General features: G+C 38.7%; 1 protein-coding gene and 1 long non-coding RNA gene across 2 annotated transcripts; both read right to left on the reverse strand.

The window, feature by feature from the left end:
• Positions 1–390: 390 nt before the first annotated feature.
• LOC117011710 (uncharacterized) lies at positions 391–9951 on the reverse strand. Its single transcript, XR_004421053.1, has 3 exons — positions 9791–9951; positions 1838–1976; positions 391–494 (listed from the first exon to the last, which is right to left on the reverse strand). It is a non-coding gene; the product is annotated as an uncharacterized LOC117011710 (long non-coding RNA).
• A 44550-nt stretch (positions 9952–54501) lies between these two features.
• On the reverse strand, positions 54502–213333 carry LEKR1 (leucine, glutamate and lysine rich 1). The gene is made up of 13 exons (XM_033132789.1): positions 213276–213333; positions 210154–210243; positions 199056–199270; positions 154008–154127; positions 145695–145870; positions 131712–131897; positions 111675–111756; positions 103842–103919; positions 103290–103493; positions 88317–88410; positions 71919–72083; positions 69015–69314; positions 54502–55246 (listed from the first exon to the last, which is right to left on the reverse strand). Exons 2-13 carry the CDS (start codon positions 210199–210201, stop codon positions 54833–54835), a joined length of 2082 nt encoding a protein of 693 aa, XP_032988680.1. The 5' UTR covers positions 210202–210243; positions 213276–213333; the 3' UTR covers positions 54502–54832.
• Between the last annotated feature and the right edge of the window lie 75025 nt (positions 213334–288358).

A 288358-nucleotide genomic window follows, 5' to 3' on the forward strand; every position in this document is an offset into this window, starting at 1 on the left:
GGCACATAGTAAACCCTATGTACATATTTGCTAAATAAAATAATAATAATAATAATAATAATAATAATAATCATTGTCTAAAGCCAAGAAAGAAGGTTCTGGTCTTTGTGTGCAGGAATGTCTGACTGTGGAAGCTGTGCTTTCTGAGTAGGGGGAGCCACCTCTGTGCCTCCAGGCCTGGGGTTCATGTCCTTTGCTCCATAAACCAACCTTGTTTATACAATGCATTGAAGCAGTCTCTACCTTCTGAGACGACTGTCGAGTGAAACCAGGTATCTATTTTTATTCATCTGCTAGGGCTGTGATAATAAAGGACCACAGAGTGGGTGGCTTAAACAACAGAAATTTATTTTCTCATACTTCTGGGGCTGGAGGTCTGAGAACAAGGTGCTGGCAGGTTTTTTTCTGAGGCTTCTCTCCTTGGCTTGCGGACGACGGTCTTCTCACTGTGTCCTTACACGGTCTTCTCTCCATGCGTGATGTGTCCTAATCTCCTGTTCTCAGAGGGACACCAGTCATATAGAATTAGGGCCCAGCTTAATGACCTAATTTTAACTTAATGACACCTGTAAAGGCCCTGTCTCCAAATACGGTCACATTCTGAGGTACTTATTGGTCACTAGGACTTCAACATATGAATTTGGGGGTTGGAGCACAATTCAGCCCGTAACACTACGTTAAGAAACTCGATGAGTTACCACTCAGACCAGACATATCTCATCCATTTGGAGACTTATTTCTGCCACAGAGTTTTTCAAAGTGTGGTCCAGGATCACCTGCAATCGATTGTCTTGGGACTTTAATAAAAATAAGCCTGGCCAAGCCCCTGAGGCAGAATCTAGGGGAGAGGACCACAGGGCCCCAGGTATGGAATGTGCCTGTTTTTTACATTTACTTGAAGATTTAGTTTAATTAAGGGGATTCAGGAAAAGGTAGATAGTAGTCAACTCACTCCCCATAGCCACTGCAGGCTTCCAGGTAAGAGCAGGTGAAAGAGGAGCAGGGGAGAGGGAAGCAGCCCTGTGGGAAGTCTGAGTGGGGAGCACAGTTCCTCCCATGGTTCCCACAGGGCGGTTTACCCTGGAGGGTGACAATAAAACCTACTTTCCTGCTCAAAACTAGCCTCCCGATACCTATGAGATGAGCGCTCCTCTTCGGTGCGTATATGCAGAGCTTTGCAGTACAGATACCAGCAGGGGAGGCTGGCCTCCAAGGCCCAGCCGGGCTGTGGAATGCAGCCTGGAACGATGGGTGCCAGGCATTTCCCCTGGGCAGCGCACCCGCCTCCCTCCCCAGCTCCCCCGCCTCTGAGAAGGGCGTTAGACCTGAGTCTTGAATCATGTTGAAGGGAATGGCAGTGGTGGCATTTTCAAACGCTGAAGCAGGGAGCAGAGGTTGAGGTAGTTCAGGTAGTCACTGACTCTGCTCCCAAACTTCCGGCAATGTCATGGGAGGCGGTGACTGGCGGGGTCACGCGCCTCTCTGCAAGCTGATCTAGAAGGAACAGGTTTGCCATCCACAGGAGTTACGGTCATAACCACAACCCAAATAACCAATGTGGGCCCTGCAGAGCGGGTGTCTGCTGCGGGTGTACGTGACTGCACACACCCCCGTGGGCCGCACCTACACTGGGGTGGCCTCCAGCCTCCCAGATCAAAAATCCTAGCAAAACAGAGGTGCGTGAGACTCTAACTGAAAACGGCTTTCCCAGCACCATGACAACAAGACACCATCAAAGCTAATGGCGATAATCCATCCTTCACCTTTCTCTGTCTGTTCTGGCTTATATTTCTCTGTGTCTTAAAATACTTGCCTGGCTGAAAATGCAGTGACTCACCTGGACTGGGATTGAACAGAACAGGCAGGAGGTGCTTTCTTCTGAAGGAATGTCAAAATCCAGCACAGCACCTGAGGTCTTTCATGTCACACATTGTTCCTGTCAAGGGGAAGACGTATTTCTTGCTCTCTTGTCAAAACTGGAGTTGTCAAAGAAAGTAAAGCAGTTAGGATGTGTCAAACTTTGGTGCTTGTATTAAACAGAGTTTCAGGAAATCAGGCAGGTTCACCTGAAAATCTCCTCATCCTCTACCCAGTGCACGATGGGCCCCTTTTTGGATCGGGCACTGTCAAAGACGAGAAAGTTCATACGTAGAATCACTCAGCTCCATGCCAAGTCCTCTGGCGACATCTCAGTTGGTGTCCAATTGTTGGTGTTCTAATTGTTGGGATTTCATGTATCCTGAGTCTTGTAATGATTTAAGAACTCTGAAGCTAGTATTTGGAAACTGTATGGTTTGTAAACTTGAATGAATAAAAACTAAGATCAAGAATTTTACTGTCAAAAAAAAAAAAAAAGAATTCTACTGTCAATTAGACTGTGTTTAATGGTCCTCTCTTAATTCCACCTGAATTCCATAGGCTATAAATTGTGAAACACTGAAAAATACTCTGAAGTCAGACCTGGATTCAAATCTTAGGTTAGCCACTTATTAGCTGTGTGACTTTGTCCAAGTTACTTTACCTCTCTGAATGTCTGTTTCAACTGCCAAAGGGGAGCTGATATCATCTTCCACATTACATTGTGGTGAATGCTAAAAGAGATCATGAATGGGAAAGGTGCCAGTACACACTCTGGCCCATAAATGCTCATTTCTTTTCCTCTCTCTTCTGTTTTTCTGTTTTTTTTTGTTTTTTTTCCTGCAGTTTGAAAAGAGCATCAACATTTCTGGCTAACTAATGTTGTAATATTGGCACATTTCAGTGTGAGGCTTTGCATACTTCTAGAATGTCATAAATAAGACATTCTCCAAGGAGAATTAGAAATGACGGGATACAGACCCTGAGACCAGCAGTTGCCAAAGTCATGAGAGGTGATTTTGATGACCCAGACAGCCGTAGGAGCAAAGCCTCTGTTGTGACTTTTGGAGATGTGGGGTGAATGAGTTGCAGTTTCCTTTTGAAGGGTCTGTAAATATTCTCTGTGAAATGTGACAAGCCTGGGCAGCTCCAGGGAACACGCAAGGCCCCCTGGGAGCCCGTCCTCCCACGTGCTGCCTCCTTTCCTATACCCTCCATCTGGTGAGATCCAGCTCCAGGCCCAGCTAACGTCTGCCAGATGTTCTGTGGCTCTTCTAGTCAGAACCTCAGGTTTTAGTATTTGCTGGGCTTTCCCCTCATTGTTTCATTTGTTTGGTTTCAGTTTCCAACCAAAGAAAGAGAACAGGTTTGAGTCCAGCTGTAACCTTCCTGGTTGGCATATTATGAATAAATGACTTAACCTCTTTGAAACTCAATCTTCCCATCTGTAAATGGGGATCCTTCATAGTTTGTTTGTTGTGAAGACCGATGTGAATAAAATGCATATTAAAATATTTTGTAAACTGTAAAGTCCTGAGGAAAAAAAATAATTCACTTCCCTCTTAGCACGTATACCTTACTGGCACACAGGAAGTGTACAAGAGTCCCTCACTTGTGTGGGGCAAATGAAGCCATGTCAAGGCTGATAATCCAAATGTCAGTTTGTTACCACCATTTTTCCCGTAGAACTTAATCCCAGCAAAGCATCTTCCCCCCTGCACTTTTGGGGAGCCCCTGGGGTAGGATGTCTTACATATATTCACCCAAATCACTGACCAGCACCAGGCGCTGTCCTGCTCCCTGCACTGTGTCCAGCACTGGCAAAGCTTCCTTATGGAGAAAACACCTTTCTCTCCTGTTCTGTTCATTTACGGAGGTCCCATCACAGTGACCCTCTACTAAAGTGTCTTTTAAAGTATTTAGCAAATAACCCTGTTAACTTTTCATGAGAGCTCTGTTCAGGAATGGACCCAACATGGGGTAGGGCCAAGGCGAGATTAGTCACTGCTACCCCAGTACACTCAGAACAGCTCCTTTCTCCAACATGGACTCTTTGCCATTTGGTGAGCTCACTGTGCTCGGCTTTGTACTTGGCTTAACAGAGGCAGGTTCCCCGACCCCCGTGGGGTTTCCCCACCAGCGCACCAGACATGACCAAATCCTAGAGCAGGCTCCAGTTCGCACCCTCCCACTATACAGATGAAGAAACGAAGGCTCAGAGGGTCAAGAAACTTATCCAAGGTCATGAAGCCTACAGGTGGCAGAGATAAGAGCCAAACCCAGAGTGAAGTCCAAATCCCAAGTTCTTTCTGATCCAAATCCCATGATCAAAGTGGCAACATGACACGTTGTTCTGACCCTGATGTCCATGTGGGAGAGTCACTGTTTACCATATATAATTTTATTCCCAAGGGCTTACATCACTTTCTGCTTTGTTTCTGTTGGGGATTATGCTTTAGTCATGAAATATTGGGGATTCCTTGTCATTTCACCTTCCCTACAATCCCTAGCTGCCCTCCCAATAGACCTGCAATTTATTTCAGTGTTATTTGGCTCATGGTTAAAAGCACCATGGTGCTTATACAGATGACACAGCAAGCAAGTCTTGGCTACCGCAAAAAGCCGAGAGCCACCTAGCCCGTGTTAGTAGACCTGAGCAAAACACAAATCCCTTGACTTGGTTCCCAAAGCCCCTACAATCTGGCCACCTTACACCGAGCCTCTGCTCCAACCTAAAGGTCCTGACCCAGAGTTCTTATTCTGCCCCCAGCTGTAGTCTGGTGCCCAGAGGGGGTGGGGGGGGTCTGTGCCCCTCCCCTCCCCCACAACACAGCTGTCCCTTCCAGCCCATTCCAGTGACCTGGCATCTACCCCCTTCCTGATTGAACACCAGTTTCCAGAGGGGGCCCGAACCCTGTCCTGGCCCTACCCCGCTTGGCCAGGGCTTGACCTTCTATCTTGGCTTTGCTAAGCCCTCCTTGGGGAGCTGGATGCCCTTTTGCTCCAAGTGCTGCCAGAGGACCTGCCTACATCTAAACAAACCTTCCCCTCACCTCCAGAATAAATCACCCCATTTCCACTCCAGGATTGAGCTCCCAGACTCTGGTTGTACCAGCTCCACTCAGCAGATGAGAAAACTCTCTGGGGAGGGGGCAGACACACCAGCCTGTCTTGGCCTGAGCTGGCTACTTCCCAGGAATTCTGCGGTTGGGTGCCTTGCCACTTTCTTTGGCAGGCTCCTAATGTACAACCAGCTGGGGTTCTTGGGTGCTCAGGTAACTGGGGGAACTGAGGCTTCAGGCTGGATTTCTTAGAGACCCTATTTTATACCATAGAACTCCCACTCCACAGTCTCTGTCCTTCTATTTTTGCTTGCTATTTCTCCATAGCACTTACTTCCATTTCGATATACCGATACGCTCCCTGAGAGTTTAGTCTGCTTTGCTTGAACAGTGTCTGGCCCATGGTTGGTGCTCAATAACTATCTGTTCAATGAATGACTGGAATGCCCACGGCCTTGGCAGGCAGTGCCAGAGCACACATACTGAGGTGTTGGGAAAACCAGGCGTTCTCGTTTCTCAACTGTCACAGAGCCCAGCTGCCTCAAGGCTGCCAAAGAGGATTTCCAAACCTCCTCCGTCTTAGCCAGGGCAATAAAATGTCTACAAGTACTTCCCCAGCACCGCTCTGGGCACTGTGAGACATGCCAAGCCTTCAGGCTGCTTATTATTCCGGCTCGCCTCTGAACCATCCACCCCGCTGAAAACACTGACTGTTCCCAACTGCAAGTCCTCAGCATGCCTGCACATCTCCGTGGAACTCTGTGCTACCCGCCTGTCTCCTTCCTTCGCAGACATGAGCCTGTCTTACTCATCCTCACATCCCAGGTGCCCAGCACAGTGTGGAGAAGCTACAAAGGATGTGATAAATATTTGATGAATGAATGAATGACTGGATTCCACACGCAGAGAAAACCAGCCCTTTCTGAATTAACTGTGTGACTCAAAGATCATGATGAGTTTATTTCTCCTTATGCTGTGATTAATGATTTTTTTCCCCCAAAGAGTTTTTCAATTCTGAGATTTAAGTTTTATATTGTAAATTTTAAGATATCCCTTATGGAGTAATACTATGTCCAAAAAGACACAGCATAACTTTTAGAGTAAAATTGATGATCATGTTTCCTTTCCCTAGACCTTCAATATCTCTTTTTACTTAGGGCTCATTTTTTTTTTTCTAAATTATGTGGAATGTTCTATTGAAAATAAAAGTGTTTCTAGATTGAAAATAAAAGTTTTTGAAGAAAAGCTGATGCTGCCTTTACTATGTCTCCTGGAATAAATAAACTTTTTATTTATTACAAAAAATTTCCTTTTTTTTTTTTTTAAACAGGCAAAACCTACTGATTATCCAGTTTCTCTTAGATTGAGGAGCGGGTGATTTACTTTAAAAAGAGGAAATAATACACAAAGAAAAAGGAAAACAGTTGTTTTCACATCCACAAGAGGAGAGACTGAGCATTTTCTAAATGGAACTATTTATGGATTGCGCTAGGCTTTAAACCAGGCTGGACATTTAGTTGATTTTATTTCTCAAATCGATTATTAAAAATTAATCAGTGTGGTAAGAAAATTTAAGAGGAGGGAAAAAATCTTTCATTTATGACTTTTAACATTAGTTATCTACACTGATCAACCTATGGATAAGTGCTCAGGTGCCAATTTACTTCATGCTATGGAGACACTGCCCTCATCCCTGAGAGTTTTAGAAAGTTAAACCCCATAAGGCAACAGTGGTGTGGCTCTTTTGTGCTTGCCTGACCAACAACCAGTACCCCATTTTCTACTAACGGCATCCCTATTTTCCTTTGGGAAGCCATGCACCTTTCCCTCTCAGTTCATGAGGTTAGAAATAGTCATGTGAACTGGGCTTGGCCTATCAAGGATGGGCTCAGAGATGGGTATGTGAGTAAAGCTGAACCAATAAGAACCTGACCTGGGATTTTTGCTGTTGCTATTGTGAAAGGCGTGCTTTGACCTTTGGGATTGCTAACAGCTGCCTGAGAGCGAAGTCAACATAAGGGAAACAGATGGGTGGTAAATTCAACTCACACTGTAACATTTTATGTATCAATACAATGTAATTTCTCTGGTGTGTCCATAATCAATCTGGCTCTCCACTGGTTAGTAGGAGGAGAAACTGGTTTAAATCTTGATTCCAATCCAATAATATCGATATCCCCACTGAGAACATGCTCAGTTTCTCAGGTGACCTCCCGCTTCTCTTGCTCCTCCCTAAAGAAGATGTTGTCTGGATGTATGGCTGATATTCACCTGTACACACCATTATGGCTGACCTGGTTAATGAAATACTGAAATATACCTGGCGCAGTTGGTAAATATGTGCTGCCCTGAGTTCTCTGAGCACCTCCCATGGCCCCTTCTCTGGGATTTTACCCACGCTCTCCATAATCCATTAATGAAAGGGTTAATGTGGAACAGAACAGGGCATCTCCATTCAGATTGGTCAGTACCTGAGCCTGTAAGGATTTTAAATATTTTGATCATCATCCCTGTTGGGTGTCCTCATTGTGTTGCAAGAAAGGGAACTCCTGGCCTTGTACTGATCCTGGAGTGTCGTTGCCTGGTGTCTTGCCATCTCAAGGTAATGGCTGCTTTTATCCTGTCCTAGGTGTACTGCCAGCATCTGACGTGGAAGTCAGTGGATGGCAAGCGCATGGTCCATCTTGTAGTCTGAGGCAGTGCTCCCACGGATGCTGCCTCGCTGGCTTAGCCTCTTCTCTACTCTTCCAGGTGCTATAGACTCTCTGACTTCTGGCTATGACTTCCTATCCTCCTTGTCTCAGGGGTCCACTCAACAGCCTGTGCCACTGAGTCCCCTCCTCCAGTGATCACCTCTGACAAGCTGGCCACAGACTTGCTGCTACTACTGCGTAGGGTACAGGCTACATGGGGACCCAGCTGTGCTTGGAAAGTCTAAAATGGACCTCCTTCTGTCTGACCAGCACTAAGCTACCAGGGCTTTGCCTCTCATAATTCTGTAGGGGTGGGTAGGGGATAAGGTCCTCCCATGCCTGTGGGGTTGATCATGCTTTTTCAAGCACAGTTACTCCTCCCTGTCCTCTTGTGTTGTTCTGTTGTTTCTGTCCTCCCATAAGCCCTCCTCCCACGCCGCTTCCTCCCTGTTTAGTCCTTCCATTCATAAACCCCAAGGCTTAGTCTACCAAAGCCGGGCCTCGATCTTCTAGACGGGAAGGTAATGGAATGTAGAGGATTTTTTCCTCAAGGTAAGAGTTTGAATTATATGGCTATTGTCTTGCTACAAACTTAACTTTTGAATGTCAGAAGCTGCTGTTACCTTTTCTTTCTCTTTGCATACCATCTGGAAAGAATCTTCATCCCCTCCTATCCCCCTACCCTCCAACCCTAGGCAGATGAATGCCTTGAGTAGACTAAATTCATGCGCTCTGAAAGGCAAAAAAAAAAAAAGAAAGAAAGAAAGAAAAAAAAAAGCACACTGAAAATTTCAAAACATTATCCATACTGTTCCTGACATTTTTTAAAGCATCTGAAATCTAACCATGCTTAAAGGCAGTCTACCCAGGTTAGCAAACAAATGCATTCCATTTTGGGTTTGGCTGGTTAGAGCTGGGTTTCAAGCACATGGAATCCTAACGGACATGGTAATGACAGAATCTATTTCACAGTATCTGTGTGGCATTGGTCAGAGCTCCACATGCAAATGGGGTTGATTAAATGCATTTGAAAGTCAGATTGCTGCTATGGCTAGATCCTGACCACAGGCAAAGCTTGTTTTGAAGAACTCCCCAAATTTATTCCTAAACCTTCTAAGTGCGTTGCCTCCTCTCACGTGGTAGAAGGAAAAGAACGAAGTAAGAGGAATCCTTCCTTTGGGTTAGCTGGGGTCGAATGCCCTCTCTTCCCATTCACTCCTGTGGAGGTCGTACTGAGATCCCATCTTATTTCTCCCTGTTAAACCTTCCTGCTTCTCCTTAGCCTAGAAGTATGTTTCAGTTTCCCATAGTACAAAAGACTGACAATAAGACTCACCTAGCTTCCCAGCTGTAACTTTCCCTTTCCCACCCAACCAACTCTTCTAAAGCAGCGGCTATACCCCTGCTGCTTCTCCTCCCTGACTCTACTGAGTTCTAAGCCAGTGTGACTTGGTTTCTGCTCTCTTCTCCCTGCCGAAACTGGGCTCACAGGAATCATCAGTGACTTCCTCATTGTCAAATTCACTGGGTACGTTCCAGTGCCTGTGTGCTGGACATTTCCATAGCATTTCTCTCTCTCACCACTTCCTCATCCTAGAGAATCTCTTCGTTTGGACAGCTTCATGCCACGTTTCCTTCTGATTTTCTTCCGTCTTTCCTTACCTCAGGAGCCCTATTTAACCCTCGAAGCTGGTATGTGTCAGGGTTCGGTTCTCATCCATCCCTTGATCTTCTCATTCTGCTGGTTGTTTCTGGGCCATTTCAGACTCGCCCCAGCTTCAGTGACCACCTCTATGTTGACCCTTCCCCAATAGGCACCCCAGGCCTCTCTCCCGCACTTGGCACCCAGGTTCCTAATTGCTTCCTGGGGTCTTTCCTGAATGTCCCACAGGCACATAAAAAATATATTCAAACACGCCATCTTCCTCTAAGACCAGTTTGTATTTCTCTACTTGCTCTCACAGTGAATGGTGTCACCATTTGTGCTGCACAAAGAACCTGGGAGTCTTCCTGGATGCCTATATTCCTTTCCCTACTCCCTGCTTCCTGAGACAGAACCTTGTACCTGGCAGTGCCTAATGTATCACCCAAAGCTGTCTGTGTAAATGGATGAATGAACTATGGGGACACAGAAAACCAGGGCTCTAATTTTGAGTTTAAAACTTGATGACCTTTTACCTTTCAGTTTTTCTTTGCTTCTTTATTAGCATGAGGGATCATCGTTGTCCCAGATGGTCTCCAACTGTGATGATCTATGATTCCAGATGACTCTGACCTGACACCCGAGGCTCTTCACCACCATTCCTTCTATGTACTTAACCCCATTGCTCCTTCTTTCTGCCTGTCCTGCCTGGGAAGAGAGAAGAGAGAGGCCCCTGTGATAAAGTGGGACTTCAAACATAAATTACACCACCTTGCAGAACACATTTCACCCTGATAAGAAGTCTCCATGTATCTTTCCAGCCACCATGAGTCACAGTGAGAATTGGGAGGGGAGGCGGGGAAAGTGTGGGGAAGGGCAGGAACAGCTGGAGGAAAGATAAACGGAGGCTATTTCCTCCTTTCCCTGTCTTGCCAGGTCATGCAACCCCGCCTGCGTCTCCCCAAATGCAGCACATGGAAAAGTACCTTCCCTCTCCTTCCGCAAGAATTCTGTCTGGTAATGTGTACTGTGATTGTTTGGTGAGGGCCTATGTTCCTAGCCCTTTCTACTTCTCAGGAAATTGCACGAATATGTGAGTGACTTCCAGGAGCTGGCATTGTGCTAAGCAATATGCACCTTACCTCATTTAAGCCAAGCAGGTAGGTCCTATTTTTATTTTCGTTTTGCAGATCAGGAAACTAGGGCTCAGAGAGGCCCTTCACTAAGGCCATCCAGCTAGTAGTACAGTCCTGCAAATCATCAGCTCAAATCCAGGTGCGTCTTATTCTATGCCCAAGTCTGGAGCGGCCATGGTAACATTGCTTCCCATGTATTCCTTGTTCTCTTTCGTGCCATACATACATTTAGTACGTAGTATCCAGGAGTTTGATAAATGCTCACTGAAGGAGTGCTTAACCCACGTCAATAAGAGCTGGATCTGATCCCAGCTGCCAGATTCCAGAAATGCAGCATTGGTCATTTCCCACTGCTTCTTGGGACCTCTATTTCCTCATCTGTAAAATGGAGGCATAAAGTAGGTGTTCTCTAAAGAGCCTGTGCCTTTAGCATTCTGTGGCTCTCTTACAATGGGGCAGTGTCCCCAACCTGCTGCTAGGACATGGGACAGAGAGACAAACTAATGCAGCTCGACTCTCAGGGAGGGGCCTCCGACCCTCCGGGGGGCTTCACAGCTGACACACGCGCCTTCGCCAGGCGAGGGAGCACCAGAGCCAGAGCGGACGCGGCCCTGCTCCGCGCGTGCGCATGCCCTGGATGTCTGAAAGCCTGAGCTGGATGCAGAGGCGACTCCTTCTTCCCGGCGCGGGAGAAATCTGTGCCTCTAGTAGGGTTGGGGTGATCCTGCCAGGAACGAGTTGGGGCCCACGGGGGAGGTGCCTGGGCCTCGTTAGGAAAAGCCAGATCCTCTCCCAAGGGCCCTGGAAAAGCTGTTCCCGGTGCAGGACAGCGTGTTCCAGCCTCCTAGCCTTGGTGTGTCGGACGTGCTGGGCAGCACAGAGAGGCGGTTCTTTCACAGCACAGATGAACCGGGCTCTTGGCGCTGCGGCCTGCGGTGTGGAGGAGGGGACGGCCCTGGCCCTGCCTGACTCTGACAGCCGGGAGCAGTTTCCTCTCAAAACGATACTGCTGGTTAAAGTACAAACAACTAGGGTCACCGAGGACATTTCTCTCACTAGTGGGGGGGAATGGGAGGTGTGAGGCATCGCCTACTTAGCGTAAGCTGCTAAAAGGCAGCGAACTCCGCAGGGAGCCCTACCCTTCATTGCTGCTGAAGGATGAATAAAACCTGGGGAGCTATTTTTACGCTGGGTGAAACACCGAGCGCGTGCGTGCCTGCGTGTCTGTGTGCTGGGGAGGGGGTGACGCGCGAGGACACGTGCAGCCGTTTCCCTCCTCATCCCATGATCTTATTCCTCTTCCCCCTGCAGAGTCCCTGCTCAGAATGTAAGGTTTTCTTTTTCCTTTCTTTCTTTTTTTTAAATCAGGGAAGGAAAAAGGATGGTAATCAAAAAGTCCCCTCAGTGGTAAAAATAAATCAGGTATCAGCCTTCTGAATTTGCCCCTGTGGATCTCCTCAACTCTTCCTCCCCTTGTTTGCCATCTTTTGAATGTCCGAGTGGGAGGTTATGGCGCTGAGTTTTCTGTGCCCTCCTCAGAGAATGTGGAATGTCCTCTAGGAAATTTGGCTGCGTGCGCTGGAGGAGGCAGGGGAGAGGGGAGCCCTTCTACCAAGGTGCGGTTCAGGTCGTCACTGTTAAGTGTATGACACTCCCGTTAGGACCGAAAGTTCTGACTTTCCAAACAGGGAGTTTTTCAGCCCCGTGTAAGTGCTGGGAAGACAGAAAGTTGTCCAGAAAGGGTGGTTGCTTTGAGTTTTCAGCTAATCTGGGCCAGCCGGAGCTTCTGACGATGCTTTTCCTCTGTCAGAACAAATGCGGTGCTGCTGAACTCACCACTCCCAGGAGATGTGATGTGGGAGAGAGCGGCTTGGGGAATCACTGCTGACATCAGTTCACTTCAGATGACTCAATTCACTTTGGTTTCATTTAACTTCATGTTCTTCCCAAGCCCTGGAAAGTATGGAAAACGAGAAACTGAAAACAATTTAAAAAATTAAATAAGGCATGAAATAACCCCTAAAATGAAAGTGAAGTTGTAGAGAGTCACCATTTTAAGGGCTTGCTGAGATGACCTTTTAGCAGTTTTCCTTTTGAGAATTATGGAGACAAAAAAAACAACAAAAAAAGACAACCGTCACCTAGGAGGAAAGGTTACCTGAAAAAGTCTTTAATTTGTCACTTCTACGATTCACCAGATCAGAATAAGGATAGAGTGGGAATGTGTGATGTGTGTGTGAGTGTGTGTGTGTGTGTGTGTGTGTGTGTTAAATGTCGTTTTTCTGCCATTAATGTCTCCAACAATGAGAAGAAAGTAAAGGGAAGTTGGAATTCAAAGCATCCTACCCCAGAAGCTGCAACAGCCTCCTAGGTTCCAGCACAGCTGGGCTATTAGATATTCATCTACTTCTTCCAAAGGCAGGTTAAAGATGACAGTGTTTTATTAAGGAGATAATACAATTCAGGGGCTCTTTCATAGCAGGAAAAACCCAAACTCCCTCATTATCTGTATGCCAGTTCCTTCTTAGCCAAATTTGAGGGGAGAGCCCCAAATTATCATTATTTTTGTTTGCTTAATTTCATGTATATTTGTTTATTCTGTTTTGCTTTTAAAAATCAGAACTCCTATGTTTATGGATGCAGACTCTGAGAGCTTTCAGACCACCAAAAAAAGTGGGAGCAGAGCCACCGATATACATCCCAGGGGACAATTCTGCACTAGGCCCCTCTCCTCCACCTAGGGTTTCCAGGCGGGAATTCCAGCCCATTCTCAAGACTTTTTTTCACTTTCCTGTTCCGGAATCCTGAGATATAAACTGTTTTCTGTTCTCCACGATGAATCGTTTCCACAAAGTAATGGCCAATACTACCAATGACCTGGGTTCAAGGAGCCAATTTTCCCGATTTCCCGACCAACTTTTCTTGGGATTCGGGAATGGAAAAGCGAAAAAATTTCACGAGAACGGGCGGGAATTCCCGCCCGAAAACCCTACCTCCACCTACCACAGAATATATGACATGATATACTTCAAATGTGGGCAAGTTGCTCTGCCCCCCAGATCACCTTTACTGACCTGTCACTCCACGTCCGTAGCAACTAACCCAAGTCTGAAAATCAGAAAAACAGGTTCCTGAAGAGATTAGGTCTCACAAGATATTGGTATCAATAATCTGCCTTTGTGGATCTTCTATCAGCAATCTCATTTATTTTTAAGAAAGAAAAATCTAAACTGTAAGAGTGCAAAAATCACTTTCCTTTTTGTAATCTAGTACAGGAGAAAGGGTTCCGGAAGTGGCAACTTAATTTGTATCTAATTTCAGCAAAATAATTGCAGACTGCTTCCAGCTTGAGTGAGCAGAGAGGTATCGCTCCCAGTAGTTACTTATTTTAGTAGAACCCCCTCAGGATGAATGCCAGCTATTTTCAGTTGCATGTGGGAAAACCAAGGGCGCTGCCAAGCTGTGGCAAGTTGGCATCCAGTGTATGAGCTGTCAGCCGTGATACTTAGTTCCACTCGGATTCATTTCTAATTTTTAGCTGGCGTATGACCTTTCTCTTGATTTAATTTGGGGTCTTGATCACTTCCTTTCTCTACCTCCCTACCGTCCTACCTATCTGTACCCACACAGGCGGCTTTCGGCTGGATCCATCTAATAATAACATCATGAGAGCCACGTGGGTTGTATAAAATCCTTAGGGAGAGATGTGGAATGAAGCACACTGTTCTTCAGGGCTCCTAGGGACCGGCGTGTACCCATCAGCAAAACACAAACTAATATGGAGTGAAATTATACGTCTCTGTCTATCATTTATGCAGAATGGGACAATGCCAAGATCATGCCTTAAATAGCACTGGTGTATGTGGTAGGCCACCTCTCAAAGGGCCCCAATGATCAACACCTGCTAGTATTCATGCGCTGCGTAAACCGCCCCCTTCCGTGTGGGCTGCACCTAGTGAGTCTGTAACAAGTGGAATACAACAAAAGCAATGCGTGTCACTTCCGAGATGAGGAAAGACTATGTTCTTCCCTGTCGCTCATATTCCTCTCTCTCTCCTTCTGTCTCTCTGCCTCTCTCTCTTTGTCTCTCTCTTTCTCTCTCTCTCTCTCTCTCTCTCTCTCTCTCTCTCTCTCGTTCTCTCTCTGTCTCTGTGCCACCTGCCATGTTGTGAGCTGCCCTATGGAAAGCCCCATGTGGCAAGGAACTGATGTGTCCAGGCAGGAGCCCGGGGAGGACCTGAGACCCTCCAACAGCCACGTGAGTGAGTGTGGAAGGTGATCGCCCCCCACAGTCAGACCTTGAGATGACTTCGGCTCTGGCTGACACCTTGATTGCTGCCTGTGAGACCCTGAGCCAGAGGACCGCTAAGCTATGTCCAGATTCCTGATCCACAGAAACTGTGAGATAATACATGCTTGTTGTTTTAAGCACCTAAGTTTTAGGGAAATTTGTTATACTGCAAGAGAAATACTAATAGTCCCTAAAGCAGGTAGTTCAAAACCTCCAGTGACCCCACCAGAGCTCTGCCTCCAGTCTCACATCCTGCCACAGCCTCCACCATTACCCCTGGGGCACTTTTTGACCACACCTCACTCCCAGGTGTCTTTGTGTCTTTGTATCTCCTGTTCCTTCAGCGTGAAACAACTAGACTCCTCTTCTCCAATAAATTACTGCTCACCCCTTGACACCTGCTCAGATGTGCCCTCTGGAAAACCTTTCTAACTCAACCAGGCAGAGCTCCTATTCTCTGCGTTGGGCTCCCACAGCACTTTGCCTCTGCCTGTACTTTAGCACATCACTCTGTGCCGTCCTGACTGGAAGACCTGCAAGGCTGCAACTCCTGGAAGGAGTTATCTTCCAACCCCTGGTGCCTAACACAGTGCAGCGATGAAACACCATTCCCGGAATGGATCTATGACGGTTTTGCAGAAGCAAGAATCCTAGGCAGAAGAGGGCTAGTTCCTCTCCCAGCTGATGCAGGAATCTTACCACAGCATCCTGTAAATACGTGGTAGAAGACTACTTTGATTAATTGGACAATGCACAGCTTTTGAGCACTCAGTCAGCAAGTCTGGTGCTATAGCAACCCACAGTGTGGTGAACCTCTGGTCCCCACCCCTCCACCCTTCAGTTAAGGTCATGGGAGCTTGGCAGTTGACAGTCCTGTAATCTGAGTTGTTATCATTTCAACCCATGACCTTTGAGTTGATATGTTCCAGGTGTCACGGACATTCTTTCCTTTCATTTTTAGAGAAAGCTAGAAAGAAACCATGAAGGCATCCTTCGAGACAACCTGATAGGGGAAAGTTGTACTGCTATCTCAGATGGTAATCTAGCCCATGAAGAGAGGGGCTCCTTGCAGGGGAGGTTGTTGGACGACTGTGCAGGTGTGGAACATATTGTAAGCCGGTCTACCCCACCTCCATGTCCTGGCAATTGTGCCTCCTAAATAGAATCTCTCCACTTTCTCTCCTCTGTTGCTCTTCTCCTAGTCTTGAACTCACCTGGAACAACTTCCTAACTGGACTCATGATATCCATTTCTGACCCTTCCAAGCTTTTGCCTATAGGGAGACTGAAATGCACATGGGATCACAGCGCCTGTCCTCTTAAACACGTCCGTGGTCTCTGTGCCTGGTCTGTCCTGAGTCACGCGTCCTGCCCCCCTCGCTGACTGAGCTTTGGTCACATTCTATGGCATCTTCTATGGCCTTGAAGATGCTGGCCCCATCCCATCACATTGATGCACGGGACCGGCCTGGCCTAGCTAATCCTATTGTTCCTCCAGATTTCATTTCGCTCATTTCCTCAGAAATTTCCCTGACATCTTTTACTAAATCAAACCCCTTGTTATACATTCAGGGAACCCCACATGGCAATGTTATATGTTAATTTGTGTGGGTATTTGATCAAGCTCATCTCCTTCTCTACTGTAGAAGTTCCACGGGGGCAGAGACCACGTCTGTTTTTGCTGACTTTATATTCTTGGTACCTAGTATGACCCATTCAATCAATATTTGTTCAGTGAATGAATGAGTTATGAGGGCTACTGAGGGCACATGGAAGAAAAACAGAAATGCAGGAAGAATGAGAATTTAATGGAACCCAAAGCTGGGGCACAGGAAGAGAATTTGAATGTACACAGTCTTAAAATAGGATATTGGAGTTTCTTTAGACTAATTACAAAATTTGCAGAGTGCACACCATTTATACTAATATGTAGCTCCCCTTCCTCCAGGGAAAACCAAGGATTTGGGGTCAATTCCCAGAAGGCCTTGGCTCTGCCTTCCCACCCCTTCCATCCAATCCTCCCTGGGGATTCAGGCCAGCCCTCCTTTGCAGAGGGGGGAAGGCCTGAGCTGGGGGCAAAGCCCTCCTGGGCCCTGTGTTGCTGTCACCCCAGCCGGGCCTGCAGCCTTTCCTCAGACACCTTGTCCTGCTGACCCACAGCTCCCCTCTTCTCTGCAGGGCATGCGATAGCCGCACTGCTGTGGCTGCCGTGCTGGGACCTCTGTCCCCCACGGATCTAGAGTGATGATCCATTCACCTCTCCTCTCCCTCAGGGGATTCCCATCCTTCTTTGTCATCTCTCTCAGCAGTTTTGAAGCAGGCAAGTCATTTCTCCTACTTTACTCAGGAATCTTAAGTCTAGGGATCTAGGGTCTGCCAGTTGGTTTCATCTCCCACACCCTGTTTCTTCCAGGGCCCAGGGGGCCTGACAGAACTTGAGGTGGCAACGATTCATCCCACAAACATCGACTGCCTCGGAGAGAGATGAGGAAGATGCTGCCCTCACCCTAGGAACGTGCCATCTTCTGGGGCTCTTTACAGGGACCTTCCCCTCCGGATGTGGTGTTCAGCTGTCAGGCCAGGGCTGAGAATGGGTCTTTCCTGTGATAATTTTTGCCAACAACCCAGAGTTCAGAAGATCTGTTTTCCTTTCAGCATGTCCTACACAGATGACAATATTATTAAGCTCAGCTCCTAATGTGCAAGTCTGTATATGGGTCACAGAGGCCAGGAGGGCTCCGGAGTTATTTGAGGTAATTCCTCCTTTTTTTTCTTTCTAGGTCTTCCATATCTGTGAATGAGCAATGTGGAAAACGGGGGCTTCAGAAAAACTAAAGGAGGCTTGAAGTGAGCAAAGCAGAGTGTTGGCAGGAGCCAAGGGCTGCCCCAGTGGGGAAAGCAGGCAGCGTGTCACTGAAGGGAGCCCAAGCTGATGTCTGCCTCCTCTGAGTCACAGATCACTGTGACTTGGGCAGGATGAAAAGACCCAGCACAGCCAGCGTATTCTAGAGACGTGTGCTGTCAGGATGGCCTGCCACATTTATTTTCCTGAGTCACAGTTGCTGGGCTAATCCTGTTCTGTCAAGAACCCACAGCAAATCCTGTGCCTCTTCTCCCACAGCCTTCACCTCTGCAGCATGGCACGGGCTGATGTCTTTTTAGCATCGTGGACCTTATCACATGGCAGCTGATGGATGAGCTGTTCCCTCTTTGGGCTGTGAGCTCCTCCAGGCAGGAACCTTGGCTTAGTTTCTTCTGTGTCTCCAGAGCCCGGCACGTAGTAGGTTTCTGTGAATAAATGAATGGTATGGGGCATGTAGGAGGCAAGAGACCCCCGTATGGAAACCTGTTCAATGGCAGAGTACTCTGTTGGTTCTGTACAGTTTGCAGGACACAAAGAAGGAAAAATTTGTCCTTTCCAGAAAAGGTGTGTCTCTTGTGGGGACTGCAGGAGGGGAAGTGTTTGTAAATTGGGGATCAGGGCAGGCTGAGGTACATGGAGGCCCCAGGCAGAGCCCTGATTCTCCAGGAAATCCACAGACAGTGCCTCGGAACAGGTTTGGGGGAGGCCGACTGGCAGGGAAGGATGTTTCAGTCCCTACGAAGACCTCCCAGGCGGCCTCCCACGCTTTCCCGTAGATGTCCACTAGGGGGCAGGAGGAGGCAGGAGAAGAGGTGAGGCGGCAGCGAGCCTGCTCTGGGCTGGACTCATCAGGCCGAATACACCGAGGCTCACATCCAACACACAGGGCTGTTTGTTATTACTCAGACAACAAGGCCCGGCCTCTCTTCCTGCCGGTCGTGGCCTCTGTGATTTTATATGGCGTGGCCTGTGACATCAGACCATGGTAACCGAACTACACAGCTCAGTGTGAATGTTAATAAACAGGAAAAAAAGTGATCGCTGGTTTTCTTATTCTACTAAGCGCTTGTGGTGTGTCTATGCATGCCTCGTGTCCCTTTATTACACGGACCCATCAAGATGTACCTGAGTCCCGCCACTTTTTAAAAGGAAAAGGTAAATGGGGAAAATGTGCACTGAACTTCTGTTCATCTAGCCTTGAAAAGAGTAATTCGTTTCCTCATGTTGGAGTTACCACTTCCTCCTGATATCTTGCCCACACATCATTTCAAGGGAAAATCATTTTCTTGATAATTCCCACACCCTTGGAAAGTCATTTCCTCCTAAGAACCTCCAGGTGATGGGACCCCTCGTTGGGCTGAAGTTTTTTCTACTCCTCAAGGATTCACTAAAAACAGCACAACTGCTCTCTTATACAAATCACTGTCCTATACAAATCATCAGACGCAAGTAGACCTGGGGCTAAAACATACCAGACTGAGCAGAAAGGAATCAGCACTGTATCAGTCCAGACCACAGAAATGAAAGTCTTTGTGTAGAAATGAGAGTTGCTTCATACAAAATCAGAGTTTGAAAGTAGAGTTCTCCAGCCTGCTGAGAATGTCCGATTAGAAACCCATCAATGTTTGATAACATTAATAGAAAGCTTTGCCTGAATGAATTTAAAGACTCTTTAATGAATTGCATCTTTAATTGGAATGAGAACAAACCAACCATATTACATCAACCAATGGGGAATGGTAAAACCATTCGAAAAGAAATGGATTTCTAGTGGAATCAGAATTCTTATGCAAACCTTTTCATGCTGCAGACTTTTTTGAATGCTACCCCTGATTTCATTCCAATAGTAATCACAACTGAGAAATATGTTTTAAAGCTACAGTAGGATGTCAAGTTACTTTAATGGTTTGCAAAATGCTCCCAAGAGTTACCTAAAAATATGCATTTTCAATGATACCATAGATTAGTTCATCTAAAATGGTTTGATTTTCAATTAACAACATAAACAGGCTTCGATATAGTTGGACACAGATGCTGCTGGAGTTTCCAGATTCCATTGTTTAAAGGTATGCCATAAATATGACAAAAAGTGTTGAGAAGGCATCCATCTGATTGGGTATTCAGGCTTACAAAGAAAGTAATTACAGGGCCAGAGACTAGGAGTCAACCCTCATTCATCTAAATTCCCTTTCGCATATCAACATAGCTTGACCTTGGTTTTTTAGATGCAAGTAAAGGACATTGATGTAATTTGAATAAACCAGTCTTTCAGATACCCTGAGGAGTCTGGAATCAGAAATGAAAGACTTGACAGCAGTTTGAAGGAGAAACCAACTCTTAGGTAATTACAGTAGCTTTAAAAACAGTGTCATCCCTTCTTATGGAGCTAAATTTTCGTCTGCTTTCTAGGGAACATTTGTTTGCCAGGTCTTCTGGAAAATGCCCAAATGCCGGCTTCCCCCCTGCCCTCACTGCCCTTCTGCTTTGGAGTCTCCCCACTGCCATTCTCACCAGGCCCTTGGTGCCTCCATGACGGCCTCTGTGGTCAGCAGCCGTCTCTGTCACTGAAGTGACCTCCAACCTTCCTCGCCTTTCTCTGAGGGCAGGGGCCTCGCGTCTCTCCCTGACAAAGCACTTTCAGTCAGCTCTTGGATTTCTTCATGGTTGATTAAACTGTCTGTGTATATTCAGGACCCTTCTCCTCTTTCTGTGTCCGGCGGCTGACCTTTCTGTGAGTTCATTGTAGAGGAGGCAGCTCACGGGGAGTCCATACGACTGCTTGCTGGCAGCCCTGGTATGGATTTAGTCCTGAAAGATGTAGGCTGTTGAAATGTTAGTACATCTTCAAAGCATGTGACTTTTTCCCTGGTTAGTTTTCTGAGTTGCTGTCGCTGGGTGAGGCCGGAGGCGTGTGAAAGAGGACAACACTGGACGGCCTGCGAGCTACAGCCACTAGCATCTCCCCTGCACCTCACCAGTGTGGCTCACCTCACCGGTAAGCTCCACAGGCCTTCACACAGTCCCGAGTTCTTAGGAAGAGTACATCTGGTTTTCCTGCTTGGAAAGGGGAAGGAGGGAGAAAACGAAGCACAGCGTGTTTTTGCTGAGGGAACTAAAAATCAAGCCAGGACAAATACCTCAGGCCAGAACCCCGTTTACAGAGATTCTTGTCGCCATGACAACCAGCCAGCCCCTCACCTGTAACCCTCGTCTGGGGCTTTCAGGCAAGCTCAGCACCACACTGGAAGACACAGGTCAAATGCAGGTTCCACCGTGTGCCAGCATCACTCCTGTCACTGAACACTGTAACGTGTACTTGCTGTACCTCTCAAAACGACATGTTTGTATTTTGCTTATTTGCGTATGAATCTTATCAGTCTGACTCGACCACAAGTGCTTGGAGCGCCTGGACTGCGCCTTCTGTGTCTCTGCATGCCTGGAAACATGCAGTGCGTATTTTAGTGAAAGTATGGATAAATGGAGGTGCCGATGGACACTCTCCCCAGGCCTTCTCTTTAATGGCATTCCTTTAATGCCACCTTACTTACCTGTGATAACTCGATCCTCCCTCACCGTTTCTCAGAGTATACTCAGCTCCTGGTACAGTTGGCATGGCCTGATTTTTCAGTTTCGTCATTTGTCCTTCTCACCTTTGTATCCCTTCTTCATCATTGCGATTCCTTTCATATTATAAACTCTTAGGGGACTGGGTTCCTTGGAACTCCTTTTGCCTATCACTTCACAGTACCACAGCGAAAGGTTAGGCAATGAATGGATTTCAGTGGTTCGTGATCGTGATCAGAGAGAAGTGAATCACGGGAGCTCATCACTGGTCCTCCCGGTGTCAGTGTTTGCCAGTCCAGGACTTGGTGTCTGTGCCCAGTCCCTATGGCACCTTCCCTCGTTTGCTGTAGGATATATAGCAGCATCCCTCATCACTACCCCACTAGATGCCAGGAGCTCCCCCAATCACGGCAACTAGAAATGCCTCCACTGGGAGGGGCAAATGCCCCTTTGGGAGGGGGCCAGACGTGCTAGTTGGGGAGCTATTGTCCTAATGGATGGAGGTTGGAGGCCACAGCCAGAGCAGGAACGGATGAGTATCACAACCAGGGTTTCTGCCTCTCTTTGAAGGTTTTTTGTTTTGTTATCTTTAATGTAACCAGTGTGGTGTTCTCCCTAGCTGGTTTGGGAAGTGTCTCTCAAAATGTTTTTAAATTATACAATACTTTATTGCTTGGCCTTTTTTCCCCCTTAGGGACTTTTTTTTTTTTTTTTTTTTTTTTTTTTTTTTTTTTTGCCATTGTCAATGGGCTGGGCTCTACTTTCTGTGGCTTGATCCCATCTTGTTTTAGAAATCCCACTGGCTTTCAGAAAATTCTGAGGGGCACCAGGCCTGTCCCCGGGCCTGGACACTGTGTTGTGAGGACACTGTGTTTGAGGAACTGCTCCTCTGCTTTGCTCATCCAGGAACTTGATTTTTATGTCTTTCCTGGGAATTAATAAACCACTGGGAGCAATAATTCACATAAACTGAACTCACCAGCAGCTAGACTACAAACCAGACTGTGACAGTATTGCTTTAAAATGCGTATCTCCCCAGAGTTCTCACCAGGGTTTGGAACACAGGGCAGGCAGCATGAAATGTGGTCCAGAGTGCACGTAGGGCCCCGAGGCCAGCAGGCTCCAGGCCTGGCCGGGTATCTGGCCCCTTCTGTCTGTCTCAGCTGCCAAGGGAGTAATCCTTGCGGGCTGGGAGGGATGGGGGTGGGCGGAGAGAGGGGAGGCTGGGATCTGAGAAGACAGGGAGAGATGAAAGAGGTACATACTCTTTAGAAATCACTTACAGTTTCTGCTTCATTTCAATGTCAGTGTCCTGAGGCTGAGGGCCCACTGCCCTGCATGAGTGGACTCTTTTCCAGCGTGGCTGCCTGTTATCAGGATGCCCGAGAAATTGCAATAGCTGAGGCAGATGTGGAATCAGGTCAGAGGGAGTCAGGGGACTCTCTGGGCTGTGGAAAAGCCTGATGAAATAGCCCTGCTTCTGAGGAAAGCTCATCTCCCTAGGGATGGGAACAGTCACTGCTGCCCCAGGGGAGCTGCTCTTGCTGAAGCAGGAGCCTGGTGCCCCTGGCAGACTGTGGTTCTCTGGATCTCCTTGCCCTCCTTCCCTTGTGGACCGGGTTCCTCTGTTATCACAGGCTGTAGTTAAGGGTCTGGGCACCCACGTTGGGTAACACCGAGTCTTGCAGGAGTGACATTTGGTGTTCTGTGTACAGTTTCTAGAACCCAGTGGTTGGTAGAGAATTTTCCTGGATGAATCTGCAACCTCATGCTGCCCTCAGCAATAACCTCGGGTCAGATGTGCTCTCCGTCTTGTCACTTGGCGGGACTCCCTGGGACACACCTTCGCATGAGATGTCTTCTTGACCATAGTCTAACTTGGATCGATATTTCTGCTAAGTGGACAGTGGAGATTCACTGCCTTTGTCAAGTTTGTATTTCTCCTAATAGAGAGGCAGGGAAAAGAAAGGGACATTGCAATCTCCACGTTTTCAGCCAATGAACGCAGAGAGCCATCTCTTTCTCTGTGCTGCCGATGTCCCTGGTGCTGTATTTTGGGCCCTGTTCATCAGAGGCTCTGCTGTCTCTGGATCGGGTCCTGGTGGGAGCGCAGCTCTGCTGGGCTGGCAGTGGGTCCTCAGGGTCTGGAAACACATGGGTGCCACCCGCTTTTCTGTCACGAATCAAGTGGGTGCAATAAGCTAACCACATCGAGACAGCCTGTTTGCCACTTGAGTCATGCTCACTCCTATTGCTGGCCCTTTGTCAGAGAGTCCTTTGTCACCTTTGAAGATGTTATTTCTAGGAAATAAAAGAACAGTATGGCCATGGTTAGTGTTGTTGGTAAGTTCTATTACTTCATGCACACGTAACTGTAACAGAAAAACATGAATCTGATCAGCGTGTTACGAAGCCCGTTACTACCACAACCATCATCTTTGTCCTCAAACACCACGGTACCTGCACTTCAAAAGGATGTTCTTCAAAAGCCATTGTGTTGGGGAAACAGGACGAACGGTGCTTGCATGACTCTGGTTTCTTTTAAAAAGGAAAGAGAGGAGAATGGAAAAGAGCCGTGCGGTCCCTACAGGGCTCTCAGCAAGTGTTTCCATCCTGGTCTGGTTCATTGCTGATTTGGTCAGTCACGTTCTGTGTTTTCTCTGTGTATTTAATTCGCATGGCTTTTTGTCCATTCCTAAGCCAATGTTTTTTATGCCTGTTGAGGCTAAATGAGCCTCGTCCTCCTTACAGGTGTGCCTGCTCTTCAGGGCTTTCACATTTGGTATGATCAGCCTCTAAAGACATGGGAAGACATGGGCAGGGCCTGGCCATAGGGTCCCAGATCCCTAGGGTCATTGTGGAGCAGCTTTCTGGACCTCTGATTTTGTTCAGACTTTTGGGGACTGTTGTTTTTATATCAAACAGCGATGTAACAATGGAGTTGAATGCTCAATCTGCATGAATTTTAAAGGTAATGCACAATGCTTCAAAGAGATTTTATGCTTACAGCAAATGCCATGAGCTACCCCTCAGACTCCTGAAGTAGGTGGTATTATGGGGTGAATTGTCACCCCCCTTGCCCCGAAATATGTGGAAGTACTAATCTTAGTACCTCAGATGTGAACTTATTTGGAAACAGGGTCATTGAAATTTAATTAGTTTAGATGAGGTCACACTGGAGTAAGGTGGCCCCGTAATCCAATGTGACTGGTGTTCTTATAAAAAGAGAAAATTTGGGCATAGACATGCGCATAGGGAAGACACCATGTGAAGATGGAGGGAGAGATGGGAGTGACGTTGTCATGCAGGGTCTCTGCTCCCACTCCCCTCACAAGAACGCAGAATATGGTGAGGCCCAAAAGGAACACCCCCGGAGCCATAGAGAGGGGAGTCATGCCACTATAGTCTCGCTGGCGGCTGGGTTAGAGACACAGGAAGCAGGACCCACACGGTGTGCAATCCGTCGTCCGCTTCTCTGCCAACCAACCCCACTTGCTAGCTGCAATCAGCTCTTGCTAGCATAGCCACGGCAGTTATATTAGCAGCTAATGGCTAACCAGTAACAGATGATGGCCAACTAGTTATAGCTGATGGCCATCTAATAACAGAGCCAGCACCTTTCCACGTGAGGCCGAGAGTCTGGAAACTGCTCTCCTGGCTCTGTCCCCACAGATGTGTCTACAAGCCAAGGGACGGCAAAGATTGCCAGTAAAGCACCAGAAGCTAGAGGAGGGGTCTGGAGTAGATTCTCTCTCACAGCCTCGGAAGGAACCACCCCTGTTCATGCCTTGGCCTCAGACTCTGGTCTCCAGGACTGTAGCTGACCCATTTCTGCTGGGTAAGCCACCCGATCGGTGGTGCTTTGTTAGGGGAGCTCTGAGCAAACTCATCCAAGGAGTCGATCTTTTTTCCTGCTAGGGGTCTTCACTGGCAGAAGTGAAGAAGCATTGAACTGTATCATGGAATGAGCTCAATATTAGTGCCTGACAGACCCAGCTTTGGATTCTGGCCTTGCCCCCTACAAGCTGGGTGGCCTGGGGCATGGATCCAAATGTCCCCCTGTGAGGATTAGATGAGAGGATTCTCAGGAAGATGTTATTCTTGTTTCCTCTTCCCTTCTGACCTTGCTGTCCCAGAGGTCATTTTGTCTGAGCGATGAGGAACTCAGGGTCTGAAGAGGTAAGGTGACTTGTCCTCAGTCACACCGTGACCCTGGTGCGAGGCTGGTGATCAAGTCCACTCAGCTCCACATCTATTCTGTCGTTCTCCTTGTTGTTGTCTTTCAGGGGCTCCCCTATTATAAAAATTCTCCATGCATTGTGCCCCCCAAACAGTTGTGAAAGTGATGAAATAAGGTGAACTTCTAGGTCTTGGATGGTCTTTATACCATTTAGTGAGAATACCTGCTATGGTAAGTTTCTGGCATTACCCAGGAAGCCTTCTTAACAAAAGAAACGCCTGTTACTTTATTGCTTACTTTGGTCTTCTTTTTACATATTGTTAACATGTAATTATTAGCGTGAAGTAATTATTACCTCATTAAAAGGTTATATTTTGTTCAAAAGTATTTTGCAATATTCATTACAGGAAAAAAGGGCTTGGGCCTTTAAAAAAGGAACCAATTAGAGTCTGAGGGCTGATCAAGGTGGTAACCACTGATCCTACAGGAACACAGCCTAGCCCATGGTAATGAGGCATTGATAAGTAAATTAGATGGTGTGACTAATTGCTGATGCAAAATGGCCCGAGTTACATCTTCCTGATAGAACAAAGGCATTGGGGAGAAATCCATTGGCAGATTGAGGAAGGCTGCCTAAGTTTTCATCCAATATCGATAAAGGTTAAGGGCTAGGGTGAAACCTGCACAGATCTTCTTACCCCAGGAAAGTCAGACACTCTCTGAGTAAACTGCAGGACCCCTCCCCACAAGATGCCCCCATGCACCTCTCTACACAGTGTTGCAAACAATGGCAGGGTGTTCAGGTTTCCCTTCTTCCATGCACTCTGATGTCCCGCAACCCCAGGTTAAGAGACATTACCTCCTATGATTACCTGGTCCTTTGAAAAAACTAAGTGCTAGGTTAAATGGACATTTATAACGTTCTCTTTTTCTTTTTCTTTTTCTTTTTTAATTTAATGACTAGAGCTCACTTGAAAAACAATTATCTGTCCTGGAGTGTAAAATAGTTATTGGTATATTGGTATTGGTGGGAGAAACTAAAAATCAAAGTTTACTGAATGAAAAGAACAGAGTCGGGAAACCCTGGTTGGGTTTTAGGCTGTTGATGTCCAGTCATGTGGCGTCAAATTAGTCCTGGGCCTCGCTCAGCCTCAACTTTCTTGTGAGCACCGTGGAAGGAACAGCGCCGCCCTCACCACTCCTGTGTGAGCCATCAACAGGAAAATGCCCTGGATCACTCTGTAAACTGTCAGGTGAATAGAAGGTGATGTTAATATGAAAAATAAATGTAGTGACAAAAATATGTAAGCATTTATAGTTTTAGAACTTTGTTCTGAATGTTGAGAATTTTAATACATTCTAATACAAAGTACATTTCATGAAAAAAAGGGGATTCCCGTTCTATCCTGTTTGAGTTTTTACATCTAGCAGAAAGCCTAACCTAGAACTTGCAAACCAGCCCACAAATGTGTGTTATTTCGCCTGCAGGGTGTTAAACGAGTTTCTTTCTTTTCTTTCTTCTGTCTCTCTCTCTCTCTCTCTCTCTCTCTCTCTCTCTCTCTCTCTCCAACATTTAAAACTAGAATTCCCATTAAAAAAACAAACGAAAAACACAAGAAAACACCCATACCTAGATTTCAGCTTCTCTCAGGACACTAAAAGAGGAACTGCTTTTGCAGGCATCCTGGTGGGGATTCCCCCACTGCTCCCCACTCGCCTAGGCCAGCCACACCCCAGTCATCCCAAGGTGTCGCTTTCCTACCAGGAGGCCTAGAATTTCAAATAGCAACTTCCTTGAAAGAAATCAAACCCATAAGGAGATAGCAAATGCTTGATAGATGCTCAAACAGGGGTGTCTAGGCTCCTACCTGTAGTTGATTCTACCTGGCTCAAGTGTGGTGAGTATGAATTTCTTTCTTGTAAAATGAGCACAGGGTCCTTGTGAACTCCTTGCAAGAGTCAACCGTTGGTTGTCAGCACACAGTAGCTCTGAGCGGGAGCGGCTCAGACTACTCAGGACATCACAAAGATTCTGATGAATAACCCGCAGTTCAAATTTCAGGAGTGATAGTCCCAGGGGGGCATGGAGTCCCTATAGCAGCTGAGCTCCTTAGAGGATCAGGCCCAGGAAGAAGCTGCTCCCTGAGACCATGGTCTCTGAGCACAAGGACGAAGTCCCCCCGACCTCCCCGCCCCGTCTTGCACAAGAAGACCAGGAACCCAAGGTGGGTACAGACCCTTAGGGTAACAGACGCCCTTTGCTGCGATGAATCACTCCTGTGTCACCAGGAATGCTAGAAAGCTTGGCGACGTGACAGGCCAAGAAATGTGTCTTTGTGTTAACAAGGCCACACGTAGCAGATTTGATGTGTACATGCGTCTGCTTCAAAGAAACATGAACCAGTGGCAGCCTGGTGCATTTGCCCCGCTCACTTCCAGCGCTAATACACACTGACTTCCTGTGGAGAGTCGGTGGCCAGGAGCCTGAAGACCTGTAGGGTGGCCTGGGCTTCTGTGGGGTGAGAGGGAGGCAGCTGCCGGGCATTGCTCTAACTCCGATTGGCGTTATCTCCAAGGATATCTCCAGTCCCTGGAAGCCATGCCCAGAAATGATCTCATGGCTGGCTGTCTTCTCCCTGCCAAGGATTCCACACAAGCCTGTTTTATAGGAAGTTGCCTGTCTTGTGAGCCGAAGGGAATCATCCCTGGATCGAGCAAAAGACAAGCAAATGATTTATTGGCTGCCACAAAAGGATCCTGTAAAGCATTTATGTTGGCCCACAAAAAGCATCTGATTTTTACCCATCTGTCTTCAGTTTGTTTGTTGCAGGTAGAAGGCGGCCAAAGTCATTTAATGATACTTCCTTTAGGAACTGGGCTAGCTAAGGATATGGGATTTCCCCATAGCTCCCTCCTCCATCTCAGGACCTGACAAAAGCAATTCTGAGTCACACACTGAGTGGACTTGTATCGAGGAAATAATCCATTTGCTGTTGTAAACTAGGGAGATCCCTTAGAAAGAAAATCAGGGCTCTTTTCCTCGGTGAGCCTTGCCATGGAGTGGGGTAAATGATGCAGTAATAAGGCCCCACTGGGGATGTTGAAATGAAAAGGGGGGCATTTTTGACAGGTAAACTCGAGGTCCTCTAGGTTCAAGCTGTAACCATGGCTGAGATTCTGAACCAGGATGGGAGCGTCCCGAGGGAGTTAAGATTCAGGGAAGTCTGTGCTGGAGCTGGTAGCCACAGGCACTCAGGGTCCCTGGGGGAGATCCCGGCCACCCCCACCCAAGGGAAGCTGTCTATTCTGCCAAAAGGCCTGAATTTCCTAAAATGGCTCCAATCTCCAAGGAATCCCTGGACAGACACTCTCTCCAGATTGACTCTGGCTTCTGACTATTAATAATCCTGACTGCTGCTTATAGCTGCTTCTAGGAGCTCTCACTGGTTCTGGTCCCTCAAATGGTAGAGAAATGAGGACACCCCCGCCCCATAAATCTTAAGCTTGGATGGCTTCCTGTTGCCCTTTAGGTCTGCTTACACACCACACACACACACACACACACACACACACACACACACACACACACACACACACCCCTAAGATTATCTCCTTGATCTCTGGGGCAATTGACTCTGAGAAGAACCACTTGGACAATGGTTACTCTCTCTCCCCCAAATCTGGAGAACTGCGCTCTTTAGCAAATGCCCTGATTAAAAAGCAAACAAAACAAAACAAAGCATCCTGCCATTTAATACAGGCTTCTTCTCTGCCTGAAACGTGCAGAAATGATTGTCTCCTGTGTGCAATGCTGATGACCAGAGCTTACTGTCCAGATTGGACAAACCCAATCCAGAGCATTTCTTGAGGTCTCTTCCATCCCTAGAATCCATGATTCTGAGATCCTTCCAAATACACACAAAAGCGAGTTTTTCTAAAAACGAACACAGAATTCCTAGTGACTGAACTAAGTACAGACTCTATTCAGTCCTGCTCCCAGGAGGAACTTTATAATTCGCTTTTTAGGTGAAAACTCTTTTCCCCATTAAACACTGCATAAAAACGACACGATTCTCCACTGCATGTTCATGTTACCATAGCAAACGAAGGCGGAGACTACGGAAATCTGAAATGGAAATATGTGGCCTGTTATTTAAAAAATGTCAATGCGCCTGAAAGAAGAAGTTGGCCTCGTCCCCCATCCAGATGCACCAAGCTGCCTGGGGCTGGCCACCAGCGTAGCCACATCGGTCGTCTCCCACCGGACAGGACTTTGCACCGTCTTCCCACAGCCTTCAGGTCTTCCCGTCCCACTGCCAGCTGAGGTTTCCTTGCCCATAAAGTCCTCACTGTGCACATCTTCCTTTCAGAAAACTCGCAGCTGGAAAATTGCTTCAGCTCTTCCTCTCAGATTCACAGCCCTTCCTGTGTGGAGACAGCTCTCTGGCTTATGTAACGTTGTGTAGTTTGTACAGGCGTCTGCGTCCACTGCTGGACTTAAGTTTCTGGAAGGGAGAGATGTTCTCCTATCTGTCATCGTTCCCCCATGGGCCCTTACACAGTTGAGACACATTACATACATTTTTATGAAGTTTAAGCGAATGGAAGAAGGATGACAACTCGCCCACTCCAGATGTGTCTGTATCTACCACACATCACTGGAATGTCTGTGCTAGTGGGCGTGCCTTACTTGATGTCATCAGGGTTTGTCAGCCTGGGTACTACTGACATTGGGGCTGGACCATTATTGGATGCTTAACAGCATCCTATGATGGATGCCAGTAGCGCTCCCCCACTTCCCGAGTTGTGACAACCAACAATATCACCAGACACTGTTAATGTCCCCTGAGGGTAGAACTGGCCCCAGTCCGGAAGCACGGATGTAGACTCCTGGAGGAAGCTGAGAGGAAACGTCAGACGCCTTGCCTGTGATGATCCGACACAGATTTGCTCCTTACTCTATAGTCATTATGTTAGTACAGCAGACCAAGGCAGCGACTCATACGTTCTGGCCAAATATTTTACCCTGATGGGCTGTCACAGTGCTACGCAAATGCTGGAATTTTCTTAAGTCAGGTGGGGAAAGAGAGAACTGGGTAAGGCCCATCCCCTGAGAAATACGAATATCTTTTGGGGGGAGGTCACAGTCTTGCAGACAGCACAGCAGGAGGTGCCTGAGGTTACACCAGGAAGAGGCAGAAAGTAGCAACAAGAGAAGCTGAAATGAAAGACATGTTTTTTCCTCAGTGGGTTAGGGGGGACCATCACCGCTTAATAACTTCACACATACAAACCCAAGGAAGGTGTGCACTGATTTTGGCACAAGCCCTGGAGCTGTGAGCGAAGATGGTTTGACTATTTTTGCATGCACGGAGGTAACCCTTATGCATTGTCACCCGGCTGCCCGGGGCTTGGGCCATCCATCAGCTATGGAGCAGCCCGCAGGCCGGCGGAGCTGTGCATTTGGTCGTTTGCTCAAATATGGCAAATGATGTTCAAAGCTGCTTTTCTTTGAAGCTATTACACTTTGTCATGTCAGGGAGCTGAGTCGGAGCGATGCCCAAGTGGCCAGAAGAGACTCATGGTCCAGGGCCTGGGGGAGCTGCGGGGTTGTTTTTTCCTCTTCATGGAGGTAGTCAAGATTGATTTTTGAGGGAGTAACTGAGGCATTACACACGAATGACTACACAGGGACTTTCATTTCACATCTTGTGCACGGACAGTGGAAACGAGGGCGGTTACGTAAGGCGCTGGCTCGATGCCCTTCCAGACATGACTCCTTCCTCATCACATCGTTTACCTGCCGGGAGGCTGAGGCCTGCAGAGTCGTGGGGACGGTTGACTAAGGGCCTGTGGTCTGGTGCAGAGCAGCTCAGGCTGCGATGTGCAAAGGACTGACGCAGCTGCCAAGGTAAGGAGGTCTGCTTGTGGTGGTAACAACCACCTGTCTGCTCTCACATTCCACTTTGTGTTGTCTGAATTCAGCTTTGGGGAACCAGCTGGGGGCCTCTGATTAGAAAAATCAAAGATTCAAGGCAACAAGCCGGTTGTCGGTATCCCATTCTCCTCTCTGACATCAGGAGAAACTCACTTAAGTCCTGGCAAGAAATGCACTTAGTTGGACTTTGCAAAGCACTGTTTCATCAGAAGCCAAACCTCGTAGCAAGGGCAAGAATTACAAGAATTATCCTGCTCTGATGCGCAGGTATTGACAGAAGAGGCATTTACCATGTTGATTTTGCACTTCTAAGGGCAAATCTGCAAAATAGCTATCAAAAGAGACATGGAACCTGGGCAAGAAGCCACAGCAATTTGCCACTCAGAGCAGCCTCTGTCTCCCAACCAAGAAGGTAATGATCACGGTACCCGTGGCAGCTGCCTGGCAGCATGGTGGAAAGAAGCAGTTTAAACATTCACTCTTAGCTTGGAGCCAATGGCTGGACCGGTTTCATGGGGGCTGTGAGGTCCTGAAATTAGCAGGAGCATTTTGTCTGACTTGTTTTTGTGCATCTTGCTAGAAGAAGGGTGGCAGCTTCCACTGTATTCTTGAAGAATATAGTTACTCTTAAAAGATGAAGAACCATTGCTGTAGGTAATGTGTGAAAGTGATATATAACCCTAAGCACCCCCAAATTAAGCTATCATCAGCAAAGATTTTGGGGGAGAAGGGGGCACAGAGGAGCACCTACTATGTGTTAGGGGCTGTGTGGGGCTCACAGAGGAGGAGTAACATAGGATCCTTGGTCTCTGAGCATGTGACAGACACTTGGACATGAGACCAAAACGAGTCAAAAGCTGGAAAGAAAAGGTAACTATAGACAACACAGGCCGAGAGGTCAGAAGACTTTAAGTGCCTCTTAAATTTGGAAGTGGGACATGGACTTGTAGCCGAGGCGGCAGCATTAGGGCTGGGCTGGAGCGAGGACAGGATGGAGCTCCCGGAAAAGGCCGCGAAGGGCTTGGGGGTGCAGAGAGAAAGGCCGGCTGCAGGAGAGCCCACGGCAGACCTAGCAGGTGCCTGTAGACACACTCTGGACGTGGGGGATCTCTGAGCGGGACTAAGGGTCATGGAGGAGGAGATGGTCCCTCCCGGATGTCCCTTCAGTCGCTTGGCCCACTCTTGGTCCTTCAGCCTTTGCCCCCCACCCCGGGGCTGAAGGGTTCCCTGAGGTCGCCCGGTGCGGAGAACACAGCCCTCCTGGGACAGACAGGCTCCTCCTTGGGGACACACCCGGGTGACTCACCATTTCCAGGCAGGAATCACTCCACCGCTAGTCTTAAATCTTGTTGTGATGCGTGCAGGCTGCTTTGCAAGGTTAGCAAAGCCCCGCTAGTCGGGACTCACAGTTACCCCACTTAGTTACCCCCAAACACACTAAACAGACAAAATACTGGAAAATGGGGGTACTGGAAATAATTTGATACATCAGAAAAAATAATTTGTGTTCATCATGGGAAAAATCAGAACATTTTTAATGTCTCTGCCTTATCCTATGGTTGCAGCTTCTAAATTCTGCATGAGGTCGGGCCAGTGTACCCCTTACTGTGCCCGGCTCCCTTGGGTCCTGCTCTGGTTCTCGCCCCACTGATGGACGAGGCCACCCCTCCCCAACTCAGCAAGGTCCTGGAACAAATTGCTATCTCCCGACACCTCTCCGAGGTGCTGGAAGGGCTTTCTCAGGAACTCCTGGGATCTTCCACAGCCTGGCAGATGTAGAGATTCTGGACCTTTTTCTAGAATGTGCTCTTGAAGGCAGAAGTTGACTCTGGCAATGGAGTGCAGGACCATTCTCCCCACCTTGTGCCCCAACACCCACTTCCCAGGCCTGATCCCTGGAAAGGAATATTTTAATCAGCCCCCTCTGCCTCTCCCTAAGATGAGTCTCCTAGTAAGGGAAGCAAGGGGCTCTGAGGCCAGGGCTGCTGGCCTCTTTCCGGAAAGGGAGATTCGGCCATTCCCTGAGCACCCTCTTGTCCTTGGGCACCTCTTCCCCTTTATGACATTCTCCCACCCTAGGAATGCCTCCTTGACTCTGTGGCTTTTCATGTCTCCAAGTGCAATGAGACTGGTGTCACCTTGCTTCTTTCCCTGAAACTTTCCTGTCCTCTTTTCCATCCTGTCACTGCCTGGCTGAATCAAGAGAGTATCTGGTCTCTTCTTCCTGTTCCCAAGTACCAGAGGGAACTTCAGGGCCAATGGCCTCATTTTCGTCCACTGGGGTGAGGAGTGGCTCCTATCAGCTGGCAGGGGAAGACAGGCTGGGAGATACTGCCTGAAGGGGGAGACCACTGAGGGAAAGCCAGCCTCCTGAAGTTACCCCATGTCCTGAGCTGTGTTCAGCATTCCCCTCTTGAGAAGCCAGGTGATGATATTTTGGGGCTTCTCTCTTCTGCATCAGGCTCACCAGGCGGAGGAGGGGACTCCAGCTGAACAGAAGGCAGCTGTTGGGGGGCAAGGGGGAAGCTGGCTCTGACCCTCCGTCAAAGCTTCTTCCAGTCCACTTGTTCCCTGGCTGCTTTTAATAAGTCAAAGCCCAGAGTTCCAGATAAAAAGAAGGGGTAGAGGAGGAGAGGCTAAGACTCATTTGAAATTAAAGCAGGATTATTTATTAATTAGTTATTCATATACCGACTTCCAGCAGGCACCTCATACATTGTCGCTCATATTTAGTTTCTCATTCATCTCTCATCAAAGCCTAACAGTCCCTGGGTCTCTTCATTTCCACAGACTCCTCCTTCAGTGGGGTGGGGAGGCCGGGGCTCAGTTCTGTAAATTAATTTGGGCTCAGGGATTAACAACGGTGAAGTAGTAGAGTACCTCCCCTGCCAGGTAACATGGTTTGGTAGACAGTGTGGCTTGGGCTGGCTGTGCTCTGATTTACATTTGGGAATCACTTCTTCCACATATGGGAAGCTCTTAAAGTGCCTGCCTGTCCCTGTTCAGGCACGCAGACCTTGCAAGGTCAGTCAGATCCACCTTCCCCGGAATCTGAAATTCGAGCAAAGTTATCAAAAGACAGACATCAATTGAGCTCATTCATTTATTATTCACACCCTGGTGAGGAGTCCTGGGTCTTAGACCCTTCATTCTATGCTGCTTTCTGCCTGCAGAGTTCCTAGTTCAAGTGCATTCTGTCCCAGTTTCTGAGCCTGGTTCCCGAATCATTGAAAAATCAGCTATTTTTTCCAGGAAATTCCCTTTTGGTTTAGACTAGCCAGGGTTGGTTTCTATGGCGTGTCACCCAAGGATCCCTAAGGCATACCCACAATGAAGCTGGGTTTCTGAGCGGCCCTAAATCACACTTGGTTTCATAATGTTGCCCCAAAGCTGTGTTAGAAGCCAATTGAAGCCTTTTCCTTTATCCCAACTCTACAGTAATCATTTCATAGAATCCATCTCTTTAGTTGCCAAGCCCATGTTGGTCATTAGATGATTGTGGTTTATCACTTGCCTTTTGGTTTCTTTCAATATTGTTTAGTTCAGTTCAGGCTGGGCTAAATCTCTCCACCTGGGGAACAACAGGCTGGCTTCCTACCATGGTCCGCTGCTTGATGCTCCTCAAACACAAGCTGGGGAAATGCAAACTGGGACAGCGTTTTTGCAAACCAAATTGGGAAATGATAATCAAGAGCTTCTGAAATGTTCTGTCAATGAATTTACCCTAAAAAAAAAAAAAAAAAAAATGGCCAGAGAAGTGTAAAAAGGAGCAAGTATATTTATTACAGTATTGTTTTGTAGTAGCAAAAACTTGAAGACAACCTAAATGTCCAGCAGCAGGAAATGGTTAAACAAACAATGGTCTATTCCTTTGTCATACATGCATTCAAAATCACAATTTTATAGAATATTTAATAATGTGAGAAAAATTCTCACACTGTCTTGTGTATTGAGGGAAACAAATAAAGCAGGATACAAAACTATTCTTACAGAATAATCTCAATTTGCTTTACTCAAATTAAGTAGGACTGCACCAACATAATGGCAGTGACACCACTTGATGGGGAGGTGGATATCCTGGGTGGGTTAGGGGGTTGTAAACAAATTTGAGGGTAGGAACTGTGACTTACTTAACACTATAGCTCTAACTCCTAGCTCAGGTCCAGGCACATAGCTTGCTGGGGAAATAATGAATGAGTTTCTTTATATTATTCCACAGTTTTAAAATAATGAATATGCATTCCATGTAAAATCAGGAAAAAATATTTTAGGCAAAAATCTCTAGTGCATGAGGTTTATTGAAATCCTATTCATGCTTCAAGGTCCTGGAGTGGTTTGTTCGACAGCAGTAGATACCGAAACAGTCTTACCCAGATTTCTCCATCTTTGTGAAACCTTCCCGGATCCGCCTTGCCCTTTCCACAGTCCTAAGCCCCAAATGAAAATTAGTCATACTTGTCTCCTAGAGCCCTTCTTTGTACCTTTATCAGAGTCGTGACTCATCTTGTCTTTCTCCAGGAGATGATGAGTTGCTTAAGGAAAGAAAGACCGTGAGTCATTTTTCGGTTTTCAGAGCACCTAGCACAGTGTCCAACACGTTGAGTCTAATTAATGGTCCTTCTGCTCCTTCTGCTATTAGTATAATACACAAGAGAGATGGAGATTGACAGAGAAGTGAAAATCGCTGTGTAGTTCAGGATGTCATGGAAGTCTGGCTATCTCCATGTTTCTGGGTGACAACTGGCTATCACAATGGGATGGCATTAGACCTGTAAACCATTGCAACGTCTTGTCAGTTTGGGCTGCCGTAACGAAATACTACAGACTGGGTAGCTTAAACAACAGAAATTTCTCACAGTTCTGGAGGCTGCAAGTCCAAGATCAAGGTTTGGTGTCTCCTGAGGCCTCCCTCCCTTGTTTGTAGTTGGCAAGTCTTCTCACTGTGATCTCACGTGGTTTTTCCTCTGGGCAAGCACATCCCTTATGTTTCTTCCTTTTCTTAGAAGGATACCAGTCCTACCGGATAAAATGATGACCTCCTGTAACTTTACCTCTTTAAAGGCCCGATCTCCAAATACTGTTATATCAGGGATTTAGGCTTCAACATATGAATTTTGGGTGGAAGGAAACATAATTCAGTCCATAACAGCAAGGGACACAGTGGATTCTTAGTAATGTTTACACTCCGGATAGTTGTAGATGTCAGTGAACAAAATTAATGAAATCAGTGATCCATATTCTATCCATAAACACGTTCCTGGTTGTACATTCCCGACTTAGCTGTTCTTGCTCTCACGCCCCTTGAAATAATGACCTGCTTAGGTGACAGAAGTCTGTGCTAACTTGCCCTTCCCCACAGCCAATGATAAGGTCTGTTTTCAGGTAGGTTTTGTTTGCTTGCTTGTTTTTTGTTTGGTGCTCAAGGAAACCTCAAACAAATCTTCAGTGTCATTGTCAGCCACAACACAGTGATGAGTGCAAAGTGACGCACAGCACGTCACTGTGTGCACGCAGGCATTCTTCCATCGCAAGCCTGTCAGTTTACTGAAGCTGAATAAAGAGCATCAGGAAGGGAACTGGGGAGAGTCAATGCTGTAAGCAGTTGGAGGATGATTTCAGCACATGCAGGAGTGCCAGGAGCTAGTGTGACGAGCAACTACTGTTTCAAATTTTCTTCTCAAATTAATTCCTAGCAATTTCTGTTTTTGTCAATGTCTGTTTTTATCATTTTATATCATATTCCAAATATGAGAGAGAGAGAGAGAGAGAGAGAGAGAGAGAGAGAGAGAGAGAGAGAGAGAGAGAGAGAGAGAGACTGAGAAATACAATCTTCTACTGAGTTAAATTGGATTTGGGACTATTTTATGCCCATATCTGTGAGATACAGATGCTGAATAAGGGAATAAGGCACGGAGCAAATATTCAAGGTCCCAGTTGCTCTTTGGAATTCAAATTAAAGTGCACCTATATTGCAATGTTTGCCCCTTGTTTTCAGTGGGTCTTTGTCACACTCCCTTACTGTCAAACCAGCCCTCACCCAACCCCTCCTCCACCTTTCACTACTTAGGAATGAGAAAATTGTTCTGATTCATGCTGTCACTAACACACGAGCCACATGAATCAATCAGCTTTTATTTTCACATAAGGTAGCATGTTTACACAATTACTACCCGGTCTGCATGGAGTATTCTTATATTTTTAGGTGAAAAATCAGTTGTGAAATACATTTTATCTGTCAGTTTGAAAGGGTAAGCATTTTGTTCCAATCTGTAAGAAGGCTTAAGCCCTGCTCGATACTAGGAAGCCCTTAAGATTTTATCTTTCTTGAGTCATTTAAAGGTAGGAAGAGATTCAGTTTGCTAAGAGAGTCCTTGTTTTTGACACAAAGACAAACATCCGCTCTTGCTCTGTACTTCACAAAGCAATGATTCACATTACAAAACCTGTCAGGATCATGTATTCTCCAGGTAAAATGAGCCCAAGTCTAGCTTTCTTCATTAATTTTAGTGCGTGCTCTCTCTGCTGCTTCATTTAAAAAAAACAGGTATAATTATTATCTTTATGAGTCAGACTCATAGTCCTGCACCTGTTAGGAAATTAAAAAAAAATATGTTCCCCACATCGCATTACAAAGTGAGGCCCATTGTTTTTATGCAGTTGTTAGTGTACACGCATTTGACAAAATGACTCTAGTGGAGGCTTGAAAAGCCATAGTGATAATGACAAACAAGGACTAGAGACAGTTCCAAATGCCAGTACATGAAGACAGCAGCATGAACTTGATAAACTCAGATTTTTATTCTTTTACAATTGTTGGTGGATTAATAAAGGAGAGTCTGTTTCTCACAGGCATGACACAGCAGCAGATGTAGGCAGTTCAGAACTGTTTTCTTAAAAAGACCCCATGTAGTTACTTAGGTATTAGATATGGAATTCAGTCAGTGCTAACTATGGAAGGAGATTCAATATGTTTGAATACGTTATTGACATAAAGATTAAAGAACAATTATAAGTAAGTAAAACTGATGTCATGACTTAAAAACTATCCCGCTCAGGAAGGGGCCGGGTGTGATTAAAAAAAAATCTTTACACAGTCAATCTCTTGCCTAAATGCTGTACAAAGAGATAAAGGTCAAAAATACTATTGTTCTGCCGATGACAGATGTAGTGTTTGATCCCAATGCCAAACAAAAGACAGTGTTAGAACATCAACTTTCTCAACCAGCCATACTTCCCCAGTGACTTCAAAGGGCGTTTCTGTACAAAACTTGAAATTTAGTTTGAATTTAACATACATGCTGCACAGTCACAGATTGTTTGGTGTACAGCAGGGAGAGTTCTGCTAACACTCACGCCCAGCCCAACGTACAGGTAACGTTTCCAGACCTTCCTGTGTGCCAAGAGGAAAAAGCAAACAGAGGCGAGGTGGTCGGTGCCCTTGGCCAGTGGTGATAGCATGAGTCAAACACAGAGTGTGGAAATGCCCTCAAAATGAGGGATATTGATACAAGTTTTTGTCCTTTTAACGTAGGCGTTCTTGATTGGAGTTATTTCTTTATATTCTTCTCCTTGTCCAGAAGGCTTCATCAATATTGAATGAATTATTGAAGAATTGATTCAACAGGCAATACGTAACTTATGTTCGTCATCTCTTAAAGAAATCCCTTATTTCATCCATTTCTTTGTAAAATAATCATGAGTTCAACGGTTTATTAATGATCTCTGGAGCTCCTGGAGTTCATTCAAATACGTATTGGAGAATTGTTTAGGAGCAATTTAAAATCAAGCCAACCAATACTTTATGGTCAAATATTGAGTAGAAAAGCAAGGTTTTGATATTCCTCTCTAAAAACTTTTACAGTATTTAATGCAAGGAATTAACTATCTGGTAAAAGATGTTCCTTAATTCATTACCTCAGCATAACGGTTAGCACAGAGAACTTAATAAATGTTTGTTGAATGAATAAAAAATGAAGAGACAATGATATAAAATTAAAAAGTATGGACAACTATTTTACTTAAAAATCAACATTACTTTTCAGGATTAATTTTAGTTAGCAATGTTTGTCCCAATTTGCTATGGACTAAAAATAACCAAAGAATTGAAATAAATAAAGCATATATCCTGGGGTTTTTTCCAAACAGAAAGGTATATTCTACATTAAGCACTCTATTAGTTTGTTTCTCCCAGAAGCAGATGACTAGAGGAATTTTCTAGCTTTGAATTTCTAGATTAGAAGAAAAAGAGAAAGGTTTAAAATAATTACACTAAGTTTGCACACCTTTATAAGCAGGAAAGAGAAGAAAACTTAAAGACAAAATATATAAAAGGAAGCCAATAATAAAGTTAAAATGCAGGTACTCTGGGAAGTAGAAACAAGACAGAATGCAAAATGCATGTGATTTATTGGGGGGAAATTCCTATAAAAAGTAAAGTGGAGAGGGAGAAAGAGCAGGCGGAGAAAAGAGCAACATGCAGGTCTGACACCTGTGAATGGAGAGCGAGCTGTAAGGAGGGGTTTGTAGTGAGAGCTCCAGATTGTGGTGCAGGTCTGAGCAAGTCTCGGCTAGCCTCGTGGGAACAAGTCACTGGCCAGGAATTACAGCTCTGTCATTGCCTGGGGCCTTCCTTTGGGAAGCACATGGCTTCAGCTTGAAAACGGAGGCAGGTCCTCCAGGCTCCCACCGCTAGAGAGGCTGTTGGTGAACCTGTACCCTTTGGGGCAGGTACAGGCAAACCTCAGAAATATTGAGCGTTCTATTCCAGACCACCACAATAAAGCAAGTGTTGTAACAAAGTGAGTCATAATTTTTGCCGGCGGAAGATCTTGTCTTCAGTTTGTAAAAAACACAACATCTGTGAAGCGCAATAAAATGAAACATGCCTGTACTCACTTGGAGATTTGAGCAGCATACGTCTGTAGACTGCCGCGGTCTGCCCCTTGTGCCATACAGATCTACTTCCTTTATACATTTGGGGCACAGATCCACCACGGTTCCTGTCATTAGCCATCTATTGCTGTGTAAAAAATTATCCCCAACTTTAGCAACTTAAAGAACACACATTGTTATTTCACACAGTTTCTAAGAGCCAGGAGTCTGGGAATAGCTTAGCTGCAGGGTTTGGGTTAAAGTTTTCTCAATCAAGCTGGTGGACAGACCTGGAGTCATCCCAAGACTTGACTGGAGCTAAAGAATCTGCTTCCAAGCTCACTCATGGGTTGCTGGCTGGCCTCAGTTTCTTGCTGGCCCGAGGTCTTCATTCTTCCTGTAGGCGTCTTTGAAAGCTGAGTGCACGCATGACAATGGCAGCTGGCAAGTCTTTTATAACCTAATCTTGGAAGTGACATAACATCCTTTCTACCATATTCTATTGGTTGCGCAGAACGACCTTGATACAATGTGGGAGGGAAACACAGAAGTGTATAAATATCAAAGAGCAGGGATCCTTGAGGGCTGTCTGGGAAGCTGGGAACTGCTACAGTTCCCATGGACTTCCCTTCCTGAGGGCAAACTTGGAGAAGGGAAGGTAGTGGGACAAATGAAAGCTCATGTCACAGTAATTGGTTTTGGGTCACAACTGTACTCATTGTGTCCCTTCTCTACTATCCATCCTAAACTCCCCCACTCCCCACTAGCACCGCTGCTGGTCCTGGTGATTGCCAGTATGGTGACTCCTTTTCTCACTTACTGGTACCTGGGCACAGAGACTCCAAAGTGCCCTGATGGCATCTGTAGCTTGTAATTCAATGGGTCTCTTGAGGTACTTTAGGTGAGACGCACCCCCTATGGGGATCAGGACTTCTAACTCTGCAGAGCCCAGAGTTGTAGAAACAGGCCAGAAAACGCATGCCAGTGGGTCATTGGAAGGACGGTAAGCGAGGCCACTCCTGTTTCTACCCTTTGGTTCCCAGACTTTTTGTCTTCTTCTGACACAGTGCTTTACAGAGGTCTTCAATTCAGCTCATATGCTGCCTCCTGGAGGTTGGTACCCCATCTCCACAAACTAAAGAGCACTGCCTTTAGTTTGTTGAACTAGATATGCTAAAAGATTTACCCAATAAAAACAACTAAGATGCTAGATAAAATAACAAAGGAAACACTTTAAAAAGGCATCACTAAGATGGCACAAAAGTAAGAAATCTGTCAAGATCAAAAACAAGACAAAAGTCGCAACTTTGGGAGAAGAGAACCAAAGCCAGCTCTCTTGGTGTTTCTGCCCAAACTTGGAAACCCTGAATTTCTGAAAACTTTTTTGATATTAGAGAACAGGCGATAAAGGCTTGGGCCTGTGCAAAATTAGAAGTCTTAGGAAACTCACATAAAGCTGCAATCTCAAAGAACTTTACTTTCAATCTAAGGGTGAGTGAAAAATAAACTGCTGTGCAGAAGGGGAGAGCAACACATCTGATTTGATCTCGATGCTGAGAAGGGGTGGTAGGAAATCTCACTTGAGAATTTGTAACTACAACCTGGCACTCATGTGCCTTGTTATATGCATTTCTAATTAAAGTGCCCCCAGAATGTGTGTGTATAATCAGCTGGAAGGAGCAAATGCAAATCTTTTCTGGAAGAATGCAATCTCAACCCAGGTCTCAAAAAATTCCTATAAAGATACAAAGTTCCAAAGAACATAAGCTGACATAAAAACACATGCAGGCATTCTCCACTCCCCCACCCTCCCCCTCCCCCACACAAATAAAGCCCTGGGAGTGAGAACTGGCAGAAACAATAGGCAGCAAAATCAGATCTGTAAGGATGATCAGACACAGAGCATAAAATAAGTATGCTTGGCACGTGTCACGCGGGGTGTCAGGCGGGGTCCCATGTGGGGTCTCTAGTCCCGCTCCCCATATAAGAATGCAGAATGTGGCTAGGCCAAAAAGGAACACCCACGGAGCCATAGATGAGGGAGTCATACCTCTATAGTCTCACTGGCGGCTGGGTTGGAGACACAGGAGGCAGGAGACACACGATCCGCAACCTGCCGTCCACTTCTTTGCAATCCGCAACCCACACTCTGCCATGCTAACTGCAATCCGCTCTTGCCAGCCACCATCTTCTTGCTAGCCCCCATTTCCTGCTAGCGTAGCCGTGGCACTTATATTAGTGGCCAATGGCTCACTGGTTACAGCTGACGGCCAACTAGCCACAGCTGATGGCCATCCAATCACAGTTGATGGCCATTTACTACCCGAGTGAGCACCTTTCCACGTGAGGCTGAGAGCCTGGAAACTGCTCTCTGGGGCTCTGTCCCCACAGTATGGTAAAGACATGAACGTTTGTGAGCAAGGAATAAGAGATATCTTTTAAAAAAAAAAATCAGGCCGATTGAAGAAAAATTGAATAAAAATTTTAGAAATGAAAAACTGCTTTATGCAGAAAGATTCTGAGGTCAAATGGAGGAAGCTCTGAGATGCAAGAGGAAATGGTGAGCAAAGAAATTTATAAATATGTTGGGTAAATCTAAATTAACATTGGCTACATATAACAATAATAATAATGTCTAATTTGTGATGTTACACAAGCAAGATAGAACTCAAATAACAGTTAAACTATAATATAAGTTGGAAAGGTGTGAAAAACTGTAGTTAAAATAGTCCAAGCTTCTTGTATTGTTTGGGTGGAGCATCAAGAAATTAAGCAAGCATGTGAAAATGTCTACAGTAACTCCTAAAAATAGACGTAGAGATCATTACTCCCAAAGGAGCAGAAATAGGGGGTGGGGAAGAAATAAACAAAAGAGGAAAAAAATACAACATCTATTCAGAAGATGGCAAGAAAGAGGGGAAAAATAGATAGAGACATGGAAAGCACATAACAGATGGTGGAAATAAATCAAAGGAAGAAGAGCAGGACAGTCTTAAGATCTCCTGCCCTCAAACAAAACGATGGGAATTTGTACACACTCTAAAATGATGGGTGTTGATTTCATACGGCTATTAACAATGAAAAATGACCATAAATGACTTTTGAGAATAAAAGGCATACTCCACAAAAGCAACTTTAACTATTGAAGACCTTTGTCTCAAAAATGGACTTTTATAGGCAATTTCTGGGAGCACTCTTGTAATTACTAAACTTAGAACATGTTTTTTATTCTTGTAAATTTTGGCCTTTGGCTTTATTTGGAGAGTTTTTTTCTTGTGAACAACTGCATCATTTGTTATTTCTTTCTCTTTTGTATCAGTCTTAATACTTTTTTTCTTGTTTGTACTTAGAAGGACTTGCTTTTTTAAGGATATGGCTACACCACCACATTCTAGAAATAAATCAGAAAGCACAGGACCTGAAGACTTACTATAAAAAACAACACATTTTATTAATAAAAAAAGGAATACAAGGCCTATAATATTCTGCTTCTACAGATCCTACATGGCTTCCTAAAGCATCCTTTTAAGATTCTGCAGCTTATCCTTCCCGTAGGTCTGTTTTGTCTTTTTTTTCCCCCCTACATACTACTTCCTTTCCTTTGTTCTATAATGCTTTTTCTACAGGTTCTAAGCTGTTTCTTCTTCTTTATTTCTTTTTTCTTGATTGCTCATCCTCAAATGAGGCTAAATCTTTATGTCAACAGACAGGGTAGAGCAAGGTCTCTTAAGTTTGCTCTGGGGGGAGGGTCATACCTCTTCTCAGAGAGACAATTGGAGGGCAAAGTGATGTGCCTGGCCCCCAGTCTAATTCCCAGGTAATAAGTGCCTATTTGCCAATCCAGGCTTTGCCACTTATTGGCTGTGTGACTTTGGGTGAGTTGCTGAATCTCTCCGTCTCGGTTTTCTCATCTGTGAAAAAAAAGCTAATAGCCACACTAACCTCATAGGTTCTTGGATTAAATGAAATACTTGGAAAGCCCTGAGCGCTGTACATTGACTATCATAAAAAATAAATAACACCTGTTATGATCATTGTTACTACTAGTATAGTATATTACTGCTGTTCCTGCTGCTACTACTAGTAGTCCCGCTACTACTACTAGTAATGCAGTGAGATTGTACTCTTCTCACAGGATACACTTCTCTACCAGTGCTGCTTGGGAGCTGATAGGCTGAGCCACTGCTGTACTGGAGAGAATTCTGCTTCCCAGGATCTAACGTGCCACTGCCCACCTCTCCCCATGCCCCCCGCCACACACCACAACCCACACAGCCTTCTTCTTTAGCCTTTTTTAGGAGTTGCCGTCTGAGAATGTTCCCAGCAAAGTGGCTCGGGTGCCTTGAGGGGCAGCACCCATGTAGCACACCAGTGGGGGGTCCAGGTTCTCGGTGTGACATTGTTGCCTGTGTGCTGTGACTTTCCTTTTCCATCACAGGGCTTTTTAATGGGATGCTGGAAGGGGCTGCTCCAAGGCCTGTTAGCCAGATGCCGGCCATGCCATTTTTCACTGGAAATCTAGTTCCTGCTTTGAAACTGGGAACGCAAAGTGAGGACGTAAGCCTGATGTTTGTGAAGACCGCCCTTTCACCAGGCAAGGGGGACTCCAGGACTTTTTTTATTCATGCCCTTTGGGTAACGAAGGAAAATTCCTCAGTCTGACCAGCAGTCAGACCTTGATCCTAACCTGAGTTGGCTAAGGGAGTAGAATAGCCCCATTTTTACACACTTAGATAAGTTAGGAGAGTTGAGGCTAAACTATCCCCTCAGGTGTGCTAAGATCAAATCCAAAGATGGCCACGGAAAACTGCTGAGACAATATCCTTATTATGTTTCCAGGGAAATTCAGAACCTTGATGAAAAGAGCTATATACTGAAACACTTGGACTAAGCATTACATTTGGACTAAGGTTTGTATTAAACCTTTAATGACTGAGTTTCAATAGCATATGAATACACAGTTCTTCTTCAAAAGCTCAGCTACTTTTGCACTAAGGAAGGCCAAAAGAGGCATAAGTAATAAAAATATGAACAGCTCATAGAGATTCTGTGGTTAAAATACAATCAGGATCATACAATCTGGTCACGCCCTCAGAACCAGTTGGACACACACCCTTCCCTGTGCCCTTCCAACAGCTGTCCTAGTTCTCAGAGGGGTGAGGATGGGGGCAGGAACTCTGGGTATCTGGGGGCCATTAATAATTAAGAGTGTACCTATGAAGTTAGCATGAGAAATATTTAGGACATTGGTAACTAAGAACAGCAATATAAACTCTACACACATATGTGTACAGACTCTACACACATATGCTACTGAAATGCATCATGACCAGTTTAAAGCATCAAATTACAGATGCTTTGATAAACATTTTCAAGAGCCTTTAATACATAAGCAAAACAAACTCTAATATTGATTGTAAGACTATCTCTGAGTCATGAATAATAACATTAAAACATGGGAACATATTTCCCTCCGTTATATAAGGCTATCTCTCCCTACCAATGTACTATGTCCAGGACGCAAATGTAAAAACAAGTATAATCTTTTTCCTCAACTGAATGAGTCATGCAGATATCAAGAAGTTGTTGACATTAACAATAATAATTATCGAATCGGAGTTCGAACCTTATTAGTTACAAAGAATTTAAGCCCTGCCTGACCCCAAACTTGACCTTTGGCTCCCGCTTCTCTTCACTACTTCTCCTACTGTTGCCAGGACCTGGATATTGAAGGAGAACTGTCTTCTTGGTGATTACAGGGTCTGCCTTAGATGGCATAAAGTGGAAGGGCTTCACCTGTTCTGGGGTCCCTCTGGTTGAGTGCATTAAGGGTTCCTAGGGGACACGGTCACAGAGAACCATGAGACCACCACCAATGCTGCACTCACACGTTTTCCTCTTCTGTGATCTGGGGCTCAAGGCCAGAAGAGGCGTGAGGTGGCTTTCCAGGTCCTCTCCCTGACTGTACTCCTGGCTGGAGGCAGGCTGAGGATCTGAGATCTGGGAGGCCAGCCCTCTGACCTGAGGTACTCTGATTACGCCCAAAAGGTCTAATGTTAGAATGCAAACAAGATTCTGGTTGACTTGACTTGCTAACTTAGAATAGCGGCCTTTAACATGGAATATGTGTACCCCAGGGGTACTTAAAGGGATTGATGATCTTAAGTCCATGGGGTTTCCTATATTTCTCTGATTTATAAATATTCCTGTTCAAGTAAAGTGTCATGCTAGAAACATGATATTTTAGTCCATGTTGGGATTTTTCTGAGTTCACATACAAAGTAGATTGCAGTGTTGGGAGTTAGACAGTTTTAGACTAATGATTCTCTTCTTCTATGCCCTGGCTCTGTCAAAATATACATTTGAGGGACAGTTTCATGAAAACAAGGCAAGACAAAAATAACACCGTGTTGCCCCGAAAATAAGACCTAGCCGGACAATCACCTCTAATGTGTCTTTTGGAGCAAAAATTAATAAAAGCCGCAGTTTTATTGTATTATAAGACTTGGTCTATATAACATAACATAACATAACATAACATAACATAACATAACATAACATAACATAATAAATACAATACTGGGTCTTATATTAAGTTTTGCTCCAAAAGACGCATTAGAGCTGATTGTCTGGCAAGGTCTTATTTTTGGGGAAACCTGCCATTAGTAAGAAATGCTACTGTAGAAAATGACCCATCCTGCAATACATTTAAATATAAGCAATTCTTTTTGATATTTATTCCTAGGACACATCATTAGCTCAAAGAAAAGAAACTTTAAATAGCAAAGCCATATATGGTAGTGTCACTACTTTAAATGCAACTAGAATATTTTCTTAGACTATCAAAATTTTTAAGATATACTAGATACAAGTTCTATGAAATCTTTCCTCTTGGCACTTATTATTCAATGAAGTAGTTAAAACATTTTTTATTAGATTGAAATGTTTGAAATGATTGTTATAATACAGTAAAATCCTCATCTTATTGCATATTAAAATGTTTAATATTTTCTACCTCCTATTGATAAAAAGTAAATAAGATAATATGCACAGACCAATTATTTTTGACTGCATCTGCTTCTTTTTCATTAAATGTAAAAGGAAACATTAAATATTGATTCATCTCATCAAGTAAAGCAGTGTCCATAAAATTTAACTTTTATGCTTAATAATTATCAAAATTGTAATATAGTTATGTTTTAAATAGTAGTATATTAATAATTACAATAACTCCATCCAGAACTTTACAAAATTACATATATGTTTTTGTAGTAATTTAATAGATCAATGAAAGGTTTATAATATTAATAATATCTAAGGTAACAGTTTTAGTTTTAAATGTTCATATTTACAATATACTGGTTATCTTTACAACATCCTTTGCAACTATTTAAATTTATGAGAAAATATTTTAGATGTCAACCTAAAAATGTACAAGAGGTACATGGTTAAAAAAATTTTTTTCAGGGCACATTGGCAAAAACATTGACTCACAATTCTGGAGGGAACATGTAGATTAAGTCTTTACCTAATAACTGTTATTAAATAAGGTAGTGGATTTTTTTCCTCCTATCCCCACCTTTTGTCACTAACTTCAGGTCTATATTGAGTACTGTGTACCCTTTCAAAAAATAAAATGATTCTAGTTTTGAGATCCTATGAGGTCCCAGCTTAAACCTCAACTATTTTAATAGTCTAGTAACAGAGAATGGAAACTTGGATGCCCCGATTTTTAAGAAATTCTGCTTTATACCCATGAAAAGTATTCAAGTAGTCACTTGAATTTTGGCAGTAACCTTAATTCCCTAGATATTTAAGGTTCCAGACAAAAAATGACAACTGTAGAACTGTCTTCTTTAAGAAGACAGAAGGTATCTTTTTAGATTAATGTGTTAGACCATACCAAGCTCTCTTGGGAGTAAGGTGGGTATATCTGAAAATGGTGCACGATACAAAGCAAGATGTTCATATTTTTCAGAAAATAAATACATTTCCAGTGTTAAATCTTATGAAAGCCTTTATTTAAAAGTGCTTCAATATTATAAAATACACATCTATTTCTTGGGTTTGAATTATTATTATTTATGAGAATAATTAACAGTAATATCAAATAACCATACAACTAAATAGCAGCAGTATGTTAATAAAAGATATTCAAAAACTCTGCAATGGCAAATGGAAATCAATCCCTTTCATAATTTTCTGAATTACAAAAGTTTGAAGACTGTGGCCACCTGTGGTGTAATGAGATGAGTAGACATAACTACAGGCAAGTGAGCTTAATGCCTTCTTGTGTTAAACACAGATTTTAAAATTGAGAATCTGAATCAAATTCTCATTCAATTGTTGTTAGTTCTACCTTAAAAAGATAAATTGATTTAAGTGTAATACCACAAGTTACAGTTTTTATATTTAAGTGATTAAGAACTTTCACGGGGGACTAATGGTACTCTAATTTGTCCTTCATAATTCTAGTAAGTTATGCAAGTATTCTATGTTTCACAAGCCTCAAAAGACAAACAGCATTATCAGATATCTTTTGGGAATCATGTATCCAAATAGCTACCGTTAAGAGATTAAAATTTAAGATTATTCTATGAGTTGGCAATGATCAAAATGAAAGTGTTTCTATTGGATTTTTTTTTTTTTTTAAATAACAAATCCCAGTTCTTTGCGGGCTCAGAAACTTGGGTGATGGTCTAAAATATTCATGAATATTAATTGAATATTGATTTAATTTAATTCACTAGTTTCCTAGAGAGTTGCAGATTCGCAATCAATAGGCGAATAAAATTTGAGTGCATTGGGAGCTGAGGTGTTGAATGGGTCAACATGTGGGGGGTGGGGATGGGTCTCAGAGCACCACTGTCTGTTGGGCATGAGGAGACTGAGTGTAGCAAAGCTGTTTCTGTTCAACACTAATGCATAGCTCTTATAGGTGAAATCCGCCAGAGCCAGCGATGTTCACATACACATCACCTGAGGGTCTCATTCAAATTCAGTAGGTTTGGGTGTGAGGCGAATATTCTGCATTTATAACAAACTCCCAGGAGACACGGATTCTGCTGCAGCACTCTGAATAGCAAAACTTTAGAGCACTGATACTGTTCTTCCAGTCTAGAAATGAAATGCGTGCCCAAGAGTTGGAGGCCCAGGTTCTCTCATCACGTCGACTGTTAAGCAGCTATAAGAATAGAAAGTTATTGAACCTTTAAGAGACCTATTATCTCCTATAAAACTACAGGTATGTACCAGATGATGTGTCAGGTCCCTTCAGAACTACAGAAGGATTGTAGGAAAAACCTTACTTTTATTTTGGCTTCCATCTTCTATATTTTTCCTCGTAAACAGCAAAAATCAGAAAGAAGTTTTATTGCATCATATTATTCCCAAAGGTCGCCATCGAGTTGTGTTTTGCGTCCTTTGAGCTAAGATGACAGCTTTTTTTTTTTAAGTCACTGTCCACATTCTTTCCCCATAATTCTTAGAACATTATTCAGATTTTTACTTTCCTTTAACTTTAAGGAGAATTCTTATGAATACTAAGTCTGTGCGGTTATTTATCTGTCGCCCAAATGAAAATGTAGTTCTTATTATTTTACGTGTTTTTTTTTTCCAGAGAAGCTCTACGATTCTTAAATAGAGAGTAATGCTTTAATTGGAGCCAGTCTCATACATTGCACCCCTGCTAAGCGCAATGGCTGGTAATGGTTTCAAAGTGCATTTAACAGAGAACAATTTCTTTCCTTCTACTGAATAGAACTTGAGTCAGCTGCTTCCTGTTTATTCCCACCATCAACACTGTTCAGCACTTGATGAACTCTTTTCTGCACAACCGCACTAATCTTCCAAGCGGTGTTCCACCTCCAGCCTTTCCCTCCTGTAATTAGTCCGATACCTCCCGGCCAGAGTAATGTTTCCAAATCTCAACAAAGCACATGCCATTTCCAGTCAAAGTCCTGCCCGGGCCCTTATTTAACACCTTCATACTATGGGGTCCACCCACCCTTTGCAGGTTCCCGCCACTTTCCATAACCAAATGTTTTCGACACGTCTCATACCCATGATTCTGTTTATACACCTCTGCTACCTGGTATACTTCTATGAAACCCTACTTCAGTCTGTAAGGCCTACTGTAAATTCCAATTCTTGCTTAAATGTTCCTTGATTCTTCCAGCAAGAAGCTGAACTTAATATAACACCTTCCTTTTGATTCTCTTCTCTACTTAATACCTAGTGCCTTATATTATAATTTCTTCGTATGCTTACTTGCTGCCCTTGACTATACAATTCTTGGGCTTCTGTAGTATGTCTTAGAAAACTTGTTGCATAATCAAAGAAATCAGCTATAATTTATCTGTAGCTCTCACAGTGCTTTTTACATTTTCCGTATCTGCTGGAGAAACGAGGGAATGTACATATAGCTTCAGTATTAATCTTCAGGTAAAGACGCTCAGAAATCGCAGAAGTTTTTAAAAATATTCATTAGTCTTACCTAGTATTTATTTTGGGCAAATCACTTAATCTCTGTGACCCAGGATCCTTTTATATATATTTTTTTGGCGGGGGAAGGACATTTTTTTTTACTCAGTGACTATAAAGGTGACTATGCTGTATAAATGCAGAAGAAGAGAGATATCTTTTGACTTGTAAGATCATGGTAAATATTGTCATAGAATAATTGTGTTTCTGATTCAACTACTGTGTTGTTAAGAAAATTTTATATGTGAATTCAGAATATACAAACATGATACATTCATGCTTAAGATTCTACAGATTTAATACCATTACATTGGTTTTACAATTTATTACTACACAGCGTTAATATTTCTAAAGTAAAAGTGGAATTTCTTCCTTAAGATACCACAGACACCACTTCAGGAATTATCCCATTATTGTCTATCATGTTTTGGGGACAATGAAAGGTATCCTGTGCAAGATACAGTGTACGTTAATTGTTTTCTAAAAACGTGAAAGTAAAAACGTTTTAAAAATCCATGATCATTATAGGATTTGTGAACCTTGGAAACATACCAAAGTGATACCAAAGTATAAGGTACAACACGATAACTAAGAATTTTCAGCTGCAGTGCATTAACCCTTTTAGGATACCAGGCTGTCCTCTCAGTGCAATATTGTAATAATCATAAGAACTTTAAAACTTAAGCTTGAGACAACTTGTTCCATAATCAAAGAAATTAGCTATAATTTATCTGTAATATTACAAAAAGTTTTAAGACTAATAGAACATTAAAATATCTTAATCTTATATAATTTTCATTATGATTGTATCTTCCAGTCAATGCCATTGCCAGAAAACATAACTTGTAAGTAGCTCTAACTATAAATATAGTAATTTAATTCAAGACTTCAAAAAAATTGCTTGAAAAATCTATGTTAATAGAGAAGAATTCTCCCATCTTGTTCCACCAGTAGGACTTTAAGAAGAAAAACAAATATGTTTATAATTCTCTAAGGAATATTTTCTGTGATATTCTTTGGGTATTGCTGAATCCTTCCACTAAGGTCATGGAAAAGGTATGTGTATAGAGAAATTAAAACTTAATATCCATTCTGTGATTTTGAGAGCCTTATTTTGCTGTAACATTTACTACTTTCTTAACATGGTTGACACGGTTTCATGCCAGGAGTTTGTACATCAGTGAGAAAATAAAGGAAACTATGAATGTGTTCTTAACCTCGAGTTACATACCCTAATGTTATTCTCTTTTATTTAAGTGTCTTTCTTCAAAAGATATACAAGTTCTGACAATTAAGTTCATGACCTCATCCTAGAAAAACTGCTCCATACCTCATTGCTGAATATCACTATGGTCACCTTCGAAGTACTCCCCTTGGGAAGCTATGCACTGACACCAGTGCCTAGTCCACCCTTCAAAGCAATTTTGGAACTCTTTATCTGTAATGTCCATCAGAACTCTTGTCATATTATTCTTGATGTTCTGAATGTCATCAAGATGTCTTCCTTTCAATATTTCCTTTATCTTCGGGTAAAGAAAGAAGTCATTGGGGGCCAGATCAGGGAGGGTGTTCCAATACAGTTATTTACTGGCTAAAAACCCTCACAGACAGTGCCATGTGAGCTGGTGCATTGTTGTGATGCCAGAGCCATGAATTGTTGGTGAAAAGTTCAGGTCATCTAACTTTTTCACACAGCCTTTTCAGCACTTCCAAATAGTAAACTTGGTTAACTGTTTGTCCAGTGGTACAAATTCATAACGAATAATCCCTCTGATATCAAAAAAAGGTTAGCAACATCGTTGCAACAAGTTCTCGAACTTAATTGTCCAACCTTGGAAGGTTAGACTGTACCATTCAAATGGTCTAGGTTGAAATAAATGTCAGTACTGTCTCTCTGTTTATCCATGCTCTGAAATACTGTGGAATATAACACAGCCTTACTTACTGCAGCTCATGATTCTATTCTCAGAGGGATTATTTACAGAATTATTCATTGTAAAAGCAAGAGTGTAGCAACAGACCAAGAAACCAGCTTTTGCACTGACAGTCTTTACGTCAGTTTAGAAAAGCTTATGTGTGACTTTCTTTACAAATTTAAATAGGGTCATAATTTAGGAAAAATGTATCCCTATGGTTCCTGAAGAGAGAGCTTCAATTGCAAGACTGTGGAAAAGCATGTATAATCAGATAACAAAGACTGCTGCCCCAAATATTCTTTTAGGCTTTTGCTAAAGCTTTCACTAGCTTTTGCCATCTACCTTATATCATGAGCACTTATCGTTTAAACATGCAAACACCAGATCAGAAACATTGAGGTCTAGGGCAGTTGTCTCCAGAGTGCGGCATGACTACCGCAGGCATTATACGAGATGATTTTAGGGGGTATACCAACTAACAGTATTTTAATACATACACATTTATTTTAAAGTGTTAAAAATATATAACTAGCAAATCAACCTCATTACTTTACACTTATTTTTCCTTGGGTCAAGTTTCCTATTTACATAAATTTAAGTTTAAAAAATGAGTTCATTTAAAGAAAATATTTGGCAAATACAGTGACCAAAGTTATGACGGAGGCTGGGGAATCTCTGGTGAGTGACAAGTGAGATAAGAAGGTTGGGGTCAGATAACAGGTTCGGTGCTAGCTCTGTCACTAACCAGCTGACAGGTCAGACTTCTTTGGGCATCTATTCTTTATTGGTAAAGAGATTGTTGGGGTGACCTGTAAGACCCACCCCAGCAACATCATTCTATGACGTTACGTTCTCTTGTGAAATGCCATTATAAGGAACAGCGATCTCTGTAAAACAAAAGTAAGCATTCGAAGCCTTAACACAAGATGTGCTCACTTCAACTAGTGAAGGAAACCTGTGGACTGAGGTGGAATTTTTTTTTTTTTTTTTTTAGGTTAAAACAAAAATAAAATCTACTGGTAAATTAGACCAAGTCTTTGAAAGATTGGAGGTAATCTTGATTTTGCTTTGTATCTTTAGTTGGTTTTGCACAGGGGAAGGATTCCAAGTACCTTTGGATTCTCTCATCAATACGATAGCCAAATAGCAGAGGGTTTTACCTGCCATATTTCACATGTCTTACTATCATTCTAACCGGGGAGTAAGAAGCCTAGATGTCCTAGATGCAGACAGATGAAGGATGTAAAGCCAGAAAAATACTTCTATCAGACAGAGAAAAAGATAGGTGAACACTGGCATAAGGTAAAGAGTTGTGTTTTGAGAAACGGAAGGAGCCTGAAGCTTTAAGATAACTTAAAATAGTGGTCCCAGTTTCTGGTTTTAATTTTTTCACTCTGAAAATAGAAAACATGTTGACCAATGACCCATTTTCAAGGGTGATAAAATTTGAACCCCAAATTAGTGCTATGTGCCTCTACTAGGTTGTCTGGAATTAGTTTTCTTCTCAATGGCTTAAGGATACACGTTCATATGAAAACCTAACTCTGAATACCAAAAATCAATGAATGTAGAAAATCTCTACTGGGTAATATTTTTATGTCCAGGCTTTCTGTTTTCTAAAATAATCTCTATAGCTTGAAGCGTAAACCATCTTTTCCTTGAATTAGAGTTGCTTGTCCCCTTTTCTAGAAGATTCCCCAGCCTCACAGGAAAGGCTGTCTTCCTAAAGGTTACCCACCATTACTTCTGACCTCACCTAAAAATAACTTAGATTAACCAATTACATTCTAGGGTGAAAAGAGAACGATGATGAACACTGTGAATATTTGAACTAAACATTTTGGAAATTACCTAATTAAGGACTAGAGGACTTTCATTTTCTATTTGGAATACTAATTACATCCATTTAACCTATTCAGCTTAACAAACAAATGAAAACACACCAACAAAACCAATAAAGTCTGTTTTCTGTGGGGATATCTCTGCTTGTAATAGTGCAAAATATATATATATATAGAAAGGATGCTATCTATGGGTGAACAATTTTACCTATGATCTCTAAAAGTGCATGTTCATAGAGCACATCTAAATATACATACAATACGTAAATATAGAAATTAGCCTCCTGGAATACCAACAACTTCATTATCTGTTGCAATTTCAAAGGCCTCTTGGAAAATGTGGCTTTCACAATTTCTGAGCGTTTCCAATTCTCTTGTTACAAATATCTATGGACATGCTTCTGAATCTGTGATGCGAATTTGATCTTTGTCATCCCCAGGGGCACTCTAGGAAAGACCAGGCACGCTGCGTGGAGCTGCTCCTGATTCGGCATCAATCACTGCTGACTCAGTCTCCTCCCCAGAAGGACAGCCAGTCTTTGTCTGGTCTCACTTACTGAAGGCGCCCGGCCCTTGGGAGGCTGAGGCTGGGGAAGACTAGGCAAACCTGAGCTGCTGACCCTCCTGGGCTGAGCCGAGGTGGCGGAAGCCATGGGTTTGGACACTCCGTGCAGGCTGGGGATTTTGATTCCCTTTTCAGAGTTCAGTCTTGCAGGGCTTCTCTCTCTCTGATTAGTGACCGCAGCAGCAGAGGTGGTTAAGCTGCTCTGGATGAGGGAACATGGTGACAACGGGAAACTTCCACTGAGCTTCTTGAGCTCCAGGAGCTGTTCTCTGGCTTGACTCAAAGCCTCCGTCAGTTCAAAGCGTTCTTCACACTCTCTACGCACTGTTTCCTGAAGAAAAATGTTCTGAAATGAGAAAAAGGAGGGAGGGGGAAGCATCCGTAGCTTTAAACAGTGTACAATGGTTAGTTCTTGGCAATATATACTGAGAACTGAACTGGAAATCAGAGGCCTGTATTCTTGGTCTTTGGGATACTCTACCATGTGGGACACGCAAGTCAAACATGCAAATAATTTGTGAAGCTGGAAGGAACTTGAAGAGAACATTTGATTCAATTCTTGCAGTTTGCAGAAGAGGAACCAAGAGCCAGGGTCACTCAGATGGCGGTGGGGCTGGGGCTAAAACCCGGAACTTCTACCGCCTCCTTCAGTGGGGTTGCAACTTCTCTGTGCTTGTGTTTCAGACACTGGGTCATGCACATGTGATGTCTAATAGTCACTGTCTGTAGTCATTAAATGTGTTAAATATGTTATTTTATTATGAAGGTAAACTGCAATACATAAGACAAACAGATAAAATTGCTTGAATTTTAAGATTGAAAAAATAAAATGTATCAGCTATAGCATTTAAACAATAAAATCAGTTACTCTGTGTGATGCCTTCTCAATGGAACTCAAATATACTGATTAGTTTATATTCTGTAAGATCTATATCAAAATAATGAACAATAGCTCCTGCTTTGAACTCCATTCAGCAATCATTTATCCAGTTACTAGAAGTTGTGGTGGATACAGGTCCTGCCCTCAAGAAGTTTGCAGCCTCATAAGTTTGAGCAGAGTTGCTTTTCTTGCCCCTAATAGAATTTGGAGCCAAAGGTGGAAGCTATGGGGTTTAAGTCAAGGAAGAACTTTGCAATAGCCAGAGCTGTCTGGGGGATACCCTGAAAAGTGGAATCTCACTTGACAGGGACGTATTGGAGAAAATGTAAGCTTCAAATGTAAGACTGGACTAGAGATTGTTAAGGCCCCTTCAAATTCTGAACCTCTGCATTTCTAGCTGAAGAGTTACCCATCTTTCGTCTATGGAATTCATCAAAATTACTTTAAGGCCTATGGTCAGAATTAGGTCTTGTATCTGCCTAATGTCCTGCCATTCACGTCTGCAGGTTGTCAAAAAAATAAATAAATAAATAAAAAAGAGTCTGAAACGTAACAATTCAAAGTGGTATCCAAATAAGTAAACACAATTAAAATGACTGTGGTATAGAATCCTTCAACTGAAAACAAACTTCCATCAGGTTAGCTTGTTTGTAAAAACAGCCAAGATATTCCCAAGTCTGACTCTCAGTGGAAAGCATTCTCCTAAGGGTTCAGTGACTAATCTGCTGTCAGTGGAACGAAATAACAAAGCATCAGGGAAAATAGCATCTTCCTGTATTTGAGTTTCTTGTGATTATGGTCAGAACTTCATTCAACTCCAAATTTGGTAATTAATATTGAAGAATGGGGAGCAATTCCAGATTAACAGTTGCACAGTAATTTTCTATGAAATCAGAGGTGTGTCTGGGTCACACAAACATCATTCACGTGTATTATAAACATACAGACATGATCCATATATCCACATCTTTTTTAAAACTCATGAAGGTTAATTACTTGCTTCTAGTTATTTTCTTCCTTCCTTCGTTCCTTCGTTCCTTCCTTCTTTCTTTCCTTCCTTCCTTCCTTTGTCTCTCTCTTTCTCTCTCTCTCTTTCTTTCTAAAAATAGGAGACTAAGGATTCCTGGTTTTATCATCTGGTTCTCATTAACTCTACCTGAAATACTTGTTGAAAAGGCAAGGGCAGGAGGGCTAGAGAAGAAGATTAATAAGGTGTTACATTATTAATGGCAAATAAGGTGCCGCCTTATTTCCTACACCCAACAACTATATTTGACAAAGAAAGACACTGAAGCTCAGGCTGATTATGTAACTAACTGAGAGTAACCCAGCTCTAAAGCGATGGGGCCCTGCCTGCTTCTAGAGACCTGTTCCAAGCTGCCTATGCTGAAATGACTGTCTAATTAATTAGATCAAGCATGCAGGGGCCATTTTGTTCCAGGACACCGAAGCAATAAAAAACAGTAAGGTATTTCATTTGTTTTTTGCCCAAGTTTTCTAAACTTAATCTAAATCCTATCGACTAGTAGAGTAAGCTACCAAAATATGTTAAAGTGATGAGATTTAATAGGCTTTCAATAACTTACTATAAGAATTCCCTTGATTAAGAAAGCTATGAGAAACGGTTAATTTTGTTTGAATATACAAAAGAAAAAAAAGGATAGCAGTTAACAATGAGGTCAACAAATAGGTGACCTGAATGATATGTGCACCAATATGGAGGGATACAATAGTGGGTGATGTGATGGTCACAGCTCTCATTAAAAGAAAAAGAAAATCCAATCCATTTACTAAAATTAGATCCAAGTCTCAAAGGAAAGGAGTAGTGCTCTGCAGAAAATATCCATAAAGCAAGTCACTTAAAAGTTATTTCAGGCAAGTGACACTCCCCTAAAAGAGGAAATGAAAAGGTAGAACGAACCCAAAGATGTCCTCATAACAAGTGTAATGGAAGCAAAGCGCCCACCAACTGCAGACAGAACTTGGAAGGGCTGCCAACCATGTCAGGCTGGGGCCCACTGCTCTGGAACTCATCCTTCTTCAAAGCTATTTCATCCAGGAAAAGGATGAATTCTCCTTCTTCTATTTTTACCCAAACCAGGAGGATCTCTGAACCGAAGAAAGCAGGATCCAAAGTTAGGAGTTCTATTTTTGTCTATTCCACAAACACTATGAAATCTCAGGTGAATCCTATAATATCTGCATATCCTCTGACACCATTATCTCCTCCTTTAAAATTGAGATTATAATTGTTTTGTATAACAAACAGTTCATATATTATCATTTATTCAATCATGGAGCAAAAAAAAAAAGGAAATAGAACACATTAAGTTAGGGCATTGCTATTTCAGGGGTGGACTGTGTGTGACAGGGCAGGACAAGAGTGCACGTGGATATGGCCAGAGTCAGTAAGACACATTAGTGGAAAATTCCACCGTATGTGGAAAAGAATCACTCACTCGTGGTTAGATTACTTTCAGCAATTTAGGCAAAATGTTTGTCTTTTTGAGTTGTCTTTTTGGAAGCTTGTGTTGTTGCAGAATTTTAGTATATGTTTTCATTGAACAATATAGGAAAATGCGTAAAATAGAATATGTTCAGTAAGATTGAAAATCATGGGCAGACATGAGAATAATCAGTGAAGCCAGAGCATTCTAAGTGTTTCAGGCAAAATTATCTCTGGCTACATTTTAGCATGGTAAAATAGAATCACTGCATTGCAACTAAACTAAGTCAAGATGAAAAGGGAGGCATGAGTCAGGTGAAGAAAGGGGAGTGGGTTTTCCAGGCCGAGTGGGCAGTGAGTGCAAACACCGGGCAGTGAGAGAGGGAGAGGCACATCTTGGGGTGACATATGACTTAGAATGACTCAAGTGCAGAGTGCACAAGGGGAGAAGAGACCAGAACTGAGGCAGGGGGAGGAGTGAGCAAAGTCAGATCAAGGACAACTTTGGTAACACGCTAATACTAGAGTTTTAACTTAATTTCTAGTGCCATATGTAGTCACTGAAAGGTTGACTTCAAGCAGGGGCCTTGCACGGTCAAATTTGCCTTAAAAGAAGATCTCTTTGCCAGCTGTGTGGAAAATGGCCCTGAGTGGGGCAAGATGAGAGGATGGGATAGTAGAAGACCAAAGTTTTCATAAAGAAGGTTCTTATCCTGAGTGGCCCTTGGTTAGGTTGGTCTGGGGGAGGGAAAACCAATGTTTCTGGATCCTTAAGCTGTGCCGATGGGTGAAGAGCATTACCTATAGATATGTCTACAGTATTTTCAGATGAAAGGCCACTTTGGGCTTACAACATGGCTTAATTTACTTCCAATGGGTAAGTAAATGTCAATATAAAAATACAAATTATCTCACCATCTGTTTGAAATTTTTAATATTAAAAATGGCCTATTTCCTCTGCTCTTTGCAATGTAAGAGTTGTTTATTTTTATGTTTTCATTTTTATCCTTAGAGACAGCTGGATTACTTTCAACAGTGGAAGAAGCAAGAAAAGGCTTTGCTGAGTAACTTGATCTTTCTGAAGGTGAGAATCCTATTTGTGATGGAAATCAGCTCTATTTGGCATCATTTGGGGGGAATATGCCAGGAAAGCAAGTCCTCAGTGAAGAATAAGCACAGATGGGTAGCTTTGTTCCTGTTTTACACGCAGTGGGGTCTGCACCAGTCATGGAATGATCAGTTTACAGTTTCCACCAACCAAACTAGATATATCCCAGTGTGAGTGGATGGCCAGCCAGCTGGGTGTGGGGCGCTGAGGTGAAAGGAAACTGTGGAAAAGGTGTGGCAACCAGAACGATGAGTGGGAGTTAGCAAAGGATGTGCCCAAACTTCCATTTAAGGCTTCTCTTCAACTAATCTGATCAGCCCAAAGCAGTAGAGAAAAACAGTGGAAATGGCCGTTTGGTAAGGCAGGAATGAGAATCTGAGTAGATTTCCAGGGAAGAAGTTAAGATGAATATCAAGCAAGCTGTTCTTAAAATTGTACTGCTATGTTTGCAAACATGATGGACATGGTGAAACAAGTACGGTAGACAATGTCAAAACAGAAGTAGAAACAGAGGGCAATAACTCTTGGACTGATCTGCCTTTTCAGAATGGGGAAGAAGGGCCCATGAAGACAAAAGGATCAGGATTTACTTTGTTAAGTCAATAAGCTAACTAGAATTAAGGTTTAATTAGTATTTAATTAAATACTACAAAAACAATTTCTCCCTATTTTTTCTCTGCCTGTCAATTTTCTGGCATCTATACTCTGCATCAGGACTGACTCCAACATATGAAAGACAGTCTTGCCTGGGTCTCCCTCAGCATGGCTTGAGACTCAGTCTGAGCGCCCCCCTTCCCTGTCTGCCTCATGCCCTAAGGCTAAGGTTCTCAGGTTGTCAGCTCAACCATCCTCCCTGCTAAGCGGACCTCCATTTGCCCCTTTACTCTTTGGAAGAGACTCAGATGTTGTAAATTTATTTGGTCCCAGAGTTGAGAACCACTTGTTCGTAATTTACTAAGTGCTACATTGGTTTCTCCTAAGTGGAATTAACAGAGAAATGTATGCCATTGTCTCTATAGCAAGTAAACATACACATACTGTAAATGCATATCCTAAATGCATCAATTAAACATACAAATATCCTAAACATATCCTAAAACTAAGCAAATCCTTCGTGCAAAATCTATTTGTGTTTGTAATTGCCATGTACGTATTCCTAAAATTTAATCTTAGAGTTTACATAAATCTATCCTTGCCAGATTTATTAGTAAGCTTTCCCTAATAAATAGGTTTTCCTTCTTTTTTTTTTAAATTGATTTTTACATTGGGAAAGTATTCAAAAACATCAAACAGTTTTAAAGTCATCCACAATCCCCCAAAAAGTATATAAGAAGTGAAACCCCTGCTCATCTCTTCCTGCCCCACAGTGGTACCCACTGTACATAAGTTGGGGAGAATTCTTCCTTCACTTTTTCCTATCATCTCTCTGTGTCTGTAATGCTATAGAGAAACATAGGTACTCTCCTTCCTTAATTTTTAAACAAGAACAGAGCCAAGATGCCAAGAGATGGTCAGGTGAACCAACGAAAACAGCTGTTGTAAAGAAAGCAAATACTCATCTATGATCCATGAGCCACAATTTTGATATCCAAAAAGCTCTGAAAAGAAAAATCAGTGGAACTCATAACATTTGGTACTAAAATCTGACTGGATTGATAATCTATTTATTTCACTCAGTGGAGCACTTCCTGTGCTTCACCCAGAAATACTAATGTCACTGCACGGGAGGGGCTGCCCTAGATGTCCAGGGGAATATGTACTTCACTAACTGTCTAAAATTCAATATGATCTGAAGTCCAAAACTCATGTGAAACCACAGTTTTTGTACAGGGGCTTGTGGCCCTGTATAAGTTCCTTGCTCCCTTTTTAAATACTTCCTTTCCTTAGAGTCCTTGCTAGTATTCTCTTCCACTTTTCCTCCTACCTCAGTAGACGGATGTTCCTTCTCTGTCACCATTGCTGGATTCTCCTCCTCCTCCCACCCTCTAAAAGTTGGATGTCTGTTCTCAACTCCCTTCTCTACTACCTCATTCCCTGGATGATCTCATTCAGTCCCAAGGCTTAAATATCAGCTACATGCGGATGTCTCCAAAATCAGTTATCTCTACTCAGCCTTGCCCCTGAACAGACGGCTCAGTCAACACCTAATTTTTGATATCTAATAGACATATTAACATTAACATGTCCCAAGTCAAATTCTTGATATCCCTCTCCACATGTATTCCTTTACAGTGTTTCCTTTTCAGTAAATGGCACTGTCACTCACCCAGTTGCTGAGATTCCAAACTTTGGACTTATCCTTGACCCCTCTTAATGTTTTCACATCATTCAACCCATCAGCAATTTCTGTTGTCTCTACTTCGAAAATATATCCTGAATCTGGCCAGTCCTAACCTTCTTCACCACTATGCCTATCAGTGTTTTTCTAGACTTTTTCGAGAGTGTTGTAACAGGTCTCTCTGCCTTCATTTTTGGCCCCCTTCAACCCATTTTCCACATAGCAGAGTTATTTTCTACAAATAAGTTAGATCATGTCACTTCCTTGTTCAAAATTCCCAGTTGGCTTTCTGTCACCCTTAGAAAACAATCCAAAGGCCGTACTGCAGCCTATAAAAACTCCTCATGAATTGGCCCCTCCAACCTGGCTTCCTACCACTGTCATCCTTGCTCACGGAGCTCCAGTAATATTTGCTCACTTCCTTGTGCTTTCTCCAAAGTTCCCAGGGTGCTCTCTGCCATGGGGCCTCTGCTCTTCCTACTCCTTCTGCTTGGAATGTTCTTTTCCTCACTCCAGTTCTGCTTGAATATTACCTCCTCAGAGAGTCCTCTGGCCAACTCATCTGATGCAGCACCTGTCCTTCAGAAAGTATCCCTTTACCCTGCGTTATTTTTCTTCTTAGCATCTATTTAAAAAAAAAAAAAACACCCAAAAAACTCTTTACATGTTAAATGAATGCATAAACAAATGTGGTGGGTGCACAGATGATACCTAAGCTTGTCTCTGGGATTTTGTGGGCTCATGGAGGAGCTCTCCTTTTATTCAGAATAAAAGAATAAATAGAATAAATAAATAGAATAAATAGAAGTGTGTCAGGCATCTGTTATTAAATTTTAAGCTAGAATCTCCTTTGTTTGAATTCTTGTATTTCTCATAAACTTAAAAAAGGCCTCAAGGTTCTTCTATAAACTTGTCCTCTATCCTTCCCTTTGCTACTGTCTCTATCAGGTCCTTTTTATAATTTACTCTTTCCTATTATTTTAAATTATTTTTTAAATTAAAGTAATATATTATACATAGTTAAAAATTAAAACAATACTATCAAATTACAATAAAAAAGCACTTCTCCATACTTCCAAGTCCAGTCTCCCAGAAACAACCATATTCAGGTTTTTAAGCTGTCTCTTCTGATATTTTTTACCATATTCGTAAATCACAACATAGCTATCCATTTTAATTTTGAAGTCATTGCCTACTGACTTCACAGAATGGAAGACGATGATTTAGCTTCCTATTCCAACTCCCAACAGATGTGTCTCCTCACCCTTCAAGAGATGTTTCTCCTCCCCCATTATATTTCTATTCCAGTCTTTAATTAAATTATATTCTGCTTTATATTTATAGTATACAAATATTATGCACAACTGAGCCATGTAGTGTACTATGATTACATTTCCTTTCTTGCTCAGCTTCCTTCCAGAGTTAATCATTGTTTCATTATTTCTCTGCTTAGATTTTAGGTGTTGATTATTAATTTTTCACCAAACCTACTTACAGAAGTATGAATATCCTCTCAATATGGTCAAGCACTGCTTGTGATCTCTTAGCTTCTCTTTGTTCTTGGAGACATACTTTTATAAAACCTCCGTTCTTCTGCTAAACCTAGCCTGGTTGTTCTCTAAATCTGTTGCACTGCTGTTATCTTGGATTTCTTCCTACCGTCATTTTGGGGATTCCGTCCACCTCTCTCCTTTGCTGGAACTCTCATTTCCTGATTCCTGTCTCTTCTCCTTTCTTAGTTTACTCCCTCCTTGTGGTATCATATATCCTCTAACAGTTTCCTGAGTAAGACTTCAAGGGAAGTATCATTTTTGAGAACTCTGATGTCTGACGATATCCTTATTTGACACTTGCACTTGATTGATCATTTGGCATGATATAGAATTCTGGGTTGGAAATAATTTTCCTTCAGAATTTGGAAGCCACTGTCTTCTAGTTTCTACTGTTGCTGTTAAGAATTCTAAAACAATTTTGATTCCTGACCCTTTTTAAGTGACCCTTTTTTATTTTTTGGCAGCTTTTCAATACTTATATTTATCTTTAAGGTATTGATATTTCATGAGGAAGTGCTTTGTTGTATTTGCTTTGCCATCCATTATGCTGGGTGGGCCCTTTCAATATAGACTTGCATGTACCCTTCAGTACTTGGAAATATTCTTGAACTAGTCCCTGGATAGTTTCATCTCTTCCATTTTCTCCATTCTCTCTTTCTTGAATGCCTATTAGTAGGGTATTAGAGATCCTGGCTTGATCCTCTAATTTTCTTTTCTTCTCTCCATCTTTTTGCTTTTTCTTCTACTTTCTGGGAGATTTCTTTCTTTATCATCTAACCCAAATATTAAAATTTTCTACTTCAGTTCTTATATTTTAATACTTGTTCTTTTTTCATAGCCTCCTATTCATGTTTCATGGATGAGATATCTTCTCTTTCCTCTCTAGAGATATTAATTACGCTCTTTTTTGATGTTCACTTTTGCTTCCCGCATTGTTTTGTATCTGTTTCTCATAAATTCTTTTTTTCTTACTTGTTTGCTCCTGGTTTCTGTCTGTCATATTAGAGGTGTTCCTCAAATGTTTGGTGATCCTTTTTTTGGGTTTAAAAATGAGTCTCTAAAAAGTTAGTGGAAGTTCTGTGTGCCTAGGTAAGAGCTTATTGACTAGTATACTTCTCAGTGGATAGACTGGACAAGGATTTAGCCATTTTATTGGGAGACCCCAATTGTCAGTATCCATAGGTCTTTCCTTTTGAGCAAGCTCACTTCTCCACAGAGGACTCTTCCAATTTCCTGGCTAGTGACGTATTAGCCTCGTTGTCTGTGTTCTGGGAAGTGAGTGGGTGAAGTAGCCTGGGAGGTCATATCCTTTAATATATACACTTTCACTCTAGCCTTATCCCATACTCTGCTGCTGTGTATTCTCTGGTCCAAAGCCTCTCACATTCAGGTTTTCTACAGTGTAAACCTTTGGTATTCTACTGGCACGTGGGTCAGGGCAGCTTGGGGCTTAGGGGGGCATGTGAGCATCTATCTGCTCCTTTTATAATCATTTGAACAGTCCTGTTTTCAGACCCACTCTGCTCTCCCTCTTTCAGAGGTATCTGGTGTCTCCAATTCCTGAGCTTTTCCAATGTCATGGCAAATAATTAGGTTTTCTCCTTTTAGGATTCCACTCCACTCCCCCGCTGTCCCACAGGCATTAGGTTTCAATGTTTCTATATTCTGCTAATTACCTCTCACCTATACCCTGCTTTCCATTTTTCAAATTTAGTTGACATCTTTTTCACCTAGTGTCAACTCTCTTGTTTTCTTTTCCTTATGAATTTATTCACTTTTTATCAACTTACTGTCATCTTTGTGGTATTTTGGGATGAAGCAGAGATAAACATATGTATTCAATTCTCCATGTTTAACAAAAGCATTCTTTTCTATTTTTGAATATCTTTCATCTTCATTAGCTGACTACAGGAACTGGCACAATTGAAAACTTCTTCCCCTTTGTTTTACCTATAGTCTTAAGACAACAACAATATTGAATTCTTTGTACTGCTTTTCCTTTGGTAGTTGTACATGCACTGTTTTTATTGTTATTGTTGTTTTTAATTCACCACATCCTTTTTCTGAATCACAACAATGCCATGACAGTGGGGCCACGCTGTCTTGATAGGACTCACATGGAAATAGTAGGAAGGAAAATGGCAGCAAAAAGCATGTGATCTATTTTAACCTGGTCTTAAATGATTACATCCTATTCTCTAACATACTATGCTTCTTTTCTGGATTCCCTCTTTTTTTTTGATGTTCCAATTTTTTTATGTGTGTGTGCGCCCTAGGAACAACTTTCAGAGGCCCCCTTTTCACATTTACATTTCCCAGACAGTTTTATTTTCCATTTTCTCTTCTTATTGACCTGCGCCTTTTGTTGCTTCACCTTCTTGACCCTTGTTTCTGGGGCTGCTCTCCAATAATCCCTGCTCCATGCAGGAATGCCTATTTTGCCCTTTGGAGGCTATGGCTTTCCTTCTATCCTTGAGAACTTTCTTCATACAAAGAAAAACAAAGTCCACCCATTCTCTGGCCTCTTGAACAAGAGCAGGGCTTTCCTTTCCTTAATTAGCTTCCTTATTAGACCTTTAATTTATCTTCATTCTAATGGGAATTTGTTCTCCACTTAAATGTGGCTTTCTTTCTCCAGAACCTGAGAAATTTCAAGTGTCTGGAATGCCTAGTCAGAATAGTAGTGCTTTTCACTTAACATGCTGCAACGTCTATTCTTTCTGGCTCATAACTCCTATCACTTTTATTGGCTCATTTTCCTATTTTTATAAGAATTTCTGGACTTTGGCATGCTTAACCAGAGAAGCAGCCTTAATTACTTACTCTTACAGTTCAGCTGTAATTATTTAATTTCCAATGGAAAATCTCGCTTACCCTCCCGCCCCCTACCCCAGCAAAAGGAAATCTGCCCCCTGGCATGTCCTTAGGCAACTTTTCCTGTGGAATGATCCCCTTCTATCCCCCAGTAATGATCCATAATCATGTATATACCATCTCAGTGTCTTGTATCTTTCGAAAGTCCACATTAAAAAAAAATAATAAAACTTCATCTCTAAATGGCTTCCTTTTACAACCAATGAGCAGGAAGAGCTCCAAATGTAGCTCTTTTTTGAAAAAGATATTCACTCTTCACTTTTCCTCTAGTTTCTCTTGCCAAAATTACTTCCAGAGGCCCTGAGATTGGTAGCCCTAAAATGGCCTCTTTATCCCTGCCCGCCTGCTATTGACACTCTTTTGCAATCCCTTTGCTTTGACTATGGGCTGGACTTATCAACACATTTATAATGAGTACAATATAGCAGGAGCAATGGGATGTAAATTCCAAGATTAGGTTACAAAAAAGACTGTGGCTTCTATCTTGGGCACCCTCTTTTGCACTCTCATTCTTGCTCACATGCTTGCTCTGAGACAAGCCAGCTGCTATATGGAAAGCTGTTCTATGGAGAGGTCCACGTTGTAAGGAACTGGTGAAGACCTCTGACGAATAGCCAGCAGGGTGTTGAGGCTCTCAGCCAAAGGGCCCATGAGGAAATAAATCCTGCTCGTAACCACAGAGTGAGCCTGGAAGCCAATCCTCCCCCAGTTGAGCCTTTGGATGAGTCTGCAGCCCCTGACAACCTGACACCAACCTCATGAGAGGCTTTGAGCCAGAGGTACCCAGCTATGCCACATTCAGTTCCCTGACCCCCAGAAATTATGAGATCATAAATATTTGTTGTTTGAAGTCACTGAATTTGAGAATAACTTATTGTGCAACAATGAAAAACTAATATAAGCCCTCAAGACCAATTTTTTGGCTTTTACTCTATGTTTTTTATATGAAGTTTCTGTTTAGGTCATTCTTTCCTCTTGATGTCAATTTAATTACTCGTATAAGACTTTAAATTTCTCTTTGAGAGCAGGGAATGGCAGTTGTCAGTCTTGTTCTTAATTACATATCTAGTGCCTGGCACCTGGATAGATCCTCAGTGTGTATTTACTGGATTTGACCCTTCTATATTTTTCTACTGGTCTTAGTTTATACGTTACTCCTCACTTTCCAACTTGCCATTTCTTTCGGGGTTTAAGAGTTAGAATACCTGCTGGTCTAGTCGCCCTGATCTTTCTCTCTTTTAACCTGCTGTCCCTCTGCTAGAGCTCCAATGCTGCTGTCTCATTTAAGACAAATATGCATCACCTGTTTCCTTCTCAGGGTTTCTTCAGCAAAGCTGAGTCCATGTGTGAGCTCCCTTCCCACTCCTGCCTGGACAGGGAAGCTGTGCTGCTGTGTTCCAACAGGAGACACTCAATCATCTGACCCCCCTCACCATCTGGCAGAGTAAGTAGTGTGGTTATTGTTATTTTTAAAGTAAAAAAAAAAAAAATGAGGCCTGGAGATGAGTGCTAAGATTGAGGATCACTTTGAAATTTTGAAGTGGAATCACTAGAACTCAGGCTTCCTGAAAGAGGAAACATCATACCACAGAGATTCCAATTTGAATCTTGGCTCCACCACGCTGTGTGACCTTATGGAAGTTATTTAACCTTCTTGAGTCAGTTCCTCATCTGTAACATGGAAATCATTTCTACTTTATAAGGTTGTTTAGTCATTGTTTTTGATCCAGTATTCTATCCATTCCTCATTTTAACTTATATTTATAATTCCTTTGCAATAAGTTCACTTCCTAATTACAGTCATGGCATAAACTCTTAATTTTGGTTCATAATTTAAATATAGCAAGAACATGGTATATTTAATTGTTAATAATCAATGTTATTACTAGTACTTTCCTTTTATTCCCTTATCAAGATGCCCATAAAACCAACAAAAATATTACTTGTTATTATCCAGAATCTTTCTCCACTTGTCTTTATTTGCTATACTGTCATAAACGGGACATAGCTTTGGTGGTTAGAGAACAGAGAACTGCTCCACCATTTTAGTTCAGGCTATCATAACAAAGGAGCACAGACTGGGTGGCTCAAACAACAAATGAAATTTATGTCTCACAGTTGTGGAGGCAGGGCCGGCAGATTTGGTATCTGGTGAGGACCCTGTTCCTGGTACACGGGTGTCCTCTCACTGTGTCCTCACATGGTGGAAGGGATGAGGGAGCACTCCAGGATCTCTTTAATAGCGGTACTGATCCCATTCATGAGGGATCTGCCTTCATGACATAAATGCCTTCCCAAAGTCCTCACCTCCAAATATCATTGCATTGAGGATTAGGTTTCAACATACAGATTTTTAGGGGACAAAAACATCTAGTCTATAGCATCCACTGTTTCTAAACTGCTCAGCAGTTCAGAAATAAGACTTTGTTAGAAAAGATTTTTTCAAATCAAAGTGTGTCTACTCCAGTTTAAATAAAACCATTGCTGAAATAATGATGCTTACATAAGAAAGACCAACACATGTAAATGACCTTAAAAATTTAGGATGATAAAAAGACAAATCCCTAAAGAAAAATTACATTTAAGATACATTGTCCAAATATTATTTGAACTTAAGCAGCAAGTGCTCTAAAAGTTTTTGGCAAAGATTTAATGCAAAAACAAGTAAGACATAAATAGATAAAGATTACTTATCTTTGAGGTTTTAAATGGTCATTTGCAACAAAGTAGAACAGTGCTGAGAAAACCTTAGAGATTACATAGTTCAATGTATTCATTTTACAAAGAAGGAAGCCAGGTCCAGAAAGGTTAAGTGACTGTCTAGTCAAGGACAAAACCAGGATGTGATCTCAGGTCCCTGACGAACAGTACAGAACTCTTTGCAGGACACCGAGCTGCCTTTCATGTTTTTGTTTGTTTGTTTATGTTTTGAAAGAATATGTTCTCTTTCACTAAGTGCAATGGTGCCATCCTACCTCTTCCTGAGACTGGTTAAATTGCTGTAGCAGTTGTGTTTGTGCCAGCATTACTCTTTCCAGTTCATCTGACTTCTGTTTCATTTCCTTCTTCAAGTCCTCTGAAACAGAATCACTATTGTCAATTTCCTTCTTCAGGCGAGATTCAAATTCTGCAACCAAATTTTTGAGGTTTTCAATTTCCTTCTCTTTTGACTCAGATTCTTCAGTATATTGGACACGGGATTCATTGAGTTTTTTTTCAAGAGTGGCTACTTCCAGCCTTACATCTCTAGTAGCATCTGCGATTAAGTCAGATATCTGTAAGATAAATCTTGAATTAGTTTTTAGGCAATAAATCTAGTCAACTACAGAGTTCTTATGGTTTTATGAGGGTTATTCTAAATAATCAGTGCACTCTTCTAATCAGAGGAATACAAATCCTATGACACATGTAGGCCTCCAAGATTTTCTTTTTAAAAGTTAAAAGACTACGACTTTTATTTTTACCACCTAAGGGGAATGGCATTAATCATGGCATCCTCAGAAATATATAAATCTCTGGGTCTGGACTGAGCTACCAAGAATGGCTCAAGTCTTGATCAAATTCCTATCCGGACTCACTATAGGGTGGTTTTGGGAGCTAGAAATTCCTGATGCTTGGGAATGCATGTAGGAGAACGGCACCATTAGATTTTGCTCATACCATACCAGTAAGTTTCCCTTTGCATTGTTTTTCTGTCTTGTATATGATAGTTGGGGGTACCCCAGGTACTACACCTTCTAGAGCAGCACTGCGCAATCAATCTTTCTGTGACGATAGAAACATTCTGTGATGTCTAATATGGAAGCCACCAGTCCCACGTGGCTATTGACAGTGCTGTGCTGGTGAATGTTTAACTACTGACTCACAAGCACACACAAGCCAGATTTGCATCTAATTTCCATGGTGCAAATACTCTCACCATGACCAGTTCCAAGGTACCAAGGTGACATCACCGATTGCCGGGTTGGTACAATAGGCTCTCGTTTCCCAGGACTGACTAATGAACATTTGAAATGTGGCTGATGTGACTGATGAGCTGAATTTTAAATTTTGTTTAATTTTAATTAACTGGTATTGAAGTAGCCACATGTGGCTACCATATTAGTGCAGTTCTAGAGGATCTCAGAATATTTTAAAAATATATTGCTTCTCAAGGTGGTACCTCTAGATAAAGGGATGAGAGAATAACTTGGGGAAGTTTTTCCTCATTGTCATGAAAGTCTTTAGAAGGAAAACGACTGCTTGTTTTCTCTCCCCTTAAAAAACAAAGAGCAGAAAACAAAGCAGGAAGACCAAGGCTGCTTCTGATGAAACATACACTTACTATTTATGCTACAGATATTGTCATATAATAAACATTAGTACAACAAGAAACCGGGCCCATGGAGAATCTGGAAATCATTCAGAGACCAAAGTTCCAAGGATTTTGTGAACAGTTACTTAAGATTAAGTATCCAAAATTCGTTCCAAATGTTAACTTTACATTAGGAATAACTTTTACAAGAAACATATTCACCACACTTAGTAATTTTATAAATTAATATTCCATCATCTTCAAATAATCCAGGAAGGAAGAGGGTCACTGCTGCGTTTGGACAGTAGATTCCATCATCCTGAAGAGAGGTGACACTGAAACGGAGCAGGTTTTCCTTGGGACGGGGGGCTCACATAGCCACAGATATGTTTTGATTATTTTAAAAAAGGGGACGGACATTTACAAATCAAAAGAATTGATTTACAAAATCTGGACTGATGACTTGTCTTGAAAATCTGCAATCCATGGCAAGTTGGGGCCTGTCTTTTGGCATCCACCTGCTGATGGGACCCTGAGACATCCAGGATTGCAACAGCAGTCCAGAGGTGAGGGGGAGGCTGAGAAGGCATGCCAAGGGGGTGGAGTGGGGTGGGGTGGTGGTGAAGGGCTAGGAAGCAAGAGGCCTGCATAGGAGACAACCTGTCTAGGGGAGGTGGAGCCTTGGGTGGGACGAGGCTCCAAAGTTCCCAGTATGTGTTTCATTGTCTCAACAGGACTTCACTTATAAAACACAAATTGAAAGAGAAAATTGTGAAGAATTTCAAAACAGCATTTGCAGAGCATTAAACCCAAAGCATGAGGCCTTTTTTAGTGTGGGGCCCTGTGATACTGCACTTGCCATACACTCACATAGCTGGCCCTGCCTACTGTTCACAGCGAACTATTAAAAAGGCTATGTCTTATCCCCCATGCAACAAACAGAGGCCCTTAAGTCTCATTCGATGCTTAATTTACACAGACTGTTAATGAGTTTATTCAAAATGTGTTTTCCCCACTGTATCTTGGTTAACACACAAACACACATATATATATACACCCATATATACGACAATCAGGTCTTATAAAAATGGGAACCTTAACAAAACCTTAAATTATGTTTAGGACACACTGTTGCAAAAATTATGGAGATGGTTACATTTTAAAAATATTTCCCTTCATTCAAAAAGATTTAGAATTGAAAATATTTTTAATTAAAGGAGATAGGCTTTAGTTGGAAAATTTTTAATTATGTAAAACACTTCATTATCTTTTGATGTTGGATATTTGATGTGTCAGGATAGCTAATCATGCTGATTATTAGTTATATAAATAATTTCTGCTGTTTTAAAAAGGTTATTTTAATAGAAAAAATTCCATGCATAGCTGGATTGTATGTGTGTATAATTTATCTCAGTTATTCATTCTGGAGAGTAGCCAAACCATTCTACCTATGTGACTGAAACCAAGCCACAGTGACCACAGGAAAGCTACTGGAGTTATAAACACTGCAGAGCTCTTAGGAGGAAGTAACCAACATCTATAGTTTTAAACCCATTGAATAATAATGCAAATCATAACGACTGACCTTCATTTGTAGTTCCTCTTGTTCTTTCTTATACTTTTGGATTATTTCTTGGTGTTTTTCCTTTTCAATATCAAGTTCCAGTTTAGCTTCTTCCTTAAAGAGAAGAGCTTGCTCCTCAAATTCAACTAAATATTGGGCCCTTTCCTTGGCGAATTCAGCTTCAATCTAGAAAACAGCATTTAACGCACATATAAAGCCATTTTTCCTTAAAATAAGTAAATTAAGGTTATTTTCAGACTAATATTTTTTAAATTCTAATGTTAATTTTAAATATCAATCCAATTTTTAAGTTCTAATATTTAAAGAACATTTGACTCAGAACTTAGGCCCGAAAAATTGAACTTGAATCAAATATTTCAAGGTCTTCTAAGACCTTCTAAAACATATAAAATGAGTAGAGATGTTAGAACAATATATTATGACAGTTTTGAGAAATACTAAAAGCTTTGTCTTCCGTACCTTTATACTGTAAATTCAGTCTTTGCCAGCAACCCTATTAAAAAAAAAAAAAGACTTCGAGGCCCTCAGACTAAGTTCTGCTAAAAGCTCAGAGGGGATACAAAGTACAAATGTTGAGGTTTTTAAAAGTTTTATTATTTAAAAAAATATTTTTATTAAATATCTAGTTAGCATGCAATACTATATTAGTTTCAGGTATACACCATAGTTATTCAACATTTATTATATACCTAAAGAAGTGATCACCATGGTAAGTGCAGCAACCATCTGACACTGTACCATGCTATCACAGTATTATTGACTATATTCCCCATGCTGTACACTACATCCCTATGACTTGCTCGTTATTTAACTGGAAATTTGGACCAGTTATTGCCCTTCACATTTCCCCCCTTTTTAATTTTTCAGTTACGTTGACATTCAATTTATTTTATATTTCAAGTGTACAGCATAGAATTTAGACATTAGACATTTATATAATTTAACAAGTGATCCAGTTGACTGGTCTAGTACCCACCTGGCACTATACATAGTTATTACCATATTATTGATTATATTTCTCATGCTTTACTTTACATCCCCGTGACTATTTTGTAACTACCAGTTTGTACTTCTTAATCTCTTCACCTTTTTCACCCCGCCCCCCAAACCCCCTCCCATCTATCACTCTGATAATCTAGTACCCATCTGATACCATACATAGTTATTACAATATTATTGACTATATCCATATGCTATACCCTACATCCCCATAACTACTTTGTAACAACCAATTTATACTTCTTAATGCCTTCCCCGTTTTCACCAACCCCTTCATCCCCCCACCCATCTGATAACCATCAAAATGATCTCTGTATCTACGAGTTTGTTTCTGGTTTATTTGTTTATTTTGTTCTTTAGATTCCACATATAAGCAAAGTCATATTGCATCTGTCTCTCTGTCTGACACTCCACTCAGCACAATTCTCTTTAGGTCCATTCTTGCCACTGCAGATGGCTATAACTCATTCCCTTCCATGGCTGAGCAATATTTTACTGTATATATGTACTTCCTCCTCTTTATCCATTCTTCTATCGACAGACACCCAGACCCAGACTGCCTCCACATCTTGGCCATTGTAAACAATGTTGCAATCAACATATGGATGCACGCATCCCATCGAAGTAGCATTTGGGTTTCTTTGGATAATTACTAGGAAGTGGGATTACTGGGTCTTTCTTTGTCTCTTGTTATAGCCTTTGTTTTAAAGTCTTTTGTCCGGTATAAGTACTGTTATCCCAGCTTTTTTGTTTGTTTCCATTTGCATGAAATATCTTTTTATATCCCTTTACTTTCAGTCTGTCTGTGTTTGTCAATCTGAAGTGGGTCTCTTGTAGGCAGCATATGTAAGCGTTTTGTTTTCTTATCTATTGAACCACCCCATATTTTTGATTGGAGCATTTAATCCACTTACAATTGTTGAAAGCAATTGTTGCATTTGGCCCATTTTAAAGAAGTCCCTCTAGCATTCCTTGTAATACTGGTTTAGTGGTGATGAACTCCTTTAGCTCTCTTGTCTGGGAAGTTCTTTCTCTATCCTTCGATTTTAAATGATAGCCTTGCTGGCTAGAGTATCCTTGGTTGTAGGTCCTTGTCTTTCATCACTTTGAAAATTTTGTGCCAATCTCTTCTGGCCTGCAAAGTTTCTGTTAAGACATCAGCTGACAGTCTTATGGGAGTTCCCTTATATGTAACTAACTGCTTTTCTCTTGCTGCTTTTAGGATTCTCTCTTTGTCTTTAACCTTTGCCATTTTAATTATAATGTGTCTTGGTGTGGGCCTGTTTGGGTTCAGCCTTTTTGGGACTCTCTGTGCCTCCTGGACTTCTATGTCTATTTCCTTCACCAGGTTAGGGAAGTTTTCAGTCATTATTTCTTCAAAAAGATTCTCAATCCCTTGCTTTCTCTCTTCTCCTTCTGCTACTCCGTATGATGAGAATGGTGTTATGCTTGATGTTGTCTCAGAGGTCTCTTAAACTATCCTCATTTTTTTTGTTTTTGATTCTTTTTTCTTTTTGCTGTTTTGATTGGGTGTTTTCTGCTACCCTGTCTTCCAAATCGCTGATTCGATCCTTTGCTTCATCCATCTGGTCTGCTGGTGATTCCTTCTAGTAAATTCTTCATTTCAGTTATTGTATTCTTCACTTCTGACTGGTTCTTTTTTATGGTTTCTATGTCCTTTTTTATTCTTTCTATCTCTTTGTTGAAGTTCTCACTAAGTTCCTTGAGCATCCTTATAACCATTGTTTTGAACTCTGTCTCTGGTAGGTTGCTTGCCTCCATTTTGTTTAGTTCTTTTTCTGGAGTTTTCTCCTGTCCTTTCATTTGGAATGTATTTCTTTGTTTCCTCATTTTGACTGCCCCTTTGCATTTGTTTCTGTGTTAGGTAGAGCTGCTATGTCTCCCAGTCTTGCTGGGTGGCCTTATGTAGTAGGGGTCCTGTGGGGCCCAGTGGCACAGTCTCTCTGGTCACCTGCTCCAGGAGTGTCCCTTGTGTGGGTTGTGTGTGCCCTCCTGTTATAGTTGAGCCTTGATTGATGTTGGTATGTCAGTGGGTGGTATTGACCCTCAGGCTGACTGGCTGTGAGGTTTGGCCACATCCACAGCTTATGGGCTGCTGTACGGGGGCTTACCCCACAGAGTAGGATTCGCCTCAGTGGGCTCTGGTGCCTGTTGAGACCACCCTTTGTGAGTGCTGTTTGTCTGGCTAATTGAATGGTGCTGTGCTATGGTCTGAAACCAACTTCCAAGTATGTGGGTTCTGGGGCCTCTTGAGAGGGGCTCTGGTGCAGGCCCGTGTCAGCCACTGCCTGTGACTGGTGGTGAGTACCTGGTAGGAACTATAAAGTGATCCATGGTTGTTTTCTGCCTGTGCTATACATGGAGGTGCATGGGAGAGGCCACACTGCAAACTGAGGACAGCTGCCAGCAGTACCAGGTCTGGGGTAGCTCTGGAAAAAGTCAGGACACTCCAAAGCCTGCTGCCACCTGCCAGCTCCTGTAAGGTTCAGTCACTAATAAAGCCTGCTGCTTGTAAGCAAGTTGGGTGAGGGAGGGTCTCAAAGAGTCAGCAGGGTAGAGCAGTGGAGGTCATCAGGCCAATCAGACTCAGATTTGGCCTGTGCAGGCACGCTCAACACAGGAACGATAGTGCCTGCCTGCAGGTTGCATGGGAAGAGGGCCCCACACAGGGAAAATGGGGACTGTCCCTCACGTCGTCGCCCAAAACTTATACAACTCTGTCTTTCCCCATATGTCTCCGACATCTCTAGAGTCACCGTACCTCCTCTGGAGTCCAGGGTGTGTCTGTGTGGGCCATTTAAGAGGATGTCTGGGTTTACTGCAACTTTCCATCCCACCCAGATGGTCAGAGTCCCCTCTGTTTTTCATAGCCAGAAGTTGTGGGGGTTCCTCTTCCCAGCACCAGTACTCTGAGCTGGGGAGCCTGGTGTGGGGGTCTGGGGTCCCTTGCTGCTTCGTGGGGAACCTCTGTGGCTGAGGTATCGCTCCCGATTTTCAAACTCTGGTCCCTAGGGGAGGGTCAGCCCATTTCACGTCTATGCCCCTCCTACCAGTCTCGACGTTGCTTCTTCTTTATATTGATAGTTATAAAACTTCTGTTCAGCTAGACTTCAGATGGTTCTCCAAGATGGTTGTTCTATAATTCAGTTGTAATTTTGATGTGTTCACAGGATGAGGCAAGTACAGCCTCATCTACTCTGCCATCTTGGATCTCTTCCAAACGTTGAGTTTTTAATGTTCCTTTCTTGATGGAGACCATAGAAAGTTTTAGAGTCACAGATAATCACTTAGTGTGATTGACGCCAGAAGGTTAAGGAAAATATAGGTCAGTGAAGCCTGTATCCATATTTTGACTCAAATAGAATCATAGCACAGGAAGAGACCTTAGAAACCCCCTACTTCAATTTCTCAAGCTCCCATGAATTGTGCAAAAAATAAACAAGAACTTTGGATTCAGACGAAGTTGAATTTAAATCCTGGCTCTGTCACTTTCTAGTTGTGTGATCTTAAGTTGTGATTGTAATCTCTTCTGGTGGGGTTATAACTAGTTCCCTTGGGTGTTGTTATGAGGATTAAATGGACAAAACATCTGTAAGGCACCAGCACAAGCAGGCATCAATAGTCAGTGGAGATGACTTCCATGCTGACCCTTCAGTCTCTACCATGGAATCTGCACCAAACGACTGTCTGCTCTGTGCCTCAACACCACCAGAAACCATAACTCACTCCTTCCCCAGCAGGCGTTTCCATTTTCAGACAGCACTAAGCATTAGGCAGTTTTTCCTTTAGCTGAGCCAACATCTTTCTCCCTGTGGTTTTTAACCATTGGTTTGGCTCTGCCTACCGGAACAAGAGAGACAGCAAATCTATGAGTCCTGGAGTTACTCAGGCCTGGGAGTTCATCTAGTGAGATTAGAGAAGGGATCCCAGCGACAGGCTGGCTCTGGATTTACATTGTGCAATGATTATAAATTCTAAGCGGGAGTAAATGCCAGATAACTTGGGAGAAAGACTGTCAAACTTGACTTCCTGTGACTCCATGATTCAGGTTACTATATGAGGAGGAGAGTGTTCAACCTGAATTTCTCAAGGGAACGGTGAAACCAGGGAACCAGGAAACAGAAAGTTCGCTAGGAAGGTTTTCGGGAAATCCTTTAAATTAAATAAAATGAGATAGATGACCAGCCCCAGTGTGAGGTCAGTTGGATTTATAGCACTGGGTATAGGTCTGAGCATTTGCCCCAAGGCAAAACAATTATATTTATACTCAACGCAAGGAGTTATTTTAGCTCTCTCAAAACAAATTTCTGGATTGTTTGGGGGAAATGATGCTGATGATCATTTAGGAACATGATAGAATTGTTCAGATGTGTTTTTCTTGGACTGCTAAAGATGAGGAAAGCCTCAGGGGCACTCAGAAGAAAGAACAGATGTTCTTCTGAATTCCAGGCACTTATATCCACCTGCCTCCTGGTAGCCATTTAGGTACTTCACAGGTGTCACAAAATGTCTGAATCAGAAATCTTGATGCAACCCCCTCCCCACCTGTCTCTCCCCATTTCAAGACACAGCACTACTGTCCATCTAGTTAGTTAATAACTGGAGCCAGGTGGGTACTAGACTAATGGGGGGAATCACTTCATAAATTACATAAATGTCTACCACTGTGCTCTACAACTGAAAACTAATGCAAAATCATATTGAATGTCAATTTTAATTGAAAAAAAAAACGTTCTTTTAATTTATTATGGGGAAGAGGCCACTTAAGAAATCAGTAGACCTGTCCTTCTATGAAGATGAAACAAAGGAAGTATCAGGGAAGAAACGGGGGTGGCTCACTGTTTGAATGAATAGGATGTTGTGTTCTACCTGAGTCAGAAAGCAAGATCTTCCTGCTCTTGAACTACTCATTGAAATGAACTATTGTAGGTAAAGAGAGAAAAAAGGGAAGGAATAGATGGATGGTGGGAAAGAAAAAAGCACTCTAAATAGAAGGGAGAAGAGTGATTTACTATTAATGATTTAATTTTTAATTTGTACAACCTGAGAAAGAGAAGCAAAGTGATGAGCTTCAGGTGGGATGTCTAAACATTTAAGGAAGCTGCAATGAGATGCCAAGAACAATCTGAATGTGTTGACACCGTAGCACAGAGAAATGACCTTACTGGTTCCTCCATGATCTGAATCATTAGAACAAAATGATGAGCCCACAAACACGATGATTTGCTTAAGCCAGTATATTATTTGTCATTGAGAAGATGAATTCATACCAAATTGTCATGTTTATGTTTTTCACATGTTGATAGGAGTTGTTTGTTTAAAATATCTTAGATGGCAGCACTTACGTTTATGCAAAATAAATGAATTTAGTGATGATGCATGCAGAAAATATGAGCTGCTTTATAAAATAACTAATAGTAATTTTAATAATCATGAGGAAATTCTCATTAAAAATAAGTAACATAGGAGCTCAAGAGCTACACAAGGTAAAATAAATTACCCGTGTACACATTGCAGGTTTCAATTCTTTTTGCTTTTTATTTATGCAAATAAATAGGTCAAACTCTGTCTACTTGGTAAATGCCTACTGATGCCTCCAGAGCATTCTGAGTATGTTGTTTTTAAAAAAACTCTTCTATATTTGTTGTTGACATGCATAATTAGTATTTTGTAACATGTCTAATACTGATGTGCAAAAGTATTTTTTTTTTCTAAGTATTTTCCAAGTGAGATCTTTTTAGTTAATTTGTATATCATTTTCTAACTGTCCATGGAGCCAAATACCATGTTATAACATATTTACCTGTTATGTAATGACCCCTTTAAAACAAAAGGAATTTCAGATGCTAAAGTAGAAATCAGATCATTTGTTTATATTTGATGTATATGTATAGTTTTTGAAAATATATCCCCTAAAAATAAATTATTATACTATTTTCTAAATGTTAAAAACAAATACTGGTTGAAAACTAATACTTCAGATTATTTCTGAATTAACTACCTTTATATATGATAACAGTAGATGATTATTCTAATACATAGACTTCATAGTAAAAAAACAACAATGTTAAGGAATCAAGAATATGTATTGAAGTCCTGCCAAGACCTCTGCAAACTTAAGATGGAAGGAGAGAACGTCCACTGTGTACCACGGAGTATGCAAGCTAGCGTGGCATGGTACAGAACACTTTTCATATATTAACTCATTTAATCTTACAATCCCGGGAAGAACATACAATAATTATTATTCCCATTGTCTAGATTAAGAAATAGTGTCAGAGAGATTAAGTCCCTTCACCAAGATCATAGCGCCACTACGAGGTGGGGCAGGCTTCACACGCACATGTCTCTGGTGGACGCCATGGCTCAGCATGTTTAGTTTTTCCATGCAGCCCATCTCCCCACACGTATACATAGCATAGTGGTTAAGAGCAAGGATTAGGTGTTTATTAAGTTGCAAAATATTAGGAGGTTTTTCCAGATAACTTTCTGTTAATAAATTCTAATTTAATTCCATTGTGGTCAGAGAAAATACTTTGTATTGCTTGAATCCTTTTAAATTTATTGAGATTTATTTATGCCTCAGAAGATGGTCTATTTTAGTATACGTCCCATGTGCACTTGAAAAAAATGTGAATTCTGTAAAATGGAGAATTCTATAATACAGTAGTCCCATTTATCCTTGGGGGACATGTTACAAGACCCCCATTGGATGCCTGAAAACTTGAATAGTACTGAACCCTATATATACTATGTTTTTTCCTATGCATACATGTCAGTGATAAAGTTTAATTTATAGTCACAGTATTAATAACATCAGTAACTAATAATAAAATAGAAAGTTGTAACACTACACTATAATAAAAGTTATATGAGTATGGTCTCTTTCAAAGTATCTCAATGTATTGTACTCACCTTTCACTTAAAGGAAGCATTTTACAGCTTCTCTTTGTCATACCTGAATTGTCAGCATCACCACTCTTGCACTTTGGGGGGCATTATTAAGTAAAATAAGGGTTACTTGAATGTAAGCATTGCAATCGATCTCATAACTGACAGCTATGAAGTGACTAATGGGTGGGTAGTGTATACAGCATGAATATGCTGGACAAAGGAATGATTCACATTCTAGGCTGGACGAAGTGGGATGGTGTGGGGTTTCATCACAATACACAGGATGACATGCAATTTAAAATGTATGAATTTTTATTTCCGGAATTTTCCATTTAATATTTTCAGAATGAGGTTGACTACGGGTAAAACCACAGAAAACAAAACCACAAGTAAGGGGGAAGTACTTTAGTGTTTTTCAATATATCTTAATAAATTACTGTACTATTTTTCATAGTATACATCCTTACTGATTTTCTAGATATTTTTCTATCAATTATTGAGGGAAGGCTATTAACATCTCTGACTCTAATTATGGATTTGTCTATTCGTCCTTGCAGTTCTATTAAGTTTTTGTTTAATTTTTAAGTTCTGTTATTAGATCCTCTTGGTGAATTGATCCCTTTATCGTTATGAAATTACCTTCTTTATCCCTGGAAATACTCTAAATGCAGTTGATCCTTAAACAATGTAGGAGTTAGGGGCACTGACCTCCCACTCACAATCAAAAATCTGTGTATAATTTTTGACTCCCCCAAAACTTAACTACTTACCAATAACATAAACAGTTGATTAACACATATTTTGTATGTTGTATGTATTATATACGATATTCTTACTATAAAGTAAGGTAGAGGCAAGCAAATTTTATTAAGAAAATCATAAGGAAGAGAAAATATATTTACAGTATTTATTGAAAACAGTCTGTATGTAAGTGGATCCATGCAATTCAAATCTGTGTTGTTCAAGGTTCAACTGTATTCTGATTTCTTTGCTCTGATGTCTGCTTTGTCTGGTAGTAGATCTGGCTTTCTCTGGCCACTCTGGCTTTCCTTTGATTTGTGTTGGCATATCTTTTTCCATGGTTTACTTTTTACATATTTGTTAAAATATTTCTTTATATTAAAGTGCATTTCTTGTAGGCACGTATACATAGTAAACTCTTGCATTTTTACCCAACATGACAATCTTTGTCTTTTAATGGGGATACTTAGACCAGAGCTTGGCAAACTATGGTCCACAGACTAAATTCAGTCATGCCCACTCATATCGTCTATGGCTGCTTTTAAGTCACAATAGCAGAGTTGAGTGGTTGCAACAGAGATTACTTGTCCCACAAATGGAAATTTTTACTAACTAGTCCTTTATAGAAAAAGTTTTTGACCCCTGGTTTAGATCATTTACTTTTAATTTGATTAGCTTTAAATCTGTCTTGCAATGTTTTCTATTTGGCCCATCTCATCTTTTTTCTCTTTTTCTATCTTCTTTTGGACTATTTTTAAATGCAATTTTATATCCTTTGCTGGCTTATTAACTGTAAGTCTTTGTTTTTCTATTTTTGTGTTTGCTTTTAGGTATATAGACTACATCTTTAACTTGATGCAGTCTGCTCCTAGTAATATGTTACTTCATGTATAAGAATCTCACAATAGTATATTTTCATTCCTCCCTTCCCCGCTATTGTGCTATTGTTACATATTTTGCTTCTATTTATTATTAACAATCTCATATTAGATTGTTAATATTTTTGTTTAAATAGTCAATTATATTTTAAAATATTTAAATGACAAGAAAACATATTTATCCATATTGTTACCATTTCTGGTGCAGATACATATTTCCATCTGGTATAATTTCCCTTTCGATTAAAGAACTTCTTTTAACATTTCTTATAATATGTATGTGCTGGTGATACACTTTCCAGCTTTTGTATTTCTGAGAAAGTCTTTATTTCATCCTCATATTCGAAAGATATTTTCACTTTGTATAGAATTCTAGATCTGCCCACCTCAAACATTATTTCAGTACTTCCAGTCTCACTCTTCCTGCTTACATTGTTTCTGATGGAAAATCTGCTGTCATCCTTTTTTTTGTTCCTCTATTCTCTTATATTCTCTCTCTCTCTCTTTTTCTCTCTCTCCTGTTTTTTTTTTTTTTTGGTGTTATTTAAAAAATTATTATTAGTTTCAGATATACAAGACAACATAGTGATTAGACATTTATATACCTCACAAAGGAATAACCCCAATAAGTCTATTACCCATCTGACATTGTACATAATTGTTAGAATATTATTGACTATATTCCCTATGCTGTACTATATACCCCTGTGACTATTTTTTAAATTATAGTTGACATTCAATATTATTTTGTATTAGTTTCAGGTGTACAGCATAGTGGTTAGACATTTATATACTTTATGAAGTTATCCCCTCAAAAGTAGGGGGTACCCATCTGACATCATACATGGTTCTCACAATATTATTGACTATATGCCCCATACTGTACTTTACATCCCTGTGACTCTTTCATAAACTACCAATTTGCACTTCTTAATCCCCTCACCCTTCTTACCCAGCCCCCCAATGCCTCTCCCATGTAACAATCATCAGTCTGTTCCCTGCATCCATGGGTCCATCTCTGTTCTGTTTGTTCATTTATTTTGTTCTTTAGATTCCACATATAAGTGAGATTATATGGCATTTGTCTTTCTCAGTATGACTTATTTCACTTAGCATAATGCCCTCTAGGTCCATCCATGTTGTCGCACGCAAATGGTAAGATTCCATTCTTTTTTATGGCAGAGTAATATTCCATTGTATATATGTACCACTTTCTTCTTTATCCAATTGTCTATTGATGGACATTTCAGTTGTTTCCATATTTTGGCTATTGTAAATAGTGCTTCAGTGAACATAGGGGTGCATATATTAATATTTTTTCAAATTAGTGTTCTGGATTTCTTTGGAGTGGAACTTCTGGGTCGTAAGGTAGTACTAGTTTAAATTTAAATTGCTACATCAATTTGCAATCCTACCAAAAGTGCACAAAGTTTCCCTTTTCTCCACATCCTTGCCAACAGTTGTTTGTTGATTTATTGATGATGGCCATTCTGACAGGTGTGAGGTGATATCTCATTGTGGTTTTTATTTGCATTTATCTGATGATTAGTGATGTTGAGCATCTTTTCGTATGTTCTCGTTGGAGAAATGTCTATCCAGGTCCTCTTCCCATTTGTTAATTGGATTCTGTGTTTTGTGGTGTTGACTTGTATGAGTTTTCTATAAATTTTGGATATTAACCCTTTATCAGATGTATAATTGGCAAATATCTTCTCCTGGTCAGTAGGATATCTTTTTGTTTTGTTGACAGTTTCTTTGCTATGAAAAAACTTTTTAGTTTGGTGTAGTCCCATTTGTTTATTTTTCCTTTTGTTTCCCTTGCTCAGTAAAAGTATTATTAAGGGTAATGTCTGAGAGTTTACTGCCTATGTCTTCTTCTAGGAATTTTATGGTTTGTGGTTTTACATTTAAGTCTTTAATCCATTTTGAGTTTATTCTTATATATGGTGTAAGAAGGTGGTCCAGTTTCACTTTTTTGCATATATCTGTTCAGTTTTCCCAGCACCACTTATTAAATAGACTATCTTTACCCCAGTGTATATTCTTGCTCTCTTTGTCACAGATTAAGTGACCATATAGGCTTGGATTTATTTCTGGACTCTCTGTTCTGTTCCTTTGACCTATGTGTCTGTTTTTTATGCCAATACATGCTCTTTTGTTACTATGGCCTTGTAGTATAATTTGATATCAGGTAGCATGATACCTCCAGCTTATTCTACTTTCTCAGGATTGCCATGGCTATTTAGGGCATTTTATGGTTCCATATAAATTTTAGGATTATTTGTTCTAGTTCTGTGCAAAATCCCATTGGTATTTTGATAGGGATTGTATTGAATCTATAGATTGCTTTGGATAGTATGGACATTTTAACTATTAATTTTTCCATCCATGAACATGGTATTAATTCTTCCCATCCATGAACATGGTATTAATTCTTCCCATCCATGAACATGGTATGTTTTCATTTATTTGTACCTTCTTTAATTTCTCTCTTCAATGTCTTATAATTTTCTGAGTAGAGGTCTTCCACTTTCTTGGTTAAATTTATTCCTAGGTATTTGTTTTTGACGCAATTGTAAATGGGATTATTTTCTTAATTTCTCCTTCTGATAGTTCATTATTGGTATATAAAAATGCAATCAATTTCTGAATATTAATTTTGTATCAGGTTACTTTACTAAATTCATTTATCACTTCTAATAGTTTTCTGGTGGACTCTTTGGGACTGTCTATATATGGTATGTCATCTGCAAGTAATGACAGTTTTACTTCTTTCTTTACAGTTTGAATGCCTTTTATTTCTTTCTGTCTGCTTGCTGTGGCTAGGACTTTTTTTAGGCCTTCCTTTTAAAATCTGTTAGGCAGGACCAGCTCAGCATTTAATGTAGGGTTAACTATTCCCTACTGTTGATGAAAGATCCTTCTGAGAATTCTACGCAGTGCCCTGTGAATTGCAGGTTTTCCAGACTGGCTGGTGGGAACAGGCATTATTGCTGGCATTGTGGAGCATTTGGCACTCTTCTCTCTAATCCTTTCAAATGGGTCTTTGCTTGGCTTTGGGTAGTTTCCCCACATATACATACTGATCATACATGCATTTATTGGGGACTCTTTGTAGAACTCCAGTGTTTTTTTCTCTGTACAGCTCTCTTATGAGAATACTATCCTGTAAATTCTTGCTACGTTGATCTCCCTGGATTCTCAGCAAGGTCTCCTCAAATCAGAGAATCTACCAAACTCCTGGACACCCACTCCCTGAACCACGGCCTTAAATTTCTTCCAAGGCACTCAGTTAGGGTTACCATAGGCTTCACCTTGTATGTCTCCTACCTCCAAGAGTCACTGTCCTCCATTGCCTGATGTCCAGTGTCTTGAAACCATTGTTTTCTATCTTTTCTTCAGTGTTTCCGTTGTTTTAGGAGGAGGGAAATCTGTTCTGTTATTTCATTTAAGCCAAATGTAGAGGTTTTAGACTTTGTATTTAGCACTCATAATCTCTCGCTCTTTCATGTGTGTGTCAGTTCTCTTTTCCTGGCTATATAACTTTGGCAAATTACCTAACTTCTCTGAACCTTATTTTTTTCCCATGTGCAAATAGGAATAATAACGTTACAGTGATTAAAATTACAGTTATTGAAAGCATTCAACACAAGTCCTGGTATATAGTAAACACTCTAATAATGGCGACTAGTTTTATTATCTAGATTAAGGGTTTACATCAAATGATCTTTGCAGGCTATTCCAGACCTAAAATTTTGTGATGTTATTAATTTAATTTTGAAAATGACATAATTTAAAAAATTAAAGCATGCTCTCAATATTCTTTTTAGCCATACATTTATTATGCATAAATTAAAATTAATATTTTGTAAATGACAAATTCATCCCTGTCAAATTTTATTATTTTACAAGTTATCCTTTTTAATTTTATTACTATTACACTAAAATACATTAGGACTTATTAGGCCATTTAGCACTTCCACTCTGAGAATTTGAGGTTTTTATTTTTATTTATTTATTTACTTAGCCTTCCTTCAATGCTGGAATTGACTATTTATTAAACTTCTCCCTCCCCTGCATTTTCACTGTCAATGCAGTTCCTCAGCCAGGAAGTAGTTTTATTTGTTTTTTAAAAGCTCTATGTATTATTTAAAATGAGGTCAATAGTGCAATTCTAAAATGTGATATCTTCGTAATAATCTAAGAAAATATTTGGGTGGATTTTTTATTTTTTATGATACTACAACGTGATAGTAAGTGACCCTCACTTATTGTAAGCATTCTGGCTATAGGAGATTTTTAATTACAAAATTTTAACTGAATAGTAACAGCATTGTACACTTGGAATCAATTTTAAATGTTCAGTATGCACACTAATTTTCTTTCTTCACATCAAAGCAATACTTGAAATAAACAAACATGACAATTAGTAAATATGCCGCTATTTCAAGTGTGCCATCTTTGTTGCATAGCAACTATTGATTTTATTATGTACTTTTCACATACTCTAAAATAATTAAGTATAGGCACACGTTGCTATCTATCTTTTTGAATGTTAAGCATTTATGACGTTTATTCTAATATGTGTATTATATATTTGTAAAGGGAACATTTCATTCCTACACCAAGGCACAATGACCCAAGAAAGAGATGACAATGTCATATTCTTCTTTCTCATGAGAGGACTTTTAGGGAACTTTTTATTCATAGTCTCAATAGCTGACACAGTCAAGACATAATTATCATTCCTTGATTTTACTGGTCTGGATCTTGACTTACCACTAAACTAATGATAGGATTTATTAACAAGAAATCACGTCCTCTCACAAAAGAAATGTCCACTTAGATTACAGAAAATTATTCCTGCTAAAATACACCTGTGAGATAATTAATTTATTAGAAAGATACCATGGTCTTAGTAGGAACTCAGAGAATCCTACATAGGTTCATTTTTATCATCAAATTAACAAGAACAGAATACTCCTATATGGTCATATGCTAACACTGACCATCTACTTGCTGTGTTAGCACCTCCAGGAGAGGGTGCAGTGAGAAGCAGTCCGAGAGTGGACTGTGAACACAGAGACTTCTCCAGGAGATTGGATCTGAAAGTCCTTCATGGCGTGCGGCCATGTAGAAGAGGAGCTTCCACACAAGCAAAGGCAGGAAAGGTCCCTCTATCAGTTTAATAGGAGCCAAGGCTTTTGAGGGAAGGGAAAGACCAATGAATCTCTTTCCCTACTGATTTCATCAGAGAAATTTCTGAATAAAACATGGGACGTCTACAATATCTCTTCATACAAAGTGCCAAATGGCTTCTGAAAGTTTGCTGTAATTTCTAGTCCCTTAAATGGTAAATATGAAAGACTAGCTCACTAGATCTTTATCACCGTACAAAATCCACTCTATCCATTGGATGAGTGAAAAATAATCTCTCATTGTTTTAATTTGCATTTTTTGGATTGTTAGGTTGATCATCTTTTTGTATTTTTAAACACGGCTTGGTAAAGATAGGGGAAGTGAAGAATAGACTAGCCAACTGAGTACTGAGGCTAATAAAAATTAGAAAGAATTCAAGAAGTGTGGGTTTTAGAGGAGAAGGAAAAGCCCATGCTATAAAGTAAAACAAAGTAAGAATAAGGCACTTTAGCAACTTTAATACACATTCTGAAATTTTAATTGTTGCCCCTATGAAACTATTGTGTCCTACTGATCATTTTTGTTACAGCCTGAATGTGCTGTCCCTGAGGGACAAGAGTAGGGGGACTGGTTGATGGAAGGCCAGTACTGGCTGAGTATGGCCAACTGTGTGGAGACTGGAAACAAAAGTGACAAACTTAGAACTGACCCGAGCCAGCAACAATACCTAAGGGGCTTCAATCTGGTGGGTGGTACAGTAGGGGATTCCAAGTGGAGATGTTGGTTTGAAAGTGGCCACTGCTTGTTGCATGAGGTTAAAAGTTATAGGGTCTCATTACCAAGGAAAAGAATCTAATAATAACCAAGCAATCTGGATTTTCATAGCCAGCTCTAGTTCTAGATGTAAATTTAAGATAATCAGAGAAGCAAAGCAGAAGGTTAGTGCTAGGGATAGGTACCAGCTGGGGAAGAGAAAAAGTTGGGAAGGCTTTAGTGCATTGGGCAGGATAAGGCCCAGGGATCAATCAAGGAGTATCGGAAGTTCATGACAGGGAGAGAGATGATGGCTGTGCCTCAATCACTAGAGCTGTGCATGGCCCGAGAAGGTAGGGACTAACAATTCTTAAATACTACACACTCGTATTCTTTAAAGGCGGCGCATATTCACTGTTGAAGCTTCGAAAAATATAGAAAAGTCCAGAGACAAAAATCAATACGATTTTGTCCATACTCTAAGAGCAAACATTTTCTTTGTAAATAGTGAGCTAAATAAAAGAAGTAATCATTTTACACTGTCAAAGTTCTGTCAAAAATAATGGAATAATTTTGTTTTCCATTCTCTTACGTTATCTTATATAAGCAGAGAAATTATAAGAATGAATTAATAGAACTTGCTTTTCAGGATGTGGTCAAATGCAGATTCTGTCACTTTATGAGGAAAAAAGGTAAATATTTAAAAATAAAAATTTTGCTTTTACTTGAGAACTGAGGGATATCTTAATCTTACAAGATTTCAAATTCTGGTCTTACCTTTTTATTTTCATTATGTTGTCTAATATTTTGGAAAAGACACACATCATAAACATGTTTGGTCTAGGAAATTCCAGAAAGAATCAAACGTGTGCATAGACACAAAGACATCTATTTGAAACAGTCTTCTGGCCAATGAACAGAATTTTTGAACAGCAAATAAGACACATGCTGATGAAAGCCACATTATCATTACCTTCTCCCGCCAGTTATCATCATCCAGCAGCTTCTGTCTAAAGGTTTCCTGCAGCTGCTCGATGTTTTTCTGATGTGAAATCAGCATCAATTCCCTGAAAACAATAAACCCGACAAATGAGTCAAGACTCGCCCCTAACACTCTTCCTAAATTGCACACCTGGCTCAAAGAATACAATCTCAAACTTAGTCTGTTTATTCTCTTGAGCAATATATATACCTCTTTTAGGTACCATTTTAACTGTTAACAGCAATTTACAAATACTGCAAATATTTTCACAGGCTTAATTCTTGCATAATTAGTAATATTTTTGCATGAAGTAGTAACAACATATGTGGAGTCACAAATATAATAAAATGTTATACATTGTGGTTCCAAAGTTTATGACTAAATTCTAACACTAGACAATATTTTGTTCCTTAAACAAAAGAAAATATGTTGAGATATGCCATAAAATCACAATGTTTGTGGTTCCTGCTAGATTTCGTTTTCTTTTACTTATCTCAAATATGGACAAGAACAAACCCAACTAAGTAGAGGGTAATGTCTGAGACGTGGTATAGTACAAAACATATTAGAAAATTAAAAATACAAAGAATATTTTAATATTGTAATCCACATAAATGGATCTTAAAGCTTAGTCTGTGATCCTCTGGGTGGAGGTAAGTGTGGGAGATTCATGAGAACCTTTTCCATAGAGGCACCGAACTTAAGCCTTTGACTATCATCACAAGTAAAGGCTAAAAGCATGCTTGTCAGTCAGGGTTCCTTCCCCCTTCTATGACACCATGACTCTTCTTAGTTTCTTTGTAAGTGATTCTTCTCCATTGCTTATTCCTCTTTCTAATGTCTTTGTTTCCTATCATCTGCCTCTTCCTTTTAGCTCCGATCCTTTCTCTCAGACTGGGAACTCTCATTTACAACTGCTGTTGGACATCTCCACCTTAGTGATCCATCAACACCAAAGATTCCACACATCAAAAAACAAATCCACCAGCATCTCCAACAATCTTGCCTTTCCCTTTGACTTCTGAAAACCTTTAACAGTCAAAATCTTTGGCTTGAAATCCCCGAGTCATCTCTGACTCTTCCTTCACCCAGTATTATATTATACTATATTATATTGTATAATATCATATTATATTATATAAGACCCGGTCTTGTATTATAGTAAAACAAGACCTGGTCTTATATTAATTTTTTGCTCCAAAAGACACATCACAGCTGATTGTCCGGCTAGGACTTATTTTCGGGGAACATGGTATTTCCTCCCTTCCTTTCCCACTACCAACAACCGCATTAACGTTCTTAACGTTCTCTCTCACCTAGAGTGTTGTAATAGGCTCTCAGTCCATCTCATTATTTCTCTTCTAGTCTCAATTTCATAATATTATTAAATGTAATAATATTTTTATACCATAATGAAAATGCCCACATTTCTAGTCTGGACATTTTTAAGGACACAAACATATGAAGACACATTTGACTTGATAACCAGGATTATGAATATCCTTTGAGGGAAATTAATTGAAAAAAAAAAACAACTCTCCAGACTTCTCTTTCCAGAAGTATGTCAGATGAGGTACTTTGACAACTTTTCTGCTGAAAATAACTAAATTATTCTTTTTTACTTATGAGCAAATCTTAAAATTCATCAATAAGCTGGACAAAAAGTGGGAAAGATATGGAGAACAAAACTCAGGTGAAAGAACAAAAAAAGGATATCAGTGGAAAACTAGTGAAATCTAAATGAAGTCTGTAGGTTAATTAAGTGTATTATACTAATGTTAATTCCTTAGTTTTTACAGAAAACTGGTTATGCCATGGTCTTGAAAGATGAGCTACAAAGAAACATAACCTCTCTGTCCTTTCTCTTTTCTGTAAATATAAAATTATTCCAAACTAAAGGTTTAAAAAAATGAAACGTAAAGAAGAACCCCCACAAAAAGAACATGGAAGCCAACCCTCACCTTGAAGGTACTTTCCAAATCTGATGGATTTGAGCTTTAAACGTGGAAGCCATGAAGGGCACAGGAATCAGCAGACAAAGGAAGAGTCTAAGAGGAAACTCACCAGCATAAAGCTGCATCTCAAAGAGCTACTTATGCAGCATCTGTGTGACATTCACACTCAGTATGTGTAAAATACAATACAAATAATATCTCCTCTCAAGGAACAAAAAGAAAACTTGGCTTTGAATTTTGATGCTAGGTAGAGAGTGAAATAAAAATCTCCCATAAGAATTTGTAAACACAAACCAACCTTAATGCAGGTTTGTATCCTGAATTCATATTACCTGAGTGGTCCCAAAAGCTTCATCCTGAGAAGAGATCTTAAAGTAGTGCTAGGTTAACCTTGCCTCCAATGCCTGCTAGGAAAAGCACCAATATTTTTGGGAGAAACCTATCTTCAATGTGGGACTGAAAGAATTCCTACAGATAATGATTGAAGACCTATGAGATCATAGTTTTAAAAATCACAGAAGTATTTTTTTAAAACCAGTAAGAGGAAGAATGAGCAGACACAAATGACAGCATAATTGAACTCACAAATTCTAAAGTATTGAATTTTCAGATATTGAATATAAAATAAGGATGTTCAGTATGGTAAAAAAAAAATAGAAGATTGATTTAAATGACTAATTAAATTTAAAAAATAACCAAAATGAAGTTGTAGAAATGACAAAAATGGTAATTGAAATTGAGAACTCAGTGGATGGTCCTGTAGATTATTCACAGCTGAAAAATGAAGTAATAAACTGAAAGGGATATTCAAAAAAATTATACAGAGTGCAGTACAGGGAGTCAAAAATATATAGAAACTATAAAAGAGAAGTGAATATATGGAGAACTGAGTGAAAAGATCTTATATCTATCTATTCACCATTTCAGAAGCAAAAGAGAGAGAAGGGGAGGAAACAATATCTGAGGAGAATATTCCAGATGGATGAAAAACAACAACCCACAAATCTAGAAGTCCAATGGATTCCAAGTAAGATAAATAAAAATAATCTCACATCTGAGCACCTGGTAGTGAAAACGAAGAACATAAAAGTTAAAGAGATCTTAAAAGAAGCTGAAAAGAAAAACCAACCAAACAAACAAACAAAATATCTTCAAAGAAACCCAAACAAACTGAATGCTTATTTACCAAAAGAAAGAAACTAGAGGAGGCAAAGACAGCAAAATGATATGTTCAAAGTCCTATGAGAAAATAGGTTGGGTACCCAGCAAAACCATCTTTAAGAAGGAGGCTAACTAAAACATGCTCAGGTAAATAAAATCTGAGTGTTTACCACCAGCTAAAGGACCTTTACTCCAGGACCTTCAAAGATTATGCTTTTCAGGAAGGAATACATTCAGAAGGAAGGTCAGACATGCAAGACGAAATGGTGAGTAAAGCAACTGGCAAACACACAGGCCTGGAAGGCTTCTCGGGCATGTGACCAGGATCACCATACAGGGCCCATTCTCAGGAGGAGGGCCTGCACTTCAGGTTTAATGCTCTGTGGTCTCTATCGAGAAGTTCTTAATTATTTCATCTTTGCACCTGTGTTTTGTAAGTGAGGTCTGATGGGACAATGAGCATGTGCCAGGGGCTCAGGCACAGTCCGACCTCCCTGGCTTCCCAGGATGGTTCTCAAGCCCCTGCTCCCTGGCCATTGCTTAGCATCTGCTTGGGGTGGGGGCTCTGGCAGAGTCCACGCCTGGGAGGTGTGGAGGTTGGGCATGTGCATTCCCTGTGCTGAGTGAGTCATGGGGCCCCGGGTGCCTGTGAGAGCCTGCACCCACCCCATGATGTCTCCTTGCCCAAGGGAGCATAGCATTCCATAGCAAACAGGCACAAAATCACCATGAACGGTTGAGAGAGACTGTGAAAGAAAGGAAAAACTTCTCTCCAGCTTTTTGAACAAGGGGCCCTACATTTTCATTTTGCACTGGACCCTGAAAATTAGGCAGCCAGCCCTGCACGTAGGTAATTGAAAGCAAATATCATCTGTATGAAATAATAGTTTTGACTATATGCAATTAATGGGGCTAACCAAAGGATGGAACTAGAACACTAGACAAAAAATGTAAAATGTTACGTCAGGGTGGCAACTATCAGAGCTCAAGTGTTCTTTGGTCCTTGCATTATTCAAGAGGAGTTTGAAATATTAATTTAGATTTCACTAAGTATGCACTAAAATTTCAAGAGTAACCACTAAAAGAATCTAAATAGAATATACTATCAGAGGGAAAATACACTAAGAAAATAAACGAACTCCAACAATACTCCTCCCACCCCAACCACCAAGTGGCCCAAAAGGAGAAAATAGGGAAGGAATAAAAAACTTAAAGTAACAATTACAATAATGATAAACTAAAATTATGAGTTAAAAGAGAAAGAGGCTTGATAACAACAAACAGACCCTAGCTATATGCTCTTTATGAGAGACTTTACTAAAATACAAGGACATGGAAGACTTCTTTCTTTCTTTTTTTGGAAAAGATATAATAGAAATAGTAAAAAAATAAAAAAGTATGCAATTATGTTAATGTCAGACAAAACAGATTTTAAGACAAAAGTCATTATTCTGGGTTGATAATGAAACAGGTTAATTCACCATGCATATTCTAAACTTACACACACTTATTAAAATAGTCTCAAAATATACCAATCAAAATTTTATAGAACTGTAAAGAGAAATTGTCCAATCCACACCACAGTGGTTGAATTCAACACAGCTCCCCCAGTTATAGTAAGCCAATCTGGGACCACCATATAAGTCCATGGAAATGTACACCACAAAAGTCCAGGCTGTTATGTGAACGGCTCTCCTGTAATGTATCAAGGGTCAAGTAGACAAATAATTCAGTAAAAATATAGAGGATTTAAACCATGCAAATAATGAAATTGCAGGACATATATAGAACTCTGCACCCAATTAGTGGAAAAATACATAATTATATTCCAGCTCACGGGGCATCAACCACATACAAGCCAGAAAGTAAATTTCAGCAGATTTAAAATAGTTGTACTATACGCCTATATAGTCCAGTATATAGGCCACATGAGCATTTAAAGTATAACTAGTCCAAATTAGAAGGTGCTGTAAATGCAAACCACACACCAGATTTGAAAACTTAGTTCAGAAAATATCTAAAATGTCTGTGATAAGTTTCAAAGATGATTATGTATTTAAATGATAATTTGGAGTATATTAGATTAAGTAAAATATATTATTAAGATAGATTTTGCCTGTTTATCTTTACTCTTAATGTGGCAATTAAAAAATTCTAAGTTACCCTTGTGACTCACATTATACTTCTACTAAACAGCAGCACCGTTATTATCCGTATTCTCTGAAAACAAAGGAATGTTAGTAACAAAAGACATCATATTTTTATGTATTTGGAAATTTAAACATGGATCTCTGAACGCCTGGGTTGAATTAAAAAAATCATAATTGATATCAAAAAAATACTTAGATGTGAACAACAATGAAGTTGCTACATATCAAAACTTATGGAATACAGCTATCGCAGAAAGGATAAGTAAATTGTGGTATACTTTAGAATACAATATCGATGAAGACATGAATGATTCTCAGCCACAGGCACTGCCATGGACAAATCCCAGGAACATCATCTTGAGCACAAAGAAAAAAATTACTGAGTAACATATATAGCATAATTTTATTTCTATGAAGACAAAATATAAGCAAAATCAAATAATTTTCAGAAATACAAACATACTTGGTAAAATTATCAAGTGAAGCCAAAAAAAAAAACCCAGGTTTTACTGTGGTTTTTGCAGATGCTCTTTATTCCCACTTTGCTGAGGACCATAAAATGCAGGTTCGTGGTTTTCTCTGAGGGAAGATGCAATGTGATAGAATTGAGGAGAAGTGTTATATATAATACAAGGGACTTCAAAGTGAACGTTAAGGTTCTTTTCCTAAACTGGGTGAATGATACATGGATGTTCATTGTATGGTACTTCTTTATACTTTACACCTGTATAAACCTCCTGTGTATCGACTCAGCATTTATAAAAACAACCAATGATAAAGCCTGAGCATCAAGTAGAATGGGTATGTGGAGGAAAGAGAATTAAGGGGAAAGACCACAGTGAGGGAATGGGGGGTGAGTAGGACAGGGGGGTTTATTGACCTCTGTGCTTTCTATGCATAAGGCACCATCACCAGGCCCTGGAGGGACAGAGGTGAATTAGCAAGGCAGGGTCCCTGTCCAAATGGTGCTCAAAATCCAGCAATGTGAAAGGAAGATTTGTCTTTCAAAATTGAGGTAGACCTAGCAGGTTCTGAGGCTTGCTCCCCAGTCTTTAGGCTGGAGGAAAGGAAGTGAAGCGGAAGGAATCATGGATGAGGACAGCAAAAGTGGGATTACATTAAAAACCTCCTTTGTGGCTTTCCTCCAAAGATACGGCCACGCCTATCTTCTTTGTAGACTCATCTTCATCTACCTGTCCGTTAAACACTGTGTTCTTCAGCACTTTGTTCTGGACCTCTTTTTTTCCTCTTTCTCTGTTGATTTTATCTATTCTTATGGTAAAAATGCAATACAGGTGCTGATGGCTTCAAAATTTTATCTCTAGCTCATATCTGTTCTCTAAGTATCTGACTCTGTATCCAACTCTCCACCTGACTGCTCTACTTTTATATTTTAGAGACATCTCAAACTTAGTGTGTCTGTAATCCAAGAGGTTACAATATCAAAGTCTATTTTTTTGTGTGTTACATGTCATCTGCTGCTCTGCTCTACATGTTTTGTTCCAGGATGAGGCTGAAGGAGCAGCTCTGACCTGGGAATACTGATTTGTGTGTGTCACAAAAAGAAACATTGCCCAAACATTGGATCTATTAAAGCTTCTGCTCAGAATTGGTGCCTATCTCTTCTCTCACATTTCAGTGGCAAGAACAAAGTCAAACGGCCAAGTCTGATATCAGTCAGGTGTGGGTAGTACAATCCTCTCACTGGAAGGGGCACAGTATACCTGGCACAAGGTGGAATCCATTGCAACTCTGAAATCCCACTGGCAACCACTATGAGGATTCCTGCCCTGCCCTGGAGCTGGGGTACATTCTTTGGTTCTTTCACAGGGGAGTGATTTCTCAGTCCAGTTTTCTCCATAGCTCCTGGCTTTCTTCTCTGATGTGCACTTTATTTTCCATTGTCTGTCTTGGCCACATTAGAAGAGAGCATTAGAGATTTTGCCCTGTCGGGAATCAGCATTCTAACTTCTTTCTTATCCACAGAAAATTCAGCGTGTGTGGGGTATGGTTTCAAGAGGATTGAAAAAAAAATTTCTTGAGATATAAGTGACGATAAACTGCAAGTTTAAAGTATATACTGGGATGAATTTTGACACATGTATAAACCTGTGAAACCATCACTGCGATCGATATAACAAATATATCCATCATCCTTCCAAGTTTCCCCAGGCCCTTTTCTAACCCCTCACCTCTCACCCCAGGTAATCAATGGTTTACTTTTTGTCACTATAGATTAGCTTGCGTTTTCAGAATTCTATATAAAATTCTCTATATCGCATATAGTATATTCTTTTATTCTGTCTGGCATCTTTCACTCAGCATAACTCCTTTTGGATTCCTTCATGCTGTATCATCATTCATAGATTTTTATTGCTCAGTAGTATTGCATTGTATGGATGTACCACAATTTGTTTATCCGCTAACCTGTTGATGAACATTTATTTAGGTTGTTTCACAGGTTTGGGCTATTACAGATGACTCTGCTATCGATATCTGTGTACAGGTTTTTGTATGGATATTCCCCTTCATTTCTCTTGGGTAAATTCTGAGGAATGAAATGGCTGAGTAACAAGGTTAAGTGTATGTTTAACTTATCCAGAAACTTCCAAACTGTTTTCCAAAGAAGTTGTACTGTTTACAATTAGTTGTAAAGTTCAAGTCTTCTGTAGCACCACTGATTTTTCTACTTGTTTTATCTATTATTGAGAGAAGGCTCAACATCTAACAATAATTGTGATTTTTTTTCCTACTTCTTATAGTTCTATCAGTTTTTGCTTCACGTATTTTTAAGCTATGTTATTAGATGCACAAACATTTAGGATTGTTGTGTTCTCCTGAAGAATTGATCCATTTATCAGTTTGAAAAAAATTTCCTTATCTCTGGTAATATTCTTTGTTCTAAAATCTACTTTGTCTGATATTAACAGTCATATTCCAGCTTTCTTTTGATTAGTGTCATCCTGGTACATATTTTTCCATTCATTCACTTTTAACCTAATTGTCTTTACACTTATAAGACATTTCCTTTAGACAGTATATAGCTGAATCTTACTTTTTTATACAACCTGATAATCTCTTTTAATTGGAATGTTTAGACAATTTACATTTAATTGAATTGTTGATATGCGTAGGCTTCTATCCTTTTGCTATTTGTTTCCTATTTGTCTCAGGTATTATTTCCTTTTTCTGCTCTCTCTACCTTCTTTTGGATTTTGTATCTGTCTTATGATTTAATTTTATCTGGTTTGTTGGCTTACTAGCTGTACCTCTTTGTTTAATTTTATTTTAGTGGTTGCTATAGGGTTGTAACAGCCATTTTTAACTTATTATCACAGTTGTGGTAGGCTGAATAATTGCTTTCGAAGATATCCATGCCCTAATCCCCAAAGTCTGTAAATATGTCACACTATGTGGCAAAAGAGACTTTGCAGGTGTGATTAAATTAAGGATTTGGGGATGAGGCGATTATCCTGGATTACCTGGATGTACCCTAAACGTAATTACCAAGGTGTTTATATGAGAGAGAGGAAAGAAGTTAATGTGGGGTCAAGTGATGATGTGACAACAGAAGCAGAGATTAGATTTATGGAGCCAGGATCCAAGGAATGCCAGCAGCCTCTGAAAACTGGAAGAGGAAAGGAAGGGGTTCTCCCCTGAGCCTCCAGAAAGAACCAGCTCTACTGACGCCTTGATTTCAGTCCCTTAACTCTAATTGGACTTTCATACTCCAGAACAATAAGATAAAAAAGGTGTGTTGTTTTAAGCCACTACGTTTGTGGCAATTTGTAACAGCAGCAACAGGAAACTAATACAATGGTCTGCCTTCAAGTGATATTACAAAACTTCAGGTACAAGATTAGAATCTGATGACAGTAAACTTGATCAAATAAGGAGCACTGGTCAATGGAAATAAAGTAGCACTTCACCTGGTTTTCAAAATGCCACTACCATAGAACGGAAGTGGCTGGCCATGTGCTTGTTAGAAGTGTCTGGACAGCAGAGCTCTGGCATCCACTTTATTTCTTAAGCTAGATTTCCTATTTGAAAAGAGTTCTTACTGATTAGCATTTCCAGATGGGTGCCTGTGAGTACGTTATAAATGACCTTTCCTATAAAATGGATGGTACTGAATATTTGAGATGCTCGAATTTCAATCTCCCTGGAAATAGTTATAATTTTGATACCACCAAAAGTAGAATCCATTCCACATACATTCCTCTGATGGACCCAGCACAAAACACCACTGTTACACATATCTTTTTAGAACAAAACTGGGGAAGTCATATTTTTTTAGAACAAAACTGGAAGCTAAACTATAGTAGGCCAAGGTTTAAACAATGTTAATGAAGTGATCATTATTCACTGAATTTTCAAAGAATTATGAAGTCCCTTATGCTATTTGTACAAAGTATAAGGAGTTTTGAGTGAACTGTGATAAAAATTATGAACTTGTATCTGTGATGGTTAAGTTTGCTTGATACTTATGGCTACGGAAATAAGAAGGGCTTACACATGTCTTTGATTCCTGCTGAACCTCTGTTCCTGACTCTAAGAACTCTTCAGTGTGATTCTTTCATGGGACAAGGCAGAAAGAATAATTATACATGATTTTACAAACACTTACTGACCTCGATGAGCATGGAATGCACATTAAGTAATGCATACAGAGATGACCGTGTGTGTTAAAACATAATTCTGATTCCCCAAATAAAAACTACACTTACATAGTACACCAGTGGAAGAGCTTGCACATTGTTCAGGAACACAAAAGCATCTTAAGACATTGATAAAGAAAAAGCAATCTTGTGTTGAAAGGAACCATGAAGGATCAACTTTGACTCTAGTGAGACTTTCTGCTAGAAATCTAGAGGAATTTATTTCTTACCAGAAATAAAACATAACTGTTAGAGGCATATTCCATACTTTCCACATTAGATGTAAAAACCTGGAAATGTGCAGCTATTTTTGTATCATACAGATATCCAATTTCCTCTTCAGAACCAGTTCTAGAGATATTGCTGCTTTAGAATTATAGGAAACAAAACAGAGTTGGGTCTGAAATTTGGATTTTACTAAGAATCCAATAAAGAAGATTATCACTAGAATCTAAAAGTTTGAATTATATGCCCAGCTCTGATTTTTGGCAAATCAGAAACTCTCTGGGCCCGAGAGAAACATTGGGAGTTTTAAGTCCTGTCATCAATGGTTTGATTGGGATTAAATTCATTCCCATCCATCCATCCAAGAAATATTTATTGAGTACCTACTATGTGTCAGGCACTGTTTTAGTCTCTATAGATACACTAGTTTTTTTCTTGCCAGTCTTTGGAAATACATTAATGCAATTCCCTAATTTTTAGAAGAAACAAAGATCCGGACTGGTAAATGACTATCTGAAGTGATGTTATTTACCAGAGGAAAAGCTGGCTCCAGCTTATACAGCCTAGGGGCTCTTTGCTGTATGTTATGCTGCTTTTGCTTTTCGTATTTTAGAGAAAGGGATGGTTATCTGTAATATTTTATGCTGCAATTTCACCAGATTTTTTTTTTAATAATGTTTTTGGAGTTGGCACATAGGCAAATTAGGATCTACTCACAATTAAGAGTGTTTATTTTTAAAACTATCACTTTAAAATTCTTAGACCAAAAAGAAAATGAGAATCTAATTTCTTATACAGATGCCAAAACTGAGATTCCCTTAATCATAGTTAAAAATGTAGCTGCAAACGAATGTCAAACCATAATGCCAAATGACAGCTTCAACTTCGGTTTCACAAGTTGTTCTAAAAGAGATGTCTTCACGTTATCAATCAAAGAGATCATTTTGATTTTGCACAACTCCTGCCTCCATTAGAAGCAGTTAAGTCTGTGATAGCATCAGAAGTCAAGCCTCTTGTTTTGAGAGCTGTTGATGGACAGGAAATCAGAGAAGTTGATCTTGGGAAAAAACCTGATGAGGTTTATTATTTTAGAATGATATTACTTAGGACACTTCATTTCATAATGCTACATCCCCAGTGCAGGGTATAAAAATTAATAAAATATGATGCTTTAAGGGTTAGCAAAGGAAAAGATGAAATAGAGGGAACTAACATGTTCTCATCATTTACAGCCTACCAGGCACAATACTGAATGCGTCAATCTTCACAAGAAAATAGTTATTACCAATATACCCATTTTACAGATAAAGAAACGCAACCTTACTGTGGTTAAGTTGTCCAAACTTGAGACTGGTCAAGTTGGGATAGAAATCTATGTTTGCCTAACTCTAAAGTCCATTTTTTAAAAAACTAAGCCACACTACCACAAGGTAACAGAACTTTAAAATATTGCTTCCAAATCCCTTTCTATAGTCTACACTTCTTATTGCTTCTAGCCTTCATGAAAATAGGACAGGCCTCAATCAAGTAACTAAACACTAGGCTTCTCTTCCTCTAGAATATGTTGTGACCTTTTTGTATTCTATTTTCATTCTGAAGATAAAGCTCCACTTCGGATTTTGCCAAGGCACCTTCGAGTAGAAGACAAAACTCACCATCTTATATTTATTGAGTGAATGGGAGAACCCTTCGAGTGTGGGTGGGGTAAAAAAGAGAGGGGAGGGGACACAAAGGAGACACTGAGTTTTTCTGTTTTCTGCAAGGCTGGGAATTCCCTGAAGATTCAGTGTTACAACCAGGTTGAGAAAGGGAAGTCACACTAAGAGACGCTGACAAACTGAGCCCTTCAAGGCAGATGCTGAGGGCACGGTACAAACTGTGGTGGAGGGAACACAGATTATAAGATTAGACACAGCAGAGCTTGTTTTCTGTCTTTGCCAACCATGTGACTCTGAGCAAGAAATCCCTTCAATGGTTTCTTTTCATTGCACTGCAAATAATCCCCAAACCCCTGAAGGCCTGCGAGCCTGCAGGGTTTGGCCCTGCCTGCCTCACTCATTTGCTGGGCCTCCAGTCACACTGCCATTTCTGAGAACTCACTAAGCTCGTTCTTTGCTTGGGAAGCTCTTCCCTGGCTCTTGGCCTGGTAACTTCTACTTGTCTTCCTTTCATGTATCACCTTGGAAGTCACTTTTATGACCAATCTTTCTGAAACAGACACCTCTCTATCAGTCTCTACTGTAATACTCCTTTACTTTATATCCATTATCACAATCTATAATATTCTAGTTAGTTCTCTACTCCTTTTTTTTTCCCCACTGTCTTTGTCTCTCCCATCAGAATGTAAGCTTCATGAGAACAGACACTTTTCTGATTCATCGTATCCTCAGGGTACATAGTAGCTGGCATATAGTAAATACTCAACAAATAGTTGTTGACTGACTGAATTACCCATAGCAAGTCATTCATTCAGTCAACAAATATACATTGAGAGGATACATATCCCATACTCTGAGGATACAATAGAGAAGAAGGCAGAAAAAATCTGAAAGTAGCCTGGGACAAAAAAAGGACAATGCTATATCTAGGAGTAATCCTCTGATAATATAATAACTTACTGGTCCATAAATACATTTGATGTTTTTATGTGATAAATATTATGTCAATAAGCTTAGCTCTACCAAATGACTAAGTAATCCCATGCCTGCTTTTGGATAGACTAAAGACAGAGAGCAAAGAAGGGAAAAGGGTAAGGTAGGAGAGAAAACAGGTCGGGGGGGAGAAGAGGAGAAGGTAGTTCAGTGACATCTCTATTCTCTGAAAACTTACAGAAATTATCTTTCTTGTTCAATGCTTATAACAGAAGGTAAGATTAGAATCACACTAAAACTTTTTAAAAACATGCAAAACATATAAATCCAGGAGAGTGTGCTATTTCAAATTATCCCCCAAGAAAGCTCTGTATTTATTCTAATGATGTTACTAATTCTCAAAACACTCATAAAACTGCCTTCTTCAAATTGCAGTCAGAGATAATTTATTAAGCACATTAAAAAAGAAAACATTTTATTTTTGATCCCAACTGGTATTTGCAAGATTGATTCCCATCATATTCACTGGACTTGCTTTCACTAGACCTACTGACATCATTTTAAAAATTAAATTCATTCTTAAAGGGCAAAGATTCATCATCCTGAGGATATTCTAAAGCATGTTCACTTAAGCCAATCCTCAGAAAAGAGTTCCAGAACCATTTGAACAAAGATAGGATCTTCTCAATGACTACTATGAAGGAGATGGCATTCATCTGGATAAATGTTTGAATCTAATCAATCTGACATTGAATTGGAATATTCTAGACAATACAAAAATATAAGAATATTGCTCAGATAACCAAAGTTCTAAACCGAAGACTTAAAATTTTAATTTATTCCATAGTGTCCTAAGACATGTGATTCTGTACCTTTCATACAGAGTGTATGGCTGATTTTAATCTTTCTGACCCAGGGCCATCATCATGGCCATCAACTATTAACCTATGTTATAAATATAGGGACGCTCAAGGTTATTGATGTGTGTAGGTATGTATATTTGTCCCCATTGTATACTGGGCCAAATTGCAATGCTTTTGAATTTTTTGCTTGCCTTTATAGTTTTTCTTTCTTCTCATGCATTGTCAATCTTTCAGCTGCCATTCCTTCTTGTTATTAGTAAACCTGGCTCTTGCAAATTGCTGCATATAAAATTGCTGCTTCTGATATGCTTGGGCTGAGCAACTACATAATTGCGGAGGTGGGGTGGAATGAAGAGTCCTCTAACTACAAGGTCTATCACCTTTGCAAAAAGCAGGTTATTGGTGTGGGAGATTATAAATCTTCTAAATTAGAAATCAGCCAAATACTCACAAAATCCAATGAATAAAATAAAAAAGAAACTAAAACATAAAATGATAGAATAAAAACCAAGTAGCCTATAGTGCTTTCTGTGCACAGAGAATACTACAAAACAAAAATTCTTGCCCTTATGGAACTTGTGTTCTTCTGGGATGTAATAATTATATTAATACATGTAAAAGGATAATGTCTCCTATTAAGGACTCCCAGATTTGATACAAACCAATAAAAACAAAAACCCCAAATTTGTGCTATCAAATATACATTAAAACGAAAGGACTTGGAGAGAATGAACAAAGACATGCCAAGCAAATAAGAACAAAAAAGAAGAAAGGAGGGCTGAGATATTAAGTATCTCATAAGGTTAATTTAATAACCAATTAACAGCCAAAATATCTAGGAAGCTTGAACAAATATGCATCTTAGTATCCATTAAAGTACCCTCAATACCAGAGGTATCTTTGCTTCTGGAGAGCGGCCAGTAAGATGTGCTGACAAACAGCAAAGAGAAGAAAGGTAAAAGCCAGTAAAAGGCAAATGTAATACAAAAAAACTTTTTTTCTGTTGGAAAATGACAGACTCCACCAATCACTTGGCCAGGTGAAATTCAGTAGTATTAGTCCCACACATGGTCTTTTTGAGTCTTTTCAATAAAAAAAATCTAACACCAAATGCAATGTGGGTTCCATCTCTACTTTCATTTACTAATTGTGTGGCTTGAAGCAAGTAATTTAACCAATTTAAGCTTCAGTTTGATGCCTGTAAAATGAGGTGATGGGATATAATGACCTTGTAGGTAAAATATATCTTTGATCCTGAGTTTCATTATTAGTAAAATATGTGGGACCTTGATGTTTCAAATATATATGCACTACTGACATAAACATAAAATATTTTTGGAAGAAATTATTCTTGACTGCACCTTTCATTTTTCAGTGTTACAACCTCTTCCTTTGTCTGATTCAGAAGAGCACTGGTTATCTCTAGTTCGTTTTCTGCAAGGTTAATTCTTTTTTTTATGTCTTCTTCTTGCCATTTTTTTGCAGTCAGTTCTTCCTGTAAAGTTTTATATATTTGTTGACAAGCCATTAAAGAGTCTTCTTTTTCTTTAAGCAATCTGGTGTGCCTAAAAAGGAATAGAAAAAAAAAAATCTATCGATATGCATTAGATACTATATTTTTATGTTTATCAAAGATATAAGAAAATCCAATTTGAAACTATAGAATATAACTTTAACTTATAAAAATTGAAAATGTTAAGAAAATAGATAGTTCTGTGATATGAAAATTTTCCCATCTAGGCAGAGGCAAAAATCAATGAACAGCTTCAAGATATTATAAACTCAAATTCGGTATTGTATATGTAAACAATACAACGAAAAAAGCTAAGTACATTTTAAATAAAATGTTATTTAAAATATAGTTTCAAATTAAATTACTAAAAGATATTAATTAAAATATTTGTAATGCATACCGTGACTCAAAAATAACGGATTCAAATTTTAGTTTTCTAAGTTCTCTTTGACAGTCAGCAGCTTCATTAGATTTATTCCTAAAATAATACAAAGAGATTCAAATATTTTATTTCAAAATAGTTCAAGTACAACTGTTTTCCTTTTTAAAAACATGGCTTTCCTTTATTACTTTTCTTATCTTTATACACATATTCTATTGTGGTTATAGATGCAGATTTCCTTGAGATTAGAACTATATTGTCGAAGGGTTTTTCTTTGCCAAAAAAAAAAAAATCTAATCTGTTAGTCTGACTATATGTGTTTTTCTATATCCTTATGTTATTTAGAAAAAAATTCTTCCCATAGTCGTATTATTATTTCTTTAAAGAAATAAATATTAGTCTACTTTTATAATGGCCAGGCAAGCTTCCATGTGACTGAGCTGCATTTAAATAAAAAAGTGTAAACTTTGGATAACATTTGGAAAAAAAAAAAAAAAAGGAAAAAAAAACCCCATGTGAAGGTAATGGAAAGTGACCAAAAGCAAGCACATTCTGGAGGGAAGTTAACACTTGGAGTGAGATGGTATCAGGTTTTTTTTTCTTTGCTTTGGTTTGTTTGCTTAATGATTTTCAACCTGAGGGCAGGCACAGTCTGCACCATGTTAGGGGAACTAAAATTCTCATAGAAAACTGGTAGCAAACTCCTAGTTATTCTGGCCTGAAGAACTAGAAGGCCGTGTTTGAGGCAAGCACCGCAGCTGTTAAGGGGTAACCCTGAATAGGAGGGAGCCAAGGAGAGGAAGTCCCAAGAACTGAAGTAAGACTGGAGCTGCTGCCCTAGAGAGAGTCTGCAGATTGAAGCCGACAAAATTAATTGCCTGCGTAAAACAATACCACCCCACCATTATTTGGAGAAATATAACAGAATCCAGAATCTCCATAACATAACATTCACAACGTCCAGAATAAAAATTACTCAACGTAAGAAGAAACAGAAAATCATGACCCTTCAAGAGAAAAGACAGTGAATAGGGACTGACTTTGAGAAGACCCACATATTAAAATTAGCAGATGAGGATTATTAAAGGAGCAAATATAATTCTGCTCAAAGACATAAAGGAAACTTTAATTAATGAAAAGAGGAAAAATCTTAGCAGAGAAATAGAAACTATTAAAAAGAACCAAATGGAAATTCTAAAACTGAAATAAGCATTTGTCTTGATCTGATATGATTGGGTTTTGTAACAATATTAAAAAAGTCAATACGTTAAGAAAGATTAATATTCCAATTTAAGTTTAAATAGACTGTCCATGAAGTCATTATCTAAACGTACCTTAAAATAGCTTATATACTGTACAATGAAACATGTTAGTTAGATTATCAATGGGTTTGCCCTACTTGCATAATCACTTTAGTTTCTAGTGAATAATAATTTAGAAAGCATCATGAACATGAATTACATTCATTTACTTTTAAACCTTTTTATTGTAAAATATGATAAAATTGTAAGATATAGAAAATTATATACATACTATAAGGAGAACTTGTAACCACCATCCATGTCAAAAAGAAAACTTTACCAACTACCCAAGACGCTTCATGTCCCTGTTCCCAACACAACCAAGTCCCTTCACCCTAAAAAAAAAATTCTCATGAATTTTACGGTAATCACTTTGGTTTTCTTTGGAGTTTTATTACCCAAGTTTTATCCCTGAACACTATATTTCAGTTTTCCTTTTTGTTTTTGTAAAAAAAAAAAGTGTCTTTATAGAACATTATTTCCTTTATTATGTCATGTTTGTAAAATGCCTTTATTAAGGTATTGTATTAACATATAATAAACTGCATACAATTTGATAGGTTTGATGTATGTAGAAGCCCATGAAACCATTACCAGAATCAAGTAGCACATGAGCGTACTGAGAGCTTAGATCTTGGTCTCTAATACTGTTCCCCATTCAAGGGAAGCGGGACTACTCAGAGAAATGGCTGATTCCAACGGTGGAGCAGTGTAGGTGTATCGGAAATATTGTTATGCCAGAAAGTAAGGCAGCGCTTATAAAAGACGATGGGATCATGTTCCAGTGTCACATGAGCCACCTTGAAGAGGCTCCCACTAAGCTTAGGACAGTTTGTGTGCCAAAATAATTAAATACAGTAATGAATTATAAGTCATTGAAAAAATAGGAATTCATGACTCCATACCAATGATATATATATATATATTTTTTTTAATGGGAAGACGGGAGGCTGTTGCTTACAGTGAAATGCTGAGGGCTGACTAATAAGTGGAGAGGGAGGGCTGGAGTTAGAAAATCATCATTTAGCAATCACTAAGGTAAAGATCGGATAAGGCAAAAATCATTAATGGCTGCTATAGCTAGGTATAAATTTTGGTGAGAAGCAGAATATTTGGAAATTATTTCTAAATAAAACATTAGAAAACAAGGAATCGGGGAAAGATTAACATGCCATGAGAAAAGTGTGCAAAGGCTCTGCTCAGGCCAGTCACAGAGGATGGATTACAAAGAGCAAAATATGCAGGGATAGAAATTTTTCATCAATTAAACTAGCAACTTTTTTTTTTTTTCAGTTATAATACCAGTATTGGCTAGAAAGTGAAGAGATGGGGATTTACAGACACTGCTGAGATTGAAAATCAGTATAATCTTATTGGAGGGCAATGAGTCATTATGCATTAAAAGCCTTAAAAGTTTGATTCTAGCAAAAAAGGAAATAATTGTGTGTGAATGTAAAGATTTATCTATATTAATCTCAAAGTACCTTACTTAGAAAAGTGATAAATTTGTAAATTCTGAAAAACGTGGGATTAGTAAATAAATTATGGTTCATCCATAGATTGGAATACTATATACCCATTTCATAATAATCAATAAATGTATCATGTAATGATATGGGAAAATGTCCAGGATATATCACTAAGTGAAAATAGGTTAAAAAAAAAAAAAATATATATATATATATATATATATATATATATATATATATATATATATATTACTATAACTGTAATGTTCCTTTTTTATATTCCTGTCTTTTCCAAGTTTTTATACATTTGTTTTCAAAATGTATAAAAAGGTTATTTTTAAAAATGCTTTGAGATTCAGCAGCCCCACCACAGCTTTTATTCTATGTTCAGACTCTTGTACACACTTTTCCAAATCTAGAGGCAGGGACAGAAGAAATCCTGTTAGTGGTTATTTACCAACTATGTGAATAATTAATTGTGGCTGCATATTTTTAAGCCTGCTCCCCGGGGAGCCTACCATCCCAAGAATCCCCTTCACCACGGTAAGCTCCCACCCCCACTCCAGTTAAGCCACTTTTTCTATGGTCTACTCTTCACTGTCCAATTGTTATCTGCACCTTCATTAGGATGGGAGCAATTGGAAGGAGCAGAAAGAATGCCTACGTCTCTTTCAACACTGCATTCCTTCTTTTACTCTCAGCAAATAGTGTTAATCCTTTCTCTTCAACTGCTTTGAATAAGCCTGCAGAAAGCCCCCTGCTGCTTCTGCCAATCAAAGCAAAGGAAATCAGATGAAATAATTGGATATTTTCCCCTAATCTGAAAGGCAAGGGTCAATACCGTTCCACCCCTTTACGTAGATGAAATAGCCACTCTCAAACCGCCTCCCTGAAAGTTCCACTTTGCTGTCCAAAAGGCGTCTTAAATCTAACAGATCTAAAGCATTGTTTTTTACATCCCTCACCCCTATATCTACTTCTTTTACAGATTTCCCACTTCAATAAATAATAGGTAACACCTTATATATCTACTGCAACCCTCAAAGAGGCCCTTACTCCCTTGTTGGAGTTGAGAGAACAGAGACCAGCGAGACACGTAACATGCGTGACACAGCTCCTAACCGGCAGTCTGCTGCCTCTGAAGTCTCGGCTCTTAGTGACTATACTTACTGCCTCTCAGCTGATGTGGAAAACTCCAAACCCCATCTATTCTATCAGCAAATCCGGTCAGATTAACCTCCAACGTATGTTTCTATCCCCCTCCACACTACAGCCTTACACTAAGCCAGTCACTTCTCACTTGCATGAATGCACAGCTTCCCACCTACTCTTCCCTGATTGTTCCTGCACTCCTGCTCCAGACCATTCTCCATGTAGCAGCCATGCTGACTGCTTGAAAGAAATCAGATTAGTTCACTCTCTTGCCCCAAATCCTCCAATACTTTCCTACTGCCCTCTGAATAAATCCAAATGCCTCACTAGGGTCTCATACTGGTATATTTATTTCACATGGCTGCTGTCACAAATTACACACAAACTTAGTGGTTTAAAACAACCCAAGTTTATTATCTTACAGTTCTAAGGTCACAAGTCCTAAAATCACGATGTCACCAGGGCTGTGTTCCTTCTGGCAGCTTCAAGGGGAGAATCCGTTTCCTTGACTTTCTAGCTTCTAGACACCATCTGGCATCCTTGGCTTGTGGCCCCTTCTTCCATATTCAAATCACATCACTCCAACCTCTGCTTTCATCCTTACATCTGTCTGTGACTTTGACCCTTTTGCTTTCCTCTTAAAAGGACCTTTTCAATTATATTGGGCCTGCCCAAATAATTCAGGATAATCTCCCCATCTCAAAATTCTTAATTTAATCACATGTGCAAAAGTCCTTTTTGCCATGTAAGGTAATGTACTTATAGATTCCAGGGATTAGAACATGAAAATCTTCGGAAGCCATTAGTCTATCTACCACCACTGGCCTTCTCATGTTTGTTGAACTTGCAAAACTAACTCTCAAGAATACAGGGCCTTGTCCTTGATCTCTCTGTTTCCAGATGTTAGCGTCTTAGCACTGCCAGCTCCTTTCTGTTTCTCAGTTCTTAACTCAAAGGCCCTATATTCTCTATCTCCCTCCGCACTACAGGGAAGCCTATGGCTTAGGGAAGCCACGCTATCTAAAGTATACCACCCCACTCCCTCGCTCGCATTCTGTCATGCCTGTTTTATATGTTTGCAGCACTTCCCATTACCTGAAATCACCGAAACTGCTCTACTGGACCTTGTCAATCTTGTTACTCCAATATCTAATGCCTGCACACAACAGTCATGGCACCGAATCCCCACTCAGTAAGCATTTTGGATTGAATGAATGAATGAAGTAAAGCTAGCCTGTTCAGTCTCAGATCATGTGAAACGTGGACCTGTATTCTGACATTGGAATGCCACCAGGCCACCTACTTGAGAGGCAAAAATTTCTCTTGAATGACCAGAGAGGTAATCAATCAATCAGGAGGCAATAACAGAGAAGGCTCCGAGAACAGATTCGTCAGCTGTGTCAGATATTGCCGAGAGGTCAAGTAAGAGCTTTACAAACTAGGAATTTATCATGGTCATAAGCTGATCATTGCTCAAATTATAGGAAAGGGGTGGCTGCAAATAAAATGTCAGGTTAAAAAGGTCTCTAAATTAGAAATGCATTTTGTGTAAACACTCTATAGACATTCATTAGTAACTACTCAATTATAAATCATTTTAAGTGAATGTTGTTCTTTTTATTACATACATGAAAGTGAAGACATTCACACTGTGAGCTATTTAAGCAATATATACATATGCAGCGTTAAATGCAAGTCTCCATACAGCCCCACTCTCACTTGCAGAGGGAACTGTTATAATCCTGCTACTCATTTATTCAATGCATTTAAATCCACATATGTGTGTGTGTACGTTCGTGAACATTTTTACATGAATGGAATCATATTTCTGATCACATGTTTAATCTCTCAAATTCTTAATAGCTTCTTTTTCATAACAGCCTATTCTTTTGTGGCTGCAATCCTGCTGATTGGAGGGGGTTTGGTGAGGAGCCACTGGTTCCAAAGGTGATTCCTCGGACTTGGCAGAATCCGAGGGGACCACCCACGGCAGAATCACGTGGGGAGTGCATTACAAACGCAGAATACTTGGAGCCACCCCAGGCCCAAATGTAACACCATTGTATCTGTGGGGATGGAGCCCAGCCACAGTCTGTGGGGGAGTCACCCTGTCATTTACAGTTTCAGTAAGCTCCCCGGGATTCTCCTGCAGACCGGAGTGTGAGAACCACCTTGTGATGCTTCACCAGGGCCTCCTACCTTCTCTTTAAGTGAGTCTAAGTGAGGTCCTGCCTGTTGTACACCCACCACACAACCGGTTTTCCTCCGGTTTATTCCTCCGTCGAGTTGACCCTTTTTGTAAACCTTCCTGTGTATTCTCCTTCCAGAATTCCTCAAAATTTCTCACCATCTACAGCAGTCTTGCTTATGAGTCTTATTTGTCTATGCTTATCCTGATATATGTATATGTAATAGAAGTCTATTTCTAAGCTATATACATATATATATATATTTAAAAGTAATACAATTGCATTTTGTAGCATCCATATTTTTCATCACTTCAGCGAGGTCTTCTCTAAATTAATCTTGACGTTATGACACAAATAAAATTTGGAGAGAATTTCCTCATCCACTTTTCAGAGCATCACTAACACTCTACCTCTTCGGCGAACACTACTGGTTACCCACTGACCATGCGCTAGAGCTTCCTTCCTGGCCGTCAGAGCCCCACCATCATCTGCTGTGAGGATAAATCCTGCTTGGTCTAAACTGCCTGTGGGTGTCCCATTCCCTTGCGTGGCTCATTTAGGAGAGGGTATGTAAAGGGTTCTAGCCAAAGGGATGGAAGGAGAGGGTGTTTGGTGGCTTCTGGGAAATTTTTTTTCTCACCTAAGGAGACACCAGAAAAACAGACCCTTCCTTCCCCTGGGGCAGTTACATTTGGATGTGGTACCTGGAAGTGCAGCCAGCTCATGATAACAAGGGACCTCGACTTGGGGTGAAGCCGATGCTGAGGGCAGCAGGATGAAGACAGAAGGAACATCAAGACCCGTGGAAATATTGCTGAGCTGCTGGAGTGACTAAACTTGAAACCACTCTACCTCTGTTACTCGCAGCCCAAAGCATCCTAACTGATACAATCTGTTTTCAAAAATAAACCTTGGGAAACATTTTCTTATAAACCGTAGGAAAAAAAGAACCCCAAGTTCATCCATTTAAAAACTTACTCTTCCCCGTAAAGAAAAATCCACAAAATTTATATAGAAACATTTAAAAATCTTTAAACAACAAAAGAATGGTGTTAAGTTGAATAGGTGAAACCCACTCCCAATCCAAACCCCCACAAAGAGTGAGAATTAAGAATTTAAACAAACCTGATTTCAGCACCATCGAATTTCTGGAAGTTCAAAAGGTTTGGATATATATATATAGTAAATATTCAATTTATCAACAAACTGTATGTCAAAATTATTAGGTAAATTATTTGGACTTCAAACTTAATTTGACATACAACAATGGCCAAGTCACAAATTTAGTTTTCAGGGACCTCCGGCGCTCTAAGCAGCCCGAGCAGTCCCCGGCTCTGATCCTAAATGCCCACCCTACTGCACTTCATCCTAGTAGTGAGGAAGGGGAGATGCCATAGAGATGGAAAAGCTGGGTACAGGCAGCACAGAGAAATGTCTCCGGCAGCTGGGGCCATATAAGTGGTTCAGAGACGATTTCACATTAAGTTACTACATTGGAACAACCAGGGAAAGCTTTCATGCATGGGTAGGTAAGTTTCTGACAGAGGGAAAGAAACATCTCATGTAGTTAAAAATATTTACAGGTCCTTCAATGTACAATCTAGGCTAGAAGAGTAGCCAAGAAAAGCAGCAGACCAGACCCACACAACTGAATCACTGCCAAAGGGGTCACAGAGAACACATTGTGGGGGGGGGGGTCCTTCTGAAATCTTACAGGTTGTTTGATGGTCACCATCTTACATGAGCTTCTCTTTACAGTTGTCCAGCTCGGTCACTGCCTTCTGAAGTTTTAGCCCAAGTGCCTCTATCTGAAATTGCAAATCTGAAATGACACAATGTATTCATCTGGTTAGGACATTTTAAGGGTCCAGATATTTTCCTAGAGCAAATCCTATTCTTTTAGTGTTACCATACAGCTCCTTGAAGAATAAGGCAGCTGTTTATTCCACGTTGCCTGGATGACCGTCTAACAGCTTGTCCGTACTTTGAAATCCCCTGGAATTAATGGGTTTTGACAGACCCAACTGATTGGCCGCTTTCTGCCTCCAACATCATGCTAATTTTCAAACAGCTAGTAGGCTAAATTTTACTAATGTTTTCAATGGAAATTTATGTAGCTGACACATATATGAATTTCTGGTCATATGGCTCACTTGTGAAACACTTGACTGCCTGAGCTAGCTCTTGTGGCCTGGAACTGAAAAGCATTGCTGAGGCCTCCTGGTAGAAGTGAAATAGACAAACCAGGTACAAGGCTCCAGGCAAAGAATTTGTTAACTCTGGGTAGCATCTAATGGGCATTTTAATGACTTTCAAAGCCAAGAAAATACAAGCAAGAAATTGGCTTCCATAGAGTCTTGAACTGGAGAATTCAAACAGTGTTTGAAGAAGATTATTCAAACAGCCGGTCTAACGTGTGTGGATGCAGAACGGAAACTAGAGCAGAAAGAACAAATGTTTGATTTATCTGAGTCCTGCCATTAGCCTGTGTGTGGGTGCTGTGATCTGAATTGCAGCCCTGGTGATAACCTTGGTTGGCGTTCTTCTTGGGAAAAAGGTGGAAAACAAATTGACACAGATGGACTATCTGGTTTCTATGAAAAAAATATTTAAAACACTGGAATTATAAAATTTCTATGTTATATCTGCTCAGGTATTTTAATAATAAACTTTAAAATCTTTATGCATGCAAATACATAAAATTTCTATGTATATCTTCAATCTGCCTTCTTTGCTTTATGAAGAAGAGCCATTTCCTTAAGTCAGAAAATAAAGTAACATTAAACAAATGCTTTCATTAGAATTTAACAGGTATTGGCATAAATTTTGGTTATTCAGTACTGTCACACACATTAATTTTGTCCCTCCGTCTGCCTTTTAGGTGCTAATAGCCCCATATTTCAGATGAGGAAAACATGAGATCCTCTCTGATTCTCTTGCCTGGTAAGAGAATGAGTAAATTTACAATCAGTAAATGCATTAGCCCACAGTCAAACTCACTGAAGATTTTAATCTTGGCCAAGGAGATCAATTTGAGAGGATGGCCCCTGAAATAAGATTCAATAAGGAGTTACTTGACTTACTTGATAGATAATATTTGGGGGGTACATCTTTTCCATTTATCAAGTGATAGCATTATAAGAGAGAAAATAAAATAACATACATATAGAGAATTTCTTTTTGAGTAGAACCTTTGGAAACAAGGCAATCTCATAGTTGCATGATGTGTTGCTCTGTTATTAAGTTCACGTGGGCTTGCAGAGGGGGTCCATTCACATGGGCACAGCTATAAGATTCCCACCCATCCTCTGAAGAATAAGCAGGGAAAGAAGTTGATGTGTTTTGATGGTGTGTTATGTGTAGACATTGGGCAGAGTACTTTCTCCTATATCATTAATTCATAGACACAACTACCATGAAAAACAGTTCCACGTTTTATTTTTACCAGTGAAGACTCTAAAGATCAGAATAATTAACTAACTTATCAAAGGTCACATAACTAGTTAGAAGTGATCCCGTGATTCAAACGCAGGTTGGCCTCATCCCACCGTCCCCGTCCTTATCTTTCTCTCTTTTTTTTCCTTTTGGTGGGGAGCATACTGGAGAACAGTGTGTCTTTCCAGGACCCAGCAGCTCCATGTCAAGTCGCTCAGCCCCAAGTCAAGTCGTTTTCAATCTAGTTGTAGAGGGCGCAGCTCACTGGCCCATGTGGGAATGGAACCAGCGACCTTGGTGTTAGGAGTACTGTGCTCTAACCACTGAGCCAACAGGCCACACTCTTCCTAACTCTCTTACACTGACTCTCAAACTAGAAAAGCTAGACGGGTTTATGATATTTGTCCATGTACGTGTGGTTAGTGTGGCTACAGATCTGCTTAGCATATCCCAGAATCTTTGGAGAGTTATATTGAAAACAAATGGAAAGTATTCTTTTACATAAAATATGTAGTAAATTAGTGAAATGTCTATCTCCAAGAGGTGGTTTAGATTTTAATTTTTGAAAGTTTAAAAATTAATATAGTGTAATTAATGAAAGACATTAAGACAAAGTAGTGTCATTGTGACTGACTTTATGAGACTGACATCAGAGAGACCAACTTGCCTTCCCAGTAAGTGTGTTCCTTGGTGCTTTTGTCAGGTATCATCTGAAACTAGATGAAGCATAGGTCTGAACCCATGTGATAAATTTTATGTTCTTACTTCGAAATGTAGTCATTAAGGGGAAGAATTGATTATCTTAAAAATAAATTCCAAACAAGTGATACTTGATAAGTGAATTTTATGCAACTAATTCTCAATTACCCGATAATTAGTAGAATAGCAGACAGTAAAAATGGCAGCTAATTCAAAACCATTTTTGTACTATTAGAAATACTCATAGGCATCACAGTTCTAGAATTTTTTAATAGGTGTAAAGGAAGATAAACTACACAATCATGACCCAAGTCAAGAAAGGAAAGTCAATTATACTCTCTAGTATTATTCTCTCTGCATACCCACCTAAATCTCCCTTTCTCCCTATTTCAAGATAATAGGGATACTAGGATATAGATATCCTAGTTTTTAGTTCACAGTACCCAGTGAGTACAGAAGCCACTTCCTTCAGATTATTCACTATGTATTTATAGCATCTTTGAATAAAAATAAGGAAAGCAAATAAATGTTTTACTTTAAAACACAGAAACCTCTGAAGGCTGTCATATGAAGTAAATAGAACCAGGATAAACAAGTAATGTCAACAAATAAATCATTTTATATAAGCAGAGAAGGTACCACACAGAATTGAGAAAAAAGATTCATTATGGATGATCCATAATGTAAATAGCCCACCAGTGTATAATAATTAGGAGTTAATTAATATATTTTCACAGCTGGGGTTTTTTTGGTTTTTGTTTTTTTTCACTTTTGGTTAATTTTCTCTCGAAAAGGAGGGCTAAGAATTGTTTTTAAAACACACAGGCCATATATTTACTGTTCTGAATGAGGCGTAAGCATCCTATTGGTTTATTATTTGTCTGGTAGACTAGTAGGGTCCCTTTGTTTCTGGAAGCAGAGTGCCCATTTCCTGTCCTTAATAAATAAAGGAACACAGTTAGGATAAGCAGCAGAGAGGTTAAGCCACCTGCACTAGACAGCTCCTTCAGTTTCTGAGGCAAGGAGTTCTTAAATAAGTGTATTGTTCTGTGCAGTCCTTCTCTATAGATAAATAAATTCAACTTCAATTTTCTGTCATTCAGCACGACACTGGATTACAAGGCAACAGGCCCTGAATGCCTACAAAAAGAAAAGAAGCACTGGCTTCAAACACCGTGCAGATGTAAGGCGGAACCCATGGACACAATCCAAAATTTACAACGGCAAATTCTGCTATGATGTGACTGTGTTCTTTGCAGATTATTAAATAGGAAGCAAATGATTTTAAATGAACAAGACAAAAGAGCTCTTAGCCTCTCTTCACACGAAGCCAGCTGCTTGCTGGATAACATTATGTAGACATCAGATTTGGAGTCATTAGTCATTTAAGAGAATCCTGGTATTCTGAAAGGTTTCTAGAAACTACAAATACAAAAGGTATTCATAGTTAACTATTTTATAGAAGAATATAAAAAAACTTTATAGTCATTTGAAAGGTATATTAAGTTAGTATAATGTTTGAGAAAACAATAAATAAAACCTTTATAGTGGAAAGACATTTCAAGCTTAAAATTTCTGGATAAAGAAAGCATCAAAAAATATTTAAAATATGATTCAAGGTGCTATGTATGGAAGAAAATGATTCCAGTTTCCAGTAACAGAATGGAACAACAAGGAAGCAGAAGAATTGGCACCCAGAGATCCAGATCCAGGGGAAGTTTTTTTTTTTTTCAGTGAGAAATTGAAGGCTGTAGATAATTTTTAAATGGTGGAAATAATTGAAGAAAAGGAAAAACAAAGGCTCACCACTGTTAAAATGCACTCTTCAAACAGGATAACACAGAGATGTCGTGCATGACCTTGAAAGCCAGAAAGCTTCACTTCACATTCTGGCTCTGTGACTTTAGGTACTTTAGTTTCCTCGTCTGTAAAATGGTTATCACAGCACAGGATTGTTCTGAGAATTAAGTGACTTAATACACGTAAAGAGGAGAATGGTGTCAGGCACTCATAACTGCTAGCTATTATCATACGTGGTGCCACCAAACCCTCCCCAACCGCCACCAACTTCTGTTCGGAAGCTCATCACGGTCACCTCGAGGAACTGGTTGGGGCTGGAGTTACCAGCGGTTATCTTTGTGTGGGGAAGAGTAAAAATGAAGGTTTTAACGGCGTAGTTTTCGTTAACAATCTACAGAGTAACTATGGCAAAATGTTAAACCTAGTTCAATAGGGGTGATGTCACACACATTTGTTATTCTCTGTGTTTGACATATTTTATAGATGTGTTGTTTAGAGTGGAGTCTTGATGGCACAGGTCAAGGATGTAGCATGTTCTACACTGAGTCTAATCAACTCAGTTCCGTCTGTCCAAGGTACAAAAGGAAACAAGAGGAAGAGAACTTGGTGGGGGTGGGGAATGACGTTGAAACTGTAATTAAAGACAACCCATTTGATTCTGTGACTAGGGAACAGAGAAATTCAATTGTAGCTGGAGAGGGATACGGTAACAAGGAGGGTTGTTGATTTTGTTTTTGTTTTAAGGTGCTGGGACATATTTATTTGCATTTGGGAATAATCCATTCCAGAGGGCACCCACACTTGTGAATTTAATGTACGCCTTCTAACCTGCTTCTTATGTGTGAAAACAATAGTACTTTTTGCAGTATTTTTAACACAAACGGTGTTAAGCTTTAAATCTCATTTTAGTTCATACTTTTTTCACTGCACATTATGTTTTTAAGACCTATCCAAGTAACTATACAATACACATGATTCATTCCTTCCGACTGTTATATGATATATAATCATGTGCACATAATGCTGTTTACCAATCTAGTCCTACAGTGATGGCACCTAGGTTGCTTGCAATTTTGTGTCACCACAAATGATCCTTCAATCAAAGATTTTTACCCATCTTCTTATGTACGGACAGAGGAGTGTTTCTGCAGGACAACCAGTGTGAACTCCTGAAGTCATAGGTATACACATATATATTCGGCATAGGTATAATGCCGAATGGTCCCAGGATGCAGGCATCAGCTACACTCCCACCTCACTGAATGATGGTGCCTGCCTTCCTAATACTCATTAGAAAGAGCTATTTAATTTTTTGTTTTCTTTCCCAATCCATAGGGCACAGAGTAGTGTCTCATCGCTCGTGTAATTGGCATTGTTTCTATTCACTATTGAAGCTGATCATCTTATTTTATGCTACTTAGTCATCCATATTTCATTTTTTAATGATCTGCCTTTTACCAGTCTCTTTTGTACCCACTCCAGTCGAGCTTTCTCCTATACTCCTCCACAGAAATCCCTTTTTTCAAGGTTATGAATGACCTTTCTATTTTGGCAATGCCAAAATGTAATTATCTGTTGTTATCTAATTCAATCTTTCAGCAGCATTTGACATTCTTTGTTAACACTTGTCTTGTTTCCGTTACCCTATACTCTCTTGTGTCTTTTCCTACCTTGTTGGTTATTGCTTCTCAGTCTCTACTGATGACCCTCATTCTGATGATTCTCTAAACTGTTGGGAAGCACCAAGGGTTCAGTCCTAAGCACCTTTTCTCTACTTGCATTTTCTCCCTGGCTGATCTCATCTAGTCTCATGGCTTTGAACAGCATTTGTACACCCGAGTCTTCTATCATCATCATCACAGCTAATCAGGGTTGAGTACTTACTATGTGCCAGGCACAATATTCTAAGAGTATTACACTTGTTTAATCTTCACAGTGGGAAACTAACTAGAATGTACGTTCCATGAGAACAGGAACGTTACCTGTTGTATTCATAGTGTTTGAGACATGGAAGGTGCCCAAAAAATAATTGTTGAAAGAATGAATAAAATTTTGCAGATATTAGATATAAAAATATCAGCAAATAAATGTTTAAAATTATGGTTAAATTAATCTTTAACCTAAGATTAAAATGCATGGAACAGAAAGAGATGTGCAGTTTTCATTGATAATCTCTAATATGTATCTTGGCATTACAAGTCACCTATCTTATAAACATGTTCTTTTATTTCAATAGACACCTGTTGAGTACCTACTCTGTCATAGGTAGGGTCCATGCTAGATAGACTCAGTGTATAAATATCAATAAGACAATTCCCTTGTCCTTAGAGAAGTTAGAATCAAGTGCCTCATTTTGCCTTCAGGAATGATAAATTATGTTTCAGATAACAAATCAGTAGCTATTTTAAACTTAAACGTTTTATTTTTCCACCATTTTAAATGATTTTATTTAGTTAGACAGTTAGTTAATTGTGTGGCTGAAATGGTGGGATTTTTATCAGACAGAATTCATGTGAATGAACATAATCAGTATGCTGGATTTATATGTATGTATTATATTATTGTGCCACAATTTGACAAGCTTAGCCTTTTACAAACGTTGTATCTCACTTAATTTTTTAAAATGAGCGTTAACAGAGGAAACCTCTGCAAATGTAAGAATATATACCAATAATAAAGTTCTTTAATGAGTATTCAACTCTATCAATTGCAAATTAACAGGTTTTAACTTTAGCAAACATTTTACGAAGCTCAGATGGTAATACAGCCACTTGGAAAATTCATTTCATTTTAGGGTTTATATTTCAGAGGTTTAATTCACATCTACTTTGAAACAAGTACACTTGAAGTACATTAACATTTTCTGCATAACGCCAGAAGAGACTGAAATAAGATTTGGCAATTTTTATAAATCAGATGCTAGAACAGGTGTGAATATACATACAGCTAAAAAACTTGCAGTTCTGTCCAGATGTAGTTATATCAGAACCGTAAAATTATTTAGCTGGGTATGTGTGAGGTGGAGAGAGCGGGGGAGTGGATTAAATCAAGCTAAGGAGATAATCAGATATGTAAAATTTGGAAATAAATTATATTCTAATATTAAAGACCAAGAATTTACTTCAGAATGCAAAGAAATGCTTCTAAGCCTTCATTGTATTTTTATGTTCTGAGCATGGAACCAACCCAATATAGCATGAAGATTAACTGTAACTTGTAGGGGCTTAAAAATATTATAAATTATGGATGAATAAGATAGGAAGAGTGTTAATTTTTTTTTTACCCTGGTTAAATCATTTAACCACTCTTTTTCAACTGAGAAAATGAAGACAATACTTTGTCTATCTCATAGGAACAATCCTGATGGATTCATAAACTTCTGAGTACTTTAGTACAGTGCCTTGTTTTCTGACGAATTTGTACAAATAAATTCACACAAATACATATATGTAAAATGAGATTTTTCAAGACTGAAAAAGTCTAGAGTTAACTAAGTAGCAAGGGTCAGGGAATACAATGAACAGAATATTAGCTGAAAAAATTTATGGGATAAAACAGAAAAAGACTTAGGGTTAATAATAAAGTAAATGAATATAGGGAAGATAGGAAAATTTAGATCTAAAAATATTTAAGACCTTTTCGAACAGAGTCACATAACCTTACAACCACATAAATATCAACTTGCTTTAACGAATTGGAGTGTTCGACAACCAGAATGCTTACAGAGATTCCTGTACGCAGGACTAACTCTGTGCACAACTGAAGGGGATGGAGGCATCTTCAGCCACACAGAGCATCCTTTCTCCTTGTTGTGCTGGGATGGCAGTGAAATAGGCAAAGGGCAAGAATTTCCACAAAACAGCGCTTTCATGCTACAAAAGTACTTTGTGCCAACTGAATTAAAAAAAAAAAAAGTCTACCACACAACAATAGTTTAAAAGTAGCAAGCAAAACACCAAAACCATTTTATAATTTTAAGACTGAAGATATCTGAAGGCAACACACAGAAATGTGAAAAGATTTAGCTATGAGGATGTTTATCACAATATCATTTTAACAGAAAAATAGTCAAAACAACTGTCCAAAAATTGCATATGATCAAGCAAATTATGATTCATCCCAAATTAGAATACTATGGATATTTTTAACATGGAAAGATTTCATAATAGAGAAAATGGGGGGGGGGATAGAAAGTATAAAACTCTATTATTGCATTCTTATAAAAATATGTATTAAAAACTGAAAATCCAGACGGATATACTCGTACGTCGAATGTTTATAACTCTAGTTGCATTGCTAGTTAATAGTGATGAATGAACAACATTGGTGGTTGGTGACCAAATGAGCAGAAGAGAACTTACATTAAGCGGGTGGGGAAGGGGAATGCAGTCATTATTAGGCCACGTGTGAATGTTGGAATTTCCTATTCAATAGTAAACATGGCTTATTTTGGTAATAGGAAACAAAAAAATCATACTGCCGTAGCCATGTAGGAGACACCGAGCCATGTAATATACCCTTACCCATCTTACAACCCATTTCAAAACCTATCAATGGCTTGTGCGGCCCATCACCAGGTGTCTACTGTTCTCGGGACCTCTTCTGTTTTCGCCTTATGGAGATTTTGTGTTTACTACAAGTACTGGAAGTGGCTTAGTATAGTACAGTAGCTCCCTCTGAAGTAAAATTAATGATAATGATGTACATGATTGATGTTCACAGACAATGGAGTCCAGAGGTTAAGAACCCAAGTTTGGCAGCGCAGTTTCTGGCTCAGACTCCAATCCTGCTGATTAGTAGCTGCATGGCTTCGTGCAACTTAATTCCTCTAATCCTCAGTAATCTCATTTGTAAACTGGAGAAATAAACGTGCTTAGCCTAGGAGGCAGGAGAGTGACAATAAGTGAGCACACTGTGGCTGTACTATGTCTGGCATGTGGTTGGCACTTCATGAATGTTAGCTGCTCTTTAGAATGTAGCAGGAAAGTTACCTAAACGCATAAGAAATCTATTTTTTAATGACGTAAGGACAGTATTAATGACTAGTTAGTGGGAGAGAGATGCTGGTAAGAGGTAAGAAACATTGGACACTGGGGTGGGGGAGGTTTCTGGGGGGGATGGGTCATTTATTTCTCATTTAGACAGTGTTGCTAGTGCTCATGTTATTGGCCCATCAATGTGGATGAAGTTAAATGTCTATGGGCAGGAGGTACATTGTGTGCCTGGGTGAGTCCATGTGTGAAAGAGTGACAAGCTGTGAGTGTAGGCAGCAGTGTGTCCATGCGGCTGTTAGGAGCCCTCTTTCTCCTCACTGCTTGGCTGGAGCTGCACCTGAGGATGCTGCACGCTCATAGAGAAGCCATGTACGACACAGGAGCTCTGCTCCTGATCAAGCCTACACTTCATTATGATAGGCGCCTAGTTAATATTGCTGAAGGAACAAAATATGTGATTGGGGACTGAATGAGCAAAAGAAATAAAGGGACGGGGAAGGGGAATGCAGTCATATTAGACCACAAGTACACAATGGGAGAAACAATGAAAGAGTAAGTCAGTCCACAGAGCTAAAAAAAAAAAAAAAAAAAAAAAAAAAAAGGAAAGAAAAGAAAAAGAAAATGTGAACTGTAACATTTATCCCAAGGTCCTGAGAGGGATGGTGCCAGTCAAAGACAAGGCAGAGCAAGTGGCCAGGCTGATAGTTAGACTTAGAAGACGAAACCCACACTGGAAGGAGAGAACGGAGAGAGAAGGTTGCAGTGGTATAAGTGAGAAATGACTGGAGAATAAACAAGAATAACCGCCATCTCAAAGGAGAGATATCCATCCTAAGTGGTGCATGCCTAACTATGATCACTGTAGAAAATTCCTCTAAGATTCAAACATTTCTAAATGTTTGATTTATTAGATTCCATATTTCATTGGTGACCTGGTCCTATAAAAGAACTTGCTGGGTTCCAGTTAAGACTATCTGGCTTGCAACTTGTCTACGGACCCTAGGAAAACTGTATTTTTTTTGTTCCCCTGCCTTTGATTATAGAAGCAGCCCACAGTATCCCAATATCAAGCTGGACTCTTTCAAGGGCTGTTTGATTTAGTATAACTAAGGATCACTGAAAACCTCCTTCGTTTTCTGTTTATAAAATCATCATTTCTCCCCTTTCATTGGAAGCCAAAGTGACATTATTCCTACTGGAGTCTAAGCGTCCACAGGACTCATAAAGGCTGGTCAATTCACCGCAGTGAGCTCCTTCTGAAAATCACAGCTCGCAGGAAAGGTCACAGTGGAATTCTGCTCATAGATGCCTTTATCCACTGCATAATAGTGACTCTTGAATTAATCCTTGCCACTCCCTTCTTCAGCAACCTGTTCTAAGAGCAGGCAGACCACCGACTGTTACAGCTAACCAAAGCTGACGGAAAGATACAGGGGAGGCAAATGGACCTTTGGGCAAACGGGAATTAAAATTCATCATTGTCCTTTGTTATTAAAGGAGCATTTAAGAAAATCCTAATACTTGGATACTAGATATAATCATTTAGTTTGCTATTACCCTCAGAAAACCACTGGAAATGTAGTTTCGTATTTCTATCGCTCTTTAAGGGTTCCTAAATTGTATCTTGCTGACTTTCCTAACACTCGAAAGCAGGTAAGGAAGGCTATTTATTTCCATTTTACCGATGAAGTACCGGAATCAAAGAAATTAATAATGTGTCCAAAGGGTCTGTAAAAGGCATAAACAGGGCCAGAAAGCAGAAGTGCTTGACTCCTCGATCAATATTTTTTTCAACTGAACATTACTGATTTTGATTTTTTTCACTTAATAAAGAAGCTACTAATTAAGGAATACAGTACTCATACATGCTACAACAAGGATGAAACGCAAAAATTTTACACTAAGTCAAAGAAGCTAGACATGAAAGATCACATACTGTATGTACAGTTCTATTTATATGAAATGTCCAGAATAGGCAAATCTATAGAAACAGAAAATAGATTAATGATTAGTGGGGGAGCGGCAGAACGGTAAGGGGGGTGACTGTTAATAACCATGAGGTTTGTTCTTAGAGTGATAGAAATAGTCTAAAATTAGACTGTAGTGATGATTATGCAACTCCATAAATATACTAAAAACCATTGAATTATACACTTAAAATGGGTGAATTTTATATTTAAATTATTTCTCATTAAGGCTATTTTAAAGAATTAAATAAAGATGTTAAAATGTTACATGCAAAATAATTTTATTAAAATATTTCTGTGTTATTATATCAAAGAGCATACTGAAAGAAAAAACATTAACGTTTTTTCACTTGGAATTAATTTAAAAGTTGGTCAAATAAATTTTTGGAAAGACATTAATGCTGAAATGATTTGTCTGAACTCTGTCTTCTAATATTTGCGACTACTGACAAAAGTAAAGGACATTTTATTCTGTGATGTGGAAGGAAAATCATTTAAGTGGACTGATTTTGTGGGTCACAATGACCTCTGAGAGGAATATTGTCAATTGAGATAATTGTGCACTTTGGAGGTTATATTAGTGTGAGCTAAACATAAAATTATAAAACTTATTTAAATAGATCTTTAAAAGAGAACCAAGAATTTAGTCTTTAAATTTTTGTTTTATATGCTTACTTTGCTATCAATAAGATTAAATTTTGGCATTAAGAGTTAGGCTGCTATTGACAACCTATTATTTACTCCTAAACCAGTATTAAACTATGTGGACCAGAGTTATCTCTTCTATTTAAATTTCTGAGTGTCTGTATTTCAAAGGATAAGTAAAGGGAAAACGTGGCAAAAACAAAATTAAAAGTTTTCATATAGAAAAGTAATGATCTTAAAGACTACATACTTTAATCAAAGTTGAAACTGTTCAGGGTCTCTTTAAAAGAAAAAAATCAAAATGTAAAAATCTGAAGATTGATTTAGCTTTGGAAACATGCCAATTGCATCAAAATTAGAATCAGAATTATAGCATATTATAGCCCAAAGGGGCCTCCGAAGCCTTAGTCCAACGCATCTTGCCTAGGTGTGAACACATATTCATCAGGGCTACATGGCATGTCAGTCAGAATCATCTGGCTAACGTATGGAAGGTCATCATCTTCTAATTCTCGGCCTAGAGTGTTTTCAATTAATACCAATTAGTGGGGACTGTTGGGGGGGCGGGTCGAGGCTGGAAGACACAAGAGAGATAGTTATATAGTTCAAAATGGTGAAAGATAAGTTTATTCTAAAAGTGAATTCTAAAAGTAAGAGATATGGAAATGTAAAATATTAGAACAACTTTAAAATTGTATTTTTAAGGAAACACAATAATGATGTAGCATTCAGCATAAGTTTAAAATTTCGGGGTATAAAGAAATATATTTCTTTAGATTCATTTTGCTAGGCCAGCATTACCCTGATACTACCCAGATGAGGACACTTCTAGAAAAGAAAATAATGTGCCAATATCTCTGATGAACACAGATGAAAAAATCCTCAATAAAATATTAGCAAAAGGTGGGATTTATTCCAGGGATGCAAGGATGTTTCAACATCTGCAAATCAATCAATGTGATCCACCACATTAATAAAATGAAGACTGAAAATCATATGATCATCTCAGTAGATGCAGAAAAAGCATCTGAAAAAATTCAACATCATCCATTTATGATAAAAACTCTCATTGAAGTGGGGATAGAGGGAACATACCTCAATATAATAAGGGCCAAATATGATAAGCTCACAGCTAACATCACAGTGAAAAGCTGACAGCTTTCCTCTAAGATCAGGAACAAGATAAGGATGCCCACTTTTGCCACTTTGATTCAACATGGTATTGGAGATCCAAGTCAGAACAATTTGGTAAGAAAAAGAAATAGAAGGCATTTAAATTGGAAAGGAAGAACTAAAACTATCACTATATGCAGATGACACAATATTGTATATAGTAAATCCTAAAGATTCCACCAAAAAACTGTCAGAATTAATAAACAAATTCAGTAAAGTTTCAGGATACAAAGTCAATATGCAAAAATCTGTTGTTTCTATACATATGTATTAATAACAAATCATCAGAAAGAGAAATTAGGAAAAATATCGCATTTTCATTTGCATCAAAAAGAATAAAATACCTAGGAATAAATTTAACAAAGGAGGTAAAAGACCTGTACACTTAAAACTATAAGACGTCAATGAAAGCTATTGAAGAAGATGCAAATAAATGGAAAGATATCCCGTGCTCATGGATTAGAATTAATATTGTTAAAATGTCCATACTACCCAAACCAATCTACAGATTCAATGCAATCTCTATCAAAATTCAATGACATTTTTCACAGAAATAGAATAAACAATCTTAAAATTTGTATGGAACCACAAAAGACCCCAAATAGCCCAAGCAATCTTAAGGAGAACAAAACTGGAAGAACATCACATTCCCCAATTTCAAACTGTACTACAAAGCTACAGTCATCAAAACAGTATGGTACTGGCACAAAAACAGACCCATAGATAAATAGAACAGAATTGAGAGTCCAAAAATAAACCCATGCATACATATATGGTCAATTAATTTATGACAAGGAGCCAAGAATATACAATGGTGAAAGGACAGTCTCTTCAATAAGTGGTGTTGGGAAAATTGGACAGCCACGTTGCAAAAGCATGAAACTGGACCACTATCTTAAACTTTACACAAAAATTAACTCAAAATGGATTAAGGACTTGAATGTAATATCTGAAACCATAAAACTCCTGGAAGAAAACATAGGCATTAAACTCCCCGACATCAGACTTGACAATGATTTTTTTGGATTTGACTCCAAAAACAAAGGCAACAAAAGCAAAAATAATCAAGAGGGACTACATTAAACTAAAACACTTCCGCATGGCAAAGAAAACCATTAATAAATTGAAAAAGCGAGCTATCAAATGGGAAAATATATTTGCAAATCATATAGCTGATAAGGGGTTAATTCTCAAATTATATAAAGAGCTCATACAACTCAACAGCAAACAAACAAACAAACAATCCAATTAAAAAACGGGCAGAGGATCTGAATAGACATTTTCCCAAAGAGGACATACAAATGGCCGACAGGTATATACAAAAGTGCTCAACATCACTGATCATCAGGAAAATGCAAATCAAAACCACAATATCATCTCACACATATTAGAATGGTTATCATCAAAAAGAAAAGAAGTAACAAGTGTTGACGAGGATGTGGAGAAAAGGACCTTTCATTGTTGGTGGGAATGTCAATTGGTGTAGCCACTATGGAAAACAGTCTGCAGGCTCCTCAAAAAAAAAAAAGAACTATCATATGATCCAGCAATTCCACTTCTGAGTATTTATACAAAGAAAATGAAACTACCTACTCGAAAAGATATATTGCAGCATCATTTACAATAGCTAAGATATGGAAGCCACCTAAATGCTGATCAATGGAAGAGTGGATAAAGAAAAATGCGGTATATATACACACATAAACTGGAATATAATTTATCCATAAAAAAGAATGAAATCTTGTTATTTGGGACATGGATGGACCTTGAGGGCATTATGCTAAGTGAAATAAGTCAGACAGAAATGCTTATCACTTAAAGCTGGTTTTACCAGTACAACTGTGGAGAAGACAGCAAAATAACTCCTAGGAAGGAGTATAAACCACGCAAATGCTTAGAATTAGATTTAAGATTACTAAATATTATAAACTATTTACAAAGTTTATATCAAAAAATGAATTATATCAAAAAATGAATTTAAACACCTTATATTGTATTCTTTAAACAATTATATTTCTTAAAAACAAAACACAGAAAGAGTTGAGATGGGTGATATATCAGTCTGCTCTTATTTTAATTTGCCCAAAGAAAATCTAAAATGCTATGCCCATTATTTTAATCCAATGATTTATCTGAAGTTATTCACTGTAATGTAATGGTTTTTCCTCTTTTCAAATGCTTGACATGATTTCTGAGAGGACATTAAGAAGCTGTAAAAGCCATAGATGATGATTATCTTAACATTACAGAATATCTTAAGGACATTAATTGGTTAGTAAAAAACTTACACATGCATTTAAAAGAAAGCAGAATAAGACTGTTGAAGTTTAGCGAAATTATAAGAGTAAATGTCATGGGATGGTAGGGAAAGTAAAACTAAACAACGTAAGTTGAACGGCAACAAAATTGGACTTAGAAAAATTTGTAGACTATTCTTAACATAGAGGACAATAAAAAAAAAAATCTGTCAAGAATGGCTAACGTTAAGGGTGTTGGCACATATGAGTACAACCAGTGTGGAGCTAGGAGGTCATTCTGTCCCATGAAGACCTGTGAAGAGCTGGAGAACACCTGCACATCAGGAAGTCAAAGAGAAGACGAGACCAGTTGACTGGCACACGGTAGATGGCCAATAAATACTTGCTGAAAAAATTAAGCTACTCCCAGTCAGCCCAGAGCCAAGACATGAAAACAGACGAGTTGCGGTAAGAGGCTGGTGAATAGGTTCATGGATAGTGGTCAGAGATAAAATTAGATTATAATAAATAGAAAATATATAGGCTGTGAGATGAGGGGAGCAGAGGGGCAGGCGGGGACCACGGAGGTGGGAGCACCTAAGAAAGTCCACCGTGGACCCTAGAGGGGAAAAGAAAGTGTGCCAAGTTTGGTATACATCACCACCAAGACCTAAAATTGAAACTGCTGCCTTTCCTATATTCGTAGTTTTCCGAGACCATTGTAACCACTTTTGTAAAATAAAAAAACAGTATGTCAGTGTAATCAGTTCACTGGAAGGGTATCGGTGGATAAAGCAAGAGGTGCATTTATCAAAATTTTTCTAAATGTTCTGAAAATTTCCACACTGAGACTCTCACGCAGGAATAAGATTATTGTGTGATTAAAAACTACAAAAACAAAACCCGGTACTCTTCATGGATAAGTTCATAGAAGTAGTACAGCAATCTCCACTTATCCGTGTGGGATATGTTCCAAGACCCCCAGTGGATGCCTGAAATCACTGTTAATACAAAACCCTATATATGCTATGTTTTTTCCTCTATGTAACAATGTATTTCCTTTATATTACAACTATTACATAGTTGTGATAAAGTTTAATTTATAAATTAGGCACAGTAAGAGATTAAAAATTAATAAAATAGAAGTATTATAACAATATACTGCAATAAAAGTTATGTGAATGTGGTCTCTCTGTCTCTCTCTCTAATTTTCCTTTTAATATTTCCAGACCTCAGTTCACCACAGGTAACTGAAACCACAGACAGTGAAATCACGGATAAGAGGGAACTACTGTATTTGTCATCACTCGTTGAGAGTAGCTTTAATGATCCCGTCCACTCGATCTACCAACTTTAAATGCTTTCAACCAAGCGAGATGGAACAGATAGCCTTTTAAAATGGTTTCTTTCTCTGTTAGCATAGTTGGAGTGTTACCCATGGAGGGAATCTATTCAACATCAGCAGCAAAAATGAAACTCTAATTTAGTCTTGAAATTATGTGCCACTTTGCTCTGCAATTACACTGTCTTGCAGATGAGTCTGTATTACACTTACAACTACACAGCCTCTACATGAAGCACTAAATAGATCCGTCTGCAGCTGCACTTTGATTTGAATATAGATTGCACTTAACCAAGGTGAGGCCCTGAGTGTAAAAACGGTGGCTTATTAGAACTACATTGTTTGGCTGAGGGTTTTTTTGCGTGTTTTTTTAAACTATCAGAGGTGAAATGTGAGCTAAGTCGTGAAAAATGAGTAGACTTTCATTCTCTTTGAAAGAAAATTTAGTTATTGTTAAAATAAATAACATCAGAAAAAAATTTTAAAAGGGGGAAAATAATAACACATATTTCCATAACCCTAAAATTTATGTTCATGTCTTACCTTCATGTTCCCTTCTGGTTTCCATTCACAAATACACCTATTTTGACATAATTGTAATTATAATGTATATACAATTTTGTGGATTTTTTTACTATGTAATATGATAAATTACTATATAATTTTAAAATTATAATATTACATAGCATTTTCCTATGTTGACACCCAGTGTTCATATTGTCATTAATAAAGTCTGAATAATGTTCCAAGTCATAGTGTATGATAATTTATTATCCATCTTTATGTTTGGGATAATTTCTAATTATTTACTACTAAAAATATGATCTTTGCATATAAATAATTTTCTTCTGGTGATTTCCTAAGCATAAATTCTCAAGAAGATTACTTGATCACAAACATTTCTTTGGGTTAAAAAATGCAATAATTTTCACTGCCAAACGAAAGGAAGCTTTATCATTAAAGTCTTGTACTAATTTCAAAAAAGGTAAATGTTTTATTTTTATTTAGTTAGTTATTAGTAATTAAACATTTTGTGCTTGTTTATCATATTTCCTGTGTTAATTGTCTGTGTCTGTTTTTTCAATCACATGCCTGCCTGAGGTCTTGGAGTTTTTTCATATAGTTGAATAAATTCTTCATATGGTGTAGATATTAATCCTTTGCATATATGATACAAATATTTTCTGTCCATCTTTTATTTTTAGGTTCTTTGGCAGTTTTTGAAATCAGAGATTCTACCTTTTCTTTAGAGGCAAAATCTGTCAATCTTACCCTTTGCAATTTTTAAAGTGCTGCTTTATCTCTCCATGATTAAGTTCTGTATCTCCTTTTGGTGCTAGTTTTTCCCATGATTGTGTCTTACTTAATCTGAGGTCTATTTTGGTGTATTTGGTTTATTTTGTTTTAGTTATCCCCACATTACTTATTACATAATTTTGCTTTTTCCCATTTGTTAATGGTTCTTACATTAAAATCTGATTCTTCGTCTGCATTTGCTATTCTGTTCTACTGTGTTTCCCCAAAAATAAGACCAGGTCTTATATTCATTTTTGCTCCAAAAGACGCATTAGGGCTTATGTTCAGGAGACGTCATGCTGAAAAATCATGCTAGGGCTTATTTAGGTCTTTTTTTCGGGGAAACACGGTAAAACTACAGATCGCCATTTTTACAGCTGCCACACACTCCTACAATAACATACTCTAAATATGCTAGGGCTAGGTGGTCAAACATGGTTCTTACTTTCCAGACTATTTTTAAAAAATATTTTCCCCAAGACCTGATCAGAAAACAACTGACACGAAGCAGCAGAAGCAGAGAATTGATTCTGAGATAACCAGTATACAGGACCAGAGGAGGAGGTGGGGAATCAGATGGGGTGTCCAATGTCAACTGCATCCTCACAAGATGGTTCTTGGGGCATAATCTGGGCTGATTCTGGCAGCCTCGCTTTACTGTGTTCCTGAGCATTTTCTAAGTCTGGTTCTTCCAACTTCCCAGAGACTCTGAATATCTAAATGATATCCTTTCAATAAATTCCTTTGCTGATTAAATTAGAGTCAGTTTCTCCTACTTACAACTAAGAAACCTCACTATTGCACTTCTATTTTAAAATTGAGCCATTTCCAATTTTTAACTATGCTACAGTAAGAACCTCCTTTTTCCTGTGTTCCTCATTTTTTTATGCTAGTAAATTTGCCTCATCATAGGAACCACCTGGACCACTTACTAAATTTTGGCATTAAGAGTTAGGCTGCTATTGACAGCACATTTACTCCTAAACTAGTATTAAACTACGTGGACCAGAGTTATTACTTATATTTAAATTTCTGAGTGTCTATATTTCAAAGGATAAATAAATGGAAAAACAAAGTTAAAAGTTTTCATATAGAAAAGTAATGATCATAAAGACTATATGCTTGAATCAAAGTTGAAATTGTTCAGGGTCTCTTTAAAAGAAAAAAATCAAAATGTAAAAATATGAAGATTTTTTTTCGCCTCTGTGATTTCCTTCTCTCCCTTCCACTCAGCCAAGGTAGTCCTCTCAACCCTGCTTCTATCTTAGCCTTTCCACTGTGGCCGTGGAGTGGGCCAAGACAAACATGGGCTTTCATTTGCTTTCACTCCCTGCCATTTTCCAGCTTTGTGGGAACAGGCATGCTACCTTTGGGGGCCTTGATTCTCTCCTCTGTAAGAAGGGATAGTTATACCTGCTGTTCCTGGTCACTAGGGAATGGACAGAAGTAACCAATATACAGTGCTAGCATTGTGTCTAGTACTCACTAGGACCTTATAAATATTAGTTCCCTTCCCTACTTCAGTTTCCTACGGTTAGTCTAGGGACTGGGTGGATACCAGCAAAGTCATTTTCTAAATGGCTACCTGGCTCTAATCACTTGATGTTTGGAATACCTCTATTCATTACTAACAGCTTAATTTTGCTAAAACACTGTTTTTTATTATATCATGCTCCGGATTATCAATCTCCAGTGATTCCTTACTGCCTTCAGGAAAAAAATGCATACTGTATACCCTTACTGCCAAGATACTCATTTCTCTGAGGTAGAGAGAAATTTAAAAACCTTGCCCAAGGTGCCCCAAACACAATTTTTAATCTTTTCATTTGGGAAAGTGCAGAAGTGCCTAAAAATTTGGATTCACTTTATGTAACAGCATATATTGTATTTTCCTTCAGTACGCTAAACCACCAACCCACCGTGATAATGACATACTAAATTCCACTTTGCTTTCCTGAAATCTTATTTTGTACTTAAAACACCTTTAATATCTCTATTTATCATTCTAAATGGCAGAACAAGAAGGGATGACAGTAAACACTGACCACAGACAGTTACTGACATAGCTATTACTAATTAGGCATATTTGCAACACAAAATAATTAAAAGAAGATTTTTGTTGTGATTATAAGAGAAAAATTTAGACGTTATGGCTAGTTGCTAAGAATTGCAAATTAATTCTCTCTTACCTAGTACTTCTTTTTGCAAGTCATGGCATCTGGTTTGCAAGTTTACTGCCTGTTGTTTGGATGTCTGAATCTGCTGAGACCTCAGGATGGCTGCATCCGACAACAACTTCAGATTTTTCATTTCCTCTTCAAGGCATACCTTATTTCTTTGGGACACTGTCAAACTTTTATTTAGCATCTCTATTTCTGTAAAGAAAATTCAAAATTTACAAATAAACAACACTGAATCATAAAATAGTTTTCAAAAAAATGATTATTTCTTTTTAGAAGAGCCAATGTGATTTTTCTGAGAATATAATGATACCTAACCAAAACGTTGAATTTAAATTTAGTGGTTATTCTGAAAAAGAAATGAGAAAAGGATTGTATTGCTTAACTATGCATGAAAACTTTTAGGTTTTTTTTTTTTTTTAGCCTTTAAATTGTACTAAATGGCAATTCAGCCTGCTTTTTAAATACATAAATGAATAACATATCTGTGTAATGTTCTGGGTTTTATTGAAATTAAATTGTTTTCTTGGCAACATGATTCAGAAAAGTAAATTTAAATGTGCTGGCATGAGCTGGCTGGATGGCATTTCTAGGGAGAGTAACTAGGATACATTCTATACAAATTATGAAGAAAGGTGGTAGGGTTGGAGAGGAACAAAAGGGTGTTGTGTCTAAAACTAATACGTTTATGAGCAGAAAGCATTAGTTAATATATCTTAATGATTCTAACAATACTCAAAACGAGACCAGAATTTCATCATAGCAATCACTGGTCATTATTCTATCTACTTAGGTTAAGTTTAGTAAAAAGATGCCTTCACAGCATTATGTAGGCTTAAATGTATTAATTTTATATAATTTCATGACAAATGCACAGAGCATACTATCCTTCAGAATGATAATTATCAAGCTCCCCCTTTATCAGCCTTTTCAACACTGCTGCTTTAAACCAGCATTAAAATACGCAAACACACTCAACAATGATAAAAATACTATAAAATTTGTAAAACTACAATTGAAATGATGAGGATGTGATCTACATGAAAATCTGGACAGCCTGCTTTTCCAGAGAGTTCACTTGGCATTCCTTTCCTTCATTAAGTCATTCTGGGCCAAGTGATGAGTTTAGCCTGTGATTAGGTGTCAAAGGAGGTTGGCTTGGTTTATTCGTCTTGGAGCCACCACAGCAAAAATAGCAGCCTTAGCTCACCCCTTCCATTCAGAGGCAAGTGAAGACCAGAAGTAGAGATCAATATGACAGACATGGCAGCAGAGGCAATATGGCAAGTAAATGGTTACAGGAGAAGGAAAGCGGTATGCTAAAACAGGGTACAGACACGAGAGCATGTGTGAAAGGATCAGGAACATGGTCCAAAGAGAGACACACAAAATGTCTTTTTGTGGGATAAAAGTATGTCCAGAAGAAAACACAGCGCTTAAGACAGACCTAGGTCATGAGCACAAGGGATCTGGCACCTTCTTCACTTTTAATTCCTGCTCAAAATGGAAAACCTAGAGAAATAAATTGGCAGGGACCAAACAAGTTGGGGGTCTACCATAGTCCAATAATTACTTTATAGAGAAATATTTTTCCTAAGAACAGTTATATGCTTCTAAAAACTTATGGATACACACACATTCGTGTGAGAAAAAACAACACACTAGCACATAAAGCTTGAAAAAGAATGTAGTTAAAGAAAATAAAGAAATAGCAATTTTTCTCCAGATCTAAAAGGTCTTTCTGGATATTTCTGTAGCCATAAAGGTGGCTTCTTACGACTGAATAAGCTGTACTATACTCTAACTGTACCATACTCTAACCATGTCTATCTACAGGTAAGTCAGAATGAAACTGCAGAGGAGCACATGTCTATTTATGTCACCTATTTATGGTTTGCCAGAATGACACGCTTAGGTTAGCAAGCTGACTCTCATAGTGTATACTACTATCTGTCTCTAAAATAACTATTCATGTCAACGTGACTTTCTATCTCATATTAAAAGAGTAAGAATCTGCAACACAGATTCATTTGTGAAATATAGTCTAACACATGGAAAAGTACAGCAACATTTCAAAATAACAGGAGCTACAAAGTTTCCAACATAGAATTAGGACAGTAAATTCAAGGGAGGTGAATTAACTCACCCATGGCAAACTACACATCCCCTGTCCCTATGGCAATCCTGGTGTCAAATATTCAATCCTATCTTTGTCATTAATACAATTTCACACTTGCCAGTTACGTGTCCCAATTTGGGGTTCAGAAATTATGATCTCCATCAGACCAACCTTTTCCAGTCATGGTTCCCACCTTGTGCTTTCCTTGTTTCAGCACCATCCATGAAGAAGGTCACCCTGACCTTCCACAGCTCATATTCTACCACAACTCATACTTGTATGCTACTTCTGGCCAGATCTGGAAGTGACCTTGACCTTCCTGGAACTCACACCAATTTACACAATTTATATTGCACCAGTCCTAGGCATACATGTGATCTACTATTGGAACATAAATTATTTTAGGCATTATATTATTTAGGTAACATCTTATTCATTTATTGCTCCCATAATTTCTACCACGACATCCTAGGGTTAACAGGAGCTCAATAAATACCTACTAAAGGAGTAAAGGGATCACTGAGTAAAGCTCCTCAATAGTTTCTACTGTACCACTAGTTGAAGATCCTGAATAGGTGCTTGCCTTACCTCACCCTTCACTTCAGAGGCAAACATTTTGAGCCCCACGTTACTTAAGGTCAGACTAGGAAAGGGTAAATACACACATCAAAAACAAGGAAACATTTTTTTTTTTTTTTTTTTTTTAATATTTTTTTTTATTTTTTTAATTTATTGGGGTGACAATTGTTAGTAGAATTACATAGATTTCAGTTGTGCAATTCTGAATCACATCATCCATAAATCACACTGTGTGTTCACCACCCAGAGACAGCTCCCCTTCCATCACCGTACATTTGATCCCCCTCACCCTCATCCCCCACCCCCAACCCCCTTACGCTCTGGTAACCACCAAATTACGTTCCCCAGATTAATTTTCAAACCCCGTGGCCATCCTGTGGTCACCGACTGTCCTCCAATCCCCTCACCCTCCCCCCCACCCCCCACTCCCCCCGCCCATCTAGCAACCCTCAGTTTTTCCTCATTGTCTCCCAGTTTCTGATTAGTTCATTCACTTATTCTTTTCTTTAGAAAACAAGGAAACATTTTTAATAGGATAAGCAAATAGGCCTATTCTATCCTTAATTTCATCCATTTTATGAAAAATGTGGACTAGACTTCTAAGCCGAATTCAGGACTTGAATTTTAAAAGTTCAAGAGCTATTCAGTCAATAGTTATTTTGAGAGTGGAAGCAAATTGATTCTATACTTAACATATTCTGCCTTGGCAGAATATTTTTTTCTGAAATCTTTTACTAAAATAGGTATGCTCTGGTTTAAGAAAACCTAATCTATGAACATTTAAACTTAATAATGTCGATGACATCGAGTGATACCCACTCATGAGAAAAGCAGGAAATATTGCACTCATATATGCTATTTAATATTCAGCATACTTTTGTCGGCAAGAAAATATTTAGCAATGCCATTTTCTAGGAATGTTGTTTCTGTTTTGAATTTTGGTTCTAAACCTAAATTAATTTCAATGTGAAAGTCTTTTAAAGTATCTGAATAATATTGTGCAATGTATACGGGGTTTAATATATTATTAGTTTGCTAGGGCTTCCATAACAAAGTACCACAGACTGGTACTTAACTCTAGTGGCTTCACCAACAGAAAATTATTTTCTCCCAGTCCTGGAGGCTGGATGCCTGAGAGCCTGGTGTCGCCTGGGTTGGTTTCTTCTGAGCGCTGTGAGGAACGGATCTGTTCCAGGCCTCTTTACTTGGCTTATAGATGGTCATCTTCTCCCTGTGTTGCCACATCATCTTCCCTCTGTATGGGCCTGTTTCCAAATTTCCTCTTCTTATAAGGGCACCCATCATTTTGGAATAGAGCCCACCCATTGAAATTTCATAATTACTTTTAAGGACCCTTGACCCATTGTAGGACATTGGGTGTGCTTTATACTTTTGGCTAGTATGAATAAAGCTCTTATGAACATTTATGTACAAGTTTTTGCATGAACATAGGTTTTCATTTCTCTCGGATAAATTCCCAAGACTACAATTGATGGGTCACATGGTAAGTGCATCTTTAGTGTTAAAGGAAATTGCGAAATTATTTTCTAGAATGGCTCCACCGTTTTACATTCCTACCAGTAATGTTGAGTAATCCACTTTTTCCAATCATTGTCAACACTTAGTATGGTCAATTAAAATTTTAGACATTCTAATAGATGTGTAGTAGTAGTATTCCATTATGGTTGTAATTTGCGTTTCCCTAATTAGCTAATGATTTGAACATTTTTTCGTGTTCCTCCTTGGAAAAATTTTTGATCATATATTTTGTCCATTTCCTAATCTGTCTTTTAAAACGTAGAGTTTTGAGGATTTTTATATATTTTAGATACAAGTTCTTTGTGGGATATATGGTTTGCAAATATTTTCTTCCAGTGTGTAACTTGTCTTTTTATCCTCTTAACAGGCTCTTTCACAGAGCAAAAGTTCCTATTTTGTTGAGGTCCACTATCAATTTTTCCTTTTATGTATCATGCTTTTAGTTCAAGTTTAAGAATTCTGGTTCCCAAAGAAAATCTTGTTTTATAGTTTTACATTTTATGTTTAGGTCTATGACCCATTTTGAGTTAATTTTTGTATAAGGCTCAGGCCTTACACAAAGGTCAAGGTTGTTTGTATTATTGTTGTTTTCTTTTGCCTATAGATATCCAATTACTTCAGCACCATTTGTTGAAAATGCTAGGTGATTCTTCCTCCATTGAATTGCTTGTACACCCTTGTCAAAAATCAGTTGGGCATATGTGGGTCTAAATAAGTATACTTCAATTTTTTAAAAAATTTAAAATTAAATACATGTATATTTACACATATATTTAAACCATAGGTGAAGAGCATTAATTTTGTTCCCTTATTTAGGGCTACAAGGCCATCACAATGAATATTTGCATAGGATAAATGAGAATTTAATAGAACAGAAGGAACATGGACTTTAGAATAAAATGACAACATCTTGATTCCATAACCACTGTGCTATGCATATTGTTGTGTGTATATATGTATGCGCACGCACACACACAAAAACACGCGCGCGCGCGTGCGCATTCCCTCATTTTATAGATGAGGACACAGAGACCCAGGGCTTTGTAAGCGGTAGAGTCAGGATGTGAACTTCGGCTCTCTGGCTTGAGAGCCCTGCCCTTAGGACTCCTATATAACTCCAAGTATTTCAGAATTGAAGCCCACAGCACAGAGAAGCTGGTACAGGCTGGCACAGACACCCTGGCTGGCCGCGTGGTCCTTCTCCAGATCCTGCGGTCAAGGTTTGTAAAAGGGCAGCGCTACCAACAATCCCACATTCCCCTCCAGATCCTTCCTGATTTCTGCCTCAAATGCTAATTACTGACTTTGACAGAGTTGGTTTAATAAACTTTAGTAAAAGCTGAATTAATAGCCAAGACAACAAACTAGAAATAAAAAACATTAACAAGCTAAGATTAAGAGAGTGACTGTTTAAAGTATTTGTCAGCTATAATTTACATTAAGTCCTTATAATGTTTAAAAATAGCTAATAAACTGAAATGTAATTATAACATTTTAAAAGTGCGAAAAAGCTCATCTCACTAATTATACCAGTGCTGCCCAACAGAAATATAATGCAAACAACACACACTTTAAAATTCCTAGTAGCCACATCAAAAATGTAAAAAGAAATAGATAAAATTAATTTTATTAATTTTATTTAATGCCACAGATCCAAAATATTACCATTTAAAATACGAGGCTAGAGCCACATGTCAGGTGCTCGAAAGCTACGTGTGCTTGGTAGTTACTGTATTGCACAGTGTGTATCTACACGTTTCCTAGGCTCTTGGCCATCTTTTTAAATAGATGTGATAGTTCTCAGTCTTCATAAAAATTAACATTGAAAAGCATCACAGTCAATTTATTTTCTCTGAATCTAAATTTAAGATACAGATTATTTACTTAAAATTCTATGTTGTGAAATGAGCATGTTTATATATTTACTACTGCTAAATTCAAAGTGTGTCCAAGTTGATCCAAGAAACTGTTAAAAGGCAAATATCGGCATCTTTGGAGTTTTGTATATACTTATACATGTTTCAATAACTATGCCCTGGGGCTTTGACGGCGTTGACAACATTGAGTAAGGAGAAAGTTTTTAAAAGGAGGAAAAAAACCGTTACAATAATAAAGCATTAGTTTCACACACCCAGTTGTGCTCACTAAGCTCTTACTTGGGATGCAGAAGTGATGTGATTTACTATAATGGTAAATGTTAAACTTAAGGGTTGAAAACAATTCCTGTCTCTTCATGTCAGATAAAAATGTAAAATATAATATTACCTGTAAATGAAAAGCAAAATGGGCACACACTTTGACTGTTCAATTCCACTTTTAGAAATTAACTTATGTTAAAAAATGGGACAAGGTCATAAATATGCATGTGTAAAGATGTTCACCGAAGTCTTATTTATAAAAGCAAAACTATGATCAACCGCAGTGTCCATGAATAGAAAACCAGTTAAATAGGTTAAGACACATTCCTATCATGAGACACTGTCAATGTAGTTTACATAGTTAATTGGCAGACTATGTTTCCATGCTATATTAAGTGTATACATCTATGAACAGAAAAGAAAGTTTAGAAAGTTTATACCAAATGTTAATAGCGAATGTCTCCATGTATTGAGCTGATGTTCACTTCCTTTTGATCTTCTGTATTTTCTCTGTTTTACGTTGATGCTGTTTTATGGTTATGGTCAGAAGAGAACTTAAAGGCATTTGAATTTGGGGAAAAATAATTATTAAGTGTTTGTCTTTGCCTCCTTGTAAGTTTGATAAACAACTTTCAAACTAGTTTTAAAAATCAGATTAAGAATTTTCCTACTGAGAGTAATTGATGGTCAGGCAAGTATAGCTCACAAATAAGGCCTCTCCTCTCTCCTCACTTCCGGTCCCCAGATTGTGGAAGTAATACCTGAGCATTATGAAAAACATTTAGAAAATACTCAGAGGTTTGAAACAGGAACATAAACATCAGTAACCTCAGTATTCAAATTTGGATGTATCTTTACTTCCATTTCAATTTCACAATGGTTACTGAGCACCTATTCCGTGACACAATTCTCTTAAAACAGTAAAAATACAGTATTCGGCAAAACAGTCAAACTTCCTATTCTCATAGAGAGTACAGCCTGGAAGAGGAAACTGGCAATAAACACATAAATCTTTGTGACAGTGATAAATGTTATTAAAAATGAAAATAGGATAAAGACATGTAAGGGAAGACTAAGCTAACGAGAGTGGTCAGCAAAGACCGCTCTGCAGAGCTGACATTCGAAATAAGACCTAAATCGTAATATAGGGCAACTACTTATTCTGGGAGACCCTTAACCCATTTCCCCTTCAGGCACCTCAAGTGTCTTTCTGTCCATACAGCACAGTCATGGCCATGGGCCACATTCAGGGAGAATAACATGAGTGGGATTTTCTAAGAGAGGAGTATTATTCCTCTTTGCTTTTTCTGTCCCTTTCCGTGATTGTGATATATGGCAGTTTATGTACTCCTATGAGGTTTACCTAAACTAACAGTCCTGAAGTGGATGATTGGCTTAAAAAATACCACCAAAGAACTTATGGATGACAGAAGACAATAATAATGTAACACACATGAAAACAAAAGCTGGTAGAGCTGATGCCTCTCCTATTCTGGTATGACTGAGTTACTCGTTACTGACATTACGAGGTAAATATTCTATAATAAGATGCAAAAAGACTCTCAAAAATGAGAAATTATCAAGAAGTCTATTTGCAATGTGGATTACTATCTTCTACGCATGTCCCATTAAAGTGGCTAAAATTTTCAAAACCTGACAATACAGTCTTGACAAGTCTTGACTAGAACACTCATACATTGTTGGTGGGAATCTGAAAGGAACAACCACTTTGGAAAACCACTGGATAGTTTCTTATAAAGTTAAAATATACCCTACCATGTGACACAGCCATTCTATTCCTAGGTATTTAGCAGAAAGAACAAAAAGATATATCCAGAAAAGGACATACATGAATGTCCAAAATGAAAACCATGCCTAAAACAAAATATAGTCGACCCTTGAACAACACAGGTTTGAATTGCACAGGCCATTTTTTTCAATAAATCCCTGTACTGTTTTCAGTCTGTGTTTGGGAGTCCGCAGATGTGAAGGGCGGACTGTAATGCGCTGATCTAAGCTACTTTATACAGGGGACTTGAGCATCCAAGAATTTGGGTATCCACGGGGGTCCTAGAACCAATTCCCTGCAGATACAAAGGAAAACAAGTTTTGGGGGAGTCAAAAGTTATACGTGGGTTTTCTGATGCATGGGTCAGCGTGCCATGTTGTTCAATGGTCAACTGTATATTTATGTGATGAAAGACAGCTCTGTAAAGTATATTAATACTATTAAAACTGTAGCAGACACTGTCAGTGCCCTGCTCGGATACCCTGGACCTTTCAGTGTTCTTCTACTGACTTCCAACTCCCAGGATCTGCCCCTTTGTGTTGGAGGAATCTTTGTCCTGGACCTGCAGGAAGCAGCCCTGCCCACCACATGGCAGGCTAAAAGTGCCAAGGAATTTCCACTGCTGGGGAGCAGCCCTTTGCCAATAACTCCTGGGAGTACATGCCAAGCTCACTCACTCACTGAGTGTGGAATTCTGAGACATGTTTCAAACCATTTCTCAGAGTTCCCTCTTGGGAGTAAGCTCCAGTTGCCCACTGCAATAGGGCAACTTTTGGTATCTGCTTTTTCTTCCCTAGATCTGGGTTATTTTCACTTGCAAAATAAACCATCTGCACTCACATCTTTGATTCAGTGCCTGCCTCTGGGAGAACTAAGATACTAATATATACGTAGTATTTATGTATGTAAATATTGATCTCAAAAACATCACTGAATGAAAAAAGCAAGTTCACAGTATACCAAAAAGTATGATACATCTATATAAAATTTTCAAATCTAATGGAAAAAGAATAAATATAATTCATGCATGCATGCATATTAAAGTAGAAACAATTATATTTTAAACATATTTTTCTTTTTTAAAAGATAAAGTATTAAAACTTGTTAATTTTTGCAGTTGAAAACATGGTTGTAATATTCACCTGTCTTTGTCTAAATTTAATTCTAAAAATTACTTTTTAAGAATTAAACTCATTTCCTGAAGGCATAAATTACATAACAAAATTAGGAAATTGAAGTTGTATCGTAGAATTTATTTTTTCTAACATTTAACTATAAAAATTTTAAAATATAGAGAAAAGTTGGAAGGATTATACAGTGAACACAAATATATATACCACCTAGATTCTTCAGTTAACATTTTACTATACTTACTTTACCAGATATCTATCCACCTATCCATCTTATATTTTTATGCATGTCAAGATAAGTTGCAGACATCAATATACTACACTCCTAAACACTTCAGCATGCACATCAATAATTAGCGTTCAATATATAAATGTCTTATTTTTGAGTACAACTTACAAATAAATGCACAAATCTCAAATGTATCATTAGATAAGTTTTGACAAATGCATCCACTGTGTAACCCAAACCCCAATCAAAACAGAGAGCACTACCATCACCACAGACAGTGCCCTCGTGCCCCTTTTCCAGTACAGCCTCCCTTCCAACATAACTAATGTTCTGATTTTTTTTCCCACTATAGATTAGTTTTGCCTATTCTAAAATGTCATATAAATGGAATCATACAATATGTATTATTTGTGTGAGGCTAACTTTCAGGAATTACAATATATTTGAGATTTATCTAAGTTAATTGCATTATCTGCCATTCCTTCTATATTTCATGGTTTATTCAGGTTTGTTTGTTTTTGTTTTTTTAATAATCCATTCTATTGATCTAACTTCTGGGCTTTTTCCAGTTTAAGGCTATTTTAAATACAGCTTAAATAAAATTAGTGAATATTCTTATACAAGTATTTTTATGAACATATGTTTTTATTTGGGGAGTATAAATACCAGAGAAGAATTTCAGAGTCATCAGATAGATGTATATTTAGTTTTATAATAAAACATCAGATCCTTTCTTAAAGTGGCTATAGCATTTTATACTCTCACGCATTTGTAAGAGTGTTCCCATTGCTCTCCTTCCTCACCAACATTTACTGTTGTCAATCTTTTTCATTTATAACCAATCTGGTGAGTACCAGTATGTACTGGTGACACCTGCATTTCCCTTATGACTGATAATGTTGAGCACTTTTTCATGTCCTTATTGGCCATTTGTATAACTTTCCTTATAAAGTGTCCAGTTAAATCTTTTGGCCATTTTTGATAGGATCGTTTGTACTTTTATTATTGACTTGTAGGTGTTTTTATGTAACCTGGACAGCAGTCCTTTGTCACATATATTGTGAATATTTTTTCTGTCTGTGGCTTACCCATTTTCTTAATGGCACCTTTTGATGAGAAGTTTTTAATTTTGATAAAGTCAAGTTCATCAATTTTTGTTCTTACTTCTTTGTTCTACCCAAAAAACCTTTATTTACTACCAATTTATGAAGACATTTTCCTATGTTTCTTCTTTTATATTTTTAGCTTTTATATTTAGTTCTATGATTTATCTTGAATTAATTTTTATGTACAATGTGACGTAGGAATCAAGGTATATTTTCCCATATGTGTATTCAGTTGTTCTGGCACAATTTGTTGACAGACTGTCTTTTTCCCAATGGATTGTTTTGGTGCCTTTGTCAAAAGTGAAATGATCATATAAATAGGGGTCATCAGGGGTTACCAGGGTCAGCAGGGGTCACCAGACTATTTTGTTCCATCGATCTATTGTTGATCCACAGGCTAGTACTACACTGACTTGATTACTGTAATGTTATAATAAATCTTAGAGTTACATTAGAGTAACTCTTAGAGTAAATCTTAGAATTATATTAATTCTCCATTGTTTGAATATTTTTAAAGAGTTACCTTTTAATTTACTTATTAGCTTTTTACCTATATCTTTTTATGCTTAATTTTTTGTGGTTGCTCTCTCAGAATTATACATCTTTAACTTTTTAGTCTACACAAAATGGATGTTGCACTATATCACATAAAATACGAAGAGTCTACCCATATGGCTCTGTTTACCTCCTCCTGCCATCTTTATGCTCTAGTTGTCATATGTTAAATCAATACACTATAAATCCCACAATATGTTATGATTCTTACTTTAAATAAGCATATGAATGTTTTAAAACCTCAAAGGAAAAAATAGTCTTTTATATTTACCCATATTTATCATTTATGGTGCATTTTAATATTTCCTGAGGACCCCGGGGCTCTGTTCATTTTTTTCAATGTTTATTTTATCTCTCTTCTTCAAATTAAATAATTTCTATTGATCTATCTTAAAGTTTACTGTTTCTTTTTTCTGTAATTACAATATGCTATGAAAGTCCATCCAGTAAACATTTTTTGCAGATATTATATTTTTCAGTTCTTGAATTTCCAATTTTTAGTAATTTCTTGTTGTGGTTTTTCTACTTTTTCATTCATCACTATCTTATTTTCCTTAATAGATGATTTAAACACCTGGTCAGCTAATTATTTTATCCTGATAAACTGAGGATTGGTCTCTATTGACTGTCTATTCTTTTGAGTATGGGCCATATTTTCCTGTTTCTTTCCAGGTCAAGTAATTTTGGATTGTATCATGAACATTGTGGATGTTATGTTATAGAGACTCTAGATTCTGTTATGTTCCTCTTAATAATATTGATTTGCTATATTGTTTTGCTTTAATAAGCAGTTATCTTGACTGACCTTAAACTGTAAAATCTGTCTCCCCTGGGATAGGTGGCAGCTAAGATATCAATTATTTAGCCTTAGATGGTTTTAGAGTCTTCCCCGTACACATGTATTTCAAGCATAGAAAGTCTGACAATTAAGTTCGCAAACTTGTTGCAACAATGTTGCTAACATTTTTTGATATCAGAGGGATTATTCATTACAAATTGTACCAACTGGACAAACAGTTAACCAAGTTTACTACTTGGAAGTGCTGAAAAAGCTGCGTGGAAAAAGTTAGACTACCTGAACTTTTTGTCAACAATTCCTGCTCTTGCATCACGACAATGCACAAGCTCACACGGCACTGTCTGTAAGGGAGTTCTTAGCCAGCAAACAAATAACTGTATTGGAACACCCTCCCTACTCACCTGATCTGGCCCCCAGTGACTTCTTTCTTTATCCAAAGATAAAGGAAATATTGAAAGGAAGACATTTTGATGACATTCTGGACATCAAGGATAATACAACGACAGCTCTGATGGCCATTTCAGAAAGAGTTCCAAAATTTCTTTGAAGGGTGGACTAGGCACTGGTGTCGGTGCATAGCTTCCCAAGGGGAGTACTTCGAAGGTGACGTAGTGATATTTAGCAACGACGTATGTAGCACTTTTTCTAGGATGAGTTTGCAAACTTAATTGTCGTAAGCCAGATAATTGGAAAGTGTATATATGCAAAATCTGTACTCTTCCTCTCTGACTAAGTTTTTTCTGGGATAACCCTCCTACTTCTCAGAGGCTGGGGCTGACTTGATCTCTGTCCTCCAGTTTTCAAGTCAAAATGACTACAGATTTCTACCAGAGTTTTAGCTTCACTGCATGGAACACACTGTACTTTCCCTCAATCTAACAGCCTTCAAAAAACAAAACAAATAAATAAACAACAAAAACCCCCCAGGGAATTCTCCCAATACCATTCCCTTTTAATTTAAAAACATTTTTTAAATATATGGTGATGGAAGGAGAACTGACTCTGGTGGTGAATATACAATGTGATACATAGATAATGTATTACAGAATTGTACACCTGAAATCTATGTAACTTTACTAACAATTGTCATCCCAATAAACTTTAATTTAAAAAAAATTCTTTTTAATTTTTAAACAGACTTGTTTATAGATCAGTTTTAGGTTTATAGCAAAATTAAGCAGAAAAGTACAGAGATTTCCCATATAACCCCTGCCCCAACATATGCACAGCCGCCCGCACCATCAGCATTCTGCATCAGAGTGGTACATTTCTTATCATCAATGAACCTACATTGTTGGCACATCATTATCACCCCAAATTCACAGGTTACATTATCCATTCTTGGTGTTATACATTCTATGGGTTTTGATAAATGTAGAATGACATGTACCCACTACTATAGTATCACACAAAATAGTAAGTACCCTAAAAATCTTCCATGTTCTACCTATTCATTCTTCCCTCCCACCCTGGCAACTACTGATCTCTTTACTATTTTGACAGTTTCACCTTTTCCAGAATGTCATTTAGTTGGAATCTTACAGTACGTAGCCTTTTAGATTGGCTTCTTTCCCTTAGTAATATGCCTTCCTTCAATTTTTGACATTCCTTCTACATGTGCTTGGTTTTGGTCACTATCCAGTGTTTTTAGGTAATTATTTTATCCAGAATTTATTGTTGTCATCTGTGGGAAAGCTGATCTAATAGGAGCTACTCAGCCACTAACAGAAGAAAAAGTTTTAAAATATAAATGGATACATTTGACAGGAATAACGAGACTTCTGGCTACAGCTCAAGAATATATGTATCAGCACTTATCTTAGATCAGCCTATACTTGTTGGTTTTCAGGGTTCAAATAGATCATAAGTACCATCTAGTCTGCCAATCAATAACAAGTTTAAAAGTTTATCATAAGTCCCATCACATAAAATGAAATACCATTATTTCATTATCTGTGATGTACAATTACAAAGAAAAACCAATTATGTTCTTTATGTATGTAACAAACCTGTCAAGGCTGTTTCACTTATGGATTTAATTTGAAGGAAAAGTTCTCCTTTCAGTGAAGTCCAGTTTTGAAAATGATCATACACTTCATTTTTAATACTGGTTAGCTCCCTTTTAGTAAAAGTAAGTAATGAAAGAGTCGTATTCCAGAAATGTTTGTATTCCGTCAATCTTTGACTGTAAGGTAGTAAAAACAAAAAATTAGGATTTTTAAAAATAGTAAGCATAACAACAAATATTTCTTTGAAAAAAATAGTTTTCTTTGAGAAAAGATTTTAGAGTGTGACCACATAATCTACTGTCTTAAATGGAGACAATTTTGAAAGTGAAAGAAGTAATATTTGTATTTTGCTGACATGACAGATGTGAACTGGAACTATCTGAGGCTGACTGAGTAAATGGTCACTCCACTGCATTTCCATTATGTTATCATTTTAAATCTAAAGAAAGATAGCTATTTTCATACACATTTATTCTATTATTCTTTTAAAATTAATTTAACAGCAAACATTTAGTGAAGATAATTAGGTCAAAAGTGACTGAGTTGTGAGGGGTATAAACGTCTAACTATTATGTTGCTTTGTACACCTGAAACTAATAAAAAAAAGTAATAATAATATATTAAAAAAAAGTCACTTGGTCACAGAGCCTAAATGAGAATCTCAAGATTCTTAGCCAACATCCTTCCTGCACACCATGGTTTTACAGGCAGTTTAAAACCTGCGGTCATAATAAACGAAACCTTTAAAAGTGACTGATCCAATGCTCTTGCTTCATGAAATGCCCCAGTTCTAAGAAATCACATATTTGTTTTGCCATCTCAGTGATTTTTATTACTTCAGATGTCCTGGCTATCATTTACGTAATAATCAAGCAAGATGCAGACATAGACCTAGGAGTTATCAGCAAAAAGATGACTGAAGCCACGGAACGATAATTTGGTTACTATTTAGAGCCCTGGGTAGACTGGGATCCATGAGGCAGAGACTATCTTGTTCATCACAGTCTCCCTAGCACCCATCACAGTACCTACCACAGAGTATTTGCTCAGCAAATACTGAAAAATAAATGAATGAGTGAAAAAGTAGATCACTCAGTTGGAGGAACAAAAAAGTGAGAAGTGCTAAGGGTAAAACCCTGGACAACATAACATTTATGGGACTAAAACAGAAAAGAATCCCTCATAGGAGACTAGGGAGGAACAATCAGTGAGTTAGAAGTAAACCCAAATGAATACTATCAGAAAAGCCAGGGGATGAGAGGATTTAGAGAAGAGACTGGTGGTCAGTGTTTAAGGCTTAGATAGAGGCTGAAGAGAGTCCATTGTACCTGGTACTAAGGAGGCATTTGGTGATCTCAGAGACGCATTCGGCAGGAGAGAACTGAGCAGTAAAACAGAAGTGAGTAAACAGGGGTTATGTCGTACCAACAGTTAAGAACCTGGACTGAGGTGGCAAGGAGAGAAAGAGGAAGCTACAGAGTAGAATGGTTTGCTAGGATGGAAGACACCTCAATATGTACACAGTTGTGCAGACCTTATGAGCGCAGTAGCAGAGGTTAAAAACACATACAAGAGATGCGCTCATTTCTTGTGCAAAGTCCTAGAAAGGATGGATGTAAAGCAGAGGCTGAAAGATTAGCCTTTGCCAGGAAGAAGAAGGTGTCATTCTGTGTGGTAATTAAGGTCCACCTGAGTGATCAGAAGCCACAGGGCTTGCCTCAATCAGCAGGCAGAGCTGGGAGCCAGGAGCGATGTGGATTTCAAAAAAGCAGAGAGAGTCCAAATAGATCACTAAATGAAGAAGGCCAAAAGTGACGATGGCAAGTCTGAATGTGGAGCCAGGAACTGGTAAAAGTAGGAGACAAGAGGTATGAATTAAGTCAAGGTTAAGGGGCTAATGCGCCCAGTGTAAGGCAGCTGTCAGGAGCAAGCTATGTACAGGGCCTACTGAGACATTTCAATGGAAAAGGCTGGATGTGGATGCAGGTGCCTCTGTAGGGGGAAAGACAAGAAACAGAAAATTCAAGCTTCTAAGCTAAGAGCTAACAAGATCCATTTTTATGAGGCCTAAATCTTATATGATTGGTGATGGGTGGGGGGAGGACTTTCTTAAGAAAAGAATCAAAAATAATGACTTACAAAATGGGTCATTTAAAAAAATTTTTATTAAAAATATAGCTAGTTTCAGGTGTACATCATAGTGATTCAATAGTACCCACCTGGCACTATACATATGTAAAATTAGTCATGTTTTAAAGTATGCAATTATTTATAGAATGAGAAAAATCATTAAATTAAAAAATCAAAAATTTTAAGATGATAAATTCCATCACAAAAAACCCCAGGAAAACAACATAACTTTTTAATAAGTAACAGCTCTAAAATACTTTTTGCCTACAATGTTTGGCTACATGTTCTACAAATAGCTCTTCATATGAGAACCATTTTATAATAACACTTTATGTGAAGAAAATATAAAGGTTATACAGCCTTTCATCTATCATGGCCATTAGTTTTTTACTATTAATAGTTTAGAAAGATTCTTTCAGCTTCATAGCTTATTACTGGTAATGCCATGCAAATACTAAGTGCTGCCAAATTTGGAAAAATTTTTTATCAAATTTTTTTCATATGTGATTTTTAAGATTTTGGGCATTTCAAGTTTTCTTGGAAAATGACTAGCCTTAAATTATCTTTGAAATAATGAAACTCATGAACCAGTTTATCTTAGATGTCCCTACAGTGGTGTAATATGATTTTTATGTTATATTCAGTGATGTTAGTAGCTTTTGTCAAATAAGCAAGAAACTTAAATATTTCTCCAATGTATTCAAATAATTAACTCTTCTTCATTGAATGGATTATGAAATAATCCAAGAGCTTTCATTGAAAATATGTCTCTTTATCTAAATTAATTTGCTTGTGATCTGAAAAAAATTGTTACAATTTGTTTCTTTATGCCAGAATAATTTCTGTTGTTTAAATTGCTCATACTTATTGCTTTTATTACATTAAGTTTTAAAAATTCATACTCATCCAAATGTTTAGTCTATAATTCCTTACTTGTGTTAATTGATGCATTCTACAATGTCTTTCCAAATGGCAGTTATAATAGTGTATTCCCAAGTCAACTTTCCCTTACTCAGATCCCCCAAATGCTTATGAATATTCCAGGGATCTACTGACATCAGAAGTGTTAAGAGAGGGGAAATCAGAGTGGAAAAAGAAAGAATTTTTAACCAATTACAATTAAACCAGCTTACTTTTGCCAGGGGTCCTCCAAGAACCTCGGAAGAGGGTCTGAGTGAGAAACTCTGAGTGAGAGGTTCTGAAACTTAAGTATAATTTGATTTGCAGTAAATCTATCTGTGTTGATAACTTTCTGTGTAAAATATGAGGCAAAACACACAGCTGCTGAGTGATGAATAAGGAGTAACACAGGAAAGACTAAGCAAAAATAGTGAGGATTTAGAATAGTATTAGAAGACTTGAGGGCCTGATGTTTAACAGTCTGTAAGTAGGTATGAAGACTGAAGGGTTTAAGGGTAATTACAAGTAAATGAGCAGAGGTAAAAGGAGTTAGAGTATAGATACTCCTCCAGGCAGAAATCCTCTATATAGAAACATGCTCTATATAGAAACATCCTAATACACACACACACACACACACACACACACACACACACACACACACACACAAATACTAGAACTAATAAATGGGTTCATCAAGGTCACATGCATACATGATCCATATGCAAAAATCAATTTTATGTCTAAATACTAGCAATGATCAATCCCAAAAATAAAATTAAGAAAATAATCCCTCTCATAACCTAACATCAAAAAGAATAAAATATTTAGAAATAAATTTAGTAAAAGAAGTGCGGATTTGTATACTGAAAACAAAACATTTCTCAGAGAACTAAAGCTCTTGATGGAAAGACATACCATGTTCATGAATTTAAAGATTCTATACTTTTAAGATGGCAATTCTACCCAAATTGATCTAGAGAGTCAAGGCTTACCTATCAAAGTCCTAGCAGGCTACTTTTGAAAAATTAGCAAGCTGATCCTAAATTCATCTGGAAACGCAAGGGACCCAGAATAGCCAAAATAATCTTGAAAACAAAGGAATTTAGAGGACTTACATTTCTTGCTTTCAAAATTTACTGAAAACTACAGTATTCTAGAGAGTGTGGTACTGACATAAGAATAGATATATAGATTAATGGAATAGAATACGGAGTCCAGAAATAATTCCCTACATTCATGGGTCATTGGTTTTAGGTAAAGGCACCAAGGCCATTCAATAGGGAAAGAACAGTCTTTTTAACAACTGATGCTGGAACAATTGAACATCCAATGAAGAAAGATGAATTTAGATCCTTACCTCACATCATTCATAAAATGTATTATAGATCTAAATGTAAGAGGTAAAACTATAAAACTTTTAGAAGAAACCATAGAAGAAAATCTTAAGCATAGTTGTTAGATAAATTACCAAAATCACAATCCATTAAAGAAAATATTTATAATTTATATTTTATTAAAAATAACAACTCTTGCTCATCAAAAGACAGTTACAAAAATGAAAACATAAGCCACAGATGGGGAGAAAATATTTGCAAGTCATACTATGAATAAAGAACTTGTACCCAAAACATATAAAGAACTCTTACAATTCTATAAGAAGAAAATAAACCAGTGAAAAAATAGGCAAAATGTTTTAATGGATAGTTCACCAAATAACCATGCAGATGGTTAATAAGCACATGAAAAGTTACTCAACACTAGGCATTTGGGAAACACAAATCAAAGCCACAGAGCAATACCATTTCACAGCACTAGAATAGCTACAATAAAAAAGGCAGATAGGGGCCGGCCTGGTGGCTCAGGCGGTTAGAGCTCCATGCTCCTAACTCCGAAGGCTGCTGGTTCGAGTCCCACATGGGCCAGTGGGCTCTCAACCACAAGGTTGCCGGTTTAACTCCCGCAAGGGATGGTGGGCTGTGCCCCCTGCAACTAGAAATGGCAACTGGACCTGGAGCTGAGCTGCCTCCTCCACAACTAAGACTGAAAGGACAACAACTTGACTTGGAAGAAAGGCCTGGAAGTACACACTGTTCCCCAATAAAATCCTGTTCCCCAAAAAAGACAGATAAATATATGGTGATGGAAGGAGAACTGACTCTGGGTGGTGAACAGACAATGGGATTTATAGATGATGTAATACAGAATTGTACACCTGAAATCTATGTAATTTTACTAACAATTGTCACCCCAATAAATAAAACATAAAAGACAGATAGTAAAAAGTGTTGGCAAGAATTCAGAGAAACTAGAATCCTCATGTCTGGTAGGAATATAAAATGATGCAGCCACTTGGAAAATAGTTTAGCAGCTTCTTAAAAAGTTAAATTTAAAATTTCCATATGATTCAGTAATTCCACAATTAGGGATTTACCCCAAAGAAATGAAACCTACGTCCACACAAAGACTTGTATGTGAATGTTTATAGCAGCATTATTTATAAGTGCTAAGTGGAAACAATCCAAATGGCCATCAACAGTAAATGGATAAAAAATACGATCTATCCATACAATGGAATACTGTTCAGCAATAAAAAAGAACAAAGTACTCATACATGATACAACATGGATGAACCTCAAAAACGTAAGTGACAGAAGCCTGATGTAAAAGACCACAGATCGTATAATTCCATATATCTGAAATGTTCAGAAAAATGCAAATGTATAGAAACAAGAAAGGTTAGTGTTGCCTAGGACTTGCGGTGAGAACAGAGATTAATTGCAAATGGCATGAGGATCTTTGTGGGGTGATTCAGATGTTCTAATATTGCATGTGGTAAAGGTTGCGCAACTCAGTAGACTTACTAAAAATTAGTACACTGTCATTTAAATTGGGTGGGTTTTGTAGCATGTAATTATATCTCAATAAAGTGTTTAAAAAAAGATGTGAGGCAATTTAACTATGGGGTCAAGGCTAGAAAACAAAACCCAAAAATGGTTGGGAAAATTGGAAAAAATACTGGATGCCTTAATGGGGCTGAAGAGTGAAAGTGAGAGAGCTAGGAGGAGAGATTTTGGGGGTTTGACGCTGAAAATTTCAGAGATGACAGTCTAGATTTACAAATAAGAAAAATTAAAGGATAAGTACTTTATATTTGAAATAAGTTATGACAGATTCACAACAGGAATCTTCTAAAAGTAAACACTGATAAAGATGGATTGATTTGGAATATTGGATTTATATACTTTACATGAAGTGAAGTATACCTATATTCCATACTGTCTATTTAGTGTCTGTTTTACAGGTCTTCTAAAGTTCATCTCCATTCTCAAAAGACAGAATTCTGAACAGCAGATGTGCTGAGCCAACTGAGGCATACCACACCTACCCCTGGTCACTTCCTTGCAAGAGACAGGTTGGAAATGATGGTCAGGAAAAACACAGAGCATGAAAAACACTTTGCTGGAGGCTAAGTGATTAAGCCCAATTGCAATTAAACAACTGAGAGAATAATTAAAAAAGAGTAATATGACTCAGAAACATAGTTCATTGATCTACTGAAAGTTCCTTTTGAGCTCCACAAATATACTTATATCTGAGTAGCTAAAGCTCATGCTTCTTTACCACATTAAGAGAGATTATAAGCTCCTTTTCTTTATCCACAGTAATTACTAAATTTTATGTTCTAGAAGATATTTTTTAAATAACCAGTAACGTAGTTTAAAATCAGCTTTAAGTAATGTAACAAAATCACAGAACTGAACAACCTTTGGTTTGATTTTATTTTCACCAGACTCTTTTCCCATGCAATGTACCTAGTAGTGAGAGTATCGAAAAAAACAGTAATTATTTCCATCTATCAAAAAAAATAAAAGTCTTTCAAAACTTTTATTTATACTGTCTAGTTAGATGGTTACTTCCAAAACTGTTTTTAGTATACTTTTTATATAAATCAGATCCCAGAATCCCAATTTGTGATCTTTTAGCTAAAAATAAATAAAATCACAGATCTGTTTAAAACATTTGAAAAAAATAAGCAGTTAAAAGTATACCTCAGAATGATGACAAAATTAGAACATAGAATAAAAATAACAACTAAGCATGTATACGTTTCTTCAAGAATTTAAAATACTACAAATCACATGTAAAATGTGAATAATGATAATTGACTGTATCAGTCCATAATATCCTGAAGCAGCATTAATTATTTACTCTAGTCTTGGTCTAACCTTTAAAATTTAGTCAATCCTACCACCCATGATCACATTCGTGAATAAAACAAATGGGATCTCCTTAGCAGACATGGGCCAAAGCTATTGCAGGAGCCAAGCTTAAATACTGATCGTCCTGACTAAAATGGAGAGCTGGGTTTGCCTGGGGTATCCTGCTAGTTCAATAGCAGATTTCTAGAAGAAGGCAGAGAAGATTTCTGATGACACAAGTGGTCATCTGTTTTGTGAGTAGACTCATTCATTCATTCAAAGATTATTTTTTGAGCATCATTTATGTGCAAGGTATTTATGAAAGGTAAACGGTCAACAGGTAATCACCAGATAGTGCATATAAAATTATTAGCCTGGATAATTTTTTTAACAGAACAATGTTTCTGGCAATAACTAGTAGACTGAAAAAAAGAAAAACAACCTAATGTTCAAAATATTCAACTGGTATATTTTTTAGTCACCCTGAACCTGTGTCTATTTGTAATGTTCATTTAACTTATTTCCCTTTACTAAGGGTTAAAATTTACTCAATTCAAAAAGGAATAATTCTTTCTTATTTTCTCAATATTTCTTTTTCATTTTTAGAGTTAGAAAAGAAAATGTACTTCTTAGTTTCTTTAGAACATTGGGTCGTAACTCGAGGTATCATAAACCCTCCAAAAATTATATAAAAGCAGGATTAACACCATTTACATTGAAGATTTCTAAATTTAGGTTTATTACTACCATTTAGAAAGTTTCCCTATTCTATTATTTTGTGTGTGTGTTAGGGGATCAAATACACCAAGAAATACTGATCAAGAGGAAAATGTATTAGCCATTGTGCTTTCATTCTAAATGTCACTGCAAAATAAAAACGTGTTTGCCTGATTTAAATTTTATTGGTAAAACTATTCAGTTGTGATAATGGCTTAAAAAAAAAAAGTGAAGTGTGTTTTTTAACCATACCAAACCAAACATAGAAACTATACTATTAAAATATGTTTGTATGTTTATAAAGTTAGTATTAAATGTATCTTTTCAATATATATAATTTTCAATTCTTTAAAGATAATCTTACCTGAAGACTTGTGATTGTCTCTGTTTAATTTTTAACTCATGCTGCAAATGACTCAGTTCTTTCTGTACTCTCTGAAATTCATTTTGTTGACTTTTTAACTGCATCCTTTCATCTCGAATTCTAAAAATACAAACAAACATCCATTACAAGCCTAAATATTCCCTCATGAGTACTTCCTTAAATTAAAATTTCAATACACTTTTAAGAAAAAATAAATGAAAGAAGAAAATCATGCATCTTTACATATGCTAAATGAATGTATAGAAAATGTATGGAGAACACATAGCAAACAGCCATTACTCCTGGCGAGGTGAGTGGAACTGATGGACAGGGAAACGGCAAAGAATACTGAAGGAAGGCATAACTTTTACTCTCTATCTTTTGTACTGTTTGAATCTTTACAATAAACATGTATTTTTACTTGAAATTCTAATCTAAATGCAACTAAACAAATATAAATTTAATTTTTATTAAAGATATGCACATAATTTAAAGTGTTAAATATTACTAAGAGTTATAAGAAAAATAGTAATCGTTTGCCTTTACCCTAATTCCCACTGCCCAAAAAGTTCCTTTCAATTCTGTGTGTGTAGGAAATGTTAAATGAGGGGCTTTACTGCGGAATAATCAGGAGGGGAGCTATCTGCTTTGATAGCACCACGGCCATGTGCCAGAATCAAAACAAGGCAATAATTATTAGTCTGGGGGGAGGTAGTGTGGAAAGAGGTCCTGAAAGCCTAAATGCACCTTTAAAATATTTTTAATGAGTCTTCCTATTTTCAGTCCCACTTTGTACCCTGACAAATATTTCTCTTAGCATACTAACAGAAAAAGAAAATTAGCCAAATGTTATTTTCAGGAGTCATATCTAAAAAAGAAAAATTAACAGAGGAATGTAAAAAACAAAAGGTTAGGAAAATATGTGCCAGACAGATGCTTTAAAAACAATAAAAATACATATCAATATTATAACTAGCAAAACATTAAATGTATCAACAACCCTTTCATTTTGATAAAAATTCCAATCTACCAAGAATAATGATAATCATGAACTTTTATATATACAAAACATACCGTGTTTCCCCCAAAATAAGACCTAACTGAAAAATAAGCCCTAGCATGATTTTTCAGGGTGACATCCCCTGAAATGCATCCCCTAATGCATCTTTTGGAGCAAAAATTAATATAAGACCCGGTCTTATTTTTGGGGAAACATGGTAGCTTCAAAATATATAAAGAAAAATCTGTTAGAAATCCAGTGAGAACAAATTAATAATCATAGTGGAAGGTATTAACACATTTCTCACAGAAATGGGATGGTCACAATGATATGAAAACTAAGGATTTGAATAAAATAGTTAACAAGCTTGATGTATAGATATAATTGGAATTTATATCTAATGATCATTTCCTCCAAACACACGATGGTATAATCATAAAAACTGACCATTAATCAGCCACAATTGAAATTTTAATATATTCTTAAAAAGAAAAAAAAACAACCCACATATCCACATTCATTGCCAAAAATAAAATTACATGAAAAATTTACAACAAAAAGACAGTCAAAAAACTTACAAACATGGAAACATACATCTAATAAACCTTGGGCCAAAAAGGAAATAAAAATGGAAGTTATAAACTATTTAGAAATAAATGATAATGAAAACACTATATATCAAAGTACTCAGAAGAAAACTTACAGCTTTAAATCATTTATTAAAAAGCAATGAGTATTCTGAATGTCATGATCCAGGAGAAAGGTCCAAAGACAAAACGATGAATGCTCAGAAGCAAGGCTAACCCAGTAGCAACGCCCAGATCTTGGTTTCTAAATACCATTCTCCAGTAAAAGAAACCAAGGCATCTTAGAGAACTTGTTGATTACAGGGCTGGGGCAGGGAAAATTTAAGATGAGCTAAGAACATTTTGTGGTGCCAGCAAGGAAGGAAGAGCACAAAGAGAGATAGGGGCATTTTGAAAGGGCACAGGTACCATCTGAGAGAGCTCCTTGTGGCCCAACTGGAACAACTGAGTAACAAAATAAATAACAATAGCACAGGATTATCACCCACAAAATAAAAGTGAATGAGTCGATACTGAGAGTAATAAATAACTGACTAGATAAATAAATGGGAGACAAGAAACTGCTCTTCCTCACAGAGAAATTTCAACTAATAAATGTAGAAGGAATGAGGGAAAGAGAAAAACATCTTTAGAAGAGCGCATTAATAACTACTGCAGGCAAAATCTACAGAGAGTTGCTTAAAAAGTGGGTGAAAGAGGAGAAACAGAATATTTAAATATTTTCAAAGTATCTACCCCAAAATACTTATTAAAACTGCAAAGGGAAAACTAATAATTTTACAGTGGAAGAACCTGGCAGACACCACCTTAGTCAAGTGATCAAGGCTAAAATCACCTGTAATAAAACATATCGATATCACATGCACTCTGGTGTGGTACACCGAGAAGGGCACATCACGCCCGCCAAAAATGAGTAATCTAATATAATCACGAATAAACATCAGACAAACCCAAATGGAGGGATATTCTACAAAATAACTGACCAGTCCTCTTCAAAAGCCTTGGGTCATGAAAGACAGAGTGAGGAACTGCCACAGATAAAAGAGAACTAAGAAGATATGAGCTCTAAATGCAACGTGTGATTCCAGATTGAATCCTGGACTGGAAAAAAAGACGTTAGTGGCAACACTGATTAAATCCCATAAAGCATGCAGGTTAGTTAATAGTATTGTGCCAATGTTAATTTCTTAGTGTTTATAATTGTACCATAATTATGTAAGGTGTTAACATTAGGGGACGCTGGGTATATGGGAATTCTCTGTACTACTTTTATAACTTTCTATTTGGCTAAAATCATTTCAAAATAAAATGTTAAAAAAAATCACTTCCACAGATACAATGGATAATACGCATGTGTCAAATGTATCGGTACTATCAATTATGGTATAAAAAGGTGGGTGCATTTTAAATGTTGGAAGCTATGCAATATTTTAATAGCAGAAATAAAAGGAAATAAACTTCATGGTCAATGTTAAAAGAACATTAAATAACCTATGTTTTTGTGGAATACTATATAAAAAATAAAAAAGAATGAAGTAAATCTATGACCTAGCATGAAAAGAATATCAAGGAAAAAGAAAAGCAAACTGTACTTTTGCTCAATATTAGCTCCCAAACACTCCTAGTAGGAATGTAAATTAACGCAACTACTTTGAATAAATAGTAGGATCTAAACTAAAACTATAGGTTTAGTAGGATCTATTAAACTTGGCCATATGTATAACCCCATGACCCAAAATTTCCATAGCTAGCACGAAGGTCAGACAATTAAGTTCGCGAACTCATCCTAGAAAAAGTGCTACATACCTCATTGCTGAATATCACTATGGTCACTTTGAAGTACTCCCCTTGGGAAGCTATGCACCGACGCCAGCACCTAGTCCACCTGTCAAAGCAATTTTGGAATTCTTTTTCTGGAATGGCCATCAGAGCTGTCATTGTATTACCCTTGATGTCCTGAATGTCATCAAATGTCCCCCTTTCAATAATTCCTTTATCTTCAGGTAAAGAAAGAAGTCATTGGGGGCCAGATCAGGTGAGTAGGGAGGGTGTTCCAATACAGTTATTTGTTTACTGGCTAAAAACTCCCTCAGAGACAGTGCCATGTGAGCTAGTGCATTGTCGTGATGCAAGAGCCATGAATTGTTGGTGAAAAGTTCAGGTCGTCTAACTTTTTCACGCAGCCTTTTCAGTGCTTCAAAATAGTAAACTTGGTTAACTGTTTGTCCAGTTGGTACAAATTCATAATGAATAACCCCTCTGATAGCAGGAAAGGTTAGTAACAGCATTGCAACAAGTTCGCGAACTTAACTGTCAGCCCATGCATAAGCATCCGCATCTTCACCGAAGATGCACCCAAGCATGTTGATGGCAGCACTGAGTACAGTAGCCCCGAGTTGGAAACAGTCCAAATGTCCATCCACAGAACAGATAAACCCACTGTGGTGCATGCATACCGTGGGAAACTGAACAGCAATAGAAATGAACAAACAGCAGCTACCCACACATGGATGCATCTCACAAACATAATGTTGAATGAAGAAAACAGAAAAAAAGAATATACACCACATAATTCCATTTACATAAAGTTCAAAAACGGGCAAAATTAATCTATGGTGTTATAAGTCAAGATAGTAGTTTCCCTTGGGTAGGTGACAGTAAGAGGTACAAGAGAGCTTCTAGAGAATGTTAATGTGCTGATTACATGGGAAGTTCATTTGGTGAAATTTAATGTAGCTGTGTTTGTCTTATCTGTGCATTTTTCTCTACATACATTATACTTCAATAAAAATGTATAAAAAATAAAATAAAATTAGAATTTAAAAAACACCTAAGCAGTCTCATTATGTGTATATAAGCACATCTAAGGTTGATAAATGGGGAAAAATACAGAAATGTTAGAAGGAAATTTAAGCTTATAGAGTATACTGCTGGAGTAAATAAAATTTGTATTAAACATTCCTTAATAAAAGCCCACTCCAATTGTTAAGATTTGCCCAGAAAAGAATTCGAAGCCTGTGTTTTTACAAAACATTTCCTTTTTATAATTTTTAAAAAACATGCACATTAAAACACTTTCCAAGGTCACTTCTCTTAACATATCCTCAAATGAATGTTACATATAAATACCATGTCAAGCCCTCTAACAATACTCCCTGAGAAGTGAGGTCACATTAGTTCACTCTGTCCTAGCTATGCTAAGAGCCTACTTTACTTCTTTCAAATCAAACTAATGTGGTTAAAAATGAATGATATGCCAGATGGGCACTAATGTTCACTTCTGGTGTACATATTATATCAACTTTATGAAATAAACGACTCACAAAATATTGCAATGCAGCATGTACTGTGCAAGCACACCGTTTTCTCTAACAGTCATAATTCTGCACAGAATTTGAACACTATGTTGATGTGAGGACATGCTGTTGTCTAGTCAGAGGGTGTTCCGAAAACAGTGGGGACAACAACATGTTCTAGTGGATAGAGTCCTGTGCTGGGAATTAGATGACTTGTATTATAACCCTCTTGCCAATGCAACCACGAAAACACCACATTTATTACCCTTGTCTATTTCCCAGTTTATCTCTTAGCCAAGTTGATTAAAATAGATTATGTAAGAATCAGAGTTGTAAAACACATTTGGGAAAGGTATTATAGTCTCTTCTTAATTATTGTCATTTGGATCATCTATTAATATTACTCATAATGCAAATATTCTAAAATACTGTAAAACCTCCTTTTATCATCCCTCCACTTTATAATCAAACATTTTAGAAAACACAAGAAAACTGATCACCTCATTGGAGATTTTACCACCTGTAACCTATGCTCTTTTTTGTCCAGCTCCTGGTTCTAAGGATTCACTTATTTTCAGTCTTCCTTTCAAACTGGTTTTGCAGCAATCTAAGGTGACAAGTGGAAGTTCAGGGTCTGAAAAAATGAAGTGAAGGATTTTCAGGATTGTATCCTACCAAGATCTGACAGGCAAAGGCATCAAAATATCGAGGAGAAAATTAGGACTGCAACGAAAAAAATCAATCAAAACAAGACAGGACTTCAAGAGTTCTTAGGAAACGGATTTCAGAAATTGATGTAATGACTGCCAATTAGAAGTGGTTTCTATACTTCTGTAACTGCACCCTTGGAATTAACCCCTACTTAAATGCATCCAGAAAATTAAGTTACCTTCCAAGAAAATAGAAACTAGGGGGTCGGGAGCCTACATATATAAATAAATCACTTAGGATTCAATAAAACCAGAAGGGAACTCTTATTTTGCAGAGGAAAATCATAAGCACTTTGTAAAACCCTGGAGGCAGAAACCAAACTTCTTTACCTATCATCAGGAGCTATGGCAATGTCAAAAATGTCAACAGAAGACTAACAGGACCAAAAATGTCACAAAAAAAGTGTTAGCAATATTTAACAGTAGCAATATTTAAAACAAAATTATTTGTGAATACAAACAATTTCCTCTTGAGTGGTATTCTATTGCTTTTGTTTAGAAGATTACTGATAGTTACTTGTAACCTTCTACAAAAGTTCTAATTTAGTTACTAAAATATATCCTTTTGTTAAGGTGGTTTTAATTTTACCCCAAAAAGTCATTATCCTGATAATAAATGTACTCCTTAATAGCTTGATTCCTTCTAAATGGTGCTTGCCCTATTGAGGATCAGGAATGGTCTCAAAAGTCTAACAATAATAAGCCATTGTCTTGACTTGGATACCACACATTCGTAATCCCTCCTCTCTGCTCTTCATCTCCTCTCCCTTCTGTCATGGTCTGTCTCTATCGCTCCCTACCCTCCCCCAACAAGGTAGGAGAATGGTACTTTGCATTGGACTGAATCAGCATTGCTTTTTAAATTAACCTCATTTAATTAATCTCATTTGAGCTTTATTCAGTCTTTGATTATTCACTTATTTTCCCCCGATCTCTTTACTACGTGGAGTCTATTAAAATAATAGATCTTCCTTTGACTAAATATAATACCCTTAAGCTTTACTAGTGCAGAAGCAGAAGTTAAAAATCTTAACCCTGACAATAAAAAAAACAAACACATAATTCTGTATTGTAGGGTTGATGTGTAATTTCACAAAATGAAGGCAAAATGTTTTACTGTATTTTTCTTAAAGGTCAGGAGATAAAAGACAATTTGGAGAAAAACTGAAATCTCTATTGTTTTAAAGTGCTCTTAATAAAATCACATTGTTTATATAAAACAGTTTTAAATAGTACTACGATCATTTAAAAGTACTCAATAAAAATTACATTATTTATTCCTTACTGCAAGAACTTATGTTTCTTACTTCCCTATTTATTTTCTCCCAGTTCTGGTAACATAGCAGGCATTGATAAATATTCTTCTACTGATTAATTCTAAAGGATGGAAAGCATATAAACTTCTCACATATTCTCTGTTGTTCACGTAGTGGTTACCTACTGTTTTGTTCACCCAGTATAACTCCCTTTTTTTTGGAGCATCATCAACCCTTTATGCAAGGAATCATTTCTTTTCCATCCCAGTCTTACAGCTCCAACCAATCATAGGACTGCCCCAGATCAAACCTCTGTTTCCATGTCCTATGCCAATGCAACCACGAGAACGCCACATTTATTACCCTTATCTATTTCCCAGTTTTTCCCAACCCCACTGACAAAATCCCTGCCCCCAATGGATCAGTCAGAGCTCTTCTCTGAGAATTCTTCTTTTTGGAGGACTAGAGAAACAGACAGTCCCTCTCAGGTGCCAATTGAAGTTAAGAAGTAACACTTAGGCGTTATGGTCAACCGTTTTTCCTTCTAAGTGGAAAAAACAGGCCTCCAGCTTGAGAGAATAAAGCTAACATGCAAAGAAAAGCAGAGATGAAAGACAAAAATAAAATCTTAGCAGTGGTCATGTCCTTTGTTCAGGTTATTCCTGAGGCCCAGCTTCATAGGCCCTTTCACGGTTCAATTTTTCCTTGAAACCTGTGATCTATTAAACACTTTTTTGTCTAAACTAGTTCAAGCTAGATTTTAGTCACAAACAAGAGTCCTAACTAATAGTGTATGGCCCAGGATCTATCATATAGCAACTTTAAAATTAACTTCAAAGAGGTTAGTTTGAAGATGATGCTTTCTACCAATCCTTAAGAATGGAAAACATATACTTAAATAAGCAGCTGACAATAAATAGGCAATTCAGAGAAAAGAAATATCCTGAGTAAGAAACTGCAAAAAAATTGTACATCACTAAAATCCAGAGAAATGGAAACTGAAACAGTATTTTAATCTCTTAAATTAACAAAGATTTAACAAAAATGAGTTTGTCCAGTATTGGAAAATTACAATGAAATAGTATTCTCTTACACCATTTGTGGGAGTACAAATTTTTATAGACTGTTTTCATAAAGCACTTGGAAACTATGCATTAAGAAGCTTAAAAATATTCATATTCTTTGACCCAGGAATTTCATTGCTGGGATCTAGCCTGAGGAAATAGATCCAAATACAGAAAACTTTTTTGTTTGCTTTGGCTTTGAAGAAAGCCAATCACCACAGTAATTTGCAGTAGCAAAAGTCTGAGAGTAATACAAATGTTCAGTAAGCAAATGGTTAAAGCAATTTACTCAATGCAATAGTAGTCATTAAAAATAATTTTACAGTGGGTAGATAGAACAGAAAAATGCTTACATTATGGTTTAGATTTTTTAAAACTCAGAATGTCAAATTGCATAATTAAATGTTTTTAAACTATATAAACAATCAAAATAATTGATGCATTTCTTTATGAAAATTTTGATAATATAAGCTGGATATCATTCCATAGGTTAAGAGGGAATATGATTTGCAATCTGAAGACTGGTGTTAGTAAAAAAGTTGATCTCTATAGGTACTAGTAGCCTGAGTGAAGGGACAAAAGCTGTTTGTTGTTCTCCAAATCTAGGAACACACAACTACTCTGTTTTAAGGGGCTGGCGGCTCAGTTGGCCATCTTCTTTCTCTACTGTTGGTGGTTAAGACATGTAGAACAATTTCTAGAAACCCAATTTTATTTAGTGTTATAGTCTAACATGCTGTTCAGGATGTCCTTAATAATATTTAGGTATATGTTTGTCCCTTGGCTAAATTACATTTATTTATTATTTTTACCCTCTAATAGCAAAATATCTTTAAAAGATTATAGGAGAACTTTTATTAAAATCTTATAGAAAAAATAACATTTTGATTGTGAAACTCTCAGTTTCTAAATCTCTTTTTTAATTGAATAAACTTTTTTTTAAATGTGGCTTCTGAGGCTCTTTGGGCAATATAAAGAACACATTTAAAAAGTTAATCAGTTACCTTAGGAAGTAAAATTTAGGGCACTCTTTTTCACCTACTTTCCAAATATCCCACCATGTACACAGTAAAAGAGGAGACTTAACTTTTGTTAAAGAATAGATAATAGATTAGCAGGTAATTTATAAATTAATGTTTGAAATAATGAAAATAATAAGTGCATTTGAAACACAATATGAAATGCACCCCAAATCATTAGATTTCATTAGTTGTTTTAAACTGGTCTATACATCTGTTTTTCTTTGAAAAGATTCAAGAGAGCTATATGAACAGTTATAAAATAATGCATGGAACTGTAAGCTATCCACAGAATCATTAAAATTTGAGGTTTCCTTTACTTCCCATTTTTAAGTTTGAAGCAATAATAACTTTGGTTCAATAAAAGGAAAAGAGAACATGTGACAGTTTTGGGTCACTATTTTTATATTCTGATAAAATTGTAATTACACTAGGGAGAAAAAACAAAAGTAAAAATCATTCACACAATAATATGTATTAGATCCCGACTATGTGCATGATACTATACCTGGAGCCATTAAATTTGGAAATAAAAGAAAATTATCTCAACTGACTCATGGCTAGATGTGGGAGAGTAAAAAAAGACGACAGTTACATTATAGTGTGATAAAGAGGGTAAAGAAAGAAGGCACATGAGAGGGGGCAGAGAGAGGCCGATAACCAGCTACTCTTTGTGTGACCTGGAAAGTATTTAGAACTTTCTGATTAGGGAAGTCTCTGGCTGCGTTGTAAATGATGTTGAAAACAGGCAAAGAGGGAGGGGAGAGAAAAAGAGGGAGGAGGTTGTCCAGGAGTAATGGGAGGGAAGAAAATAAAATTTGTTAGAAAGACTTTTATTTTATTTTCAAAATATTTAATAATCAAGGGGAAAATGTGAGTTATTAAGTTACTTCCAAATCAAAGATCATTCAAAGAGTTTCACTGATAATGCAGTGACATTTAAAAATATCCGAAGAATCTTTTCGACAAGATATTATGTGCTCTTCATTTAGCCACTCAAAGAAAATAAGGAAAAGAAATGTAGTAGTATTTATTCAAAATTTAACTTATTGCTGGATATACTCTAAGAAAATAGTTATCAAATATTCTTCAACTATAAATTATTAAATCACATAAAAACATAATTGTCAAAATATTCTTACAGTTAAGAAACCTATTTTATTTTTGTCCAGTTTTTCTGCTAGCAGTATTTTACTAAATATTTTCTAACCCAAATCCTGCAATGCCATCGGGAAATGTAACATGACTTTTTTAGATCATCAAATAATGGTACTGTGGTCTTAAATTAATTTTAAGAAGAAATTTACAAGGTTCACACAAACACCTCAGTTATGGGATTGGCTAGGAACATCGCCATACTAGCTTCTTTGTCGTGTTCAATGACAAATAGAAGCCAGAACTGAGCTGGTATGAAGACTCACCTGATCTTCAGCTGTGTGCAGTCTTACGTTTCCCTAATTTAGAAGTTGCAAACTGATCCCTGAACATGCTTTATTTGACTTGCGGAATGTTTTCTGTTTTTGTTTTTTTTAAATGAGTACCACCATTTAAAATTTGAGAGCTTTTACATAAAGATCCGGATTACCTGCTTTATTTTAAAAATCGAGAAATTAAAAAACGATGGGCCCCACGTTCCCCCAAAAAACCGTCTCCTGGAGCAGCTGCCTCCATTAATGAGTAGGCATTTTTCAGTTTACTGTAGTGCATGCTCAGTCAGTTCCCACTCACTTATTCTGGACACCTGCTTCACCCAAAGGCATTTGTGTTTGCCATCCCACTTAATTCGAAAATTTGATAGATGGACTTCAGAGGCTTTTATAAGCCATTAAAACCCAGCTGAATGAGTGTGGCTACCTCAAATATCTTTTCTCTGAAAATTACAAAGGGTGCTGCCTGCTGCCTGCCGTTCACTTGAGCAAGTTGTTTTTAGACTAAATAAATTCTATTTTTATTTTCATAATAAATAAAATACATATATACAGAGATAAATATGTATATATATATATATATATATATATATATATATATATATATATATATATATATATATAAAATACAGAACCTGAAACCTCCCCTGACAGCAGAAAGGCATAACTAGGATTCCTGAGCACCTCGATAACAGAGATTCTCCTATATATCCTGACCTTATAAGGTTCCAGTATCCCACAAAGGGCTCTATTGACAAACAGAAGCCAACTAAGGAAGATCACTTCAAAGGTTTTGGATAACTCCTCCACTGCAAACAGGAAGCTATCATTAACAGGCCCGAGTCACTTCAAATAAGTTGACACCAAATTGGGCTAAATCTTAGCAATAACTCTCTCCACTCAGCGTCTCATCTGAGTCATGTATTTATTCATTCATCAAAGAACTTCAGTTAATGCCAAAGACTGGCTGGTTGGTCAACCAGCACTGAAGGTTAGTGCTCTAAGTGCAGGCACCACAGAATTGTATGTGAGCACAGAGGAAGACTCGGTCAAGGCCGTCGAATGGTAAAGGAGGAGTTAGCGACAGTGTGAGGCAGAGGAGGGCATGACAAGCAAGGAATTCTGGAAGGGCATTGGCCAAAACACAGAGGCTTCAGCGAAGATGGCATTTTCTGGTTAAGCCTTAGTGGTTGACATGAAGTAACGAGAACTGAAGGCAAGCTGGAGGTTGTGTGAGCCATGGTACGAAATTTGTACTTTTCCCTCAGTGTTATGGGGCCCCTGGAGGGTTTGAAGCAGGAATCATACTTGCATTTTAGAAAGACAGCTCGACCTGAAATTACCTAAGAAACTTCCACCAAGTACTTCGGCCCAGGAACATGTGTCACTGAGACCCTCCTCTCCCATCAGTCTATCCTTCTTCAGAATGCTCACCTTACAGCTGCTCTCATTGATAAGAACATCAATTGCTTCCCCTCGGTACTGCAGTGCTTAGTCTACCTCACAGCAATGGCCATGTGATTTCCTCACTTAGAGACTCAAACCCCCACCCTCATGCCTTTCTCTTTCTCCCCTCTCTCTTGCTTCTGAGGACAAATTCTGACTTCAGGCCTGAGTTCAACAGCCTCTGTCCAATTGTCTGCACCAATTCATTCCTGTTGATTTCTTACCTTCCTTTAATAAATAGGCTTATGTCTTGCTTCCTCATAATCTTGTATTCTCTTGGTAACTCCCCCCCACCCCTCCCCCACACACACACCTAATACTGGATCGGTAACATTCTCTTTCCAGGCTAGGACCACAGCCTTGCAATTCAGCTTCTCTAATTGTCGCTGACTGAATGATTAGACTTTTAGATTCTCCAACATGAGCCCTGTTATCTGCTGGGGCAAATTATTAGTTTTGCCTTGAATATCTCTTGTTAACTACTTTTCTAGACACATCAACCCTCTTGAAAATTCAAGGGGTGTATGTGTGGGTGTGGGTGGTAGTGGAAGACTATACCTATACAGCACATAAGGCTGAGGCTGTTTTCTTTAGCACCTGTTCTAGCCAACGGATGGATGTAATTCCAGGTCCCAGCCCCCTCTAGTAAGCTATGTACTTGTCATAAGAAACCGAGCCATGCTCAGTTCAGTTCAGGAAGGTGACAAGCACAATTTATTCCCACTGTTCTCTGAGGATAACCTGGTCTCTCAGATTGATCCTCACCGACACTTCCTCGTATGTCGCATGTTTCTCTTTTAATAACCCTTTAAGACTTGCCTGCCTTCGTCCAGATTAAAAAGATTCATGAGCCCTTCAATTTTTCCCCTCTTAGAAATCAGACAATGTTAAGGCCTGTCTTGTAGTATTAATAATTTATTAAGTATAGAACTGTGTAACCCCAAAAGGTAAATGTACATACTTTTTTGCTTCCCTTTAAGGAAACTTGGGTTGCATTCTAGTTCCCAAAATGAAAATTCTCCTGGAGTGTAATCGTGTGAAGGAACACAAAGGTGCTTATCCAGCTTGCCATAAATACTTCTGCCCTCTTTGTTAAAAAGAAATACGGCTTTTAGATAATAACTGTCCATATCTAAAGTTGCTGCCTCTGTTGTCATCCACCCTTGTGTCAAAGCAATGCTGGTCCAGCGAGACTCTGGGGTAGGCTGATCGTGCCCTCCTAACTAACAGCACAGAGAGGCCTCAGAGTTGCCTGGGGAATATAATGCTATATTACATCACAATCGGACTGGTTCCCAATATACTAACAGGGAATTCTGACAGAACAAGAGGCTGGACTAAAGTTTGTCTGAATTACTTATGACAGAAATATAAATATAATAACTGTTTACAAGCTTAAGAAAAAATACTTAAGTATGAACTATTTATATTTAGAAATAATTAAAAATTATAACATTAGGTTTGGGGGTTTATTAAAGCGAATCCATTAAGTGTTAAATCACACAATGCTTTTTTGTCCTGGTTTTATTAATTATATGTACTTAAATGAATTAAAACTGAGCATTTATAAAATATGCTATCATTTATTCTATCATTTAGATATTTACTAATTTAGATTGCTTTTGGAAAACAATGTTGAATTGTGAGGTCATACAGTATACATTGAGTCAATTATGTTAAAACTCAGATTTTACTTCTCTTCATTTGGGCATTTAAATAAATGAATTAGTTCAGATGCTACTTTATATGTTGCCATGTTATTAATATTAAAATGTTAATTTTTCAAGATCATATTTTCCTACAGTGAAGAAAACTTTTATAACAATGATAACAACAACAAAAATGATAATGAACTCTGCTAAGCACTTACCAAGTGCCAGACGCTCTGCTTAATAATTTATATGAGCTGTCATATTTAAACGTCACAATATTCCTATGAGATAGATCCACTGTCAGCCTCATTTGACAGATGAGGGAATGGAGAGGCAGAATGGAGAGGCAAGCTGAATGAAGCTGTGCAACCAGCAAGTGATGGAGCTGGGATTTGAACCCAGGCAGCCTGACTTATCCTGATACTAATGTACTTGTCTGGTTGACTGTACTTAGCTCTGACTTTGTACTTTTGATTATTTCTTTGCATATAATTTTAGAGGATGGAGTTTTATTTGCATACAGTACTTTGAATTCTCCCTTGATTAAATTGATACTGAATAGCAATTGACAGGTCAACTGAGGAGTTTGGAATAACATTACCAAGAAAGGGAAGTTAAAAACCACAAATGTTATGCACTGAAGAAAAGTTAAGCAGAAGATTAACTTTACACATATATCCAAATATATGTTGTTTTAAAAATCCCCTAGCGAAACCCAGGGGTTCACAGAGGGAAAGAGTTCGGCGGTAATTCTCACAAATCTTTGTTTTCATGGGCATAAAATGTTTTTAGAATCAACCCCAGTTAGTCTCTGTCTTTCAGCATGGTAAGGATTTGGCTTGCTGCTCCTTTCCTCCTGAGAGTGCAATCCGAATGCTTGCCAGAGCGCTTAATATTCTAGCATCCACAGCAAATCGCTTTCATCTCCTTCTAACTGCCTCCAAACTGACTTCAGATTTGGGCAAAAGAGAGAAAGGCACTGAAGGAAAGAGACACAGGGGTGATTGTTGTTATTGCTATTTTTTCTCACTTCAACAAACAAAACATGCTTATAATTATGTGAAACATATTTTTTTTAGTATTCTTCTTGCTATCAACCCTAGAAAGCTCTCTAGTTGTAGTCTTCCACAATAGCATAAAATACCAGGCCAAGATTATAGTGTAAATGAGCTACTAAATAACTGGCTTCTAACTCATTGACAATTTTGAGTTTTACTTCAATAGCCAACTATTTTTTTTCCTGTCAAAGAGGATAGGAAATGGAGAAAATTATAACCTAATTTTCTAGATATAAAGACATGACTGAATAAAATGTCTAGCCAAAGAAAAGAAGATGAAGAAAGAAGTCTATGATTTTGCATTTATAAGAAAATAAACTTCCCTTTTTAGAAAATAAGAGCTATGATACAGGTTAGGCTAACATTCATTTTTCAAAGGCATAAATGTTAATATGTTTTTCGACTCATATTCTAATTCGTTTTTAAGTTAAAAAAAGAAGGAAAGACAGGCTTGTGTTTAGAATGTGATGCTGGTGAGAAAGACCTAAGAACACTGGACAAAGTCGGACACAGAAGAACAATGACGGCAAATATTTCAAGGAAATGCTGCTTTTAACAGGCACAGTTTAAAAAATAAAGACAGGCTGAAAGTAAAAGACAGGGAGCCATAAAACACGGCACATTTAATTACTTATCTCTTTCCTCAGATTAACAGCCGCTCCAAATATGCTGGACACTCTCAGCAGGCATTTCGATCTTTTTGTTTTTGTTTCTCTCTCTGTGCCTCTCCAGAATTTTCTGGCTTAATATCAGAAGAAAGCCATTAGCTCTATTATATAAATTTAGTTATTTTGCAAAATGAAGTTATTAACCAAAGGATAATGAAAACTTAAATCACAGACCGATGTATGGCTCAGTGAGAGAGTGTTGTCCATTTGACATTAGTTCTTTTATTTGGAAATGTTCTGCTTCCAGTCTAAGCTTGAATCTGAAATATTTTTTGTTGTTAAGATTGGTCATAAATACTACCATGTCACTCAACTGAACACTTGCTTTTAAACAGAGGTGTTGACCCACTGTTTTTACTTTTTTGTCCCTTCCCTCTCCTAATTCTCTCTTCACTCTTAACTCTTCTAACTTTTTTGACCGTCTCTCAATGCAATCACATTCAACTGGATAGTTTCATTAGACATAGTGAAAAGCTACATGAACTGAGACCACATATTCAACACAATTACACATTGAAAAACGTAGATATTTTTTCCCTTCCCTGATTATGTCATTCTGTTCACTGTTATCATTTTATTTGCATGCACTTTAATACAATAATTATGTGCCAATTTTAATTTAAAAAAAAATTATAGATAAAATGACTCTAAATTAGATCAACAATAGGATTAAAACTCATATGATTTACTATTTGATTGTTCTACCCTGATCAATTAGCAGGGGATGTTCATCAAGACACCAATAAAGCAGAATGTATACATTGTTCATTCAAATACTTTTCAAAAGAAAATTCAGAATTCAAAGTTACCATTCTGATAGTCACGCAAAATATCTAAAATAATCCACAAAATTTCTAAATACGAAACTCCTGTTTAAAAAAACTCTATTATTTACCAACATAAAATTTGTGGGGGAAAAATGTTCTCTATGAAATAAAATGTGATTTTCTTTTACCTTTATCTCATGTACAGTATGAGTCTTTTGAACACAAAGGGTCCTGAAGGGAGAAAAAAAGCTTTAACAAAATGTTTGTTTGTCAAGCTCATCTACGTAATTATTGACACAACAAAAAAATATAATTATTTAAAAAATGAAATTCTTCTCCTCTGAACCCTGATTAACTAAAAGCTACTGCCACATTTAAATACGCATTCCCTTCTTCCCAACCACCCTGCCACACTGTACCTCCAACTTGGGCAGTGTGGTTTATAACCTTGGGAAAGGTTTATAAACCGCTTCCGTTTTCCTCTCTCTGTTTCTCCACCCCTCAGACACAGCCTCCCACAAGGCGCCCAGGCAGCAGGTGAGATATCCCTCCTCTTCTGAGAGCAGGCGGTGATGATGAAACCCAGGAGTAATCGTACACGGGTGACAAAATTCCATATGAAAATGGACGTCCATGAACCGAAAGATGGAATATAAATTCTAGGAAATTATTGTGATTCGATATTTTAAATTATGTTTGAATGATCTATTTTCCAATGTGTCATTGACATTCACCTGAAACCATGTAGAAAGCCAAGCCAGAGTATCTTTCACAGCTCTCTAAGTATTTATCTGGGTATAAATATTAGAGAATTCAGCACCAGTGAGGATGCTTGCTGAGAACAGAAACTGAAATGCCAGGGGGCATATTAAAAGCCAGTGTAAGTGATGCAATTCATGACAGACATCCATCTCTAGGCCTGCATGCATTTATCATTAATAGAAAACAGGTGGCAGCAAGAGCCATACCATTCCATTTCTCCACTTTTGACATAGGTATCATTTATAATACACAGCGGTGCATAAGCTTGAGTACCTTCCAGGAGGTGTGTAAACATTCCTATATTATGTACAGTGGTAACATCAAAATGAAATGTCATATGAAAACCTTGGCTTCGTGATGCACTTCATACATTTCAATCACTCAGTAAATTAGCAAATACCTCCCATGCGCCCACTACTGTGTTAGGTCCTATGGGTAATAAGGGAAGATGAAGACACTCCTGTTCTCAAGGATTTTTACATATTGAAAAGGCAAGACTTAAGAACGAATACCAACAAAAACACAAAATAAGACAGCACATACACAACTGCTACATGGTTCATTTAAAAAGATAAACGCTATATGATGTCAAAAAGAGATCATCTTGGGCTGGAATAACTGGATGTAACCTCATAAAAAAGGAGGATCTTGAAGAATCAAACGAATCTGACCACAAAGAAAGAAATGAAAGGGTACTTTAGTTTGGCTAGTAGAACAACAACAACAAAAAATGTGCAAACACAATGAAATGAGAACGGCCTCAGAGAGTTTTATACTGAATCAAATCTGTATCAAAATCATAGACTTTTTTACATATATAAATGAGCTATTTTCTTAAAATTCGTCGTAAGTCCTAGGACAGTTCCAGTTTAAGCTTACTGTTGAAGAATGATTATTGAGGGTAGGAAAATCTGAAATGCAGTTGACAAATTCGCTGGAGGCTCACTGTGGACAACTCTGAGAGTTAAAAACTCCAGGGGAACCCAGTCATAGTGTGGCCTCCACAGTGTTGTGAGATTTACCTTTAGGAACTTGATTAGGTTCCCACAGAAAATGTTGAAGAAAAATCCCCTTGTGATTCCAGCAGCAGAAGGGAAAAGGAATAGGCCAGAGCTGCCCTCAGAGGAAACTAGTTAAGTTTAATACAGCGTACGTACTGGGCTATCATCAGGGCCTAACTGGCCTAGCAAAGGGAAATACCCAACTCCAGCGCGCTCTAGCCATCCTGTCCCACCTAAGGGCTTTGGGGGGTGAGGGGTCAGGAGGAAGACAGGCAGGAGCAGAGCTCAGACACCTTGTGAAGTTCACAAGACTGAGATTTAATCACAGGAGTATAAATCGCTTCGTCTCCTCCCACAGCTCCACAGTACATTACTAAAGACCTACCGACAGCAGTTCCTTTTACCTAATACATCATGTCCAGCTACCAAGAAAAAATTACAAGGCATACCAAAAGGCAAAAATCATAATTCGAAAAAACAGAGAAAGCATCAGAATTAGACATAGAAGGGATGCTGGAATTATCAGAACATGAATTTAAAAGAACTATGATGAATATGCTAAGGCGTGTAAAGGATAAAGTAGAGAGCATGCAGGAACAGATGGGCAATGTAAGCAGAAATGGAAAACCTAAGTACCAAAAAGAAATACTAAAGATCAAAAACACTGTAGATAGGAATGGCGGCAGCAGGGCGCACTTTCTGAGTTCTCCTCCGGATCTTGTTGCAAAAGGGAACTATAACCCATCAAAGAAATTTTCGCTCACCACACAATATAGTGGGGAGATTCGTGGATTACTTGAAGCTAAGAAATTCTTGAAGGTACGGTAACTGGACGGAGCAAGGAAAGGAAAAAGAGGAGCGGCGTGGGAGCGCCCGGCCGGCCGGCAGCGGCGGGAGAGCCCAGCCCCCAACGGAGCCTCAGCTGGCGGGGGCGAAAACCGAAAACCACTGAGCCGGACACGCTCGGGATCCCAGGCGGAGCGGAGAGCGCAGAGACCGGGGGTAGGCTCTTTCCCTGCGTCCCACGGCTGATTTCTCCCGCCGGGAAGGCGGCGCGCCCTGCGGCGGACGGGGGGCGCAGTCTCCATACCTGGGCCCCTCCCCCCCGCCCTGCTCTCCCAATCCTACCCTGCCCTTCCAGAGACTTAAACCGGCCCCTGAACCGAGAAGTGGTATCTAAGGCTCACGCTTTGGGAAGCCTGACGGGCAGCCCTGACCCAGGCAGACTGGGCAGTGTGTGTGATTTTGGCTGCGCTAGGAGAGAAGAGACGCCTCCACCCCCAGCCACCACCTTTTCTGGCCTGCGGGAAGAGGGCGACGCACGGCTGGGCTGGGAGAGTGAAGACCCCTCCATCTCCAGCCCCCACCCTTCCTGGCTTGCCTAGGGTGGGGTGGGTGCAGCTGCCGAGACACATCCGGAGATCAGCAGTGAGGCAGGCGCAGCTCTGGGCTTTCAGCAGATCAGAAATCTCCCGCCCGCACTCACACACACACACTGAAGAGGTGCCTTAAGACTCAAGAGTTTTGGTCACGTATCTGGTGGTGCCACTCTCAGTGTGCATTTGTGCAGGCAAGGGCAGAAACTGCACTGACATTGTAAAAACTATCACCCAGACCCCTCAGGCCCACGCTTTTAAGTCTGCAGTCCCAAAGTCTCTCTGGGCACCAGGTGACCGGCTCTGCCTGCGCAATAAGCAGGGGGCTCCTTGGTACAGCAGAGAACAACCTGGACATTGCTTGGTGGGCTTAGGCCGAGACTGTCGCTGCTTTGTGTATTGCTTTGTTTTGTCTTGTTTTGCTTTGTCTTTATATCTTTGATATCTTTGCCTCTGTCGAGTGGGGTTATCAGGTGGTTTTGCATGTGAACGTATTTGATATTTTTCTTTGTTGTTGTTGTTGCTGTTGTGCTTGGTGATTTGCTTTGTTCTGAAACTGCCCTGCCGGGGCCCAGCTTGTGAGGCACGGTCAGCAGATCAGAAATCTCCCGCCAGCACCCATACACACACACTGAAGGAGTGCCCTAGGACTCTGGAGCTCTGGACAAAGGACTGCTGGTGCTCCTCTCGGTGTGCATACGTGCGGACAAGGGCAGAAGCTGCACTGACTTTGTGGAGACTATCATCCAGACCCCTCAGGCCCACGCTTTTAAGTCTGCAGTCCCAAAGTCTCTCTGAGCACCAGGTGACCCGCTCTGCCTGCGCAATAAGCAGGGGGCTCTTTGGTACAGCAGAGGACAACCTGGTCATTGCTTGGTGGGCTCAGGCCGAGACGGTCGCTGCTTTTTGTTTTGCTTTGTTTTGCTTTGCTTGGTTTTGTTTTGCTTTGTCTTGTATCTTTGATATCTTTGCCTGTGTCGAGTGGGGGTTATCGGCTGTTGTTTTTCTTTTTTTTTTTTTTTTTTTTTTTTTCTCTTTGCTGTTGTCGTTGCTGCTGTGCTTGGTGATTTGCCTTGTTCTGGGACTTCCCTGCCGGGGCCCAGCTTGGGTGGCACGGGACTCGGCATATCCCGGGGCCAACTCCAGACCAAATCGGAGTGCAGCCGGGTTTGACCTGCAGGTCACACACCTAGAGGGGGTTCTCGGCAGGCTCTGGAGCCCATAGAGGCCAAATCACATTGGGGTGGTCAACCCTCAAGCAGCAGAGTGCCCTGCGGGGGGCAGAGCCAAGTCTCACGGCAGGTCAGCCCAGGAGTTGACCCCACCTGCTCATTAGCGGGAAGCAATTAAAGATCTTCTTGAACGGGACAGTGTACACAACACAAGACTCACCTTTGGAGCACACGCAGAGGAGGACGACGTGGTACGAGTCAAATATAAAGGACACATACTACATAAGATAACCTAGCAAGAACTAAGAACTCTAGGGGATCTACCTAATATATCAAAATAAACACAGTCAGCCAGAATGGGGAAACAAAGATACACGTCCCAAATAAAAGAACAGAAGAAGCTTCCACAACTGGAACCAAATGAAGCAGACGTAACCAACCTCTCAGAGACAGAGTTCAGAACACTGGTGATAAGAATGTTTAAGGAGCTTAGAGAAGACATAAAGAAGGATGTAGAAATCATAACAAATGAGCTTAGAGAAAACATAAAGAAGGATGTAGAAATCATAACGAAAAACCAGTTGGAACTAAAGAACACAATTACCGAAATTAAGAACTCACTTGAAGGAATTACCAGCAGGCTAGATGAAGCAGAGGATCGAATCAGCGACTTAGAAGACAAGGTAGCAGAGATCACCCAAACGGTACAACAAAAAGAAAAAAGAATAAAAAACAATGAAGATGGCCTAAGAGACCTCTGGGATAACATCAAGCACAACAACATGCGCATCATAGGAATACCAGAAGGTGAAGAGAGCAAGCAAGGGATTGAGAACATATTTGAAGTAATAATGTCTGAAAACTTCCCCAACCTGATGAAGGAAACCAACATACAAGTCCAGGAAGTGCAGAGAGTTCCAACCAGGATTAACCCAAACAGGTCCACACCAAGACACATTATAGTTAAAATGGCAAAGCTTAAAGACAAAGAGAGAATCCTAAAAGCAGCAAGAGAAAGACGGAGGATTACATACAAGGGAACTCCCATAAGACTATCAAATGATTTTTCTACAGAAACATTGAAGGCCAGGAGGGAGTGGCAGGAGATACTTAAAGTGATGGAAAACAAAGGCCTACAACCTAGATTGCTTTATCCAGCAAGGCTATCATTTAAAGTTGATGGAGAGATAAAGAGCTTTCCAGAAAAAAATAAGCTAAAGGAATTTACTACCACCAAGCCAGCATTGCAAGAAATACTAAAAGGACTTCTGTAAATAGAAGAAAGATCAAAACAACCTAACTACAAATTTAAAAATGGCAATATCTATGTACCTATCAATAATCACTTTAAATGTAAATGGATTAAATGCTCCAATCAAAAGACATAGGGTGGCTGACTGGATAAGACAGCAAGACCCTTGTATATGCTGTATACAAGAGACTCACCTCAGAACAAAAGACACACACAGGCTGAAAGTGAAGGGTTGGAGTAAGATATTTCATGCAAATGGAAACGAGAAAAAAGCTGGAGTTGCAATACTTATTTCTGACAAAATAGACTTTAAAATGAAGAACATACTAAAAGATAAAGATGGGCACTATATAATAATAAAGGGATCGATCTGACAAGAGGACATAACCCTAGTAAACATCTATGCACCCAACATAGGAGCACCTAAATATATAAAACAGGTACTGACTGACATAAAGGCAGAGATCAACAGTAACACTATTATAGTCGGGGACTTTAACACACCTCTGACCACAAGGGACAGGTCTTCCAGACAGAAAATCAATATGGAAACAACAGCCTTAAATGATACATTGGACCACTTGGATTTAATCGATATTTTCAGAACATTTCATCCCAATGCTGCAAAATACACCTTCTTCTCAAGCGCACATGGAACATTTTCCAAGATAGATCATATGTTAGGCCACAAAACAAGTCTTGATAAATTTAAGAAAATTGAAATCATACCAATTGTCTTCTCTGATCACAATGCTATGAAATTAGAAATGAACTACAGGAAAAAAACGGGAAGACACACCAATTCATGGAGGCTGAATAACTTATTACTAAATAATGAATGGGTCAAGCAGGAGATCAAGGAAGAAATCAAAAGATATTTCGAGATAAATGAAAATGAAAACACGACGACCCAAAATCTATGGGATGCCGCGAAAGCAGTCCTAAGAGGGAAATTCATAGCTTTGCAGGCCTACCTAAAGAAACAAGAAACATCACTAATCAACAGTTTATCTTCACATTTAAGGGATTTGGAAAAAGAACAGCAAAATAAGCCCAAAGGGAACACAAGGAAGGAGATAATAAAGATCAGAGCAGAAATAAATGAAATAGAAACCAGAAAAACAATACAAAAGATCAATGAATCCAAGAGTTGGTTCTTAGAGAAGATAAACAAAATCGACAAACCTTTAGCCAGACTCATTAAAAAAAAGAGAGAGAGGACCCAAATTAATAAAATCAGAAACGAAAGAGGAGAAGTGACAACGGACACTGCAGAAATACAAAGAGTTTTAAGAAGTTACTATGAGCAACTATATGCCAACAAATTTGACAATTTGGAAGAAATGGACAATTTTCTAGAGGCGTACAACCTTCCAAGGCTAACTCAAGAAGAAACAGAAAACCTGAATAGACTGATTACCACCACGGAAATTGAATCAGTAATCAACAGTCTGCCTACAAACAAAAGCCCTGGACCAGATGGCTTTACAGGTGAATTTTACAAAGCGTTCAAAAAAGAATTATCACCAATTCTCCTCAAGCTCTTCCAAAAAATCCAGAAGGAGGGAAGACTCCCAAACACTTTTTACGAAGCCACTATCACCCTGATCCCAAAATCAGACAAAGACACCACAAAAAAAGAAAACTACAGGCCGATATCTTTAATGAACATAGATGCAAAAATCCTCAACAAAATATTAGCAAACAGAATTCAGCAATACATTAAAAAGATCATTCACCACGATCAAGTGGGATTCATCCCTGGTATGCAGGGGTGGTTCAACATCCGCAAATCTATTAATGTGATACACCACATTAAAAAAATGAAAAATAAAAATCACATGATCATATCAATAGATGCAGAAAAAGCATTTGATAAAATCCAACAGCCATTTATGATAAAAACCCTTAAGAAAGTGGGAATAGAGGGATCTTATCTCAACATAATAAAGGCCATATATGACAAACCCACAGCTAACATCATACTCAATGGGGAAAAGCTAAAACCATTCCCCCTAAGATCAGGAACAAGGCAAGGATGCCCACTATCTCCGCTTCTATTCAACATAGTTCTGGAAGTTCTTGCCACAGCAATCAGACAAGAAAAAGAAATAAAAGGCATCCAGATTGGTAAGGAGGAAGTAAAGTTATCATTGTATGCAGATGATATGATACTATATAGAGAGAACCCTAAAGACTCCACCAAGAAGCTATTAGAGCTGATAGATGAATTTAGTAAAGTGGCAGGATACAAAATTAATATTCAGAAATCAGTTGCATTTGTATATACCAATAATAAAACATCAGAAGGAGAAATTATAAAAACAATCCCATTTACAATCGCTCCAAAGACTATAAAATACCTGGGAATAAATTTAACCAAAGAAGTAAAAGATCTATACTCAGAAAATTATAAGACACTGATGAAAGGAATGAAGGAAGATATAAATAGATGGAAACACATATCATGTTCATGGATAGGAAGAATTAATATAGTTAAAATGTCCATACTGCCTAAGGCAATATACATATTCAATGCAATTCCTATCAAACTGCCAACGTCGTTTTTCACAGAAATAGAACATATAATCCTAAAATTTATATGGGACCATAAAAGACCCCGAATAGCAAAGGCAATCTTGAGAAATAAGAACAAAGTGGAAGGTATAACAATACCTGACTTCAAATTATACTACAAGGCTACAGTAATCAAAACAGCATGGTACTGGCATAAAAACAGACACATAGATTAATGGAACAGAATAGAGAGTCCAGAAATAAATCCACGCCTATATGGCCATTTAATCTACGACAATGGAAGCAAGAATGTACGATGGAGTAATGACAGTCTATTCAATAAATGGTGCTGGGAAACCTGGACAGACACATGCAAAAAAATGAAGTTGGACCACCTCCTTACACCATATACAAAAATAAATTCAAAATGGCTTAAAGACTTAAATGTAAGGTCTGAAACCATAAAATACCTAGAAGAAAATATAGGAAGAAACTTCTCAGACATTACCCGGAGTAAGATTTTTACTGATATACACCCTCGCGCGAGGGAACTAAGAGAAAAAATAAACATGTGGGATTATATCAAACTAAAAAGTTTTTTCACAGCAAAGGAAACCATCAATAAAACAAGAAGGGATCCTACTGAATGGGAAAAGATATTTGCCAATGATATATCTGATAAGGGATTAATATCACAAATCTATGGAAAACTTACTCAACCCAACTCCAAAAAAACAAACGATCCAATTAAAAAATGGGCAGAGGACTTGAAGAGACATTTTTCTGAAAAGGACATACAGATGGCAAACAGACATATGAAGAAATGCTCAACCTCACTAACCATCAGAGAAATGCAAATAAAAACCACAATGAGATACCACCTCACCCCAGTCAGAATGGCTATCATCAATAAATCAACAAACAACAAATGCTGGCGCGGATGTGGAGAAAAGGGAACGCTTGTGCACTGTTGGTGGGATTGCAGACTGGTGCAGCCGCTATGGAAAACAGTATGGAGGTATCTCAAAATTCTGAAAGTGGAACTACCTTATGATCCAGTAATTCCACTCCTAGGTATCTATCCGGAGAAATCCAGAACTTCAATTCAAAAATCTCTATGCACTCCTATGTTTATTGCAGCACTATACACAATAGCTAAGACATGGAAACAACCAAAATGCCCATCGGTAGATGACTGGATTAAGAAACTGTGGTACATTTATACAATGGAGTATTATGCAGCCATAAAGAAGAAAGAAATCTTACCATTTGCAACAACATGGATGGATCTAGAGAACATTATGTTAAGTGAAATAAGTCAGACAGAGAAAGATAAGTACCATATGATCTCACTTATTTGCGGATTCTAAAGAAAAGAATAAGTGAATGAACTAATCAAAAACAGTTTGGGAGACAATGAGGAAAAACTGAGGGTTGCTAGATGGGCGGGGGGGGGGGGGGGGGGGGGGGGGGGGGGGGGGGATTGGAGGGCAGTCGGTGACCACAGGATGGCCACGGGGTTTGAAAATTAATCTGGGGAACGTAATTTGGTGGTTACCAGAGCGTAAGGGTGTTGGGGGTTGGGGGATGAGGGTGAGGGGGATCAGATGTGTGGTGATGGAAGGGGAGCTGACTCTGGGTGGTGAACACACAGTGTGATTTATGGATGATGTGATACAGAATTGCACAACTGAAATCTATGTAATTCTACTAACAATTGTCACCCCAATAAATTAAAAATAAATTAAAAACAAAACAAACAAAAAAAAAAACACTGTAACAGAAATGAAGAATGCCTTTGACGGGCTTACTAGGAGACAACAGAGCTGAAGAAAGGATATCTGAGCTAAAGGATATATCAATAGAATCCCTGAAACCTAAAAAAACAAAGAGAACCAAAACTGAAAAAGATTGAACAGAATGTCCAAGGATTGTGGAACAAACATAAAAGGTATAACACATACATATTGGGAATGCCAGAAGAAGAGAGAAGGAATAGAAGAAATATTTGAAACAATAATGACAGAATTTCCCCAAATTGATGTCAGATATCAAAGCAAATCCAGGAACTTCAGAGAACACCAACCAGGATAAATGCCAAAAACAATGACAGTTAAACATGTCAGCAGAAGGTGGGGGGGAAGATACTTGCTTTTCTAAATTATCTGGGATGTACCACAAATTGATCCAAATCCTTATGAATCTCTTTAGATTATGAAAATGCTTATGGATCTCTTAGGTTGTGAAAGTCCAGAAGCTGCCTTCTGAAGGGATTTCATTTTTAGAATCCAAATTAAATCTGTAACTCAGAACCCTCCCTAATGAAATAACATCTTCAATCCACAATCAACATCATCATCAACAAACATTTGTTGGACTTCTATTACATGCAGGACAGTGCTCAAGGTGGATAGAGTTGGGGGGAAGGGGGTGATACAAAAAATATAAGATATGGTCAGTTTATAAGCTAGTGGTTGCTGTTTAACCACCCATATATCCATCCATCCATCCATCCATCCATCCATCCATTTATCCACTCTCATAAAATTGCACATGCTAGGTACCAATCAATAAGTGAAGTGATGTTGGCAGTAAGTTTATGTATCAGGGATTATAGATAGTTACATAGAAAAGAAACCAGACTACAGTATATTAATCATACACATAGTGGTTAATTGTTCTCACAAAGCAAGAAGCCTGGAGAGAGTCATTTCATGGATGGTAGAAGAGCACCAAGATGTCATCAATGACCCAGGTTCCTTCTCTCTTCTTTAGAACGTCAGGTTCATCCTCACAGTAATCTAACCATTGTGAGAAGGCTGATTTGCCTCTAGCCTGCACTCTGAATTTCACTCAGGAAGAATAAGAAGGAAACTACAAAGGAGAGGAATGGTGCAAAATTTCCCACAAACACCCAGAAGATTTTCATTGACATCTAATTTGATAAAGCTTTCACAGAAAGTCACCCTTAATTATAAGTGAGGCTGAGAAAGTGAGTGTCTGGCACCTACAGAGAAAGGTCAGCTCTACTGCTTACAAGAATCAGAGAGCAGAGAATTTCTCTAACATAGGAAGCCACCATACTCTTTTCAAAGCTGCTTATAAATTGATCAATTTCACAAATATTTTTGGAGTACTACAGTGTGCCAGGTGCCGGGGATAGGTACGAATAAAGCAAAGAATACAACTGGTTCGCGGAACTTACATTATTACCAAAAATGCAAACATTAAATAATTGTGAGTATGAAAAGCACTATAAAATGGAAAATGAAGAATGTCATGGAACTCCTTCAGGGTCAGGAAACAACTTTCTGAGGATCTGACTTTTTAGCTAAGACCTGCAAAAGGAAGTAGAGAAAAGGGGGTGGAAGAGGGAAGAGTCCCCAATAGAAGATCAAAAGGTCAGAGTTGAGAGTATGGTGACTTTTAGGCATTAAAAAAAAAGTCTAATGTGACTTAGAACTCAGAGAGCGAGGCTGGAGGGATAACGAGGGGTCACAGATCATAGAGTCTCAAACCACAAAGAGGATTTTGCACTTTATTTTAAGGGCAATGAAAACCTGTGGCAGGTAAAGTGGTAGAGTGTAATGATCAGATAGGTATTTTGACAAAATCCCCTGGGCTGCAAACTAATGAATGGATTAGAAATGGGCAACATTCCTAATGTAGGGTCATGTAGGGTAGATGTCCAAACAGAGATGGACCAAGAGGGTGACGGCCGTATGGACTGAAAGACATATGGACGGATGCAAGAGATATTCAGGAGGAAGGAGATAAAACAGGAAGAATCAAGGAGGATGCCCAGGATTGATAATCATAATTACAGTGTGTTATAGAAGTTGTTCATATATTTTATTAAATTTACACATATATAAACCTCACCACAACCCTATTTAACACTCAGAATAATTATTATTATCCCCATTTTGTAGTCTAGGAACCTGAGGCCAAAAGAATTTAAGTAATTTGCCCAAGTCCATACCACGAATAACTTGTGGAGCCAAGATTCAAATCCTGGCAGCCTCACTGCAGAACCCACGCTTTCAGCACCACCTTAATGCTGCACAGTGATGATGGGGATGACATTTCCTGATGTTAAGAACACAAGAGCAGCAGGTGTGGAAGGAGGATGACAAGTTCACCGTGGGGCATTGCAGAAGCCCATGCTGCAGCCAGGTGCCACTGAATGGAGAGCTGCATCCAGTACTCTGGAGGTCTACAACACAAAGAAGGCAACTGAAGCCTTGGAACTGGGTTAGGACCAACAGGAAACTGAAGAATGTGGAATGAAAATAGAAGAGCGCTATGGACAGTGTCCTGAAAGGCTCCAGTATTCACAGGGCAGAAGAAGGAGGAGGCCAGGAAAGGAGAAGGAGAAGGAACAGGTATCAGGAGGGGACCCCACAAAAACCAGAAGAATATGATATCATAGAATAAGAGTATTTGGGGTGGGAGGGTTAAAATACTGTGTTGATGGTGGGAAGAAGTCAAGAAACATAGAGAACAAGCATGTTTTAGATTTAATAACGTGAAAGCAACTCGCGACCTGAATTAGAACATTTTCTTTGAAAGGATGCTAAGGGAGCCAGATGACAATGAACCAGGATGTATGTAGAAGTGAGAAAATGGAGACAGTAGGTCCAGATGATTTATCTGATAAGGCTAGCATGGAAAGGAAGAGGGAGCGAAGGCAGTAGCTGGAAGAAGCCATGGATTAAGTGCAGGTTTCATTCGTTTGTTTGGAGGGTCTTGAGGAAATGCTGTTGGAAAGGAAAACGTATGTAGAGAAAGAGAAGGGAAAAATATTATAGAAAGAATAGTAGGTAGTGTCAGGTTTCTGAAAACTAGGGTCCCAGTACAAGGAGTGTGGTTAGTTGGAGTTATCCGCATTAGGGGTTTTCCAGCCTGATACGGTAACAGAACAGGGGACTTTAAGATACTGTCAAGGGACTGGGTGACATCGTAGATCGTGGAAAGTAAGCTGGATTTTAAAAGAAAGTGATAAGAGAAAGAGACAGAGAGAGGGAGGGATAGAGGCATCAACAGGCTTCAGGCCTCAGTGAAACTGACCAAGATGGAAGGTGAGGAGCCTATAAAGAAAAACACGGAGGTCCCAATTAGTAATTTCAGAGATGGAGCCACTTTGGCCAATGGAAAGAATTTTCCATTCTCACATCTTCTGTTTACTTTAAAATAAGGCCAGTAGCACATGAAGATTTCTTGTTCAGTGTTTTACATTGTTTCCGGGGACAGCGTCCCTGACAGTTCTGTGAACTCAAGAACTCAACCAACCTGTCTCTTGCTAATACTGGACATCTGTTTGTACAATCGGGTTTCTTCAGTCCAACCAGACAAAGGGCAAGAGGTGGTGTGCCCTGGCCCTTCCACACAGTCCTCCAATGACAGTGTCTTCATGCCATCGCTTGCCATACCCACATTTGTTTGGTTTCTTCAACTAATCCAAACAGCGACATTGCAGAAAAGACAGAGAAGTTAATAAGCTGTGTGAGCACTGTTATTTAATCTTTTTGTTTGTTTAGCCATCTATAAACTGGATATAACAGCAGTTGTTGATCATACCTCACTCAATGAGTTAATTCCTTTTCCCCCAATTTGACACGGTTCCCATTTAGAAATATAGAAATAATATATAAAGAATCGGAGAAGAAATCAAACTGTACACTGTTTTGAAGACGCATGAATTCAAACCTGCAACGAAATTCACCCTATTCCTGAGCTAAGCTAACATGAGCTGACTTGTTTGTTGGGGCACAGTGAGTGAAGCAGTAAGGAGGCGAATGGAGAGAACGCTGACTGGACGGTAATCCATCCGGGGCGCTGTTCTTCACAACAGTCTTGTAGCAGCATGGAGCCCACCTTTAGAGGGGAAGTCATCTAACGCCTATTAAGATTCGCTTCAGATACACACATAGTGCAGGTTCTCACTAAATAAAGCCTGACTGCCCTCCGAGTTGTCTCTTGTAGACCTCTTACAGATTTCTTCTAGGGCTTAAGTCAGCCTTGCTAAATAAATATGTAAACACCCTAAATAAATAAAACCCACCTTCCCAACCCCTACTCCTACAAAAAGGCTATGAGTGCAGAAATGCCTGAAGCTCAGGTAAAAGGAGTTGCAGGAAAGCTGTGCTTACCTGCTGACCCTCGGGTTTTTGTCCAACACCGACCTAACCTCCCTTTTTCCCCTTATGTTGCTAATTTTATTATGTTCTTTAAAACACCTCATATCCTTTTCGGAAAGAAGGGGATATAAGAAATAAAAGTAACAATTAACTTCTAAAGTCATGTTTTCTACAAAATCTCTACTCCACTGAGCAGAAACCCAGGGTGTGGACCTAATCAAAGTTTGGCTAGGCATTTTAAAACCCCAATTCCATTAGAATTAATTGTTGTAGTAGGGCTGAAATCAGGGTATTTCTTAGACCCAAGAATTTCCCGTCTTATACGAGGCAATGTGTAGATATCCAAGGTAGGTGGGAAGTTGGTGATATCTATGGGGGAAAGAAAAAACGATATGCTAGTAATATGAACCTTAGTTAACAAACATGGGAAAGAAAAAAGAAAAAGAAAAAAGAGGAAGGGAAGTAAAACATAACTGAATTCCTACCAGGCACAGAGAAATGTGTATGTCATCCATGTGAAGTAGCTGTTTTTTTATAGATGAAGAAGCAAAGGTATAAAAAGATTATAAGACAAGGTCATGGGACCAAGTAATAGCAGAGCCTCTACTGTTTACACTGTATCGTACACTGCTTCCCTTCATTCTTATAATTGCCACGAGGCTTTAGTCCATTAAAAATTATATTTTATGTTACAATGATAAGTAACTAATTTTAAGTAAGGGAAATTCAAGGGGAAAAGATAAATAGAAAGAATTCTGAATGTCTGGAACTGAAACTCTACCATGCAGATTTAGAAGATTGAGGGGAAAAAGACAAAGCAGGAAAAATGTACCTTATTTTGGTAACCATGTTGCTATAGTAACAACATAATGATACACAGAAGGGCTTTCAGAGTTATACTGGCAACAAAAGATATACATATATATATAGGTTTATCAATGTTGTTGAATACATATCAGTCTCTATAACCTTGCCAGATCTAGTTACAAGGAAACCCATGTAAACATTATTTATGCCAATAGTAAAAACACCTGTCAACTTCTATTTACTGTTTGCATGTGTCCACAGAGAGAAGGAATAAAGGCAAACAGTACACTTTATACCTAAGAACTTTGGTCTGGAACACAATCTAGGGCTGGTGTGGGAGAAAAAAATGAAATGATAAAAGGATTAGCTGGTCTTAGAACTACATGATGTGAATAAACTTGTTTAGGTTTCTCAACGTTTAAGTCTTATATATGGTACAAATATCAATATAAATATAAATGCATATTTATACATCTAGACTACGAAAAACATTGTATGAACTTCCAGGTTTAATTTATTTGCTAACAACCCTGTGTCTATTGGAGCCATTTCCCAGTGGCCTGGAAAAGAATAAACGCTTTCCCAAGTGGCAGTCAACCTGTTTTGTCCTGCCTTCCCCATGTTCATGTGCCCAGTTACACGTGCATCAGCAACGGCTCACATTTCATGGCAGAGATTCTCACTCGGCCCCAAAAGGGACAAATCAGAATTTTAGGAGAGAGGTGAGGGTGTGAGAAGGCCCCCAGAGATTTGGGATGATTCCCTAAGAAGGATGCCGCACCCCATGAGAACCATACTTCTACTTCAGTCCTTTGTGCTATAAAACCTTGATTATTCCAAAGGCAGTTGTCCCAAACATTTTTAACAAGAATGTCTCTCACACTACCTCCATAAACTCCAGAGTACTGCAAAAGTAGAAAAGCAGAGCCCAGACGGGATATGTACAGAGCACAAGACCTTTTCAAAAGGGAGCCCATGGCATTATTTTTTTCTGGAGACACTATTGTTTCTTCCTCTCAAGGAACTAAAGTAAGCATGCACATGCTATTTTCTGGAGGAAAACGTAATGGTCAAGTGAGGCAGACCATGCTGGCGTCTTCTTCCTTACAACAGAACCTGGTGTTACTTCAGGAAGCAGTGAGCCCACTCCCTGCAGTTTAAAAGGGAGTGGGCTCATTGCAGTCTGTTCCCCAGACTCCCCTGCACTTGTGGGAAAGCTTTTGATCTCCTAATATAGGCATTTCCCTAACTGCTTCCCCTTTCATATCCCTGCCTTCTTGCAGTGCAGAAGCCATCCTGAGATCAAGAGGAAACCAGCGGGAGGCTAAGGGCCTGCTCACTGAGAAAGACGCAGTGAGACACGGAAAGGGGCTGCGTCCCTGGTGATATCACTGAGCTGCCTCTACCCCTTCTTCTTGTCCATTTAGGCCACTTGCTGCAGTGCGTCCCTATCTGATATAACAGGGCTATGCGAGAGGTAGGTTTCACAGGAGAAGATCATGACTAACAAAATCAGCCTTGTTGCCTCATCACGCTCTACTCCAGCCAGGTACACCTATACCCTCCAATTCTCTTCATTTATAAACTCAGAGACACTCACTGCATTAATCTGATCCCAAGCTGTGTACTCAGTCTGGCACTGTGAACCCTTGGTACCTACCTATGCGCCTTCCTTGGGCTGACTGTTCTACACTTGACTTAACACGTATATGGCTCTTCTGATTTGTGAGAATGGCTAACCATTATCAACAGAACTCTTACGTCTGATTCCTCATGGACAGGCCTATCCTACTGCTGCTTAAATCTCCACAGTCTCACTTTGGCATGAGCAGAAGAGATGTCAAAGAGGAAATGCTTAGCAGGCACACAGAGATGCATTTATATAACTACTGACTTTTGTGAGCTAGAAATTGACATTTGAGAAAAATTAATCAATTACTTTTTTCAAAAAAATGTTCTTAGTTATTTGAAACAATACTGAATTTGATTCAAAAATCAACCAAGATCACAACCAAGATGGAGGTAGCCCCATGACTCCCAAACCCTCCCTCTTACAACTAAAAATCCTGATCATAACATGACCCACACACAGGAAGACTCTGAAAAGTGAAAAGAAGAAAGCAGATGGCCTAGGAGCCTCGGGACTTGAGAATCACCAAGGCAATGAGATCCCTGAGTTTCCTTATTGTCTCCCACATATCCCAGATGTCTCCAACCCAGAACCACCACTAAGAAAACCTCCACAAAAAACTCTGATCTACTTAGCTGATCAGGGAAAGGGTGACTTAAACAACAGAAAACATTCTTGACAATATCCTCTCTAGTCAAACATCCAAGGTAAAAACCATACCTCCCCAGTTTCAGCAGGGCTGCAGCCGAGCAGAGAGTTGATCGTCCACCCCCGCCCCACCCCACCCCTGCCCCATGGAAACAGGTGTGCATTCCTGTGTCAGAAGGGCAAGCTAAGAGCTGATCTTTCATTCCCCTTTTGCAAAAGCAAAATATGCTTCAAACTTTCCCACCAGAGTAGTGTCAGCGAGGCCAGTAGGGAGCTGACCCTCAAACCCCACTCTGCACCAATGAGTCTAAATAAAGCAGTACAAGTTGATAGGAGTAAGCACTCTACTTTCCTTCTACTCCTCACGTCACCAAAATCTTCATACCTAACTGGCGGCAAAGAGGCCAAATGAAGCAGTGAAAACCAGGGCTAGCAGCACTCCTGATGTGGCTCTACACCCTTATCCTGTGGCAGAGGATCTCAGCTGGGAGCCGGCAGCGTCAATGCTGTCTACTAGACTCAGCCTATATTCAATGACAGGTAGGTTAATAGTAAAAGAATGGGAACAATATCAGATAAAGTAGACTTCAGAGCAAAGAAATTTACTAGAGACAATGAAGGACATTATATCATGTTAAAGGTTCAATCCACCAGGAAGGCATAACAATCCTAAATGTGTTCATACCAAACAACAGAGCGACAAAATTTGTGAAGCAAAAATGACAGCACTCAAAGAGAAATAAATCCACAATTAGAGTTGGGGACTTCCAATATTTCACTCTTAGCAACCGATAGAATCATTAGACAGAAAATCAATAAATCATTAGACAGAAAATCAATAAGGACGTCGTTGAACTCATCAGCATCAACGGACATAATTGACATCTATGGACGACTTCATCCAACAGCAGCAGAATACACATTCTTCTCAAGTTCACATGGAGCATTCACCAAGACAGACCACACTCTGGACCATAAAACACCTCTGAACAAATTTAACATAAAAGTCACACGATGTCTGTGCTCAGACCGCAATGAAATTAAATAGAAACCAAACAGAAAGAGCTGGGAAACCCCAAAATACTTGGAGATTAAACAACACACTTGTGAATGACATATGGGTCAAAGAAAAAACTGCAAGAGAAAGTTTAAAAACTTTGAACTAAATGAAATTAAAAATACAACTTACTGAAATTTGTGGGATGCAGCAAAGCAGTGAGTGCTTAGAGAGAAATATGGAGCACTGAATGAATTTATTAGAAAAAAATTCTAAAGTCAATAACCTAAGCTTCCACTTTAGTAAACTACTAAAAGAGCAAATTACATCAAAGTAAGCAAAGAAAAAGAAGTAATAATAATTAGAGCAGAAATTAATGAAATTGAAACAGGAAATCAATAGAGAAAACCAACAAAATCAAAAGCTGGTTCTTTGAAAAAATCAATAAAATTGATAATCTTCAAGCAAGGCTAACAAAGAAAAAGAAAAGACAGAAATTGCTAGTGTCAAAAATGAAAAGGAAACATCACTAGAGATTCCATGAACATTAAAAGATTAATAAAGGAACACTATGAATAACTCTACGTCCACAAATTTGATATGAATGGTGGGCATATGATATATATCAAATGGAGCAATTCCTTGAAAGAAATTCCAAACTCACACAAACATAAATAGATTCTCATGTTAGTCATATAGGACTATACCTGTTAAAGAAATTGCATTGATAATTAATAAACTTCTAAAATAGAAAGCCTGGGCCAAGATGAGTTCATTGGTAAATTTTACCAAACATGCAAGGAAAAAAATTATCAATTCTCTTTTCCAGAAGATAGAAGCAAAGAAAATACTTCCAAACTCATTCGATAGAGCCAGCATTACCCAAATAGCAAAACCAAGCGGACATTACAAGAAAACTACAAATCAATCTCTCTCATGAACATGGATGCAAGAATCTTCAACAAAATATTAGCAAATGAAATTTAAAAATACATAAAAATAATTACATACCAAAACCAGGTGGGATTTATTCCAGGTATGCAAAGCTGGTTTAATATTCAAAAATCAATAAATGCAATCCATCACATCAACAGGCAAATGAAAAAAAATCATATGATCATATCAACAGATGCAGAGAACACATTTGACAAAATCTAACATCCATTCATGATTACAAACTCTCAGCAAACTAGGAATACAAAGGAACTTCCTCAAGTTTACAAAGAACATTTCCAAAAAACGCACAGCTAACATCATACTTAATAGTGAGAAACTTGAAGCCGTCCTGCTAAGATCTAGAACAAGACAAGGATGCCCCTCTCACCACTGCTTAACTTAACATTGTACTGGAAGTCTTAGCTAATACAATAAGACAGGAAAAGGAAGTAAAGGCATACAAATTGGGACAGAAGAAATAAAACTGTCTTTTTTCATAGATGATACGATCATCTATGTAGAACATCTGAAAGAATCAACCAAAAACTCTTGGAACTAATAAGCAATCATAGCAAGGTTGAAAGACACAAAAGTCAGTAAGTTTCCTATACCATGAACACATGGAATTTGAAATGAAAAACACATTAACATTTACATTAGAGCCCCCCAAAATGAAATACTTAGGTATAACGCTAATAAAAATCTAATGAAATATGTACAAGACCTATATGAGAAAGACTACATAATTTGGATGAGTGAAAACAAAGAACTAAATAAATGGAGAGATACTGCATGTTTCTGGACAGGAAGATTCAATTTTGTCAATGTATCAATTCTTCCCAACTTGATCTATAAATAATTCAATCCAATCAAAATACCAGCTAGTTATTTTGTGGATATGGACAGATTCTGAAATGTATATGGAGAGGCAAAAGACCCAGTATAGCCAACTCAATATTAAAAAACAACAAACAAAGTTGGAGGACTGACAGTACCTGGCTTTGAGACTTATTATAAATAAAGCTACAACAATCAAGATAGTGTGGCATTGGTAAAAGAACAGACAAAGAGATTAATAGAACAGAATAGTGAGTCCAGAAATAGATCCACATAAATACAGTCAACTGCTCTTTGGAAAAAGTAAAGACAATATTATGGAGCAAACATAGTCTCTTTAACACATGGCATTGAAACAACTGGACATCCACATGTGAGGAATCTAGACACAGACCTTATACCCTTCGCAAAAATTAAATGGATCATAGGCCTAAATGCAAAATGCAAAACTATAAAACTCCTAGAAAGTAACACAGGACAAAAATCCAGATAACCTTAGGTATGGCAATGACATTTTAGGTACAACATCAATGGCAAAATTCATGAAAGAAACAATTGATAACCTTGACTTCATTAAATTTAAAAACTTCTATTCTGCAAAAGAGAATGTCAAGAGAATTGGAAGACAAGCCACAGACTGGGAGAAAATATTTGCAAAAGACACATCTGATAACGTACTGTTATCCAAAATATACAAAGAATTCTTAAAACTCAACAGTAAAACACACAATCTGATTTAAAAATGGGCAAAGGATCTGAACAAACACTTCAGCAAAGAAAATATACAGATAGCAAGCATATGAAAAGATGTTCAGTATCATTTGTCATCGGGAAAATGCAAATTAAAGCAATGAGATATTACTACACACCTGCTAGAAAGGCCAAAATCCAAAACACCAACACCACCAAATGCTGGTCAGGATGTTGTAACAAGAACTCCCATTCATTGCTGCTGGGAATGCAAAGTGATAGAGCCACTTTGGAAGACAGTTTGGTGATTTTTTAAAAAACTATACATGCCATATGATCCAGTAATCATACTCTTTGGTATTTACCCAAAGGAGTTGAAAATGTGTGTGTACACAAAAAGTTGCGCATGGATATTTATAGCAGCTTTATTCAAAATTGCCACAACTTGGAAGCAACCAAGATGTCCCTTAGTGGATGAATGAATAAACAAACTGTGGTACATCCAAACAATGGGATATTATTCAGTGCTAAAAAGAAACTATCAAGCCATGAAAAGACATGGAGGAAACTCAAATGCATGTTACTAAGTGAAAAGAAGCTAATCTGAAAAAGGCTACATACTATCTGATTCCAACTGTATGACATTCTGGAAAAGGAAAAGCTATAGTGACAGCAAATGAATAAATGGTTGCCAGTCCTTAGAGGGGAGGCAGGAAGAGGCAGAGTACAGGATTTTTAGGGCAGTGTTACTATTCTGTATAATACTACCGTGGTGGACACCTGGTATTACACATTTATCAAAACTCACAGAATGTATACATTAATGTAAACTATGGATTTGGGATGGTAATAAGGTGTCAGTGTAGGTCCACTGATTGTAACAAATGTATCACTGTGGTGTGGGATGTAGATAGTGGGGCAAGTTGTGGGTTAGTAGGAGCCCGGGGTATCTGGGAACTCTTTACTTTCCACTAGATTTTGCTTCGAACCTAAAACTGCTCTAAAAATTAAAGTTTATTCATTTTTTTAAAAAGTCAGTATAAAACATTTGTGAAGTGTAAGGATACAAAAATGTAATTTTAAAAATCAAATGTTAGAAAAATTGAAGCAGGTCAAGAGGAATATTCTATATTAAAATATATGTAATCCGAAAAGATAGGTCCTATATATATTCCATCAACTTAACTTTGAAATAGACGAAAACTGAAAAATCCATATTCATTTTGGAAGACTTTAATATTCTCTTATGACTTGTCAAATGAAATAGTCAAAAATAAGTAAGGATATATAGAATTTGAATAGCACACTTAACCAGTATAACTGAATGGATCTATTAAAAAATTATATCCCTAAAACAAAGAATATGCATCCTTTTCAGGTAGCTATAGAGTATCTCCAAAAACTCACTGTTAATTAAATTCTCAATAAGTTCTTCTAAATAAGTCACATTCTCTGTCCACAATGGAATAAAAATAGACATTAAAAAAACTATCCATTTAGAAACATAAAGATAGTCTCCCAAGAATTTCTTAGATTAAAAAGGAACTAAATCATGGGGATATGAAGTACAGTATGGGGAATACAGTAAATAATATTGTAAAAAACTATGTATAATGTCGAATGGGTACTATTTTTAAGTGGGGGGATCACTTCATAAATTACATGAATGCCTAACCATTACACTGTACACCTGACACTAACATAAAATAATATTGAATGTCAACTATAATTTAAAAAAAATTTATATAGTCACAGGATGTAAAAGTACAGACTAGGGGGTGTAGTCAATGGTATTGCAATAGTTCCGTATGGTGTCAGATGGGTAGTAGACTTGGTGGGGTTATCACTTTGTGAGGGGTGTAAATGTCTGATCATTATGTTTTTTTGTACACCTGAAACTAATAATAAGAAAATGAAATCAAAACTGAACTTTCAACTTATTTAAAAGTAAATGAAAATAAAACACTGTTACCAAAATGTTTGCTGTTGCCAAAGCTTGTTCCCACAGGAAAAACTGATCATTTTAAATGTAATTACAAGAAAAAGAAACTAAAAACAAACTAATGAAGTCTTTGATGAAGTAACTAGTAATAAAACCAAAAAATGTTAAAGGATAATAAATAAATAAATATAAATAAGAATATAAATTCATGAACTAGAAAAGAAACAGATTTGATCAATTAAGCTAAAAATCCTAGAAAAGTTTTCTCTCTCCTTTATTCTTCTCTCGCTCTCCCTCCATCCCTCACACACATGCACACAAATTATCAACCCCAAAAAAGAAGGGGGTCATAATATACAAAGGAAAACTTTTAAACAAGAAAATACTACATATTACTAAATACCAAGAAATTTGAAAATGTTAGTGAAATGCTTGATTTTCTAGGAAAATATCAATTTCCAAAATTGATTCAACAAGAGGTAAAATCCATAAATGAACCAATAATTATAGGGAAACATAATAAGTCATCAAAATTCTACTACCCAAAAAAGATACAAGCCACATTTTTTATGAAGGAGATCTACGAAAGCTGCAAAGAACAGGCAAGTCAGGTGCTACTCAAAATGTCTGGTACACACAAAAGATGGTAGCTTTCTTAACTTTTTTTAAGAGACTAGTATAAGCGAGTCTTTATACTATAAAAAAAGGAAAACTACAGGCCAACATCACCTGTGAACATACATGCAGGAAACTATGTAAAATATTAACAAATTAATCCAGCACCATATTAAAACAATACTCTTCATAAACTCTTTCACATATAACTAATAACATATAACTAGAAATAAGGGCAATTACTTTAGTGGTACAGAGACAAAATACATTTTATTCTAACAAGTATATATTTATTTCTTTACCTTCTATTTATGGCAAGTGATAGTTTTCCTACTGACTATTCTCTTTAAAAATGTCTTTTAAGTATTTATGGGAAAATAGTACAGAGTGCTCATAGCTGTGGAAAAAATCATGAAGAAGTAAGCAAACACATAAATTAGGGAACCCTGAAAAATATACGATGATCAAAATACCAAAAATGCAAGTATAGTTTCATATTAGAAAATCTAAGGGGCGAATATCCAAAATATATAAGCAACTCATATAACTCAACAAACAACTCATATAACTCAACAAAAAACCAATCCAGTTAACAAATGGGCAGAAGACCTGAATAAACATTTCTCCAAAGACGACATACAGATGACCAATAGGCATCTGAAAAGATGCTCAACATCACTAATCATCAGAGAAATGCAAATAAAAACCACAGTATCACCTCACACCAGTTAGAATGGCTATCATCAATAAGACAAATGATAACAAGTGTTGGAGAGGCTATAGAGAAAAAGGAACCCTGTTGGTGGGAATGCAGATTAGTGCAGCCGCTATGGAGGGCACTGTGGAGGTTCCTTAAAAAATTAAGAATAGAATTACCATATGACCCAGCAATCCCTGTCCTGGGTATCTACCCAAAAAATCTGAAAACATTTATCTGTAAAGATATACAAAAACATTTATCTGTAAAGATATACGAGGTCTGACAATTAAGTTTGCGAACTTGTTGCACCGATGTTGGTAACCTTTTTTTGATATCAGAGGGATTATTCATTATGAATTTGTACCAACTGGACAAACAGTTAACCAAGTTTACTATTTGGAAGTACTGAAAAGGCTGTGTGAAAAAGTTAGACGACCTGAAATTTTCGCCAAGAATTCATGGCTCTTGCATCACGACAATGCACCAGCTCACACGGCACTGTCTGTGAGGGACTTTCTAGCCAGTAAACAAATAACTGTATTGAAACACCCTCCCTACTCACTCACCTGATCTGGCCCCCAATGACTTCTTTCTTTACCTGAAGATAAAGGAAATATTAAAAGGAAGACATTTTGATGACATTCCAGACATCAAGGGTAATACGACGACAGCTCTGATGGCCATTCCAGAAAAAGAGTTCCAAAATTGCTTTGAAAGGTGGACTAGGTGCTGGCATTTGTGCATAGCTTCCCAAGGGGAGTACTTTGAAGGTGACCATAATGATATTCAGCAATGAGGTATGTAGCACTTTTTCTAGGATGAGTTCATGAACTTAATTGTCAGAACTCATATGTGCTCCGATGTTCACTACAGCTTTATTTATGGTGGCCAAGATATGGAAACAACCGGCTTTCTTCAGTAGATGATTGGATGAAAAAGATGTGGTATATATACATACACAAGGGAATACTATTCTCCCATAAGAAAAGATGAAATAGTGCCATTTGCGACAACATGGATGGATCCTGAGATTATTATGCTAAGCAAAATAAGTCAGACAGAAAAAGTTGAGAACCATATGATTTCACTGATATGTGGGATATAAAACTGAAAGCAACAAAGGAACGAGACAAACAAATGAAAAAACAACAACTCATAGACATAGACAATAGTTTAGTGGTTACCAGAGTGTAAGAGGTTAGGGGGTGGTAGATGAGGGTAAACAGGATCAAATATATGGTGATGGAAGGAAAACTGACTCTAGGTGGTGAACACACAATGTGATATATAGATGATGTAATACAGAATTCTACACTTGAAACCTATGTAACTTTACCAACCATTGTCACCCCCAATAAACTTTAATTTAAAAAAAGAAAGAAACTCTATGAGTATTACTTACTACATTAACAGATTAAAGGAGAAAAAAAATCTTATGATTATCCCAACAGAAGATGGAAAAGCATTTATTAAAATTCAATAACTAGTCCTGATTTTAAAAAACCTTAAATATCTAGAAATATAAGGTGAATTCCTTTATCTGATAAAAGACATCTTTAAGAAACCATTAGCAAATATCCTATTTAACAAAGAAACACACTGGACAGGTTCACATTAAATCAGAAATAGGACCCAGATATACTTTATGAGGCACTATTCCACACTGTTCTAAAGGTCTGATCAAGTTAATGAAACAAAAAAAAGGGGTAGAGTGGAGAGGTATAACTATTAGAAATAAAAAGGTAAGACAGTTACTATCTGCATATAAGGTGACTGTTTTATATATGTGTGTGTGTATATATGTATTAATATAATATATTTAAGAAAATCAACTGAAAAACAAATACAAGTAATAAAAGAATTAAGGGAGCTAGATACAAAATCAATACATAAAAATCAATAACATTCAGAAAAATTAAAATGTAATAAAAAATCTCATTCCCAATATCAACAAAAATTGTAAGTCTAGGAATTAAACTAATATGAAATGTGCAAGAAAATTATAAAACTTTACTGAGGGATTTAAAGAAAACAAACTCATAGATACAGACAACAGATTGGTGGTTACCAAAAGGGAAGAGGGGGGAGGGCGACATAGGGAAAGGGGGGTCAAATATATTGTGATGGATGAAAACTAGGCTTTTGGTGGTGAGCATGCTATAGTGTATACAGATATTGAATTATAATGTACACCTGACACATAATGTTATTAACAATGTTATTAACCAGTTACCTCAATTCTTTAAACAATAAAATAAAATAAAGAAGACCTGAATAAATGAGGGAAAATGACCATGTTCCAGGGTAAGAAGGTTAAGATTATGAAGACGTCAATTCTCAAAATGTCAAATTGCTCTAGAAAGTAAATGCAACTCCAATCTCAATCATAATATTGAATGTTTTATGGAATCTGATAAGTTGATTAAAGTTCATCCAGAAGAGAAAGTATGCTAGAAAAGCCAGGATAACCTGAAAAGCAAACATTTGCCCTACAAAATATCAAAACACATAAAGCTAAAGTAGTTCAAAGTGTGGTGATGATCTGTTCCTACCCACACACTGAATATCTGTGTCCCCCAAAACTCGTAATTCCCCAATGGCATATGAAGGTAGGGCCTTTGGGAGGTGATTAAGCCATAAGGATGAAGACCTCATGAATGGGACTAGTCCCCTTATAAAAGAATTCCCAGAGAGCCCCCCTGCTTCTTCTGCCATGTGAGGACACAGCAAGAAGACATGAAAGGCCAGAAAGGGACTCTCACTAGACACCAAATACGCCAGTACCTTGATCTTCACTTCCCAGCCTCTAGAACTGTGAGAGATAAATAATGTTGGTTATAAGCCACCCAACCAATGGTACTTTGTTACAGCAGCCCGAACAGACTAAGACACCTATTGATAGACAATAGATCAATAGCATAAGACAGAGTCCAGAAATAGGCTAGAATAGAAATTAATTGATGGCCTTTCAAATAAAGGGAAAAAGGATGAAGGATTTAATAAATGACAGTGCAACAACAAGCCATAGATTTAGAAAACCACCATAAAAAACATGAAATTATAAATCTACCCTATAAAAACTAATTCCAAATAGATTACATAGATTAACTAAAACAACAATATTACAAAACTTTTAAACATATGTTGTTTTTTTCAACTTGCCTGAATCTAACACTAGGTTAGTGTTAGCCAGAGTAAGTTTCTGTTTGTAAGCAAAAGAACTCGATACAGAACCCTGACCAGAATTTGGCAAAAAAAAAAAAAATCAATACAGAAAAAAATAAAGGCAAGCAACCATGAGAAAATATTAGCAACAGATATAACGTATAAAATGTTCAATAAACATGAAAAAAACTGTTCAATCTCATTAGCAATGAACACAAATTAAATATTAAAGTAACATTTTTTTCATTCAAGAAAAATAATTTGAGAAAAATTAAGACTCCAGTATTAACAAGATATATGAAAATAACCACTTTATAAACTATTGGCCAAATGTAAGTTAACGCTATCTTCTAAAAGACAATTTGGTATGATACCCATCAAAATTTTAAATTGGCATGTTACTTCTTTTCAGCAATTTCACTTCTAGGTATTTATCCTATGGAAAACATACGCGTATGTACACATGAATATAAATTTAAATACTATACCTAATAATAAATATTGGAAATAATCTAAATGTTGAAAAGAGAAATGGTTAAGTAAATTTGGCATATTGTTAGTAAGGAAATGTTGCAGCAGTTAAGAATAAGATCTATATGCATTAACATGGAAAAATTTCCAAAATATATAGGTAAGTGGCAAGAGTCACAGAATGATATATTTAATATATTGGTGATGTTAAAAGCTAGTGTATTGTAAGATAAAGATTTTTAAAATTACATGGTTTATATATAAAATACATTACATATATTAAAGAAATATATCTGTAATAAAGGTAAAGGTACAATGAAGAATCTAGAAAGAGATAAACCAAATCATTAAAAGTGGTTTTATCTTCAGTAAGAAGAAAGCAATCAGAAGGATAAAAAGGGACTTTCTTGCCTTTTCTTCTTATTCCTTTCATTTTGTGTGTTTATGTAAGTATATAATACAATATTTTATTATGGAAAGTAAGTATGAATAACACCAAACAAAAGAATCGCTGACAAGGAAAAAAACATCCAAATTTAAAATTCTACACTGAATACTTCAAATTTTTTATTTTTTCCACTCAGATAGTATGAAATACTTTATTATTCAGATTTGAAATTCAAAAATCTATAACAAAATTTTTTTGCTAAAGAACTAAGAATTATTCAATTGACATTTAGTGTAATTATTAAAATTTGCAATAAAATTTAATACAAGTACTTAATCCTAAGAGATTTCAGAAAGTTTCTATTTTTATGAAGACATGATATTCATTAAATTCATTAATTTGAGGCTTACTAACACCAACTGTCGATATTTTAAATAGAGAAATATTCATTCATAGGAAAAAGGTAAAGCCACAAAACACCAGCAAAAACCCTTCTATAGAAGTGTCTGTATAAATAAGCTCATTGAAGTGTCTTTAGGCAGACTAAATTGTTGATTAGATTGGACAGCATAAGGAACTCTTTATTTAAATTTATTCCAATTTCAGTGACTTAGAATCATGTACCAATTTTAAAGTTTTGAAATTCTTTTGAAAACATTATCTTATAAATCTAAAATATTAAAATATTCAAGGCCATTTAAAATAAATGTTAGATATCAAAAACTACAAAAATTCACCTGATTTTTGAAAGATAAAGCTTCCTAATGATAAAAGTAAGATATATATTTAAATAAATAAAACTTGACCTATCTCAATGGATAGTTACTGAATTAATTGGTTTTTAATCATTCAGAGAGTAAAGTATGCCTCAAAGAATGCTCACACTATAACGAAGAATTATATTCAGTAATTATTAATAATAAACAAACTCAAATGTATTAAACTATAAATTATACCTGTTATAAATTCTAGAAGAATACTGAAAGTCTATTTATTTTCTGTACTTTTCTTTCAAACTAAATAAATGACAGAAAAGAATAACATACTCTAACCTTTCTGTTTTGGATTCGTTGTCAATTTTGTACTGTTCAAAATCTTGGCTAAGAGACCGTAGCTTTTCTTGAAGTCTCTTTTCACGTTCTACACTTCCTTGATAAAATTTCATCTCTTTTTCCATCGCTTTCACTTTTTCTTCCATAGCTTTAAACTCATGAAGTATTAGATAGCTGACTCCACAGTACTTACAAACTTTTTCTTCAGGGGACATCTAGAAAACAGAACATACATTTACTAAAATGATTTTTTTAATTCTGAAAAACGAAGTTCAACTGAAGATGTTACTGCAACCATGCTGGTCAAATGAAGTAAATGTATACTGTACTATGTCATGGAGTAATAATAATGACGTTACCTACAGCTGGATAAAATTTTTTAAATTGGCATGATATTGACTCTGACACAAAATCTTGGAATTAGAAAAGATTCTTTCAGAGTAATTATTTCTCCACGGTATCTCTAAGAAAGATTTACTCTTGAAATGTTTTCCATAAAATAAAACTAAAAATGATGAAAACATCTTTACAATTCTTGTTTTAAGGTGAGTTTTCCATGAAGTGGGAAAAGTCACTGGCCTTTCACTTAACTGCACTATGATCCTAGAGATGCCGCTTGGCTTTTTCAGATTTATGTTCCTCATCTATAAAATTAGGGCATTGGACCAAATGAACTCCAAGTTCCTGTTCAGTTTTTACATTTTATGATTTTCATAGCACTTAGCATTCTGTCATAAAATCACAAATAGGAAAAACACTTTGAACCTAATTTCTTCTGCCTACATTAGTTCTTTTCCCCTCAGGTTGTTATGGTTATACCCGCTTTCATAGATAAGAAGACTATTGGCGTCAAACCAGCTAATAGGTAGAGAATTTGGGATTAAACCCAGATCTATTTAAAACAAGCACCTATGCCTGTAACCATTTGTATCATATGTATCTCCACAGTGTACTTCAGCTAAATCCTCTTAGTTTCTTCAGATATAATGTTCACACATCTATGGCCAACATTAAGGCAGTGGAAAATAGAATTTTATCAAAGTCAAGAGAGAGGTAATTCTTTTTTTCTGTCTCAAGTACATAAATGTTCCTCAAGTAGCCTCTACTTGTCTTGCTATTCACAAAGGAAAAGAGACAGCCTCATTAAATATTTGCTCAAGGGCACTAAAATGCAAACAACACTTGGATTATTAGAGGAGCACTTACTCTTAAGGCCACCTCTCTTAAGACTGCAGAAACGGCTCCTGTAACTAAGTGTGACACCACCATATCTGCCTATCAATTAGGCAGATTACACAAGAGTAGGTTGAAACTAATGATAAATTTTTACCCAGTAAAAATTTCCTCATTTACACTTGAGTAATAAAAATTCAAATGAGAAACAAATAATACTGTGAGACACAGATGAATGACTACATCAGTCATCTAACTGCCACTGATACCAAATTCATAGATTTATAAAACAATAGGTTTGAAAGAAATCACAGGGGTGCCCAGTTAGCTTAGTTGGTTAGAGCACGGTGCTAATAACACCAAGGTTGCCGGTTCTATTCCCGCATGGGCCACTGTGAGCTGAGCCCTTCTTTAAAGAAAAGAAAGAAATCACAAGTACAAGCTGGTTCAAACTCTGGATGGGTTCACTGAGTCTATTGCAACCCAGTGTAGTTGTTATCCAGTCTATTTCAACACTCCAAATGATGCAAAAAGACTTTGTAAAGCATCCTGTTGCCTCTTCTCACGGTTTTGTCTGTCAGGAAATTTTTTCTCACACTGATCCCAAATCTGCCTCCCTGCAGCGTCCACTGGTCCTAGCCCTCCTAGAAAGCATGTGGAACAACCCCCGACCTCTTTATGATATTTGAAGACAGCTGCCAGGAACACTCCATATATTCTCTTCTCCAGGTCAACACTTCCAATTCCTTCAGCTGTTTCCCCTGTGACATGATTTTGAATTTCTTCCTCATTCTAAATAATTTTCTCTGAACGTGCTCCTGTGTTCTACATCTGTTTCAAAGTATGGTGCCCAGAACTGAATACTTCAGTGTGGCTGATCTCAGTAAAAAAGAATAAGAGAGGCCTCCAACTTTTAATATCTCACTAGTAATATCATTAGTAATAACTTCTAATGCAATCTTAAATTACAATGGTCTTTTGTATTTTTAGTAATTATATGTTGCCATTATATACTATAACTGTCTTTTATGTTAAAGAAAGCCCTTATTAAAAATATATATATATATATACTGCAATGCAAAACAACGTCTCATTCTATTGAATAGACTAATCCATTCCTTACGTTTTTCAGAAATTTACCTTTCACAGTCCTGGCTGCTCTGTTTGGTAATGTGATTAAAACCCCCTCCAGCCATCCACCCTGCCCATGGCGGATTGGTGGAAGAGCACTGGACATCACGCCCAGAAGAACCAAGCCCTAAGCTGAGATGAGCCGACTAGGCCTGTAAGTGCTGACCACTTAGGAAACCTTTAGGGCTAAGTACCCAAATATCTTTGTAACCCAGCCCATATACGTTCATATTGTCTGCAGGAACACGATGACAATATTTGTCAAATGCCCTCATAAAGTCCGTATATTCTGTGCCTACTACAGTTCTTGGATCTAGTAACTACACAAAATGGAATGACAAGGCCTACTTGCTGGCTCTATTGGTGAACATAAAATTGGCCCAATTTTATTGGTTCCCTAACAGCTAGATCCTCACAAATCACCCTTTGATACGATATTCTGGAATCCTGTCTGGGATTGAAACTGAGTTCACTGGTTGTAATTTATGGTCATTTCATACCTGCAAAGACATTTGTGCGTTATCCTCTTACTCCTTCCTCGTCCTCAAAGATCACCTAGAGTGAGTGGCTCTGCAATCCCATTCAAAGGACTGTCAGTCCCCGGGAATATAATTCATCCACATCAAGAAACCCGAACTAATTCAGACCAGATGGGTATTTTCTTACAATCCCTTTGCCCATCGTGAGTTTTGATTCCTTCTCATCAATTTGAAAATTATATTGCTTACTCCCAGGCACTTTCATCCTTAACCTTTTGCCTATTAATCACATTTCTCGTCCTGCTCCTGGCAAAGTGCCCTATTCTTAATCTAAAGAAAACTCTTGCTGGGCAAAGCTTATTTGCAGCCTGATGTACAAAACAGAAATAGCATAAACTTCACAGTTGTGAAAGCTATTAGAATGTTATTCTACCATAGCAATCAGGAGGGAAAGCTGAAGTAAAGTAATGCATTTTATAGAACAGGTCTTCTGGAAGTTTAGCAAAGAAAAACAAAGCATGACATCATTATAATCCAGAAAATAAGACAATCAAGTTATAAAATAATAGGTCCATAAAAGTAGTCTCCAGATTTCATCTAGTCCTTATCACTGAGTGATCTATGTTAATGAACAAAAGTTTTCAATGCTATTAAACTGTAAATAATTTTCTATAAGTAAAACTGCAACAGAAGATAAATAATAACACTTTCAAATTCATGTCTATATGGGCTAATTATCTAGGACATTTTTGTGAAACTTGAGAAGATATGAAATACTATAATTATGTTCCCAAATGAAGTAAAAGTTCTCTCTTTTTTGTGAAACATAATTTGTGTTTCATCCTTATAACTTGGTGTTATACCGTCTCCTCATTTTGTAAGTAAAATAATGACATCCTGTCATCCTTGACAACAGGGCTATCATTAGCAGGATGCTTTTGCTTCTGTAAGATGTCCTTTGGAGGAGGCATCAACAAATGCAGTAGAATAAACAAACGCAGAGCCATTTAAAAATAAATCATAAAACAAAATTCTCAAATGCAGTGTGTGTAGTTCTTAAATTATAGTTATTTAATATAAAAGTTTATATTTAAATTAGGCTTCAGATTCTTTTTAATACTCCTGTCTGTGCTTCAACTAGAAAAGGCATTCAGTAACCTTCTGCCGCCCAAATGAGGCTTTCTCTGCTCCAAAAATTGTTCCTCCTTTCTTCCTCTACACTTTCCATGCTTTTCATACTTGGATAAGGAGGAAATAAATAGATAAACTATTCCACAAAAGGTAAGAGTAACAGCAGTATAAAATGATAAGCCTTCCAAGAGGATTTGCATTAAAAATATGCCTGTACTCAAAACAATGAGTATCTAGCTAGTAAATTTCACTCACATTGGAAGAAACATTTTGAGAGAGGACAGTTGACCTTTTGAGCCACATAGACTGCCTAACTCTTTTATAAGGATATCAGGACCCTTCTTCATCAGTTAGTCAATTTGCTTCACCACCAATTTCAAAATCAATCTGGTAAAGAAGTATCTACAAAAACCCCTACACCTACATTATATTTAATGGTGAAAGTTTGAGTGCTTTTTCCCCTAAGATAAGGAAGAAGGCAAGGATAGCCACTCTCTCTGCTCTTAATGCAACATATACTGGAAGTTCTAGCCAGAGCTAGAAGAGGAAATAAAGGACATACACATCAGAAAGGAAGAAATAAAACTGTCCCTAATTGAGATGACATGATTGCCTACATAGAAAATCGTAAGGAATCCACAATTAAACTCCTAGGACTAATAAGTTCAGCAAGGTCGATGATTCGAAATAAACATGCAAAAACCAACTGTATCTCTATATACTGCCAATGAACGCATGGCAGTGAAATTAAAAACACAATACCAATTACAATTGCTCAAAAAAATGAAATACGTAGATATAAATCTAACAAAACATGTACAGGACTTGTATGCTAAAAACTACAAAACATTGATATAAGAAATCGAAGATCTAAATAAATGGACAGACATACCATGCTTATGAGTTGAAAGACTCAAAATATTAAAGATATCAATTCTTCCCAAATTTATATATAGGTTTAATGTAATTCATATCAAAATTCCAGCCAGATGTTTTTTAGATAGAGACAGGATTGTTCTCAAATGTATATGAGAAGGCAAAGGAACTAGAAGAGCTAAAGCAATCTTGAAAAGGAAGAATAAAGTGGGAGGGATCATTTTAACTGATTTCAAGACATACTGTATTGTTACAGTAATCAAGACTGTGTTGTATTGGCAGAATGATAGACACATAGATCAATGGAATAGAATAGAGAACCCAAAAATAAATCTATATAAATATGCCAAAATGACTTTTTGGCAAAGGTGCAAAAGCAATTCAATGAAGGAAAGATAACCTTTTTAACAAATGGTGCTGGAACAATTGAATATCCATAGGGTAAAAAAAAAATAAATGAACCTCAATCTAAACTTTACACCCTATATAAAAAATAACTCAAAATGGATCATGGACTTAAATGTAAACATAAAAAGTGATTTTAGAAGGAAAAAACCTAGGAGAAAATCTTTAGGATCTAAACTAGACAGAGTTCTTACACCGGATACCAAAAGCATGATCCATAAATGGAAAAACTGATTACCCGAATTTCATCAATATGTAAAACTTTTGTTGTGGAAAAGATCCTGTGAAGAGGATGAAAGGATATGCTACAGACCGGGGGAAAAAATATGTGCAATACACATTTCTGACAAAGGACTATATATCTAGATTATATAAAGAACTTTCAAAACTCAACAGTAAAAAAAATAAAAAATCCAATTAGAAAAAGGTCAAAAGACATGAAGAAACATTTCACCTAAGAGGATATACAGATGCCAAATAAGTACATGAAAAGATATTCAACATCATTAGCCATTAGGAAAATGCAAATCAAAACCTCAATGAGATATCATTGCACACCTATCAAAAGGACTAAAATAAAAACTAATGGCAACATCAAATGCTGGTAAAGATGCAGAGAGACTGGATCATTCATACATTGCTGGTGAGAATGTAAAATGGTACAGCCTCTGGAAAAGTTGGCAATGTCTTAAAAAACTAAACATGCAACTACCGTACAACCTAGCAATTGCATTCGGGCATTTATCCCAGGAAAATGAAAACATATGTTCACATAAAAACCTATATGGGAATATTTATAGCAGCTTTATACTTAATAGCCAAAAACTGGGGAAAAAAAAACAGATGTTCTTCAACAAACTATAGTACTTTCATACCATGTAATACTGCTCAGCAATAAAAAGGAATAAGCTATTGATACATGCAACAACCTGAACAAAGTTCCAGAGAATTACACTGAGTAAAAAAAAGCGAATCCCAAAAGTTACATATTGCATGATTCCATTTATATAACATTCTTGAGATGACAAAATTATTGGAGTCCAGATCAATGGTTGCCAGAGGTCATGGATTAGGGTCAGGGATGGAGTGGTGGAAGTGTATAAAGCGGGAGGTTGAGGTGAACGTGGCTATAAAAGGGCAACAGAAGGAATCCTTGTAACAAACTGCTCTGTGTCTTGACGAGATCAATCTAGATGTCCTGGCTGTGACACTGTAGTATATATAGTTTTGCCCGATGTTACCACTGGGGGAAGCATATATCGGATCTCTTAGTACTATTTCTTACAAATGCATGGGAATGTACAATGATCTCAAAATAAGAAGTTTAATAAGGAAATAATAAAAATAAATCAACCTGGGACTAAAATACCAAAGATTAATCCATAAAGAAATTTTACTGAGCAATTTCAAGAAATGTTGGCTTCATACATAAATTATACATGACACTCTATGCTTATCTGCATATGCTTTCAAAGCACATTTCCTCCAATACCTGTTTTTCCACTGGGAAACCTCACCTTAGTAAACGCTATGACCCTCTAATGGCCAGCCAGCAAAAGTATTTTGGACAACAAATTCACAAATGCAGATTTTTCAAGATTCATAGTAACATTTTTTAAAAAACTGTTTTCCTAATGAACTATCTTGGGTCACAATAGTAAGTTAATAGTCTCTCCCAAAATTGCAGCTTCCTATTTCTTCTGTCATTAGGTTTTAACACTGTAATTCCTTTAAAACACAACACACATACCCACACACACATACACATATCATTACTTTTCCAGGATGCTAATGCTAACATTTCTATGACCATTTTCGTATTCTTTTTCCTCTACTTTAACTCAACACAAAATTTGACCCTAGCCAAAGTGGCCCAGGATGACCTGGAAAATTAGGTTTATTTTTTCTGGCAATGACAATCTGTGCTTGGAAATATAAAACTGTTATTCTGAATAAATTTCAAAGTTTCAAAGTACTAAAATTACTACACTGAAACAGGACAAAATGAGCTGTTACTGCTAGGGAAAGGGATTGTTATCCCAGAAAGAACAGTGTGCTGCTCTCCAACCCTTGCACCACCACTTCTGTTTTATAAAATAAACAACTCCGGTCTCTTTATTTTACTTTGTGGTAATAAATATCTCCTGAAGTTAAAATCCTATTACAAGTGTTCATTTTGTCACCATTTTAAAAGAGATAAAGAAATCAGCTTTACTTTTGCAAAATAACTGATTTTTCCACTAATTTGTTACAGTTGTTTTGATTTCTGTATATATCCCCAAGCAAAAACAGCAAAAGGAACGTTGTTCATTGCTTTTTTTCCTAAAAAGAGGAAGTCCATATGTCTCTAAAATAGGTTGACATTCGGGAAGGAAAGAGGTATAATTATTCCTTTGCTGATCTATAAGTGTTCTTTTAAATTGTGGCAATAAAATACCAAACACAGAACTGTACTATTATTACAAGTGCATTCTGCTTTCAGAATGCTGGATGAAAATTCTAGCAAAGCTGCAGGTTATTAGAGGTCAGAGACAGGTAGGAGTCAGCTCTGTCTAGAGAGAGCAGATTTTAAAATGTGGTCTAAGTACATATAGAAGTAACCTGTGGAGTTTAGCAGCAGACAACAGGGATAAATGTGGTCTTGCTGTCCAGCCCATGGGCGTGTTTTACATTTTGTGCCACGTGGGGGGATGGACGTCTGAGGTGTGTTTTATACTCAGTCAGAAATTGTGATAAAAAGCAAAAAGATCCAGGAATGGAAGTCAAAAGATTATCTTATTCTTTCTTCCCTTAGAGTCCCTAAGACGATGAGACAAGGCGGGAGGTAATTTAACAATCTTAGCCTTCTAGTATGGCAATGGATTCTCTAACTATAGTTCATTATCAGGAGTGTTCTTTTCCACACTTTCCCTTCGGTGGCCATCTCCCTCACCACCCCTACGTTTTCTTGCAACTTTTCTACTACTACCTATGTTGCCATTATGAGTACAGCACAGTACAGTCATTTTCATGTTCTTATCAAGTATTTTTCATGCAATTTATCAACCATCCCACATCCACATCATATAGCAAAATTACAGAAAGAAATAAAGAGGAAGGATGCCCCTCACCTTCTCTTCCCTGATTTCTACACTAACCTTCCTTGCCTACATGAGGGGGTGAGGGGGGAGGGGCGGCCAGATGGCTCAGTTGGTTAAAGCGTGAGCTCTCAACAACAAGGTTGCTGGTTCAATTCCCGCATGGGATGGTGGGCTGCGCCCCCTGCAACTAACTGGACTTGGAGGTGAGCTGCACTTTCCACAACTAGATTGAAGGACAACGACTTGGAGCTAATGGGTCCTGGAGAAACACACTGTTCCCCAATATTCCCCAATTTAAAAAATGTAAAAAACAAAAACAACAACAAAAAACACAGCAGGGACTTCTCTAGAAAGAAAAGCCAGCATAAAAACCAACACAAAAAGTTAACAGCAGAATGGGGGCAGTGGGGGGGGAGGAGCCTTTGAAAGACCTTTCTGTCACTGTACACTGATCCAACCACCTCACATCCTTTTTTACCCAATAAAGAAATGGAGCACAATTTCTAAGCCATTATGGAAAGAAATAGTTTGTTTTCTTCGTTTCAATAGTGAAGTATTATTGAATTATTCTAATCCAAAGTATTCCTATTACCGTTATGAGCTATACATCTATTTAATATGATTCTGTGTAGAATGACGTATGCAAGCTGAGTACGTAGATAAACTGCCTGATCACTAGGTGATTTAACAAGCATATTATGGGCCACCTAGATGAATCAAACATAGGAAAAAGTTATGGAAAACAAATAACTGACTTAGACTGCATTCTAATAGGCTGTGGGATGCATGTACACATTTTGGTTGCTTTCTAATCTAGTACCCAGAACAGTGTCTGGCACCTACTAGGCACTGGATAAACATCTGTTGTATAAATGTATCTAACTTAGGTCTGAAAAAGTGCAAAGCTGCACTGCATATTCTAAACATTGAGCAGGACAAAGGCTCCAATCAGAATACATATCCAGGGCCTTGGGCAGCTGAGCTTCTCCTGGTATCCCCACTTCTCTGCTTGCCATTCCTGCTTTGAGAACATAACTATAGATTTATGAAATACTTGTATGAGCATTTTTTAAAACAATTTACTTATAAAGTACCTTAAACATGAGGGGGAAAAAACATTCTACAACTCTCATAAAACCTTTGTGAAAATAAATACACACTTTCCTATATTCCAAACGTTTACATTGTTAAACATTCTCTAACTTGGCCAGCTTTTTCTCACCAGTAAGCTTTCTGTTCCCTGGCCTCGCATGCTCTATTGCCTATTGGTCTATAGAAATACTCCACCTTCAAGGGCCAATCCCAGTTCTGTCTCCTGCATAAAGCTTCTCCCTTGACCATCCCAATACTTGGTGAATTTCTCTCCCCACCTTCTCCTTTCTCACATAATATCTTATGTGACATTTAAATCATACACTATCTTTTAGAGTTTTTCATATCATTAAATATCATCTCCCTGACAAATGACTGTGATCTAAAGTATGGGTATTGTGTCTTGAAGATTGTTTTGTTTTGCTTCTTTTAATCTATACCACACAGGTTAGTACATGGAAGGAACTCAGCTGAGGGAGACGAAAGGACTTTCATGTCTACAAACACATAAAAGGACCATTTCTCATAGCTGGGCTCTCTCTGTGCTTACTGTCTCATAGACCTAACTTAAAAGGTGAAGAGAATTAAATGCAATGGTTGAAAAGGTCTTTTCTGGTAACTGGACCTTCCCTTCCAGTTCCTGCTAGGTTGCAGTTTCCATAAATCTAAAGAACACACAGTAATATTATAGTAAGCATCAAGTTAAATCAATGGGGTGGTTAATACTGACAGGCAGCCCACAGCAACATGCACAAAGGATAAAAGAATACCTGAAAGTTGGCTGCAATTTTTTATTAACTACCAATCTGTTACTTTTAAATTAAGAGTGGACTACAGATTTACCGAAAAACCTGAATGATTAATAACAGCTAAGGTCTCAGGTTTTAATTCACAGTTTATCAATCAGTTTCAAAGAGATATTTTTTAAGTTATACTGTTAACAATATTGCATTGCCCAACTAAATGTGAAAGAAATGCTTTTGCCTGAGGACAGATGTGAACATGGAAAAAAGTAGCATGGAATCTGTGAAGAACTGATTGTTAACCAGATTAAATGAGTTGCTATACATGAAAGGGCTTAAAACAGTGCCTGGTACACAGTAAGTGGCAAGAATTAAGGTAAAACTGAAATGGACCCTTATAGAGAGAGAGACACAAAAATTTAGCATAAAAAGCTACAAACTTATTGTACTATAAGATCTTACATAAGACCCGGTCTTATATTAATTTTTGCTCCAAAAGATGCATTAGAGCTAATTGTTCGGCTAGGTCTTATTTTCCGGGAAACACAGTAATTGTAATTTCTGTAGTGATTTATTACCAATTATTTGTTTTGCAAATACAGACTAAGGATCACTTAACATTTTAAAGACCCATTTATTTCAGTTTTTTTTTTACTTATTTCTACTGACAAGCTGCTATAAAAAATATCTAACTATACTATTTGGATATCCCCGGGGCCCTCTTTTCACAGGAGCTCCACAAACACCTGGTCAAATACTGTGCTAGAATTGTGTATCTGTCTTCTTTCACAGACCAAACATGCTTTGCACGAAATTGAATTCCACAATTCTGACAATTAGGTTTATTCCCTTCCCCACCCCACCAACTCAATGCCGATGCATTGACCAAAAAAATACAAAACTTCTGAATTTACTCTCCCAGGTTTTAGAATTATCTACCTGTTAAAATGTTCCTAATGTTATGCTATAACACAATATAACATCATACCTTTTGGATTTCTTCAGGTAACGCATGCATGGGAATATGACGATCCATAATTTCCCAAAATATACTGAGGGAGCACTGAAGTAAAATAACCTAAAAATATTGATGGCAGTAGTCAGAATTAAAATAATGTGAAAATTTTCCAATTAAATGATATAAATTCTTGGGAGTATTTGGAGATTAATGGTGATAACTCTTTCAACAGATGTTTGCTTCATCAACTCAACGTTGAAAGGTACAAGCGGGGTTTCCTCAGTTATTAGGGCCAATAGAACAGGAAAGACCTATACAGAGACTATTGACATTAGTTAGAAATGATTTTTTCTTTGTTTACAAATAATAGTCTAATTGTAAGTTCTGTGGTGGTTTACTACTAATTATTTGTTTCGCAAATATAGACTAAGGATCACTTGACATTTTAAACAGACCCACTTATTAGAGGTTTTTTTTTTTTTCAAAAAAGCTGCTAGAAAAATATCTAAATATGATATTTTAGTTCAGCAATAAGAAAAGCAATTGTGAGGGTGGCCGGTTAGCTCAGTTGGTTGGCGCACATGCTACTAACACCAACGTTGCTGGTTTGATCCCCACAGGGGCCACTTTGAGCTGCGCCCTTCTTTAAAAAATAAAGGAAGGGGGGAAAAAAAGCAATTTTGATGTGAATGCTGGTTTAAATGATGATGTACAGGAAAAAATATTCAGAGTTATCAGATTAAATATGATATGCAAGCACTGAACAGAAGAGTCATGAAAGCATGAGAAGCCATCATTTTTATGCAGATATTTAATTTTAATAGATTTCCATTTTACAATAAAACAAAATATATAACTCTATGACTACTTTCATAAAATCACACAGGATGAATGGAGTTGGACTTTGGGTTCTTTTTTTTTTTTTTTTAAATATTCCCCAACTTGGAGAAAGAATAGACAGTCCAGTTTCAAAAGTGAGAGATGTTTATATATACCCAAGCAGTGAGGGGTAGAAGAGCGGCAGCAGAGTAAGATGATACAGGCACAATTCCACAGCAGGGAAGGAGGCCTGCCGCCCAAAAGTTGTAGACAGAAACAATCTAGGAGTTCAGGAAAGAAAAATGTTTTGGAGTGGGAAATTAGTGAAAGCTTCCAGGAGTTGTTTGCTTTTGACCAGGGTAGGATTTTGACAAAGAGGCATACTACTCTATCCGAGACCCCAGCCATGCCGAGGTAGCAGGGAAATTATTGTTAACAAGAATTGCTGTAGTGGCAGTATTTTTTTTAATTGTGCAACCATTGGCAGAAGAGAGGATTCCCTATTCCTTCTGTTAGCACAAAACCTCTTGTTTTAATGAGCTGCTATTTAAAGCAAACAACTAATGAGCTGTCTTCTCATATAAACATTACTAGGAGAGTGTGTGTGAGTGTGTGTGTGTGTGTGTGCATGCGCGGGTTTAGTAAACTACAGTTAACTATGAGAGTAAAGTTAACTGACATAGTTAACATAGGAGCACATGGCCAACTACATAATAGGCTGACGTTTGTCAGACTATCACTGTGATGTGGCAAGAGCTCATTGTTCACAGAAGGCTCATTATTCTCATCTCCGCCATTTTACAATGGGCTCACCATCAGTAAAGTAAGATGGCATCAGCTTAATTAAACTCTATTGGGAGTAGAATTTCTCCTAAATTATCAACTAAATCTCCTTTTAAAATTGCACCCACACAATTATTTGAGAGCATGGATCTAGTGACAGTATAAACAAGGCACCAGTGGAACAGCTTTTATTTAATACCTCCATTGTCTGTAAATCTATTCCAACTTTGCGGCCTTACTATTTACCAAAGGAGAATTACCAGGTTCTGATGGAGGAAAAATTAAAGATAAAATATCTTGCCAACCAAGAAAAAACTCTCTATAGTGCAGAAGGATAACAGTGTTATTATTGAATATACATTTAACTAGACTGTCACGTACATCACAGCCAATCTGCTACTGAGATTACAAAGACAGAAAGAAACCCCACTTTTTAATACAGCCAGGCAGATACAGTCCATTACATATATGTTCTCAAGATAAGTGGTAACTTGTCCTCAATACAGCTTGCTATCACTCTTAGTTCCTGTTAAATTCACCTGGTAATTGAATTAGCCGCCTATGCTAGCTAATTGCGTTTGTGCTAAGAAATGCGTATTTCTATGACAAAGCAGGGGTTACTAGAAGTAAGGCACTTAGGCTACACTCCCAAGGAGATATGGAAATAGGGGAGCTCTCTTCCTTGTTGCTTACATTTTAAAGAAATAGCTCCCAGGTCCTCAAGAAAAACATTCTGGGTCTTTAAAAGATTTGCGTACACGTTAGAGGAATGGAGGAAACATTCCCAGTTAAGAGGTTTCTCAAGAAAGGGAGGGCGGAGATCTCTTTCCCTTTTGGCAACAGGGAAACGTTTTCATTTTAATTTACCCTTATATTAGTTTGCGTGTTTTACCAAACGAGTCCCTTTTATTCTTTCACATTACACACGTGACTGCCCTTCGGCAAGGGGTGCGGTGACAACTGGCAGCAGCTAGGTAGGTATTTGTGAACTTGCTATCCAACAGCATCCGGAGGAAGGATCACAAACGTCCTGGATTGTTCACTTCCAATTCCCTTCCTCACACCAGTGTCATATGAGCCATTAACTCACATTCAGCTTTCAGGCCCTTCCATAAAGTACTATTCCCCCGGTGTGAATCACCCACAAATGAGCGGGTCAGGGTCAGGTGAAGCGAGAGGTCATGTCCCAAGACTTTCCAGAAGCGGCACGATTTTCCAAATAGAGATCAACTGCAAAGGCAGCCAAAACTGCTGGAAGGGTTTTGAAATCTGTCCCTTTCTAACCTCGTTCCCTCGAGACCTGCCGTGGCAGGAAGAAGAGGGAGGAGGGTGCGGGGGTGAGAGAAAAGGGGGTGCCTGGGCCCGGCAAGCTCGCGGGGAGTAGGCAAGGGGCACAGAAGGGCGCGGAGGCGAGGCACGGGGCCCCATCCCTTCGCTGCGGCTCAGTTTTCCGGCCCTCTCCCCGGGTGCCTGCACCCCTCCGCTCCGGAACTGCCACCTGGAGCACCCGGGCGTCCGGGGGCACAAGGAAGCTATGCGTCGACTCTCACCTAGACCACGACTCCGCCGGGTGCGAAACGGCTTTCCCGGTCTCCCGGGAGACCGTGCTGCACGTCGGCCTGACGTTAGGGCGCGGTGACGTCATGGCCCACGCCTCTCGCCGACGCGGAAGCTACCGTAGGCACCCCTCCCCCTCCGGGGCCTCAAACGCCCAGCGGAAGCGGGAAAGCTGGTGGCGGGATCCAAGGAAAGGGCTCATTTTACGCGCCAAGTGCTGTGAGAGGCAGGAAAGGGGCGAGGCGGGGGAGGGCAGGCTGGAGTTGTGGTAGCGACTGATGGGACTGAGGGAGACTTCCGCAGCGCTGCGGCGGGTTGCAGGGACCCTGCGGTGGGCGGAGGCCTGAGTCCGTCTACCTCCAACGCTGGCCCTAGGGTCCCTGTGGAGGACGCAGCCGTGGGCAGTTATTGTTCTTGAGCGGAAAGAGGAGAGACGCCTGTAGAGGTCTTGGGTGTAAAGGAAGTCTCTGGTCTCAGTGATTGCAGCGAAGGCAGGTGAATTGGAAAGACGTTGGTAAAATTTTCATCCAAGTCCAAGAATAGTCAAGACGAAGGGCTTAGTTCAAGAAGTATCTTGAGACCCTTAGTCCACAGTTTATTTATAGAAGGCTGACCACCCGTACACTTGACTGACTTTCCTTCTTTTATGGACAAATATTTATTGATGGCCTGCTATGCAACAAGCACTGCATACCAAGTGCAGTGAACAACAAAGGTGGGGTGAAGCTCACTGACTGATTATCCAGGCAGGGGCAGCCATTAGTATGATTTGCAGGTGACTCACTCGCAGTCCACATCTCTCCTTTTTGAGGATTTTATGAGGTCCAAAATGCATCTCCTCCAACAAACAAAATATTCACTGCCTGCTTGCAGGGAAAGAGACTTGCTGCTATTGAGTAAAGGAAGGTTGAGTAAGTACAAAGAAAATTAATTAAAACCTGTAGATTTAGAGAACAATCAAATGATGCAGAGCATTGCTGGAACAGTAGTCAGACTGCTGATAGCTGTTTGTTAGTGAAAGTGGAAGCATAAAGTACTAAACACTTCTAAAAGCCTTGTTCCTGAAAGCGCTAAAAGTCTTGGAAATAGATGTACCCTGTACACTTTAACCTGTTCTTGCCCCAGTGCCTACCAGTGACTTTCTGTTTCTAAAGACAAAGAGCGTCTTTATTTATTTGGCAAAGAAAATAATAAGTAGAGGACTGAAGAAAAGATTAAGGGGAGCTGAGGACAGCCAATGATGTGGTCAGGTACAGTATGCTTATGAGCAGGGCAAAGACCTTTCAGAGCTATTCATCTTCATCATGTTTCTTTGAGGGACAATGAAAGTAGGACTGTTCCATTTTATAACAATGGGAGTTTAGACATAAGGCACAGAAAACAGTTCATCCAGATTCATTGAGTTTATATCTGGAACAGGAATTGCACACCTAAAGCAAGATCACTCTGTTCTGAGGCTAGTTTGGCTAATATGATTATTAGCAATAATAATGTTTATTGAGTACTTTGTGTATATGATAAGGATAGGAAACAATTTAAGGTTGGGAGAAGATCCAGCTGAAAGGCTATAATTCATTCCGTGGTTTAACTTCATCTGTGCTTGTTCATCTCTACATTGGCCTTGAGGCCAATTTTCCTCCCACTGTAAATGTCTTTTAGACCTTCACTGTCCAATAAGAGCCACATGTGACTGTTTAGTTAAAATGAAATAAAATAAAAACTCCAATTCCTTTTTTGCAGTGGCCATATTTCATGTGCTCAGTAATTACATGTTGCTACGGTGTGAGACAGTACATACTCATATGTATAAACATTTTCATCATCAAAGAAAGTTCTATTGAATAGTAGTAAGCACTAAGAATTTCAAGGATAAAGAGAGTTGATAAATTGCGAAGAGTAGCCTTTGTTAAAGAGTAGCAGGGAAAAGTGTTATTCCTGAAGACCATAGAACAGATGAAGAGTTGTGACTGTTACAAAATAGGTCTTGAAGAAATCTAATAAGCCTCTCCCCATGTGGGTGTGTTTTTCTTGGTTCTCTGTTGGTCTCAGTCTCACCCTCTGTCTCTCTGTCCAGGTTTTTTTCCTTGTTCTTTTTCCACTTCTTACCCCATTATTGGCCATACTGACTGAAGTAGAATTTTAAATATTCCTATTATTGGACATATTGAATAGTTTTGTGTTATCCTGTTCTTAAATTTTATATTAGCTAAATTTCACTTTTACTGTGACCTTTAAAAATAATCCACTGATAACCAAATTAAGTTCCTTTTAACCTCTCTGTGACCCTTTATTATTCTTTTTCCCCTGTGGGTCAATGACCCCTGAAAGGAAGGGAATAAAAAAAAAAAGCTCCCTAGCTTTGGAAGTAGAATCTCTCTGTAAAGTGCCTAACTAGGGCTTTCCACATGGTCCGCAGACCTTTGTGTTGTAGTATTACTGTTTATGAGAACATAGTGTCTGTACTTTTGTTTTTTTAATAAATTTACCCAAGATATTTATCCCGCAGGGCATTGTCATTCATCCCATTCATTTTGGTTAGTAGTATGTCCCTTTCCCGCCCCTTTCCCGCCCCCTTCCCCCATGAAAAGCATGTGGGAGAATACATACTTTGTCTGCAAGCCTGATAAAAGTATTAGAAAAGCTACCCAAGATTGCTAATTTCAGAGTGAGCTTAACTGTACAAAGTGAGCATGGCAAAACCAGTTAGCCCAACTTTATTTTTATCCTGTGAACCAGAGCACAGTACTATGCTATCCCCTCAAAAGTCTGAATAAAATGGTTGCAGATGGGCCTCCCAGGTTGGCAACCACAGCTTTCACTGCTATTTCTGGGTTCCATCCAATGCAAGTACAGAATTTTTTAAAAAGCTGACATTTATTGGGCTCTTTCTATTTGCCAGGTACTTCGTACACAATGTCTTATTTATTGAGAACCATCCCAAACAACTCAGTCAGATCCTACTTATTGTTTATTTTCTCCCAAAAGATGGAAGTGGCCAAGGGCATGGTCTAACCTGTGAGCACAGAAGTGTACTTGGACTGAATGTGAGTGTAAGCAGAAGCACCTGGGTCTCATGTATTGTTAGTTGATGCTGCCAGCCAACCAGTACCCACAGGGCATTAGCTTACTGTGAATTTAGTAACATATGTAAATATCCAAAAATTTAATTCTGGAAACTTAACTTTGTCTTAGACTTACTTTCTTCATAACTTTTCCCAAGCAGCAGTCCAGATTTCAAAAAAGAGATCAGCTACAAGTGACCACTTGCTGTGTTGTGTTTACCCCAACACGTTTTATTCCCACCAAGATGTGGATTGGATTTTCCTAATACTTTTTTAACTGGTAATCAACACTTAAAAGTTGTAGCCTCCTTGGTATATTTTGAACCCCAAATAACTGGTCTAGATGGGCTTTGGCTACAAAATACTTATCTGTGGGTTTAGTTCTATACATTTTTTAATCTATCACATGTGCAGTATAAACATGAATACTTAATAAAGTGAAGGTCACAATGTTTAAATAGCATCTCTCTCTAGGAATTGAAATGTTTTGTCATCTGTAGAGGAATAACTTATGTACTGAATTCGCAGTGAGACAATTCAGGCCTTTAAGTGATAAACGTCTTCTCTCAAATATTAAGTTAAGCACTACAGTGAAACCTTTTATGATTATAAACGTATTCTACTGTGGCTGGTTCACTACTGATAAGAACTTACCTAAAAATGTACTACATGCCAAATACAGTTTAATATTTGTTACACGAATATATATTTTTATTGAAATTTAATTGACACGTAACTATATTAATTCCAGGTGTACAACATAATTCAATATTTGTATTCAATATTGTGAAATAGCACAATAAGTCCAGTTAAAATCCATCAGTTACAAATTTTCTTATGAGAGCTTTCAAGATCTCTCCTAGCAACTTTCAAATATACAATACAGTATTACTAACGATAGTCATTATGCTGTACTTTACATCCCCAGGACTTATTTTCATGAATATATTTAAAAACAAAAGAGTAAAGCTCTAATGGCACTGACTTAAAATTCTTGTGATGAATTTGATGGTCAAAAATATGACACTAATAGTTCTTTAAACTCTCAGCATCTAATAGCTAGCCTGTTATAAATGTTAATGAATTCAGACTGAAAATCGATAACTTCCTTATGCATTTAAAAAACTTTTGTAGTAGTTGCTAGTTTAATGAAATGATTGCTTATTTCCGAGATTTCCATAGGATTCTAATGAAACATTAAGAGTCTAACTCACATTTTTTCATAAGTGATTGGCAGAAGTGATTTCATTCTACCTTTATAGAGATGAAGTTGATGTTTCTGTACCTATAATTTTCGGTAACTGGAATTTACAGGTATCAAATTACAGCAATTTGCCTGTCATTTTGTTGTATTTCTATTAATAAAATGTTTTAATTAAATGTTTTCATTAAATAAGGAGTTGTGAATCATCGTAAAGATATTTTCTTACAAACTATTGATTAAAAAAATCAAACATTATTATCAGTGCTATCAAATAGATGGAAAAAATTATAGTAGTCCTGGTTTGCAAGGGTGTAGAGCAACTAGCACGCTTAAACATTGCTTTTAGGGTCAAAAATATGTTCTAAACACTTTAAAATATTCAAAACTATTGGAGTGGACACCTTATCCCTCCTCTTTTTGTTCAGGAATCCAGACCTCCTCCCCTTCCCCTCCCCCTGCCCCCGAACACACGTAAATCAGCCCAACTCCAGTAATGAACTCAGATTAGGTCTGCTAGTCCCTTCCCCTTTACCAGTGATTTAAATAGGGAATGGGCCTCTGACCCAATTCTGACCAAACAGGCTGCAAGAGAAGCTTGCTGGAAGCTTCTGGAAAAATCTTATTAGCACATAGAGTGTTCATCACATTATTGTTTATAATGTTTAAATATGAGAAATACTAAAATATGAAATAAATTGATTTAAAAAACAACACAGTTGTGCAGCTATTAGAAATGATGTAAGTTCTTTGATGATGAATATCTGATGGGCTCTGTAAAAAAGCAAGTTAAAAATAGTATTATAAATTTTTTAAAAATATACTCCAAATAGCATTCTAAACATACATTTTATTAATTACTTCTGTCAACATATTAGGATACTTGTGTACCTCACAGAATCAACATACAAGAGTTGAATAACGAAGTTTCAATAAAGCAGGACACAGGACTGCTTTGAGAACTTCAGATATGAATTCTGGAATTCTCAAAAGACATGGAGAGTCTCAGCCCTTTGAATCTATCACTTAATGAAAGTTGATTCCATACTCTTTTACTGTTTCTGCACATGGCATGGCAGTGGTGGCTAACAATCCAGTTTTGCCACCAAGGAAAAGAGAGGCGGCTTCTGTTCTCAACCTCCAATTAGAAAAATGCCAGGAAATGACTGGCACACCTTGAGTTATGTATCAATCCTTGACCAAATCCCTGAAGCCAGGAGTTAGGTACATGCCTCCTGACCAATTGGGGACCAGGAAGTCAAGGTCACATGATGACACCTCCCTTTCTAATTAAATGTCTAGAAGAGTAGGGGCAGAATCCAAGGAACAGTTCTGTCACAAGAGTGCTAAACAGACAAACATTCCTACATACACTTAAGTGAGAATCAGCTGGGAAAACATTTTACAATTAAGCAGTAAATCTTGCTCTCTCTTACCTCATAAATAGAGGTGAGCATGTGTATTCTGGAAAACCTTCCTCGGAGTTTTTGGTAGGTATCCTAACCCCAGGAGAATCCCCCTCCTCAATAATGTTGTTACTTATAAAATAAAAATAAATTTGGTGTGTGTGTGTGTGTGTGTGTGTGTGTGTGTAACTATGCATCATAGACCTACGGGTAATAATAAGGAAATGCGTGTAGACCCACCAAATTAAAAGTTTAAATAATTAGAAAAACTATTGCGGAATTTTGCAAGCTTTCAGTTGACTGGAGTGGTGTTCAATTGTCTTGGTGTTACTATTTTTGTTTGCCCTCCAAATTTGATTTATCTACAAATCTACAAACATTTGAATGATACAGATATCTGAGCGAAAAACATTCCACTCACGCGATCTTGTGAAGGAACTTAGATTCTGGCATCTTATAACATCTGTAACTTTTTTTTTAAATGCCCTTGGGACTCTGGAGAAGCCACATAAGAGGACTCTCCAGTTAGCATGCCAGGGAAATGAGGCACCTCTGATTTTAAAACACTGGAAAGAACGCTTCTAGGAAGAATGACAACATGCACAGAATCATGACTGTGATTAATCTTTGTACAGAGTGGGGAGAAAACTTGCATCTCCCAAAGCCGGCAGTCCTTGCATTGGTTCCTTTCTGTGTAAGCATAACACACGAACCGCACCTGTGCGTAATGCCTTGGTTTAAAGCTTGCCTTGGAAAGTTTCCCCGGCATGATTATTGATAGAGCAGTTCTGGTTCCCAGTTCGTTTCATACATCCTGTCTGAGCAGGTTTTATTACTGAATGTTACCCACGTTCTGATAACAAGGAGACTCTGTGTCCTCCCGGGTGAACTCACTCCCCATCCCAGAAACATAGCGTGACTACCCTCCCCGCTGGGGTTGTAAAAGTGGAAACCCGGCGCCGCCCTCTGGCACCTGCACCTCCCGCCCCGCGGCCACCGCGGCGGCGGCCCAGGCTGGGGAGGGCTGCTCCCGGCACGAAGTGCGTGCGGCCGCCGGGCCGGCAGGTCACGCAATCCCGGGCGGGACGCCCCGCCGCTTCCGTGCAGACTCGGGGCTTCCTGGCGGGTCCGGAACCCTCCTTGCGTGCTGACCCGGCCGCCTGACCCGGCCAGGAATCCCTGATTCGGCCCGGCCCCCGACGCCCCGCGCCCTCCGCTGACTTTAGCCTTTAGTCCGAGAGAGTGATGCCCTCTACGCCAAAAAGTTTCAAATTCCGTTGCTGTAAAGCAAACCCCTCGGCGGCGGAACGAGGAAGGAGGGGCACGCGGGCAAGGAATCGGTGTCGCCCCGCAGCCCCACCCAGCTCTCTCAGCGGCCCTGGCGCCTGTGGTGCCTGGCCGCTCCGTCGCCGGACCTCGGGCCGGGTGGTCGCAACACCTCGGCGGCCTCGCGCCCTGTCCGGATGGCGTAGAAGAGGGCGCAGGCAGCTTGCCCCGGACGGGGACAACCGGGAAGTGACCCCCACCCCCACCCCCGGTGGCCGCCTCAGCCCCGACTGCCCGGAATCTGGCGTCCTGGCGTCTCCTCCCGAACTCCGGGGGGGGGGGGGGGGGGGCAGCTGTGAGTCGAGGGGAAGCCCCGCTGAGGCTCAATAGAGCGAAGGCCAACGCTTGGTAGGGTAGGTCAGTTGACGTCCGGGGGCCACCTTTTTGACGACTGGGGGCAGCGGCCTGACTACCAGTTGCACAGGCTTCCAGCCTCGGGCCTCAGAGGGCCGGCGGGCGTGTCTGCACGCAGGCCCAGGGGTGGGCCGCCGGCTGCGCGGTGCCTCTCACGCTACGCCGCGTGCAGCCGAGGAAGCGCGTGTCGTGACGACCGGCGATGAGATCAGTTTGAATTACCACAGCGTGGGGCTGGGAAGTGCTGCCTGTCACGCAGCCACTGCCTGGGCCAGGCGCCGGCTCTGCCCAGGTGGCGGTGGCCGCGGCCTCCCTGCGGGCCGAGTCCGGCAGAGGGAGCTGGGAGCCAATCAGCCTCTTCCCGGCGGTGGCTGTGGGGAACTATTCCCGGGACGGCGAGGGGTGGGGGAGCCCGAGAAGAAAATTACAAAATGCAACTTGCACACTTAGAGGGTTGGAATCTGAGAGCAAACAGATTTTCGAGGCGCACACTGAATATTACCTCTGAATCAGTTTCTTACACTGTGCACAGTAGGTAACCGTTTAAAAACCACTGTAACGAACTCAAAGGTCATTAAAATGTGCCTTTAGTTGGTTTACATTACTTCCTTTAACTGCACACGGCTTGCATATGCGTGCATGAAATTGAATTTATACAGTCAAGTCTGAAGGCATGGTTTGGCAAGAGGAATAGTTGTGAATTCAGTAAGAGAGTCGGTACAAACAGTAAGATTACTTAAAAGGACAAATGAACTGAAAATTCAGACCATGACACGAGGAAGCCATTACATTCATCTTTTCATGGTCTTGAACATCTTGTACCAACTCAACTATATAATACATGGCGGAAACTTCTAGACACAGAACACGCAAGTATTTAACTGTACCAGACAAACATTGAAAAAAAATAAGCCTTAACACGATTAATACCCGTAACATAAGAGAGAAGTATATCTTTAAAATTTTTGTATTTCAGTCATTTCCTTGGTATATATGTGACTCACTGTGGTATGTCACTATGAAACAATGACTAATCACCATGTGCAGAAAAATTTTTACCCTGAATTTTAAATATGTTGTGAGAATTTTTTTTGCAGGTTGTAATGTTTATATCATGTGAGTTGAGTAAGGAAATAGAGACTGAGCCTAACTGCCTAACAAACTGCATCAAATGAATATTCTGAATGAAGGGAGGAATAAATGAGTGAATGAATGTGTAGGCAGTACTCTGATGGGTTAGAGCTGTGAACTAAAGTTTCATGAATGAGTAATTCTAGCCCTACAATTGACTCATGTGTGATCCTGGTATGATGGAAATAATGCTTGCAGCGTACCTACTTCACCAGAGGTATGGGGAGAACTATTCCTTACTCACCAAAAGTGCTTTGAGATCTTTGGAGGAAGATGATATATTCAATTATTATAAATAAAAATTTATTTGGGTTGTTATGACAAGTTTAATATTTAAATACAACTGTGCCACCAATTTTTTTTGTTTGCACTTAGTCTGTCAAGTAATGAAATATAGTGTGGGAGGCTGCATCCTTCCATAAAATATTTGGCTTTAGATGTTTCATTGTCCGTGGACAAATATTTCATGATGTGCAATGGAAGTTTGTAATTAATCAGTATTTGAATGATATTTGTGGTGATGGTGAGACCTCTGGCCTATGAAGTGCCAAGGAGAAAAGTAATTTTTGATTAATTCCTAATTTGATTTGTGGAATCTTAACAGCGAGAGACCTTGGTGTCATTTCCTATTGATCAATGACTGAAAGTCTAGGATTAGAGATTTACTCAGTCAACCTATTAAGGGACCTACTGTGTGTCAGGCATTGTTCTAGGTGTTGGGGATGCAGTAGTGAACAAAGTGACTTAATATTGAAATGTTTTTGGTCTCTATTTAAATGCAGATCACCATAATAATAGTAATAAATTACGTACATCTTTGGTCCCTGGTCTTTAGAAGCAATCTCTTGAAAAAGTCACCACAGAGTGGTAAGTGGTTTTAACTTGCATCAGGAGGAAGATACCATCCTTAATCAGTCTCTTCTCTTTAGAAAATCATAAGACAAAACCGCACAATACTGCCTGATTGCCATCATTCTCCATATCAAAGTTGCCCTCATCTTTCTTAGTGCCCTCTGCCATCAATTTACGGCTATGCATGCTCCTTTTTGCCAAGACACCATACACTGTGCAGTTTGTTGACTGCACAATAGTGCCTGGCGTCGGAGGTGAGTAGGTATGGAACTCTAGCCGGTAGATTCACCTGCTGAAACGTGTTTTACATATACCTCAGAAAGGGGTGTCTTTTTCTAATTTGAACAAAACACCCCAGTCTCAGTGGCTCTCTTTGTTCTTCAGAGTTCTAAGACAACTAGCTCCCATTTGCCCCTTTACTTGTATTTTCATGTATTTAACAGCATTGCTTTATTATGAATCGTAAGATGGAGCATTGGTTGATGGGAAGAAGCCAAGGCTGAAGGAGAAGTGAACCAACACCTATCAGTACCTATCAGCATCCAAGATGTCCAAAGTGAAGAAGACTAGCTGAGGCATGGTGCTGTGTGAAATGTTCTGCAGCAAAAAAGGAAGCACTGATAGAACAACAACTTGCCTTTTCAATTTTAGCAATCTTGGAAGAACTGTCAACTCACAACAGGTTGCCTCAGTATTGCATTGCAACTAGAGAACATGATACAGTCAGACAGCATGGCTCAACCCTTTGGCCGAGCTCATTTGTAGGATTTGATATCAGATGATTTGATACAGGATATATGTCCTGCTGAACCCTGAGGATGGCTTTGGGTATTAAAGCATTTTCCTTTTCCTGTTGCTAACTTGCCTGTGGTCTGTTGACCTTATGTCATACTGCAAACAATGAGTGATAAAGACAGCAATGTAAGGATGCAGTGACCTGATTATTTCAAACTCCTGCAGGGGAGACATGCAAATAGATGCGCCCCAACAGGACATGATGAACTGTGTGGTTTTGAAATCCGGGGTGGATGGGCCACGCCCTATATATATACCTTTAAATCTCCTGGTGATTTGAAGGTATAATTATTGCTCAACAACTCCCAGGATAGAGTTAATTAGATAGTCGTATGATTCGATTATAATAAAAAGAGTTAAAATATAAAATGCGCAAATGTATGTGTGCATAATATAAATATATTTTTAAAACTTGGAATTCATTTCATATAAGAGCATAAAAATCCAATTGCATTAACACTTTTAAAATATAGTCTCTTCTAACAATAGTTAAGCAGTTAGCTTTGTAGCTTAATATATAGGCCTAAAGCAAATGAAATAGGAAGGAATGTGGTTGCACTGTACAATTTATCATTTTTCTTATCAAGAAAAGATTCCCATGGTATTAATTAATTATTATTATTTACAAAAGTCTTTAGAAAGTATTGCTTTCAATTTTATGTAATTTTAAGGTGGGGAAACAGATTAAGTAAAATAGTCCATAAACCTTATACCTACCAAAGATAAGCGTTAAAGCAATTGCGGAACTTTAGACATAGAAGACACTGGTAAATAATATAGTTTATTACTATAAACTAATATAATTCCCTATCTTGAGATGATATATGCAGCATGCAATAGATTGTTTCCTGTTTTAAGGACAGCAACTTCAGCAGCTTATTTGCATTGCTAGTACCACCCAGTACATGATGATGGTTGAATGAATCAATTAATGAACGTGTATAAGAGAAAACCCGTAAGAACTAACCTCCAAGTGCTCCATTCTAATCCCTAGACCCTCCCAGTTTCTGTCTTGCTAACTACCTTCCCAGATTATTGATGCTTTATGCGAGCAATCAGGAAAAAGGAAGCAATCCAGATGGAGGCTAGCTCTGGTCAGATGCCTCTGAAATGAAAAAAGTATTTGCAGATGTTTCAATAAATGGAGGGGTTGGGCTCAGTCTAGGCCACAGGAAACAACTTCCACACCTTGGGGCTACTACAATAAAGGTATCATCACTCACCAGCACAGCACTCCATTGGAAACTTGAAAAGGCACTCAGGGTTGGAATGCTGCATGAGTCCAGACTCGCCCCAGGAATGCTATAAGTGATCAGAACCAAGTATAGAAATTAATATGATTTGTAAAAATAGCAATAAGGATCACAGTTATCTGAGAATCAAATCCTTTAATCACTTTAGACAGAACTAATGAAACTAGAAGAAACCATCATTGATTTTGAGAGTCTCCTTCTAAATTAGTTGGCCTTTGGCTTCTGGAGAGCAAAGTTCAAATTCCAGTTCCTGTCTGGCAGGAAAGTAAGTCAGACACAAAGTAGACAGATAGTCTTTTAGACTCCAAACTGAAACAGCAGGCCATAAAGGAGATCTGAGTCTTTAAGAACCTTTGTTTTTAAGAGTTGCTGAATTCATTCACTTAATGTGGTATTTTTCACTCTGCCTTTTGAGGCTGTTCACTTTAGATTTATATTTGCTTTTGTTGGCAAATATGTTCAAATGTAAATAAGAAATTTTATATTTTCTAATGAAAAAGTTCTGGATTCAACTGTTTTGTGCATGCCCTCTTCTGGAGCATGTAAACTTTATAGCTGCTTAGTAGATGATGGGGCACTTGGTTATAAGTACCAGTCACTTATAAGATAATAATAAGATACAAAGGCATCTTAAAAAGTGCTCAGAACTAGGCTTAACTATTTACTAGCTCCATATCTGGTCATATTAGTACCTGAGCCTATTTTCTCACTTCTAATATGGTAACAATTGAAGAATGATTTTGATTTTGGCCCAGTGGGCAAGGAAGAGATTATTTTCTAACACAATTATCTGAATGCTTTGTGACATTGGATTTGTTCCATAAAATCCTAATTAAAGTGAGAAGACCTTATAATAGCATAGCTTTGGGTACTTGACTAATAGAGATATGCTTTTTATCACCCCAAAATGAAAGGTTTCTTTAAAAAATTATAAGGAATGGAAGAAAATGCTGGCATTATTACTAAAATTGACCAGGATAATTGGTAGACAGAGAAAAATTAATTAACCCTAACATTATTAGAGAATTATACACATGTTACTATTCTTAACGAATTGCCCTTTCTGAATATTGGATTTCATTACACAAACACCAAATGCGAATACTGACAGCAAATCCTTTTGTCTTTATAAAACAGCAACAACAAAAACACAGAGGTGTATCAGACTTTCCAATTCTCCCTAACTCTTATAGAATTAGATAATTAGAGCTAGGAAGAAATTTAAATGTTACCAAGATCAAATATCTCATATTATGGATGAGGAAACATATTCAGAGAGGATAATTAATTATTTAAAAACATTATTATTGTTGTTGTTGATATTATTATAAGTGCTATGCAAGGTACCACTCTGGGTTCTAAGGACTCAGCAGTGGAGAAGACAGATGTGATCTCTTGCCCTGAATCACACAGTTAATGGAGGAGCTGGGACCAGGAATGAGTCTGTGGATTTCTAATTAAAAGAGCTTCCATTAATCAAGTACTGACTCTAGACCAGTCTGTAAGTGTTTCACCCACAGTAAGTCATGTAATCTTCACTAACTTATCATGGGGTGGGACATTTCTTTCCACTCCTGATGTCTCCTTCCATGTGGAGGGAGTTCCATTAATGTAATAATTTTGACTCCTCTGGCTGCCTTATTTACTCTGCCCAAGGGATTATAAGGTGACATCTGAGTTGGGATAGAGTAACAGCATGAGTAGCCCAGCCTGTTCCCTTCTCTTTCCTTAGGACTGAGCTGCCTGAAGGGAATATTTCTTCTTTGCTCTTCCTGGCCCAAAGATGAACAAAACAGAAGAGGACTTTTCAGGTCTTTTGAGTAAGAAGACAAGTCTCATATGGGGGTTTTAAATTAGGAAGCCCACTTTCCCACAGATACCAGCTTTCTCATCAATAAAATCTGTGTGCATGTATGCAAGAGAGAAGCATTCATCAAACAAAAGAGTAAATAAGCAAGTATGCACTATCATATTTGTACCATCCAAAACCAACCAGGTTCTATCCAGTGTGCATGTCTCTGCCCCACATTCTGACCCCCCTGCCACAGCATCCTGGCAATCGTGTCTTAAAATAATATCAACATAACCTTCTGGGATCATATGCTCAAGCAGCAGAACAGCTTGCACAGCAGCCTGAACCTGTTGCAGATGGCACGTAAAATTAACCATTACACCTTCTAAACAGATTTGGCCTAGCTTCCCCAATTTCTAAAATTGTGAAGGTTTACTGTTGTGCTTCTGGGAGGAGACAATGGTGAAATGAAAAGAACATGGGATTTATAGAATTGAGAGACCTAGATTTGCATCTACCCTGAGTAAGTCTAACTTTGAACCTGTTTTCCCTTTAAATAACAACACAGATTACTTTACCAAGCTCACACTGTTGTTTGCGGCTCAGAGAGGAAAATGGATGTGCAAGTACTTTGTAAACTGTAAAGAACTATTAAAAAAAAACTGTTAGTTGTTTTACAGGCTTAAAGGGCGATCTTTTAAATAATAGTTCTCACTTTTACCATGGATTTTAAGCTTGACTTTATAGAAAGGTGGTTGCATGGTTAGGTGGTTGATTGACAGTGGCCTAGATGTTTATTATTTAAAAGCTAAGAACCACTCTTCCAACTAAGCTCTCCCCTCTCCCAACCAACATTGCCAAATTAACATAATTAAAAAATAAAATGCTCTCTTCCATTGCTGTCTGCAGTTTTACCATCATCTTTTGCATTAGACAATGCCTCATTCAATGACCTCCTTTGAATTTTGAGCAGGTTTGTAAAATACTGTCCCACTAGGAAGAAGCTGCAATACACATAAGAATTGGAGTAGAGTTGGGGAAGGAAAAAAGAAAAGCTGAAGGCACAGAATAGTCTGTACTATAAGTTTCAACCAAAAATACTTGATAAGGAAACTGAAGAGGGAGCAGAAGGTAGCTGGGAGCAAAAGTACATTGTTTCAAAGTGGCACTTTTTCCACAAATTGTTGTAAGGCTTGCTCCCTCTGATCAATCAATCTACCCTATCTCAGCCTAAAGTCAGAAGAAATGGATTCCAACCCTGCTTTGTGACCATCCAGCTGTGTGACCTTGGGTATGTAACTTTGCCTCCCTGGGTTTCATTTTCCTTATCTGTTAACTGAAAGCTTTGGACAAATATTCTATAATCCTAGCAAAGAACCCATGAATTTCCTCCTCTTTCAAAAGCCTTATCTTTCTCCAGGGGAAAAAAATTATCTTAGAAATGTGCTAAGAAATAGGCGTGTGCGTGTGTGTGTGTGTGTGTGTGTGTGTACACCAATGGTAAAGTTATATCAGAACATCATAGGCCAGAGAGAAAGCATTTCATAAAAATTAAAAACAGTAATCAAGAAGCTGTGCACTATCACATTTAAACCATTTTTCTCTTACAAGCAAAGAAACTCCCAAAGAAGTTGTTCCAATTACAGTTGTATTCAGACATGTTCACAGTTCAATTAAAAAGCATCATTGAGCTCTACAAATCATGCTTGACATACTAAAGAATACATACCAGCATGTAAAGCAGGCCCCAGCCTAAAAGTAGACAGGCTTCTTGATAATTACTTTTAAGTTACTTAAAGAATAAATGAATAAAATATGTACAACAGTTGTTAAATCCTCAAAACAATACATTTTTCTCCTCAGTGTGGGGATGGACTCTCTGTGTTTTTCTTCATGGTGATAATTCTGTTCACTGCATAAGTAGATTTAAGCAAAAGGAATAACAGAAAGAGGTCAACTACAGGACCTTGGACATTAAAAACAAAACCATTTGGGGAGGATTCACTGGCTCGGTATTAATCATTATGAGAATCTGGTGGACTCAAAGGCATTCCAGTGTCTTTCATGTACTTTAATAAGCTGTTAATAACTTTGGCATCGATGTAGAAGATTCCACTCTCAGAATGAAGAGCTAGTAATACTATTGTCATTTTTCTCATTGATACAGACAATCTATCCCAATCCCTCTTTTCTATTAAACACAACTACTGCTTCCAGAACTAAAGACTGCAAGCATGACTATGCGGCTAGAGAGGGGAGACCAGAGAAAAATCAAAAAGTTTGGGGAGGGAAGAGAGTACACAGGAAAGGCCACAATCTTTGAACGGAGACTTGGGCTCAAATCCTTGTTCTACTAAAGTCTAGGTGCTTAACCTCTCTAGATTTGACTTTTCTCATCTAAAAAATGGGATTAATATGTACCTTGCAATTGTGAGGCATCAGACTACTACTTGTGAAGCACCCAGCAGGCACTCAGGACACAGTTATCGTTATTCCTTTGTCTCGGTGGGGCAAATAACTGTCCTCCCTGTTTTAAATTGGAAATCACGTTCCTTCCAAGTTTTAACTCCTTTGAGAAACTGTGCTATTTCAGGAAAGTTATGTACTATTCTTAAGACTACCTGGGGAAATAATGATGGTCTTCAGAATAGAATCTATCTTCTGACATTGAAAAAAAAAGGAGAAGGAGAAGAAGAGAAAAACATAGAGGAGGAAGGAAAAGAGGAGAAGGATTAAAGAAAAACTATAAGAAGTGAAAAGAAGAAAGTGAGCAGAAACGAAAGGAAAGAGGAGACCCAGGTCTTTACACTGGCATTTAGCCGCATTCAAGGGTTACTTTAGATTTTCATGAAAATCTCAAGGCTTCTCTTGCTTGACTCACCCAATTATAATCTCCCTTTGCATTGAAGTGCTATTTTCTGAGACTTTTTCCAGACTATCAAATTTCTATTCATTTTTCAAAACTCTCATTCACTCACCAACATATGTGAAGCACACACTATGTGCCCAGCATCTCGCTAGGAGCTTTGAGTTTCCTCCTTTACAATGGACAGTAGCCCTGAAAGGTGGATATTATCAACACTTTCTACAAGGAAGCAATGAGGGATTAAGTCACTTAGCCAGAAAGAGTCAAGCCAGGAATGGATCCCAGCACTGGGAGATCCCAAAGCCTTCATTTTGTTCTTCTCCATCACAACGCGCATATCCTTGGTCAGAAGTCATACGCCCTTCCTCCACTCTCTTTCAGCACTGGCTTATCCTTTTATCATAACAATTTTTTCACTCCATTCTTATATTAGGTCGGTGCAAAAGTAATTGCGGTTTTTGCAATTGTTTTTAACCTTTTAAACCGCAATTACTTTTGCACCGACCTAATATTTTAACTTATTATTTTCATTCTCTCGTCTGCCAGTTCTATTCCATTTATCAGACATTTGTCAAGCATCATCTAGGGTAAAACACTGGATTATATCCATGCTCTAAGTAGACTGAAAATACATTTTTTAAAAATTTTCTTGTGTTCTTTTTACTATCTTGTTTTTTAAATTGTGGTAAAAAATTTAAAAAAAACATAACATTTACCATCTTTACCATTTTTAAGAGTAATGTTCAGTATTGTTAAGCATATTCACATTGTTGTTCAACTGTAAATTATTTTATTAATGTCAGGAATCCCCATAGTGCCTAGCACATGTTTGCTGAATAGTCAGGCCTTTGTCACCCAATCCCAAAAGTGCCAGTCCCAGGGGATCTCAATGTTCCTGAGTCCAGCGTGCCCCAGGGGATCCTAGGTGGCCCTGTGAGCAAGAATAGAGTTAATATTTCTAAGGCAAATTTTAAAAAATATTTCCTCCCTAAGAGCTGTTATGCATCCCAGACCTTTAATTTTATTTACTAATTTTCAAAACAGGTTATACATTCACATGGTTCAAAATCCAACAAGTATAAAAGAGTGTACAGTGAAAATTCTCCAATTCATTCCCCCAGCCATCCAATTTCCCTCCCCAGAGACAATCTTTTATCCTTATTATTTTATGCCCATACAAGCAAAACCACACATTTCCTCTGCCCCACCTATTTTTTTTTAATTAAAGTTTATTGGGGTGACAATTGTTAGTAAAGTTACATAGATTTCAGGTGTACAATTCTGTATTATATCAGCTATAAATCACATTGTGTGTTCACCACCCAGAGTCAGTTCTCCTTCCATCACTATATATTTGCTGCCCCACTTTTTACACAAATTGTAGCATACTGTTTATATTCTCTAGTATATTTTTCGCTTAATGTACCTTGCTTTTTTTCACTTAGTATATCTTGAAGGTCATTCCATTTAGTAGTCATTTACTTTTTACACTTTATGGATACATACTTAATAACATAACTTAATAAGTTCCCTATTGATCAACATTTAGGGGTGTTTTTTTTTTGGAGGGAGCCAATCTTTTGCTAGTAAAACATTATTCCAATGAATAGCCTCTGCACAGATCATTTTGCAAGTGTGCAAGTATATCTGTTGGATAAATTTCTAGATTTGAAATTACTTGGTCAAGGGTATGTACGTGTGTGGTTTTAGCCAACATCGTTGGAGATTTTTAGATTGCTGCTTCCTCTCCCCACTCCTTAGCGGTTGAGAACTGTAGTGTACTGACAGATGTTACAGACAGTGGTAGTGTGTTCCACATGTTAACAGTATGGAGACAAAAGGAAAAAAAATAGAATCACTATGCACCCTGGCTTCTTTTGGTCACTCTTTCCGATTCATGAAAGAGAAAATCTGCCTGACCAGGTTTGCCATGTCCAGCTGTCATGCAGGATCTCTGCTCCTGCTCCCCGCACAAGAAAGCAGAATATGGTGAGGCCAAAAAGGAACAACAACGGAGCCATAGAGAGGGGATCATACCTCTATAGTCTCGCTGGCGGCTGGGCTGGAGATACAGGAAGCAGGAGCTGCAATCTGCCGTCTGCTTCTTTCTGCCAACCAACCAACCCCCTAGTGTAGCCACGGCAGTTATATCAGTGGCTAATAGCTAACCGGTAACAACTGATGGCCAACTAGTTACAGCTGACGGCCATCTACTCCCCGAGCCAGCACCTTTCCACGTGAGGCCGAGAGCCTGGAAACTGCTCTCTGGGACTCTGTCTCCACATCAGCCAAGCCTCATCAAAGTCTCCTCCAGAGTCACTAGCCCAGAGTTACTTACCAGCCTTGGGTCATGTGCTCAGCTAGACTCCAGCCTGGTGGTTCAGGGTCAGCCTGATGAACCGGAGGCTGCCTCTCCAGCAGGGAGTGGGGACTGCACAGGATCCCTTGGGAAGGAGCCTTGGGCAGGCAAGTAGTGGGAACAGAATACCCATAAGATGACTATAATCCCAATTTTCCCCGGACGGTCCCAGGTGATGTCTGTTGTCCGGCATAATTACCAGTCGTGCTCCCTTTCATGTTGAAAAGTGTCCCAATTTGGGCTACATCTTACTCACATTGCATAAGGTAGGGCAGTGCTGTTCATACTGTTGTAAGGAGCCCTGGGGTTTGTAAAGGTGCCTGGGAAGAGGCTTTCAGAGGGAAAGGGAGAGGCCAAGCAGGCGGGATTTGGGTCCCATTGCCACTGCCTCGTGTGACTAAGAGGAGTTTAAGCTTATAATAAAGAAACACATTTCTACCTAACCGGAGTTACATGGCTCTCAAAACTTTTCAATTAGATGCACTTGTCCTCTCTCTGCTGACACATATGTACTATTGGGCATTTTCTTCTCCAAAATAGATAAGTGAAAATCTCTTGAGGCAGTAATCCCTTGACCTCAGGAGATAGAATATCTGCACTTACTACTCATTTGTCTGCGCAGATGGGGCCAAGCCTTGAACTAATGGACCACGTATGGCTTTTAACAAGAGCTTCTTTGGCAGCACTTTCACCCCGTGCAGTCAGAACATGGGGTCTGGTCTAGGTGAGAGAATGGGCAAGAATGACATTGTGTCTTCAGTTCAAAGATGCTGCACTTTGATTCATTTCCAAAGCAGCATGTAAAGCAGAGCAGAGGAGAGACATGAGGTAAGGCAGAGGCAGCTTGCCATTCCCTCCTTTGTTTTTCAGAGATGCCATAAATTTGATGGTTTTGGCAGCCTGAAGAGAGTGAGACGTCTGGGGGGTCAGGGGAGCACAGAAGTGTGGGCTCACTATCTTCCATACCTCCAGCCACATTAGCTGAAACAATTTATATTACCATATAAGGCAAAAATGTAGTTACTTAGCAAGCCGCTGCATTCAGGCTAATGTCCAGATTCCAGACCTTGAAATGCTTGCTGTGCCCAGCCTGGGGCCATCTCGCCTTATCTACACCTGGGCAGCAGGGTGTAGGAGTTTTCCACTTATTTTGCAGGCAGGCCTGGCCTTGGTCTACCACAAACATATTTAGCCTTTAAGGTCTCAAACAAACGCCTTGGCCTTCTCCTGAATTAACACAGGCCAAAGGACATCTGTGTTGATTCTGATCCTCTCACTCGTGGGCCAGGCTTTCCATTTTGTTAATCACTTCGCCTCATCTCTTGCTGATTACTCTTGATTGCAAAAGCCCAGCTCTTCAATTGCTGCCTGATTCTTTTTGTCCTTCAGAACTTTTCCTTCTGTGAAACAATTCATCCCTTACACACATGCAACTCTCATCATTTTCTCCTCATTTAAAATGTTTATGCTCTCCACTTTTGTTTCCATCACAGCCATTTGTGTCTTCTTACTAGGTCTCCCACAGCCTCGCAGCCTTTGTACTTTCTGGACACAAAGGAGTCAAGAGTGTCCATAAAGTACCCTCATATCTATGCACAAGCACAATAAGTATGACCAGTGACTAAAAATGGCCACTGACGATTGGTAATGTCATTAGTCATTGCCAAGCAGGGCAGATGAACTTTTCCTCAGGAGCGAAGTTTTTTTCTAACCTGTGGAAGTATGTTGGTCTAAGGTTCTTAAGTAGCTTCTTTTCCTCTTTCTTCCTGCTTCACTTCTTTCTTCTTTCTCAGCCTCGCAACCAACGATGGTTTAAGATCATTTGTAGAGTCTAAAGAAGCCGATTATGGCTCGAGTGATAGAAAGAAAATGAGTACAATGGACAATGAAAACAGGGAGGCTGCAAAAGTAAATAGAGGAGGGTGAAGCCAATCACTACGAACTTGGATCTCCTAGATGCCCATAAAGTTAGAATTCAATTTGTATCAGTTTTCTAAAGCAAATACAAGTCCAGCTCCTCCCAACAGGGGAGGGCTATACTGTAGGAGGGATTATACTAAGAGAAGATTATACTTCCCACACACCAATATTAGGCTTGGCTTTCTGGCTTGCTTTGACTAATGAAATGTGAGCCGAAGGGACATGTGACACTTCTAGCAGAAGCTTTAAAAGCCATAGCATGGGGCCGGCCCGGTGGCTCAGGTGGTTGGAGCTCCATGCTCCTAACTCCAAAGGCTGCCGGTTCGATTCCCACATGGGCCAGTGGGCTCTCAACCACAAGGTTGCCAGTTCGATTCCTCGAGTCCCGCAAGGGATGGTGGGCAGCGCCCCCTGCAACTAAGATTGAACACGGCACCTTGAGCTGAGCTGCCTCCCGGATGGCTCAGTTGGTTGGAGCACGTCCAACTAGCAACAGCAACTGGACCTGGAGCTGAGCTGCGCCCTCCACGTCTAAGAGTGAAAGGACAACAACTTGACTTGGGAAAAGTCCTGGAAGTACACACTGTTCCCCAATAAAGTCCTGTTCCCCTTCCCCAATAAAATCTTAAAAAAGAAAAAAAAAAGCCACAGCATGGTTCTTCCATTGTTTTTCTTTCTGCTCTAAGGTGACTAATGTGTCATAGGTAGGGCTTGCTCCTTTAGTCTAAGTCCCAAAATAAAGATGACATGGAACAGAACTGAAGCTGACCTGCTATTAACATGAATGAGAAACTGAAATGAATAAGAAAACAACTTTTGTTGTGACCCACAGAAATATCAAGGTGGTTTGTTATTGCAGCATAATTTAGTTTGACCTGTCTGATAAAGCCCTGAATTCCAGAAAGCAAAGAGACAGCAGCCGTAGGGATGTTTGGAAGGGGAAAAAAACAGTCAAGGAGATTGTATCACAATGAGAAAGGAGATTTAGGTGCCAGCCAGACATCAAGAAAGCTTCCAAGGAGAACAATATGGGCTCTGACAGGGCGGTACAAGATCATAGGAACCAAATGGAGCAAGCCTGCACATTGACTTTCCTTCAGGAAGTAGGAAGGGAGAAAAAGGACACAATTCAGAATGCATTCAAGAACAAAAGTACCGTATTCTTAGCTGTCTATAGAGTAGAAACGAAATAGTCTTCTGGGGCTAGGACAAAGGGAAACTCCAAGACTTTTCTTTCCTCTGGGCCATATTTAACTCCCTGCAGTAAGATTGAAAGCCCCAGATGGAATTCTTATGGCATCCCACACAAATATCCAGGAGGAAGGGTACCATTTTAGAGAAAGCATGGGAGTTGTGGTAGTTCAGGTCCCGCCTGCAGCCTGGGCCCAGTTTCTATGGTTCGATGCAATCAAGGAGGATGCAGGGATCCTGGCTGAGGAGACCAGGCCCTGGGTTGGTGTATAGCTCAGGGAGAGGTGTGAGCGTAGTTTCCAATTTCCTATATTCTTCATTTCATCTGTGATTTGGATTTCAATAGAAAGCCAGCATTCTAAGTTTCTCTCTGGAGCTGAGAGAAGTTGTACGTACAGGTGGGTTTTCCCCACAGGTGCAGGATGTTGTATGCATTGTTAGCATTCTTCCTGACATAGACAACTACCAGGTACAGAATATGATGTCCCAGTCACACATACAGCCTGCCTCTCTGGGATGTAGGAGGGCAGGAATCCCCTGGAAGTGTGGTCCTGGGAGCATCAACAGGACCTGGAAACTTGTTAGGATGTGAATTTTTGGGCCTCATCCAACACCTCCTGACTTTAAAATTCTGCGGGGGTCGGGGTACAGCAACCTATGCTTTAACAAGCCTTCCAGGGTATTCTGATGGACACTTAAATTTGAGAACCACCAAATTAGGGCCATTAGTTTTTCTCAAGGCAAGTGTTACTAGCTGGAGGCTAAGACTTGGATCAACTCCACACCCTTCTCTGAACTTATTAAATGATCATCCACTCCAGGCTGCCAGGCGGGCCTCACTATCTCCACAGCACATCTCAGTGCAGGAGGCAAGGGCCGAGTTCAGGCCTTCCTGGAGTGCTGTATTGAGCATCTTAGCCAGCGCCTCTTAGGCCAGCCCAGCTCGGTTCTAGGTCAGCTCTGGGAGCCATAGACAAACGTAACTTTCTCCCTACTGTCTCCCTTTACCTAAGACTAAAGAGGCCACTGATGAAATCAGCCCTGTGAGGTCAATATTATCTCCAGTTATACCCATGAAAACAGTGATGTGGAGATTTAAATAACTTGCCACAATCACAAAGTTAGAAAGTGATGGAATCAGATTCAAATCCAGTCAGTCTAACTTCAGAACCCACTGGGAAATTGTTTGGAACATTCTCAGATGCATAGTTGGAGAATCCTGCTCTGACAAATACTATCTATACTGATTTGACAGCAAATGTCGAACATGTCCTCTCATATCAACCTGCTGTCACTAGTCATTTGCTTCCCAAAATGAGGCAGGTGACCCAAACATGAATAAATGAAGATATTCTCATTTCAAAATAGATGTATTGTTATTTCTCTTAAGCTATTGTCGAAATAGCTTGATAGAAAGGAAATGAATTCAAAGAGATTTTTAATTGCATCATCTCTTTCTCTCCAATCCATTTGCACATCGTTCTATGTCACTGATGTCAGTTTATTATCAGTGCGGTGGCTGAGACATTAGAATCAAATAGCCCTGTATTTATATTCCAGCTGTAGCATGCCCTTGCTGAGCGAGTCACTTAATCTCTCTGAGCCAAGCTTTTCTCATCTGTAAAACAGGGGCCATGGGATTGTTATAAAGATAAAATGAGACAATGTATGAAAAACATCTGACACGAAGTAATATACAGTGCTCAGTCCTAGTAAATATTATTAATTAAATTCATTTAATAAATATTTACCATGTTTTGGCCTGGTAGGCATTGTTCTAGGCACTAGGGGAGGGCATCAGGGCTGCCTGTGAGACTGCACAGGTTGTGAACAGAGCAAACGCACAGGCCACCATTTGCATCGTCATCCAACTGGACCAGTGCACCCCGGGGCTGGTAGGATAAAACCCGGCAGCCATAAGAGTGGAAAATAAAATGGGTAAAGCTTACACTCTAATAAAAAGAATCATATTTACTATTATGACTTCATAATTTATAAAAACCCTATCATTCAGCATAAGAATAAGTAATTAGTAAACCAGTAACTACTATGTAAGCATTTACCAAATAGTCAGTGCTATGCTAGGTAGAGTAGACAGTATAGAAGGAATAGAGGGTTTGCCTTATTTCCACAGTTAAGCAATTTAAAATTCAGTTGAGGAGTCAAGTACACAAAATGGGGACAAAATGTATTTCAGTGCTAATTTGCATGATATATTAAGTACAGGCAGACCTCACTTTTAATGCTAGTGTGGGACTGTAACAGAACTATGCAAGCTGAAGCCACGCAAAGTGATCCTAATAATCAATAAGAAAAATTATGGTTATTTCACGCCCTTTAGAAAGATTTGTGAAAACATTAAAAACTCTGTAAGGCCAGCTACAAATGTATAGGCAAATTAAAAAAATACTGAAAACTAACACTGAGTAAACTATAACTTAAAACATTAGAAAATTGAGGGTTCAAGTATTTTTTTCCTTGTAAAAATGTGTCAAGGGTGGTTTCAATAGTACTTGCCTTTTTCTCATGACATAACTAACCATACATCTTTTCTACGCCTTGGCAAAATTGTTATATTTCTTTCCAAGTCTGGATCAGCTTCCATTATTTTATCTGTTGCATGTCCAATGTCATGCAATATCTTTAAGAGTTTATTTAATATGAAGTATTTTCCTGGAGTCACTTCCTCTGGGTCATAGTCATCCTTTTTATCACAGCCACTTTCCTCATTAATGTCGATAAAGTTTGCCTTCACTAAGTGTGTCTGGCTGCCTATCTGGAGGGCTCCACACTGTAGCAGTGTCAACATTCCTTGGTCAGCTATTTCTTCTGTAACTCCATTTACACTGGATTTGAATTCCACTTCCTGTATTATCTCTTTTTGTTATTTTGGTGCACTTTCATCTTTGTTGGTTAATTCACTCTTTCGATTAACCATTCTGTAAAACGTCATGGATGTTTATCACTGAGAAACAAGGAGTGAATGCTATCTGTGGGTGAACTGAATCACAGATGTGAGGTGACCATACAGACTTTAGAGGAAGTGACATGATTGGTCATGGATCGTGATGCACATCTGTTATTTACTTAATGATTTGTGTACTGAAACGCTAGGAGCAAAGTTTGTACTTAATGCAATTCCTCACAGTTAATATACCGGGTGGCACAGTAACTAAAATGTGAACTGTGTTATTGGGGGATTGTATTATTTAATTAAAATGTGTTAACTGAAATTCATGCATATCAGAACCATGCAGAGGACTACTACTTCTACATTATCTTTGTTAGCTTTTAGCATATATTAATGGAAAATATGTTCTCCTGATAGAAAGCAATCTTATGTTACAACTGAATTGGATTAAACATGGAAGGTTAATGAGGATAATCCATCACAATGAAATGTTAAACATGTAACTTCACCTCAAATAAAAAAGCTAATAAGTACCTACTAAGTCATAAAGGTTAGTATACCTAGGATATAGTAGCATGGCACTAGAGGACAAAGTCTAATGGCTTCTGGAGTTTTCTGACACTTAATTCCACCTTTCATTCCCGTCTATTTTTGCCTTTTCTTTTTCCTTTTTGTCTATTGAAATTCAGATACAATTGAATGCAATAGATTTTATTAAAAAGAGCAACACAGAGCTATTATAAAACTATTCTTTACCTTCCTATTCCTTTTGTACCTTTCTATCTGTGTATATGTCTAGAAAACATCTGGATAATGTTTTTCTTCTTTTAATAATGATAAATCATTATGAAGCTATGGAAAATGAGGCAAATTTTTTCATGTTCGTATTTGTACTGTGTATACTGTGTGTACATTGTTTGAATTCTTCATGATGAGCATGGATGAACATGTTTAAAGTTTACAAAAGCAATAGTGATTTTTCTTAAAATCAAAACAAAAAATCGGAAGCGTTTTAAAAATAGTTGAAATAGATCCTTTAGAATTTCCATAAATCACCTAATTATCTCAGAATTTCCTCAAGAAAGGCACAATTGGGCATTTTGAATGGCAAAATTGGTCCTTGATCGTTTCTACTACATTTAGTTTACAAACTTGATTCTTCCTTTTTTTTTTTTTTAAGATTTTATTGGGGAAGGGGAATAGGACTTTATTGGGGAACAGTGTGTACTTCCAGGACTTTTTTCCAAGTCAAGTTGTTGTCCTTTCAGTCTTAGTTGTGGAGGGCGCAGCTCAGCTCCAGGTCCAGTTGCCATTGTTAGTTGCAGGGGGCGCAGCCCACCATCCCTTGAGGGAGTCAAGGAGTTGAACTGGCAACCTTGTGGTTGAGAGCCCACTGGCCCATGTGGCAATCGAACCGGCAGCCTTCGGAGTTAGGAGCATGGAGCTCTAACCGCCTGAGCCACCGGGCCGGCCTCTTGATTCTTCTTTTTAAGAGGAATTGACAATGGCCAAGGATGCTACTACAAAACAATCAATTGCTTCTTCTTTAAATTAGCCCCTGTTGTATGTTCTGTTAAAGCAGTTATTCCTCTACTATTGAAGAGCTTATCAAATTTTATTTTTGTTGATTAAATTGTAAGCTTCATGAGAGCAGGGCCATGTCCTCTTCATTCTTGCATTCTTAATAAATGTTTGTGGGTATAAATTTTTTTTTTTTAATTTTTGTTAAAAGGTAAAATTAGGGTTGGGGAGGGAGATGAGGGTAAGGGGGATCAAATATTTGGTGATGGAAGGAGAACTGACTCTGGGTGGTGAACACACAATGGGATTTATAAATGATGTAATACAGAATTGTACACCTGAAATCTATGTAATTTTACTAACAATTGTCACCCCAATAAATTAAAAAAAAAAAAGGTAAAATTAAGGCTGTGCTATGTTAAGAGTTAAGAGCTGGTTTAAAATTCTGCCTGAATTCTCGTTTTGCTTTGTTGTCAAACTCAGAACATTCAAGTTCAGGACTATCAGCCTTCCTAGACTGTAGAGAGGCTGCAGATTCTCAAAAAACACTCAAATTTACATTTAAACATTAAGTAATCATCAATAGTATAGTGAAGCTATCCAACTGAGTCTAAGCTTTATGTTTCTTTAAATTTTGCTTCGAATGAACACTTTCTTATAGTAAAACTTCTTAGTGTTTATGACTTTGATATAGGATGGATGCCTGCTTCCAGCAAGCTATTTTTCTTTTCCAAACCCAAGGTGACAAAGGGGCCTTGTGCTTTTTTCCTTGGACTTGTCCAACAGCCTTCACCCAGAGCTCCTGACCCAGCTCATTCTGCACTCGGAAGATAAAAGACTCTCACCCCCCATATACATCATTGTTCCTCTGCCCACTGGCACATACAGCGTCTCCCCAAAATTCAATGTATTTCATCAGCTTCTGGTTAAGAACTTCCAATATCTACCTCCTTTTCTTATCAAATTTGCTAACTTCTTATTGGAAACTGCCCATTTTTAATTAAATTATGCACTTCCTCTGTGAAAATTCATTTCATTCCAGACTCTTTACCAAAGCATAATAAGGATCCGCCTGTCTTTCTGACCTCACTTCCAACCACCTTTGCCACAGCTCACTCTGCTATAGCTCACTCATTTCTGTTCCTCCCCATCCAGGGCCCTTTGCAGTAGCTTTGCCCTCTGCCTTGAAAGCTCTTTGCATGGCAGGCTTCTTCTCATCATGTGGGACTCAGTGCAAATGCCATCTCCTCATAGAGGCCTTCCCTGTGTATGTACATTCACAGCTGCTACTGGTCCATCTCTTAGTTTTATTTTATTTATAGTACTTTGTATTATTATTTTTACTTGTTTATTATCTATTTGTGCCACTGGAAAAAATGACCATAAGAACCCAGACTTTGGCTTTCTTGTTGACAGCTGTATCCCTAGGGTCTAAAACAGTGCCTGGCCACAGTCAGAACTCAAGAAAAAAATTACAGTGACATAATTTGTACTCCCTGATTAAGTCAATCCATTTCTGTGCTGTTTTGCCTGTCCATTTGCATATCTTAGTTACATGTTTTCTTCATTCTACTCCCCTCTACTGAAGTCCCTTACTGTTCTTTTCTATTAATTTGTATCAGTCACTTCCTTTAAGATCTAGCTCAAGTGGTCTCCTCGAAGCCTACTTGAAGCCTTCTCAAATTCACTCTATTATTTCTCCTCCCTACAAGATTTACCATCATCATTTCATGTTATTTTGTGCTCTTTAGAAAAAATTTTAACATGTTATTTTTAACTACATTTTTTTTCTTTTTGAGTCATCTAATTATTTTCTTGTTGAGAGGTGTAGTTAAGTGATGAAAACTTTGGACTGGGAATGCTGAAGAACAGTTCCAGACTTTGGACAGGCCATTTCCCACATCTGTGAAATGGAAGAGTTAGTCTAGACCAGAGATTGTAAAATGGCAGCCCACAGGTTGAATAAGGCCCACAGATGTGTTTCATTTGGCCTTAGTAAGACTCAAATTAGTTGGAAAAATTAGGACATTCTTAGAGAACTTGGATTGGAGGGAATTCTACCCTCTCTAACAACAACAACAACAACAACAACAAAATCAACAGATCAGACAACAAGAGGACTATATTTCTGCATGGCAGCAAACTCACTGAGAAGAGGGAAGGACTCTGTGACATGTCATGGTGTCTAACTGGCCCAGGTAATTCACTTGTTTATGTTAATTCTCTGTTGGAGTTTGAATATATAGCTCCAAGACTGTATCATCTCTGAAGTCTCTTTCAACTCTATATATCTATGATTCTGGATAAATATATTTTGTTTCTCTAACAGAATTAAAGTTCTTGAAGGGCAGTGCCTGGTGCTTTTCCTTTGCTTGCGCAGATAGTCCTGGGCAAAAAGCAGATGCTTAAAAGTTTTTTGTTGAACATTAAGTTTAGTTACATATACAAATATGCAGTAAAATCCAGATACCATCTAATAAAAAATTTATTACAAATGTTTGGTTCGCTTTTATAAAGAAATACATCCTATCGAAGTGGAATTAAAATATTGACACAGAGTTTATGTGACATGGAAAATTTAACTCTGGACAGATATCAAACAAATGAAGTTTCAGTTAGGCAGTAGAAAAGAAATGTAGTCCTTCAATCTCCTTTCTCTGTGTGTAACTCCCATTAATGGTTCATTGTAGTTATGCAGACATATTAAGAGCAGAACGTACTGTAGAGATGGAAAAACATTACTATTTGTCCTCCCAAGTAATGTTCATGTGTTCAACAGCTGGGACTTGCTGAGACCCTCACTTACTACAATACCAATAATTACCTTTGCTATTCCCACAAAACCACAAAATATTTGGCATGGTTCAGGACCACCATATTTAATACATTTCATTATTCTTTTGCAACAGTCATTAACTCTTAGGGAGAACGCATCACACTGAAATATTTCCATGGATTAATAGCAATAGCTCAGAGATTCCACATCCAGGTCAGTACCATGCATGGTACACCAAAGTGAATGGAAGTCACAGGTCTGTAACCGAGGGCAGATTTAGTACTAGTTTTGTCCAAGACTGTACTCTGAATACTTTCTTCTCCATTTTTCCATTTTCTCCTGTAAAGAGTATTTATGAATGACATAAATATTCCATTTGAGAAAAGATTGTATTCCTCAAAAGCTGTCTATAGTAACAAAGGACATATCTGATACTATGCCATTCCTATTAATACCAAAATAAGTCTTTTTTAATGAAGTTTGGATAACTGTAATATTTGAAAAACATTTTAGAAGTTTACATTTATTCAGAACATTATGTATTCTAAAGAATTAAAAGACAAATACATTAAGCTGATTGAAAATTTTAACATTTAATTTGAACATTTTTAATCTCTAATTTTTTTATCATGTGTGCAGGGACTAGGCTAAAATATACTTTAGTGCTATCTATGAAAAAATGACTTAGTAAGTAAATAAATAGTATAAATAATATTTTAAAGGAACATTAACTTACCAAAGAAAATAATTTGTTTTCCAACACTTGAGATTTCTTTTGTAAAACACTCTATTCCAAGTGTATGCAAGACCAGAACTTCTTAGATATGCTAATCACCTTTATTTCTTCAGTAAATATAGACCTGAACTGCCAGCAGTTGTAAGTCATTTTTCTGGTTACTGTATGTACTTGAAAGTAATAAAACTTCACTTTCTTTGAAATGGCCCAGTTGGCTCATATTAGTGAGTGTTTCTATATGTGTTTATATTTTGGGTTTGGATAATTTTCATATTCCATTGATGTCTAAATCATAGCAAATTACACAGTTTACATATTACAGAAATCTAGTTGCACCCAACAGTGAAAAGTATTGTAGGACAAATCTTTCTTCAAGCTGTGTGATCTTAACCTTGCTTAGCGTGAGTGTCCTCAATTGTAAAATGGAGATCATTATAGTACCTATTTCATAAGGATATAGAGAAGATTAATAGAGATAAGGCAAGCATTCTTATGAAAATAGAGATAAGGTCCACATTATTATCATTGCTAATATGTCTTGAAGATCATATGTAATGAATTATGTATGCATTTTCTAATTTATACAGCTTTATCCCCATTTTGCAGATGAAGCCACTGAAGCTCTGAAAATTAAAAAACTTGCTCCAGATCACATGTGTTGAAGAACCATTCTCCTAACTGCTTCTGCTTGTAAACTGGCTGTGAGCAGGGCACTCTTCTGCTACAAAAGCAATCTTAGAAATTAACTAGCACAGAGTTAATGATCAACTATGAGTAGCGACTGTAATTCTTAGAAGGGTTTTCAGATATGCTTTGTAGGATCAGCCTCACTATTCTCAGGTTGTACCCCATGCAGGAAACATAGTCATTGCCTACCCATCCTCTCCATTATAAATTAAGTCCTAAGAATTTCTGTCTCATTACTCCCCAATGATTTTCAACCACAGTCATGTCTGACTTGCATTTTCACCCTCCTAGTTAATTGCTTTCTTAGACTCTTCTATTAGGCTAGTCAACGTCTACCTCAGCAAATAACTTTGCATCATTATCAAGGAGCAAGAAATTGTTTGGATTGTAGAGTGGTTAACAAATACTGCACTTTCCAATTCATACCATTTCATGACCCAGTAACCTGTGGGAGAACATGGCCCTGAGTACAGAGGAAACTCCCCATAAAACATAGTTTCCTTAGGTCTTTTGCCCAACTACTTGAAGGTTAATGGAAGAGAGGCATGTGGTGGTGCTGGTGGTGGTGCTGGTGGTGGTGGTGTGGTGGTGGTGGTGTGGTGGTGGTGTGGTGGTGGGTGTTGCTGGTGGTGGTGGTGGTGTGTGGGTGGGGGTGGCAGGTGTGGTGGTGGTGGTGGTGGTGGGGGGTGGGTGGTTGGTGGTGGTGGGTGGTGGTGGTGGGGGGTGGGGTGGTGGTGGTGGTGGTGGTAGTGTGGGCAGTGATATTGATAGTTGTGGTAACAGTGATGGTAGATTGTGTTCAAACATGTCGCCTCACCCAGCAAATATTTGTATGAGTGTAGGATGTCATTCTACTCTTGACAATTTAACCTTGTCAATGTTTCATATTTATCAGAGCTTATGAGGTTAAAATTGAGGGTTCCCAAATAAACAGTATCTCTATTTTCCTCAGTAGTATAGGTCTTTATATGAGTTGTTATATTTTTTTTTCCTTTAAAATTTAAATATAGCCTACCATTTGCATAAAACATGCTTTTAATTTCAGGCCAGTGATAAAATGAAACTATGTCACATGAATTCAGATAACTTCTCAATTCTTGGGAATTCTCGGTATGGTACTTTTGCTAAACAAAATGTAAATTCCCAAATGGATTATAAGTATCTAAGGGAGAAAATAATATTATGTTTGTCATGTGGTTAACTGAAAAATTTAGAAGAAGAAACGTAATTCTGAAAGATACTTTACATCAAAATGTTTCTGGAACCCAAGCTGCTCTGCCTGGGAGCAGAAGGAGTTTTAAGTGTTTAATCTCACTTCGGAGGGGTAGGCCAGGAGGAGAATAGGACCACACCCGGTGGAAATGCCTTAGAAAGGTCTCAAAAAGCACATAAAGAACTGTGAATAAAGTTTGAGCAAAGTGAGGAACAACATTCCCTGGGTTCTTTTATGGCTTCCTCTGTCCTTGCAGTCTGTGACCTCAGGCTCTCTGTGGCCTCCTGCATCTGTAAAATGGAGGAATGCAACTCCAGAACCTCTACTCTGCCTTTCTCCCCCAAGGGGCCGGAGACTGCCCAAGCGACTCACTAGAATACTTACAGATCCTTTGCTCTAGGTGTGGTTAAAAGAACAAAATTATTGTAATTATTGGGCGTAACTTTAGTCACTCTGTATCATATGTTCCCCTAAATGGGCACCCTGGGTCTGCAGGTCTGTTACCAAGAAAAGAAGGTAACTGCGGGAATAGGAAAAGACTTCCGCTGAAATGCTGAATTTTACACTGTTTTCTACAGCCTGTCTTAATAATCACCTGCAAAGCTACAATTTTGGCCATATGAGCTGGCAGCCGAACTTAACGTCACTGTATCTGGGATTATCGAGGTGTCTCCCTACATGTCCAAACCTGCTGCATTCTCTTTCTCCTTTCCTCCACCCTTCGTCAGCACTGTTCACCTCATTCAAACACCTGAGTCTCCATGAGCAGTGCCCAATACAGCAGCCAGGAACCAGCCTGGCCACAGAGCATGAGAAATAAAGCCAGTCTGAAGTGAGTGTAAAATACACATTGCATTACCAAGACTTACGTAGTATGAAAAGAAGAATGTAAAATATCTCATTAATAATTTTTAATATTGCCTACAGTTTGAAATGATCATGTTTGGGGTATATTGAGTTAAATAAAATATATGATTAAAATTAGTTTTACCTGTTTCTTTTTACTGTTTTTAAATGTGGCTGGTGTAAAGTTTTAAATCACAAATGTGGCTTGCATTTGTAGCTCACATTATATGTCTCTTTAAAGTGGTCTAGTCCAGTCCTTTGCATTAGTATGCTCTGTTTAAGAAAAAAACAAAAACAAAAAAATGTATCTTTAGACAATAGTGTCTAAAAATATTTAGTCTCTTAATATACATATCAAAAAGTTTCATATGGATTATCAGCTAAATTCTGAATTTTTAATTTTTTAAAAGAATGAATTTATATATCCAAAACAAAATCAGTTGTACTAGAAATTCAAATCTATTAAACCATAGGACAGATCATAGGACAAGCTATAACAACACAGGCATGTAATAAAAATAGTGGTACTAATACTTTTTTGATGAACCGTATTGTTCATTGAACAAATATTTATCATGTGCCTGCTGTATTGAAGACGGTGCCAGGCTCTGGAAATACAGCTGATAAATCTGGTAAAATCTTAAATACTTTTCCCAGAAAATATGCCATATATACATATATACCTAGTTACAGATTTGCATTCAATTTTAGGCTCTTGAGAGTCTTCTGAAGCCCATCCATGAAGCCTACCTAGATTAACAAGTTCTAAATTTAAGAAAAGAGCATGGGCTTTAGGGCTAGACAGATTTGGGTTAGAATTCGACTCCACTAGGTCCTAAAGTAACATTGGGCTGCAGTTTATCTTCTCTAAGTTACAGTTTTTTCATCTATAAGACAGGAAGATATGGAACAAATAGTGGGGTGTTATGAGGATTAGTCTTGTGATATACTCGTAAGAAGGCCTTCCTTACACATTCCTTCCTAAGCATCTAAGTAGGTGCTTAATAGATCATAACTATTATTTCTCATCTTGTCTTCTGTGACAAAGTGGCTCAGAAGGAAAAGTTAGGGCACAGATACTTTATGTCTGAATCTTTCTATGTCATGTCCTTAAATTACATAGTAGCCCTGGAGGTTAGTTACTGAAACAAAAACAAAAGTTTGGTTCTCCAATCAAGCCATGACCTTTCAAATAATATGTCCAAAAATGGTGTGTGAATCATCTGGGGTAATATGACTACAGAACTGAGAACACATCTGCCCACACCTTGACAGATGCTGTGTGGTACATATGTTTTCTGTGGTTTGAAAACAAATTTGTGTCTATAAATCACACAGATGGGTTTCTGTTTGATGGGGGGTGGGGAGAGGAACAACATTTTGGGGGAGAGGAAGTTGTTTTAGAAAACTATCCTGGTATATACATATACTCACACTTCTTACAGGTAAACTGAAGGCAACCTCCAGTTAGCACAAGCCAACTTTGGGTCAAAAGTAGCCTGAAATGAATAATAACTTAGGCTAAGAAGCTATATGTGATGCTATTCTCATACTGCTCATCGTTCCAGTGCCACACTCTGGAATGATCCATCCTGCAGATCATTAAGTTAAAGTCAGACTGACTCACCAACTACCATTCTACCAGGAGGTGAGAATAAACCAGCCTTGTCATGATTTTTCAGACTCCTCTTTCCACTCATGAAAACAAGTTATGCATGGTATTTATGCACATCTGTGTTGCTGGGCATTTTCCAAATGCCTCTTGGAGAACATTAAACAGGAAATTGATGCCACCGGGCAAATATTCATTCTTCCCATCCTCTCTCACAAAAACAAGGACAGATTTGCTGTGGCTAGACTGACTTCCTGTAGTGTACTGTTGCTTATTCGATTTTGCACTAGAAGGAAAAAAACACATTCTCTGTTTCAATTTAGAGTATCTTGAAAATGGCTAAAATACACAAACAAAAAAGCTTCCTTCATGAGAGCACTGAAGTATAGAATTCAATGCTTTAAAAAAAAATCACAAAATTCAAAGGGTAATGATTGTTCTTCACGCCTATTGATGAAAGTCAATTTGTATCACATTAGACACATCTAATTTGGTTTTAAACAGCATGTGCTCTAGTTCTCAAATAGAAAAAAAACCTTTAAGCATTTGGCCACTGCAGCTTTTTACACAAGTATAGCATCTCTTTCTAACCTGTTATATTGGTCTTTGGTTAGTGGCGTCCTCAGCTTACATTTCTCCCTACTCACTTCCTTATCAGCCCAGGATCTGTTTTCGGATTCATGAAGTTCTAGAAAAACTGAATCTACTTCCAGTCCCAGGATTAGAGGATGTGACTTAGGTTAAACCATTCAATGCATTCTTTCCCCTGGCCAGATACTTTTCAAAGGGGCATGTGACCTAAGCTCTCCAATCAAAGAGAATCTTAAAACTTTTGCTGGGGAAAAACGTCATTCTCTTTTTCCTGATGGACTAGAACACTGAAGAAGTTGGCAGTCATCTTAGGGTCATAATGGGGACTAGTCTTTAAAATAAAGCAAATACTAAATAGAGAAAGTAAAATAAGCCAAGTCCCACATGTCATCATTTTATTGCTAGATCAAGATTTGCCTGACGATGTCTCTCTGGACCATTTAATAATATAAACCATTAAAACATGTCCACTGTTTAAACTAACTTGCACATTTTCTATAATTTGTAACCAAACGTTTTTAACTACCATACCTATCGCTTGAATAATATTTTAAAAAGGAAGGGAAGAAGACAAAGAGAGAATTAATGGACTATTTTTAAGATCAATTTTATAACTAAGAAAAGAAGATCTAGACCAATAAGGAATAAAAGAATGGAATGATTGTTATTGAAAATAGGATGAGGAAAAAAATGTCTCAAAGTGATGAGTAACTACCATAGTGATATGGGGTAAGAGAAGACTCAATCCGGGTACTTCACCCTGGGCCCAGGCAGAGCCATGGGGGAGGGAGGGAAAAAGGAGGGTTTGGCGCAGAGAGAATCCACTGTCAGCCAAGGCCATTCTTATCTACTCCTTCTCCTTCAGCTTCCAGATTGAACTACTTAGCTTGCAGCATATGTAGCTTGCAATCGTCAGTCATTTGACCTGCATCCTCTCAGTTAGTTCTTACCACTGCCTTCTAAAGAATTATATGTTATCACCATCATCATCATGTTCCATTTTATAGATGGGGAAACTGAGGCCCAGAGACCCCCAGGTAATCCAGATAATAAACAAGTAGTAGAGAACAAACTCAGAGCTCAGATCTTATTCCAAATCCTATAATCGTTGTCATACAACATATATTATCCTTGAAGGTTGTCCTTTTGGTATTGTATTTGGTAACTGGGGTCATCTAGACTGACACCCAGAGGTATTTGACGTCTGGCTTCATCCTTATAATTTCCTTCACTCTTCTCTTCACCAAGAATAACAAGAAATGATGTTGTCCACATAGTCACCATAATTTCCTCCAGCATTGATCCATGCTCTGAAAGTATCCTCGCTCTACTCCCCATGACCTGACACCATCAAAACTCCCATTTCCTGAAGACAACAAACTGTTCAGGACTGGGTTTGCTGAATGAATGCATGCTAAGTTGTGACATGCTGATAACAGTGGTCATTATTAACCCTGTGTCCGAACATAGCTACTCTACAAGTGGAAACTTGGAGAGATATTGCCTTCCATTGAAGAAGTTAATCTCCAGTCGGAATTTTAGGTAGTGTGGTAAATGGGAAGCAAAACTATTTGGGGTAGGGGCCTTTCCTGGGAATCTTCCTATATAACCCTCTCCTTTTTCTTGTGGGTAGGTGAAAACCTACCTACAAGGGTTCACTCTGCTCCAACCCACAAGTTTTCAGATAACTTTGGATACACCTTGATCCTTTTACAGAACTACTCTTTCACCAACCTAATATGGACGAGAACATTCCCAAAGTAATTTCGAACATCTCACCGCACCACTCAATGAACATTATCGAATGCTTACTGTATGTCAGCACTGCACTTACGGGCACTTTGACAGCTTACGGTGTGGATTCAATGAAGACACCATGTTATTTAGGGTCTTTCAAGTGGCAAAGTACAGAGGCCTACTCAGGATACTTCAGGAGCTGGAAATTACTGCAAAGATAGACGGGGAACTATGGAACACACAAGGCAGCTTTTCCCCATCTCAGTCTCACAGGGAACTAGAACAGAGTGCAGGACGCAGCAGGAATTTCGGATGCCTCCAGGACACAATGAGAGTGCTGGTCATTGCCTCAGGCTTGTTTCTTTTTCCTTGCGCTAGTGAGTCCACTATTACCCCAGCTACTATTTAGCTTCATTAATTATTCTCCCTTTTCTGAGTACTTTTCTCCACTTCATGGCTTCTACTACCTCATTGCTTCTGATTCAAGCCTTTGAATAACATTATGTCTGGTCTGTACTGCTCTCTCCTGCCTGTAGCCCACTCTTCGAGACTCCTTTCAAAGGCTCCAAGAGAGAGCATCTGTTTGAGTCTGTTGGTTGCTGTCTAGTCCTGAGACTCTATTTTGGGCTAAGTTCTCAAACCAGGCCACTCCCATTAGTTTCCTATGGATCAGGCACCAACCTCTGGTTTAACCAGTCATGGGGTTGTAAGCATGCAACCCTCAGCAGGTCCCTGGGATTCTGAGCAGTCCACCTGGGAGATTTCTTTCTTTGCTCATTTTAGAAACAACCCTTTCCTAAGCAAAAACAAAAACAACAAGACTAGACTAGCCAGAGCAGAATGACAGGTCACTGTATATTTAGTGGTAATTTGGAAGACAAGAAGAGAACATTAGACGGTTAGGGCACCAAGCACTGAAAGCCACATTTGAAAAATACGGGAGCAAAATTGACTAGGTTACTAAAAAACATGATCTCATTTAATCAAGACCTAAAAGGAGTATTATATGTTACAAACGCACCTTAAAGAAAAGATAATTGGGAATCACAATGATAGTTCATAGAAACATGAACTATCAGAGCTTATAAGTACATAGCAAGCCCCTTGTCCAACACTCTCGTTTTGTAATTGGGGAAAGCTCATAGAAGTTAATTGACCAATTAATTAATTCACACAATTATGGGTGGAGCACTGACTCATGAGTGATGACCAATAAACCACCAGTCTATATTTCTGAGCTAGTGTGGAATTTCCTTCCTGAAGACAGAGTAGATCACATTCAATGCTCAAAGGACACTACTGATTGTCCCAGTGAATGTGGACAAGGGCGTGTAATGAAGTCGGGGCATAGTAGTTTAAAGTACATATCCACACAAGATAAAGGTTCTGTTTTCTACAGGGGTACAGGATGTAGAGAGATGTAGCAGAAAAAAGCAAAAAAAAAAAAAAAGTGTTTGAGATTCAAGTCTCATTCCTGACCCCAACCAGCTGTGTGTGCTTGGACTACTCTCTGCGCCTCAGGGTCGTCATCTGTCTAAGGAAAAATTAGGCCACAGGACCACTCAGGTCCCACGTACCCATGACTCCTTTAGTTTTGCCCATTCTCGGAATGACAGCATCTACCTTTGGGGTTAAGCCCAGTGGACCAGGAGTAACTGATTGGACCAAACCACCTGATTGACAGTCAATTAAATTGAGAATTTAATAGAATGTACTCAAAATTATTTATAGGTAAGTGTACTAAGGAATGGATTTGCCGTTTCATGGAATCTTGACTTAGATTTATTGCAAATACCCAGAAAGTCATGTAAAATCATAGTATTTCACATAGAAAATCTGTATCTCTATAGTGCACAATATACGGAGACATTTAAACATTTAAGCATTTTTTCTTTCTAGTGAGCTGAAAATGGAAAAGACGTGACAATTATTCAGTACACAGAGTGGCACTTTTATACTTTCTCTCAGTAATGAATTTGATAGACATAAAACTGAAAATAGACTATGTAGCGAGAAGGGTCTCGAAATAACCGCCCTAACCCAATTGAAACAGCCTGAGACAGCCAATAAATCTTTAGGCCACTGGCAGGGCCATTGCAGATGGTTATATCCTAAAGAACTCTAGGATGCCATTCATATGGAGTCTACATGGGTGGTACCCTCTGGAGTCACACACTGCACAAGGTGCAAAGTGGTCCATACTAACCCTGACCATGGAAATATTGATGATATCTTTCAGAATACCATGTGTGCTAAATGATACTTCAGCTGTCTGCCTGTGTTACCAGCTCTTCTTTTGATATTTCAGAATAAGCAATTATTCAAAATAACAAGCATATGGCAAAATTATTTTAATTAGACAAAGAACGTGTTTTCATTTACTTAACCAGTTTTCGATCACTATCACATCCAATTATAGTAAACATCTAGTGGCAAGGACTGCCTAGATTTTAATCTCAGCTTCGGCATCTACTACTAGCTATGTGTGCTTTGGGAAGGCTTCTTAACCTCTCAGTGTATCAGCCTCCGCATGCATAAAATGGGAGTAATAAGAGTACCTATATCACACAGTTTTTATAAGAATTGAATTAAACGTCTTCGTATTTCAAAGTACTTAGAACAGTGCCAGCACATAGTAGTACTATGTTTGCATTTTTAAATAAATAAGTAAAAAATACAGGTGCATATTTATTATCATTTACTGATTATTCCAGCATATTCTGTTTGTTAAACAGAATGTTGTATTAGCCGTAGTACATTTTCAGCTGTACTTGTACATCCAACTAAAATACTACTAAAACAATAATTAAAGCTGAGAGAAAAATAATATATTGAGAATTGTTTAAACCTTTCCTTCTCCAAAGTAGATTAGACATGAAAAATATGAATTAAAGAACTACATTCTTAGCAATAACGTATTATTTATGATTTTAAAATAAATGGGTAAATTCAGTATTGGGGGCTTAAATTAGATTGTCAGACAGGATGGAAAAGAACACCCAGGTGAACACTCTTATAGGTTTTATTTCTTCTTCCAAAATCATAAGGATAAACTGTTTTCATAAGCTGACTATGGCTCATTTGAGTATATATGAACTCAAAGAAGTTAATTTTCTCTACTAATTTGAATTTATTATGCAAATAGCATAATAATAGAAGGAAGGAAATACCATTAACACTCAAACACTAACACATCATAACACATCAGTGTTTTCTTTTTTTTTTTTTTTTTTGCCCCTTCCTATCTATCAAGTCCATTAACCTGCCCCTTTTTAAATAGTGGTTGAAAAAAATAAAATAAAATGCTCTGTACACCTCAGTCATCTGACCTCTTTCTTTATCACACCACATACTCCTCTGGGAGAAGCATACATCCACTCAGTAAATGATCACTGAAAACCTCCTACACGGCAAACACTGTTCCAGGTGCTGGAGATGTAATGATGAACAAGACAGACAGACCTCAGGCCTCAAAGCACTTAGTTCTAGTTGGGAATAAATATGTAAACCAATAAATAAAATTCCAGACTTTTAGGATCAGGGAAGGCCCCTCTGAGGATATGTAAGTTGATAGAAGAATGAGGAGAAGGTACAAGCCAAGCAATGAGCTGAAGGCATCAGAAACAGCACATGCAAATGCCCTGACGTGGGAAAGAGCTTAACGTATTTAATGAAGGAAAAGGAGGCGAACGGGAATGGAATTAGTGAGGAGGGACCCAAGAGGCAGACAGACGTCAGCTTTATAGGGCTTTGTAGTTCATGGTGAGTAGTTTGGATTTTATTCTAAGTGCAGAAAGAGGACTTTGGAAGATTTTAAGCAGAGGCAGTATATGTTCTGTCCTAACTCTTAGGTTCCTCTGGAGAGTGAATTATGCTGAGGCAAGAGCAGGACGAGAGAGACTCATGAGGAAGCTCCTGCAAATAGTCAAAGCAAAAGAAGATGGTGGCCTAGAATGGGACAATGGCAGTGAAGATGGAGTAATGTAGATGGATCCAGATATACCTAGTAGGCAGCACCTATATACACACTCGCTGATGGATTAGTTGCAGAGGATGAGGGAAAGGGAAGAATCTAGAATGATTGGGGGCCTCTTTTTTTGGCTTAAGCAACTAAGTGTATGATGGAGGTGTTTTCTTAGACTGAAGAAAGGGTCATATTTAGGACACAACTCAAGAGGTGTTTTTTTTTTTATGTGTATTTAGTTTGTAATATCTATTTGGCATTTAACTGGATATTTCATTTCTGCAATTGGATACATGAGTCCGAAGCTCAGGTCAGTTATATATCTCGGAGTCATCAGCACATAGTAACATTTAAAACCATGGGAGCAGAAGGGATGTAAAGAGAGAGAATTGAAAACCAGACCCCATGACACTCCAACTTTCAGATGTTAGACAGAGGGGAAAGAGCCAGCTATGAAAATTTAGAAGAATTCAGTGATTTAGGAAGAAAATCGACACAAGTGATGCTTCTGAAGCCCAGAGCATAAACTGAGTCCAAAAGTAGAGAGTTCTTATCTGTGTTGAATGCTGTTAACAAGTCAAGTTAAGTGAGAATGAAGAAAACTCCATCAGTTTTTGGCAATATGAAGACTTTGAATGATTTTGACAAGATCATTCCAGAGAAGTCCTAGGGATTGAAGCCAGAATGGAGTGGGTTGAGAGTGAATGAATTCAATGCAATTTCAGTAAAACTCCAAATAGGATACTTTTTAAAAGTTGACAAACTGATTCTAAAATGCATATAGAGGGGCGGCCGGATGGCTCAGTTGGTTAGAGCATGAACTCTGAACAACAGGGTTGCCGGTTCGATTCCCACATGGGCTAGTGAGTTGCACCCTCCACAACTAGATCGAAGGACAACGACTTGGAACTGATGGGCCCTGTAGAAACACACTGTTCCCCAGTTAAAAAAAATAATAATAATAATAAAATAAATAAAATAGAATGCATATAGAAAAGCAAAGGGCCAAGAGTAGCCAAATCACTCTTAAAGACCAATGGGGAATTTTTCATATCAGATATCAAGGCTTGTTAAACATCTAAAGTGGTTATGAAACACTGACATATGGACAGTGCATGACAGATAGATTATTCAAAAAATGGAATGATTGGTTATCCATGGAAAGATTAAAATTAAATCCCTACCTCACACCATTCTGAAATTAACAATTACAGATGGACTGAGAATGTAAACTAAAGAGCAAAATTGTAAAACTTTTAAGAGAAAATTTTATGACCTCAGGGTAGAGAAGAATTTCTAATATAAGACACACAAAGTTCTAACTATTAAAGAAAAGACTGATAACTTTTACTACATTAAAATTAAGAACATGTATTTCTCAAAAGACACCATTAAGAAAGGAAAAACTCAAACCACAAAGTAGGACAGGAGGAGATGTGTGCAAGAAATCTGACTAACAAAGGAGTCCAGAATATCTCCTACCAATCAATATCAAAATACAAGTGACTTGCTGGAAAAGGCAAAGGACACACAAAGGAATTATACAGAAGAGAAGTCCCTAGTGGCAAATAGACACATGAAAATATGGCCAGACTTTTTTAATAACTAAGAAAATTGAAATTAAGATGATAATGGTGTAACATTTTACATTCACTAGACTGACAAAATTAAGAAGTCAGACAATACCAGGTAGTGGAAAGAATACAGTCAACAGAAACTCTTAAAAATACTGCTGAGTATTCAAATTGGTATAATAATCTTGGAAAACAGCATTATCTTATAGAATCAAACAATCATTTAGCCTGTGGCCCAGCAATTCCATCCTAATTAAATAGCTGCCATGTTCACAGCCTCACTGTTCATAAAAGCAAAAATGAGAAACAACACAAATATCCATTGACCAGAAAATGGACTAATAAGTTACAGAATATTCTCACAATGTATTATATTTAAGTGTAAATGAATGAACTGCAGCTACATGAAATAATATGGTATGGAAAAATCACGCTCCATACATATAGTATGCCATTGTTTACAAAGCTAAAAAACAAGAAAATCAAAAAAAACCAAGAAAATCGTACATTATATTGTTTGGGGATACACCATCCTAGTCAAATTGTTGGGTACCATTGTGGCCAGGCTTCTCTGAAGAGCAGGCAGTTTAAATAGACTGCAGCTGGGGAATTAAGGAATAAACTTTTTGTTCTGGGACTTCTGGCTAACTGTCCCAGGAAGTACACACACACACACACACACACACACACACACACACACACTCCTCATCCTTCCCAGGTCTCACCCAGAGGTGGGGTGTGAGCAATGAACACAGCCAGAACACTGGAATCCGATGTTGTTGGTTCCTCCTCTCAGCTGCTGAAGGTTTTTCTTTTGTCCTGTGGAACAGGAACTTGCCTTATATCCTATCCTGTGTGTCGCTACACTATGGCTTCTTAGAATAAACTATGGTTTCTTGGCTCTTGATAAAGCTTTTGGAGTTTTGATTCAATCTTTTTCTATCTCAAATCGCCAGACTTTTGCAAATCAAAAGGGCTTGTCCTCGGGCTATTTTGTTTCCCTAGGGACTTAAAAAACTATTTTGAAATTCAAAAATCTAGGCAATAACCTCTTTGTTCTATGCTGTATCAAATACTCTCCTTCCCTGGGACAATAAGCCTCAGAGTCAAGGTCTATTCTTAATGAATATGAGGGTGAAAAAGGAAAACAAAATCTAAGTTACTGAAGGGAAAAAAGGCAACTGGGGATATTTAAGAATATCCTGCTTTGCTTTTTAACATGGGCTTCCCTGTCCTTCATGCCACGTGGCCATTTCATCAGTCCAGGAGCACACTGCTCGATACTTTCCTAATGCATTTTGCATTCCAGCTACAACTGATTTCAGCACTTGTAATTCCCAAGAGCACCAAGCATTTGGATGGCATAATGCCTTTGCACGTGTGGTTTCCTTCTGCCTGAAATGCCCTTCCTTTTAAGTCAGCCTCCTCACTTTATAAGATTTAAACTCTTCAGCTGGAGATCAAGCTATTTTCTGTCAGCTCCAAATCCACCTTTCTCCCCTCTTTTGTGACGCTGAGATTGGGACTGTGCAAACCATCTTTCTCTTTCTTCAGCAGAATTCCTTCTGGTTTCGGTCAATAGGGGGTGATAACTTGAGACTAGAAGGCCCGAGGAGGTGAAAGGGACTTGTTCCTTCCTATTTGCTTGCTGTTCCTGTAATGTCACCCAGCAATGACCTTTCATCCTGATAACAGCAGTTGTTTCTAGTCTCCAGTTTCTTTTGCACACCTAGAACAAGCATCTTCCCACCTTCCTCAGGAACACAGGTTCCAGCTGACCTCCTCTGAGGTCTGGGTCCCCTCTCTGGGAGGTACCTCTCCAAGCTCCTGTATTACAATAAACCCAGTCAATCTCTTCCCTTTGTGAGCTCAGACCTAGGAGGTGATAGCAGTTGCCTTCTGAAGTTACTACCTCTGAGACCTCAGTGTTCCCTTGTTGCATTTTCAGTTCTGCAAGACCTGGTTAACTAATTACGTATATTAAAATTTCTCTATTGAAATTCTTGATGTGTTTCCTGACTGATATCTGTCCTCTGTTAAGTGAAGGGTAGCAGAATATGCCACCCCAAAATATGCCACTTTGACAGAAGGATTATTTTGAGCTAAACGCAATTGAGAAGAAATAGATACCAAAAAAGTTCACTGTCCTCCCCCAATTTGCCTAAGAGCAAGACATAAATTTGTTAAGGTGTTCCTCCTCTCCTCTCTCTCAGGAAGGATAGAAGTTGATTACCCCAGATAAGTCTACATAACATATATATTTATCTTCCCACAATTTGCTGCCCTAGAACCTCAAAGTCCTTTTCCTTGGTCTTGCCACGTCCTTAAAAACGTATTGTGCTTTTTTGTTAAGACACTGTGAGCCTAAGTTCTAATCACCCCTTTGAGTTACTCATCACTGAATATTCCCCTGTATATGTGAGATGCACCCATTCATAAACTTCTGGTTGTTTTTCTGTTTGTTAATCTGTCTTTCCTCAGTCTAATTTGCAGAGCCCCAGCCAACAAACCTAAGAAGGGAGAGGGAAAAGTCTTCCTCTCCTACATACGAGGACTATATAGACTATTTCATCTACTACCTCCCCGCCAAAGCATTTGTTTTTGTGCTTCTATAGCACCTTGTAGATGGCTCTTTCAAAGTGCTTATCACAGTGTATTATAGTGATTTTCTTATACGACAGTGTCCCACCACTGGGTTGTTAGCTCTCAGAACAGAGATCATGTTTTATTCATCTTTATAGTACCTGTCCTTATTACAATGAATACACACTCTGTAAGTGATCTTGAATTAACAATCGAATGAATGAAAACATGACTATAATGGTCATGTATTGTATCTGCTAAAACTTTAAGTGACACCTCTTAATCTACAGAATACATCTCAAGGACCCCTCAGTCTGGCCTCCGCCTGCTTCTCCAGCTCCATCTCGCTCCCACGCCAGTCTTCCCAACCATACTGAATGGCTTACAGCTCCCAGAACACACCTCTCGGCCTCTCCTGGCAGTCCTTTCTTCCCGAAACGCTTGATCATGTCTGATTCCCCTACGACTACAAGCTATTGGAGGTACTCCTTCATTTCCAGTACCCAAGGGAGTCCCAGAATATAGTAGTCACTCAGTGCATAATTGTTACACAAGCATTTCCACATTGCTGCAGTTTTCATAATTATCATTTCTGATTCTTACACAATATTTTAATTGGTTATATGACATAATTTAATCACTATTTATTATTGGATATTAGCATAGTTTCCAATGTTCACTGTTATAATTGATGCAGTATAGCATTTTTTTGTGCAAAGAGCTTCTTTTCTCATAATTATTATTTTTCTCTTAAAAAAAGGTAGAGCGGTGGCCGGTTAGCTCAGTTGGTTAGAGCGTGGTGCTAATAACACCAAGGTTGCCAGCTCAATCCCCGTATGGGACACTGTGAGCTGCTTCCTCCTTACGAAAAAAAAAAAAAGAAAGAAAGAAAGAAAGAAAAAGGAAAGGTAGAGTATGAGTTAGTGAAAAAAGGAGTTTTCATTTTTCTCAGTCAGTGTCAACGATGGTGGGCCCAAGTCCCAGGGGATGCTTTTTTCAAGTCACCGTCTTTAGAAGACCAATGAAATCATTTGACTCACAATAATTTGAAATATTTCTCGAATGACTTGCAAATCAAAATGTCAGTGTCCAAGTATTCCAGACCCACTACACCTACATGCCCGAATTTTCATTGTCTTCTGCTTCTCTTGAACTACACAGAGGCAGAAAGCAAATAGGTGGCATCTGACCTTGGGGATGGAATGGTTGGGGTTTGAGGAACAGGATAAATGTAATTAGCTTCTCAATAGAGATTAAAATCAACTGAAACCACTATCATTAAATCATACCAAAGTTTTTCTCACTTTCTTCACTTGAAAACCTCAGAAAAATAAAGGAAACCCTTGATACACAAAACAGAAACACTCATGGAAGTTTATCTAAGTACAAGTACCCTCTACTGAACTTTGGTTTCCTACTTGGTTTTTGTTTTCTACTTGTTCTTATTGTCCCAATTATGACATGAAGTCCACCTCGACATATTGTCCTAGGCCGTATTCTGACCACTGTAGTTTCAAACAGGTTTAAAATTTCCAAGTTAAAGGAGAGAGAGACAGACAGACAGACAGAGAAGGGATTAAGAGGAATGTGGTGTGAGCCTAAAATTGACTTGAGTTCTATCTTTGCGACAGAAACCTTTCTGAACTTGTGTCTCCATCCATAAATTGAGTAGAAGACCCCCCCAAAGCCCTCCCTAACTCTGAATTACTATGACTTTACACATTTTATTCATGATATTTTTAACCAAACAAGGGTCTGTTGCCCAATGCACATAGAAGCCTAAAACTATGGCACGGGTTTTTGAGAAAAGAATAAGCGATTTATTTAATGCTAGGTCAACTGGTCGGAGATAGGAAGTACCACTCATATCTGTCTTTTCCAATCTGGGGTCTGGACAAGTTTTAAGGGTTAGGGAGAACAGAGTGGCATGAGGTAATGCTGATGGGGCAAGATTTGATTGGAGGGTTTTGGGACTTGGCCAATTAGCATAGGGTCAAAGGGCAAGAAAAAGGTTTTGATTGGTTAGTTCTATATTTGTCCACATTTGGTCTAGGCACTGGATATTTCTTATTGAAGGAACTCTTGCTTCTTAAAAGGCTCCGTGTGGCCACATTTCCATTACTTGAGTTCTGTAGACTGAAGAATCTTGGTTCTGGGGTCATCTTGAGGACAGGGGTGGCACATGTGCAGTGCTGTCTCTATAAAATAACTCAAAAATTGCTTTTATCACCAATCTGATTTAAGGGAGCAGATCCAGTGTTATGCTGAGCAATGGGATTCATGAGCTATTTCACTATGTGCAGAAATCTCTACTAAACTCGAATTAACTTTTGGCTTTCCTGAGTCTTAAGAACAAACAGAGTAGTCTAACTCCTGTGCAGGTATAAGTCATCTTGCATCCTCCTTAAAAAAAAAAAAAAAAAATAGCCCAAAGAATTTAACTGCTGTGATTCCTCAGGAAATCTTTTGCTACTTCATTCATTATGATTGTATGTTCTCCTTCCTTCAAATCTATGCAAGTCTGACTTGAACTAATTTTGCACCCTTTGTTGACATAGAATACTGAAATAAATCTCTTAGAACCTGCAAAAGACAATTTTACCCATCTGAGCTGATCCATAGATCTTAACCAGGAGAAATCTAATGGAAATACATGGCTCCTCCTTACAACTTATCAAGACTGTTTTTAATTTTATATTGTTGTTATTTACCTAGAGTTAAAGAATATCCACTTCCATTTGGAGAAGTTGCTCTGGGCCATACCTCATGCCCTGGGCTTAGTTGGTAGATAATGAAAGGACTGCTTGCTGTCTTTTCTGCTCCTTCAGGAGAGAAGGAGAAAAGACATTCATACAGCTCTACATTTCATTTTTTTTTTCCCATTGAGCCAGTTCCTCCAATTTCCTCTCCAAAGGAACATGCAGCTGTTTATAGAATGCCTCCATTTAGAAGTTCTCCTTAGGAGGCAAAAGGAAACCTCAGGCTTCTAGCTTGTTTCTGCATTCAGCATCTTCGCTTTCAGATAATGTGTTGTGAGTGATGATGAGAATAAACAACATATAACTGTAAGGGGGAAAGGGGCAAAACCAACTCCACCACACCTCCAAGAGGGATTAGAGTCCTCACTGTAGACCTCTGCTTAGGACAAGGTGGTGTTCAAAGGCAACCAGCCCTTTTTACTGCTGGTTCATTGGCTGGGAGCCAGGACTGCCACTGTCCAGTTTAACTCAATAGGATGGACTGTTTTCAAGGGGAGATGGAGGTCACTAATCAGGGCAGCCTTTCTTTGGCTATCTCAGCATTTTGAAGTGATGCTAGACACTCAAAGTGATGAAAATCAAACAGGAATGTTCAGTAAGGGCAGCTGGTCACTGTTAGGAAAGCAGATTTCCCCACACTATTCTTCTGATTAATTCAAATGGTAGATATTTCGCAATGTCCATCTAATGTGAAAAATTATCCAGAAAGTCATGACACAATGCAATGTGTGTTTAAATACAAGCCAGAATTTGTCATTTAATTAGAATGTTGCTTGAGTACAGTGTTCTTCTATCATGATTATAGCCTCAGGTTAGTAAAGAGTAGCATTTATTCCTTTGTAATCATGATTAAGCAATTGTGTATTCAATAGTCGACAAACTTTTATTGAACACCTACTATGTGCTAGTCTGATTCTGATTTACAACCCTAACTCTGGCCCCATTCACTCTTTTTTTTTAATGCAAAATTAAAACTAAAATATTATACTTTTGGGTCATGTCCTGAGTCAGTGATCTATTATTCTGGAGGCTGGCAGGAGGAAATTGCCCACACAATTTCTACTACAATTTCAGTAAGAAAAAGAGTGTTCGCTCTTGTAATACAGCCTTGAACAAGAGAGAGAAGATCCCTGCTTATGTGGAGGTGTCATTCTACAGGGGGAAGCAGAAAATAAACAGGTAAATAAATATATATTTTTTTAATTTAGATAATTTTAAGTGCTACTTTAAAGACAAAGCTAAAACAAAATGTTGGAATAGAGACTGACTGGCAAAGTAAGAGGTAACTCCTCTGAGGTGGTCCTGGAAGAGCCATTTAGAAGGGAATATGTGAGTTTAGGCTTGAATAATGGAAAGGCGTCAGCCAAGGAAAATTTGGGGGAACAATGTGGAGTAGCCGGGAAAACCCAGGGATAAGCTAGATGAGTCCAAGTAATAGAAAGAAGGACGAGACGGCAGGGCTGTGAGTTAAACAAGATGCAGGAGATGAGGTCATAGAGGTAGGTGGGGGCTGGTTAATGCAAGTCTGGTAGACCACGGTCAAGTACAACCAGAAAACACTGGAAGATTTCAAGCAAGATATCAATATTGTTTATGTTTCAAAGTTATCATTCTGGTTGCTTTACAGGAAACAGGTGGAAGTAAGACCAGCTTAGAGTAGTTGAGGTAAGAGATTGGTGGCTTCATATTGGCAGTAACATGAAGTACAGTGGAGAGATATAAGATGTTTTGGAGGCAGAACCTCCAAATTTGCTGGAGAATTAGATATGGGGGGTGAGGAAAGGTAGGAAACCAGGAACACTCTTAGGTTTGAGCAACAGACTGGATGGGGGAGCCATGAGATGGAGAACTGAATCCAGGGTGGAAGGGAGGAATAGGTTTGAGGTGATGGGAGGAATCAGCTCTGTTATATGAGATTTGTATTGGACCGCTGACTGGAGGGATGAAGGCTGGAGAAATAACAGTAGGTGTGATTGGCGTGTGAAAGATATGTAAAGCTATGGGAGGACAGAAAAGTAGGAAGCCCGGAACCAGGTCACGACACACTCTAACATTCAAGTGCCAGGACAGTACGTCCAGGAGAATAGATGCAGTACCTAACATACTATAAAAGGAGGCTGAACACTGGGCATAACGTACGTTAGAGAAGGACTCAAAGGTGATATAAAAATGCTGAAAGCTGCAGCACTCTGGTATGTTAACTTTCTGCTGTGGTGAAAATAAAGATGAAAAACATCTTATCTGAGTTAGCAAGTATTATGGAAAAGTGAAGATCTTTATTCCATGAGGGTATTTGTAACAAGTGACTGTCTCCGCATCACTGACACCCTCATAAGCAGTTTTTCAGAAACTGTGATTTGTCCCAGCATAGGGGTGCTCTGCATCCTGGGACAAGTCTGGGGGCATATGCAGCACACCTGTGTTTATTCAAGATTTGGAAAGTCCTGTTCGGTAATTATGAGTCATTTCCCCATAGCTTCGAGACGTTAAAGTGAACTTTAACTTCTACAGATCTGATGATGGCCCAATCTAGTCAGTTCTTTGTAACCAAGCTCTTGGGTGTCTTCTACTGGGACTGCTCTCATGATAATAAGTGAGGCAAGCCAACACCAACCAGGACAGAGTCCAGTGGCCCAGGAGGTGACCATAGGCTTCAGAGCCAGGCCGACCCGTGTTCAAATCCTAGCTCTGCCACTTTCTGGCTTTGGGTGTCCTGAGACAAGTTACTTAAGTTCTCCAAGTCCCATTTTCCTCTTCTATAAAATGATCACAACACTTAACAAGCTTGTTGTGAGATTTAATGAGATGCCATGTGCTAAGTGACGAATCCAGTGCCACAAAGAGTAGTTAGGAGGTGCTCAATAAATCTTGGTCTCCCCTCTCTCTTTTCATCCTGGTAGACTGTGGTAACACACTTTAACCCACTAAACCCCCCAGTAATCCTGATTCTGCCTCGTTTGTTACACTACTTTTTTGAATGTAAAAATTAAAACGAAAAATGTTATATTTTTAGGTCATTTCTGAGTCAGTGATTCTTTCTGTGAGCTGGCAGAGAGGAAATTGCCTAGGCAACTTCTACTGTTATTTCAGTATGAGAAAGATTCTCAGTCAATGAGCAGAACTCTTGCTAAATCTGGTTAATTTTCTCAACATTGCTCTAGTGCTAGTAACTTCCTATTTAAATTCTAGAATTTGAGTCAAGTATCTAAACGCAGAAGGAACAGAGAAGTTTCCGATCAACTGCTTGCCAGGTTTCCCTACTGTATACAGTACATTACAGTAATTTATCACAGAACCATTGCATTTTCAAAATTTAATTTATTGATTCAGCCCATATGTACTGAGGCCCTGCTAAGTGTCCAATGCGGTGTACACATGGGAATGACCATGAGTGAGATGGACACAGCTCCTGTACTTGCTGTTACACAGGCCAAGGTTAACCAACCATTCACAGGCAGAGAAGGGGCTTTCCTTTCCTACTACATTTCCAAGAGGTCTTTTACTTAAACAAAAATGCAACTTGTTTAAGATTCCTGGAATTGCTTAGAAATACAAACTAAAGGTTATTTCCATCTTTTCCCAGACAGGTATCTGTTTAATTGAGGAATAGGATCTGCTTCCTTTGTGTGTGTTTTTAATTATAAAAATAACACATGCTTGCTTTAGGATGTGTTAAATTGCCCTTAGCATGGGAAGCTTCTCCCTCTTGCCAGAAGAAGTTATTAACTGCTAGAATTTAGTGTCTATATTTCCAGACTTTTTTCTAAGTAGATACAAATATATACCTGTGCACAATCACCCCATGCCCCATGAACACACAGTGTTTTGCTTTTAAGATATTAATATTTACATACTGTTCTGTACAATGATTTTTTTCATGTAGCAATATGTCATGGATATGTTATTTTAGTATATTAATCTATCTACATTTTTAGTGGGCTACATAATAAATCATAGTTATTTTTTTAGCCATTTTCTATTGATAGAACTTTATGTTGTTTCCAATTTATTGCTATTAGAAATAATTATTTAGTAAATTTTCTTGTACATATACAGAGGGTGCCAAAAAAAAAGTATACACATTTTAAGAAAGAACAAAACTGTATTAAAATTGTAATACTCAATATATACTGATAACAAAAGCTGAATACAAGTCATGTGTATATGTTTTTTTGGCACCCCCAGTATTTTCACTTATGTGAGCTTATCCGTAGAATAGAATCCTGGAAGTGGAATTGCTGGGTCAAACGGGTTGTGTATTTTAAACCTTTCATAACATAAAACTGCCTTCAAGGAAAAGGTCACCCAATTTAGGTTCCTGCCAGCACCGTATGAGAATGCTCACTTCTTCCCTCCCTCTCTAATACTGAAGGTTATTATTCTTAAATTTGCTGGTCTGATACGCAAACAATGAGATTTTAGTTTTCAAACTTCTGGTTTCTACTTTGACATGTGAAGAGCTTGGAAGTGACCATTCTCATCGATGCTAGAAAAGCTGAAAATCCATGTCTTTTCTTGAATTCATCAGAGAAATGAAGTTTCAAGGTAAACCACACCCTGAAATCTGGAGAGACAGGTGCGTCCAGAGAGATACAACAGAAGCCACTGGAACAATGATAAAGGTGGAACCACTTAACTTCACTAGGAATTGTAATGACTTGCTACAGGCTGGGTGTGGACTAATGTGAGAGTAAGAAACACCTGGGCCCTCAATCATAGGGGGCCCCCAGAATTTTGAGGTCCTTCCTACCCAGGAACCCCACCAGGTTCTCAAGATGAAGATCTAAGGAAAACTTCCTCTTCACCCTGGCAGGGGGGTGGAAAGAGTAACAATGGTATATATAACCCTCCTGGATTCTTCTCCATAATAAAGGCCTACTCTCCAGGGGCAATACTGAAACCTTCTCCCCATTTGGAGGAGGGGATTTCCACTCTACTCCAGCCCCTAACCTCCATGTCTCACCTGAAACAAACCCAAAAGACAGTGTTAATAGATCACTAGGAATGGAGTATGGGGATGGAGGGTCCTGTACTCAGGGAGGAGACAGAGAAACGTTTGTGAAAACCACCCTTCCAAGACACAGGACCCATACAAAGACTGAGACTTGATCAGATTATAGAACACTTCCCTGTCCACACACTTTACCACCTTACCAATAAACCTGCAGGGGATTACAGCTGCAAGAACTCTAAGTGGCAACACAAAGAGAAGCATCGAAGCCAAGATAGGAGACAGGAATAAGGATACTAGCAGAATTTGAAGACTCTAGTCCTTATAACTACAACAAACACCAACACAGCCCAACTCAAAGCCAGATGAACATAAATCCTCACACTAACGGCCTATTTACTTCAGTACCAATTACTGATACAACATATCTGGCTTTCAACCAGAAATTAAAAGGCATACTAAAAGACAAGAAAAAACACACTCTGAAGGGCCAAAGCAAGCACAGAACCAGATTCAGATATGACACAGATGTTGTAATTATAAGACAAGGAATTTAAAATGACTGTGATTAATATGTTAAAAGCTCTAATAAAAAAAGAACATGCAAGACCAAACAGGTGCCGGTAGATAGATGGCAACTATAAGCATCAAAAGAAATACTAGAAATCAAAAACTGTAATGGAAATGAAGAATGTCTTCAATGAGCTCATGTACAGGACAGCCAGGAAAGAATCAACAAATTTGAAGATAGTTCAATAGAAACTTCTAGAATTGAAATTCAAAGAGAAAAAAAAGTTAAAAAATACCAGAACACTGAAGAACTGTGGGACAATATCAAAGGCTAACATACGTGATTGGAATACCAGAAAGAAAAGAGAACAAAGCAGAAAAAAAGATTTCAAATAATAATGTCTGAGAATTTCCTAAACATAATTACAGGCACCGACCCCCCGACAAATCCAAAAGGCTCAGAGAACACCAAAGAAGATAAATACCAAAGGCAAAAAAAATTTCAAAACCATACCTAGGCATTTTACTTTGCATCTCTTTTATTACTAGTGAAGTTTAGAATCCAGGCAATTTGTATTTTTTTCTCTAACTTATCTGTTCATATTCTTTGACAGTCTTTCATATGACTTATTGTAATTCTTCATATATTATGTACTCATATAGTAATTCTTTGTTATGCAGATGGCAGGTATTTTCTTCCATAACTTTATCTATGGTGTCTTCAGTCATACTAAAATATTAAAAAAGTAATCAATTTGTCAATCTTTTTAAAAATTGATTTCTAGTTTTTAAATGTTGCTTAGGGATGCTCTTCAACCTCCCCAAATTATCAAGATATTTTTTTAAATTTTATTTTGAATACTTTTATATTTAATGTTTAGATGTTTAATATATATTGAATTCATTATTGTGTACGGTATGAGGTAAAGATATACTTTACTTCTTTCTTATGAATAGCAATTTTCCAGTACCAATTAACAGTCTACTTTTCCCTCCATTAAAATGCCACCTTTATTATTAAATGATGTATTTTGAAAAACCTATCCTTCATCTACTTACCTTTTTATGACAAACTATTTTGGGGCCTTCTATTCCATTTTAGTGAACTATCAATTTATTTCTGAACTAAAATTATTTTTTATAATTACTATAGCTTTATAATACTTATGTTAGAAAGCTCTATTTGGTGAGGTAAGCTATCCTTTCTTGTTCTTTTTCAACTCTATCTTAGCTATTCTTACTCATTTGCCCTTGCAGGTTTTTGTTGTTTGTTTGTTTTTAGAATGGACATGTCAGTTTTTACTTAAAAACTGCTAACGGGGTTTTAATTGGAGTTGATTAAATTTAGATATTAAGAAAAAATCAACATCTTTATAAGCTTGAGTCCTCTCATCTAATAAAATGGGCATTTTGCCATTATTCAGATCTTCCTTTATGTCCTCTTGTTAAGTTTTTGTAGTTTCCGTAAGTTTTCTTCATCTGGGTCTCGCATAGTTCTTATTAGGTTTATTCTTTTCTATGGCAGATAATCTATAATTTTTATTGCTATTGTAATTGTAATTCTTATTTTCATTACATTTTCTAATTGGTCATTGGTGACCAATTACAGGAAAGCTTTTTGTTTTTTGTATGTTGATCCACTATCTGGTCACCTTAGTAAATTTTTACTCTTATTAGTTCTAATATTCTTTCCAATTAATTATCTTGGATTTTCTAAGTAGATTTTTATAACCACAACCACAAATAATGATAATTTTTCTTTTTATTTCTATCACTTACATCTAATATATTTTTCTTGCCTTATTATATTGACTAACACATTGTTAAATAGTAACGATAATTGAAGACATCCTTTTTTTCTTTTCGAATTTAATGGAATTGCTTCTAATATTTCACCATTATGGGCAACATTAATATTTACTGTAGTTTCTGATATAAAGTAAAAAAGTTTTCCTTCTAGTTTTAGCTTGCTAACAATTTTTTAAATATGCAGGCATTAATATTTTTTATTTTTTTCAAATACAGTTGATGTTCAATATTATTTTGTATTAGTTTCAGGTTACAGCATAGTGGTTAGACATTTATTACAGCATAGTGATCCCACGATTTGTCGAGTACCCACCTGGCATTATACATAGCTGTTGCAATATTATTGACTATATTCTCTACGCTGCATTTTACGTCCCACGACTGTTTTGTAACTACCAATTTGTATTTCTTAATCCCTTCACCTGTTTCACCCAGTCCCCCACACCCCCTCCCCTCTGGTTTGTTCTCTGGGTCTATGAGTCTGTCTCAGTTTTGTTTGTTCATTTATTTTGTTCTTTGGATTCCACATATAAGTGAGATCATATGGTATTGTTTTTCTCAGTGACTTATTTCACTTAGAATAATACCGCTAGATTCATCCATATTGTCGCAAATGGTAAGAAAATGGCATGATTTCATTATTTATGGCCTAGTCAGGCATTCATTTTTAATATGCTTTTATAGCATCTATTAAGATGATCATATGGATTTTCTCTTTTAAACTATAAATGGAATGAATTACTTTAATGGATTTCCTAACATTTATTAACCATTCCAGTATTTTTAAGTAAATACTAATTGGTCAAAGTATTTTATTCTTCCAATGTATTTTGATTTGCTATTATTTTATTTAAGATTTTTTATATCCAATTCATGAATTGTATTGATCTAGTCTTTTCTTTTTTTTTTTTTTTTTTTTTTTTTTTTTTTTTTCTTTTTCTTTCTTATATGTGTTTTGTACTAAGCTTAAGTATTGGGTGTTATGTTGGCCTTACTGACTAGATGGGAAGTTTTCTTTGTCTTTGTTCTAGAATAGTTTAAACAACTAAGGAATTAATCTGCTTCTTGAGGAAATAGCCCCTGGGGAACTCATTTACTTTTGAGGGATAATTCTTTAACTACCTTTTCAGTATCTTCTTTGATGGGTTATTCAAATTTTTAACCTCTTTGTTTGTTTAGATTTTATTTTATTTTGAGTTTTTATAAAAATTTATTTGAGCCAAACAGAGAAGCCTGGAAGCAAGATCTCAACAGACTGCGATAATCACTTCCCATTTAGATTTTAAATTAATTAATTTCACTGTCAGAAATTATATGACATTTTCTTAATCTCCCCTGTATCTATAAATCCCACTTTCTCATTCCTAATATTAGTTATTTGTGCTTTCATTTTTTTTACTTGAATTACCCAAAGGTTTATCTTGCATTTTATTTCCAAGGAACCAGTTTTGTATGGTATTGAATTTTCATGTTAACTTCATTTTTACTTGTTTTTCCTTTTAATTAATTTCTCCTTTTATTTTATATAATCTATTTTCTTTTACTTTTTCAAAATATTTATTTTGTTATTTTTCTTCTTAGATTCTTGAAGTAATACTTATTTTCAGTTTTCTTTTAAAACATGTGAGTCTACCCACAATGTATTTTAATTTTTAAGAACTAATTCTTTTCATACTTTTCTATTTTTGTTTATTGAATACAATATCTTTTGACTCTCTCTGAGCATCTTAATTAAACTTATCTTAAACTTATTATCTATTTCTCAGAAAAACTCTGTTTTGTTGATGGTAGTAGGTTCCTCAACTAATGCTAGAATCCCTGTTCCTCTAATAGTTTAAAGGCAGATTCTGATCACAGGGTAATGGCTGAGAAGGAGATAGCTGGGTGACAAGGTGAACTTTCATTTAAGATATACAAGTAAATTATCATCTGAATACAGGAGCTCATTTTACTGATGATAGCTCTAGATTGTCTAGAGCCCTCATTTATTATACTTCTCTGGTCCCAGGGCTCACTCTGAGAATTTTCTACATGAGAGCCTCCACTTTCATCAAGAAAGCTCTATTCATGGCTTGATCTTGGTGGCAAACACCAGGCAACTCCACTGAGACTGAGATTCAGGAGCAGCTATTTTACAATATTTAAAGTGACCTGTCGCTGATCAAAGCCCAATTTTTTTCTGAGCATCTGCTACTTCTGATCTTGGACTTGAACTAGAGTTCCGCTTAAAAAACAAGAAACAAAAACACCTCAGCTTTAAAACATGTCTTCTTTTCATCTCTCTGGGTTTTCAGTTTCCTCTGTTTTGGGGGTTATATGCCAATTTAATCTCGTATATTTTTAAAGAATTTCTCACTGTTCTGAGCCTGCTAATGATACACTTTCTAGTTTCTGAATTCTGTTATGAATTATTCTTACATGAAATGATATTTCTTGTATCATTTCAGTGAGGCTTGGGTAGGGTATTTAGTCAGCCATCTTGAAAGTCTTCCCATCTTTTACTATGCTCTCAAACAGATCAAATAATAGAGGAATTACCTGTATATCGAAGGCTTACTAGAACTTGCCAGTAAACCACTTGGGCCTGGGCCACCTCTTCATCTATGATTTTAACTCTTTCCTGTGCTGCTTCCTGAACTCATAAAAGTACGTCTTCCGGCCTTGGGATTCACCTTTGGATATTACCTCTTAAGAGGACCCACCTTAGTTTTATGCTGGGGAAGAGTGTCTTGTTCTCCATTTCAGTAAACCCAATCATGGCTTCCTACATGCCTGAAATGGGGAAATCAGTCAACCATTTTTCTAACTTGTGTTCCCTCTTGGTTCCACAGTGCATTTTTAACTAATATAAACAAAATATTAAGGTCCCATGTCTTCAGTGACCATATTTCCCAAACCAAAAAATTGGTACTCAGCTCACACGCCTGGGTCGACTAGATCCCCAGGCCAGCTGATCTGCCCTTCCCCTCCACTTCCACCCTTGCCACTTCCTCTCCCCTTTCTCCTTCCAGTCACCTTTCCCTTATTCAGCACACCACCACCTCCTCTCTACAAGTGTAGACTTTCCAAGGAAGGCTAATGATTTCTCACTAATTAAGGGATTTTTACATTTGTCATTTTGTCTCTGTTGTGCAGGGTGGCCTGCGGGGCCTCTGGTCCCGCTTCCCAAATAACAACACAGGATGTGGCTAGGCCAAAAAGGAACACCCATGGAGCCATAGATAGGGGACTCATACCAGTATAGTCTCACTGGAGGCCAGGGGAGACACACGCAGTAGTAGTCATATGATCCACAGTCTGCCATTCAATTCTCTGCCTGCCAACCAACCAACCAATCAACAACAGCCCTGCAGTTACATCCATAGCCAATTGGCTAACCGGTACAGCTGATGGCCAACCAATCACAGTTGATGGTCATTCACTACCTGAGCCAGCACCACCCCACACGAGGCCAAGAGCCTGGAAACTGCTCTCTGGGACTCCAAGACTATACAACAAAGGAAGCCCTTGCTTTCACGACTATGGAAGACAACACTTGGCAGAATCGACTACTTTTACTGCATTTCCAGAGATATATCATTTACAATTTGATCCCTTTATCTGTGAGATGTCAGAGTCTCAGAAATGTAAGATAAGTGAAGTCAAGGGGAAAGGGGATCAGGAGAACCCTAGTAAATGACCACTACCACCAATCCCCACCCGGCCGTGCCTAAAATGGAGCGTTCTCCAGACCCTCCTGGTGTCTGTAATGCAGGGACTCAGCTCCCACTCCCCGCACAAAAACGCAGAATATGGTGAGGCCAAAAAGGAACAGCAAAGGAACCATAGATAGGGGAATCATACCGCTATATTCTCACTGGTGGCTGGATTGGAGACACAGGAAGCAGGAGTCACACGATCTGCAATCTGCCAACTGCTTCTCTGCCAGCCAATTAACCAGCCAACCAACGTAGCCACGGCAGTTACATCAGTGGCTAATGGCTAACTGGTAACAGCTGATGACCATCTGCTACCCGAGCCAGCACCTTTCCACATGAGGCCGAGAGCCTGGAAACTGCTCTCTGGGTTTCTGTCCCCACAGTGTCCCATTTTAGGGCAGCGACGAAAACGTCTTGGTTCACTATTGGTGGCTCAGAAGAAGCTACCAGCGGGGAAAAGGGTGTGGGTCGGTTGGGGGTGATGTTAGGGAACCCACTCTCTGGCTGCAGGTGAGGTTTCTAGCCTAAAAGCTTCAACCCCCAGGTCAGGCAAACTATTCCCGATCCCTCCTGCTGCGTTTCAGCAAACTACTTGGCAAATAACTTTCTTGAAATTCTCACAATACAGAGTCAAATGAAAGGTGTACTCAGCTGGGTGCCTTGATCTTATAGTAAAAGCACTTCAGAATATGGGGGCTTTTTGTTTTTGTTTTCAAAAAGCAAAATTCCCTTCTCATTTAATTTCCTTTTCTGGAAGCAAAATGCCCTGGCTTAAAAAAAAAAAAAAAGGTACTTGAAAACTAACAACTGGGTGTATTTTTAAAGAAAAATATTAATACGTCAATATTTGAAATTAATATTGTCATGGTAAATTAGATTACCAGATAGGCTTGCACAGTGGAAAGTTCGCGGACTTAATTGTTTGACCCGTATAAACTGCCCATTTAGTCAGCAGTGGTTTTAAAAAGCAGTTTGATTAGTCCACCTATAAGTTATATCTGTTCTCATCACATGTGTTTGAACATCTGATCATTAAGTTTCTCATTCCCTTAGTAGGAACAACAGGGAAGATTTTCTTTAGTGAAAGAGTTAATGAATTAATTCAGCTCAGTGTTGAGTAATCTCTTAAGGGTGTGAGGGGTTGAGAATAAGAAATAGAGAAAACAGCAGTAATGTAAGAGTAAAACCACCTGTGGAAATGAGGCATAAATTACAGAATATTTTTACTATAAGATTTACTTCATGATGCAAATTCCTACATGTCCTCATTAAATGGACATGTATTTATCACAGAGAAAATAATATGACTGTTAAGAGAATGATGACAGTTTAGTCTTAAGTAGGATGAATCATGAAAAAAATGATTTAAAAAAAAATTCAAAAGAGTTCATTCACGAAGAGCTAAACCTTTTAAAAGGTTTAACTTTCACACTTGAGGAGTTTGTATAATTGCTGTGATTGCTACCAGGGCTTCATGCAAATCATCTGATTTTCTTAGATGAGAATTTCCAGCAATTTCTTGTCAGCCACGTGCTGCTACATGACTTACCTAGCCTGAATTTCATACAACAGACATCTAGCCAGCACTGTACTGGAAAGGGACGGTGAGCCCTTTAGCCTCTCTCCCCAGGTCTAGAGAGTTTCAGGAATTTTTGAAGCTGATGGTGTAGTGGAGCAAAGCTTTCTGGTCCAAGAGTAGCATCTTCCAAAACAAACTCATTAAGCCTCATTCCAAGCACACCCTTTCTTGGTTGCTAAATTGAGATCCGTTCCTTCTCCCCGCCATATTTGGGAAGATGCCACTTAGTGGGGTCTTCCCAAGTAACACCCAATAGAGTTACATCTCATAATTTTAATGACTGAGCATTAAGAGCCAGAGTCTAAACTGCACCCAAGAGCTCACAAAATCTGCTCAGTGTTTCTGCTCAGGGAATGCAGCAGGGGATTTTCCATTTTATGTAGGTAGGGATGCCATACATCTGGAGTAGGAAGCAGACCCATAAGAGTTCACAGCATGTTGCAGCTGAATGTTTTCCCTCTTATTCAGATGATAAACTGAAGCAGTTTTGATCTGTTTTTTTTCTTTCTGAATTTCAAAAATCCATACAACAGAACATTGTGGAGAGGGGAGACATGGCAAATAAACAATTCCACAATGTTTATTATATAGGAACCACTTTTGCACAGGCCACTGTGTTTGTGAAGTTTTACTCTGCCACCTCATAAGGTGTAGAGACAAGCCTATGAAGATCCCTGAAGTGGAGTGAAGAGGATAGGGCAAAAGGGAAAAATAAATTTTATTTCACTTCTTAACTTAAGCCCAGAAACTCTGCCCGCACCAGTCCAGAAAAGCAGAGGTTTCTTGTCTTTTTTTTTTTTAATCTCTAAAGTTGTTTTTTTACCACACCATGAGAAATACAACCTATCCAAAATGAATCATAGGAAACCCACACTTCTCAGCATTTATTTTTAAATAACACATGTAGTCATATTATGGAGAGTCATAAATAGCATATATAAATCTGAAAATTCAGGCATTAAAAAATATGTCGTCTTCTATCCTTATTTCCAAGGAAATGTTGAGAGCTATTTACTTTTGGAGATCAGCATTATTTGGGTGGCAACCTTTGAAGGTTTGCCTTTACTGGTGAAAGACAGTGATTCATCTTGCCCTGACTAAGGCAAACCCAAGGCAGGCTTGCTGATTTTCTGAGCAGTGGAGTCAGGGACACTTGTTAGCAAACACTTTCCTTTGTCAGAAGCTAAGTAGTTTTGATGTGTGGTTTTAATCAAATGCCTTTTAAAGAAACTGCAATCAATGTCTTTCGTGAAAGTTTCTTTTGCAAGAATCTGTTTCTAAGAGCACATTTGATCCTAGACAATATTCTCTCATGTGTGTGAGGGCTGCTGTCCTTTTGTAAATTGCCCTTCTATTGATTTCCACAGCCATGCTTACCCTTCTGTGAGAAGTACAGGAGCCGAGGTTCTGATGTAACCCCTGGTAGTGAGAGCAGGTCCACACAGATGTGGTGCAGTTTTCCAGCTCCGAAACATGTGTGAGCACACAGAACTCTCTTTACTTTTCAGTCTCAGGATCAGTGGATTTATTGGGATGGTGCTGACATAAAAAATGAAATGAAACATCTGAGTCTAACAGCTGCACAAAATTTGGACTCGTGTAAACTGGTCTGACATCACACATTCTGCATGTGAGTTCCATGAGTACTCTCCATATGGTGCAAATACAATAACATGCCTACAAAGTACCTGTGGTTTATGGTGTGATGAGCTCCAGAGCTAAGGAAATCAAGCCAGGAAGCCTACATACACCATTTGCTGAATGGAGCTGGCTTTGGTTAATGTCTCATTCTCACTGAGCTACTCAGGTTCACTAGGGACAAGAGGCTACGCTGGGCATAGTACCAGCAATAAGCTTTATGTTGGGGATTTTGGTCCCCTCCCCTCTGAAGGGGTAGGAGAGAGGTTTCACGATGTTCGTTGCCTTACTCCATAGAAAAAATAGATGTGGGAATGTAAAGGAGTTGCTGAAGCCAGCTTACTCCTTCCTGGCAGTCAGGAAAATACAGGTAGAAAGAGAGAAAGAGGACATATAACATATCAGGTTAGGGCCCCTTGTATTTTAAAGCGGCACCTATTAGCTGTCTGCAATAGTGCATCCTAGTTCTGTTGGACACTATAAATACACAGGCCGAAAAAGATCTACCAGAGCTGAATTTCAAGAGTTGCAAAATGTGAAGACATAGGATCTTTGAGCACAAATGGGGATTTCCATGGTATGAGGAAGGGAAGGGAGAAAAAAAGTAGGGCTAGGAGAAATCTCAGATCAGGACATTCTCAAAGTGCTATAAAGCATTTCAAAATACCAAAGTATCCATACTACGTAGCTACTTTTTGCCTCCAATGAAACATGTTTTTAATTTTCTTAAATCATTAGCAGAATAGAATTACATTAACAGAAAATCACTTCATAAAATGTATTGAAATACCTGTGGAAATACAAAGTTGAAAATAACCTGTGCTTTTAATTGACACTTAAAATATAAGGAAAAGGTTAAGCTTCATAATGGAATCATTGTATAGTGCCTCAGAAAGCCAGCTATTTTTAAATTCTTTATTTTGACCATCTACACCATCACAATGAGCAATGTAGAGTAGATTGTCAAAGAAAAGCAAATATGAGGAATTCTGGTCTAATCTCCTAGGGACCAAGATGGTGGCTTAGATCAACCCACTGTTGCTGAGATCAGAGTCTATTTTGGAGTTCTATCCAGGTTCTAGAGCATTCTAATTGTCCAACTAGAATTAAACAAACTATACAGCGTTAATGAACTATGCGGCCCCATCTGCCTCTGCCAGGGATGCCACAGCCCTGCTGCATGCCGTGAGGTTACTGCACACTAATTATCTTTCAGGTTTTCCGCCCATTCTTTTCCAAACAGGCAGCTCTGCCAACTTGTCATCAGGGCACTACTCTCTAAAACTGAAGTTACTTTCTTTTTTTTTCTTTTTTGTTTTTTTTTTTTTTTTAGTTACTTTCTTTTTGACTGAGAATGTCCACAGTGACTTTCTCAGAGACCTAGGAATAGAAGCAAGATTGTACCTTTCACTGCCTCTTTAACTTAAAGGAAGGGGGCGGGGGGAAATCTCTGTAAGCTGATATGTAGCTTCTTTGGTGGTTATAGTACTGCAAGCTTCTCTGATTGAAACCAGAGAACAAGAAATGTCACCATTCTCAGCTGGTAGGGAAGAAAAAAAAAAAAAACATGCAGGTGGATGGTGTGAAATTTAAGCAGACTTGGGAAAGAAATAATCAATGTTTGGAATTCTCCACTGGAGATGTGTTTTGACAATTCTCTGGTAATTTCCTGTTTTGGTTTGCCCACTTCATGTCAGTGCATGAGGCAGTGTACTACAGCTGAAAAAGAATGGGTTTTGAGGTCAAGTGTCCCAGTCCTGTCACTTTCAGCTAGGCTAGTCACTTACTTCTTTAAGCTTCAGGTTCTACATCTGATAATTGGGGTAATGATACCTAACTCAGTGATTGCGGTGAGAAGTAAAATAATACTGAATATAGAAATGCTTTATATTGCTGCCTGCTTGCTACTTGCTAGCTGTGTGACTTTGTGCAAATTACTTACTCTCCATTTTTTCATCCGTAAAATGAGGATAATAGTACTACCCCTATCTTTGAGTTGTGGTGAGGATTGCATAAGTAAATCCATGTAAAGTGCTTAGAATTCTGCCTGGCATACAGTATGCTACTATTCGGTCGGTGCAAAAGTTATTGTGGTTTAAAACGTTAAAATAATTGCAAAAAACCGCAATTACATTTGCACCAACATACTTAGCTCTAAATGTTTTCTATTATTTCTATTCATCAGACGATAGACATGTCATCTATTTTTTTCAAGTGTACCTCACTTTACAGCAATTGAAACACAGCCGAACTTATATTTATCATTCAACTATTATTGAGTATTTTGTGCAAAGCATTGAGGTGCTGTTTACAAATATGAATTAGGGGGTGGTTATCTATTTTGCAAAAGGGAATAGAAAGGCAGTGCTTCAATTCACTAATTCACTTTGAGAGCACCCACTATTATTTTCAATACAATAAGAAATATGTAATACATCCTTCAAGGAGTGTTTTAAATATATATATTTATTATTCTAATATTAACAAATGGTCATTGTAGAAAATTTTAGAAAATACTTATAAGTGATTACAACATAAAACTGATCACCTATGAGTATATTGCCCCCACCAAGAGACAGCTATATCTCACAGTTTGCTTTAAATTGTTTGGGGTGTGTGTGTGTGTGTGTGTGTGTGTGTGTGTGTAAGTATACACAAAATTGGAATCATGCTGCTTTTTAAAATTTAATAAGTCATAAACATCTTTCTAGGTACTAAATATTCTTTTCTCCCTTATTATTTAAACATTTTTTAAATTTTGAAATAGTTTCAAGTTAAAGAAGAGTTGCAAAAAAGTAGTACAGAGTACTTGGACACTCTGCAAATGTCCTGATACTACTTAGACAATTGCCCACTCTTTTTCGCATACATTGGTGGATCTTGCCTAGAGCAATGATTACTGTGGTGTTTTAATTTGAGGTTTTCTATTTTCCTCATGACTTGTGCATTTATTAATTGGTATTTTTCTCTGTGGAAGAGCTGTCCCTTCTCTCCCATTTAGTTATTTAATCATTTATTTATAACAATAGACATTTATTTTATTCTTTTTGTTATAACTTAATACTGTATTATTGTTTTTTATTTTGTTGCTCAAATTGTTTCAGCTTTGATTATTGGGAGCTCTTTCAGATTCCTGTGCATTTTTATATTCCTTTAAAAAAAAAAAGGGTTTCTTTACATTCAAACATGGTGGAATGTTCCAGGTTCATGTTTATTTCTACTGCCCCACCTCTGGAATAAAACATTTCTCCAAGGATCCCCGATTCCTTTTATTGGAGGATGGTATTTAAAAACCAATACCGCTGGGAGTTAGGGGTTCTCCTTGTCACTGTTTCTAACCCCTCTCAGTGGATAAAAATAGGATACGTGTGTGTGTGTGTTCACTAAATCATGCATATACACAGAGCTATATTTCTGTATCAATTTATCCATATACATTAATTTTTTTTAATTTAACATTTAAAACGTGTCCATATTGGTACCCCTGAACACAATTGAGCACCAGAGAAGTCGTTCTAGCCTTCAATTTTTTTATGTGTAACTTCTTTCTCCAACAATGAGAAACCTGGTTCTCATTTTTCTATAATATACTTATTTTTTGTTGTTGTTGTTTAACCTATGAATACAAAATAAATAGTGTCAGAATTCCTAACCCATCTCGCTGCGAGAAACAACTGAAGTGCAATGTTTGTGTTCGGTACTTTAGCCTTATATCAAATCAAAACACTGTTTTCCAAAGTTACGTAGGTCAGATTCTTCCCATCCTCTTCCGTGTGCTTATGTAATTAATCTGTAATAAGTTAAATGTATTTGTCACAATCTGCATTCTTTTTTTTCTTTCACATTCTGGTAGTTTTTTTGTTTTTTTTCTTACATGTAGTAAAATTCACTTTTTGTGGTGTATAGTTCTATCAATTCTGGCAAATAGAGAAGTATTATGCACCACAGCTCTATATACAATAATTTCACCACCTCAAAGTTCTCCCTGCAGCTCCCTTATAGACAACCTATTCCCAAACTCGTTTTCCTCCCTGTGATTTTGGCCTTTCTAGCATGTCATGTGAATAGAATCAAATAATTCTCAGTCTGGCTTTTTTCACTTTGCAAAATGCAGGTTAAGATTCAAGCATGTTGTTTTGTGAATCAGTAGTTCATTCTATTTTATTGATGGTAACTTTCCATTCTATGGATGTACTACAGGTTGAGGTATATCTAGGTTGTTTCCAATTTTTAAAGCAGCTATGAATATTTACTTACAGGTTTTCATGCGAACATGTTTTCTTTTCTTTTGGATCCATTCCTAGGAGTAAGATTGCTGGATCATGTGGTAGGTATGTGTTTACCTTTATAAGAAACGGCCAAACTTGTTCCAAAAGTGGCTGTACTATTTTGCATTTTCATCAGTTTTAATTCCCACCAGCAGTGTGTGAGAGTTCCAATTCCACATCCTCACCATCACTTGATATTGCCAGGTTTTCACATTTTAGATATTCAAATAGCCATATTGTGGTATCTTATTGTGGTTTTAATTTATATTTCCCTTATAATTAATGATATTGAACAATTTTCTTGTGCCTATTTTGCATTATGTTCTTTGGTAAAGTATCTGTTCAAATCTTTTGCCCATTTTTAAAAAAATTGGATTGTCTTCTGATTGTTGAATCTTGTGAGTTCTTTATATATTCTGGATTCAAGTCCTTTGTCAGATGTAATATTAAAATATTTCTCCCCTTTTGTGGCTTGCCTTTTGCATTCCCTTAATCAAAAAGCAATTTTTACAGAGCTAAAATTTTCATTTTAAAACGGTCCACTTCATCAGTATTTTTCTGTAATGGATCATGATTTTGCTTTCATGTCTAAAAACTCTACCTAATTTGGAGTTAGTTGGTGGCACTATTAATATTAGGGAATGGATAATTGGTTGGAGGGGGGCTGTCCTCTGTGTTATAGGATGTTTAGCACCATCCCTGGCCTCTACGTACTAGATGCCTATAGCACTCCCCACACTCCCCACCCTACCCCCTGCTCATGACAATCACAAATATTCCAGACATTGTCAAATGTTCCCCGGGGTGATAAAGATGACCTCATTCAGAATCACTGGCTTAACAACAAGGCCATGCACATCATTTTCTACTGTGTTTTCTTTGAGAAGCTTTATGGTTTTATGCTTTACATTTTAGGTCTATGATCCATTTTGAGTTAGTTTTTGTATGAGATACAGGATGAGGTTTTTTTTTTTTTTTTTTTTGCATGTTCACATTCACTTGTTATAGCACCATTTGTTTGGAGAGACTATCTTCTCTCTATTGAATTGTATTTGCGTGACTATAAAAAAATCAGTTGACTATATTTATGTGGGTTTATTTCTGGTCTTTGTTCTGCTCTATTCATCTATGTGTCTATCCTTTCTCCATTACTACACTGTCTCAATTACTGTAGCATTACAGTAACACCTGAAATCAGGTAGTGTGACTCCTCCAACTCTGTTATTCTTTCTCAAATTTTTTGACAATTGTAGTTCCTTTGCCTTTCCATATTAATTTTTAAACCAGCATATCAATGTATATATACTAAATAAGCCTGCTAGAATTTTAATTGCAATTGTATTGAATCTATGTAATGAATTGAGGAGACTTAACATAATACTGAATCTCCTGATCATGAACATGGTCTATTTCTTCATTTATTTAGATATTCTTAGATTTATTTTCTTTAGAAATTTGTTCTTTGCAGCATACAGATCACACATAATTTTTTTTAGATTTATACCTAGTTAGGTTTTTGGTACTATTATAAATGGAATTGTTATTTTAATTTTGAATTTCAATTGCTCAGTGCTAGGGAAATGCCATTGATTTGTATGTACTTTGTATCCCGAGACTTTATTAAATTCATCTATTAATTCTAGATGAATTTAATCACTCAGTAGTTTGAATATTATGACATGCTTAGGGTTTTGTATGTGTGTGTGTGTGTGTGTGTGTGTGTGTGTGTGTGGTGTTTGTGCTTTATCATCTTATTTTGTGTTCATTGAGCTTCTTGGTTCTGTGGTTTAGTTTCTAACATAAAGTTTAGATAACTCTTGGTAATTGTTTCTTCAGATATTTCTTGTGCCCCTCTCTCACCCTCTGCTGCTAGGATTCAAATTATCCATATGAGTATGTTAGGATATTTAATAATGTCCAGCATCTCTTGAATTTTGTGTTTGACTTGGTAATTTATATTGATTTACTTTCAAGTTCACTAATTCTTGCCTCATGTGCCTAAATCTGTTAATGAAACTGTCTAAGGCATTCTTTATTTCTATTATTGTGTTTTTATTTCCAGCATTTTGATCTGATTTTTTCTTAATACTTTCTCTCTGCTGAAATTAACCATCTGATCTAGCATGTTGTGCACCTTTTTCATTAGGGCCATTAACATATGAATCAGTTATTTAAAATTCCCTGCCAGTTCCAACATCTGTATCATATCTGTATCTGGTTCTGATGATTGTTTTGTGTCTTTGGAGTGTTTCTTTTTTTTTCCCCTTGCCTTTTCATATAATGTCTTAATGTCTTGTAATTTTCTGACGAAAGCTTCTCATTTGGTATAGGTCAGTAAAGACTGGAGTAAGTAATTTTTAGCCTTAATATTGGGAGTACTTTCCTTCTGTTAGGCTTTTAATGTAGTGCTTGAATTAATCTAGGTTTGGGGTGCTATGCTTATCCTCAATGCTCAATGCATTATAGGCTTCAAATTCCTAGAGAGATAAATTTACTTCTACCCTAAACACAAGTTACCAGAGCAATGGCTGATTCTGAATTTTAGGTGTTCTCTTTGCATTGTACCTCAAAAAGAGGGTTTTTGCTTGCTCTTGTTTTCTCTCTCAACCTTCTCTCAGTAGAATTCTACTGTTACTTGTTATTCAGTGGGGGAGGAGTGGTGTAGGAGTCTATTCTCTTTCTTCCCACTAAGCCTCAGTCTTAGGCATGTACTATATGGGATATGGCCTTTTGATTCTGTTGCCCCTACCCCAGCTGAATTTTTGGGCCCAGTATGTAATCCTATCCCTCTTTGATTTTTTTCTCTTTGGTTCCTTTTATCCACTTGCAATGAGTTTTCACCAGTGCCCTAAGGGTAACAGTGCTTGGTACACTTTCCCTGAACAGATTAAGGCTTTTGTTGCCTTATTGGGGATAAGCTGGATGGATCCATCTGGTGTGTCTTGTCACTCCGACAAAACTGCTCTACTGCTCTCTTAGCTCTTCAACATGATGCACCCACCTTTAGGACCCTTTCCAATCTTTTCTGTGAGCACCTGTTGGGGTTGTGAAGAAAGAACCTGAAAGAAGTGTAGACTCCCCCAAATTCCGTGGCCCCCAAGGGTTTTACACTTGCCTGTCAGCCTATATTCAGTCTTTAGCAATTTATCAATTATTTTAGCTGAACTTGTCTTAGTGGTGTATGGTGGCATCTACCCCAAGTGAGTACCTTGCATTCCCTTTCTCTCTGCAGGCATTATCCCTTCTTAGGTTTGGGCCTGTTTTTGCTCTGCAACTTCAGCTTTCCAACTGGCTGAAAAAACAAACAAACAAAAAACCTTGTGACTTTGAAGTTAATCTAGTTACTTTCAGTGTAGGGGTGAGAGTGATCCTCCTAGCTCTTAACATCTTTCCCTTTCATTTTAATGGCAAAACTCTATTCTGTTCAATGAATATGCAGTCTTTTTAAAACCAATCTCAATGTCTTATTATTGTACATTTAGGCAATTTTTCTTTCTTTCTTTTGCTATTATAAACAAGGTTGAATGAACTTTATGGTAAATTTGTCTTTGATTATTTACTTTCTAGTCATGTACAACCTAATGAGAAAGAACAAGCAGGTGAATCATGAACAGTTAAGTAAAGATGTAAGGTAGAATAAAATGAATCCCTAAAATAGCATTCTAGGACGCAATAAAGGAGTCATATGGAATTAATGGTGCTTCACAGTTGTGTAGAAGTTAATAATAATCGTCATGCTTCTTAAAACTTCTAATCTTAGTAATTTCCCATTTTTCTTATTAGAAAAATGAGGACTAAGTTGGTTAACTGAGGGCCACAGAGCTATTAAATGATGGCACTAGGATTTGACTCAGTTTCTTAGGGAACTTCATGAAGGAGGAGATGGACCTGAGCTAAACCTTGAAGGATGAATAGCTTTATGTTAGGTAAACGTAGGAGAGGATATTTCCTGATGAGGAGGCAATGTACATTGAGACACACACACACACACACACACACACACACACACACACACACACAGAATTTATATACATCTATGCAATCTACAGAAGCACATGTTGAGACTGAAAGTTTTGAGCTAGTGAATTCTGGCACAGATGTGTTTCTTGTTCTTGTTTTAGAATAAATGATAACAAGATCAGAATATCTAGGGTTTGATTTGAAAGTAGGAAGCCTACAGCTTGGCTGTTCCCTGAAACACACTGATTTAGCACATGTGCTCCACCCAGCCCAGGAAGGAAACCAGCCTCTCCTTCACCCAAAGAAATAGTTGCCGGGACAGGGGAAACATTCTCCTTACCTCTTTAGTTCTTCTGTCTGGTCAAATCATTTAAACAACATACAGCAAATTAGCATGAGAAAATAAAATTTTAACACATGCTCACGGGGAACTCACATAAACATGAAAATTCCAAAGACAGTGAGGCAAAATGAGGTATATATGTCATTTTGAATGAAGGAGAGAAGGGGAAATGGGGGATGGGATTTCAAAGGGGAAACAAGCAATTCACAGGAAGCCTAGAAAGTGGCAAATTCTTGCGAGGCAACTCATAAACCATAGGACAAAGGGGGTCTAGGGAACAGATTTTTGCATGTATCCTTCTTGTCTACCATGCTTAATTCATATGTGCTAAATTTAATATGCTAAGGTTCTTTTTCTGAAGCAGGTTTGTAAATTTAATCTCTTTAACCAGGAAAGGGAGAAATAAAAAACTTTTCTTGAGTTCCTTGGGCTTTAATTGTTTTCAGCTCAAAATAATCTGCATGCCAGGGTGGCACCTCCCAGGGGAAATCGCTCCCAACCCCCAAACAGTGCTCTGCATTTGGGTAGAAAGGAAGATGTATACCAGCTGAAGAAAGAAGGAAAGGGAGGAAAGGGAGGAAAGAAGAGGGGAGGAGAAGGGAGGAGAGGGAGAAGAAAGAAAGAAAGAAGGAAAGAAAGAAGAAAGAAAAAAGAAGAAAGAAAGAAAGAAAGAAAGAAAGAAAGAAAGAAAGAAAGAAAGAAAGAAAGAAAGAAAGAAAGAAAGGAGGGAGGGAGGGAGGGAGGGAGGGAGGGAAGGAAATGGGAGGGAAATGGGAGGGAAATGGGAGGGAAATGGGAGGGAAATGGGAGGGAAATGGGAGGGAATGGGAGGGAAATGGGAGGGAAATGGGAGGGAAATGGGAGGGGAGGGGAGGGGAGGGGAGAAAGAGAGAAAGAGAGAAAGAGAAAGAAAGAAGGAAAAGAAGGAAAAGAAGGAAAAGAAGGAAAAGAAGGAAAAGAAGGAAAAGAAAGAAAGAAAGGAAAAGCAGAAGATGGGCTTTTCCTGGTTCTTCAGTGAAATAAACCTGACCTTCTGGTAGGAGAGTCTGTCTTGAATCAGAAATGTTTTAAACGAATGACAACAGGAAACAACTCCAGTTACAGCCCAGCTTGCTCCAAGTCCTAAAGGGTGAACAGAGCATCCCATCTCTATTTCCTGCAACTCTGGGTCTAGCAGGTAGTTGCCCAAAGGGGCTTTGGCGAAGGGTGCTGGACTTTGCCTTTGGGATTTCTGCTCTCAGAACAGCCTAAAGAAGAATCAATATTCCCCAAAGGAAGAAGCAATAATCCAATCATCAGAAACCCTGTCTTTAAATGTAATTAATTTTTATTTAATTGGCCAGTAACTGTTTAAAATAAACACCAGTTGGTAATCAAAAACAGGAGGATTAAGGATGAGCAGTTGTGAAAGCAGGATAGAATTACTAGGCCAAAACAAAGTGGGGGGAAAGTGAGAGACAGTCTGCTTCAGAGAAACCAGTTAGGAGAGTGGGGATTGTCAGACAAGCAGCTGTGGGCCTCTCGGAGCTCATAAAGATTTATATCAGCTTTTACTTGTGTTTGTTAGCCATCAATAAAACTGATTTTAATCACTAACTAGTCTTTAATTACAAAGCATTTATTCCTTTATTAAATAAAAATTAAAAGCACATGTAAAGAGTGATTTTAAAATTGTCAGACAGAGTAAGAACTTGGCACATCCTGGCACATCCTGGGCAACAGGTACAGCTTAGATTGGTTTCCAGAAAACTCTTCAACTCCCAGGGCATTTGCTGACTCCCGTCTGCAGGCAACCAGGGCTCAAGGGAGAAGGGGGGGCGGGTAAGAATGTGAAATCCACAAAGCTGGGCGAGGCATATGTGCTGCCAACGCGTCCCCTGTGTCTGTAATCCCTGCCTTTCTGCACCACCCAAGATGTACTAACGTGTCTTGTAGAGACTCATCCTTTGCTTGTGCTATTCCTGAGAGAGAGAGAGAGAGAGAGAGAGAGAGAGAGAGAGAGAGAGAGAGAGAGAGAGAGAGAGAGAATGGGAGAGAAGAGATGAGAATGGCTTGACTCTGAAGCCCCAGGCTGTGAGCAAGCTTCAAAGGGGGTTTTCCTTTTAGGCAGACATTTTCTAATTAAACTTTAAACCCAAACCTTTGTCCTAGCTCTCTCCAAAATGCAGGATATGTATCTCCTTTCCAGTAAGCATGAAATTATTTCTTCTTTTTACTTGATTAGTGTCATGCAGGGTATCATGCAGGGTCTCTGGTCCCGCTCCCCACATAAGAACACAGGACATGGTGAGGCCAAAAAGGAACACCCATGGAGCCATAGATAGGGGAGTCATACCATTATATTCTCTCTGGCGGCTGGGGTGGAGACACAGGACGCTGGAGCCACACCATCCATAATCACCGTCACTTCTCTCTGCCAACCAACCTCACTTGCTAGCTGCAATCCGCCGTGCTAACTGCAATCCGCACTTGCTAGCTCAGCCACCATCTTGGTAGCCCCCATTTGCTGCTAGCGTAGCCACAGCAGTTATATTAGTGGCCAAAGGCTCACTGGTTACAGCTGACGGCCAACTAGCCACAGCTGATGGCCATCCGATCACAGTTGATGGCCATTTACTACCTGAGCCAGCACCTTTGTATGTGAGGCCGAGAGCCTGGAAACTGCACTCCTGGCTCTGTCCCCACAATTAGAAATTGGAATTGATCTTTCCTTCAAAGATAAAATTCACATCCCTGTTTAATTTGTATTTGATTCATTTGGAACCAGTGCATTTTCATCACTAAAAGCCCTGTGAGAACCAGTTCAGAAGGACCTGTGCATGAAGGTCACAATAAGCAGCACTTCTCATCAGACCTACTGCCTGGAGATGTTAAAGTGCTTTTTAAAATGGTAACTAAAAAGGCCACTCAGCATTTACTGTTTTCTAAAAGCCGGAGGTAAGTTAATCATGGCACACAATAACCCTATGCAGTAAAATAATGATTCCTGATATTTTTAAAGCAATCGCTGATCCACAAAGAGGGAGGTCACGTACCCCGGAACCAAGATTTAGACTCCACTCCCTTCTTGTCATCAAAGGCCAGCTTGTTTGATGAGAGGCCCCTCAGATGAGAGGGGCCGTGGGAGAGCCAGGTATTGGGTAGGGGTGGGCACAGGAGTAGAAGGGCACTCACTGTACAACTGAGGCTGTGGGAATGCAGGCTGGGGGGTGGTGTGCAGTGGAGGTTTTGTTTACTAATTACATATTCTCCCTGTAAGTGGTCAGGCGTCATCAGCCCGGCCTCCTGCTCAGGGACTCAGACCCAGCTGAGACCTACCAAGGAGGGGCTGGCTTCACAGAGGCCACCCACACACTGGCAGGCCTGTGCATATGGAGGCCAGTTCCCTTTCTGCATTAGCTAAGGCGTGGATTCCTAGTCACATCTGCACAGGCAGAATGAAAGCCTGTAATTTCCATAGAATCCAGTTCTTTGAATCAGAGCAGCAGATAAATGTTTGTTTTATTTTTCTTTTCAAGGTGATTACACATCATTTGGTTGTGGGGAAAGCCTGGGCTATCAAGGAGGGAAGAGGCTGGGTGAATTATTTGAAAAGTATGCAGAAAAGGCCTGCAAATCACTGTGGAGGAGTGAGAGCATGCCGTCCTGCTCTGGGGGCCTCTCTGAGGAAAAGCAAAGGGGACCCGGGAAGGCTTCCTAGAAGACAGTTTAATTTTGAAAATAAAGCAGCGCTTCACCTCTACGTGTTGGGTAGAGAATTGTAAAACAGGAATTGTAAAAAAACATAAAAATAGCCATTAAGGCCAAAAGGAAGTCAGTCCCAAAGCCAGGGGAGCCTTCCCAGGATCCTGCTGGGCTGTGTCATTTGCATATCGGTCTCTTGTCTCCCACAGGAAGAGCTTGTTCCATGCCATTAAAGATGGCTGAATATTTTATTGACTAAAAACTGGGGGATTGAACCAAATGGTAAAAGAAGTTTGGAGTGCTGTTTTTTAGTCGTGTTTATGTTTTATTCATGGAATAGTGTTAAATATATATTTTTGTAGTTCAAAACACTCCAGAAACTCTGCACCTTGAGGAGACAACTACAAAAGTTTCATAGCAACATTTGGACACTTTAAAGATTATTTCAGGAACTTTAATGGTGATAAATGAGAAGAGACAACTTTTATTAACTATAACATTTTAGCAGCTGGGTACAGAGATCAAAACCAAGAGCAGGCATTCCAAATTCATACTGTGAAACGCCTACAAAAACATTCTTCTGTCAGCTTTCACAATGTGGAGAGTTCATCTTTTCATCTTATCAAGTAAAAATATGCCCAAATTCCCGAATAGGTATTCAGTTAACAAAAGGGGGTGGGGGGATGTGTTCTCTTTCAGCAAACACTCTGCAGACTTATCTAGTCAAAGATCCCCTTGGTCTAGGGCTAGTGACAGAAAGGGTGCCCTCTGCCTAGCACAGCTCGCAGGGATCAGCTTTCACAGATGCAGGCAGGAGAACAAAGGGCAGGCTTTATTGGGCCGCACCCCACAGGCCCCTGTGCAGGGGAGCTCCATTCCAATGCCCATCACATGGCCTCTGTGGCATAAAAGCCTTTTAATAATTCTGATTTTGAATATCAAATTGAAATAAAAAGAGCATTTCGGAAGGATGGGCTCCATCCACATCGAAGAGCACGTTCTACGCAAACAGGTTGGGCAGGCCTGGCTCTTGTAGAGCTATGGTTTCAACCTCGGTGCACATTGCATCACCTGCTTCACAATGCACTAATACCTGCGCCCCCTGACCACCCCCCCAAAGAATATGATTTAATTGACCTATGGTGTGGTGTGGGGAGAGCAAAAAAATTAACTTTTCTCCTACCTCTAAGTTCTGCTACCGTGTTTCCCCCAAAATAAGACCTAACCGGCAAATAAGCCCTGGCATGATTTTTCAGGATGACATCCCCTGAATATACGCCCTAATACATCTTTTGGAGCAAAAATTAATATACGAGCCAGTCTTATTTTCGGGGAAACATGGTAGTTGGGTTAATCAAATTAACGCGAAACAGGTTAACAGGAGAAAATGTCTGTTAAGAAACAAAATTCAACTGAAGACATTTGAAGATCTAATTGGCTTTATTAAGCGATTCATGAATCAGGCAGCATCCCATGTAGCAACTAGGAGGGCGCTCCAAACATTGGGAATTATCCTGGGCTGTTATAATAATCTTCCTGGCATTGTATTCTCTCAAAAGCTTTCAATGCATGTTCACAGCTGCTAACTGCCAAGCAAATGGATCTGTCTAAAACTGGA

The sequence above is a fragment of the Rhinolophus ferrumequinum genome, chromosome 2, assembly GCF_004115265.2.
Source record: "Rhinolophus ferrumequinum isolate MPI-CBG mRhiFer1 chromosome 2, mRhiFer1_v1.p, whole genome shotgun sequence".
Classification (NCBI taxonomy): domain Eukaryota; kingdom Metazoa; phylum Chordata; class Mammalia; order Chiroptera; family Rhinolophidae; genus Rhinolophus; species Rhinolophus ferrumequinum.

What these genes read in the sequence shown, in the direction of transcription:
- LEKR1 (XM_033132789.1), bottom strand. Translation starts at nt 210,201, where the DNA reads ATGGATCGTCATATTCCCATGCATGCGTTACCTGAAGAAATCCAAAAG. An exon ending in AACTGTAAAGAGAAGCTCAT is followed by an intron (nt 103,920 to 111,674) that starts GTAAGATGGTGA and finishes GTATTATTTTAG; the next exon opens with GAATAAATCTAATGAAGCTG. An exon ending in TTAACCAGTCTCAGGAAGAG is followed by an intron (nt 55,247 to 69,014) that starts GTAGGATGGCAC and finishes TTCTCATTTCAG; the next exon opens with AACATTTTTCTTCAGGAAAC.